Here is a 288,358-nt window from a genome sequence, read left to right on the forward strand (position 1 = left end):
AGGCGACAGCTCCCTTCTTTGGCGCTTTCATCGACTTTAGCCCCGCCTTTGACACAATACTGAGACACAAACTGTGGAACAAACTTAATCGATGCAGCATTCCGGCTGGGCTGCTCTCTATGATTAGATTGTTGTATACATTACTGCTTTCTATATTAGAAGCTCCTTGATCAGATGCATAATTGCCTCCATGTGAGTCAAATCTCTAGGCAACTTGGTCATCACCATCTGTGTCATGCACGGAAGTGAGGATAATTCTTTCATGGACTCCCCTGAGGTTATCAGAGAGGCCCAAGGATCCCTGATCAAGTACAATCAAATCTCAACCAACACCTGCAGTCTTCCTCTCACTGCTAAAGCTGATCTGTCTCACTTTTCAACATAGTTGGGACTGCTGTGGTTTTGCTGTTTCTCCAGAAAGGAAACACAGATGCTTTCACCAAAACCCTTGCCTGGTCTTTGGAAATCCCCTTGGCCACTTGAAGGATTATGCTGGGTTTTAGTGTATTGATTTCTCTTCTGTGATTTCCACTTCAGTGGTCCAGAATATATAGGATTCCCATAAGATTTACCATTACGCACAGCTTTGGACCAAATAGTAAATGACCATGAAAAGGCATGTATACAACCATATTCTTCTGGGAACTATCGCCTCCCAGTACTTGATGTAGATCTGGCACATTGCAGCTGTAATCAAGCTGCTTGATGTTCTCTTGGAGGGCTACCAGCGCCCCTCGCACAGCAATGTTGACAGTTTGTTTTATTAGGGACTGTTCGTCATGGGCCAGTTGGGGGTTGCCCACTCAAGGGAGGAATACAAGTTCAGTACGGCCGCCTTATACCCCGCACTCCCATTCCACAACATTCACGCTACACAAAGCAGTCTGGTCAGAAGCCAAGTCCGACAGTCACTCATACGGATCAAGTCATCAGTCGCAATATCCGGACCTGTCAAACATGAATTCAATAGATCTTTCTGATGGCAGTGCCAACACTTAAAGTCGCCACCTGGAACATCCATGGGACAACCAGCCAGCGAAAGCAAGGAGAACCTTCCAGTACCTCCGCAGACACAAAATCAACATTGCCATACTGCAGGAAACCCACCTCTTGCCACAGTCGGAACTGCACTGGGCCAAATCCTGGGGCTGTCACAGGTATTTCTCATCATACTCTTCCTACGCCAGGGGAGTCGCAATCTTAATAGACAGGAGAACGAACTTTAGTGTAATTGACTCGCAGAAAGACTCTGAGGGGAGAGCTCTGCTGGTGAGGGGGATAATCGCAGGAAAGGAAGTAATAATTGTGAACTCCTATGCACCAAATACCGACATCCCAAACAACTTTAACAGGGTGATGTCCCAACTAGGAAAGACCAACGCAGCAACCATTATATGGGGAGCGGCCCTTAACACACCAATTGACCCCAGACTTGATAAATCCCAAAACACAGCGGGGAATCCATCCAAAGCCAGTGCTCAAGTTCGCGAGATCTGCCAGACCTTTGGCCTATCTGACACCTGGAGGCACCACAACCAAGTCACGAAGGACTACACATTCTACTCCGCCGTCCATAACACCAGCTCCCGGATTAATTACATCTTGGTATCCACCCACAGCCCATTCGTCTGGGGGATGAGTCAAATTTTGCCACGTAGCTTGTCTGACCACTCAATGGTCACTCTCAACGTCTCCCTCGCAAACACAGCAGTCCCCGGCCTAAACTGGAGATTCAAACCAGGCACACTTGCCGATGCAGTTTTCGCAGATGAATTGCACAAAGAAATAACGGCCTTCATCGAAACAAACAAGGGCTCTGTTGACTCGCCCGGTACCATCTGGGAAGCTCTAAAGTACTTTGTCAGTGACATATGCCTAGCTAAAGAAAATGGCATACTAAAACGGATCTGCAAAGAGTTATCAGACAGTGAACAACGTCTGAAGACACTAGAGCTCCAGGTCCTCACTACCCCAAACCCGCGCAGCCAAGCCAAACTAAAGGAAGAACTTCTGAAGTTCAAGGAAACTGCCGAACGAGAGATAAAATTCTTGGGTCGCGGTCGCCAGTTCCGACAATATGGGGAAGAACAGAAACCAGGCGCTTTGTTAGCCCGGCTGCTGTCGATGAACAGAACCCCGACTCGAGTTGAATGCGTGAAAAATGATCAAGGGCAGCAAGTGTACACGGAGGAGGATATTGCTCTCACATTTCGGAACTTCTATCAGAAACTGTACAGCTCCACAGGTATCTCAGATCCAAAAGCTATACAAGAGTATCTCGATGACACCCAGCTGTACTGGGTGGAGGCAGACCTGCGAGAACCACTGAACGCACCGCTGACTGTGGAGGAAATTCTGGAAGCAATAAAATCCCTCCCAAACTCAAAAGCACCAGGCCCAGATGGGCTCGTTGGAGAGTTCTACAAAGCCCACGCGTCCATCATCGCCCCACTCCTGATTCCCGTTTATGAAGAAGCAATGGAATGTGGAAGCCTTCCCCCCACACTGCGCAAAGCCAACGTTAGGGTGCTACACAAAGCTGGCAAACCTGCAGATGACTGCACATCTTATAGGCCAATCTCCTTAATCAACATGGACAATAAAATCCTAGCCAAAATACTCGCATTACGGCTCCTCCCTCTCATGCCGGCTCTGGTGATTGGAGACCAAGCCGGATTCATCCCAGGTCGCAGCACCACATACGGCATCAGGAGACTGTTCGGGGTCATTGAGGCCGTAGATCCAAGGCCGTAGATCGCTACAAGCGATTGCGGTAATGCTCGACGCCGAGAAGGCGTTTGACTCTGTAGAGTGGCCATTCATGATGGCGGCGCTAAGGCAAATGGGCTTCGGCGGTTTCTTTATCAAGTTAGTATCCCTGCTATATAACGACCCACGGTCATATGTCTCCCTAGGAAACACTAGATCCACGAGCATATCAATAGAGCGGGGAACACAACAAGGCTGCCCGCTTTCGGCCCTGATATTCGCCCTTATCATGGAACCCCTGGCATCGAGATTATGAGAAAACCACCTGCACCGAGGTATTAAACTGGGCCCCCACAGGTTGATTGTCTCTCTTTATGCTAATGACGTTGTGTTGTTCGTCAGTGACCCCCAAGAGAATCTTAACCCAGTAATAAGCAAAGTGATAAGATTTGGCCAAATGTCAGGTCTCAAAATTAATCATTCCAAATCGGTAGTATTCCCCTTGACTCCCAATACAACTGAATTTATTGATGATCTCGGTTTTAAATGGGAGGACTCAAAGGTGCGTTATTTGTATATTTACATGTCACGTAACGATCATGAGATCTACAAAGATAATTATGTTGCCACGTTAAACTCCCTGCCGGAACGCATACACAGGTGGAAATCGCTACCTCTAACACTATGGGGTAGAATATCCTTGACTAAAATGGTCATTCTTCCCAAGCTTCTGTACCTATTCATAAATATCCCACTACTCCTCCCCAAATCCTTTCTCCAGAAAGTCAAGTCGGCAGTCCTAGAGCTAATATGGGCGGGTAAACCGGCTTGTGTTGCGTACAACACATTAGTTCTACCAATGTCTAAAGGGAGGTTTAGCGCTCCCAGACATAGAAAAATACTATTGGGCGGCCCAGGCTCACTTCCTGAGCTTCTGGTATTTGATTCACTTTGTTCGCCCACACGTGCAGGTGGAACGAGCCCTGGCCTCACCCGACTTGCTAAGTGCCGTCATCATAAGTCAAATCCCAGGTCCATACAGCACACTCAACACAGTCTTGTCTACATATGCAATCTGGAAAAAGATAGCGGTCAAATACGGTGTGGACGTAAAATTCTCTCCACGCTATTGCCTATCAGATTTATTCCCGGCATCCCCCTCACAAATGAAAAAGTATTCCTGATATGGGCTGACAAGGTTGATGTCCACTCCTTCGGAGACTTGTTCCCAGAGGGCACCTTTCTAACCCCCCAAATGGCCAAAGATAGGGGGGGAGACACCTCCCTGGATGTATTCCTTTGCTTTAGACTATGCCACACCTTACAAAAAATATTTCCCTCATTTCCCAAACAACCCCCCACATGGGAGTTACTGAATAACACGATTCAGGCGCAGGGGGAGGGGAGGTTAGTCTCGTTGCTATATAAATCCCTGGTGGTCGATATTGGGAAACCCAACCCTAAAACACAGCTCAAATGGGAAACTGCCATCCAGGAGACGATACCCGCACAGGACTGGTCCTATATCCTAAGTCAAACTCAAAGGGTCGCACTAAACACTCGCTATAAACTAATACACTTTAATTTTGTACACCAAACATATTATACCCCAGTTAAGAAATAAAAGCTTCACCCGGAAATGTCACCCCAATGCGATAGATGCGCGGCGGCCCAGGCGGACTTCCTCCACCTACCGTGGGACTGTCCTGGAATAAGGCGTTTCTGGAACTCGGTCCTGCAAACAATTGCCGACGTCATAGGTGAACAGGTGACCCCACTACCACTGGGGCCCCTACTGGGTCTCACTAAATACCTTCAACCCGCAGCATGTAAATTAGCATCCCTTCTTCTGGTGCTGGCCCGAAGGAGGATCGCAATGTCATGGAGCCGAGGCCCACTACCCAAAATTGAAGACTGGAAAAAAGACATAACATACTGCCAGGACGTTGAAAACTAATTTATAAGAACCCTACCACTGCATGCACGCCCCCCCCCGATATCTGGGGACCATATATTGCATACCTGCTAAATAGTAATGAATCTTCTGACTCCGATTCAACTAGTACCTGAAAGGAGATTATGGAACTAAAATCCTTAACACTCCACTGAATTTTTAAATTATCAGACTCTGAGGAAGGACTGTTTCAGACTTTTTCCGTCTTGTGGGGGTAGGAGGGGAGGTGGCCTCGGAGGGGAACTCGGGATTGGGTAATGTTGTGTTATTGCTCTTCCTTCTATCTTCCCTTTATTTCCTCTCATGCCCCCCTCTTTTCCCTTCTTCCCTTTTTCCCTCTCCAATGGTTTAGACAGAGCACCATGTTGGTGCGTTGTATTCAAAATTCAAAAATAAAGTTTGAAAAAAAAAGAAAAAGAATTCAAAACTAACAATAGCTCATGCCCAGTTTGTTAGAGCTGGTATAGCCCATAAATACCTGGTTGACTGTCTCTGAAATCCTTGACTTCCATATAGAAAGGGGGGTTCCATTATCCCCAACAGAAGTAATCCATAAAACACCAACTTTCAAGTCAATGTGAAGGGTGTAAAACAACATTTCCAATTTCCTATTCATTTTAAACCAGAATTGCCAAGTATTGTATTACATCTGCATGTGTGTTGCAAAACAAAATTTCTCTTCTGTTTTCGTTTTTCTCTGACCTTAAACTAAGTCCTGCCTTTTATTTTCAAGTGCGTTAAAAAACTATTTTGATTTGAGTTCGTTTTTCCAACCTTGCCTTTTAAATATGCTCAAAAACGATTTTTCATATTGAATTCCTTTCACAAACAGCGTCTTTTAAATCAGCAGCAAAATGATTTTTCCATTGTGTCCCCACTCCCTGCATCTTGCCTTTCAATTAAAGGGGTCATATTAGGCCTGGACGGTGGGGGTTGCTGGGAGTAAAGTTTTGTTTCAAAGTAAGTCATTCCTGTGGACCCTGTATTAGATTGTGAATGTTTTCTGTTGCTTAAATTGAAATTAAATCTGTGTAAGTTGTTATTACATGTTTCAAAATTGTGCCTGTGTTGTTTTATATACAGGAGTCATAGTTGTGTTTTTGTCATGGCCAAAGGCCCCAGAGGACAAAAACCACACAATCTAGTGATGGGGGCAATGGGTCACTTCACTCACCTATGTCCCTTTGAGACCCATAAACAAAGGGGCCCTGGCTGGACTCAGTCCTGGTGCCTTTGACGCCAGGCTCATATAGATATGTGAGCAGGAACACTTTATTTCAGTGCAGGAGTGCTTTTATTTTACAAGAACGTTCCAGGAGCTGAAAGCACTTATTCCAGAGAACATCCTCATGTGCTGACTCATCAGGTGTGGCTCCCTAGGCCTGGTCTTCATGTGCCGACTCATCGGGTGTGGCAGACAGGCTGAACCTGGCTCAGCTATTTAAGCTGCTCCATCCTTAAGGCCGGTGCTTCGCATTACTGTGCACTCGCATGCAACGTGACGCTCACCGTCGCGTGGACCAGTTTACTTACCTTTGAAACCAGGTGTTCTGCTGCATACTCACCTCCAGGAAACCGGTGCTTCATCTCTTCATCTGCAGACTCATCTCCTGACATCCAGTGCAGCACTGCACTCTGCATCCATGAACTCAGACCCTGTGAAGAAGAAGAAAGACAAGGTTAGAACATCCGTCTTAGGGCCGCACAGCATTTGAACACTGCGCACCCCCTAGTTAACAACTTACCAGCTACTGTACTGCTGCAGCTTTGTTCCTCGTTCCCTCCGGCTGCCGCCTCCAGCTCCCCAGTTTATGTTGTGCCGGCAATATCACCTGCAAGGGAAGAAAGCAAAAGAGCAAACATCAAAAGTGGAATGGACAACAATACAAGACAACAAACTTTACAATACAACAAAAACAGATGAGGAAAGACAAAGGCAAACAGGAACACTTACCTGAAGTATAGTGGCTTAGTCGCAGCAGGACTGGACTACCACATGCAAGGGACCAGTGAAGGAACTCGGTCCAGATCATACAAGCGCCCCTGCCAGAAGCAGCAGGATGGAGTGCTTGCCAAAACTAATCAACATGTGAGCTTTCCAGGGACAGCGCATCCCACGGTACCACGGTTTGGGAGAAGGGGTCTGGAAGGAGATCAGGCACACAAGCTGGCATACATCGCCCCCTATTCTCCATGCAGGAGCAGTTCCGAGCAGCATGACCTATTACCAGCAGTCACCATATAAGTGCAGAGGGCGAAGTTGGACCCGAGCGACCTCACCCCCGGGATGGCTGCAACTGTGCCCCAACGCCTCCGCAAAGACCAGGTGAGCGTAACCATTTTTGGATGTTGCTACAGCATTGGTGGCTGATGTTAGTCTGTTTGTCAAATCTTGATTAAATAAATTAAAAAATATATATTCTTACTACACATCAGCCTAGTTCCTAGTCCATTGGTGGCACAGGTTATTTGTTGGGGTTGGGTGCGAGACAGGTTGGAGGCCTTACCAAATTGAACGTAAACTAAACAGTGCTTTGTTGTGCGCCACCTTGCTTGGGAGCGAAAGGAACTCCCTGAGTTGAGTGTGGCCGCATAATAAACCATGACAAAACGCTTATACTTTGTCTCTGCCCACAGCTCAATGTGATTGGCACTATTGGTTTGTTTGTAGCCATTCACATCGAGGTGTGGGCATAGTTACTCAAAGGGCCGATAAACCTGGAGACTAGGCCGATCTGCTAGCTATGCTACATCTCACACTCTGGAGTGGAGCACAGCAACCTATGCATTTTGTTGTTTAGAAAGAGAAAGCAGGATCACTTCAGTATTATAAGCACACACTGCTCAATAATAACACAAATGTTTATTTATTTATTTATTTTTACATTTATATAGCGCACTAAGCCCTGGGGCATCAAGGTGCTGTTACATAACCAGTTTCTCTCAAGAACATAGTACTTACATTTTGAAACATAACAGATGTCTTGAAAAGTTCATTATCATGGTACATAATCATGTTCTCAAATAATTAAATATAGATATGCTATGTGAGCATTATGTAAAATCTACTTTTATTCTCAAGTAAACTTTGAATGTGTTACATACAGTCAGGGTCTGGAAGAAGAGCCTCTCCGGTCATATTAGAGTACCTCAACCTGCTATACATCAATGCTCTGGGCGGGTGATTCTGAGCAAGTTGATGAGGGAGTTGAGATGGAGGATTAAAGATTACCATCAGGGGTTACTGGCCTATATAGGATTGTGGCGATTTTCCAGTGGGCCTCTGTGTCCTGGGCCTCTTTTATATGGTTACCTATTTGTATTGGGCTTGCTCACACTGTGTAATATGGTGGCACTTTGAAAAACATTTCCCGTGCCTCGTTTGCTTCCCAGTCCACCCCTGATTACCATGCGTAATCATGGCATTTCCCCAGCCTCCCTCCCTCATAGCATTTCTCATATAGGCAATCGAATAAAATGGAACCCCAACAAATTAGAAATGGAAAGAAAGATAGCAGACCAGTAGCTCATGATATTCACAGATAACATGTGGGAGCTTCTAGAAAATGGGGCTCCTCTTGCGATACAACCTTTCGAACACATCCTAGTAGCCATTAAAGCCGGCTCATGTCAAAAACGTGTATATACCAGCACAATTGAGGGATGGAATATTACCAACCTGCAGAAACTACTTTTTGATAGAGACATGCATGATGCCAAATAAAAATGAAGATCCGCCATCAGCCTGATTAAAAAGACTGATCTAGTTGACGCTCCCTTAAGAATCAAAATGGCGACGAATGAACATCGAAAATGGCTACATAATCATAGAACGTATGCAGCCAATGAAGTGTGGCAGACTCTGGTTTATTTTTCCAGAACTAACAACAACCAAGGAATTTGGGCTGTACTAAATGGAACAAAACATAAATCCCTGCCCATTAGTAGTGTCTGCGAACATGACTGGATAGTTCATGTGAAAAAGACCCTAGGTGCGCAAGATATAACTGACGAACTAGTAGATACCAATGAGGTTGAATGGACAGGAAGTAATACCGTCGAAGAACTTACAGTAATGATTAAATCCCTACCATCATCACGAACAATAGGACCAGATGGCACCTGTAATACTCTAGTCAGATTATCAACCATAGAAATGGACTCCTGCCCTATATCTACTATTCAGATGGATAGGCAAATATGGCCAGGTCCCCAAATCTTGGCAAGAAAGTTCTTTTTTACCTATCCACAAAAAGGGTTGTTGGAAGGACCACACCAACTATCACATGTTAGCAATGCTGGATATTCCAGCTAAAATATTTGCCAAAGGTTTACTCCAAGAGCTAAACCAATGGATTGCAGACAAACAGATCCTCCACCCTAATCAATCAGGCTTTCAAGACTAATCATACACAGTTCATAATATCACCATCTTAGTGTCAGCCATGGAATATGCATAGTACAGGCGACAGCTCCCGTCTATGGCGCTTTCATCGACTTTAGCCCCGCCTTTGACACAATACTGAGACACAAACTGTGGAACAAACTTAATCGATGCAGCATTCCGGCTGGGCTGCTCTCTATGATTAGATTGTTGTATACATTACTGCTTTCTATATTAGAAGCTCCTTGATCAGATGCATAATTGCCTCCATGTGAGTCAAATCTCTAGGCAACTTGGTCATCACCATCTGTGTCATGCACGGAAGTGAGGATAATTCTTTCATGGACTCCCCTGAGGTTATCAGAGAGGCCCAAGGATCCCTGATCAAGTACAACCAAATCTCAACCAACACCTGCAGTCTTCCTCTCACTGCTAAAGCTGATCTGTCTCACTTTTCAACATAGTTGGGAATGCTGTGGTTTTGCTGTTTCTCCAGAAAGGAAACACAGATGCTTTCACCAAAACCCTTGCCTGGTCTTTGGAAATCCCCTTGGCCACTTGAAGGATTATGCTGGGTTTTAGTGTATTGATTTCTCTTCTGTGATTTCCACTTCAGTGGTCCAGAATATATAGGATTCCCATAAGATTTTTTACCATTACGCACAGCTTTGGACCAAATAGTAAATGACCATGAAAAGGCATGTATACAACCATATTCTTCTGGGAACTATCGCCTCCCAGTACTTGATGTAGATCTGGCACATTGCAGCTGTAATCAAGCTGCTTGATGTTCTAGAACTCCTCATTGAAGTCTTCACATTGCTTGAGTATGGCTTTAGCAGTGTAGACCTGGTAGACCCCCGACCTCAGGACGAGAGAATTCCCCACATGCCCTTTCTTTAATGGAGACTCTTTATATCCAAGGTTGGATCAGTAGAATGGGATGACACTCTTTTAAAACATCTAAATATCATAGAAATTGATTAAAAAAAACACAATTACATACCAGCAATCATAGCCACATACAAAAAATCATTCAAACATTCATACAATAAGAACACCCAAGGTGTTTAATGCATCAATGGGTTTTGGAAAAATACTATTTCTCTTCATTTGATATATTCAGCAATGACCCAGTCCCTAACATTAGGTGTTGTGGTATATCCGATGCCAAATTGAGGTCAGATATCTTTCACAGAAAAGCATCGACACGTGTTTCGGTCGGAGACCTTCTTCAGGACGTAGGAAAAAGGGAAAGTGCTTCGCCCTGTTCTTAACACATATGGGCCCGTAACCAATCTAAAAACAATCATAAAACAAAGTGTCATCCCTATTTCTTCAAAAAGGTGACTAATAATGTCACAATGTGTCCCAATCTCTTCACACACCAGTCCCTACTCACCCCCAGGTTCCAAGTCGAGGGTAGGTGAACGGGATAATGGACTTTAATCCTCCACTGGAAACAGTGTAAATACTGTACCTATGGAACCAATCATAAACACACGTTTCAGTGTCCATGACAATATTCATATAATAGTTTTACAAAGGTAGCGGGCGCCCCTCTCTCGCAAGAACAGACATGATAACCTGTTCAGTGGTTATTAACCACTTGAGAGTTCGCAGCCACTGCTTTTACTCACTGTGCCTTTCACAGATGGGAAATATCCATTTGCATATCAGTCTTTGTCCTGCCCAGGGGCAGTCCAGCACCGAAATACAATGGCAATTCCAATCTGAACGAGAGTACCACCAGCAACCCCATACACGTGTTTCACCCTTGTTGGGGATCATCAGTGAGGTGAAGCTGATGCCTCTCTAAGCACAGTGAGAGGGAGACCACGTCTGGTTGCCCCCAGGAGACCTAGGGTTACCAATCCCAGGTTCCTTAAAAAATAGTTTTACAAAGGTAGCGGGCGCCCCTCTCTCGCAAGAACAGACATGATAACCTGTTCAGTGGTTATTAACCACTTGAGAGTTCGCAGCCACTGCTTTTACTCACTGTGCCTTTCACAGATGGGAAATATCCATTTGCATATCAGTCTTTGTCCTGCCCAGGGGCAGTCCAGCACCGAAATACAATGGCAATTCCAATCTGAACGAGAGTACCACCAGCAACCCCATACACGTGTTTCACCCTTGTTGGGGATCATCAGTGAGGTGAAGCTGATGCCTCTCTAAGCACAGTGAGAGGTAGACCACGTCTGGTTGCCCCCAGGAGACCTAGGGTTACCAATCCCAGGTTCCTTAAAAAATAGTTTTACAAATGTAGCGGGCGCCCCTCTCTCGCAAGAACAGACATGATAACCTGTTCAGTGGTTATTAACCACTTGAGAGTTCGCAGCCACTGCTTTTACTCACTGTGCCTTTCACAGATGGGAAATATCCATTTGCATATCAGTCTTTGTCCTGCCCAGGGGCAGTCCAGCACCGAAATACAATGGCAATTCCAATCTGAACGAGAGTACCACCAGCAACCCCATACACGTGTTTCACCCTTGTTGGGGATCATCAGTGAGGTGAAGCTGATGCCTCTCTAAGCACAGTGAGAGGGAGACCACGTCTGGTTGCCCCCAGGAGACCTAGGGTTACCAATCCCAGGTTCCTTAAAAAATAGTTTTACAAAGGTAGCGGGCGCCCCTCTCTCGCAAGAACAGACATGATAACCTGTTCAGTGGTTATTAACCACTTGAGAGTTCGCAGCCACTGCTTTTACTCACTGTGCCTTTCACAGATGGGAAATATCCATTTGCATATCAGTCTTTGTCCTGCCCAGGGGTAGTCCAGCACCGAAATACAATGGCAATTCCAATCTGAACGAGAGTACCACCTCTCTAAGCACCTTTGTAAAACTATTTTTTAAGGAACCTGGGATTGGTAACCCTAGGTCTCCTGGGGGCAACCAGACGTGGTCTCCCTCTCACTGTGCTTAGAGAGGCATCAGCTTCACCTCACTGATGATCCCCAACAAGGGTGAAACACGTGTATGGGGTTGCTGGTGGTACTCTTGTTCAGATTGGAATTGCCATTGTATTTCGGTGCTGGACTGCCCCTGGGCAGGACAAAGACTGATATGCAAATGGATAATTCCCATCTGTGAAAGGCACAGTGAGTAAAAGCAGTGGCTGCGAACTCTCAAGTGGTTAATAACCACTGAACAGGTTATCATGTCTGTTCTTGCGAGAGAGGGGCGCCCGCTACCTTTGTAAAACAATATTCATATAACACTGCAAGTTCATACAGTGAAATTTAAAACAACAAAAACACTTAAAAACACTTACAGGCACCCAGGGTGCTGCTCGAGAGTCTTCACCGAGGTATCGTGACCAATGGTCAATCATGGGCCAACATAGGACTAGCCAACTCAATAGGCCATTCACAATGCTATAAGGGAAACACATAGTGAGACCCAAGTTATAAACTTGAAGTCATGTACGTATATCCCCCAAGTACAAAGAATGGAAAAAACCCTTGGTGTCGGTGAACCCGGATTCTACATAGTCCATGTCACCATGTATGCCCATACATGCGTGTATCTCCGTGTATGTATAGCCACACCAAATGCGAAGTGAAGCCTCTTAAAAAGAAAGCGAAAGCTCTTAAAAAGGAAGAAAAACCTCTTAAAAAAGATGATATGTTAAGCAGCAGTTATTTCAATACTCGAAACACCTGTCTATCAGTGCTCACTAACAGTATAAGTGGCATGCCAGTCCTTTCAATTAGAAAGACCCTCTTTACATGAGGCAAAACAGAAACTAAAACGAAACGCTGTTCAATCCGCGGCGCTCGTTTCGTTCTCCAAGTGCCGCCCACGCTATTTTGTACGTGTAATAAGTCAAACACACGCCCGACTAATCGCATGGTGCTAAAGCATACTAGCCTAGGGTAACACCACGTGACACTTCATTGACAAAGCATAGCCTACGCTTCTTAGTGGCTAAACAGAATACCGGTTACTCGCGTGATAATCATGCATACTATCAATAGCCAGCTGACCCAGACCGGCAAAGTGTTTACCTTTAGTACGCAACAGAGGTTCGAAGCCCGGCCACCAACACTCGTACGGCTCGAGTAACTCCAACCAAATGGGCTAGACATAGGTGAAGGACTATCATCTATAAAGAGAGCCCCAGACACTAATAAAGGACTAAAACACTGTATCTATTCGCCCACAGATATAGAGCCAGGTTAAGTCCATACCCGAGTGTTCCAAAATAACTGACTAGCCAGCCAGAAGGCCAGTATCGCGCACATTACAGCCTCATATAGATGACCTAAACGGTGGAGCAAATTTTACCTAACTCCCTAATTTAAGGGACTGGGTCCATTCATCAATATGGACATGTAGGTAATTGTACAATGCAATTTTTTGTTGTTTTGGACCACTTCCAATCGTGCATGTAGCACTTGATGAACATGATTAATAGGATACCAAAGAAATGGCTCATTATATCAACATTGCCATATTTTTTTAAAACAAATTCAGTGTGGAAATGTGGGTAGTAACAGAAAATGATTTCTTACATAAGGGAAAGATCGATTGCATATCATATAGACCTGCAGGTAATTACACAATACAGAGTTTTTTGTTATATTGGACCACTTCATATCGTACATATACCACTTAGTGAACATAGTTAATAGGATACCAAGAGAATAGCTCATTATATTCACACTACCATATTTTTTTTAAAACATATTACAATGTGGACATATGGGTAATAACAGACAATGATTTCTTACATAAGAGAAAAATCTATTGCGTATCATACCTGTGACACATTCGCCCTATGGAATTTCAGATGTCAATCAATAGGCTCATTGTATTCACATAACCATATCTTATTCTTACATAAATAGTATGCACTAATTCACAGAGTATTTTTCTCATGTGCATAATAGAATTGATCAACAGGTTCACATGCATTAGGTGCAGGGCCCACATTTCTGTTATTACATTTTTAATCTATACTTCTCATAGTAATGTTCAACTGTATGGTACCCACATCAATTATTCATATTGGTCCCTCATTTGGCTGTCAGTTTTTTTGTAATCAAGTTGTTCCACTCTACTGAAACATTCAGGCCCTTATGGACTGTATTCAAAGTATGGATCCATTTTTGTTCAATACGATGCAGGGTTCCCCCAATGTCACCCCCTCTCATGTTGATCTTTATATGTTGCAGTGCAAACCACCTCATGTCTGTATCCTTGTGTTGCATCTTAACATAGTGTTCAACTAACGGTTTATCTGGCACTCTATTTCGCATGCAACTTCTGTGTTCAGATATGCGCTGTCTAACTTCACGTGTGGTCTTGCCCACATATAACAATTGGCATGGACAACTAATGATGTACACTACATTTTTGGTCATGCAATTGGTGTGGCAATTCATCTTCCAGGTCCTCTGACCGTATCGGAACTCACGTTTCGTCTCGATCAGAGGGCACGCAACGCACCCGCCACACTTGAAATGTCCAACAATGGGTGGCAAACCCCATTGGTCATTAATAGTGGCTTCTCTTGTTGGCTCTCTGTGCGTGAGGACCAATTTTTGTCTGAGATTTTGGTTGCGTTTAAATGCAAACATCGTTTTTTTCATCAGGGACCCGGGTTGTTTGACAAGATTCCCTTTTCATTTGATCTTTTATCAACCTTCTAGGGTACCCCGTATTGGTCAATCTTTCTTTAAGTTGTTCTGCATGTAATTTAAATTCCTCCCTTTCAGAACAGTTCCTCTTAACATGTAAAAACTGCCCATAGGGTAAGTTTTGGCGTAAACTAGCAGGGTGAAAACTGTTAAAATTTAACAAGGTATTTTTGTCAGTTGGTTTCTTGAAAAGGGTAGTGATTAACTGCCTCCCAGTCTTCTTGATCAGGAGATCGAGGAAACTGACCTGGCGGTGGTTGTATTTAATCGTACATTTTATATTTATATCACGTTGGTTTAACCATTCATGAAACTCAATAAGGGATGCAATAGAACCCCTCCAAACTAAAAAGACATCATCAATATAACGATGCCACATTTTCAAATGTGTCTTCAGGGTTGGGTGAGCCTTGAGCAGATTTTGTTGCATCCTTTGCCTTGTTTTCAGGGAGGAGGGTGCATACCACACGGCCATTTAAGTGCCACCACCGGACCATGGCTATGGCCAGGATCAGACCTCCATCTGGGCAAGATTGAATTATGGATTCCCTCCTGTGATTAAGAGAAGGCATTATGGATTTGTCCGAACTCTCTATGTGCCTTGTCTTATTACACAGGCATTCACACATTATGTCGGTCACAGCCCAGACTGCAGAGAACAGCTAATCTATACCACCTAACAGCAAGGATAACAGTGACACAAGTCAGAAGCGTGTACACTTACCTGTACCTCTGCTGATCCGTGTGCCTGAAGTCACTTACACATTGTTCTGACTCCTTGAGCTTCTGGGAAGACCATAGGCATGCAAGCTGGACCCAGTACCACACACACCACTGTGATTGAACAGCTCCAATAGTGACCCTGGGCCCCAGCCCTGCAGCTGAAAGATCTCTGAACCCTCAGGTTCCCTTTCCTGAGTTTGCAGGCCCTACCATTCCACTTCCAAAGGCACTTGCCCGCTTGTCTCTTTCTCCACCACGTAAGCGATCCTCTTGAAGTTAGACTCTTCAAGAGGTTCTGCCCCACAGTCTGGCTAACCTTTCCTTCCTTTGAGAAAAAAGAACAGGAGGAGCTCTACTACCTGACCGTCATTATAGGACACAGAGGTGGAGGGCAGGGGTCAGTGCAAGCAAAAGGGAGGTCTTTAAATGTTTGGAATGTTTCAGAATTGTGGGGAGGAGACTTCAATAAATGAGGAAGGCGACAAGCGGGGGCTATACTTAGGGAAGAATTGCATTTTTGGGGTTCTCTAGATCTACGTTTTGGGACCACTACTCACCACACTTTCGTTTAGCTGACTTCCCAAATTCCTTGACTTTATATTTGTGCACAAAGAGAGTTTTACTAAAGCCCCCATGTCACTGTACCCTTTTGCTGTGATGTGCTGCCAAAGTAGCCCATATGACTACCAGGGCAGGGGTGCTTTTAAAGAATCCATTTGGCTCCCAGTGTAATACTATCACCTTACAGGTGTGTTGAGTTGTAGGCTGTTTGCAGCTGTAATTTAGTTTTGGCTTCACCAGGAGTTCAGTCATTTTTACTGCAATAGTATCTCAAAGCACCAATATTGTAGCCATTGAGTTACTGGTGTAATTGTTTAGCACCTGCTCCTACCCGAGCCATCCCTTTATCTGTGTGGACCACAAGGCAGGACTATAATGTTTTTTGTGTGTATATGAGCCCAGCAACATACCCTCTAAAGTAGTACTGTTATTTTGGTATGTATGCTGTGAGGGTGGGTTGAGTGTTCGGCTGTTTTGTAGGACCAAACTGATTGGCTGGCCACCAACCTTTGTGTGCTGCCGTTTAGTGTGATTTGAGGGCTGGCTTAGGCAGCTCATGAGTAAATGTGTTATCATTGGGAAACCAAGTGCAATCCTCAAGTTCTTACTGAGTTTCGGGAGGACTCCTGTGGAAGATGGATGGATCTTACTGAGCCATATTGGCTGGACACCAGATCCCTTTTTCCTTGATTCCAGTTTCTTCCTTGCCCGTTACCATACGTTGTAAAGCAAGGCAAGACAACTGAACACACCGATTATTCATTTTATTTCTGTTTTTGAAATGGGGAAACCAAGCAAATGTTGTTGCACTTTTCGGGAGTCTACCTCATCTTTCACATTAAAAATAACACCAGAAACTTGAAGCATTTGTGATAAATTTCAAATGCCCGAGACCCCGAAAACAGGTGTTAAAGCCATGCCTTGACGTGCTGTGCATGGTTTTACACCTAATCAAGAACTCCAGGGTTTTCGACATTTTTTTGCAGGCAACGCAGGGGCACGGAACACAATCGATGTTTCTGTGCCCCCCTTTAGCTCTGTCAAAAACAAATGCATTTGTGCCAGCATGTAATGTTTATACTGTGCTGAACGCATTTGGTTCCAGAGGAATCCCTGCTAATAGCTGCACACCATTTGCCTATGTATTTAATTATCTATTATAGGTTATTTGTTAGGTGCTGATCACAGTCACTTTGCAGCGCACTACATGCATACATGATGGGAGGCATTTACACGCGTTTGCGCTACACACTGCAAATAATGCATGCAGACTTTGCCCTGCCCGGATTCACCTGCACTCTTTGCTCTTCGTGAAACTACAGCGGCACAGAGCGGAGGGCAATGCTTCTTAGTACCACTACCGACAGTCACCTCTGTGCAATTTACACAGTTCCGAAAATGAGCCCTATGTTCTAAGATTGCAGAAATATGTGGGTCTCTGCATGCCCCCCACAAAAGCATAATAACATGAGAGAGGCATGGTTTTTCAGAGCTTGCTTTCACATGAAATTATTGCCACAATCCTACTGTAGAATGGAGCCATTTTAAAAACTTTGCAACAAGAGATCCAACCTCGCGCCATGATATGATATGATATGGCATTTGTAACGCGCCTATACACAAGTGTTTCAAGGCGCGACGAGGCAGGGAGGGGGGAAACAAAGGGAAGACAGACAACGATCCTACTAGGCCAGGTGTCATTCAGATCGCGCAAGTGCATGGGTGGAGGGAAGGGAAAAGTGCAAGGGGAAAAGGGAGGGGGGAGAGTGCAGTACAGGGTAGTGGAACAACAGATAAATAATAGGGCCGGACTGGTGGCAAGTGCAAGTTAAGTGCAGACAAGTGCTGGGACAGGGGGGCTGTCGGGATACAGAGACAGTTCCGCAGTGCAGGGGTTGCCAGGGAGGCAGTGCAAGTGGAGAGTGGCCCAGTTGCAGGTTGAGTGCAGTAGTAGCAAGCTGAACTTTTCCCTTCACCAGTTTGTCCATAAAGGTATGACATGTGCCCTATCACTGAGGATTGGTGGCACTAATAATAACTGTTGGAAGCTAAAGTATATAGGCAGAGAGGCTTGGTCAGAATAGAAAGAATATATTAAACATTTAATACAATATCGCTTTCTGTATTTTTAAATACGTGTGTTTAATGTATAGTTTAGGATCAAATAGAGTTACTAACAACAAGCAATGAGCTCTACCAAACCATTTGTAGAATTGGGGTTGTGGGCCATTCATGCCTCCTTCCACTTCCTACCCCTTTCCTTAAGGGTGATTCTGAGCAAGTTGATGAGGGAGTTGAGATGGAGGATTAAAGATTACCATCAGGGGTTACTGGCCTATAGAGGATTGTGGCGATTTTCCAGTGGGCCTCTGTGTCCTGGGCCTCTTTTATATGGTTACCTATTTGTATTGGGCTTGCTCACACTGTGTAATATGGTGGCACTTTGAAAAACATTTCCAGTGCCTCGTTTGCTTCCCAGTCCACCCCTGATTACCATGCGTAATCATGGCATTTCCCCAGCCTCCCTCCCTCATAGCATTTCTCATATAGGCAATCGAATAAAATGGAACCCCAACAAATTAGAAATGGAAAGAAAGATAGCAGACCAGTAGCTCATGATATTCACAGATAACATGTGGGAGCTACTAGAAAATGGGGCACCTCTTGCGATACAACCTTTCGAACACATCCTAGTAGCCATTAAAGCCGGCTCATGTCAAAAACGTGTATATACCAGCACAATTGAGGGATGGAATATTTCCAACCTGCAGAAACCACTGTTTGATAGAAACATGCATGATGCCAAATAAAAATGAAGATCCGCCATCAGCCTGATAAAAAAGACTGATCTAGTTGACGCTCCCTTAAGAATCAAAATGGCGACGAATGAACATCGAAAATGGCTACATAATCATAGAACGTATGCAGCCAATGAAGTGTGGCGGACTCTGGTTTATTTTTCCAGAACTAATAACAACCAAGGAATTTGGGCTGTACTAAATGGAACAAAACATAAATCCCTGCCCATTAGTAGTGTCTGCGAACATGACTGGATAGTTCATGTGAAAAAGACCCTAGGTGCGCAAGATATAACTGACGAACTAGTAGATACCAATGAGGTTGAATGGACAGGAAGTAATACCGTCGAAGAACTTACAGTAATGATTAAATCCCTACCATCATCACGAACAATAGGACCAGATGGCACCTGTAATACTCTAGTCAGATTATCAACCATAGAAATGGACTCCTGCCCTATATCTACTATTCGGATGGATAGGCAAATATGGCCAGGTCCCCAAATCTTGGCAAGAAAGTTCTTTTTTACCTATCCACAAAAAGGGTTGTTGGAAGGACCACACCAACTATCACATGTTAGCAATGCTGGATATTCCAGCTAAAATATTTGCCAAAGGTTTACTCCAAGAGCTAAACCAATGGATTGCAGACAAACAGATCCTCCACCCTAATCAATCAGGCTTTCAAGACTAATCATACACAGTTCATAATATCACCATCTTAGTGTCAGCCATGGAATATGCATGGTACAGGCGACAGCTCCCGTCTATGGCGCTTTCATCGACTTTAGCCCCGCCTTTGACACAATACTGAGACACAAACTGTGGAACAAACTTAATCGATGCAGCATTCCGGCTGGGCTGCTCTCTATGATTAGATTGTTGTATACATTACTGCTTTCTATATTAGAAGCTCCTTGATCAGATGCATAATTGCCTCCATGTGAGTCAAATCTCTAGGCAACTTGGTCATCACCATCTGTTTCATGCACGGAAGTGAGGATAATTCTTTCATGGACTCCCCTGAGGTTATCAGAGAGGCCCAAGGATCCCTGATCAAGTACAACCAAATCTCAACCAACGCCTGCAGTCTTCCTCTCACTGCTAAAGCTGATCTGTCTCACTTTTCAACATTGTTGGGACTGCTGTGGTTTTGCTGTTTCTCCAGAAAGGAAACACAGATGCTTTCACCAAAACCCTTGCCTGGTCTTTGGAAATCCCCTTGGCCACTTGAAGGATTTATGCTGGGTTTTAGTGTATTGATTTCTCTTCTGTGATTTCCACTTCAGTGGTCCAGAATATATAGGATTCCCATAAGATTTTTTACCATTACGCACAGCTTTGGACCAAATAGTAAATGACCATGAAAAGGCATGTATACAACCATATTCTTCTGGGAACTATCGCCTCCCAGTACTTGATGTAGATCTGGCACATTGCAGCTGTAATCAAGCTGCTTGATGTTCTAGAACTCAGAACTCCTCATTGAAGTCTTCACATTGCTTGATTATGGCTTTAGCAGTGTAGACCTGGTAGACCCCCGACCTCAGGACGAGAGAATTCCCCACATGCCCTTTCTTTAATGGAGACTCTTTATATCCAAGGTTGGATCAGTAGAATGGGATTACACTCTTTTAATACATATTCAAATTTTATTACATAAGTTCATTACACAAGAAAACATCTAAATATCATAGAAATTGATAAAAAAAAACACAATTTCATACCAGCAATCATAGCCACATACAAAACATCATTCAAACATTCATACAATAAGAACACCCAAGGTGTTTAATGCATCAATGGGTTTTGGAAAAATACTATTTCCCTTCATTTGATATATTCAACAATGACCCAGTCCCTAATATTAGGTGTTGTGGTATATCCGATGCCAAATTGAGGTCAGATATCTTTCACAGAAAAGCGTCGACACGTGTTTCGGTCGGAGACCTTCTTCAGGACGTAGGAAAAAGGGAAAGTGCTTCGCCCTGTACTTAACACATATGGGCCCGTAACCAATCTAAAAACAATCATAAAACAAAGTGTCATCCCTATTTCTTCAAAAAGGTGACTAATAATGTCACAATGTGTCCCAATCTCTTCACACACCAGTCCCTACTCACCCCCAGGTTCCAAGTCGAGGGTAGGTGAACGGGATAATGGACTTTAATCCTCCACTGGAAACAGTGTAAATACTGTACCTCTGGAACCAATCATAAACACACGTTTTAGTGTCCATGACAATATTCATATAACACTGCAAGTTCATACAGTGAAATTTAAAACAACAAAAACACTTAAAAACACTTACAGGCACCCAGGGTGCTGCTCGAGAGTCTTCACCGAGGTATCGTGACCAATGGTCAATCATGGGCCAACATAGGACTTGCCAACTCAATAGGCCATTCACAATGCTATAAGGGAAACACATAGTGAGACCCAAGTTATAAACTTGAAGTCATGTACGTATATCCCCCAAGTACAAAGAATGGAAAAAACCGTTGGTGTCGGTGAACCCGGATTCTACATAGTCCATGTCACCATGTATGCCCATACATGCGTGTATCTCCGTGTATGTATAGCCACACCAAATGCGAAGTGAAGCCTCTTAAAAAGAAAGTGAAAGCTCTTAAAAAGGAAGAAAAACCTCTTAAAAAAGATGATATGTTAAGCAGCAGTTATTTCAATACTTGAAACACCTGTCTATCAGTGCTCACTAACAGTATAAGTGGCATGCCAGTCCTTTCAATTAGAAAGACCCTCTTTACATGAGGCAAAACAGAAACGAAAACGAAACGCCGTTCAATCCGCGGCGCTCGTTTCGTTCTCCCAGTGCCGCCCACGCGATTGTGCACGTGTAATAAGTCAAACACACGCCTGACTAATCGCATGGTGCTAAAGCATACTAGCCTAGGGTAACACCACATGACACTTCATTGACAAAGCATAGCCTACGCTTCTTAGTGGCTAAACAGAATACCGGTTACTCGCGTGATAATCATGCATACTATCAATAGCCAGCTGACCCAGACCGGCAAAGCGTTTACCTTTAGTACGCGACAGAGGTTCGAAGCCCGGCCACCAATACTCGTACGGCTCGAGTAACTCCAACCAAATGGGCTAGACATAGGTGAAGGACTATCATCTATAAAGAGAGCCCCAGACACTAATAAAGGACTAAAACGCTGTATCTATTCGCCCACAGATATAGAGCCAGGTTAAGTCCATACCCGAGTGTTCCGAAATAACTGACTAGCCAGCCAGAAGGCCAGTATCGCGCACATTACAGCCTCATATAGATGACCTAAACGGTGGAGCAAATTTTACCTAACTCCCTAATTTAAGGGACTGGGTCCATTCATCAATATGGACATGTAGGTAATTGTACAATGCAATTTTTTGTTGTTTTGGACCACTTCCGATCGTGCATGTAGCACTTGATGAACATGATTAATAGGATACCAAAGAAATGGCTCATTATATCAACATTGCCGTATTTTTTTAAAACATATTCAGTGTGGAAATGTGGGTAGTAACAGAAAATGATTTCTTACATAAGGGAAAGATTGATTGCATATCATATAGGCCTGCAGGTAATTACACAATACAGAGTTTTTTGTTATATTGGACCACTTCATATCGTGCATATACCACTTAGTGAACATAGTTAATAGGATACCAAGAGAATAGCTCATTATATTCAAACTACCATATTTTTTTTAAAACATATTACAATGTGGACATATGGGTAATAACAGACAATGATTTCTTACATAAGAGAAAAATCTATTGCGTATCATACCTGTGACACATTCGCCCCATGGAATTTCAGATGTCAATCAATAGGCTCATTGTATTCACATAACCATATCTTATTCTTACATAAATAGTATGCACTAATTCACAGAGTATTTTTCTCATGTGCATAATAGAATTGATCAACAGGTTCACATGCATTAGGTGCAGGGCCCACATTTCTGTTATTACATTTTTAATCTATGCTTCTCATAGTAATGTTCAACTGTATGGTACCCACATCAATTATTCACATTGGTCCCTCATTTGGCTGTCAGTTTTTTTGTAATCAAGTTGTTCCACTCTACTGAAACAGTCAGGCCCTTATGGACTGTATTCAAAGTATGGATCCATTTTTGTTCAATACGATGCAGGGTTCCCCCAATGTCGCCCCCTCTCATGTTGATCTTTATATGTTGCAGTACAAACCACCTCATGTCTGTATCCTTGTGTTGCATCTTAACATAGTGTTCAACTAACGGTTTATCTGGCACTCTATTTCGCATGCAACTTCTGTGTTCAGATATGCACTGTCTAATTTCACGTGTGGTCTTGCCCACATATAACAATTGGCATGGACAACTAATGATGTACACTACATTTTTGGTCATGCAATTGGTGTGGCAATTCATCTTCCAGGTCCTCTGACCGTATCGGAACTCACGTTTCGTCTCGATCAGAGGGCACGCAACGCACCCGCCACACTTGAAATGTCCAACAATGGGTCGCAAACCCCATTGGTCATTAATAGTGGGTTCTCTTGTTGGCTCTCTGTACGTGTGGACCAATTTTTGTCTGAGATTTTGGTTGCGTTTAAATGCAAACATCATTTTTTTCATCAGGGACCCGGGTTGTTTGACAAGATTCCCTTTTCATTTGATCTTTTATCAACCTTCTAGGGTACCCCGTATTGGTCAATCTTTCTTTAAGTTGTTCTGCATGTAATTTAAATTCCTCCCTTTCAGAACAGTTCCTCTTAATACGTAAAAACTGCCCATAGGGTAAGTTTTGGCGTAAACTAGCAGGGTGAAAACTGTTAAAATTTAACAAGGTATTTTTGTCAGTTGGTTTCTTGAAAAGGGTAGTGATTAACTGCCTCCCAGTCTTCTTGATCAGGAGATCGAGGAAACTGACCTGGCGGTGGTTGTATTTAATCGTAAATTTTATATTTATATCACGTTGGTTTAACCATTCATGAAACTCAATAAGGGATGCAATAGAACCCCTCCAAACTAAAAAGACATCATCAATATAACGATGCCACATTTTCAAATGTGTCTTCAGGGTTGGGTGAGCCTTGAGCAGATTTTGTTGCATCCTTTGCCTTGTTTTCAGGGAGGAGGGTGCATACCACACAGCCATTTAAGTGCCACCACCGGACCATGGCTATGGCCAGGATCAGACCTCCATCTGGGCAAGATTGAATTATGGATTCCCTCCTGTGATTAAGAGAAGGCATTATGGATTTGTCCGAACTCTCTATGTGCCTTGTCTTATTACACAGGCATTCACACATTATGTCGGTCACAGCCCAGACTGCAGAGAACAGCTAATCTATACCACCTAACAGCAAGGATAACAGTGACACAAGTCAGAAGCGTGTACACTTACCTGTACCTCTGCTGATCCGTGTGCCTGAAGTCACTTACACATTGTTCTGACTCCTTGAGCTTCTGGGAAGACCATAGGCATGCAAGCTGGACCCAGTACCACACACACCACTGTGATTGAACAGCTCCAATAGTGACCCTGGGCCCCAGCCCTGCAGCTGAAAGATCTCTGAACCCTCAGGTTCCCTTTCCTGAGTTTGCAGGCCCTACCATTCCACTTCCAAAGGCACTTGCCCGCTTGTCTCTTTCTCCACCACGTAAGCGATCCTCTTGAAGTTAGACTCTTCAAGAGGTTCTGCCCCACAGTCTGGCTAACCTTTCCTTCCTTTGAGAAAAAAGAACAGGAGGAGCTCTACTACCTGACCGTCATTATAGGACACAGAGGTGGAGGGCAGGGGTCAGTGCAAGCAAAAGGGAGGTCTTTAAATGTTTGGAATGTTTCAGAATTGTGGGGAGGAGACTTCAATAAATGAGGAAAGCGACAAGCGGGGGCTATACTTAGGGAAGAATTGCATTTTTGGGGTTCTCTGATCTACGTTTTGGGACCACTACTCACCACACTTTCGTTTAGCTGACTTCCCAAATTTCTTGACTTTATATTTGTGCAAAACAGAGTTTTACTAAAGCCCCCATGTCACTGTACCCTTTTGCTGTGATGTGCTGCCAAAGTAGCCCATATGACTACCAGGGCAGGGGTGCTTTTAAAGAATCCATTTGGCTCCCAGTGTAATACTATCACCTTACAGGTGTGTTGAGTTGTAGGCTGTTTGCAGCTGTAATTTAGTTTTGGCTTCACCAGGAGTTCAGTCATTTTTACTGCAATAGTATCTCAAAGCACCAATATTGTAGCCATTGAGGTACTGGTGTAATTGTTTAGCACCTGCTCCTACCCGAGCCATCCCTTTATCTGTGTGGACCACAAGGCAGGACTATAATGTTTTTTGTGTGTATATGAGCCCAGCAACATACCCTCTAAAGTAGTACTGTTATTTTGGTATGTATGCTGTGAGGGTGGGTTAAGTGTTCGGCTGTTTTGTAGGACCAAACTGATTGGCTGGCCACCAACCTTTGTGTGCTGCCGTTTAGTGTGATTTGAGGGCTGGCTTAGGCAGCTCATGAGTAAATGTGTTATCATTGGGAAACCAAGTGCAATCCTCAAGTTCTTACTGAATTTCGGGAGGACTCCTGTGGAAGATGGATGGATCTTACTGAGCCATATTGGCTGGACACCAGATCCCTTTTTCCTTGCTTCCAGTTTCTTCCTTGCCCGTTACCAAACGTTGTAAAGCAAGGCAAGACAACTGAACACACTGATTATTCATTTTATTTCTGTTTTTGAAATGGGGAAACCAAGCAAATGTTGTTGCACTTTTCGGGAGTGTACCTCATCTTTAACATTAAAAATAACATCAGAAACTTGAAGCATTTGTGATAAATTTCAAATGCCCGAGACCCCGAAAACAGGTGTTAAAGCCATGCCTTGACGTGCTGTGCATGGTTTTACACCTAATCAAGCACTCCAGGGTTTTCGACATTTTTTTGCAGGCAAAGCAGGGGCACGGAACACAATCGATGTTTCTGTGCCCCCCTTCAGCTCTGTCAAAAACAAATGCATTTGTGCCAGCATGTAATTTGTATACTGTGCTGAACGCATTTGGTTCCAGAGGAATCCCTGCTAATAGCTGCACACCATTTGCCTATGTATTTAATTATCTATTATAGGTTATTTGTTAGGTGCTGATCACAGTCACTTTGCAGCGCACTACATGCATACATGATGGGAGGCATTTACACGCGTTTGCGCTACACACTGTAAATAATGCATGCAGACTTTGCCCTGCCCGGATTCACCTGCACTCTTTGCTCTTCGTGAAACTACAGGGGCACAGAGCGGAGGGCAATGCTTCTTAGTACCACTACCGACAGTCACCTCTGTGCAATTTACACAGTTCCGAAAATGAGCCCTATGTTCTAAGATTGCAGAAATATGTGGGTCTCTGTATGTCCCCCACAAAAGCATAATAACATGAGAGAGGCATGGTTTTTCAGAGCTTGCTTTCACATGAAATTATTGCCACAATCCTACTGTAGAATGGAGCCATTTTAAAAACTTTGCAACAAGAGATCCAACCTCGCGCCGTGATATGATATGATATATGATATGATATGATATGGCATTTGTAACGCGCCTATACACAAGTGTTTCAAGGCGCGACGAGGCAGGGAGGGGGGAAACAAAGGGAAGACAGACAACGATCCTACTAGGCCAGGTGTCATTCAGATCGTGCAAGTGCATGGGTGGAGGGAAGAAAAAAGTGCAAGGGGAAAAGGGAGGGGGGAGAGTGCAGTACAGGGTAGTGGAACAACAGATAAATAATAGGGCCAGACTGGTGGCAAGTGCAAGTTAAGTGCAGACAAGTGCTGGGACAGGGGGGCTGTCGGGATACAGAGACAGTCCCGCAGTGCAGGGGTTGCCAGGGAGGCAGTGCAAGTGGAGAGTGGCCCAGTTGCAGGTTGAGTGCAGTAGTAGCAAGCTGAACTTTTCCCTTCACCAGTTTGTCCATAAAGGTATGACATGTGCCCTATCACTGAGGATTGGTGGCACTAATAATAACTGTTGGAAGCTAAAGTATATAGGCAGAGAGGCTTGGTCAGAATAGAAAGAATATATTAAACATTTAATACAATATTGCTTTCTGTATTTTTAAATACGTGTGTTTAATGTATAGTTTAGGATCAAATAGAGTTACTAACAACAAGCAATGAGCTCTACCAAACCATTTGTAGAATTGGGGTTGTGGGCCATTCATGCCTCCTTCCACTTCCTACCCCTTTCCTTAAGAGCGGACCAAACCTACCCGAGCGTTAGATGCAACATCATCAACTGGATTAAAGAAAAGGACCACTAATACAACTGGTTTCATCCAAGCTCATTGTTGGGTGTCCTGACCCACGTTTGAGCTATCATGCTGCAACATTTGGTGCTGTGGGCTTAGAAAATCCAAGATGGCCAAAAAGCCCACATGTGCGCCAGAATCTAGGAGAACCACGCAGTTTGTGCACACTAAAATGGTTGCCTAACTTGCCACCCACCAGTGCGAGCAGGATGGGCCAGGGTGCCATGAGTGAAATGTGTGCCAAAGGAAAAAACGCACTTTAAAATCACCTTTTGTTTCTCTGAATGCCAGCTCAAAATGCCTATTTTCAAACATTGCAACACATCCAAAAATCTCACTGAACACCAGCAGACATCTGGCAGAATGAAGTATGTGTGCATACTAAATCTGGGAAGTTGAAGAGCCCCAAAACAATGTTCATAACAAGACTGGCTGAGCTCTACAGGTCTGCAGCAGCCTAACTGAAACTGGATTTAAAACTACCAAAAATCGAAAATGTTTAAATTAACTGAGTGACCTACTTTGAGTGTCACATAGTTTGTCACTGTTGAAATGTCATAGTTTTGAACTTAGAATCAGCATTCTAGCTGCATATGTAAAAATTGTCTTGACTTAAACTGGGGAACAAAAAAATGACATTTTATCTGAAACCTGGCTTAATGAAACTGAATTCTGCCTGACATCTACCCCCACAGGAGTTAAAACCTGCTCAGCCACTCTTCCCCTTGCCAAAAGGAGTTGTCAACTCTCTGATTAGATTAGGGGTGGAGCAGCTACAGGGAGTTGAACAAAGGCCTGTCCTGGGCCCGGGCAGATGGTTTATTAGGGTGGCCGTAAAATAGCTTCCTCTTGGCAGAAGCTGGGAGGGGCAGGGTCTCTGAGCTTGGCAGAAACTGGATAAACTGGTTTCTACACCATGTGACCTGAAAAGACATACCCCTGTTGGCCAGAATATGATTCTAAGAAAGATGTATAACTCACAGTGCGGACTTGTCAAAATTATTTAAATGATACCATAATTCTTGTGAATTTTCTGTGCACGTTTTAAGACGCGATGGGAATTTGTGTGATGTTCTGGGGCAAAACCCCGCTATTTATGGATACTACAGACTCTGTGTTTAAGCTAGAGACATGGGAATTTACTGGAGTATGTATGGACAGGCCTGTATATGTGTATAATTTTTAATGAAGAACCAAGGTTGCATAACCCACTAAAATCGAAAATGTTGCCGTTTCTGAATGCAAGCCCTCAGGAAGAGCAGATTTGGGACAGAGACTACCTCATGTGATAGGTAATATGTACATGCAATGACAAAGCACTATGTATTTGAGAAATGTGTATTTTGATCAAATATAGATTTGTGGGCAAACTGACCAGGGGAGGATCCTCTGACCCATAAAACCTACAGCATCACTCTGACTCACAGTTCCTTCCCCAATCATGGGAGAGGGGTGAATTGGGCCAATGACAAGTTGAAAGAGGGGCTGGCTAGTGATGCTGCACACACACCCACTTTCAAAAGACATAAAAAGAGCCACTGGAAGCTAGAGAGGACATTCAATTCCATTTGCTGCGGAGCATGCTGCCGGACCATACAACATCCAGAAGATACCAGATTCAACACTTAGACTTTAAAACTCCAAAGAACTTGATTCAGAACTCAAGGCAAGGGCCTAAACCCACAAACTGAGAACACTTCTCAGTAGGCCTCAGCATCCAGCAAACCTAACAGCGGTAGCAGCATCCAGGAGCCGTGCAGATCAGCGCTGGATCCAGAGAAAGCTGTGCAGAAAGATCCAGAAGCAGTGCTGTACCCAGAGAAAGCAGAGCAGTATCCAGAACCAGAGGCCAGAGATCCAGAGTGACCCAGACCGCTGTTAGCAGAACCAGAGAGCTGACCCAGATCACTGTGAAGTGCCGAGACCAGAACCGGAGTCCAGTCCAAAACCTGACCAGATCCGTGGCGAGGCCTATTTTAAAATATATTGTGAGTACCTAGCAGAACTGTGCAGAACCAATCTCTTAGTTAAAATCATCTAATCCAAACTATTTTAATCTAACCAGAACTGCCTCCTAGAAGTTGTCACTTGTCATTTTGCAAAGCTGTCACCTGTCATTTTCTAGCTGCAAGCTGTAACCTGTCGCTTTGAACTTTTAAAATTTCAAATCCAAAAAACAACCTTCACAAAATAGTTCATAGCTCCGTAACCGTTTGTGCTAGGAACATGGTTTAACTTTCCTCTGAAAGCTTAGACTCTCAGCTTTTCAACAAGCCTAGGACCGACTTCCTACTCCTTATACTTTCTCCGTAATCACGATTCTCGCACCCGCGAATTTTGCCGCGATTTGCGATTTGGCCCGATTTCTTTACTTGTAAAAAGATAGCTGCTTTTGCCTGAACTACTAAATTTCGTTTGCCTCTTAAGAACCATCCCTGAATCATTGCTAGAGTGAGCCTGGACTAATATTAACTCGATACCACTCACCCTGAACCTCCTGAAGGGAATTAAAAGCATTTTCATCATATTTCTCACTGCATTGTCACCATATCCAAAGCACTTGGGTCTGTGTTTCAAAACTCCTATCTGTTGTAAGCTGCTGGGGGGGAATTGAACTGAATTCTATTTGATTGCATTCCTAAGAACTGAGTCCCATTCTATTCATCTCCTTACATTGCATTAAGGGGGGGGGTGAATTGTCCAAGAAAGTGATTACATTGTCTTTTGCTGAAATCCTATCAAGTTATTTTCTGTACTGCATTTCATTCCACATTGCATCCATTTGAAACCATAAAAGTATTGTTGCTATCGTATCCATCTTATAACCACTCATCATTGATTATAAAGAAGTGTGCTAGTGCCTGTTAGCCTCCGGCAATGTATTCTCGCTCAGAGAATACGTGTAAACGTAATCGGCGGGCAATGCGCATTCAATAAATCAGGAGCGGACACGCAGGGGTGTTAACGGGACTTTAATCAAACATCGAACTGCCTAGGAGGCGGTAACCCCGCCCCCAGCATCACGTGGGGCGCAGCCCACTATCAACTGCAGTGAAAGAGGACTGTTCCTCTGAACGTGCTGACAATAGAGGTAGGACGTTACATCTCCCCCCACCTTAACTAAACACTTCAACAACATTCAATTAACTTCTTCAATCCATCTGATGGGTCGGCGGATGACCCTCTTGGACGGGCTGCGCACCTGGGTTGATTTTGTTGGTGTGCTGTCGCTTTCACTGCCACTGTCGTCAGCGTCTCCTTCCTCTTCATGATACTCAGAGTCCGTGTTTGACGAGTCATCTGTTGCTGTTATTGAGGAGTCAATGGTGGTGTCAGTGTTGTTGAACGCCTTGAAAAAGGATGAATTTCTGGTGATTGTGCCACTTGGGCTAACGGCAGTTATCATTGACCCATGGATGTGAGTCACTGTCATGGGGTCTGGTTTGAAAGCAGGCATGTCCTTCGTGATCTGCTTTTGCCGTACTAGTACTTGGTCCCCAATGCAAAGAGTGCTGGGTCTAGCGTGTCTTCTTGCATCTGTATATTTCTTCATCCTTTCTTTACTTTTTTGATCTTTGTTTCTGGCCTTCTTTGTGTGCGTGGACTCATCCTTTGCTCGTACATGGTGTGGAAGTCTTGTTTTGATGACGCGCCCGAACATGAGCATTGATGGACATTCACCGGTTGAGCTATGCGGTGTGTTTCGATACTCTCGTAGTAAGGTGCAGATGGCTTGCATGAATGATCCATTTGTGATGGAGCAGATTTGTAGGGTGCGTTTAAGGTTTCCCATGAAACGTTCCACCATTCCATTTGCCTGGGGCCACAGTGGTGTGACTTTGTGGTGTTGGAAACCTAGATGTTCTGCGAACATGGCAAAGTCATGGCTCGTGAAAGGAGGTCCATTATCGGATTTGACCCTGGAGGGGATGCCATAGTCGGCAAACGTCTTGTCCAGTGCGGGTATGACGGATTGTGCGCTGGTTGAGTGGATGAGATGTACTTCGGGGAATCGCGACATTTCATCAATGATCACCAGCACGTATTTGCCATTTGCCAGCGGTCCAAACATATCCACTGCTACCTCATCCCACACTTGCAGCGGCATCTCCGATGTTTTGAGAGGTTCAGGGAACGTGCGCGGGGCCACTGCCTGACATGCTATGCATTTTCGTAGTAGTTGTTCTACCCGTTCATCTATGGATGGGAACCATACCTTTGTTCTAAGTTGCCTCTTGGTCGACACTATTCCTCTGTGTCCTGCATGGGCGATGTCTAGTACCTGATCTTGGAGGGTTTCTGGAATGACTATTCTGTTTTCTTTTAATAGTAGACCTTCCTGTGATGTGGATAGTGTGTGGCGGATAAGCTTGAATGTGCGGAAGTGTAGTTCCTCTTCCGTGGATAAGGAGGATGCTCCTTTTGCTCTGATCTGCCATTGATTCGATTTTAGGCACGATTGCACTGTCTGGAGCAGTATGTCTTTCTGGGTTGCTTCCACCAGTTGTGCCGTGGTGATGCATTTGGGTAGCGCGCTGCTGATCAGGTATCTTAGGTATTGGTTTGCTTTGTGTGATTGGCGCTCATCTTGAGCTGGAAGTGGGTAGCGGGATAAGAAGTCTGCAGGATTGTTGTCCTTGCCCGGTCGATGTATTATCTTGAACGAGTACTCTTGTAGCCTCAAACCCCATCTGGCGATTCGTGGTGGCATTCTTGCTGTCGGTTTTCCATAGATGGTGGTGAGAGCTTGGTGGTCCGTGACTATGGTGAATGGTCGACCATACAGAAATAAATGATAATGCTCGCACGCCCACACTACCGCTAAACTCTCCTTTTCAGGTTGGGAGTAGGCGCATTCTGTCTTAGAAAGGCTGCGGCTGGCATAGGCTACAATTCTCTTTGGTGAGTCCGGTGATGCTCCGCGTCTGGATTGTGCTAGGATTGCTCCTAGTCCCACTGGGCTAGCGTCTACTGTGAGTTCCGTGTCAAAATCCGGGTCGTAATAGGCCATGCATGAGGCCATTGCGATTCTTTTCTTGATTTCTTGGAATGCTTCTTCACATGTATCCGACCACTTGAATTCTTCGTGCTTCCCTGTTAGTAGCCGCAGGGGTGTGCTCACTGAGGCGAAGTCTTGTATATATCGGGTGCAGTAGCTCGCCATTCCCAGGAATGAGCGTACCGCTGAGGCTGATGTGGGTGTGGGAGTCTCCACTAGTGCTTGAACTTTTTCTGGGTCTGGTTTTAGGCCATCTTTTGAGAAGATGTGTCCAAAAAATTTAAGAGTGGATTTACTGATTTCGCATTTGTCTGGATTGAGTGTGAGGTGGGCATTTTCTAGTGCCATGCAAACTCTCCTCAGTGTGTCATTATGGCTCTCTTGCGTGGTGCCGAAAATTAGAATGTCGTCGGAGTAATTTAGGCAGTTGGGGATATGTTTTATTACTTGATGGATTTCATTTTGGAAAATTTCGGCAGCCGATGATACCCCAAAACTGAGTCTTTTGTATCTGAACAAGCCTAAATGCGTTGAGAAGGTGGTGATATACCTTGAAGTTGGGTGCAACTCGAGCTGGTGGTATCCCTTATTTAAGTCTAACTTGGAGAACACCTTGGATCCATGCAGTAGGTGCATCATGTCGGTCATTCTTGGGGCTAGATGCCGTTCTCGCTCTATGGCTACATTCGGGGCCCTCATGTCTACGCAAATGCGAATGCTGTCTTTGTTGTCTTTTTTCGGCACGGGTACAATGGGAGACACCCAGGGTGTTGGTCCCGATGCTGGCTCTATGATGTCTTGCTGCAATAGTGACTGAATCTCGTCTTCCACGTGTCTTTGTATGTTTAGGGGTATGCCCCTGTAGTGCTGCGCTGTTGGGGTTATTTGAGGGTTAATGTGTAGCTTTATTTGTTTGTCCTTTAATTTTTCCAACCCTTTAAATAGGGAGGGAAACATTTGTTTTATCATGTCCTTGGGGCTGGTCGTGTATGCCGACATCAACTGATACATGATTTGAATGAGTCCCATTTGAATTGCAGATTTGAAACTCAAGATGCTGCCACCTGGTACGTCCCCTTTTATGACATATATTTTAATCTTTTGAGTCTTGTCTTTGTATTGACAGTGTGCCATGAACATTCCTTGGCAGTTGAGAGGCTTGTTGGAGCCATATGAATATATTAGCGTGTCTGCTTCCTTCAATGATTTCTTGTCGTTGAGGCGCTCATAAGTCTCATTATTTATGACATTGACTGTTGCCCCCGTGTCGATCAGGAATTCTTTGTTTTGTCCATTTATTTGTAGTAGCAGTGTGGGACTGTATTCCGCAGCAACGCTGTTTCCAATGGCGTGCACGTATCCCCTTTTCCTGTCCCCGCTGGATGATGATGAGTACGAGTTTCGTCTTCTGAGAGGCGAATTTTCTAGGTGTCTGATTTTCTGTCTGGAAGATCTCCTTTGTGAGTCATGTCTGGCGCTAGTATGGCTCGCGTGTTCTCTTCTTTCTTCTCGCCTTCTCCCTTCTCGTGGCGTGTCGCGGGATGAGCTTTGGAGATGGTGTCTGGATACTGTGGGTGACTGTCTCCTGCGAGATCTCGGGCTTTCTCTTGTTGAAGGTCGGTCTAGCCTCCTCGTGTTCTTCTGTATTTCTGTCGGCTGGAAGAAATTTACGTTTCTGCACACGGATTGAAAGTGGTTTTCACCTCCGCACTTGTCACAGTTGTGTCCGATGGCGGGACATGGACCGACATGTGGAAATTTGAAACCGCACCTGTAGCATTTCTTTTGTTCCGTAGGGTGTGATGTATTTGATGTTCTGATGGGGCATAACGATGCAGTGGAACCGGACTGTGTGATTTTGATGTTATCGAGTGATTCTGTCTGTTGCGCGAGGGCAGCATCAGCTCGTGCTAGTTGTAGTATCTCTTCTAGTGTCCTGTTCTTTTGCAATAGTTTCTTTCTGAATTCCTGAGATGCGCAGCCGGCAATGGTTTGGGACTTTATTGCTTCTTCCGTTGAATATCTGTCAAACTCACAATATTTTGCTCTTTTTCTGAGACGCATTACGAAGTTGTCCATATTCTCACCGCTGTCTTGTGTGGAGGTGTGGAAGATATGTCGTTCGTAATCGACGTTTCGCAATGGTGCGAAGTATGCATTTAAAACATCAATGATACCTTGAAACGTGTCTGTGTTAGATTCAGGCATTTCGAAGACGATGTCCCGTACAACTGGTCCTAGGGAGTGGAGTAGGATTCCTCTGAGTCGGCGCTCCTCCCTTACCCCTGATGCGTCTATGTAGACATGCAGCTCTTTGAGCCATCTGGCCCATCTGGGAGCGAGGCTGCTGGTGTCTGTCATATCAAATGGTGGCACAGCCAGTAGATGAAGTGATTCAGAGCCATGATCCTCTTTGTGAGTTGCTTGGCGCGGTGTGGAGCTGGATGAGGGGCTCAGGGTTCCACTGTCCGGGTTATCATCAGACATGGTTGCTTTCTGATCCCTGCCAGTAACGCCTTGACTGACTGCTAAGAAGCGTGCAGCTTTATAATGAGGCTTAATGTGAAGGAGATTAATGCACTGTGCTTTTATCAGGCGCACGCGCACGTGGTTGGGCCTGCGAGCCTTGCCGTGTGTATCAAAGCGGGCCGCGTGCTTTGTAGGGTACGCACGCGTGGCTGGCCCTTGATGTTAATATTGCGTCAGAATTCCTTGTGCTGGGCCTGACTGCAGTACTTCAAACGCGTGTCGGGATGCACGCGATGTTGCGGCAGGTTTCCACGTATATTACACGGCGCGCGTAACACGTGGGTTGGCGAATTGTACCTGCTCTGTAGAATGCTGGAGATGAGTCGGGGCTTCTTGTTCCAAGCGGATGCTTGCGCCGCGTGCGTCGTGAAACGGCTCCGGTGCTGCAAGTCGGGCGGCAGGAGTCCTGGAGTCGGCGACTACCAGCTGAGAGGACCTTCAGGCTCCGGCACCGTTTCAGGAAGACCTCGTCGCCATTGTTAGCCTCCGGCAATGTATTCTCGCTCAGAGAATACGTGTAAACGTAATCGGCGGGCAATGCGCATTCAATAAATCAGGAGCGGACACGCAGGGGTGTTAACGGGACTTTAATCAAACATCGAACTGCCTAGGAGGCGGTAACCCCGCCCCCAGCATCACGTGGGGCGCAGCCCACTATCAACTGCAGTGAAAGAGGACTGTTCCTCTGAACGTGCTGACAATAGAGGTAGGACGTTACAGTGCCGGACTATCCATTATTGATTACTGCTCAGATTAAGTGTGATATTCAATTATTAATTTATTATAAAGGGTGATATATATATATATATTGTTTAAATTATCAAATAAACTTTTTAAACTTGCAAAACAGAACTACTTCTTGGCTCAGTGGGGTCAGGGGGATTCCAAGAGAGGGGTGTTATATAGGGGTAGTCATCCAGAACTCATGAACTGGACGTAAAGATATATCAATAAGGGTTTCCATTCAGTATCCCAGACCAGGCATTGACTTAGCTGTAGTGTTGAATTGAATCCTCTTACAAATTGGGGGCTCGAGCCAGACGTTTGGGTTAGATCTATCACTTGTGCAGATTAATACAGTGTGCCAGCTGACCAGATACACATATCCGGTCGGATCACCACGCTGTGTTACGCTGTAAAGCACTCCTCAAAGGAACGCTCTAAGGAAAAGGTCTGTTTTGCAAAAACAAAATACAAACTTCTGTAAGTCAGGAAGGAACTCAAATTCCAGAATGACGACCTTGGTAGATATGAAAATAGCCAGAGAACACTTCTTACATAAACTATTTGTGAGAGGTGAGTGGACTCATCAGGACCAAACGGTCTGGTTGCAGGCAATCGCGCAACAGGTCACTGAAACAGGGTCAGATATATGGGGAGATCAGGATCCCCTACATGTGGCCCTGAGTGAACTATTTATGGCCCCTAAGGCCAAGGATGAGCACCACAAGATTGCCAGGGTAGCGGCATATTTATATTTACATATGGGAGCCATGCAGGACAAATGTGCTGAAGGCCAAGATCTGGCGAGTAGGCAACTGCTGGCATTACAGAAGGCCCAATCTGATCTGGACTCTTCTGAGCAGAGGCTGCACAGAAGCCAGGAGTCCGAAAATGAGAGTAGACAACACATCATTAAAATAAAGAAGGATATGGATATCCTGCAACAGGAAAAGGCTGACCAGGATACCAAAATTCTGGCTTTGCAGAAGGAACGCCAAGACAGTTTGGACTCCCTACTGCAGAGCCAGAAAAAGCTGGAGCAACAGATCAATTTCAACAGGGCATGCACAGAGCAGGTAGCCACCCTGCAAATCCAACTAGACAGAGAGAAAGAGGAGAGCAATAAACTGATCCTGAAAGACCTGGATACCCAGGCAGAGTTTGATCAGGAGCGCCAGAAAGCTGGTGCCTTCCAAAGGCAAAGGGACGACCTGGCGTCACAAATTCAAGCTCTTGGTCAGGAAAGGGACACCCTAGGCCAGGAAGTCTGCCACTTAAGGAGAAAAATGGAAGAAAATCACCTGGCCCACCAGGGACTGGGTGACCTCCAAAAAGAACACCAGGACTTGCTAGAGCACACCAGGAGGGTGGAGGAGGCTCTGGCAAGACAGGAGCAGGCCAATAGGGACACAGCTCAGGAGGTAACCCTCCTGCAGCAAAGACTGGCCCAGTGCTCCAGGACCAATCAGGAAACGCAGAGAGAGAATGAGGCTCTCTGCCAGCACAATGATAGGCTCCAACAACAGATAGCGGTGCAGGAGAGACTGATAGAGTCTAGTAAGGCCTTAACTGAGGAACTGAAGGCGCAGGCTCTTGCATTGCAACAGGGAGCAGGGGCGGATAGAGACCAGGTTCACTGGGAAAAGGAAACTCCTGAGCATAACCTCAGGAGCCCTAGTACCAGAGGCCTTTATCTCTCTCAGTCCCTGGACTCTGCCACCCCCATGTCCCCTGGCGCACATGAGCACCGGGCCACAGGGATGGCAGATTACTATCCAGCCAGAAGCATGGGGCTCATAGGCCAGTACCTCCCAGGAATGGATGGGCGGGCATCCGGGTATGGGCACCCAAGCACAGTGCAATTAAGTGGGGAACCCGAGGAGAATAGGCCCATTAAGGGCATCCTGAAAACTTCTGCCCAGTTAGGTCAGTGGGGGGGGGGGGTACCCATCAAATCCTGGCAGCAAGGAGGAATCTGAAGACTCCTCTGAACGGCGCAGGACACAGGAGACCAGGTCCCCACATTCTGCCAGCCATTCCCAGGCTTGCAGAATCCGGGAAAACCTGGAAGATCAGACAGGAACCTCTGGGAGCAGTGCCTCTGAGTCAGAGGATGAATGGACCAGGGTTACCCGAACCAAAAAGGCCAATAAGGCAAAAAGGGCCTTGCTTAAGGACCCATTGAAACAGATTAAGGCAATCAGGAGTGTCATCACGCCTTATCATAAGAACGCCAAGTACTCTGTTTGGGAACACTTGGAGCTCTATGAGCAAATGATGGAGACTTTTCATTTGAAGGACAGCCAAAGCTGTATCCAATATGTAAAGTGGACATTCTCCCCAGAGTACTCCAGTTTCTTTGCGGGGCTGGAGGACCAAAATCATTCAAGGTGGTCCACCTATAGGGCGGCCATATTAAAACATTTTTCTGTTCACAGAAATCCTCAAGAGGCTCGCAAGGCAGCCTACAATTTGCAATGTGGGGAGGATCAGGCCCCACAAGAATTCGTGCAAGAACTGAAACGTGCCTTTGCGCAGACCACCAGAAGGGTGCGCACAGACAGCAGAGAATTTGTCAATACATTTTTCCATGCCTTGCCCAAATATATAATGACCCAGCTTGTGAGAGATCTTCATGAGAAAAGATCTTTAGACTGGGTCATTGAACAGGCTACCCGGATCTATGAGGTGCAGAAGCCCATAGAAAATAAAAGCAATACCCAGAAAAATCCCAAAACCAACAGCACCCCTGCTGCTGCCAAGGTGGCAGAGGTAAAGGTCACCCCCGTTTTGGATTTGGAGATGGGGGGGGGCTAAAAACTTGCCTGCACCTAATAATTCACAGCCCAGAAGGCCCTCGGGCCAGTCACAGACAGGGAGTCGAGGAGGTAGTCCCACAAATGGGGTCCCCCGCTCCCCTGACTAAGTAAGTCCCCGCTATAAGGGAAACCGACCAATCCTGGGTTATGTGTGGACTCCTCCAGCCCAAGGGGGGGATCCGGCCAAGCACCTAACCCAGGGAACTTCCCTCCCAACTTCCCGCAGGAGGGCAGAAATTCTCCAAATCCTGGGCAGAACTTTTTCCCCAGGTATCCACCCAATTTCCAGCCCCAAAATCATCCATCCTTCTTTCCCCAATTCCCTGAGCACAGACAACCTAATCCGGGAGAGGGGAGGCCAAGGGTGGAGGGGTACCAAAATCTTCCCAACCAGGGGTACTACCAGAGAAGGGATAGTTACCCTTCCCGGGATCAGCCCAGGGGAAAAAATAGAGCCCCGTATCAGCCTGAGCGGGTTTCCCAGTTAGAGCGCCAGGTCCAAAATATGGCACGGGATCTGGGTCACATACTGAGGGCTCAACAGAACCCCGGTACAAGTACAGGGGCAGGGTACAATTTTGGCATTGGTGGACACTGTATCCCAAGCTACCCTTCTGTCCAAAAGGGCCTTTGAGGAACTAAACGCAGGAAGGGGGGAGAATTACCGAATTCCTCTCACCTCTCTTCCTGGACAACTGCAGAACTTTGACGGGAAGGAAATTCCCGTTGAGGGGACTGCAGACCTGGACATTAAAATTGGGCGACACAAGGTGAAACACCCGGTCATAGTAGTGACTCCAGAGGGCACCCCTTGTTTACTAGGGAATGACCTCCTGAGAAGGTTGTCACCCCTAATAGATTGTGTAAACAAGGTCCTCCGGACCGAGACTAGCCGACCAATAAAATTAAAACAGAGTGTCAACGGCACCTGCCACATGGTTGAACAAAAATCTGACCAAGTAGAATTTCACTTCCAGAACAACCAAATTCCAGACGTGACAGTAATAGCAGTAGGACAACAGACTGGTGATGGGGGGTCCTCTCTATTTCTGAAAATCAACCTTCCTTCCAGTTTAAAGTGGTATTCCACACTGGAAGGAAACACCCTGAAATTCTTTACTAATCCACAATCAGAAACTCCCACTCCTATAGTCCAGAAAGATGTGAAATCAGCTCAGAGCCTGGCTGATATTCAGCAAATTGGAGAGCAGTTGTTCATCCCTGTTCAGTTAAATGATGGGAAGGACTCTGTTCTCGCTCGAGTGTGCGTGAACAATGGTAAGAGCTTCATCAACGAAGCCATGTTCCGCCAACTCCCAAAAGATCCAGCCATTCCCACATTCAAACTGATAGACAAATGGGAAATGGACCCGGAAGCACCCAATTCCAAACATCTCCTGCCAAGCAGGTATATGCTCAAATCTCCATTGGCAACAAGAGCATAGTCCACAATTGTTGGGTCGTGCGAGACGTCACTGCCACTTTTTACTTAGGCAGTGACATTCTCAATCGCTTTGCCATTAGTTTGGACCTAATAAACTTCAAAGCTTGGTCCCGATTAGCGGATAATCCCATGGGCTTTGATGATCCATAAAAAGCATTTAGGTCAGCTCAATTGCTACCTTATGCAGTTGAAATTCAGATCAAAGAGGAAGTCACCATCCCAGAAAGGACCTGACAATTCTCCCTGGAAGTGAAAGCTAAAAGAGGACAACATTTGAAAAACCCTGATGCTTACATACATCTAAACGATTTTCTCCAACAGCAAGGGTTGGGGGTAAACCCAACTCCATTAGTCAACATAGAACATGACACCATTCTAATAGAGGTGGATAATACTCTAGCCGCAGGCACCATTATTGGAATGACGGTTGATGACCGACATTTTTCCATCGATTTAGGAAATGAACTGTTAGGACCAATCCCCAAGGTCTGTTTTGACAGTGACAGTGATGACAATACAACACCAGACAGGATTTTTACCCGGCATGGGGGGAACTTCCTGGTGTACACTTCCTGCCCCTATGGTAAGGAAGATGTGACTTGTGACTTCAGGAGGGATGAGGTGATTTTCCAGGTCCATGATGGTTGCCTTTCCCACCTGAGGCTCCAGTCCAAATCAGCACTCTGACCAGGGACTTCTCCACCCAGCTGGAGGAGGCCGCTGAGATAGCCAAACCAGAAGTCTTTCCAGGCTTCAGGCAGATGGTGGAAGAGAGAGTCAACCTAGCTGATGCCTGTGTGACTCTGGAACAAAAGCAAAAGTTGAAACATGTTTTCTTGGATTTCCAAGATCTCTTTGCGGTAGACTCATATGACTGTAGCCGCACCGACATCCACACAACAACAATCCCCACGGACCCTGGAATGACTCCAGTGTTTGTGAAGCAATATCGCTTGCCTCTCGCATCCATGGAGTCCCTTACTGAAATAATTAAGAACCTACAGTCCCGGGGAATAATCCGTCCAGTCCACAGCACTTTCAATAATCCGGTGCTGGGAATATTGAAGCCAAACGGCCAGTGGAGACTCTGCGCCGACCTTACGGAGCTCAACAAACGGGTCCATACTTCCCGATGGCCTCTGCCCTACATTGACCAAGGGCTGGCCCAGATTCAGGGGTCACAGGTATTCACTGCAATAGACCTGACCAATGGATAATGGACTGTGCCTGTCAGTAGGGAGGACCAATACAAGCTGCCTTTTACCTTTGGGGGCCAGCAGTACACATGGACCCGGACTCCCTTCGGATACCTCAACTCCGGCAATGAATTCAACATTTTCCTACACAAGGCCATGCCCTACCTGGGTGCAAGGGGTAACCTGGCTTATGTAGATGATGTCCTCATCAAAAGTTCATCTGTGGAGGAACACATAGCGGAGATCCGTTATGTTCTGACCCAGTTGAGGGCCGCCAGAGCAAAACTTTCCTTTCAGAAAGCACAGTGGTGTAGAACCTGTGTTAATTTCTTGGGGCATGAGATTACTCCTCAGGGTCTCTGTCCCCAGGAAAAGAAAGTGGAAGCACTTCAGAAACTGAAAGACCCCACAACTCTGCGGGAACTAAGGAGCCTCCTTGGACTGACTAATTACAGCAGAAAGTTCATTGAGGGCTACGCAGAGATCACCAGACCCCTGATTCATCTCCTGAAGGGGGGGTCAAGTGGGAATGGGGTCCAGAACAAGCCGAGGCAGTAAGACAACTCAAAAGAAGCCTCTCACAAGTGCCCTGCCTAGCTTACCCTGTCAGAAACAAGGAGTTCTTCCTGGAGACGGGGTTCTCTAATACGTGCTTGACGGCAGTATTATACCAAAAGCATGACAAGGTCAATAAAGTAATCTCCTATGCGAGCAAAACTTTATCCTCTATGGAGGAAAAATTCAACGATTGTGAGAAGGCACTCCTGGCAACGGTGTGGGCATTGAAGAATTACCGCCCGTTTATCCAGGGGGAACACATCATAGTGGAGACTCCACACCAGCCTTTGCAATATCTCCAAAGTGATAGAATCCGGGCCGGAAATGTGAGTAATTCCCGAATTACTTCCTGGATTCTGTCAATGCAAGGCTTTCCTGTGGAGGTCAGATATGGCCAAAACAAGAAGAGTCCCCTCACGCAAGGTCTGGCTGACTTGCATGATTGTGCCAGAGAAAACTGTCTCGAGGACGAAAGTCTAAAAATCAAGGCATACCTTAATTCCCCACACAAAGTCTTTGAAGAGGACAAGTGTGAGGGAATGCCCACTGTCTATGTGGATGGATGCTCTTACCATGTTGACAACAACGGGGAGAAAGAAGTGGTTGCCGGCGTAGGGAATGCATGGGTGAATGAGTCCCCAGAACCCTCCGCTGGATACAAAATTGGTCCCCGAAGTAGTCAGGTGGCAGAATTGATGGCTGTGCATCAGGCCATCCTCACTGCTGTCCAGCATCAACTCCACAAACTGGTCATAATCACAGATTCGGATTATGTACAGAACGGGTTCGTGGAGCACCTGGTTAATTGGAAAACCAGAGGCATATTATGTGCTAACAACAAACCCTTGAAACATGGGAAGTTGATCCAAAACATTGATGATCTGGTCACCTCGAAGGGGATGACCATCTATTGGAAGAAGATCAAGGGTCATTCCAAAATAGAGGGACCAGGCAAAACTGGAAATGACTTAGCTGATCAGCTGGCCAAAACCGGGGCCATCCAAGGGGATCTAATTGAGATTGAGTCCCTGTTGGGGGAAATCCAGGTCACTGCTATCACTAGGTCCCAGACAAATGCTCACAATGACCTTTCAATTGCCCAATGGAGTAAGGAGACCCCTGATGCTGATTTGATTACAGCTCAGAAGGGGGATCCAATTATTGGTAAGTTTTACCAACACCTTGGGAACCCTGAGAACTTTCCCCTGACGGATACCGATTACATTGGGAAAGAGGACCTAAGAGTGTTGATGAAATGTCCAAAAATGTTCCGAATCCAAGACGACTTACTGGTAAGGAAATCCAAAGCTGGTCACGATCAGTGGGTGGTTCCTACCTCATTGCGAATCCTGATGTTAAGTCACGGCCATGATGCGGCCACCGCCGGTCATAGAGAGTTTCACACAACATTGGAAATCTTAAGAGAGGTTGCATACTGGCCACACATGGGGCAGGACCTTGACCAATACTTGAAGGGGTGTCTTGTGTGTGTACAATTTCAGCCATCATCACTCACGCACCGTGCACCCCTCCAAAAGAGGGGGATGACACTGCCATGGGCAGATTTGCAAATCGACTTTGTAGGCCCTGTGATTCGCTCAACTAGAGGAAACAAGCACATGTTGACCGTTACATGCTTGTTTACCAAGTGGGTGGAATGTCTCCCAGCCCCAAATTGCAAGGCAGAAACTGCAGCTGCCCTGATGATTAACCACCTCTTTTCCCGTTTCGGTCTACCTGAAAGGATTGAGTCAGACAGGGGTAGCCACTTCACCAGTGAAGTAATGACAAAGATGTGGGAGATACTGGGGGTCAAGAGAAAGCTACACATTGCTTACAGGCCGGCTTCTTCTGGAGCAGTGGAACGTTACAACCGGACAATTGTGAGCATATTAAAGATGTTTGTGGCAGATTCTGGGCCAAGTTGGGATATCCGATTACCTCTGGTCCTAATGGCCATCAGATCTACCCCTTCATCTGCAACCAAAATGTCACCATTTGAGTTGATGACTGAACGCAAGATGGTGCTTCCTCAGCATTTGCTCTACAGAACCCAAGAGCAAACGTTGATAAATGCCTCCACAACTCATGAGTATGTGGACAATTTAAGGAAACACCTTCAACATGCTTTTGCTTATGCTCAGCGGAATCTAGAAAGATCAGCTGATAGCATGAAAACCCACTATGACCTGAAAACTTCCAGGAAGGAATGTCAGGTGGGGGACCGGGCCTATTTATACAATTTCCAAAGAAAACAGGCAAAACAGCGAAAATCCTTGCCTACATGGAAGGGACCGTTTGAAATTATAGACAAGATCTCCCCTGTGGCCTACAAGATCCGCATCCCCAAAGGCGGTTTGGCAGAGGGGGAAGACAAGTGGGTCCACATTAACCAGTTGAAGTGTTGCCATCCCAGGCACACTCTGCAACAACTGGAGGAATCCTCTGGAATCCTAGAGGGTACTGTCTCAGATTAATTCAGTTCTAACTTAAAATATCCTACATAGCGCCTATCAAATTCTGAGTTTCTCAATGTGGGTGTTTTCGTTTTTGAATGCAAAAAGAAATGTGCATGTTCATATGTTTTGACTATAAATTCATATGCCACCCCACTAGATGAATGGTGGGGGAAAAATGTCTATGAATAGGTATTGCCGCTCTTCCTTTGTCGTCCTAGGAGAAAGAAAACCTGGAGACTGGCCAAGGAGGACGATCCGGAGACTGGGAGGACGATCCGAGGGGCCCAGGGTACCGCCCAATATTCCCATCAGGACCGGCGAGGAGAACCGATCGATCAGTACCGGATGGAGGAAAAGATGCTGAACTGTGCCATTTGCAGAATTGGAAGAAGATTATGCGGACAGACCAGTGCGTGGGTCAAAACCCTTGTGCACCCGACTCCCCATCGACTCAAATTCAAAGGGCAGTCACGTGGGGGGGGGCTTTGTTGGGTGTCCTGACCCACGTTTGAGCTATCATGCTGCAAAATTTGGTGCTGCGGGCTTAGAAAATCCAAGATGGCCAAAAAGCCCACATGTGCGCCAGAATCTAGGAGAACCACGCAGTTTGTGCACACTAAAATGGTTGCCTAACTTGCCACCCACCAGTGCGAGCAGGATGGGCCGGGGTGCCATGAGTGAAATGTGTGCCAAAGGAAAAACCGCACTTTAAAATCACCTTTTGTTTCTCTGAATGCCAGCTCAAAATGCCTATTTTCAAACATTGCAACACATCCAAAAATCTCACTGAACACCAGCGGACATCTGGCAGAATGAAGTATGTGTGCATACTAAATCTGGAAAGTTGAAGAGCCCCAAAACAATGTTCATAACAAGACTGGCTGAGCTCTACAGGTCTGCAGCAGCCTAACTGAAACTGGATTTAAAACTACCAAAAATCGAAAATGTTTAAATTAACTGAGTGACCTACTTTGAGTGTCACATAGTTTGTCACTGTTGAAATGTCATAGTTTTGAACTTAGAATCAGCATTCTAGCTGCATATGTAAAAATTGTCTTGACTTAAACTGGGGAACAAAAAAATGACATTTTATCTGAAACCTGGCTTAATGAAACTGAATTCTGCCTGACATCTACCGCCACAGGAGTTAAAACCTGCTCAGCCACTCTTCCCCTTGCCAAAAGGAGTTGTCACCTCTCTGATTAGATTAAGGGTGGAGCAGCTACAGGGAGTTGAACAAAGGCCTGTCCTGGGCCCAGGCAGATGGTTTATTAGGGTGGCCGTAAAATAGCTTCCTCTTGGCAGAAGCTGGGAGGGGCAGGGTCTCTGAGCTTGGCAGAAACTGGATAAACTGGTTTCTACACCATGTGACCTGAAAAGACACACCCCTGTTGGCCAGAATATGATTCTAAGAAAGATGTATAACTCACAGTGCGGACTTGTCAAAATTATTTAAATGATACCATAATTCTTGTGAATTTTCTGTGCACGTTTTAAGACGCGTTGGGAATTTGTGTGATGTTCTGGGGCAAAACCTTGCTATTTATGGATACTACAGACTCTGTGTTTAAGCTAGAGACATGGGAATTTACTGGAGTATGTATGGACAGGCCGTGTATATGTGTATAATTTTTAATGAAGAACCAACGTTGCATAACCCACTAAAATCGAAAATGTTGCCGTTTCTGAATTCAAGCCCTCAGGAAGAGCAGATTTGGGACAGAGACTACCTCATGTGATAGGTAATATGTACATACAATGACAAACCACTATGTATTTGAGAAATGTGTATTTTGATCAAATATAGATTTGTGGGCAAACTGACCAGGGGAGGATCCTCTGACCCATAAAACCTACAGCATCACTCTGACTCACAGTTCCTTCCCCAATCATGGGAGAGGGGAGAATTGGGCCAATGACAAGTTGAAAGAGGGGCTGGCTAGTGATGCTGCACACACACCCACTTTCAAAAGACATAAAAAGAGCCACTGGAAGCTAGAGAGGACATTCAATTCCATTTGCGGCGGAGCATGCTGCCGGACCATACAACATCCGGAAGATACCAGATTCAACACTTAGGGCCTCATTACACGGATGGCGGAGAACCATGGCGCTATTAGCGCCATGGTTCATGCCGGTAAAATACCGGCACCGCCTTCGCGGAAAGGGGAATTACCGCCCCATTCCAAGGTTGGCGGGGCGGTAATTCCCCCTTCCACCATTGCCCTTCCCCATTCCCATTTTTGCCCCATAGGGCATAATGGGAATGGGGAAGGCGCTAATTACGGTACCGCAAATTGCGGTACCGTAATTAGCTCCCTGGGTCCCTTTGCGGGTTGGTTTTTAACGCCTGCAAAAAGCAGGCGTTAAATCCCCCAACCCGCAAAGGGACCTCGTAGTAAGGTGATAAGGATTTACCGGTACCGGTATTTTACCGGTACCGGTAAATCCTTACCGCCATCCGTGTAATGAGGCCCTTAGACTTTAAAACTCCAAAGAACTTGATTCAGAACTCAAGTCAAGGGCCTAAACCCACAAACTGAGAACTCTTCTCAGTAGGCCTCAGCATCCAGCAAACCTAACAGCGGTAGCAGCATCCAGGAGCCGTGCAGATCAGCGCTGGATCCAGAAAAAGCTGTGCAGAAAGATCCAGAAGCAGTGCTGTACCCAGAGAAAGCAGAGCAGTATCCAGAACCAGAGGCCAGAGATCCAGAGTGACCCAGACCGCTGTTAGCAGAACCAGAGAGCTGACCCAGATCACTGTGAAGTGCCGAGACCAGAACCGGAGTCCAGTCCAAAACCTGACCAGATCCGTGGCGATGCCTATTTTAAAATATATTGGGCCTCATTACGACCCTGGCGCTAAGTGAAAAACGATGGCGGTAAATGCTTACCGCCATCGTTTTCCGCCAGGTCCGATCATGACCCGTGACCGTTAACTACGATGCCATTAGCGGCATCGTAGTTAACGCTGCCGCTAACTGCGCAAAGGGTGCGCGCACGCGACCACCCACACCGTACTTAGCGCCATGGCGGAAAGGTACGCAAATGCCGACCCAAGCGGACATGCACCTAACGCCATCACCCAGCCCGTTAAGTACCTTACCGCCATGGTGCAAATAACACCATCGCGAACCAACCGTAAAGGGCCATGTTAAGTGAATGCAGCTGCCACAGGTGCACAGAAACAGCACAGGTGAAGGCAATACAGACTCAGGGAAGCACAAAAAGAGCACACCCCACCCCTTCCCACACCCAGTCACACTCCACAATGATACCAATACGACTAGCAATGTTGGGGCTGGAGGACCTGATAGAAATGCATGTGCTACAACAGCAACAACAACAACAGGCAGCACAGAGGAGACGCAGGAGGAGAAGGAGGGCAAGGCAGGCCCAGCAAGCCCCACCAGCACAGCCAGTGCCACCATGCAGGCAGCCCCCAATCCCACGCATCAGAGCCAATCCATTCAACCTCACTGCTGAGCAGATCCACACCCTGTACCGTTTGGACCGGGACACCATCACCGCCATCGTAGACATGACACACAACGACATCGTCAGCATGATAGAAAGTCCAACCGCCACCCCCCACCCTACTGAAGGTAGTGTCTGTACTCCACTTCCTGGCCACAGGCACCTACCAGCACACAGTGGGGCACCTGCATGGCATTTCACAACCATTATTCTCACGAACACTCATCCAAGTGCTCGATGCCCTCCTCAAGCACACAGACGACCACATCTCATTACCACGGACTGCCCAGGAGATTGCAAACACCAAAGTGGGTTTCCATGCACTAGCCGGCATACCCGGTTGCATTGGTGCCATCGACTGCACCCATGTGGAATTGGTGGTTCCACGTGCCATGGAGGTACCGTACCGCAACCGGAAACAGTTCCACTCAATCAACGTGCAAATGGTCTGTGACTCCAACAAGATCATCACACATTGTTGTGCCCGATTCCCCGGATCAACCCATGATTCTATGGTCCTGAGGAACTCCACAATACCACGCTACATGGAGCGACATGCAGGCCCAAGATCCTGGCTACTCGGTGAGTCCAATGTCATGGAAGTGGGCAGGTGAATGACGTACCGATGCATACTCCACCTGGCAGAAAGGGGGGGGGGTGATGCATACTCCACCTGGCTGAAAGGGGGGGGATGATGCATACTCCACCTGGCTGAAAGGGGGGGGGATGATGCATACTCCACCTGGCTGAAAGGGGGGGGGGTGATGCATACTCCACCTGGCTGAAAGGGGGGGGGATGATGCATACGCCACCTGGCTGTGAGTAACACAGAGAACGGAGACAGAGGATGGGCACTCACAATGCACACAACCCCTCTGCATACATTGGGTGATGGCATGCAAAACAGGCCATGGGAGCCATGAGCATATACTGGTTGCATTGTGTGAATCAATTAGTGCATGAAGAAGAGAGCCAAAGTAACAGTTGGATGCGAGCCATGGTGGAACATCATGTTCCTGATCAGACAACATGACTGACACATACATTCTCGCCTACATACAGGTGATGCAGGCTATCCCCTGAAGAGGTGGCTCCTTACACCAGTCCGGAACCCGCAGAACCAGCACGAGGAGGACTTCAAACGTGCACATACACGTACTCGTGTGGTCATAGAGCAGACATTCGGCCTATTGAAGGCACGGTTCCGAAGCCTCAGCAGGTCTGGTGGGGCACTCCTGTATGGCCATGAGAAGGTGGCAAAGATCGTCATGGCATGTGTCATGCTACACAATATGTGCGTCAGACGGAATGTGTCCCTGCCCCCTGACGCAGAACTGCAACCACCTGACGATGAGGATGAGGAGGGTGCAGATGGGGCGGCACCCCATGGAGGAGGCGATGCACAGGAGGGGCGTGCAATGCGCCAAAGTATCATCGACCACTGCTTCTAGCACACACGGCTGGTGTTTATCACATGGAGACTGCACTTGGGGCACTGTGTGTCTCTGGGACATGCACACTGTGGACTGTACACCAATAAAGCACAAATACGCAATGAAAATGTCCACACATTACTTTTTTTGAAAGAAAAAAGTGTATTGAAACTATGAAATGTCGTGTCACACCCCCTCCCACCTCCCCCCTGCACACCCCAACACACCCCCTCCCACCTCCCACCTCCCCCCTGCACACCCCAACACACCCCCTCCCACCTCCCCTGCACACCCCAACACACCCCCTCCCACCTCCCCCCTGCACACCCCAACACACCCCCTCCCACCTCCACCCTGCACACCCCAACACACCCCATGTAGGTGTCAACAGATGCCTGTGACAGTGGCCACAGGCTGTTACAAGCCCCCTCTCCCGGCCCCCGGGGCACCCCTGGCTGTGGAGCGCAGGTTACGTCCGGAACGTCGCACGGGGCTGCTCTGTGCAGAACTGGCAGTGGAGGATGTCCCTGGCTGCCCCCGTGCATGCACGTCCTGTAGGGTGTGGGTGTGCTCAGTGAGCGCACGACGCAAGCTGGCAAGTTCAGCACAGATGTCCCTGGACATGGCCTGCATGGCCTCCCTCAGGGTGGCAGTGCTCTGTGCTACTTCGGCCCTTAGGGTCTCCGTGGCCTGTTCAATGGTAGACCTAGCCCCCACACATTCCGCGGCATGCTCATTCAGCATCGTGGACAGTTGATGCTGCCGTTCTGTGATGTCCTCGAGGGACTGCTGGCCCTGCTGGCCCATGGCCAGTGCTGGTGGAGTGATGGAGGGGCTGCTCCCCTCCTGTGGAGTGTGGACAGGGCATGGGGTGGAAGGCCACTCCTCTACCTCTGTGTGCCCCTGTGTGTGATCCTCATGGGGGCTGGCGTCTGAGAAACAGGGGGAATGTAGTAGGTCAGTGGGGCTTCTGACCTCGTGCTCCATGTCTGAGTCTGAACATGCAGCTGTTGCAGCTGTCTCACCGATGTTGCTGCTGGCCGCTGACCCCGTGCCCTCTGTGGCAGGCAATGTCGGTGGAGGTGGAGCAGCTGCTGCTGGCCTGCTGCCTACAGGGGTGCTTGCCGGTGGGACGTCCGGTATGCTTGCAGTGGGACCTGCTTGTTGTGTGGTCTGCCTCACTGCAGCTGAGGTTGAGGGTGCAGGGACGTTATTGATGGCCTTCTTGGCTCTCTTCGGCGCAGGGGTGTCCTGGTCCTCTGGGTGTGAATCTGTGCCTGTGTTGGAGCAAAGGAGGGAGGGCGTTATTGATGGGTCTGCGGACTTTGGAATGACAATGTTTGACATTATTCTGGTCAGTAGATGAGGCAGATTTCAGGCAGTGCCATGCAGGTTGTCTCCTTTTAGTGTGGAATGTGGATGCAGGTATGCGGGTGCCAGCAGTGTATACAGGATGGTGCTCGCATGTGGCTATGGGCAGTGTTGATATGTGTTGCATTTACACTCTAGGGCAACCTTGTGCTACACATGATTGGACTGCAGTGACTATGGCATGTCTTGTTTGAGGCACCTACCTTCATCGCCTGATGTCGGAGCTCCCCTGTCCATCCCTCCGACGCCTTCAATGGATTCCATGCCAATCGTGGTTGCACAGATCTCCTCGCACGGTTGGAGTTTTAGGGGGGATTCCGACCCTCCACCGGTACCCAGGGCGAGGTTGCGGTTTGCAGAGATGACGGCGCTGACCCGTATGCGTAGGTCATCCCAGCGCTTCCTGCACTGCTGTGGGGTGCGGGGTACGGTCCCCACCGCGCTGACGCGCTCAGCCACCAGGGCCCAGATGGCCTTCTTTTTCCCTATCGCTGTCCTGGTCATTTCCGGGGAGAAAACGACACCTGCGTTGTCTTGCAGGGTCTCCGCAAGCATGCAGAGTTCCTCCCGGCTGAATCTCTCCTGGCGCTGGCGGTCACATGCCTTTTTCACAGCTTTAGGCATTTTCGGGTACTTGGATGGGTGGGTGATTGGTTGGGACAGGTGTCAGGGTTGGGTCTGGTGTTGTTCGGTAGGATGGCAATGGATTGTGTTTTTAAAGATGGCCGACGTGCTGTTTCCCGTTCCGGCGCGATGACGCTATTTCCGGTTCTGCTTTTTACGGCCGCCGCAGATTACGGTGGCCGCTAATTACGGCCACCGCAAATTACGGTGGCCGCTACTTACGGTGGCCGCTACTTACGGTGGCGGAAGTGTCATGATCTCTGCTTCCAAAAGGTCAGGGTTTTCCCAACTCCCTTGGAAGCAGATCCATAACCCAGGTTCCGAGTGCCAACCAGTCCCAATTGGGACCTTTTGGACCCAGTCCTGGCGCCAGTGGCACCAGGCTCATAAATATGCCCAGTTCCCACCGCTGGAAGCGCCGGGCTCATAATGCTTGGGTGGACTTACCTGCAGCAGACCATGCTGCTTACTTGCCTGCCAGTTGAGTCTCTAATCCTCTTCTGTTTGGAACTACTTTTCCTGTTGGGTGGGGCAGGAGCCACTCCCTAGATTCAGAACACTGGAACTCTTCTGGAAAGCAGGAACTCTTTTCTTACCTAGGCGTGGCTGTGGAAGGAGACACCTAAGCACTACAGGAGGCTATTTAAACCACACCCGATGGATGAATCTTGCTTTGCGTTATTCTGCATCCTCAGCAGCAGAACGCTCATCGTGTCTTCTGCATCTGATCCTGGGCCTAAGGAAAAAGGCTTACCATTCTGAATCCAGTCTTCAGCAACACCTATAAAGACAAGAAAGAACAGGTTAGCATTACGGTCTTCAGTGACAGCTCTTCACTTACCTGGTCCATCGGCTGTCATCAACGCCTCGCGCTGCATTCCGGCATCTGAAAGACAAAGGCTTACCTACTCTTCGTGCGCTCCGGAGGTCTACACACTGCATTCCGGCATCTGAAAGACAAAAGCTTACCAACTCTTCGCACGCTCCGGAGGCCTTCGGCGCTGCATCCCGCATCTGAAAGACAAAACAAGGTGCGTTTAAAGACATTGTGGAACTTTAATACTCACGTGCCATTACTCCTTTCCACATCTAACCCAGTGGGTATTCCGGCACCCTGCAGCCGCCCCGAACTTGTACCTGCAAAATAAAAAGACAGTTAGAGCGCATCGTGAAGCAGGCAACTAGCGCTTACTTACGTGCTTCCAGGCGCTTCTATTCATCACACGGGCTCCATCTTCAACTCACTTCAGCCCGCCATCCGCCATCGCCGGAACCCTGCAAAACAAGAGACATCATTACTAAAGACTTTAAAGACATTAGAATTACTCGAAACTTACCGTCCGTGCAGTAAACGACGGACAGCAGTCCTCTGAAGTCAAGAGGCCTGCTCCCCTTATCCAGTGAAGAAACTGGTTACAGCACCCTGCCTCGAGGCAGATGGAGAGCACGGCGTTCACTTACCTAAGGTGAGAGCGTTAACCTTTGGGGTTCTACAGGAGAAGAGAAAGGGAAGAAGAGAGAGACATTCAATAACCCAGTTCATTAATCCCACATTTTCTATCTGCAGACATCTTACCCTTCGAGCCAGACATACAGTGCACAGAGGTCCAGCCCAAAGAGCCAGCCGTGTGTTACACATCACCTTTGAAGATACGGTATACGCCCAGTCAAGACCGGCGCCTCTACGGGAATCAGGTGAGCGTTACAGAACGCAAAGCCTACCACAAAACTCCCGTCCAGGCGCTATGGAAACCTCGGATACCGACCAGCTAGCTCAGTTACTTGGGGAACTAAGGGCAGAAGTGCATGCAGCCCGTCAGGAAACGAACGCTCTAAGAAGGGAACTGATTATTTCCAAGGAGCGAACAGATGACCTCGCTAGACAATTGCTACAGTCACAAGCCGGACAGACCCCGTTACCCGCATCCGGGGGAAATCTTCCTTCTACATCCTCTATGAATCCAGTGCAGATCAACCTACCTGGGAATGTACTTCTGGCTCCGCCCGAACAATTTTCTGGTGACCCAAAGAGGTTTGCAGTATTTATCAATCAGTGCCGGTTGCATTTCTTATGCCGGCCAGCAGCCTTTCCAACTGATCAAGCTAAAGTAGCTTTTGTGCTTTCGTACCTTAGTGGCAATGCGGCAGACTGGTCGATCCCTCTAGTAAATCAAGATGATCCGGTCCTCCATGATTTTCAAGCTTTTCAGCTCAGTATGGAAAAACTGTTCGCACGACATTCACAGGGGCAGGCCTTGGACAATGAGCTTCTTTCGTTGCGACAAGGTAATCAAGACCTTTTGGCTTATATTGCGTCTTTCAACAGACTGGTAGTGGAAACTCACTGGCCTGAGGACAAAAGGATTACGCTGTTTTATAGAGGTCTACGCGGAGAGCTCAAAGATGTGTTAGCCCAAGTAGTGAATCCCCCACAAGATTGTTCGGACTATATAGACTTAGTCGTTCAAATAGATCACAGACTGCAGAACAGGAAGGCCGATCGTTCCAAGTTTGATGCTCGAGTATTTTCCAAACCGCCAACTCCTTCCAAAGGAGTAGACTCCGTGGAACCCATGCAAATAGGGGGTCTGAAAGGTCCTCTAACACAAAAGGAGCGGGAAAGGAGAAAACAGTTGCAATTATGCCTCTATTGCGGAAACTCAGGGCACTTTCTTCGAGACTGTCCGGTGAAACCTGCCAAGAAGGCAGTAGGAGCTGCAGTTACCAAAGTTACAAACTCTGAGCAGGGAAACGACCTCGCCCGACAAGAATAGAGGTCCTCTTGCCGAGCGTGAAAACCAGTTCAGTGACCTCGCATTTCGTGATACCTATGGTCCTCATTAGCCCTGATAATCCGGATCGATTACATGCAATTGAAGCTTACGTCGACAGCGGTGCCATCGGCAATTATGTGGATCATGAAATGGTTTTGAGGATGAATCTAACTCTTTGTCCCAAGGCTGTAAAGGACGTCATTACTACGGTGGATGGTACGGAGATAGCCTCCGGGCCAGTAACGCATACCACTCAAGAAGTGACGCTAGTAAGTCAAGATGGACACCATGAGAAGATCGTGTTCGATGTGATCAAGGCCCCTCAGTTTCAGATTATTCTAGGAATACCTTGGTTAGAGAAACACAATCCTCTGATCGATTGGCGAGTAAGAACGGTCCAGTTTCCAGAATGTGTCTCTACTTGTCACCCTCCACCTGGTGTTGCACTGGCAGCAATTTCTTCAGAGACTCCCCAGTTACCTCCCGAATACCTAGAATACCAAGATGTTTTCCGGAAGGATCAGGCTAACTCTCTACCTCCTCATAGGTCTTATGACTGCCAGATCCACCTGATACCTGGATCTACTCCTCCTTGTAGTAGAATTTATGCCCTCACCGAGCCTGAGAACCTTCACCTTCGACAATACCTGGATCAATACCTGGCAAATGGGTTTATTCGTCCTTCCAAGTCCCCTGCTTCTTCAGCTTTGTTCTTCGTTCCAAAAAAGGAAGGAGACCTTAGAACTTGTATAGATTATCGCTCCCTGAACCAGATCACCGTTAAGAATAGATATCCGTTACCTTTGATCCCTGAACTCCTGGACCAAGTCAGAAAAGCATGCATATATACAAAGCTGGATCTTAGAGGAGCTTACCACTTGGTACGAGTAAAAGAGGGTGATGAATGGAAGACGGCCTTCCGCACCAAGTATGGGCTATTTGAATATCAGGTCATGCCCTTCGGACTTTGTAATGCCCCGGCCGCCTTTCAATATTTTATGAACGATGTCCTCAGAGAGCTCATAGATGTGTGTGTTGTTGTTTACATTGACGACATCCTCGTTTATTCTTCATCGGAATCTGAACATCGGAAACACGTGAAAATGGTCCTCGAAAGATTGCGTCAAAACAAACTTTTCGCTAAGTTGGAAAAATGTGTTTTCAACGTGACTGAAGTTGAATTCTTGGGATTCATATTATCACCTGGCGGAGTGCGTAGGGATTCAAAGAAGGTCGATGCAGTTCTCAAATGGCCATCACCATCCTCCGTAAAAGGTGTGCAAAGCATGTTAGGCTTCGCTAACTTTTACCGCAGGTTTATCCCCGAATTCTCTCGAATAGTCCAGCCCATCACTGCCTTGTTAAAGAAAAACAAACGTTTTGAATGGTCTACCGAGGCGGAACAAGCTTTCCAGGATTTGAAGACTAAATTGATCTCTGCACCAATCTTAAAACACCCTTGCCCCGAACTCCCCTACATCGTGGAAACTGATGCTTCAAGCCTTGCCATGGGGGCAGTTCTATCACAAAAGGACCCGGTAACCAATCAGTTGCATCCCGTGGCATTTTGGTCCCGCAAATTCTCGCCTCCTGAAATCAATTACACGATTACTGACAAGGAACTTCTGGCTATCAAGTCTGCCTTTAAGGCTTGGCGGCATTATCTGCTGGGGGGCCGACACACCGTTACTGTGATTACGGATCACCGAAACCTGCAATATTTGAAAACCGCAAAAGCCCAATCCTCTAGACAACTCCGTTGGGCATTATTCTTTGCCGAGTTTGACTTCATAATTACCTATCGACCTGGTACAAAAAACGGTAAAGCTGATGCCCTTTCTCGGATGGGAGTGGAAGAACACTTGATCAACCCTAAACCTGTACCAATCATTCCCGAACAAAGAATTCTGGGTGTAATCGCCACAGAATCCATAGAGGAAGTTAAGGATAAAGCCAGGCAACTTGTAACTCCAGCAGACATACAGAATTGGCATCTGCAGGGAAAGGACTTTGCAGTAAAGGACAACTTATTGTATTTCCAAGAACAATTATACCTACCCAGCACAGATTTACAGAAAAAAGTAATCTCTTGTTATCACGATTCTTTAATGGAAGGACATCCCGGTATGGCCAAGACCTCAGAAAAGATCAAGCGCTACTTCTGGTGGCCGTCTTGGAAAAAAAATATCAGAGACTTTATAATGTCCTGTGGAGTATGCGCCCAAAACAAGAGTCAAAAGGAAAGACCAGCAGGCCTCTTACGCCCTATTGACATCCCACCTCGCCCTTGGCATACGCTTTCTATGGACTTCATCACCGATCTACCTCCATGCTCCGGATACAATACGATTCTAGTAATCGTGGACTTATTCTCCAAGATGGCGCATTTCATTCCGCTCAAAGGCTTGCCAACAGCAGCAACTCTGGCCCGAGAATTTCTCGAAAACATCGTCCGACTGCACGGTTTTCCTTCGGTTCTAATTTCGGATCGAGGTAGTCAATTTATTTCTCATTTTTGGCGAAGTTGCTGTCGGTCGACTCAAATTGATGTGAGACTATCGACCAGTCACCACCCTCAGACCGACGGACAAACCGAGAGGACCAATCAAACTCTGGAACAGTATTTACGCTGCATGCTGCAACAAACTGAAAAAACTTGGAAAGACATCCTTTGGATAGCCGAATATGCCTACAATAACTCTGTCCATTCGGGAACTGGGAAAACCCCGTTTTTTCTTTTGTACGGCAGTCACCCTCGAACCTCAGAGTTGGATCCCCTCCAAGATCTTGAAACACAAGCAGTAGACTACCTGCATTCTACAATCACCCAAGCCTTTAAGGAAGCTGTTTCTCACCTTCAAAGGGCTAAAGAACAATACAAGAAAGGAGCAGATCAACATCGGAAGGAAGCCCCTCAATATCAAGTAGGGGATCAAGTCTGGTTATCCACCAAATATCTACCTCTAAAAGGGCCACGCACATTCAACCCAAGATACCTTGGTCCCTATTCCATCACTACCATAGTAAACCCAGTAGCGGTAAAGTTGGACTTGCCCCCACACATGAAGATACATCCGGTCTTCCACGTCTCTCTATTAAAACCTGTGCAACCTCAAACCCGACTAACCAAATCTCCAAAACCTATCCTAGTTGATGGAGAACTCGAGTTTGAAGTCAAAAGCATTCTGGACTCCAAGATCTCCAAATCTAAACTATTTTACCTAATTGACTGGAAAGGCTACGGCCCCCAAGAGAGATCCTGGGAACCTGCTGAATATGTCCACGCTCCTCGCCTAATCAAAAGATTTCACCGAATATTTCCTGACAAGCCAAAACCCCCGGAGAAGCCCGGTTTGGGAGGGGCCTTGAGGGGGGGTACTGTCATGATCTCTGCTTCCAAAAGGTCAGGGTTTTCCCAACTCCCTTGGAAGCAGATCCATAACCCAGGTTCCGAGTGCCAACCAGTCCCAATTGGGACCTTTTGGACCCAGTCCTGGCGCCAGTGGCACCAGGCTCATAAATATGCCCAGTCCCAGCGCTGGAAGCGCCGGGCTCATAATGCTTGGGTGGACTTACCTGCAGCAGACCATGCTGCTTACTTGCCTGCCAGTTGAGTCTCTGATCCTCTTCTGTTTGGAACTACTTTTCCTGTTGGGTGGGGCAGGAGCCACTCCCTAGATTCAGAACACTGGCACTCTTCTGGAAAGCAGGAACTCTTTTCTTACCTAGGCGTGGCTGTGGAAGGAGACACCTAAGCACTACAGGGGGCTATTTAAACCACACCCGATGGATGAATCTTGCTTTGCGTTATTCTGCATCCTCAGCAGCAGAACGCTCATCGTGTCTTCTGCATCTGATCCTGGGCCTAAGGAAAAAGGCTTACCATTCTGAATCCAGTCTTCAGCAACACCTATAAAGACAAGAAAGAACAGGTTAGCATTACGGTCTTCAGTGACAGCTCTTCACTTACCTGGTCCATCGGCTGTCATCAACGCCTCGCGCTGCATTCCGGCATCTGAAAGACAAAGGCTTACCTACTCTTCGTGTGCTCCGGAGGTCTTCACACTGCATTCCGGCATCTGAAAGACAAAAGCTTACCAACTCTTCGCACGCTCCGGAGGCCTTCGGCGCTGCATCCCGCATCTGAAAGACAAAACAAGGTGCGTTTAAAGACATTGGGGAACTTTAATACTCACCTGCCATTACTCCTTTCCACATCTAACCCAGTGGGTATTCCGGCACCCTGCAGCCGCCCCGAACTTGTACCTGCAAAATAAAAAGACAGTTAGAGCGCATCGTGAAGCAGGCAACAAGCGCTTACTTACGTGCTTCCAGGCGCTTCTATTCATCACACGGGCTCCATCTTCAACTCACTTCCGCCCGCCATCCGCCATCGCCGGAACCCTGCAAAACAAGAGACATCATTACTAAAGACTTTAAAGACATTAGAATTACTCGAAACTTACCGTTCGTGCAGTAAACGACGGACAGCAGTCCTCTGAAGTCAAGAGGCCTGCTCCCCTTATCCAGTGAAGAAACTGGTTACAGCACCCTGCCTCGAGGCAGATGGAGAGCACGGCGTTCACTTACCTAAGGTGAGAGCGTTAACCTTTGGGGTTCTACAGGAGAAGAGAAAGGGAAGAAGAGAGAGACATTCAATAACCCAGTTCATTAATCCCACATTTTCTATCTGCAGACATCTTACCCTTCGAGCCAGACATACAGTGCACAGAGGTCCAGCCCAAAGAGCCAGCCGTGTGTTACACATCACCTTTGAAGATACGGTATACGCCCAGTCAAGACCGGTGCCTCTACGGGAATCAGGTGAGCGTTACAGGAAGTGCACCTTGCTCGCTTTACGATGCCGGTAGGGGCCTTTTCCGCCATGGCGTTAATTGCATTACCGCCATGGCGTAATGCTCGTGCGCGTTGGGTCGTAATGTGGCGCTCTTTACGCCATCGGCCCATGGCGTAAACGCTCATTACGCCATGGCGGTAATGACGGACGATTACCGCCTGGGTCGTAATGAGGCCCATTGTGAGTACCTAGCAGAACTGTGCAGAATCAATCTCTTAGTTAAAATAATCTAATCCAAACTATTTTAATCTAACCAGAACTGCCTCCTAGAAGTTGTCACTTGTCATTTTGCAAAGCTGTCACCTGTCATTTTCTAGCTGCAAGCTGTAACCTGTCGCTTTGAACTTTTAAAATTTCAAATCCGAAAAACACCCTTCACAAAATAGTTCATAACCCCGTAACCGTTTGTGGAACTTGGTCTAACTTTCCTCTGAAAGCTTAGAATCTCAGCTTTTCAACAAGCCTAGGACCGACTTCCTACTCCTTATACTTTCTCCGTAATCACGATTCTTGCACCCGCAAATTTTGCCGCGATTTGCGATTTGGCCCGATTTCTTTACTTGTAAAAAGATAGCTGCTTTTGCCTGAACTACTAAATTTCGTTTGCCTCTTAAGAACCATCCCTGAATCATTGCTAGAGTGAGCCTGGACTAATATTAACTAGATACCACTCGCCCTGAACCTCCTGAAGGGAATTAAAAGCATTTTCAGCATATTTCTCACTGCATTGTCACCATATTCAAAGCACTTGGGTCTGTGTTTCAAAACTCCTATCTGTTGTAAAAGCTGTTGGGGGGGGATTGAACTGAATTCTATTTGATTGCATTCCTAACAACTGAGTCCCATTCTATTCATCTTCTTACATTGCATTAAGGGGGGGTGAATTGTCCAAGAAAGTGATTACATTGTCTTTTGCTGAAATCCTATCAAGTTATTTTCTGTACTGCATTTCATTCCACATTGCATCCATTTGAAACCATAAAAGTATTGTTGCTATCGTATCCATCTTATAACCAGCATCATTGATTATAAAGAAGTGTGCTAGTGCCGGACTATCCGTTATTGATTACTGCTCAGATTAAGTGTGATATTCAATTATTAATTTATTATAAAGGGTGATATATATATATATATATATATTGTTTAAATTATCAAATAAACCTTTTAAACTTGCAAAACAGAACTACTTCTTGGCTCAGTGGGGTCAGTGGGATTCCAAGAGAGGGGTGTTATATAGGGGTAGTCATCCAGAACTCATGAACTGGACGTAAAGATATATCAATAAGGGTTTCCATTCAGTATCCCAGACTAGGCATTGACTTAGCTGTAGTGTTGAATTGAATCCTCTTACATCATGCACTGTACATGTTTATGCTATTGTATTGTATGACGTATCGTCTTCGACTACATTGCCTGTATATACTATTCTGACCTTTGTATCACTGTACATATTGTCCCTCCTGTATATATTTGTATCTATCATACAGTTTTGTAACCCTAAACTGAAAGTACTCTCGTTCTTCTGCACCCTGATACCCTCAGGTCTGGTGCGCCATACAAACAATAAAACAAACAAACAAACAGGTGCCACCAATAGTAGCTAGTTGGCTGCACTGGCAGCACGGCATCAATGCAAGCACATACAGCACACAGTGAAGACAGGCACAATACTGCCATCATCCCACCCACTGAACTGCTGCCTTTCTGACATTTGTGCACCTCCAGCAGCTCCACATCTGAACCCTAGCCTAGCTTCCCCTCCCCCAGCTCCGCCTCCTTACTCTCTACCTCCATGACCCCAACTTAATAATGGGAGCAAAGTTAAAAGAAAAGATGACTTTGCTGAATGAGGGGTTTTATGGGGCGAACAGGAGACGGCTAAGAACAGATCCTTTGGAAATGCCCACTGGCAACGAGGTGGGAGCAGAGATATCAGCTTTCCAAGAGACTCGGCTACTGCAAGCTCAGAACCAGTGCTTTTCGAGGCCACCAAAACAACCGACATTGTCCCTAAAAGAGATGATAGCCAGGGGAGATTTGGAAATCAGGTGAAATTGTGTCAAACCTGGAAATCCCGGTACTAGCCACGGGGTTCCATGTCATTCCGATGCCAGTAATTACTTTGAAGTAATTGTCTTCAAGTAATGACTTTGAAATTTGACATTGATTTTTTTTTCATTGAGTGGTCCCCCACATCCCCTGCACTACAACTCCTACCCAAACCCCTCGCCGCCCACTTTTTATCCACAGCAGCTTACATTTTTTACATGAATTTTCTAAATAATTACATCAAAGTAAATTGCTTTAAAGTAATTACTGGCGTTGTAACTAAGAGATACCAACCAGGGGACATGAGCCACCCTGCAAGTTGTGCAGTTGACAATTCAGAGAATCCTAGTGCCAATTAGAGAGGAGGAAGATGATGGCATCATGTCAGAGGGACATCTGTTGTTGTAGGATTGATGGACTCAATTCAACTGAAGATGGATGATAAGATCCCAGATGCTGACTACCCTTCTGAAGAACAACTACATTTGGAGGTTTTTTTACGAGAGTTGCTTAGCTCCGGGGAGCCACTGCTTAAGCGTGGAGGAGTGTTCACCAGGTGTTGGGTAATAAATGATTGTGGAGCGGGCCCTTTTGGTCTCCAGCCACTGTCGCAATGCAACCTTACGTCTCCAGAGGGCTGCATACGTAGTATAGCAGTGAAGATGACGGTTTGCTTTGAACTAGCAGGTACATGAGGTCTGCCAGGCCTTTTGGAGTGGTAATGTGCCATGAGCCTCATGCACAGGAACTCTGTGCACTAGCCTGTTTGTTGGTGGTGCTGTTGCTGTGTGGGCCTCATGTGTTATATTACATGGGTGTTGTCTTTACCTTCCAGGGCCAATTGACATGCATGCATTAACAAAAATCTTGTAGGGTTCTAATTCCGGTCACTGCTAACATATTCCAGATATTTTTGGAGCACTCAGCTAAAGCACATTGATGGTAGTTGGATATCCGCTTCACGCACTTGCGCGTTCTTAATGTCACTGGGCCTAGTAAGATCGTTGTTTTTGTTCTCCCCTGTTCCCCTCCCTTTGCTTGGTCTCGCTCTGAAACACTTGTGTATGAGCGCGATATAAATAAAATATCATATAATAGCTAGGCCCAGAAAGTTAAATCAAAGCCGAACATCAACCTATTTGAACATTACTCATACACCTGTTCATGCAGAAACACATTCCCACCATGCGGTTGAGGGTTCCGCAGACGGATTATTAACTGTTCGCGACGCAGTTCCTGTGATCCGCTCCAATTCTTGTACTCCCAGATTCCTCCAGAAGGGACTGGTCTGCAAACGCCACTACAGTCACTGCTGCTGACTGCTTTCTGCGGACAGGAGCAGACAGTGCAGGAGGTCCTTGTTATGTGTTGCAGCTGGCTCGCGTCCTGGTCAGGCATGAGCTGAAGACTCTGCGGTTCTTAATATAAATCTGCTAGTGTCCTCCGGGTTTCTTATTACATTGAAGGACCAGGCGTCAGAAGGTCCCTTCAGAGTTGAAGCATTACTATTATGGTTGGAGGAGATGCGACACTTTTGCAGACAGCGATTTCTTAAATGGGAAAAACAGAAGAGGCTATTTTTTCCTCAGATGAACGTTTTATAGTTGCCAAAAAAACATCAGTATTAAATAGAGAGTTCATGGCAGTAGACTAGACAATAATTGCTGCATGTAACGGTTTGAAACACCTGGGAGTCCGAGTTACTGGCATGGAAGTGAAAAGTGTTAGACGTTTCATTTCCTTTATTCACGTGTTTCATCGTTAGCCCATCCTGGAGCGCAGTTGATGAATGGAAGGTTATGATACTTGTCAAATGTTGCTCTCCCCAGGGCTGAACTGGGAAGGTTGCCAGATTTGGAAAATAATGATGTTTTTACATTCGTGTGTCATTCTGTACCCGGAAAGGCCGGACGCACGCGTGCAAGATCTCACATGAGACCACATTGGCGAAATGATTTATATATTGTGGTCCTTCAGTGGAATAATAAAAATAGAGGGATGTGAATAAAAGGCATAATAATGATGCATTATAAAACATAGCTCATGCGTAACACTAAACATCATAGCATATACCATTGACTCATCAAGGAACTGAAGAAAATGAAATTAGAGTGCATGTGGCTGTCATGCTTGACCTGCTGCTTTCTATAATGTTTTCATATTTCTTTATGTTTTTTTAAAAAAAATGAGTTTCCAGTAAAAGCATTTCTATAACAACATATGTTGAAATACGTTGGCCTGGAGTTGTGATGGAACTTCTTAAAATGGAACTGGCTATAAAGAAGAGACGCCTTAAGCATATGTCACATTGACGAACATCTGAAACCACGTGGTGGAGTTGAAAAGGCAGCGGCTCGGCAATGTAAAGAAGTGTGCCCCCTACTGCCCTAAAAATAAGACCCACCAGGCAATGAATCAAGCATATGAGTACAAGAGGCACCATAATACAGTGGTCCTCATTACAAGTGTGGCGGCCACGGAATGTACGGTGCCGGTAAGGGACCGACATCGTTCATTCCGGGCCGCCACATTACGAGTTTTGCAGCGGGTCCTGCTATGCACGCCTGGTCAGACCAGATGTACAGAGCGGGAACCGCTAGCAGAACAGGATGCTAACAACAGGCCCATCGTTAACGGCCCGTTGTTAGCATCCTCCCCATTCCCATTGAGCCCTATGGGGGCTCAATGGGAATGGGGATGGTCCGGGTCAAAGTCCCACAAAAGGGAATTACCAGGCCCTCCAAGGTCGGAATGGCCCGGTAAGTCCCCTTTTGCGGGACCCGGACCTGAGTTTGGAGGTAGCCATGCCGCTAAAAACAGCATGGCTACCTTCAAACTCGTAATGAGGCCCAGTGTGTTTCCTATTCTGTGTTCTAGGAAGTGTTGTTTCTTTAGGCCAGTAGACAAAGTACACAAGAGTGATAGTTAGTGGGGTGGAGGGCCATTATTTTTTTTAATGTGTATTTATAATGCATGGAAAGCCCGTAGTCATCAGGGCGCAGAAACAGAAGAAAAGAGATACACAAATTAGAAGGGAAATTACTCAAAAAGAACGGTCTTCAGCCTTTTCCTAAAAGCTAGATTTTTTTTTCAGTAGCTAGGCCTTTTGGGAGACCATTTCACAGATATGCCGCCTGTCCCTGAAATGATTTCCCGAGAACCTTTGCTAGTCTACTGTTCGTAATGGCCAGGCAAACAAAGTCACTGGATCTGGTTACTCTATTAGGGCAATGGACCCTAATTGCGTCCAAGAGGTAACTTTTGAACCTAAAACCATCAATTGATTTCTGTAATATTTGTTTCGTTTGTGTGTGGGAATGGAACTTGCATTCAGAGCAGGCATAACAATAAGACGCATGACTGAAGCAAATAAAAGCTAGTAGCAGGTGATGTCTATCACACATGTACAACCCTGGTGAAAGATGAAAGACATCTCAAGTTGGCTCATGTCAAGTGTTTTATCCTCAGCCAGGCATTCATCACTTTGAATGTTGCTTTCCTGTGTGTGGGAAACTCTGAGGACAACGTACTGGTCATGTGCTGACTATTTTGATGCAATAGAGCAAGTGCCAAATTAAGTATTTGTTCACGCTTATGAACACAAAACCTTGTTCTGAGTAGTTGCTGGTATGGTTGGTTTCACCCAGACAAGGGACCTACATGCGCTCTATTGTTGGACTGGCTGTCTGCATGCAAATACAATCTATCCTGATTCTATTTGAAAAGCTGGGAGCCTAGACTACTCTCACATCCAATGAAAACTGACCGGCTGTATGCCTAAGGCATGGGTGCACAACATACGGCCCGCGGGCCAGTTGCGTCCCGCCATGCCGTTTTGTCCGGCCCGTGAGGCACAAAGACTTTCCTAATGCAGTGTGGCCCGCAAGCAGCATCGGCCCATTAGGAAAGTCTTTGTTGTCTTTCGGGCCGGACAAAACACTGGCCCTCATTGGTTCAGTCCACACAAACCACGCAGCTCCTACGAGCCACATAGTGCGTGTGTGCTGCACCAATGGAGTGCCAGCACTACGGCTGGTGTGGCCAGTAAGGCTTGATGCCTCGGGCCGTCCTAACTGTGTTTTTTGTTTTTGTATGCATGTTGAGATGCGGAGGTGGGGGGGGGGTGTCGGGTGTGTATGGGTGTGTTTGTATTTGTATGTCTGCAGTGTGCGGGGGTGGAGGGGTGTGTCGGGTCTGCTTGCATGTGTTTGTGTGCAAGTGCAGTGTGTGTTGAGATGCGGAGGGGGTGTGTGTGTCGGGTCTGCCTGAATGTGTTTGTGTGCAAGTTCAGTGTATGTTGAGATGCGGGGGTGGGGTGTGTGTCGGGTCTGCTTGAATGTGTTTGTGTGCAAGTGCGGTGTGTGTTGAGATGCGGAGGGGGTGTGGGGGTCGGGTCTGCCTGAATGTGTTTGTGTGCAAGTTCAGTGTATGTTGAGATGCGGGGGTGGGGTGTGTGTCGGGTCTGCCTGAATGTGTTTGTGTGCAAGTTCAGTGTATGTTGAGATGCGGGGGTGGGGTGTGTGTCGGGTCTGCTTGAATGTGTTTGTGTGCAAGTGAAGTGTATGTTGAGATGCTGGGGGGATGGGGGGAGGTTGGAGGGGTCGGGTCTGCCTGAATGTTTGTTGTTGTTGTTGTTGTTGTGTGCACGTTCAGTGTATGTTGAGATGTGGGGGTGGAGGGTCCGGGTCTGTATGCGTGCATGCTTGTGAGTTTGTTTGGTGAGTTGGGGGCTGGGGGGTTCAGGTCTGTATGGATGCATGGTGTATGCATGTGAGTTTGTATGGTGAGTTGGGGGTGGGGTCTGTATGGATGCATGGTGTATGCTTGTGAGTTTGTGTGCTGAGTTGGGGGTGGGAGGGTTCGGGTCTGTATGGGTGCATGGTGTATGCTTGTGGGTGTGTGTGCTGAGTTGGGGGGGTTCGGGTCTGTATGGGTGCATGGTGTATGCTTGTGGGTTTGTGTGCTGAGTTGGGGGTGGGGGGTTCGGGTCTGCATGGGTGCATGGTGTATGCTTGTGGGTTTGTGTGCTGAGTTGGGGGGTCGGGGTTCGGGTCTGTATGGGTGCATGGTGTATGCTTGTGGGTTTGTGTGCCGAGTTGGGGGTGGGGGGTTCGGGTCTGTATGGGTGGATGCTTGTGAGTTTGTTTGGTGAGTTGGGGGTGGGGGGTTCAGGTCTGTATAGATGCATGGTGTATGCATGTGAGTTTGTATGGTGAGTTGGGGGTGGGGTCTGTATGGGTGCATGGTGCATGGTGACCTAAGGTGACCTAAATTCATGAGCTGCACAGGAATGCAAAGACTTGAGCATGAAACCAGAACATATCTAACATCTGAGCAGTACCCAGGCAGGCCAAGAAACTGCTGTGCTGTATACATGGTCGAAGCACCTGTAATTAGAAACAGAAAAGATACAAGGCAACTACCCTATGAACAAAGCATATACGATGGATACCCACCACATATGATGCACACTGCAGTATGCATTACAGACCCATTGCACATCACTGTCATGCAAATCAATTGGTGCCAAAAAAACAACTCTCCACAGTCACATCTAGATAAACCTATGGCACAGACACAGAGAAAAAATATGAGCTGATGCCAGATGGGCACAGAAAACAGCGTGCATCAAAATGGAAACAGTCCAATGAAAGACAGTGATAGACACCGAACTGTGACAACAATGAAACAATTGTCAGAACTGAGGCACTGACAGAACACATGTGTTTAGAACCCACACACAAGCATCATCTGCAAACGGGTGTACATATATTACTATATTATTTTTCTTTTAATTTACTACTAAAACGAAGATTCACACCCTGGGGAGGGCCCCTTGGTACTACTGTGAGGATATAGTAAAGTTTGTTTTTAAAAAAGTACTTTATATAAAGCAGAGTTTTGCAAGAGATTTTTCATATGAGATTTAAACATCAATTCCACCCTACAATCTGGGCAAGAGATATAGGTGCTTCCCTATCTCATAATGCTGCTGAAGGTTTCTGAAAGCATTTGAACTGAACACAAGCAACATTCATATATCAACAATTACTTATTTGGAGGGCTTCACTGGCAGTAACAGCTGAAGCCCACTGAACGGGTGCTTATTCCGCCTTTTGTAATCACGTTGGATTTTACCAGAACATTTACACAACTGATGAGCAGATCTATCACAACGGAAACAGGACCAAGCACATCCATGCCCACCTTGTCCCACGGTCACAGTGGGAAATCTATGACTGCCATGGGACATCTGTAGCCCACACACGCTTTATCACTTTCTTCACAAAGGATTACAGTCTTGCACGTCCCTCTGAATCTATAGGTCACAGGCCAGCCACCAATAGTCATTTCTTAGCCTCTGTTTGGCCTTTATGATGCCTTGTTGGCCCTCATGTCCAAGTACTATGAGATGATTGCATACTCCTTCAGGTGGAACAATCTTGTCACATTGCTTCAGCATCCCACCATGGACATAAGACATCTTTTGCCTTCCACAAAAAGGGTAGACTCAATTCTTCAGATATTCTTCTACTCCACCAGATATTCCATGACTTTACTAAAACGAATGTCCTTCCTCATGGCCACCTCCGAGTCCTCTCGGGAATGGGTAAGGTACAAACTTCTAGAACTACCTCTTGGTCCTCCTGTTCTTCTTCTTCCACAGACGCCATTCTCGACAAGTAGTCTCTGTGGCATAATTCTTCACTCCTGGTATGTATTTAACAATGCATTTATACTCCTGGAGCTGGGACATACATCTCCTGATTCTGGCTAAGATTTTGTCAAGTCCTTTAGTTATTATTATCTCCAGCAGTGGCTTATGGTCAGTATGAAATTCAAAGTTCGTTCCCCAGACAAAGCTTCTAAATTTCTCAGCAGCCCATTTAATTGCAAGTGCCTCTTTCTCGATAATGGCATAGTTCTTGTCAGCACCTTTCAACAACCTGGAAGCAAAAGTAATGAGGAACTCTTTCCCTCCTTCCATCCGAGTCATAATTCATAACCGCCCCTAGGCCACCATTACTGGTATCTGTCATGATGATGGTACTTCCACCTGAAATTTTGTAATGTGGGAGCTTCTGTGTGGAAGCTACTGCCAATAATCTTTTTATAAAATTTAATTCCTCTGCAGAAACATTATCCCAAATTAATGCCACCTTCATTTTGTCCAGTTCTCTCTTGACCACAGTGTGTTTTGAAAAGTCACAAATTTACTTCGAATACTACTGGCCTATTCCGAGAAATGCCTGTATGTGTTCACGACAAGCAGGGCTTGGCAGCCCCTTAATAGTCTCTGCTAATTCCTTCTTGGGAAGTATGCCTTCTACAGAGATGACATGCCCTAGGTGTTCAATTTCCTGCCTGTTGATCTTGTACTTTTCCCTGTTTAAAGTCTTTCCCGCAGCTCATAGCTTTTTGAATACTCCCTCTAGCCTCTTGTTGTGAACATCCAAGTTGTCGGCATAGTCCAGAATGTCATCTTGAAAACACAGAATGCATTCATCCCCATCAAACATCCGATACATAATTTTCTGAAAAAAAGAAGCCACTGATATGAGTCCAAACGGAATATGTTTGTATTGGAACAACTCCTTTGGGGTAATGAAAGCTGTCAAACATCTGGAGTCCTCATGTAGCCTCTTCTGATGGCATGCCAAGGTGAGGCACAATCTGGAGTAGTAACCTGCCAGGCCCATTGTTGAAATGATTTCCTGAATGTTCGGTAATGGGTGTTTTTCAGGCACAACACAATTATACAATTCCCTCAAGTCCATGCAAATCCTAAGCTTGCCAGAGGTCTTCCTTATTACAACCAGATGAGACACCCACTCTGATGCATCAATGCCTTCTATGATGCCTTGCTCTTGCAACTTCTTTATCTCTGACTTAACCTCTTCCATCATCGAAACTGGAATGTTCTGTAACTTCTTAGCCACTGGCACACAATTGTCTTTCATTTTTATGTGCTGCACAAATCCATTTAGACATCCTATTTTATCATCCATTAGATAACTCTTGCTTTGTGCACTCTCAACAGACAACACTGCATCATCTGTATTGGGGTTTAGCTTAATTTGAAGCTTCTTCTGATGTGCCCAGCTCAACAGGTAAGTCGTGCCTCTCTTTGATACATATATCTTGCCCTTAGAATCGCTGTCCTTGAATTTCAGTTTAGCCCAGAACCATCCTAAAAGGTCTATTATCGCACCACTATAGGCCTTTGGCTTGATATTAACTTCATTAAGATGCCTGTGTCCTAACTTCTCCCATTCATGTTGTGGCATGAGTGTATATTTGGCACCAGAATCAATCATCATAATTACTGTGATGCAGTCGAAGGAAACAGGGGTATTTGGACTGCCAAGCTCCTCCTCATCATCTGTGACCAGTGAGATGCACCCATTGCCTTACTCGTGACTGTAGTCACTGCCAATCCAGTGAGTAATGGCTTTCTTGTTCCTACAGCAGCTGCAAGGTGCCCTTTGCCCCTGCGAATACGAAATATTATTCTCAAAGCGTTGTCAGCCCAGTGGGACGCACTGTCACATCTGAAACATCTCCTTGGACTACTCCACCTTGGACTACTCTTTCTCCTCACCGAAAGGCCGTCCTTCATCTGGGATCAGCTCTCCGTCCTCCTCCCCTCATCAAACATGTCCTTTTCCTGTCATCAACCATTTTCTTCCTTACTGTGTGAACATTGCTAACAGCCGCTATTGCTTCGGTGGATTTAGATGCTACCAGTGGTTATGGCACAACCTCTGCCTTAATATGTGTCTCTCTCACTCTATCCTCAAGAACTTTCACAGATATCTCTGTGTGTTCTACTTCTTCAGCAATTCTCTAAACAGTGTCTAGCGGGGGGTCATCTTCCACCCATAATCTTTTTCTTAACTTTCCACTGCTGCATTCCAACATGAATTGTTCCCCAAGGCATACATCTAGTTGTCAGTAAAGGTTGCCAGTCCTGGACAATTTTGGTTGGTGATATACTGTTCCACGCTTTTTCCCTCTTCCTGCACTCGCTTGCCAAATGTGTGATGTTCTAATATGGTGCTCAGTTTCTTCTCATAATGTTTGCCCATCTTCCTGATCACCTTCTCATACTCATTCATGTTCACACATTCACTCTCCGGGAGAGCTGGAAGATCTTCAAACTTCTCCTGTCCCACAGAAGCAATGATTTCTTTCTCTCCACACTGTAATTAGTACCACACATTACGTTGCCATAATGTTTCGAAGGATGTGATTCATCTTTTCCAGAGCAGCACAGAATCACCAAATTCAGGTAAGAAAAATGCCGATGGAGAGATTCTCATGCACCCCTATGCAAAGATGTGGTATTATGTAATAAAAAACTGCAAACCAAGTTTTAATACACTCTAAGGCCAAAATGTCACCTCCCCAAATATACCTGATTTTCGCGTTGCTTTACTGTCTTCTTATATTCACCTTATTGGTTTTATGTATTCCTTGTATGTCTTCTTCCCTTGCATCTCTCCTTATTTTATTGTTTTAGGTACTGCAACTAAGAAGATTGTTGTGGATGAATGTGGGACACCCAACAGCAACGAGTCTGAGTAATGGAGATGACCATGCAGCACAATCAAGAACAGCAGTCTATTGTTTCCAGAGGAACGTGCTCACGTTCTGGTGTCCTTTCCTTTAACAAAGTGCAATGGGCATGCAAGCACGAGAGTCCCAGCAAGATTCAGTCCATAAATATTGTCATATCAAATTAAGCAAAGTCCTGTCCTTGGTGCTGCTTACAAAAGCACACTGACGCTGATGTCCGGATGAAGTGGCCCTTCTCAAATTGTCCCGAACGCACCACGTCGCACTGAGACATGGAGGCAGCTGCAGGGCTTTCCTGATAGGCGTGCAGATTGGCACTGGTCTCCAAATATGTAGTATTCAGGCAGTGAGGTTAGGGGTAAGTTATATCATATTTATTAAACTGTTGTATATATCTATATATAGAGAGTGAGCCCAACCTGCTCCACTCCGGTTCTCCTTCTGCTCTCCAACTGTCTCCCCTCTCTCTGCGTTCCTTCCAGGAACCTTGCAAAAGAGTAGGAGCATTGTGTGGCTATCTGCACTGTGTGGCTAGCCACACTACACTCTGGATACACATTTGCTTTTCTTAATAAAACTCCAGAGTCCCCAACACAGTATTGAAGTAATTTGATCTTGTCCCGCTTGCACACATCATCTCCACCTTCTTCCCAAACTTCCAGTGTCATTCAGATGACACACAACTCTTCTTCAATCTTCCAGCTGATCCTCTTCTCACTTCATCTATCATTCCTGACTGTCTATCTGCCATCCAGTCCTGGTGTACTTCCAACGATTTCTGCCTCAATGCCAGCAAGACTGACATCCTTTCTATCGGGACTCGTGCTCCCTCTTCCTCTCCCTCACTCTGGCCATCTTCTATGGAATCTTCCCCTTCTCCTTCATCTGAAGCCAGAGACCTTGGTGTCATCTCCGACTACTCTCTCTCCTTCATCCCTCGCATTCAAGTCCCACTTTCAACTCCACCTTCTCAACAGAATTCTTCTTTTTCTCACGTTCCCCCAGAAGGTCAATGTCTCTAGAACTCAGGTTCTCTCTACGCTAGACTACTGCAATAGTATTTTCCTTAACCTACCCTCTTCCTCTCTACAGCCCCTCTAGCTAATCCAGAATAGGGCTGAAAGACGTATCCTTGGCCTCAAGCCCAGGGACCGCATCTCTCCAGTGCTAAAAACTCTCCACTGGCTCCCGTTCGCTGCAAGGATCAAATTCAAATCCCTCTCTATCATCCACAAAGATGTCTGGGGCCAGGGACCATGCTATCTGCAACTTGCTCTCACTAAATACTCTCCCTCCAGATCTTTGCATTCCTCCGGCACCAACTCTCTGTGTGTTAAACGCTTTGCTAAACATCAAGCTCTTGGCTGATCACTTTCTTTAGCAGGCTCCCTCCTATAGACAGCCTCCTCTTTCCTCTTCGTCAGATCTCCTTAAATTTTGGAAGATCCTCAAGAATTTCCTTTTCACCTCCTCCTTCCCTCCCTGCCCTGCTAAACTGCACAGCTGCTGAGAATGGTGACCAGGGCCCTTATTTGTCCTCCTGAGTCATGGCACCCCACACCCTATCACCTACAGCATCTGCCCCTCCCATCCTGTGCCACCACAGGCTTGCACTTACCTATTTATTGGTGGTATACTCCACTTAGGTACCTACAGCTGCTCACTCCCTAGTACTTACCCCCTATTCCCCCACCTCTTTTCTCTCTCTGCACTTGCACGTTCTGAATGCTCACAAGGTCTAGCAGGTCTGCCTCTATTTTACAGTGTTATATCTAATTTTACTCCAATGTTCCCACCCTGTTGCCTTGCGGGTGCTTTGAAACGCAATTTACTTGTTGTATAAGCACATTACAAACGCACAATAAATAAAATATAATAAATTTGCTTTCAGAGTGGGAACAAGCCATTTTGGCTCAAAATGGGCAAAAAAAGAACATAGAATTCATCCTGTCTATCAGCTCTACACATCGAGCAAATTTGATTTATATGAGTGCCAGATTCTGGTGCTAAAACCCAAACGTAATTTGACGTAGAGGTTTCTTGCTTCTATTGGTTTGATCCAGGAGAAATATCACTTGCTGCCTAGATCCCTTTTAATTCTCATATAGGTGTGAAAACCAGTCTGTTAGTGCCTGGTCCCAGTAAAAAGCTTTTAGCTTTGCAACGTCAGCTTGCCCCCGTAATTCAAGATTGTCTAAATCAATCTTAGAAAATTCTTAATATCCTGGAGCCATACCCATGATTTGGTATGGTTGTTCTCAAGAATGACCAGCAATGCTCCCTTATGCACCAGCAGTTCTTTATTAGAACATGTTTAACCCAGAATAATAGTGGTTTTAAATCTGCATGACAGTCTATTCCAGATTCTAATAATTCCAGATGTACTGCTACAGTTAAGGTGTTCAGAGGTACCCCTAGCAGTTTTCCGAGACCTTCACTTTTGGCGTGTCAGAATGCCCCCAAATGCCTGCAGCATACATAACCACTGATTTTGTTTGGACTCTGTAGACCTCTAATGCTGAGTCAACTATTGAACCCCCAAATTGTTTTGAAAAATGTAAAAGGGCCCCAGTGCGCCTATTAAAAATCTTGTACATTTGTGGGTATGAGGGATCCAGCCTTGTGCTTGTTAAACCACACTCCCAGGTAATCACAAAAAGCAACACTTTCATTCCATTGGGTGTTAGTATTTCTTTGTTTTTCCTATGACATACCATTATCTTTGTTTTTGACGCATTTATCACTAGATGCATACTACTGCTCAAAGACGCAAATTCAGTAAACACCTTTCTAATAGCCTGCAGGGTTCTAGATAATAGACAAGGCTTATCAGCAAGCAGTAATATATACTGCATGCCCCGTACACAATGAACATATTCAGACTATTACTGAAACATGCGGCACCACATTTTCTGCAAGAAAAATGCAGCAGATCCAGTGAAGAGAATGTCCACTACACAGACAACTACGTGTCTATAACACCAGCTGTATGTGGGGACTTTCACTAACAGCACTGGCGTAACGGGTGCCCCCACAGCCCTCGCGGTGTGAATGGCCCTGCCACCACATGCCCTGGGAGGGGGTTTTAAAAATAAAAAAATGGTTTTCTTTTTGAATTCACTCTGCATTCATAAAGACATTATTATTTATTTATGAAGACAGAGTGACTACAAAAAGAAGTCCAAAGGCTCCCCTCACCCCATGACATGGAAGACCCTAGGCTGGAGGCCTCCATGGCATGTGGTGGAGGGAGCCCTATGACTTCAAAAAGAAATTGTTTATTTTTGAAGTCACTCTGCCTTCATAAAGCAATTATTTACGTTATGGTTCCGTCCTTAACGGAAATAAGTCAGAGTGAGTTCAAAAAGAAACAATTAGAAGTAATAGGGCTTCCCTCAACCTCATGACGTGTGCATGTGTGAGTGTATGGTGAAAGGGTGCACACTTAAATGTATAGGTGGCTGGCTGTGTGAGCGTATGGTGAAAGGGTGCACACAAATGTATGGATGGCTGGGTGTAAGTTAGGCAGAATCATATGCAGCACCCTTTGGGAACACCACACACAATTAAAACTACAAGTGACAGTACAAAGTCACCTTTGGTACAAGCCTGTACCACACAGTAAATTGGTAGCGATGGCTGAGCAGCCAGACTTATGTCAAGAGTAAAGTGAGCAGTATCAGAAGTTACACAAAGGACAGCAATTACTATGGTTCAAACAAACATTGACTCAAGGATTCTGAGTAAAACTAAACTAAAAGCAAAGTAAAGTAAAGCAGCAGAAAATCTCAAATCTTAATATACTGCACGACACCCAATGAATTCTGGACAAGTTAAACTCAAAATGGAGTGAAAGCAAAATGGCACTCCAGTAATTAAATACATAGGGAGGGAAAGTCACGTTTATACAAAATTAAGCAGCACCAACAAGTAAGTAGACAGGGCAATCTAGAAAAGGCTTGCTACAATGAGGATTCAAATCAATAGGCCTGGTCCAATGTTAACGGTTCAGAATCTTTGTAGAGGATCACACAGTTCAGAGTAGTTTGCGGTGAAGTCTTTGCCAAGAGTTCGAAATGAAGTTGGTCAGAAGAAAAGTTACTTAAAAGAGTAGAGAAGGACATGCCCTCGGATTGCCAAAAGATTTAAAATACCTTCACCGCGGTCGGACGGAACGAACAACCAGGTTTGCACAGTACCTTAGAAGAAGAAGAATGCTGTAGCTGAGGCAGAAGTTCCTGGCAGATCCTGCAGGCTCACGGTTCCTGAAGCGACTGTCGGACCTACACGAAGATGGAACACTAGATGGTCCTGCACTGCCCAGGGAAGAAACCAGCAGCAGAGCAAAGCAACGAATAAAGGGTGCGCTCCTTAAAACCCAAGCAGGGTCCGGTCCTCCTAGCTATCCGGTTCACTGCAGCTGTGCACAGTAAATTCGACCAGGGGAGGGAGGCCTTGCTTGGTGTTTGGCGAACTGGTTGGTCCCACCAGCTAAAGGGAAGAAGTTTACTTGCAGATCTTCTCTGTCGTCGAAGTTTAGAGATTCAGACCTGCAGCAGGTCTTCACCGGGAGGTTCAGTCGTGGTAGTGGTCCTCTTCTTTCTGACACACAGTAACAAGATGATGCCTATGGAGTAGGTGAGACTCCACAGTCTATGAACACAACAATGCACAACACATAGCCAAAAACACATGTAAGAGTGGGGGGAAAAAGGCTCACACTCTTACTCAGTGAAAAAATAAATCCTAGAAATCCAGCAAAGCTGCTGAGGGACTCAGTGGGTAAGGGAAATTAGCCATTCTGGAGAATTCTTTCTAACGGTGTGTGCATGTACAGTGAAAGGGTGCACACTTAAATATATGGGTGGGTGCCTGGGTGTGTGTGCCTGTATGGTGAAAGGGTGCACACATAAATGTACGGATGGCTGCCTAGGTGTGCCTTTATGGTGAAAGGGTGCACACTTTTTTATTTTTTTTTATTTTATATTAGTTTGTTACAAACTTTTAAAATAATAAAAACAAAGCAACTTCCTTATGAATAGACCGATAACCGCATCGGTAAACAGGAAACTTTGTTTGCTCTGGGTTTCAGATGGATCGAGTTTTATTCACTTGTCGCATTCTTCTGTCGTTTTTATCCACTTCGGTCCTCTCGCCATTGAGATCTTTTGATTCCAATTTTTTTGCCAGAGCTCCAAGAAATGCAGTTAGTGCGAAAATCAGTTGCCTGTTTGAACCCTCGTGGAGTAGCGCCCATATGTCATCCTTAGTTTGGTAGGTAGTCTCTATGTTTGTCTTTTTTAGATGAGTTTCTCTCGCCTGTTGAAAATGGGTGCAATTCAGAACTAAATATTTTAGAGATTATTTTTGTAATCCACAGAAGCGACAAAGTTCATCTAATGTTTCACTTCTTTGCCAGAGATTTAATGCTTGTTTCGTCTTGAATAAATTTAGGCGGAACATGATGAAGCATTTCCTTCGGATAGGGCATGGGAATCGTTCAAAGTATTTTGGTGTTTTGTTGAGCATCCTTGCTTCTGGAGGAGCATCTTTCGTACGCCTATGGGTTGTTCTTTGCGCAATTGTTTCACACCAGTCACATTCCCATAGCTTTTTCTTTACTTTATCAGGGTTTAGTATCAAGGTTTCCGCATTTGTTCCAATGGTCTCTAGTGTTTTTTCGCAATTTGCCTTCCACTGCGTATAGACCGTGTCGGATGGGGACTTATTTGGACATCGTAAGATTTTAAATTGAGGAAAATCGTCCGCTCCAAGGATCTTTCTATACAGGGTTAAGGTGTTCCATTGTATCCATGAATTGAATGATAGAAGACCTAGCTCGTATCGTAGGCAGGCGACAGGCGCCCCTTTTGGAAGTTGCAGCGCTCTTAGCCAAAAGGTGTTCTCACACCAAGTCCAAGTGTTGAAGGAGCAGCCCGGCATTGTTTTAGCACCAAGTCGGGATAGCTTTTGCTTTATAAAATTGGATCACGAGTTTTAGGCTGAATTTTCTGTATTTTTTATTTATTGTAGCTGCTTGTGCTCCCAGCATCTTACACTTTCTCTGAATATTTAGTACCATTGGTTAGTCTGTTAAGTTGGAATTTATTGTGACGCCAAGGTATTGTGCTTGAGTTACACAAGCAATTTGTTCATCGCTGACTGACCATGAGTACTTTTTGCTTTTTTTGCTTATGGCTCCTTTTAGATTTTGTAACACTAATATCTCAGTTTGGTTTGTGTTTATTATCAAGTCGTTTGTGTCTGTATATCTTTTTAGGGCTGTCAGCTTTCTTTTTAGTCCAATTGGTGTTTGGTCCAATAGAACCATGTCATCAGCGTAGACCATGTGTCCCAGATTTTGACCGTTTATCTTAGGAGGGAATGCTCTAATCAGATTTAGGTTTTGGCTGACGTCGGCCGTTAATAAGTTGAATAGTGTTGCTCTCAAAGGGCAGCCCTGTTTTACGCCTCTTTCGGTTTTTATTGAAGTTGATAGGGAGCCTGTCGCATTCAGCCTAATTTTGATCGATGTTTATGAGTACAGATCTTAAATTGGTCTTCGTAAGTGGGGAGGGCAGTTCATGTGTGTCATCTTAGTCCATAATAGTTGGCGATCAACACTGTCGAATGCATATGCAAGATCCACAAATGCTATGTAGACCTTTGTTTTGTTTTTTAGCGCTTCCATTTTGATCAAGTTGATCATTAGTAAATTTAAAGAACATCCTACACCCTTTACGAAGCCAGTTTACTGTATATCATATTGACCTGTGACCTTAATCCATGCTCCAAGTTGTTTCAGTATTTGAGTGGCGAAGACTTTCCCAATTACGTCAAGCAACGCAATGGGTCTGTAGTTTTTCGGCTCTGAGCGGTCTCCTTTTTTGAACACTATTATAGCTGTCTTCCACGACTTTGGAACTCTCCTTTCTTGTTCGATGTTTTGGAAGAGAGTATAGCAGAAGTTTGCCCAGGATTCAGGGTGTTTCTTAAGGTGTGCATTAGTAAGGCCATCAGGCCCAGGCGCCCTCGAGGAGCTCAACTTTTTTAAGTTTGTTAATATATCTTCTTCGGTGATGTTAAGTGCCCACTCAGCTTGGTCCTCCACTGGGTCCGCTCCTCTTGTATTTTGGTTCTTAAACAAGTCAGTGTAGTGTTCGATCCACTTTTGTGCGGGCACGGTGGTTAATAGAAGTGCTCCTTGTGGCGCATCTAAGTTGTTAATTGCGGACCAAAAACGTCTCACAGCTCTTGTGGATATCAGCACTAGCATTGTTTCAGCATCTTGCTGTATGATCTTGTATTTGTGCATTTATTGCCAGGCTCTATATGTTTTCTTGAGCATTTTGATTTTAAATTGCTTCTCCTTTTCTTCAAGTTTCTTTAATGTTCTAATGTTTTTTCGCAGCTCTCTTTTTTTCTGAACTATCTCCATATTATAATCGTGTTGATGTTTGTAGATCGGTTTTTGGTTTATACTATGAAGTTCAGTATATTTTTCGAGTAAGCTACTATATTCGGTCCCATTATCGGTTTCGTACCTTGGTGCTTCGGACAGAGCGTGTCTCAAGTTGTTAATTTTTTGTTCATCGAGGCGCACCTTATGTCGGCCTGGTGCAGCTATTATTTGATTTTTCCAAGAATCTATCACTCCTCCTGGATCTGCCTTTACTAGTACTGTAAACAAGTTGTGATCGCTTTGGAACATAGTCGTAACTTTTAATGTAATTACATCACTAAATTTGTTCTCTGACATATACAAGTAGTCTAGTATAGATTTGCTTTCCTCTCTCTCCCAGGTGGGTCTTGCAGGGATGTCTCCTCTGACGTTTCCATTCAGTAGCTGCATGTTTCATGCATCCATCTCTTCAGACCAAACTGCATTGATTCGGCCGAGGTTGTTCGCTGTTCTGACTGATTTCGTTTTTTTTAAATTGCTTTGGTGTAGGGAGTCCATGTTTAAATCTCTGCATAAGATGATGCTAGCATTCATTCCCGATTCCTTTATTTTATCGATGATTTCACAGATCAAGTCTAGGAAATCAAAATCGTCCAAATCTTTATGTTGCCAGTAGATGTTGATTATGTGAAGGTTCTTCTCATTCTTTTTTTTCTCGGATTTCATTGCTACTTGCGTCAACTGGACGTATGGGGACGGATTTTCAGATGAAATTATTTTTAAATGTCGCTCTGTCTTTATCAGGGTTATCAGTCCTGCTTTGGGCCTTCCCTTGGCTTGTTTTATTGCCGGATTGAGTGCTATTTCATAGTTTGCGGCCACTGGCATTGTTTGAACCCACGACTCTTGCAGGCAGATAATATCGAGGTCTTCTAGTTCTTTCGGTTTCATGTTGTATAAATGGAAGAACCCTCGACTGTTCCAAGGACCCAAAGATATTTCATTGCTCTTGGATATCGTTTGGCATTAGCTTTCTCTTTCACAATTTAGAGTTGTAGCTAGCCAACTCCATCTAGCCTGTTCCCCTTCTCTGTTTTCTTTTTGCTGATCGTCCCCCTCGTCTCGTGGTTTTGTGGATTGCATGATAGTTATTTTTATTTCATCTTTGGGTAAGTGGTCTTGACGGTTTCGCTCACTTGATGGTTCGACTTGAGTATTTGATTTCTCTTTTCGGCCTAAGCTCGATTTATTTCCATGTGATGGAACTTCGTTTCCAATGTTTGTTTGTGGTTTATAACTTAGCTGTTCCTTTGGTGTTACAGGCAATGTTTCTTTTGGACTTCTTGATAAGTTTTCATCGAGGATCTCACAGACATCAAAACCTAGGGAGTTTAGGTCGAATATGTTATTTAAGATCAAATCTCTCACTATTCTTGAATGAATATGTAGCAGCACTTGATCCATTTTTCTTTTGTTTAGGAACTCAACAGTTTTGATGTCTTCCGTGTCAATTGGTCTTAGTTGCGGTATATGTTTAAACAACGGGAGGACATTTTGTCTGTTTAATATCAAATTGTCTGTCCCGCAGAACACTCTCTCAATCATCAAGCAATAATTTGCGTTTATTTTGGTTCTTCTTGTTGGTACATTCGTTCTTGTTATTTGGTAGCTGTATTGATCTTCTCTTTTTTCCGCTCTCCTTTCTTGTTGTATAAAGGCATGTTTCGGTTCTCTCAGTCCACTTACTTGGCTTTGTTGGTGATCTTCTTCTCTATCTCTGTCAAATTTAGCCTCCCTCACTTTGCCTTTGACTCCTCGGTTAGAGTCAATTGTCTGGTTTATTTTAGCTTCTTGGGACCAGCGTTCGCCGATAGTTGTAAATCGCCTTATGGTTGGTTCTGGTAAGGTTGAGCTTGCTCACTCGACTTGACCTTTCGTGGCTGGTGTAATTATTCTGCAAACTGTTTCTGAGTTATGTTCAGCGGTTGCTCAATCTGCTCAGATCCGCCCACAACAGAAGTGTTAGCGTCTTCAGGTGCCACATCATCGTGGTCCGACAGGTCAAGAATTATCTCGTCTTCGATGTTTCCTTTCGAAGTCATGAGTCGACAAATTAACAAGCAGGTCGATCATGGCTGCTTTGTCGTTTGTTTGCAGATCTTGGCTACCTGTGACTTGTGGATTGTCCTTTGGTGCTAGGCTCGGCGATTTGGCATCCGTAGTTTTTTTTTTCTTGGTAGTTATTTTTTCTTCTTTGTCTATCTTTGTCTGAAGAAGTGCGTTTAAGTTTTTTATGTTTCGCAGAAATTTGCACAAACTTCTTGTTTGATTATGTTTACGTTTTGGCATGTTTTTTCTCTTTCTTGTTTGTTTCTTGGGTTTGAGTCTCTCGTCATTAGGTTCCTCTGGACTCTTTTCTTTGATTTTCTTTTAATATTGTGAAGTATTCAATTGCTGATTCTTTGGCAAAATCTTTATTCGCGGAGGGAAGGGGCACATGTTGGAGCTCCGCTTCGTTGGTGAGCGATTCAAACTCTGCTTCCACATTTGCAGGAATTGCTCTAGGACCTTCCAAATCAACAGCATTTGTGGGTAGTTCTGCTAAGCCGTCTGCGTTTGCAGAAGTGGAAGGTTGGCTTTCGATTTCTACTTCACGGCTTGTCTTTACAGCTTTGGTGGTTTTATGTGTACATTCAGTTTTCTTCGAGCTACGGCTTTCAGTATCATCCACATCAATTATTTCACCAACTGGGGTTGCTTGGGCTATTTTATTTAATGGATTTTTTGCTTTGTGATCAGCGTCATTGTTGGTCAGCACCACATCTTGATGATCCGGCACGATGCTCTTATCTTCTTGGGATTTGGTTTTATTGTGCTTTTCGGCCGTTTCTTGCTCACACTCAGTTGTTTTATGCTTTGTCACAGTTTGAGTTTGATTTTTCAATGTTTGGATAGCTTCTCTTGCCAATTCAGCTAGAAGTCTTTTGTCCTCCGCGTTGGTTTTCATTTGTTCTTTGAGGAGCATTGTTATTAGCTCATATGATTTGACATTGTTTTTTGCTTGTTTTTTCATGTCAACAATTTCCATTTCAAGATTCACTGTTTTTGAGTTCAGCAACGCTATGAGCATGTTTTGGTCTTTGCTTTTATCATTCAGTTGCTCATATAGCTTTATAAGTGGGGCCACCGTAATCATCAATGCAGACGTGAGATTAGGTCGGAGCTCATTTATGATTTGGCCTATTAAATTTGTGCACCACTTTCTTTGGTTATCATCATTTGGGATTTTTCTCCGTTTCAGGTAGTCACCTGGACCTCTTTGGATTTTAGGAAAGTGTCTTTCTATAAATGAGGAGTCTGTGGTGGAATCAGGATCGGTGGCAGACGAATCATCTGGTTTGGCCGTCGATGGGCGGCTTTCCATGCTTGTTCTTTCTCGCGTCGATTGGGTTGGATTATTTTCTTTCTCTCTTGGTCGACTGTTGTTTCTTTTTTGCAAGCACTAGAGAGGCTCGGTAGGGCTAAGATCTATTTTCCGTCGCTTGAAAGGTTGGGCCTTACAGATTTCAGGCATTTTGCCATCTGTACATTTGGGTATCTGTAAATTCTTACTTGGAGTGGCTTTGGCTTTTATCGTTGCTAGTCCTTCTAGTGGACTGGTTGCATCATTACTAGCAGAATGGTTTGCTGTCAAAGTTTGATTTATATTTCTCAGGTCGCTTAGCAGTTTATTGACGACAGTGATAGAGTCTCTCCTGTGTGGAGTATGTAGGGGAGGACTGGTCCAAGACGACCCCCCTCGCCTGCACTTTCTCCCCAGGTGAGGACTATGGCTCTCTTGGGCGTCCCCTCATGCCACCCGGGCCCAGGTGGTGGAGGGCTCACCCACTAGAGACATTGCCCGCACGTATTAATTACCCACACGTATTAAAATTTAGTTAGGCCTAGACACCATTTTGTCTGGTAAAGATGGTGTGAGCTCAGCGCACTGTAGCGCGGCCCCCACCCTTGGAGGGTTTCAGTCATCATTGTTGCCGCAGCACCCTGGTAGATCCGCTGCGAGCCCGTTCCCACGAACCAAAAGGACATGAGCTAGTGTAATGCACTGACATTGTAACAGTTCACCTCCCGCAGTGTATCGTATCATCGCTCCCAGCCTGACCCGGCCAGCAGGCCTAAGCAAAATGAAATGAACAGTAAAATGGTCGTCACAGGCCCGACAATCCTCGTATATTAATGTTGAGACTACTTGCAAAAGATGCTTTCCTCTCATAAAATCCCTTATATTGTAAAAACCTGTAAGATGTATAATTACAAGAGATCATGCCCCCATGATATAAGCGATGATGAGCATATACCATTGCAGTTGGGTGCTAATAATAACGGAACGCACCAGGAAGCTATTTGTTACGTATATTACTGAGAAAACTTACACCTCATGGGCTCGCGCCATAACTGAACTAATGCTGCTAGAATATACGAGGAAATGAATGTAACCAGACTGTGGATCTCATGTGAAGGATGCGCAAGAAATGCACTTGTTATGTGTGTATGTCTAAGCTTTTTATGTGCCACCACCGTCACGTACAGTGGCGAGCCATTTCCTATGTATTCCACCAACCCGATTACTACCTCACTTACTGCAAATATATATATGCATATAATTAAATACTGTAGCTGTTAAAACATAGTGTACGAATACGGTGTTCAGACTGGGTATAATCGAGACACATCCAGCAAAGTTGAAATGCATGTTTTAGAATGATTTGTAATAAGTATTATAGAATGTTCAAATGTTTGATGTTTTTACCTAACTCCGCAACACACGAGGGAGATACCTTTGGAAAATACTTACAAGGCCATTCCCCCTCCCACCCTGTAAAGGCTGCCAAAGGCATGAGAGCAGAGACCGCGCCGCGCTGCTTTACCTCCCCCAACCAGACTGGAGCCGCTTCAAAGAGTTGTAACCCCCTCTGTAGCACCCAAGGCCACCACCCGCCACCTGCATTATTTCAGCAGTAAACCTCTGCCTGAACACACGCGCCCCCTCGTAAACCTCACAACCCTCCGGACCACCTCAGACTTATGGCCCTGTGCGATCAAGACACCCAACACTTTGACAACACACAGGGAACATCCATAACAACTTCTAACAAGGCAGAAAGATATGTACCGCCCGTGCCAGGCCCTGAAGCTTAGCCCCTCGACCTATGGCCCCGGTCAACAGGACACTGGCAACCATGCCCTGACGTACTGCCTCCAGACCCCTCACAAGGTACATTCCTCCTGTGTTGCATTAACCTGTTGTATAACCTAGTGTAAGATTTACTGAAGAAGATAAGGTTAAAAATGCTCGAATGACTGCGGTGTGCATGGCATAGGGCTAATAAGTCAGGAAGAGACATTCATCTCTGTCACTGGCCACGATGGCCCCACAACACCGCCTGGATGAACTCCGCCCCCCGGCCAGGCCCAGCCCAACCCACGAGGCTGCCCAGTGACGTCTTCCAGCCAAAGCCAACCACATCACAGTAGCACCTATAGTTAGTCGTCGCCACCCAATCCCCATGAACTTGTGCCCCCTATAGTGTGTAGGTTCTTATGACGTTTTTTGTAAATATATATGCCTGTCTTTGCTATTGTCAGACAGAGCGCTCTCGGAGTTTGCAGAGTCCTTTGCATGCCCTATTCTGATTGATAAACTCCCATTTACTCTCACCCGCACTCTGTCTTGGCCTTATTCCCAACTTGGGAGAGTCCTTCATTGTCTCTCATTGCGGGAAGGATCGTGCTGTCTGGGGACGCTTGCCTTCAGTGGTGACCCCAATAGCGTGATTTTATTTCTTCCTAAAAACCATTATAACCGTCCCCTTTTGGCACGAGAATCTCCGGTCGAAAAGGGATACGCACGGTGAGCCGGCTCCGGGAGGCTGCCCGCCAACGGCGACCGGTACACTAAGAAGTGCGCACTCAATAGAGAAAGGGTATGGGATCCCTGTTGAAAAATCCCCTTTGAGTACCGCTCGCCGGAATCGGGGCTGACTGTAGAGCTGACGGCGACACTGCCTGGACGGACCCAGTTTCGGAGACTATCGGTTCAAGACGGGCACGTAAGTACTGAGTGTGAGCGATTGTAAAGGGAGCGGGGAGAGAAGCGTAGGACAGGGAACGAGAAGGGGGTACGAAGATATACTAAAGATTATTGTAAAATTTCCTTTCTTTTTCTTTGCATATGGCCATTAGGATTACGAGGTGAATAAAGAGATAGAAGTGACGGGAACCTAGCTCCGAAAGGGGGTGGAAGGCGGCGCCGCATAGTGCTATATTGACTAGTGCTGGGAATATATGACGAAGTGAAATATAAGATAAAAGTGTTCAGCAAAAGGGGGCACTGAGAATACATTAGTGATCGCTACTACTTCTTTCTTTTCTTTTTCTTCAAGGGTAGGGGGGGAATAAAAACGGAATTAGCACGAACTTGGGAGAAAAGTAAGAGAACAAAGGTCCTACTAGAGGGGGGAGAGCAGGTTAAAACCTATAAATATATGCATATGTGCTAAGCAAGATAGACAGGGACAGCCGGCTAGGGAGGAAAGGGAGGGCAGCGTGAATGGTGTACTGAGTGTTATCAAGAGGTGTGTGCACCTCGTATGTGTCAAAGGACGACTTTGGTGTTGCGAATGTGTACAACGGCTATAAATGTATAAATTGTCAAATGGTCATGGTAAGTGTGACCGGATAAAATTCTTTTAAAGGCAACGTTGAGACAGTGACGTGAGTGGGTACCTTTTGATTTCCGGGTTGATAGTGTCAAAATAAATGATGGATTGCTCTTGTACGTGTCCCCCAAAGAGAACAAAGTAGGAATTGTGTACAGACAGTTTTTGTATTGGGCAATAAAGGGAGGTAGAGCCCAACCGAGAAAAAATAATATCGATACTACAGTAACATTGGAGTTGCAGACATACAGAGAGACATAAGCACTAGGAGGGAACACAGAGATGGGGCCTGAAACACCATTATCACATATTTGTAAAAGCCTTCCAGGGCACGCGGAGTGGATTAAGAAATATCACGACCAATGGGTAACCGAGTTGAAAGGAGAGGGGCTACCCCAGATATGGCCAGAGGGAGGGTCATTTGACAAAAGCGTTCTAGATATGGTAATGACATGCATTTTCTTGAAGTACCGAGGAAAGCAGCTACAGAATAGAAGGGAAATATTAGATCTTTGGCGGTTATTTGAAGAGGTACCACCGCCTAAAGCGCCAGTACCAAATCCCGATCTCCCATCCACTACAGACAATCCACTGGGGTTACAGAAAGACATCAAAGAATTGCCAGGTGTAACACCACCAGTAGAGGTAATAAGTTTATATCCGATATTAAAGAAACCTGTACCCGCGGAAGGATACAGTGATCCAACGTATGTACCTCCCCCGATAACCACTACACCCCACCGGCCCACGGCACCCCCACCATATGAGAGTACAAGGGAGCGAGGCCAGGCGGGTACACAAAGGGTGGACATAGAGAAGCTCACAGATGATCTAGAATCAAGACTGTCAATAGCAAAAGATGAGCTCTCGAGGATAAAAAACATATGCGAACAAACAGCACTGGATACAACTAGAGCTGGACGTACTTCTAGAGCATCGGATGAAAGCAGAAGGCCCGAGGAGGGGTGGAAAAAGGGCGAGATCCTGTTTAGGATTGAGGAAGAACCAACGCGAATAATAGAAGTAGGGACCCGAGAGGAAGATGGTGGTAACGAAGAAAGGCTTGGGGGACTTAGAGAGGAATTACTATGTGATATCAGAGAAGAGCTAGATGAAAGCGACAGATTGAGTATGGCAATGGGAGGGGGAAGCGAAGGGGAGGAAGGTGCATGTTCTATGAGAACCCTAGATGATGAGTGGTCGGGACGACTAAGGAATAGAGTGGGGAAAATGGCATCACTGGGAACATCAGCAGCCAAAACGGGTCCGGATGCAACCACAAAAGGAAAGCTACAGCTCCCGTTGATACATAGGGGAGGAGGGAGGCCTAACTATATCCCATGGGCACAGATGGATAAAGCTAATTTATTAAAGCTATTGCCCCCGTTATCAGGAGGGGCAAGTAAGTGGATATACGCCTTCGAAAAACATACAGCTGGGGTACCCCTAGCTGTAGGAGATGTGAAAAGTCTGCTCGTATCAGCGGTGGGAGACCAGGCTGAAAGAGTATGGGTTAAAGCCGGTTTCCCGGGAGTAACATTAGACTGTGACCGCCATGATGGGGCCTCCTTTAACACAGTACGGGCTAGGGTGTGGGACGCCTTACGCGAAACATTTCCAGACACACCTGACTTACAGTCCGTGATGCAGTGTACAATGAATGACGGGGAGGAGGCTATGGATTACATTTTTCGGGTCCAAGAGATGTGGAGAGCGGAAACGGGCACGCCCTGGTATCAATCAACATCTCTATTTTACTTCATTATAAAAAGGGGGCTCCCAAAGGAAGTACAGAAGGCGCTTGACAAAATAGCAGGTATAGAAGCAAAGGGATGGCCGGAAATTCAGAGCATAATAGTACACCATTGTAAACGAATCAAGGAAAGGGAGAAGGAGGTGGCGCAGAAAAGATTGGCAGACGAGGCGAAGTTGGTGCAAACAAAATTAGTGAAGGTTGCAGCAGCAGTAGCCGCGCTCCCACACAGCAGGGAGGGAGAAGATGAGGAGGAGGGGCTGATAGCGATACAAGGAAGGGTGGCAACTAATTGGGCGGGAACAGGACAGCGGCAGTGGAACGAGCAGGAGCAGGGTGGAGGTCCGCAGTGGCAAGAGTGGACCCCTCGAGGGGGACGAGGTGGGTACAGGGGCCGAAGAGGAGGCGGACCACAGGGGCACGGGGGAATGGGAGGAAGTGGATGGCAGGGTCCCAGGGGCCCTCAGGGGAGTTGCTGGAACTGTGGGCGATGGGGGCATTACTCCAGGGAGTGCAGAAGTAGACAAAACAACGGGTTCCAGGAGGTGGAGCAGTATGGCCATCCCCACCCGGGAAGCCCATATGGCCTTCCGATGGGACAACAGCAGCTGAGAGACCCAAGCCAGGGTAATACGAGCCAGCAACAGGGACCCCAGTATAGAACACAGAACCACCCACAAAACATGCCTAACAACGACAGCATGCAATACACACCAGGCAACCCTTTCGCGACAGCAGCTAACGGGGCCCCCGCACCAGCACCTTACAACGGCATGTCAGTGGTCTCAGGTAACGTATTTAATGAGGGGGGGGCGATGAGACACCCCGCATAGGACAGCCCACAGAGAACACTTGCGTGTCCAGTTCTATCTACCACCCACAGTGCAGCAGAGGAACCATTGGTGGGGGCGCAGATAGGAGACAGGCAATTTATATTCATGGTTGATTCGGGAGCGGAGAAATCATGTGTCAGGGAGGGCCGGTTCCCGTTATCTAACAGGAAGTTAGAGACGCAGGGGTTCTCTGGGGCTGTAATTGAAGTTCCTTACACAGAAGCTTTAGATGTAACCATAGGGGGCAAGACTGTAAAAGCCCCCTTACTGTACTATGAACAGTCCCCGATAAATTTGCTGGGGAGGGACCTTATGAGTAAACTTAACATGACCATATCATTTACCGAAGGAGGAATAGTGTGTTCCACCCCCGGGATATGCCCCTTGCGTGCAATGTTGGTAGTGCAAGCCTACACCACCACACAGGAAATACGAGGGCTACCACAAAACGAAGAGATGTTTATTGCAGGGCTGCAGACTTTGGCCCTTATAGTACCAGAGCTAAAAAACATGGATTGGAGGGTTCCAGCAGAATTCCTCTTCCGCCCCATAGTGTGTCTAAATGCAGCACCAGGATCGGTGGTGTCGTTGGATTTGCACGCCGTGCAGGTATCAACGAAACGGATCGCTGTGATTGGAATAGACAGAGAAGGATGGGAGTGGCGCACCGTACTGTGCACAAACGCAAACCTAGCCCTACGCGAGGTAACAGATGAGGATCTCTTTTCAGACACAGAAGTAGATGGTGAGATAGTAATGGAAATTGCGATGCCCTGTGACATTTTGATCCAAGCCAGAGAGATCCCCGTCCAATTAATGGCAGTGGTAGGAAAACCACCGTCATTTTTTGATGACGACATGAGGCTAGTACCAAACCATTTATGGACAACAGGCCCCCATGATGTAGGGCTGTTGCATGGAGTACAACCTGTGATAATAAAACTAAAACAAGGAGCTATCTTACCCCGAGTAAAACAATATCCACTGTCCCGTGAGGCTGAAGAAGGGATAAAAGAAACCATAAATGCACTACTAGCACGAGGGATAATAGTGCCTTCAAACTCACCATGTAACACATGTATTTATCCAATCAAAAAAGCAAAAGGGGGGTCGTGGAGGATGATACAGGACTTACGCCCCCTCAATGATGTAACACAGAAAGAGTTCCCTCTAGTGCCGAACCCTGCGTCAATACTATGCAGCATCCCAAAAGCAGCATCACATTTTACAGTAGTAGACCTGAAAAACGCATTTTTCTCAATACCCCTGGCTGAAGAGAGTAGATACCTTACAGCGTTCACACTGGGGGGAAAAAGATATGAACACTGCAGACTGCCACAGGGATACTGTGAGAGCCCGAGCATATTCAACCGCATATTGCATGAAGACTTGGGGAACCTATCAGTAGAGAGTACGATTATTCAGTACGTGGACGATTTATTAGTGTGTGCACAAGACAAAGCAACGTGTAGAAAAGATTCAACAACGCTCCTGACTTTACTGGCCAACAAAGGATACAAGGTAGACAAGGAGAAGCTACAGTATTGCATGCCTGAGGTCCTATACCTGGGGCAGCTTATATCAAAAGATGGAAAAAGAATAATTCCCGACAGGGTAGAGGCAATAAGATCAGTAGGAGAACCCACAACAGTGAAAGATATGCAGAAATTTTTGGGGATGTGCAATTATTGCCGAGCATGGATACTAGACTATGCAGCATACACCAGGCCCCTCCTACAAGCACTCAAAGAAGCACAACAGGAAAATATAAAAATAAAATGGTCAGAAGACATGAGCATATCGTTCAAGTCACTGAAAGAGCTAATTTCAAGCGCTCCAGTACTAGCAAACCCTGATTATGGACAGGAATTTTACCTATTCTCCCACTGCAAAGGAACACTTATGACAGCAGTACTGACACAAAAGACATCCTTAGGACACAAGCCCCTGGCGTACTATAGTGGTACTTTGGATGCCGTGATGCAGGGTCATTTCGCATGCGAACAATCGCTCGCAGCAGCCGCATTTGCGATTGAAAAAAGTGCCACGATAGTAATGGGATGCCCTGTGACACTGTTTGTAGAGCACTCATTATTTGCAATACTTGAAAGATCAAAAAGCACACTGACCACCCAGCGGGCAACAGCATACGAGATCATATTGTCCAGCGCCAACATCCACATAGTGAGATGTAAAACAGTAAACCCCGCCACATTCATTACAGAAGCGTGCACAGTAGAAGACATGCAAAATCACGATTGCGCAACCCACACAGGAGAAGGAGGGGAGGGCACAGTGGTGTGTGAAAACGCTCTCAGCGAGGGGGAGGTGTACTTTGTGGATGGGTCTGCATCAATTGATATGGACACGGGAGAAAAACACGTTGGCATGGCGGTAGTGAGATTAGAGGAAGGTGAGTTTGAAACACTAGTACAGTACCGCCTCCCGTCGCATTACTCTGCACAGGCAGCAGAACTGGTTGCGCTCATAGAAGCACTACACGCAGCGAAGGGGTGTGCAGTTACAATATACACAGACTCAGCTTACATGACAACGACAGTACATGGAGGAATAGCAAGATGGGGCCGTAGGGGATTCAGAAGGGCAGATGGAACACCAGTGCAGCATGCAGAATTGTTAAAAGAATTAATTGAGGCCCTACAAAACCCTACTGCTGTAGCAATAGTGAAGTGCCAGGCCCATACCTCCAACTCAGACGTTGTGTCTTTAGGGAACGCGGCAGCGGACGCTGCCGCCAAGGAGGCTTCCTATTTTCAGAAATACGACACAGGTGAGTTCATGATCAAGAACACAACAACCGAAGAACTGTCAGAAGGATATAACATGATGTCCTTATCACAAATACTAGAATTGCAGGCAGGAGCTAGTGCAGAAGAAAAACTAACGTGGACGAAAAGGGGATGCAGCCAATCAGGAACAGACCTACTATGGCGGCAAAATAACTCAGGGAAAGTGGTAATGCCACTGCAGTTATTAGAAGTTGCATTTCAACAATTACACTTCCCCGCACACAACACTAAGCAGCACATCGCGGCAGAAATACAGGAAGAATGGTTTGTGCCCTGTCTCCAGGAGCACGTGTCTCGATTAGCAATGGAATGTACAACATGCCAAATATACACTTCAGGAATGACATTACGCACACTCCGAGGAACAATTCCCAAACCCATTGGCCCATTCAGAGAACTGCATATAGATTATGTAGACATGGGGGAAAGGTGTAATGGCTCACGATACATGATCGTGGTGGTGTGCCCATTTTCAAGGTGGGTGGAAGCGGGACCATGTGCGCGACCTGATGCCAAAAGCGCCGTCAAGTTCCTAGTAAGGGAAGTGTTCCCACGCTGGGGAATTTGTGACGTGATACGCTCAGACAACGGCTCTCACTTTGTGAATGAACTTTTCAAGGAAGTTACCACATTATTGGGTATAAAACATAAATTGTGTTCGATTTATCATCCTCAAAGTAATGGCGTAGTGGAGAAGATGAACGGCCTGTTAAAGGGCAGATTATCAAAACTATGCTTCTCATTAAAGAAAAATTGGATTTACTGTCTACCCCTGGCATTATTTGAGTTGAGAAATCAACCAAGTAAAGACCACCACTTGTCCCCACACGAGATCGTGACGGGGAGAAGAATGAACACAGCACACTCTCCACTGCGTGAACACTCAGATGCTCACAGAAGCGCTGCAATATTGGGAGATGAGTTCACAGACTACCTAAGGAAATTGACAAGGGCAGCGCGCGCAATAGCGAAGCAACTCTCCCCACCCTTCACCAGAGAAGAGGGAAATGTAACAGGATCTGTCACAGAGCCAGAGCAACAGCTACAGCTAATGCCAGGCGACTCAATTTATGTCAGAAGCTTTGTGCGTCGGTGGAATGCACCACGATTCCATGGCCCATACGAAGTAATATTTTGCACGCCCACGGCAGTAAAAGTGAAGGGCTTGAGGTACTGGGTGCACTTGACCGACGTACGAAAAGCATACAGCGATGTACACGAGGAGATAGAGGAGGAGGCACAGACAACAGCAAACAATGCAAATGAGTAGGATGACTAAACATCAACTTGCGTGAGTTTGTGTGTCAGCACTGGATCTGAATGGAATAATGTCATCACTGGAATTGAATGAAATAATGACTGACAAGGATATTACAAAAAAAAAAAAAAAATGTATATATGTGTGTTTTCTTTCTTTTTGATGAGTGGTATGTAATTAATGAAATAAAAATGTTATAACTTGAATACACCCTTGTCTGTGAATACCCCTCCCCCGCATCCCCACCCGCTTCCATTCCCAGTCAAATGTATTGGCACAGACGGTGCCAGCAAAACGTTTACATGCATGCACGTAATGCACTTTTATATCTCAAACAGGAGCTTCCATGGCATCTAACGGGCAGCCTGCAACGGATAGAATTAGTAGAATGAGAGAATTAGTATATGAGAGATGCAGATATTCGTATGAGTGTGGATTATCAGTATGCATCACATTGTTCTTTATGATAATGTTTGGCTTGGTCACATATTGGTTTATAGCGTTCATCTCTATCGAGATGTACGAGGGGGGAGGGAGTAACAACACCACTGGACCAATTAACGGTACCACCGGGCCCAATGTAACTGCAAATGTAACTGCAGGTGTCAATAACACCACTGGACCAATTAACGGTACCACCGGGCCCAATGTAACTGCAAATGTAACTGCAGGTGTCAATACCAGGGAAGGTGATTTTTTGATATGGGACGGAACTAAACTTATCTGGGGGTATCATACCACACCATCAAGTGTTGTGACCGCACAAAGAGAAAAGCCACATGGTAAAATGGAGAGCAACACAGTGTCTTCACCAGGGGTATCCGACTACGATGCCCATAGTCTCAATGATCGAAACCCGTCTGTCATATCATGGTTGTATAACACCCCTACCAACAAGCTTGCCCCATCCCAAAAAACAATCTGCCTGATAGCGTCAGAAAAGAAAACGAAAAGCTACTAGAAATGCACGAAATACTATATGATGAATGGGCCAAGGGGGGGCGGGAATGAGGAAGGGGGGTCTAGTTTGCCCACTGCTCAGGGGGTTGGGAAGTACATGAGTAACAAGAATGCCCGACGAAAGAGAGAAACAGGGAGGAAGAAGTATGATGAGTACTATGGGCTAGGTCTAGATAAGATGGAAGACCCACGACACCCCCATCAAACAAATAAGTGGTATGCAGACATGAGTGCCACAGCTAAACAGACTACAAACGAGAGCTGTTATGTCTGCTCCCTCATCCCCCATGCATCAGGTACACCCAAAGTGTTGCTACCCAAAGAGTTGCCTATTGTGGATGCCCAATGTCTCCTTCATCTCACGCTGTGCAGGATTAAGAACACCTTCCAGGCACACGAAGTGACTTTTCAAATGTTGCAGAACGAGAAAACGTGTTACCCAAAAACGGCAGGAGTAGTATGTTTGAAAGAACCATTTTTTGTGATAGGAGGGACACTTTTTTCTGACAACAAGCAGAAGGATGAAGAAGTACTGTGCAAAGCGGAAGCACTAAGAGGTGTGGCACCGGACAGATTACAGTGGATAGAGAAAACATGTACACCAGTATGGAGAGAACACATTTCAAAATTAACTTGGGTAACTGCCATTGAAAAGCCGTTCAAACTACAGAGCGAAATGGACTATAAGCTGTGCTTTAAAGGAGAAGGGAGAACTCCCATGGGAACAAACTCAAACTGCAACAAGACCCTCACCATCCCAGACCTAAAGAAAGGGACAGCGGCCCTGATGGACACGTACTGGGTGTGCGGCAAACAGGCATACCTACACCTCCCCCAGTCATGGAGTGGCAGCTGCTCAATGGCCACTCTGCATTCGGCACTAATGGTGATACCAGAAAGCCACATCGATGGGAGCAAAAGGACACAGGAACGCATGCAGAGTGTGGCTCAACCAACTGCAGAGTCACAAATATATGTCCTGTCTTCTGGAAGCAAGGAAGAAGCGCTGACCCGTAACAGGCGAGCATCAAATTACATATCAAAGGCATCATCAGAACTATTGGCTCAGATCCCAGATAAATATCGATTATTCAGCTCAGCAGAAACATTTTTTGCCTCACTCGTCTCAAGTGTCCAAGCAAGGGCAAACGCAAAGTGGCTCCAGATAACACGCTGGGAATTGATTCAGCTGGCGAACGACACTGAAGAAGGATTCAATATTATCAAAGTTGAACTAAGAGCTTTACGACTAATGACCATGCAAAACAGGTATGTTCTGGACCTGTTGACAGCGATGGACGGTGGTGTTTGCCGAAAAATAGGAAGTGCCTGCTGCACTTTCGTACCTTCTGAAGACACAGAGAATGGCTCCCTGTCCCATGTGATCGAAGCAGTCCACAACCTAGGAGAAAAAATGAAAATGGAAGGTGGAGCAGAAGCGAGTACCTGGTTCGACAACATCTTCTCCTGGGTTCCCTCATGGCTTGGAACAACTGTAAAATTTTTAATACCAGCTGTTGTGTTCCTCCTTCTACTTTTTTGCTTGTGCCAGATGGGTCTTCGAGTCTGTGCTAACGCAGTACCAAATGGTGCAATGATGATGGTGACAATGGGCAACTCACATGGCACAATAAAAACAACGCAAGAAGCACAAGTACAAACAGGGATAGATAATTCGCCCAGGTACCAACTGGTGCCCATATACCACGATAAAGATATTGTAGATAAGTTGTGGCACACCACCATCAAAGAGCCTCGTATACTAGAATGGTATGAGGAAGTTTGGGTAGATTTAGAAGCAGATGGTGGGTGCATATATCTGACGTGTACCCCAGATGAATATGCCCGGAGAGGTGAGAGTTTAAGAGCAGTGTGCAGAGCATGGATGCCCATCAAAGGAACTCCGGCATGGGATGAGGCGGTGATGGACGAGGCAGAATGTAGGAGGATAGAGGATTTAAAGAATTCGTTACTTTAAGTAACGAAAGGGGGGAAATGTAGGGGAGGACTGGTCCAAGACGACCCCCCTCGCCTGCACTTTCTCCCCAGGTGAGGACTATGGCTCTCTTGGGCGTCCCCTCATGCCACCCGGGCCCAGGTGGTGGAGGGCTCACCCACTGGAGACATTGCCCGCACGTATTAATTACCCACACGTATTAAAATTTAGTTAGGCCTAGACACCATTTTGTCTGGTAAAGATGGTGTGAGCTCAGCGCACTGTAGCGCGGCCCCCACCCTTGGAGGGTTTCAGTCATCATTGTTGCCGCAGCACCCTGGTAGATCCGCTGCGAGCCCGTTCCCACGAACCAAAAGGACATGAGCTAGTGTAATGCACTGACATTGTAACAGTTCACCTCCCGCAGTGTATCGTATCATCGCTCCCAGCCTGGCCCGGCCAGCAGGCCTAAGCAAAATGAAATGAACAGTAAAATGGTCGTCACAGGCCCGACAATCCTCGTATATTAATGTTGAGACTACTTGCAAAAGATGCTTTCCTCTCATAAAATCCCTTATATTGTAAAAACCTGTAAGATGTATAATTACAAGAGATCATGCCCCCATGATATAAGCGATGATGAGCATATACCATTGCAGTTGGGTGCTAATAATAACGGAACGCACCAGGAAGCTATTTGTTACGTATATTACTGAGAAAACTTACACCTCATGGGCTCGCGCCATAACTGAACTAATGCTGCTAGAATATACGAGGAAATGAATGTAACCAGACTGTGGATCTCATGTGAAGGATGCGCAAGAAATGCACTTGTTATGTGTGTATGTCTAAGCTTCTTATGTGCCACCACCGTCACGTACAGTGGCGAGCCATTTCCTATGTATTCCACCAACCCGATTACTACCTCACTTACTGCAAATATATATATGCATATAATTAAATACTGTAGCTGTTAAAACATAGTGTACGAATACGGTGTTCAGACTGGGTATAATCGAGACACATCCAGCAAAGTTGAAATGCATGTTTTAGAATGATTTGTAATAAGTATTATAGAATGTTCAAATGTTTGATGTTTTTACCTAACTCCGCAACACACGAGGGAGATACCTTTGGAAAATACTTACAAGGCCATTCCCCCTCCCACCCTGTAAAGGCTGCCAAAGGCATGAGAGCAGAGACCGCGCCGCACTGCTTTACCTCCCCCAACCAGACTGGAGCCGCTTCAAAGAGTTGTAACCCCCTCTGTAGCACCCAAGGCCACCACCCGCCACCTGCATTATTTCAGCAGTAAACCTCTGCCTGAACACACGCGCCCCCTCGTAAACCTCACAACCCACCGGACCACCTCAGACTTATGGCCCTGTGCGATCAAGACACCCAACACTTTGACAACACACAGGGAACATCCATAACAACTTCTAACAAGGCAGAAAGATATGTACCGCCCGTGCCAGGCCCTGAAGCTTAGCCCCTCGACCTATGGCCCCGGTCAACAGGACACTGGCAACCATGCCCTGACGTACTGCCTCCAGACCCCTCACAAGGTACATTCCTCCTGTGTTGGATTAACCTGTTGTATAACCTAGTGTAAGATTTACTGAAGAAGATAAGGTTAAAAATGCTCGAATGACTGCGGTGTGCATGGCATAGGGCTAATAAGTCAGGAAGAGACATTCATCTCTGTCACTGGCCACGATGGCCCCACAACACCGCCTGGATGAACTCAGCCACCCGGCCAGGCCCAGCCCAACCCACGAGGCTGCCCAGTGACGTCTTCCAGCCAAAGCCAACCACATCACAGCAGCACCTATAGTTAGTCGTCGCCACCCAATCCCCATGAACTTGTGCCCCCTATAGTGTGTAGGTTCTTATGACGTTTTTTGTAAATATATACGCCTGTCTTTGCTATTGTCAGACAGAGCGCTCTCGGAGTTTGCAGAGTCCTTTGCATGCCCTATTCTGATTGATAAACTCCCATTTACTCTCACCCGCACTCTGTCTTGGCCTTATTCCCAACTTGGGAGAGTCCTTCATTGTCTCTCATTGCGGGGAGGATCGTGCTGTCTGGGGACGCTTGCCTTCAAGTATCAGTGTTTATGTAAGGAACTTCCGGTAAATTGCAATTTCTATTTTTGAATCTGTCTGGTATGCTTTGTTTTTGTGCGGCCTCTCTTGTAAATTCTTCATCGTTGGTGATTATCTTGTCATAGTTGCTCTCGAAATCGTCATTTGGTGGCGTCCCTTTGCGTCCTTTGTTTATTTTTTCTGCGCCACTCCCAACGATGTCAGCATGTCCGCGTTTGTTGCTTGTTGCAGTGTTTGTAATGTCACCCAATGTAACTGTTGGTTCATAGCTAACTTCGAGTCGCACACCTGGTGGGTGGCTGCCTAGTACTTCAGTCAAGACTATTTTTTCAAGAGGGTGAACTGATGTAGAAACATCTGTTTTGCTGTGTGGGCTTGGAGTCATTTGTGCAATCTCTGTGTGTGCAGCAAAAGTTTGGCTATTATTCAGCGCGTTTACGCCTCTCAGAGTTTCTGGCAGGCTCTTTGATCTGGTACTGTAATGATAGCCTAGCAGTTTGGTTTCATGAAGCTCAAGTAATAAGTCCATCTCCAAATCCTGCTTGGGCAAAATTGTGAATAACATTTTCTTTGTTAGTACTTTCTTGGTCTTTTTTGCAGCTCGTTGCAGGGACGTTCTCTCTGGGCTCTGGGCTCCGGGCTCCGATTGACGGCGCCTCCGCGTGCTTGGTCGCAGCGTTATCATCATACAACCAGCACACGTCTCTCAACTGTTGCACGTGTTGGTCTTGTTTTCAGATGTCCTAGCATTAGCCGGGGGACGGGCTCCAATCCACGGATTCCGCTCGCCGCTCGCAGCAAACAGCCAAACAGCGGTATATCCACAGTAAGCTAATCGCCCTTTGCGTGCCGGGCTTAGCGCCGCAAGGGTCGATGGGGGAATGTTTTATAGTTCCACATCCTGGTCAGGGCGGAGTGAGAAAAAAGGGGCGGAGCCAGGTCTCACGTCTTCTCTTCGTGGTTCACTCACAGCACAGCCAAACAGCGGTATATCCACAGTAAGCAAATTGCCCTTTGCGCGCCGAGCTTAGCGCCGCAAGGGTCGATGGGGGAATGTTTTATAGTTCCACTTCCTGGTCAGGGCGGAGTGAGAAAAAAGGGGCGGAGCCAGGTCTCGCGTCTTCTCTTCGTGGTTCACTCGCAGCACAGCCAAACAGCGGTATATCCACAGTAAGCAAATTGCCCTTTGCGCGCCGAGCTTAGCGCCGCAAGGGTCGATGGGGGAATGTTTTATAGTTCCACTTCCTGGTCAGGGCGGAGTGAGAAAAAAGGGGCGGAGCCAGTTCTCGTGTCTTCTCTTCATGGTTCACTCGCAGCACAGCCAAACAGCGGTATATCCACAGTAAGCAAATCGCTCTTTGCGCGCCGGGCTTAGGGTGCACACTTAAATCTTAAATGTATGGATGGCTGGGTATGCGTATGTGTATATGGTGAATGGTGTGCGTGCTTGTGTTCAAGGGTGCATGAAAACCTACATTCCAGGGGGCAAACCCTTCAAATGTTGAGAGAGGAGCTAAATTCACTGGCAGTGGGGGAGAGGCAAACTTATTTGTGTGGGGCATCTAACTTTTTTACGCATTTTAATGAGACTATTCTAGTGCTGTGTCAATGTTACAAGCAGTTAACTCTCTCCTTTAAGTCTGAAAGCAACACTTATGGACTGCTGTGAGAATGAGCGGTCTCCTGTTCCATATCTACCCTTACAATCACTGCCCTGGCATTGCAAGTACTAAACCTACATCACAACTTCAATTGCCTAAAAAATGTGGCATTTGGATGCAGGTACTGACAGTGAAATGCTTCACGTTAATAATTGCTGGGCCCTTGTTAATAGCAAAACCCAGGTTCTCTTTAACATCTGTGTCCAGGTGTGGGGAGCGGCATTTTGCAAAAAATCACAATGGTCTTCCATGTCCAGGGTAAGAAGTCATGAAATGTGGTATTAGTGGCTAGAGAGGCATTTTGGTGCAGTCAATCTAGTCATTCCTCAGTTCGGTATGACTTTTTTTTTTAACTGGGCATTTCTGATAAAGCAGTCCTGCTAAGTGTAATTACCTGGCTTGACTGGCATTTGGGTGCTGCCAGCCTAGCCGTTTCTTACTGCATCATTGCATATTGTTCTGGGGATCTGTGATAAAATGACATGATCTTATATGATAAGTCATTTATAACGCGCCTGTACACAAGTGTTTCTAGGTGCGACAAGACAAGGGAAGGAAGACAGAGTGAGGACAAGACGAACAATCTTACTAGACCTTGCGCCATTCAGATTGTGCAAGAGCGAGAATGAGAAGTGCAAGCAGCAAGGGAGGGGGAAGTGCAAGGGAGAGGGGAAGGGAAAACAGGGCAGCAATGCTCTGAGTAAGTGCAGCCAGGGCAGCACGGCTCTGGGTAGTGCAAGGAGAACAAGGGACTTGAACTTGATCCTTGAAGGCAAGTCCCTGTCAACGCTCACGTCAGAGTAAGTACAATCCCTCTAGAGAATTAGGCCAAGAGAATGCTTGCCGGATAACAAGGTTTAATTGTACAGAATACAAAATATCAACAAAGGACTCTGCTGCTCGAGAACTTTCTGACACCAGAAGACATGAGAGTGCTTTATGAGGGACCATATCATCACAGATGACATCACGTATAGGGTCCAGATTAGTACATTTCATTGGGTGGACAGTATTATAATTCTGCTCCATATGGGATGCCAGTCTAAAATTGATTGGTTCTTCCACCGCCGGTCAGGCTCCACGTGGGTCAGCTGCACTCATCTTGTCTGGTGGAGGTTAGGTTGCTCATGAAATACAGTGTTACCTCTAAACTAGCACACTAAGCCTACTACTACATCACTGTGGCATGCACCTGGGCAGCTCGGGGATTGGTGACAGGGGGAAGGGTGGATGAAATACAGTCACACTGACCCACACATTCTGGACTTTGATGATACCGCTCCTCTCGCACCCAAGCTCTCCACCCTGGTTTTGATCTATAATTTATCCCTCCCTGTACCTCATGGTACAAAGAATGTATTTTATGCTGACGGGTGAAACTTTTGCGCATGCTTAGATCTTTTATGGTTGCTTGGTTTATGCTAGGACAGGGAGGTCGCTCGCTTATCCTGTAATGCAGGGAAGTGGGGGTCAGGTCGGTGGTGTGGGGCTGGCTGGTGGGGTTAGAGGCCTGCTGGCAGCTTAGTGGTGATGAATGGCCGCTGCATGGAGCCTGGTGTTGTCTCACGCTCTTGCAGGGCGCATTCCTCTGAAAGATACTAAATGTTTGCAACAGTAAAGGGACATGGGGGAAGTGGACTTCCGTGAGAACTGGTGGTGTGGATACATTCTTTCTTGATGATGTTGGGCCTAGTGAAATCTTTTCCTGGAGCTCGGCTGGTGCAGCGCGGTCATGCACGCCTGTGCTTTTGTCATAACTACAAAATGGTGTTTCTTTCTATGTGTCTCCTAATGCCAATCATGAGCTTTTGACGCTATATTACTTTCGCACCGAGTTTCATAGTGCGCTTCTCTCCCCCCTTATACACTACACTGTCTCATAGGGGATTCGCCTCACCTGAAAGCGCTTAGGGGGGTGGGATATACTCATTTCCATCCCAACATCCTTGCAGCCACAGCAGTCAGTGGAGATATTTCAGGGCTGGAGAGATACAGTCTCTGGGCTTGCGGTCAAGGAAAAATCTTGCAGTTCTGAAATAGTTGCAGAGGGCGGAGAGTAGAGGAAAGCAGAAAGAGGCTGTTGAACTAGTCCAGCCTAGAGAGAACCAGGGCTCTAGTGACAATGAGCTTCTGGGGGAAAGTGAGAAACGGAAGAGTCCCTTTGAGGAGGTGCAGCTGGCAGGGGGACCCCTTGGCGATATCCGAGATGTGAGGAAAGAAAGAGGGGAGTTGAAGATGAAACCAAGGTTGTTTGCCTAGCAGGAAGGTGAAGGAAGAGGGCCCAGGGCTGGGGGCCAGAGTGAGAGAAGGAAATCAGGATCAGGGGTGCCATTGAGAAGGATCTCTGTCTTACTGGCATTAAGGCAGAGATCGTTGGAGGTGCACCAATCCTGAATTGTGGATAGACAGTCAGGAATGAGCGAAAGAGGAGATGAGGCTGAGGGAAGGAAAGCTGAGGGTCATCTGCATAACACCGAAAGTTAGAGGAGAAGGTAGAGATCAGGTGGGTCAAAGGGGACAAGTAGAGATTAAAAAACCAGTGTGAGAGGATAGAACCCTGGGGAATGCCACAGTAGAGAGAGAAAGTTGCAGAGAGAAAGAGACCAAGTTGGACTGGAAGGGGCAGTCCAAGAGGAAGGAGGACAGCCACTCCAGGGCCTGATCTGCGATGCCCAGGTTCTCAAGGAGTCAAGATTATCAAGATGGCGTGGTTGAGCATGCCGAAAGCAGAGGAACGATCAAGGAGGATGAGGACAAAAGGAATGCTGGAATCAAGGTTAGAGAGCAGATCTTCATGGATGTTCAGGAGAGCTGTTTCCGTGCCTCTGACAGCTCTGAAGCCAGACTGATGTTCATGGCGATAACCAACAGATTCAGTGTGAAGAGTAAGCTGGGAGATGGCCAGCTTTTCCAAGAGTTTGCCCAGGAAAGGGACGATGGAGATTGGGTGATAGTTTTCTGTGCAGGCAGGATTGACAGACATCTTCTGGAGGAGTGGGTGCACAAGGGAGTGCTTAAGGGGTACAGGGAACGTTCCAGTGGCGAAAGAGTGAATACAGAAATCAGCCAAAGGCCTGAGCGAGGGTGTCAATATGGTCCTTGATGGTTCTGGAGGAGCACCTGTTTGGATGACACTTTCATAGACCGTACTTGTCTAGAAATGTTGTCAGATGTTGTCAGAGAGAAAGAGGAGAAAGGAGGAGAGGCAGAGATGGCCAAAGGGGGGGCGGGGTGGGCAGAGAGAGGGCGAGGAAGAGGAAAAAGAGGACAATGTGGGGTGAGCTGCCGGGGGCTTTACTGATAGGCTGTGAAGAGATGAGGAGAGGTACGTTCGAGTAGGAGAGTACAGTGAGATGAATTCAGTGAGGATGGGGAAAAACCATGGAGGGATTTATAGATGAGCAAGAGAAATGAAAAGTAAGAGCAGTTTTGCATGGACAGCATGGTGACAGTAGTTACATTTGGGAAAGGATTTGGCTAGGCGGAAACTGGTGAGTGTCACACAGTTGACTACCTTTGTTCAGGGGGCAAGAGAGTAGGAGGATAGAGCAAGGGGCATTCCAAGACATAGGCACGCACATCAGGCATAACAGTGTTCAAGAGCAGGGATAAAGGTTTTAGTTGACTGGTGGGTAAGGTATATGGGGAGTTTTCTAATGTGTAGGAGGTTGAGTCTAGATGTGGTGGGAGTCAATATGATTAACTAGTAGAGATTCACGACACTGTCTAGTAAAACATCAAGTTTGGAAGCCATGGGTGAGGGGCCAAGAGATCAATGAGCAAACAGTTGGTAGAGTGAAAAGTGGTGTTGATGTTGTGGCAGAGCAGCCCCTGGCATTTTGTGGCTATGCAGTTGCTTATATGTTTGGAAATTGCAGGGGTGAAGGAGTACCATCAGGAAAGAGGAGCTAGTTCAAGCCAATGAAGGAAATGAGTTTGACGAGGCTTTGATGTTCCTTAAGAACAACCACTGGAAGTGCTGATGGAGAGGGGGTGCAGGAGTCTCATGAGATGGAGAAGTAGTTGGAGAGATAGGAATGCATCAATTCAAGTATGGTGTGCTTTAAGACAGCTAGAGAAATTGTTTTAAGGAGGTAATGATGGTCCACAGTGTCATAGACAGCTGAAAGGTTTAGAAGGATGGGAATGCAGAAGAGATGTGAATGGTGACCAGTTGTAAGAAAGCGGGTGGCATGGATTACCACAGTCTCAGTGATACTTATTATTCTTATAGTTGTAGTCATGTGATTTGTTGAACATTGTTTCACCAAACAGAAGATGTGTGACTGAGTTGGTGGTGTGTAATGAAATTAATGGCAAAGGTGGAGTTGCACCTTGTGCTTACTCAGCAGTCAGATCCACTGTAGGGGTAGTGCCCGAATGATGGTTGGCAGGTTGCACTGAGTCAGAATCATGGAGTCACAAGGTGGCAGACTGTTCATGTGTGTGCAGTCCACAGCCCCACCGACCTCGGGGAAGCCTACTATAGCATAGTACTAGGCCTTCATATAATTAAGTCTCTCAGGGGTGTTGAGGAAGGTAATGTGGTGCAAAGGCCATCTCATCATGGCAGCAAGCACCTGTGTTGGGATGCAGGAGAAGCAGGCCTTGGTTATGCCATTTGCTGGTGCATCAGTCTGCTTGCTGCAGTGTGTCTGTTACTTGGGCTGAGGACCAGGCTGGTGGGATGCCTGCCTGCGCAACAGTGACTGGCTCAGTATTCCGATCATCTGAGTAGTCGCGTTGAGTGATACTCTCCCCCATGTGCTGGAAAACTTGAGTAGTGTTGACACTTTGTTTTAAAAGCTGCACCCCCCATAAGTTTGTTTCATGTGTGCCTTGCTGTGGGTGATACCATAACTTAATATGCTGATGTTTCCCCTGTATGATACAACCCATTTGACTCTTATGATTTGCACCTGCTCTGTGAAAGTGAAATGTTGAGGTGTAAGAGTGGTTGCTGTATTAATCCTACAGTCAGATTTTCCTAAGCAGTATTTCAATACGTTATTTCAAGGCAGAATTCGGACATGTATAGTCCTTGCAGATTTATACGACTGCTTTTTACGCCTGTTCTTTGTCAGCCTAAGGTTTCCAGAGAGGGTCAATTTCTCTAATATATCGTGGATCATACAAGTGAAGTGTAACATGTTACGCTTCCCTTTTACACTGTGGACTTATGAACCAGTGGTTCAGTAAATGACCCTGATGTCTTTTTCTGGCATTAGGATATTCTTTGAACAAGCTGCCCTTAGGTATTCCCAGCTCCTCCCACTTCTCCCGCTCCTCCTCCCAGGTATCACACGATGGCACGATGGCACATGTCTATATTGTTTGCCCGGGGTGCATCACATTCCCAGGATTTTTAAATGGGGACATCTACACTGCCCACTGAAATGGAGATGCCGGCTTCAACAACACCATACCTGTTTTGCTCTGGCTAAGGTTGAAAAAACATGCTTTAGCTGTGCTCAAAGCTTATGTGTGGGTGTGGTGCTTGGTGTAAATCACAGGCTAAGCAAAGCACTTCCAATTGCTTAGCAAAGGACTTCTAAATGCTGTGCGGTCTTGCACTCAAACAATGTATCAGAGCACATTTGGTTGTTCAATGACTGTAAAACAAATTGTTCTTCGGAGAAGAAGATTTTCAAACAGTTTTGGAGAATATTCATTCTTCTGTTGAAGTGATAATTAGTCTTTCAATTATTGAGACATGTTCACTGATAATCATGTCGCATCAATCAAAATTCCACTGAATGAATGATTCCAAGATGGCCGCCGACGAGTGAGGACGTGTTCCTAGTCCTCTGTCGGGGCCTAATATAGCAGCGCACCCTCAGGCTCTTACAAGCATCTTCATGAGGTCTTACTCTCTTGCGCATCCAGGAAAGGTTCTCCCACCACACCCCACAAACCCCTGAGGAAGAGTGGGTTTGGCGCGATCCTTAAGGAGAAATGTGAGGGGACAGCATTAGAATGTCATCGCTGCAGCCTGCACTCCCCGTGCCCGGTGGAGGAGGAGCTTCAGGGACATGCGTGCCGCTGGGCGAGCTCGTCGTAGACCCGCAAGGCCAGCGGTATGACTAATCAGCACTGAGAGGTATGACCGGGGCAGCAGTGGCAGCGGGGGAAGAGTAAATCATTGGGCCATAAGAAAAAACTCTGCGGTGACTTGGGGATGAGGGTCGGAGTGCATAGCAATGGTACACCAGCTTCGTTGCTCACGCCAGTCGCAGGGCTGTGCACCCTCACCCCCTTGGACAAGAAAAAGGGAAGGAAGCCACAAGTGATCTACGTAACATGGGAGTGTGACAGAGATAGAGGCTACCCCTCCTGCCAACACAATATCCCCTCTCCTCAATACAATACTGTAAGAAGGGCCCAGTGAGCCAAAGAAGTAAGCGGAGGGAGACGCTGGGACCCGGGGAGTGCGGTAGTGATCTGTGAGTCCTACTCCAGGGCTGCTCCGGCTGGCCCTGAGCAAGAAGCAGAGAGGGACCCCCCTGAAAGCAACGGCAGTGTGAGGCCACAATAAAGCGAGCTCGTAGGACATCTATAGGGATCAGAATGCCTTTAGGGCCCCTTGTCCTTGAATCTGATCCAGTTACTGCAACACACCAATTATCAGGCCCAGCAGCCCCTCGGAGGACACTGCAGGGGCACAGATGTTGCCTGTAGTGAGGGGGTAAGGCCCCAAAAAGATCTACAGCAAAGGTAAGGCAGTACAAGACAGGAGTAACATCCCAGATGCCAGAGTCCATAGTGAAAAGCACGCCGGCCAAACCACAAGGACCATTAGACTCCCACGGGGGCAACTGGAACATTGTTGGAAACAGCAACAGGAGGACATTCAAGGAACGGCCACTGAACAAAATAATAGGAAGGGCTCCTGGTTGAGACCCTGTTCTGCCCAGGAGGGCTAGAATCAAAAAGTCACAAGTGAACAGTATCAATCCTGCCTATCCGGGGAACCCAATAATCTACTTCATAGAATGTAGGGGACACACCTTCATTCTTACAATAAATGTTTATAGTCAAAAGTGGAGACCCATTGGTCTAGTTGTACACACAACACAGAACATCCCATTAAATACAAATGTGCAAAAGATGCGTGATACTGTAACGTATAAATCTTCAAGACAATTGGAACTTGGATTTCAATACAAACATTCTAAACAGTACATTGCCTACTGTTGTGTCAAAACACAACAGGGGTCAAAACAAAAATTACAATAACATAGCAAGATGTTGAGAATTCACAAATATAATCAGTGTCTGTGGTTAACACTGAGATTAGAGATAGGAGAGTCTACACAGGAGTGTTTCGGCCCTAGCAGGCTAAAGTACAAGCCTCTCTTGAGCGGGCCTTCATCAGGACGGGTGGATTGGAGTGTTGAAGCGTTCTATGTGTATACATCCGTGTCAGTGTAATGAATCAGTACGGTTTCAAAAGATGGGCCACCCATTGTATCTCGGGTGACCACTAAGGAACTTCATTAGTCCAAAAAGAGATGTCCAATCTGCAGAGCCTTGATGTGCGTATCAAGCTGGAGCTGACTCGTGACGCCTTAGTGATTATCCTGTGACGGTCCTCTGACAGTTAGGATCGTGGGCCTCTATGCAGCAGGCTGTGAAGCGTTGTATGAATCTGGCGTGATGTAAAATTGTACAAGGATACCACGCAAGTTATCCTGTGTTGATCCTTTGGCAGTTGGGATCTGTGTCAGCGGAGTCTGACCGCCGCGAAGCAATGCGAGGAAATGCTGGAGCAAACGTATCTGCTCCATGCAAACTAGGGAAGCATGGTACAAGATGGTAGTGCAGTGGCATTACACCCCGGAAAGACTACCTGCCATGTACCCAGGAGTAACTCAGGAATGCTGGAGAGGGTGTTCAGGGAGGGGGGATTGGAGACACATCTGGTGGGAGTGCCCAGTGGTGCAGATGTTTTGGGGGGAGATCAAATCACAGATTCAAGATATGGTGTAAGGTCCACCTTATTACTCACTGCGGGAATGGATGCGCAACCTCTTCGATCCGGAGCTCCAAATCCCACTAAAACCCCAAAGCATATCCAATACTACTGATAGCTGCATGGGTGGGGTTGGCAAGGAAGTGGAAACAGAAAACAACCCCTAGCATTATAAAATGGCTACACAAGATATGGGATATACTTACCATGGAGTGGATCACTTACAAAATACAAGATGAGAGACATAAATTTCGCTGCGACTGGGGGCTGATACTAGACTATATGAGGGGAGATTATATGATACAATGGTGTCCCCAGAATCTTAAAATACTATACATGTTATAATATCTGATGCTTATGTGAAGGAAGATCGTAAATTGACCAGACCCGAATGTATTGCAGATTATGAAGCTGGGGGGTTAAAGTTGGGGGAAAATTGCTATTACAATTTGATGGTATGTTATGCTTACTTTGAAATTCCAATAAAAAGAACATTTTTTTAAAAGTCCACTGCATGGCAATCCTTAGTTCAAAAAGCTCTTACAGCCCCTTGTCCTACCCCACTGCTCTCTGATTTGCCGCATGTTTGTTTGTTTGTTTATTGAATTTCTAATGCGCACCAGACCCGGAGGTAACAGGGCGCAGCAATAAGAAGGTGCAAATGTCACTCTCATTTACTGTAGAACTGCAACAGTGCCGGCATAACTGCCCACTGTTGCATCACACTCTCCCCTGATCTACCCCATGTCACTCCCATGCCCCTATAACTGCCCCCCTGAATTTCCCCATGTCACTCTCACTGCCCCCAGAACTGCTATGCCACGGACCATTGCCTCACATAATCCTCTTCAAACACATTAAACATGATGCATTTTACATTGATGGGATTACTGAGATTCAGGTACTGCCACAACCAGGTGAGCACCTATAATCAGTCATGCTCACTCACTCACCCACCCTCATGAACATACGCAGGCGCACAAACACAACTGATTACTTTCTTTTAAAAAAATAACTTCCCGCTAGTCAGTTCACCAAATTTGTCCCACAGCTCGTTGATTTTGGTTCTCTGCTGCCACAGGCAAATAGGAAGCATGCATAAAGGTGTCAATGATCTCTCTCCCAGAGTCCTGTCTTCTATGAGGTCCAAGGGAGTGTTATATAGAGGGCCAGACAGGTGCTGCTCTGTGCACGCCTGGGGCTTTGCACTGCCTTCACCGAAATGGCCTTCTGTGAACTAAACTCTGGAGTGCCTACCTGTGCCTACTGGGATAACAGCCATACATGCTCCCATGTGTGACTGGGTGAGCATTGGATTCTGCTGCATTTGGTTAGTTAAGACTGACAGCTGATCCATTCAGAAACCGCGAGACTGGGTGCCAGAAATGATTATGCCTTTCCCTCAAGGCATCGGGTTGCCACCAACCATGCAACACTGTTTCTGCCGCCTGACTTCGCGGTGCCACTGGGACATTACAAGTCCCAGCAGCTTGGGAAGTCAGGCAGTGGAAAATTTTAGTCCCCATTCCCGTGGAGTCCAGTAGGAGTCCATATGGAATGGGGGCTTGGAAGCACTGGCACCGTTGCTAATGCTGCCGGTGGTTCCATGACAACTCTGCTTTCCGGGGCCGTTGCGGCTGGCAGGTCAGACCTGCCTGGTGCGTAGGCCCTCGGAAGGCAGAGTTGTTGTCTGCCAGTTCGGAAAGAGTGCCGGTACGTTGCTATCAGCACCGTTATTTCCAGACCGGTATACTTGTAAAGAGGCCCAATGTACCTAAACTAGAATGTTTAAAATGAGCAGATGAAGTTAAGGGCCTGTGAGCAGGCATGTACCTGTATCCATTTTTTTTATCAGATAGATGTTTGCTGGTTAATTTGTACACACAGTGTTCTGAAACAGTACAAACCACACTGCATTGTGGAACACACATAGTTCCAGGTGTACTACATCATGAAACAATAAGTGGCTCCTAGATTAATTATTTTAGGAACGGACGAATGAGTTTCAGGAATGTGAATGGACGAGCAAGCATGTGCAATGGTACACCAAGGGTTGTGAGAAAATGGAGGCTGGGAAGGGCTTCCCTGCCCAATGAATGGGTGGAACTGCTGATGCAGGCAGCTATCAACTAATTGCATCTCAACAGTACAAGCCTAACAATTGCTAAGAAAAGATACCAAATGGGTGGGAGGCGGGTAAGAATGTGAAGACTGCAAAGTGCCAGAATCTAATGGTTACACAACATACTTTTATAAGAACATGAGAGAGAACATTAGTCACAGACTAAACAAGGTTTATCGCAGGATCGCTGAGTACACAGGCTACCTAACACAAAGAATGAGGCAAATGTTGCAATATCTATTACTCAAATAAATACAGTTTGACAGAAAAATATTAACTGGAATCCTGGCGGCTTGTTTTTAGATGTGTATCAGGTTATAGCTTTTTTGCAATGAACAATAGACTATATTTTAAATAGTCATTGCCAAAGAAAGGAATTATGGCTAACCAAATTCAAACTATTGCCATCATGTGGCCAGGTATTGCCATCATTTGTTCTGGAGCACACAACGTCTGACAATAATAGTTGCTATCAGATTCCAGCTATTTCCATCTAAAGCCCAGGCTCTCATTCCATTACCTGGGATTGCCAAGTACAAAAATGCATACAAAACTACAGTGTACCTCCACCCTTCATAATATAAAGGCACACCGCCTTTCTCAGACAGCATGCACTCCAAAGCATTCTGTGATTTGTGCTTCATTTTGAAGCACAATCTTTGCACGGACAAGGATCCTCACAGCATCTAATGTGGGTAATGCAGTACATTATTCAGTACATCTATTCATGCCTCTACCAATGACGTGATGATAGTTCGAAATTGGTGGCTCTGCCACCAATCAGCCGAAACTAATGAAAATAGAGAGTTTGCTCATGTCTAGTATATATAAAAGTAGACAGATGGTAAAGCAATATTAACAATTAATTAATACACTTCTAAAACATGCCTTATGGTTTAAAAAAGGCACATCAGAGCACAGTGAAAATATTAAGATTCAAGGTGAAATGACCAATAAGGAACTCATACAGATTACCTGAAGAACTGAGCCTCTGAAACGCTCATGTGACCACTAAGATGCAGAAGGAATCCGCCGGGGTCAGAGAAAGGTTGCCACCTCGCTGGTGATGGCTGGGTACAAGGCTGCAGAACACAGAACTCCATTAGGCATCCCAGTGATGGCACTATTAAAGTTGTCGCAATTTAAGGCTAGTCAAAGCGTATGACTGATTTGTGGACCCAGCTGAATTAGGCACAGTCTTGATGCTGAGCTGTGTTGTCAAGTGTAAAGTCAATTAATCTCTGTCTTAAAAGGACTTTTTTGTGGCGAACTAGAGAAATTAATGAGCATTGTGTCTGGTCAGTTTTTAATTGCCACAATCTTCCTGAGAAGAATCTTGCTGCATCACCCCCACACTGGCCCATGGTTCTGTCATCACCCACTCATGCACACCATGCACACAGCCAAACATTGTTCCCAGCATGACTGATATCTGCCAAGATCCCAGATTCCAGTCTGTCTTAGAGCACCACCACAGATTCTGGCCTGACTCAGAACCAAATGACCTGTCTGAGCGTATCCCACAACAATACCATAGATCCCATCTTGGTCTACAGTCCAAACACAGACTCCTGGATGGCCTAGAGCCTAGTCACAAATCACAAAGTCACAGCTACACAGTTCAGTAATGTGGCCTGGCCTGCCTGAGAGCCCAGCCACAGTTCACGGCTTGATTGGAGCCCACCTAGGTCTATGCCTGGCACAAAGTCTAGCTATAGACCCTAGTTCTGCTAACTAACCAGGAACAGATCATGAGTCCCACTCAGATTTCCAGCCATAAATACGTCCACAGATCTCAGATAAAAACAGAAATCAACATAAAGCCTAACCTAAAGCTCTGAAGCTCAGCCCAGGGGGCAGACCAACCAAGAGCAAATCTGTGCCTGGAAGCAACGTTGTCCAGTGAACAGTCCTCCCTAATTCTCGACCCTGACAATAGAAAATTCCCTGGCAAGGGTGTAGCCAAATGTATAGCCAAGTCCTGATAGGGCACCCCACTCAGAATGCAGCCTAGAATAGAGGTCAGCATGGCCTAGAATGTACCACAATATTCTTGCTATAGATACGCCCTGCCAAGCCTGTGAAAGTGCTCATGACAGTCCAGACCTTTACACAGTCCAAAGGGCAGAACCAAACATTGCTAAACCCATTGCCCAGTTCCTACCAGAGCTGAGTGCTCAGGCAAGCCCAGGGATGAGCTTCCATTCCCCTCCCTGCCATGCAAACACATAAAAACACAGCACATTGATAACAAACTATCACAGGGTAAGATGTGTTTACTTCCTGTACCCCCCCCCCCCTTGGCACTTGTATAATCAGCAACAGTTGCGGGAATTATCATTAGCATGGCTCTGCATATGTCTGTACGTGATCAGGAGCAGAGGAAATCTGGACATTATCAAGGGCTGAGCTTGGAGTGAGTCCGTATTGTAGAGAGAGAACTGGGAGACTTTTTGAGGTGTTGTCATTAAACTTAACTGCAGAGCGTGCTGTAGTTATAGATTCATGAACTCTCTGATATGTATTATAGCCGGAGCACTGGAGGGCTAGATCTTTGAACAGTTTCCTAGGAAGTGAGCAGCGATGATCTCCTATTATTCTAAACTTTATTCAACTAATATCATTTTTTACTACACCTAGGGGAATGGACAGAGGCCCTAGAGTTAGTCATTGCATGGCTGGAAGTGAATGGTAAAGGCATAGGTACATGTACAGGTATCTGATAGCACCTAGGCATATATCACCACTATCTTTAAGTTCAACACTACCAGGTAACTTTGTCAGATAATATATGATTGAACGTAATGCTGTATAGTGAATGTTAGTAGGTCAGAAGTATATTTTCCACTGAAATATCATATCATTAACATTGAACATAAGAAGCCAGAATAAGCAGAGAAAACCTGCCATGTTGTAGGCTTTACTGTAAAACTTACTTTTCTCCTGATACCACCACTCTAATCCCAGACCCAGTCCCTGCTGTCCCCCTTGTCCTAACGTGACTCCAGCTTCCTTGGATCCCTGTACTTCTCTACATACCTTGACTGCGGGATTACCTCCCCTGGTGCCACTGCTCTCCCCTTCTAATTGTGGATGCAGCTACCTACGTTTCGTGCACTTTACCATTCAGGTGCAGCAGCCCAGAATTGCTACCTCATTCTTCCTGCCTCAGGCACCTGGACTCCTCCAACTATAGTTTCGAGTGCCTGCTCCCTCTGACTCTATTGTTTCCTGTCTGCCATCTCTCATCACTGGACCTGAGACCACCTTTGGCGCCATCCTGTTCCTACTCTTGTTACTATCCTCTCCCCATCCCACACTTTGTTCCGTCCATTGCACACTGCCCCCTTTCCGTAACTATCACACTGGTCTCTATCCCCTCCATTTCTAACACCTACAACTACGGCCCTTCTCTACTCGTCCTTTCTCTGAGTCTTTTGGTATGCGATCTTCCATAACTCCTTTCCACCTCCCTCTCCCCACCCCTCTCTCCACCCTTCCACCTTCTCCTTTCCCTCCTACTCTCATTTTTCCTCCTAATGCCTAGTCCTCTTCACTATCCTCACCCCCACTCCTCCAGTCACACTCCTTCCTTCTCTCACCGCCCTAATCTTCTTTACCCCCCTGCTGCCAGCCACTCTGCCCTCATGAACACCGCTCTCTGGAACGCCAGATCCATCTGTAATAAAACTGCAGCTATTCTTGACTTATTCTTTCACCTTCATTTCCTCTGCCTAACTGAAACCTGGATTCCCCCTCATAACACCTCTGTCCCCGCTTCCTTAACAACCCCCTCTTCCTCCTTCATTCACACCCCCCAACCCTCTGGCCGTGGTGGAGGCGTTGGACTCCTCTACCACCCCAAATCCATCTCCTCCTCTTCCTCTCCAACTCTCCCTTCTTTCCCTTCCTTTGAATTCCTTTACAAGTCTTTCTCCTCTCCCCACCCTATCTCCTTCCTGATCATCTATCGTCCCCCTGGCCATCTCTCTTCCTTCTATGAAGACCTTGATCATCTCCTCTCACTTATCTCTCCCTCTCCTCTTTCAGTACTTGGCGACTTTAATATTCATCTTCCTTCTCCCCCTCAATCTTCTCCCCTCTTCTCCATCCTTGACTCCTACCTCCTCTCCCCCTTCCGTCATCCCCCACTCACTCCTCTGGCTCCACTCTTGACCTCATCTTCAATTCTTCCTATCCCTCTTCCCCTGTCTCTTCTCTTCCTGTTTATCTCTCTGATCATGCCTTACACTCATTCTCCCTTTCTCCTCTCTCACACTCCCCTACTGCTAATCCCTCCCCTCCAATCTACTCACGTCGTGACTTTTGTGACTTCGACGCTACCCTCTTTTTCGACACTTGCTCTTCGCTCTTCTTCTCTTCCATCTCTCCAAGACTTTGCTTTATTCTCTGCGGATGATGCTCTATCCTCCGTTTCCTCCTCTGTCTCCACTGCCCTTGATCAACTTTACCCCCTTTCTCTCTTCCGCCCAACCCGGAAGCCTTCTCAACCCTGGCTTACTCCCCATCTCCGCTCTATGCGGCGCCTTCTCCGACGTCTGGAGAGACTCTGGCTCAATACTCCTTCGCTTTCTAATCAAACCTCTTACTTCTCTTACCACGCACTACACAACTCTTGTCTTGCCTCGGCCAAATCCTCCTACTACTCTAACCTTCTCCAGTCTCTAGCCTCCCACCCTCGTCGTATTTTTTAAACTCTCTCTTGTCTTCTCTCTCCTCCCACTCCTGATCCCTCATCCAATTCTACACTCTCTCCTTCTGACTTTGCTAACTTCTTCTCCTCCAAAACCCTCACTCTTCGGCAAAAAATCAACTCCCTCTCTGACTCCCCCTCTCCTCCTCCCCCCTCTCCTCCCTCTTCCTTCATGTCCATCTTCTCACTTGTTTCCCCTTCCGAAGTCTCCTCCCTTCTATCCAAAGCCCACCCCACGTCCGCTCCTTCTGACCCTCTCTCTCTACCCTCTTCTTATCCCCTACCTTACCACTTTCTTCAACACCTGCCTCTCCTCATCAACCTTTCCCTCTGCTTTCAAACATGCAACGATTATTCCTTTTCTAAAGAAACCCTCTGCCGATCCACTTCTCACTGCTAACTACCATTCCTTTCTAAGCTTCTTGAGCGCCTTGCCTACTCTCAGCTCACATTCTTTGTCACTACTTCCTCTCTCCTTCCACCCTTCCAATCTGGCTTCCGTCCCAAACATTCCACAGAAACTGCTCTCACCTCTATCCTTAACTCCTTCCTCTCTGCTCGACATGCCAAGCAATCCTCTATTCTTATTCTCCTTGATCTCTCCGCAGCTTTTGACACTGTCGATCATCCCCTGCTTCTCCACACTCTCCCCTCCTTCGGGTTTAAAGGCCCTGTTCTCAAATGGCTATCCTCTTACCTCTCCTCCCGTTCCTTCGGTGTATCATGGGGTGGCCAGATCCCTCCTTCCTTCCCTTTTATTTACGGTGTTCCTCAAGGTTCTGTACTTGGTCCTTTCCTCTTCTCTCTTTACACCTCCCTCATTGCCCCTGTTATCTCCTCGTTTGGCATCTCCCATCATTTCTATGCTGATGATACACATCTCTTTCTCTCTTTCTCCTCCTTCTCAACTGACCTTCACCTTAAACTCTCCTCCTGCTGAATGCTATTAAGAACTGGATGTACTCCCTCTTTCTCTCCCTTAACACTGATAAAACCGAAGTCCTTTTCTTCCCCTCTAACTCTCTTCCCCCTCCTTCTCCTCCCCCTTTCATTTACTTTCCTCCCTCCAATCTCCCTATCTCTCCCCAAGCTCGTAATTTAGGCGTTCTCTTTGACTCCTCTCTCACCTTCTCCCAACACATTTCACTCACCTCTCGCACCTGCTGATACCACCTCTACAATATTCGCAAAATCTGTCCCTCCCTCACATTTCACGCTACCAAACTCCTAATCTCCTCTCTCATCTTTTCCCGCCTCTTCTACTGCTCTTCTCTACTTTTTGGACTTCCCGCATCTCATCTTGCCACTCTTAAATCCATCTACCACTCTGCTGTTCGTACCCTTTGTCTCCTTACCTCCCGTGACTCCATCTCTACCTCGCTCGCTTACCTTGGCTGGCTACCATTTCACTTACAGCTAAAATTTTACTTTCTCTGCCTCGTCTTCAAATGCCTCCATGGTCTTGCTCCTCCTTATCTCTCCTCCCTTCTCTCCTTCTACTCCCCCTCCCGTTCCCTTCGTTCCGCTGGCCATTTCCTTCTCACTGTACCTCCATCCCCCTGTGCTTCCCCCCGTTTTCGCTCCTTCCAACTCCTTGCACCTCTGCACTGGAACTCACTCCCTCTAACAATCCGCTCTACCACGACATTCACCTCATTTCACACTTCCCTTAAATCCCTCCACCTCCATTCTTCTCCTTGAAACCTCCCCCTTTGTCCTCTCTACTTCCCCTCCCCTCTCTTCCTTCCCTTTGATTTTCTCTCTCCCCTCTTCTGCCCCTCCTCTCTCTCCCTTCCATTTCCCTCGTCCAACTCATCAACACCCCCCACCTAATCCCACAACCCTTTTTCCCCCACCCCTTCAGTTAAATGCACTTTGCACTGTTTTGTCGAATGATTCATGATGTAATTTTGCTTCCACTGTTATTTTGTTGTTGTTGTCATGTATCATGTTGTTCCACTGTACAGCGCCTTGGTGTAAAGCACTCTATAATGAAATAAATCAATCAATCAATCAAAATAAGGTATTGCAAATGAGCTGTTGATGTAATTAACCACAAAAAGATATTTTAAATCACATGAGCGGTCGGTTATATTTATGAACAGGGAAACATATTGTTTGATTACTATTCAAATTAAACATGGTTTACATTTTTTAAAAATCTGTTACATGGGGCAGAATAAATCTCATGTAGCTTTGACTTTCCAAGAACATAAGCTGTAAACTCATTCACTTGGCATCATATTTTTGCGCAGATGTCAGCTCTTTTGAGGGCAAGACAACATCACATTAACTTTGGTCAATGCACGAAATATTTAATGACCCATCTGTGTTTACTTGAGACAATGGGCCTCATTACGAGTTGCGCGGTAAGAGGTTACCAGCAACGGTAAGGATGCCAGTGCCGGTAAACCCTTACCGTCCTATTCCGAGGTCCCTTAGCGGGTCCAAGCAGGAACGGCTGGTCTGACTAGCCGTTCCCTGCGGGTCCCATTAAGGGACCTTAGAGCTAAGAACGTGCCCACAATTTGCGGGCCCATTATTAGCACCTTCCCCATTCCCATTGAGCCCTATGGGGGCTATGGGGGCTCAATGGGAATGGGGAATGGTAAACTGAATGGGGATTTACCGGGTCTGCACAGGTCGGAATATCCCAGTAAGTCCCCATTCTGTCAGACCGGACCCATGGCTACCTCCAAACTCGTAATGACCCCCAATAAGTCTGTTTTCAAAATGTGAATTCCAGGTTCAGGCTTTTTATGGTGTCATATTTATAAGCTAATTTGGGAGGCCATCCTGGGAGTAGATTGATGTGTGTCCGGTGGACCATTAGATATAACTTCAAAGGAGGCAGAGGCTTACAGAGATCAATACTTGGACCTTGGCAGAGAATTAGAGAAGTGAAAATACTGGAATCTCTTATTTCACCTCTTTTATCTACTTTCCTTCAGAATTCCTCTGTACTTGAACACTTCAGTCCGGTTTCCGTCACAGGAGGGGAACCAAGAGCGTATTAGTCTCAGTGATGCATGACATGGCCAGGCTGGTTGACAGCATGGGGGTTAGGGCCCTGTTTTTGCTCAATCTTTCAGCGGCCTTTGACATTGTGGACCACCTCTCCCCGATATTATTTAACATCTATATTCAGCCACTGATTGGCTTCACCCGCTCCTTCGGCTTCAGGTGCCACTCGTATGCTGACGACACCCATATCCTGGTCCGATTAGATCTTGATCGGGGTGGGGTGTCGTCTCGTCTAAGGGACTGCCTGCTGCCGTGGGGGACTGGATGAGTGCCAACTGGCTTAAGCTGTATGGGGACAAGACAGAGGTTCTTGTGGTGGTACCTCTCCTAAATCCTATCCTTAGTACTCAGACCTCTGGCCTTCTTCACTTGGAGGTCTACTTCTCGGCATCTCTGTCCATGGCCCTGCAGGTTAGTGCTTTCTGTTAAACTGGGCACTTTCTATTGAGGGTTCTGTGGAAGGTTCCGCCCTTTCTTCCCCCTCCTCTGCGTCGTCTGTGTCCTGTGGTCGCTGCCTCGCTTGTTTCCAGTAGGCTGGATTATTGTAATGCTCTGTATCTGGCCCAACCAGCTGGCTTCAAAATCTGCCAACCGGGTAGCCACAGACACTCTGTACGGCTCTCACATCAGCCTTGCACTTCATCGTCTGCATTGGCTCCCGGTAAAACAGAGAATAGCCATTAAATTCCTTTGCCCCGTTCATCAGTCCTACCTCCAGCTAGGAGCGGATTTTCTTTGTGATAAATTTCAACCCTATGTTCCTTGTGAATCGTTGCGATCTGGCAATGATCGCCTGGATCATGTCCCCAAATGTCACCTTCAGTGAATGGTGGTTGGTCCTTTTCAGTGGCTGCAAGTAAAATATGGAACAGTCTCCCCCTTTAGCTCAGGATGACTGAGAATCATTTACTTTTTCGCAGCCTGCTAAAAACAGAGCTCTTTGTCCAGTCTTGATGGCTGCATCTACTGCTTTTACAAATACAATTCAGGTACAAACACAAAGTGGAGCACACAAGATGCATTTAAATTGACAATGGGAAATACATTATTGGCTCTAATTTCTGAATATTTGCCCAATTTGGAAGACATAAAGAATCATATGCATGTAGAAATTATCCATAAAATGTATTGTTTATTAATCAATGTGCATATTTTAATAACTCTCTTACACACACAGTATGAAAAATATGACTGATATCTCTGGACTCAATATTTTTTTATGAAACTGAGTCAAAGTAATGAATTATGAAAAGAAATGAATATTCCAGTCCAATTTTTGGTTCCTCATTCCAACCATGTAGATTGCCATACACTACGGTGCTCGACAGCAAATGAACCAATTTCAGCAAGAGGCCTAAAGGCTTAAGGGTGTTTTGGAATATTAACTGACACTTTGGACCTGCTTTTTGCATCCCACTGACCCATCCTCCACAATGGAGGCACTGCCTTATTTTGAACACAGCCCTTAGCCTGATTTTAATCAAACAAACATTCTTTTATTTATTTTACTACAACTTTTTATTGAACACAAAAATTAGACCATGAAATGTAAAGAGGGTAAAATAAAAAGAAGCAAAACAAGAGCAGAACGTGTATGCAATTCTTTATCACTAGGATAATCAAAAGGCGTGTTCTAAGAGCCACATGTCTAAAGGTTTTCAAAAAGACAACAAGTTACTCTATTGTGTTGAGTAGGGAAGAAGAGCATTCCAACTAAAATAAGAAGCACCTGGCCCAGACCATTTGCATTCTATGCACTGCAATGTGGAACTTAAATGGAAATATGTTAATGAGACCATGTCTAACATGTTCTAGACCTCATCGAAAGCACCTCCCTCCCCTGCTAGTATGACAAGGTGTCCCATAATATGCCTATTTACGCAAAACGCATGCCAGAATGATTGCTCTTTTGCAAAGTACAGATGCACTACAGTACTGCATTTTCCAGAATTCACTCTCCTCATTCAGTGCAGCGGTTTAAACATGTTCCAGAATAAAAGCTAATGGTCCTCTTTTTCTAAGTGTCTTTTACTGTCTTGTGTTTGTTTCCCCTTTATAAACAAAAGAGAACCAGATTTGCATTGTCCTTGTTTACCTTTCCCCTTTAGTGTCCTTTAATACATGTAGAAAAGCCCAAAAGGCTTTACACACCCATTTGTTTCCCCACAAAACTCAAAAAACAAAAATACACTTCCCCTTTGTGTGTTTGATGTGTACTTCTTTATTTTATTCTATTGTATTATAATGTAGCAGTTATAAATTGAAGTTGTAATTGTTGATTTTAGTTTGTAGATTGTAGGTTGTAGTTGTTATCTGTAGATGAAGGTTGTACTCGTTTCATTATCCATTTGTTGCCTTGTTTGTCCACTTGGAGTTTTGCTGGTGCTCACACACCTTTCAGATCTCTGGCATACACATGCACGGTTCTATGTCTTTGAGGGCCTTTGAAAGCTGGTGAGGGGAGGAGGAGGAGCTCCATTTCTCCTCGCGGTAGGCAGAGGATTACCCTACGATTGATGGGCAGGAGAAACTTTGTACTCTTTGAGTGAATGGAAGGCCTCCAGTGGATGCCGCACTGAGGCATTGGAGGAGCAGGCATGTCCATCATGTTGGAGATGAGTTGGCTCCACCTAAATGGGCGAGGATGTGGCTGCAGACAAGATACAGGAGGAGGGCCAGCTTGCAGAGTTTCATCAGTAGGAGGTGGACCAACCTGAGGGGGAGGAGGAGAGACACGTCCAGGAAGAGGTGGCGATGGAGGATGCTCTTTTTGCCATAGCAGAGGGAGAAAGTCAGGATTAGCCTCAGGGAGCAGTGATTTCAACTCCTCACACAGCCACATTTGTCTCTGCTACCAGGGAAGATGGTCAGGGGAAAGAAGCCCGATGTCTTCTGCACATTGGAGTGCTGTGGGAAGCAGTTGAAGTTGGGGTAGTCTTCTTTCACGCTCCCTCGCCGCTGCGAACCTTCCCTTCTGCTGACTGGCTGCTTCGTGTCCTCTGAGTTTTACAGGACACCAGCCCCCCCGACGAGCCCTCCTGCACTTGCCGCCTGGCCCAACACGCACTGCTGCCTGGCTAACCTTGCACTACCGGGCTGGGATTTCCCCCTGTAATCCCAGTCTTCCTTGCACTTAACACAGGGCCCTACTGCTCTGGGTGCACTTCTCCCTGTACCCTCCCCCTGCACTTCTTCTTTGTGCACTTGCACGATCTCAATGACACAAGGCTTAGTAAGATCCTTGTCTTGTCCTCCCCTTTGTTCTCCCTCCCTTGCCTTGTTGTGCCTTGAAACACTTGTGTATAGGCTCATAATAAATAACAAATCAATCAATCAATGAAAAGGACATGGACATCTCACCCAAGGACCATGGCAGTGAGGTACCACATGCTTGGGTGGCACAGGAAGGTGAATTAAGGCAAACAAATACATACAATTAAATTAATTAAGTGCATATGTCCTCAGAGGATAGCAGCCATGCAGCTACAACCGCTGCCCACTCCAGCAGCATGCTGTGGCCAAACTCCCACACCTGTCCAGCCTACCTAGTCAGTGTCAGTGGCATCGACAACTGTGCCCTGTTGCAGACACCGTTTTCTGATGCAACACCCACAAGTGGTTGAGGATGGTGTGCCACAACAGATAGCACACAATTTTGGACAAGTTCATGTGGCATGAGGGTTCTGCTGCTTTTAAACGGGGCAAACGGTTATCGCTGGGAGTTGGACTACATAGTGGTGGCAGGCATCCTGAGGTAACATTTGGAACTCCCCCACCAATGAGGCAGCCATGTGGAAGGTACTGGCTTCACAGGGGGTACTCTCCACCCGAGAGTGTAGCAGCAGTCTGTGAGAAAACTGGAGACCATTATGAAACTAACTCTCTGTGGGAGAGGTTGAAAACCTAGAAAGGGCTCTGCACCCTGTGATAGAGAGAGCACCTTAAGGGGTGGTTGCACCATGTCAAAATACTGGAGGACCTAATTGGGTGGCTGTTCCCTCTAAAAATACCCGAGTGGTGGCTGTGCCCTGTAAAACATCAAACATTTGACAAGTGTGTGATCAGAATTCAGAAACATAACCTGTATGATAGTCGATGCTTTGGCATGTTTAGGAGAACAACTTAAGACTACTCTACATATCAATCATGCTAACAATCAGCATATAACTCAGTTCCTGCATAAAATCCGGGATCGGAGCATAGAGAACAGTCTCTGCCTTAACACCTCTAAAACAGAGTTGATCTTCTTTAGGGTCCCAACCCTGGCAACGCCACCTTGCAAATGGTCATCCTTCAGAGGTACAGCACCAACCCCGTCGGACTAGGCAAAGAATCTAAGTATCCTTTTCAGAACTAAACTCTCACTACAACCACAAATAGACTTGCTAGCACGGAAATTGCACATCAAGCTCCACATCCTTAGGAGTATATATCCTGAGATACCGAAAATTGAGGCCACCATCTTATCTGGACAATTATAAAACTCTCTTTTTAGAACTAATACAACAACTAAACCAAGTGCAATATAACCAAACTAAAGCAGCTAGAGTTATTTTGGCACTCATGCTGTGAGACCATATCTCACCAGGCCTGAAAAACCTCAACTGGCTCCCTGATGCAAAAGAATGAACACACAAAATCTGATGTATTTCTTTCCAAATCCTCCACAAGATTGCTATTAAATACTTGAACTTTTAAATGAATACATTTCCATTGTGCAGTGGCAACTTGCGTTGCACTTGACATTGGCACAGGTGATTTTTGCCATGGTGAGACTAGCTGAAATTAAATTGATCTTCTGAGCCATAGCCATAATTCCTTTAGCAGGCTCAACATTTCTGATGAGGCATGTGGCCACGAGGTGAAGGGTATGCCCCATGGAGGAGACATTCATTGTCTTGCCAACTCATAAGGCAGCAAGGAGAGTTGATTGATTGATTTCCTGCTTCCATAAAGCCCAAAATGCAAACTGAGAGGACCTACTCAGTGTGCCCCCCTCCACCATCTCCCATAAGTCAACAACCCTGCGTCTCCTGCCCTGAAACTGTTGCCCACACAAAGTTCCCCGTTACGGAATTGCAATCATCTGCTTCCCTTTCAAATTATTCCTGGACCCTTACTTGTTGGCATAAGGAAAGACCACTCAATGTTCTATGACAGCCATGTTTCAGCGCTCTAACCACGGGTCCACATGCCCATGCGAAAGTTAATGTTTTGAACCAGGAATGATATAGTTCCTGACCCACCACTGTAGACAGAAACTCATCATACAATACCAGTAACTCTTTGCAAGAGAAAGTAAGTCAGCTGGGAACATGCCAGCATTTATCAACTTGTCCAGTAAGGCACTTAAATCCAGCCTTTTCCATTAGTGAGCAGGCACTGTCTTTCATGGGATGCATCTGGCCATGGTCATACACTTTGTTAACACTTCCCTGATGTAATGGGGATCACTGCTATGCACCACTGTGGTACAGGCCTATAGCTTTTTGTGTTACTCCCAGTGCTAAGCAATGATGCTGCTAAAGTAATTTCAGAAGTTATAGCTCAGAATGGTACAGGTATGCTGGTTGTCTATCGGTATGTACCTCCAATCTGTTGCATGGTGTCACTGCATAGGAGACTGCAAGAATGCGGTACGCAAGTCTGTTCCAGCCTTCCCTCAGCATACCGCTTTCCAGCTGAGTGTGCATGGGACTGAATGTGGTTGCTATTTGTTGTCTATGAAGTACTGCCACTCTTTTGCCTTTGGCTCGATGCATGTGGGTGTGATGGTGCTGTTGCTGGAGGTGGCAGTTCTTGTGGATTTCTACATGGCACATAAAGGTGTGATGTGCTTTCTGGTCTGCAACAGGCGGCTGTATACAGTGGGGGTGCACCCCAGTTAATACTACAGCCTCTGCATCTTTGGTGGTGTCATTCTCCTCTTCTGCTTCATTAGCACTGCTTTCCTACTGCAGTGCTTGTTCCTGCCCAAACTATGATGGAGGGGGGGAGGGGAGAGAGAGAGAGAGAGAGAGAGAGAGAGAGAGAGAGAGAGAGAGAGAGAGAGAGAGAGAGAGAGAGAGAGAGAGAGAGAGAGAGAGAGAGAGAGAGAGAGAGAGAGAGAGAGAGAGAGAGAGAGAGAGAGAGAGAGAGAGAGAGAGAGAGAGAGAGAGAGAGAGAGAGAGAGAGAGAGAGAGAGAGAGAGAGAGAGAGAGAGAGAGAGAGAGAGAGAGAGAGAGAGAGAGAGACTGCGCCTGTAAGGGGGGGATTTTGGTATTACACTTTATTTGAGAACGGGAGGTTGGGGAACAAAGGGGGGGTGAACCTCCTCCCGCTTTCAAGGGCGATGTTGGGCAGGGGAACAGTCTTAAGAGAGGGTTTGGGGTGAAACCTCCCACAAAAAGTGATATTGGCGAATACTGAAGGCAACATCAAATTGGCAGGAAGCAAAATCGGTCTTTTTGGATTGCAGCTTTCAATATTTGAAAATATCACATGGACCCACAGAAAGTGCATCCTCCTCTGTTGGCCTTGGTGGGTGTTCATGGTTGTGGTGCAATACCTGGGCATTTTCTTGTACTGGCGCATATATCCCTGAGTGACTTGCGACTGGGGTGTTGCTCGTGAGTTCGATGCTACCCAAAATTGACCACTCACTCATTTAGGCGCTGGCAAGGTATTCCAAATGTGTCCAATTGTGTCACCCATATTGCCCAAACTCTACCCTCAAGGATTCTTGCCACCTCCCAAAACTCCTTCCTGGTGTCACTGAAGGTATAAGGGTTTGTCCACTCTCTCAGGGCTGATCTTTCCACCAGGCAGACGTGGCGGCAGACTGGCGTTCCGGCTTAAAGGGGACGCCACAACAGGGAGCAAAGGTAAGTTAATCTGACAGTGGGTAATTAAGTCTGATTGGCTCAGTGCAGGCAGCTCCACTGTTAGAACCAGTGTGTCCAGGACAAAGCGAGGACTGTCAGGGTCGCGAAGGCCACTTGCTGTGTTCTCTACCTCTGGTCCCATGCATGCGCTAAGGTAAATGAATGGCAAATGCTTGTTTGACGGTCTCCACAAAGTCTCCCTATTCACTGGTTCTGCGCTCTCTATTCACTCTCTGATGTTTAAGCTCTGGTCAGTGGTTTCACTCTCTTCTTAGCCGTCTGCTGATCTCAACTCCCTGCAGTTACTCCTCAGTCTTCTATTTTGGTCTTGAATTCTCCCATTCTGGTCTCTGTTGTCCCTCTACTTGCACTGCTCACGATTGTCCGATGTTTAAAACAACTTCGGCAAGGGTAGACATCGGATCTAGTCAATCTTAGTGTCATGTTATCCACACGCAGGTTCCTGCACTGGGCTGAGAGAGGGTGAGCCACAGCCCCCCTAAAGCCGCCGCCTCCTTACGCCTCTAATGCGGCAGCCTCCCTAACCCGCCGCCAGAGACATGGACAGGAACTATATTAGAAGCCCCCCTGCTCCCACTATCTCTATGATTCCAGCTGCAGGGAGCGCTCTTAGCTAGAGATATTTCCAAACACAGTGCCAGCCCTGGCAAAGTCAAGAAGCACCACTACATTGGGACCCCACCACCAGCAGCCCTGCACGGGCAGATCTCTCCTCTCCAAGCTCATGGTTCAGTACTAATACCTCACAGTTCAGCGCTTTCTGTACCTCACAGTTCAGCGCTTTCTGGACCATGGTTGCTTCTCTCACTGCACAGAGTAATGCACAATGTTAATTTAAAAGGAAAACATGTGATACATTGAAGTGAGTGTTCAAAGCCACAAAGTCCCTACATCGAGCATTTAGAGCGCAACTCAGACATAGCTCTTCTTTTTAGAAAGCGTTTAGATTTAATATAAGAGGATTTCAGAGGTAAATGTGCGTGTTTATCATTATCAGCATATGCAGTTCCAGAAATGAGGGTCGCATGAGGAATCTATGTTTGTAGCTTGTTCATAAAGAACTGGCAGGGTAGAAGTTTCCAGAAGTCCTCACTCTCACTATCACCGTTTAAAAAAAACATGCATTTCATCACTGAATTTTACATGTATTTTTTCAACCGTGCCATGACAAACATATTCAAACTGCAGTAAAATAAAGGGTGCAAAGGAAAGCCACGAGGAGTGGCAGGCTGGCAGCTGCATAGACTTGGGTTGCAAAAGCTGAGGTAACTTTATTGTCAGCCAAGCCATGCTCTGGGCAGGGAAGGTTGGCTCTGGGTGTACCGGCGACACTTCTGCTGGCAGAAATCACCACTGTTGATATAGCTCCCAGATTGAAGGTTTCCAAGTGCTTACCTAGGCCAGTAAAATGAACGAAAGAGCTTGTGTGGGCAGGGAAGGGATTATGCTGGGGGAGCTGGTGGTATGCTAAAGGCCACATGAAGGTTTTCTTGAGGCTATGTGAGGGTGTTTTAGAAGGTATAGTTTGGATACAAGCTATATGAAGGTGCACAGCACTAAACGTTAAATGTGGGTTGTCTTGGGGCTAAATGAGAGTGCTTTGAAGGCTCAATAAGGGAATGCCAGGGACAATATGAGGGCATGCAAGGTGTATGCCAACGTACAAAGTGGTGGTTGGAACACTCTTTGATGTAATAGTCACCAATGACATCAAAGAAAGAAAATCAGTATTGGTCCTACCACAAAAAAGGCAATCCGTCCCAAACTACTAAGTCACATCCAAGTTCTAAACAGGACATAGCCCAGCAGTTCGATGTGTGACAGCTCCTCTTGAGTAAAGGATCAAGACCGATTTTCACATGGGTGGTCCCCCTCTGTAATGGCACATAAAAGGTAAAAAGAACATCGGAATGGTAGCCGCGTGAGAAAGTTCCAGTGGTTATAATTATTTCACAGGCTTCTATGCATCTAATTTTTGTGTCTATAGTATGTGAGGGTGTAGAAGAAGGAGGAGTCCTGTTTGCGTCTACAAACCTCTATTATGAAAGAAGAAAACCCTATTGCTCCCTACTTCTAAGTGGTGTGCCCTGCCAAAACCTAGGAAACTTTAGTGACCAGTCAGAAAGAATGTCCACAATATTATGTTCTCGTCCTTGTCAGAAACCCAGCAGTCTAACTCTTACACTTAAACCAAAAGTCTATAACAAAAGTAAAGTTCCTTCATCAAGAGAACGACTCCCTTCTCATGGTGTCTTGTTTGATTCTTCTTGTAATAGTAATTCTTTCAGTGTCCCTTCAAAACAGGGCCAGAGAAATTACTCCTTTCCCCTAGTTCCTTTATCAAAGTTCTTCAAAGTGATTCTTCAGCACTTTTACAGAAAGCTTGTACCAGGAAGTAGAAAAGCTCACAGTGTTATTTCTCTTCCCTTTATCTTTTGCAGGCTCCTCTGTATCTGTCATGAAAACCCTTCACAGGTCTACTTCAGCAGTGGTAATGGTTGGGCCACTACGATGAGGGAGATGACCCCAATGTCCTCTCCTGGAGCAATGATATTGGATTGGCCACTGCAACAAGGGAGATGACTCCTGTTGCACTCTGCTGGAGCAGTGGTATTGGGTTGGCCACTTTGATGAGGGAGATGACTCCTGAGGTACTTTGCTTGAGCAATGGTATGGGTTTGGCCACTGCGACGAGGGAGATGACTCCCGAGCTACTCTCCTTTAGCAGTGCTATGGGTTTAGCCACTGTGATGAGGGAGATGACTCCTGAGGTACTCTGATTGGGCAGTGGTATGGGTTTGGCTAGTGAGACGGGGGGTGCCTCTCCAGGTTCTCTGTTTGAGCAGTGGTATGGGTTTGGCCACTGTAATGAGGGAGATGCCACCTGATGCACTCAGAGCGAGCTGGGCCTCTTCCTGGACCCCATCTGGTCTTCCCGCCATTCCCCTTACCTGTGTTGCTTTGGGGACATGGCTCCGGTTCTTCCTGGAATCACAGGGAACTTTTCTTCTCCTTTTCGCCTCCTGCATGGCACCATGACAGGTTTGTGGTCTCAGAGTCATTTGGTTCACCTTCCAGTGGTCACCCCACCACCAAGTGAATCAGCTCCCTGCCAGCTCTCCGGATGCTCCAGCAATGTCCTGCCTTTCCTCTCTTGCTCCCGGAGAGACATGATTACTACGGCTGCAACATTTCAACTTTGAACTTCCCGGGCTTCATTCGCATACTCCTGGCTTCCACAATAAGATCTCCTTTGTCCGTTCTCACTTTCCTGTTTATACTGTTACACCGCCCTTACGAAACATCAACACCGTCTGTGAAAGTCTCTTTAACACTGTTCATGCCTCCAGTGAGCCACCTCATTACAGTACTTGTTGATTCTTCATCTGGTTACTCCATATGCCTCTCTTGTTCTTCTTCATCTAAGTAAGTCTTATACTTGTCACAGTCATGGGTTTACAGTAGCACATGGTTCCACTATCAAGGGTAGATGAAAAGGGTGACCTTGAGGGTAGGGGTTTATGTGCTGTGGTGGTGGTATGGAGGCTTTTCCCCAAGGACGTCCCTATCCCCGGGGGGGATTCCCTTTCTATGAGGTTCTCCTGAATATTACCACCATATGGGGACTATTGAGTAGTGGCCTCACCTCCTTAGCCTCATAGTTAAAGGCTCCCCTGTGTGAAGAAGTGATGAGTTCCAGAGTTGTGGGGTATGTGTTTCATCCATAAATATGCCCCTTACGTGCCATGACTTGGAACCAAGTTGCACCATGCAGATGAGGCCAAAGATGGATGAAACATGTCGGGGATTGCTTGCGCTTCAAATCAAAGGCCTTTGGCCTAGCTGTTTATGGTGATATGATCATTTTGGTGGCAGGGGCAAGACTGATTTGCATATGGCTTGTCACTGTCTGGAATGGAAGAAAACATTTAAATGCGGTAGTGGAAGCAACCCAATCAATTACCTATGGTTATGAACCGTTCATTTCTCTTCAGTGTGTATAGTAATGAGAGGGTATATGAGGATGTGCTGAAGTGAAAATTAGTTTCCTAGTAACTTTACAAGTGTCTCCTAAGAGATCTAAGGTGATTTGCTACAGGAAAATAGAGACAAGCTGGTCTATGACCGGCCCTGCACTCTCTTCAATAGACAAACACTGACTGGTGGGTTTCATGCTGACCTGTGAAACTCTGAAACTCTAGCTTATTGTAGCAGGTGCGCGTAACTGTCCACAAGCTTCCCGCAGGCTACCAAAGCCCCTCCTGCTCCTTCTGCCATATATTACCCCTATGGCATGAGTATCAACCACTCACTACAAGAGACAGACTCTGACCACTGAATCATTGCTGCTCCCTCGCAGCAAAATCAGGAAACTTTGACTGTCACACAAGCGTCTCCTCCACTCACTTCAAGAGAGGGGGGGATGACTAGTGTATTGTCTGCCTCCCTGAATTCCATCAAACTCAGGTGAGCCTGAATCTCCCACAAGCTGCCCTCAGTGCTTCAAAGCTCTGTCTGCCCCATCTTCCACATATTATCCTTATAGCATGTGCCTCAACCACTGACTTCAAGAAATAAACACAGAATGGTTTGTATCTTACCTCCCTTTCCAGTTTCCCCTGCTCTTCCTCCCATGCCCTCCCCACCCCTGATGGCGCTTGTCTCATCCACTCACTTCAAGAGACGAACACTGACTGGTATGTCACTCACACACATGAATTTCTTAGAACTGTGCATCCTCTTGAATAGCATTCTTTGGCTTACCATATGTTTCCTGTCTGTGTATTTATTCAACTTGCATGTCCTTCTTTTATAGGTAAAATGTGCAACAGTGAAGAGTGATTACTACCTGGTTTTTAATTAGTCTAAACCACTGTTCTGCTGGGCAACATTCCAAACCACAGCTTTCAGTCTGCCATACCATTACAGAACGGAAAATTCCAAATGTAAATCCGGATTAGTCCCACACCAATTAATACGTTGACACCTGCATTTTCAATTTTCAATACGTGTAAGTGTCTTTCCGCTTCATTCATGCACCTTCATGGCTTTCCACTGTCTTGTGGCTTTATGCAGGGGAAAGCGCCAACACTTGCGTCTGTATGTATTCTTTTTGCATGGTATTTATCAAGTGTACACCTAGTTGGGAAGCAAGATAGAGCTGTACATAAGTGATGCCTTAGGGGCTACAGAAAGGGTTAAGTTTAGCAGAGATTGCCGGGATAGATGTAAGGATCAAGGGGAGGGGTGATCTTATATGTCTTATCACTTAAGTTAAATCCACTTACAAAGTAGACAATGGCCCTCATTATGAGTTTGCCGGTCTGGAAAGAAAAGAAAGTAACACTGCTTACCGGCACCCTCTCCGGTCTGCCGATATGGGCTGTGAACTACCAGCATTGCTGACCTGACGGTAGTTCTGGCCCTTACCAGCAGAATTTTCACTGATGCACCGGCACCATTACTAACAGTGCCAGTACCTAAGGTTAAGAGTGTCCATTCCGGGACTCCATGGAAATGGGAGCTTGCCAGCTTTCCAACGCCTGTAATAACCCGGTATTACCGGGATATCAGGCGTTGGAAGTGGCAATGCGAGTCTGCCAGTAACCCGCCGATGCTACCAGCGGGTTACCGGCAGACTTGCAATTTGGGCCAATGTGTCAAAACTACTACTCCGAAAGCACTCTTTTTGGTAGGCAGCATTTCTCTTAACGTATTCGGACAAACCCCTTAAAGGGGATTTTGTTAATGCACAGCTATATCCAGAGTACAGGCGAGCTACACGTTGGGATCAATATACTTGCAAAACAGGGGCATGCATGTTAATGACATCAATTCAGCACTCCCACTAAGTCAATGCCTTTGTCTGGGATGCCCAAGGGAAGCCCTTATTTATAGATTTTTATGACAAATTGTAATCTGGATGATAAACCCTTGCATAACGCCCCTCTCTTTGAATCCCCCTGACCTCACTGAGCCAAGAAGTAGGTTTGTTTTGCAATTTAAAAGATTTATTGAAAATTAAACAATACATATATATCTATCACACTTTTATGAATACATTAATATTTGATATCACACTGAAGAATATGACAGTGATCAACAATGGATAATGTTACAATTGCACACTCTTTTCAATTACTTAGGTATGAGTATAAAAAAGGATAAGGTAGCAGAGAACAATTTTATGGTTTCAAGGAAATGCAATGATGGAAAAGAATGCAACACAGGAATAACCTTGATATGATTTCAACAAAAGACAATGTAATCACTTTTCCCCCTTTTGGCAATGTACTCCCCCCCCCCCTATGTAATGTAAAGAGATGGAAGAAGAGCACACAGTTTTCAGGGTTTCAATCAAAATGCAATTCAATGTTCAATTCCCCCCAGCAAGCTTAGAGCACAGGGATGATTTTAAAATACAGGCAAAAATACTTCAAATGTGATTTGCAAAGAAGTGAAAATTAGCTAAAATGATTTTAATTCCCTATAGGAGATTCAGGGTAGGTGATAGCTACTTAAGATTAGTTCAGGTCAACCTAACAATGATTAATGAGGGATATCAGGTTGAAAACGAATTTCAGCAATGCAAGCAAAAGCAGATATTTTGACAGAAAACGAAATTGAGCGAAATGACAATTTGCGGCAATTTAGTTGCGTGCGTCGAGCGCGATTAAGGAAAAACTATATAGAAATATGCGGGCGATTTTGTGGAGGTAGATTTCAGAAATAAGTTAAGTTTTCAGAATTACATTTTTACAGATTTGAAGTCACGGGATGGACACAGAATTCTAAATGCAGTTCTAGACAAATTTAATGGATGGGATAAGATTACTTTAAACTAAGAGATGACTATGCACAGTTCTGGCTGGATACTCACTCCTAATTTTGGACAGGAATGCGACTTCATCACGGATCGGGTCAGGATTGGGCTGCGGTTCTCTCTTCGGACAGTCTCTGGCACCGGTTCCGTTCACAGCGTGGCCTCGGGTCTGGGTCTCTCTCGGGTTCCGGATACAGCTCTGCTTACTGGGTCTGGATATGGCTCTGGATACAGCTCTGCTTTCTGGGTCTGGATATGGTTCTGGCCCAAGGTTCTAGCCAGAATCATACAGCTCGCCCGGCTGTTGAATAGTTTGGTTAGGTTGCTGGGTTCTGAAGGCCTGCTGAGAAGAGTTCAGCTGTTTGGGTTAGGCCTCTCTGCTACAAGTTCTGAAGTCTGGATTCTAAGTTCTGGAGATGGTCCTTCTGGACATTGTCTGGTCCGGCAAAATACTTCGCAAGAAAATGGAAAGTGAGTGCCTTGCCTGTCCAAAGCAGTCTCTTTTTATGTGTTTTGAAAATGGGTTTGTACGTGGGCATAACTAAGCCTGCTCTTCACAACTTATCATTGGCCAAGTCCTCCTCTCTCCCTTGATCGGGGGAACTAAGTTGTGAGTCATCAAGATGAGGTATGTTCATGGGTCAGAGGATCCTCCCCTTTGGTTTCACTTAGAAAAATCAATTTTACCCAAAACACATATTTCCCAGATACACAATTTGTTGAAATTACATAGACACCTCATATATTACTTAAGGTAGGTCTCTGTTCCAACTCTGATGTTTCTAAGAGCTTGGGTTAAGAAATGACAACATATTTTCGTTTTTGGTAGCTTTTCCTATATTGGACTTTTACCCAAATTTACACAGAAGTACACCCCCCTTCTGGGCATATTACAGTAATTTACTATGTCTCTAGCATAAACCCTGTGTCTGCAATATTAATAAATAGCGGGGTTCGGTCTCAGAAAATCGTACAGAATGGAGTTTGGTCTCAAACCGTGAGGGCATTTTTCCATTTTAAGGATCCCCAAATTGTACATTTCTGTGAGCCTAATACAAGATTTTGTAGGCAATTTAATGAAATATACATTTGCCCTTAATTGAATTCACATATGAGTCGGGGTCCGCCGCCAGAAGCTTGGCTTGACTCAGAGATCAAATGTCTCTCCTTCCCCCAGAGCACTGTTTACAGTCACAGCTCAAATCAGCATATTCTATTCAATGGAAAGAGTCTATTGTGTTGACTGAGGTCAGCAGACCAGGGGGCCACTCTGCATTTGGTTAACAGAAACCTGTGATTTCCTGACTTCTTGTGTGGAGTTCTGAGGTGTGAAGGCTTCCCAGCCTGTTGGACTGTTAATTGAATCAGACTGTCTTCTGGGAACAGCAGGTGTTAAGAATTTTCATTAACCAGCAAGGCTTTGAAGTCCAGGCTGGCTCAGGCTCCTTTGTCAGCTACTGAAATACAGTTCTCCTGTCAGAGTTTAGGCCGCTAGCGCCGGTTAGTGTCCAATGCCGGTACTGCACCTATTTTTGGAAGCTGTCTTGAATTAATACATTTCAAAAAGAAAGGATTTTACTTGATAGCATATGATCCTTGCTTGACATGGCATTGATGTGGATCTGCAGTAGAGTAAAGTAGAACACTCAACCCGAGTTGGATTTTTGTTTGGTGGTTTCGTGCCCATGATCTTAGCAGTTTTGACATTAATAAAAACAGAATTTGAACAGAACCATCTTTCTTTGCACTTGTGGGTGGCAGGTCAGGGGACCATTTTGGTGTGCGCAAAACTGTGCAGTTTTCCTGGATTCTGGCGCAAATGTGGGCTTTTCAGTCATCTTGGATTTTCTAAGCCCACAGCACCAAATGTTGCAGCATAATAACTTGAACGTGGGTCAAGACACCCAACATGCTGTGCTGCTGTCATCATTTGCATCCGAATTTAATATGGCAAAACCTGGGATTCTCTGTTGAGAAAAGCCACAAAACATATGGGATCATAAAGATTGCTCTACTGCCCCCCTCTAATCTAAAGCAACTCATCCTCAGATATCTCCAACTTCTCTCTGTACGCAAGTTGCAATGCCACTCTCTGGTGTCTCAGCTAAAGGGCTACAGCAGGTGTCAGCAAAGACGTGAGTGTGCCTTCAAACCGAAGGCTTCATCTCCTTGGCCCCTTTATATTCCAGTCAGAGGCCAAAAAAGATTCAAGAGAGGCATTGCATCAAAACAGTATACAACAAGACAACAGATCTCATTACGAGTACAGTGATAGGGGAAAACGGCAGTAAAATGGTAGCAATGGAATTACTGCCAGTTTACCTCTACTGCCCTGCCCCATGGTACTATGAGTTTGGTGGTGAAGTGAAGGATTTACCTCCAGTCTGTAATTTGAGGTAAATTCTCCACTTCATCTCCAACAATCTGCAGATTTACTGTAGTGGAATTACTGTTTGCAGTAAATCTAACAAAAATCACTGTGGGTTCCAATGGACTCCAAAATGGGGATTAACACCACTTTACCAATGACCTGCTAAGTCCACAAGATCAATTGGCAGTATTGGTAAACAGGTTTGGTGATAATTCTGCAGACTCACCACCAACTTATTGCAAAACCCATAGTGAGGGTCATTGTCTGATTAATTGCCACTCTTGCAAAGTGCAGCTGAATATTGTTCTGAAGGAAACATGAACACAAATACTACAATGGATTCACAAGACAAAGGCCTAGATACCCAGAGCTTCAGGGCAGTTAATAAGTGACCCGTTTCTAAGACATGCGGCATGAAATCTAGACCATGTAAAGCAAATCAACTTAATAAAAATTAAGCTTGCAAGACCAGAATTTGACTTCACAGGAAAATCATTTTGTTTGATCCTGTGTATCCATGCAATGTGAATAATACTCGAAACGCTTCACAAATTACCATAGTAGGTATAACTATTTACAGGGTAATTCATAGAATTTCGCAGAAAAGTGTCGCAAGCGGCTGGCGCAGAGTGTCCGCGTGCGATTGTCTGCGCCAGGCACGTGCGCTAAAACCGATTTCCGCGCACAGCGTATTCATGGATTTTAGGCTCCCAAACCAGCCGTGGCGCAGAGTATCGCAGCGACCTTGCAGGAGCACCAGTAACGCCCCCAAGAACGCCCTCGCGCAAGGAAAAGCCATCAAAATCGCTAAATCATCGCAAAGGGCTGCGCTTACCCTGGACCAGTTTACAGGGCTGCCAAACAAGGAACGCAAAGCGGGTAACGTGCATATCAGGGGTACGCGTGAAGTTATACACGCGATTAGCCAGGCTGCCAGGGTACGTGTATTTCAGGGGTGCGCGGGAAGTTCAACACGCGATAGTCCAGGGAACGTGTATTACAGGGGTACGCGGGAAGTTCAACACGCGATTGTCCAGGGAACGTGTATTACAGGGGTACGCGGGAAGTCTTACATGCGATTAGCCAGGGCACGTGTAATACAGGGGTACGTGGGAATTATCACGCGCGATTTGGCTGGGTACGTGTATTACAGGGGTACACGGGAAGATCTACACGCGAATCGGCTGGGTACGTGTATTACAGGGGTGCGCGGGAATGATCACACGCGATTTGGCTTGGTACATGTATTACAGGGGTGCGTGGTAATGATCAGACGCGATTTGGCTTGGTACCTGTATTACAGGGGTGCGTGGGAAGTTCTACACGCGATTGGCCAGGGTACGTGTATTACAGGGGAACGTGGGAATTATCACACGCGATTTGGCTGGGTACGTGTATTACAGGGGTACACGGGAAGTTCTACACGCGATTCGGCTGGGTACGTGTATTACAGGGGTGTGCGGGAATTCTCACATGCGATTTGGCCAGGTACGTGTATTACAGGGGTGTGCGGGAATTATCACACGCAATTAGGCTGGGTGGGTCCTCACAGGTGTTCCCTGTACACCCTCCACGGCCCCAGTAGGCAGCCCACAAAACAGGGGACTACCCTGCACACCTGCTCATGTCCCCCTGCACCCCAGCCCCCAGCAGTGCAGGGGCACCCTCCACCAGGCCCCCACTCATGTCTCCCACCACCCCCACCCCCCTGCCACCATGGGCAGCCCCCACCAGGCCCCCACTCATGTCTCCCACCACCCCCACCCCCCTGCCACCATGGGCAGCCCCCACCAGGCCCCCACTCATGTCTCCCACCACCCCCACCCCCCAGCAGTGCAGGGTCAACCTCCACCAGGCCCCCACTCATGTCCCCCTGCACCCCCACCCCCCAGCAGTGCAGGGTCACCCTCCACCAGGCCCCCACTCATGTCTCCCACCACCCCCACCCCCCAGCAGTGCAGGGGCACCCTCCACCAGGCCCCCACTCATGTCTCCCACCACCCCCACCCCCCAGCAGTGCAGGGTCAACCTCCACCAGGCCCCCACTCATGTCCCCCTGCACCCCCACCCCCCAGCAGTGCAGGGTCACCCTCCACCAGGCCCCCACTCATGTCCCCCTGCACCCCCACCCCCCAGCAGTGCAGGGTCAACCACCACCAGGCCCCCACTCATGTCCCCCTGCACCCCCACCCCCCAGCAGTGCAGGGTCACCCTCCACCAGGCCCCCACTCATGTCCCCCTGCACCCCCACCCCCCAGCAGTGCAGGGTCACCCTCCACCAGGCCCCCACTCATGTCTCCCACCACCCCCACCCCCCAGCAGTGCAGGGTCACCCTCCACCAGGCCCCCACTCATGTCCCCCTGCACCCCCACCCCCCAGCAGTGCAGGGTCACCCTCCACCAGGCCCCCACTCATGTCTCCCACCACCTCCACCCCCCTGCCACCATGTGCAGCCCCCACCAGGTCCTCACAATCCCCAATCATGTGCGTAATGGTCAGCCTCCACAGCCAAAAAGCCCTACCAAGTAACCCATTCACCCACATGGAAATGAAAACACATGTTACACCCCCAATGTTCATGAAGCAAATGAACCCATGTCCGTCACACACAGATTTTCAAATTGAATGGGAAAACACACAACATGGCATGCATGAAACCAATGAGATGAAACCACACAGTGAACAATGGAAAAAAAAATGTATTGGACAAAAATACGAATGGTAAAGAAAGAAAAATAACTACAATGTAAATGTGAAAAAATAAGCTGCATGTCCGCATAAAAACACAAAAGTAGAAAATCAAATCCATAAAATTTTGTCCAAAGTGAAATGTAAAAACTCTCCATGCAACAAAGAACTATGTACAAAAATAACAAGGGTCCATCATCACAACTGAACTAAGGAAACCTCCTAAAAAACCTACCTAAATATCAACTATATACAAAAAGTGGAGCAGTGTCCGTCGACTCCAAATCATAAGAAAAAACAAAGGAAACCTAAAACTAAAGAACTATATACAAAGGCGGCGGGCAAGTCCAGCGGCTCACTCCGTGGTGTTCCGGGCCAGGGCATCATCGAACTCCTTTTCGATGTCCCGGAGGCGGTCCAGTTCCATGGCCCCGAGGGTCCGCAGGGACGACGCTGTGTCCTCCTCCAACCCCCTGTGGATTGCCTCGAGGCACTCGGCCCGCCTCAGGGCCCTCCGCATGGAGTTCTCCGCCCTGACCATTGTGAGCCGTGCCTCTTCCGCCCGCCGCTGCTCCGCACCTATGGCGTGGCCCAACCGCTGCCACACGGAAGACACTCTCTGTCCTGGGTCCTCCTGCCCTCCGGCCGATGCCTGCCCCTCCGATGTCGAAGGCCCCGAGCCTTCATGGCTCCCACCATGTTGCTGCTGCTGCTCTGCCTCTGCCCGTGCACTGCCTCCTGCTGCCTGCACATCCTCCGCCGGCTGGGGTGCAGTTGTTGATGTGGCCACCCCTGCTGGACGTCCGACTCCCGACTGTGGCAGGGATGCCTCCTCCACCAGCCTGGCCGCACTGTCAGAGGCAGCTCCACAGGGCACCCAGGTGACTGATGGGTGGGAAGATGGCACAGAGGACGAATGGCGCGTAGGGGGTCCAGTTGAGGAGGGGGTCGGAACAAGCCCCATCAGACGGAGGAATCCGGTCTGGGTGACCTGTCCCAGCAGGCTGACGTGGTCAACGAGCCATTCGAGATGACGTGCAGTCTCTCCATGAAAAGACTGCAGGTCACCTCGCATGGCCCGTTGACGCAACGCCACACCAGCCAGGACAGGCTCAAGCCGGACCTGGATAGCCACGTCCGCAGGCAGAGGAAGGCCAGTTGACGTCAGCTCATCCCCTGCCTGGAAACGGGTCTGGACGTAGGCATCCCTGCTGGTGCAAGATGATGCAGGGACAGGATCGGGGACAGGATTGCACACAGGCACCTCCGCGGCGGCCTGTGCTGCCTCCTGTCCCTGGTCCTGGACTGCAACACTAGCACCAGTGGGATCCCCACCTCCAGACCCCGTCTCTGGTGCTTGCACGGCCTCCTCCTCCACCAGACCCCCCACCAACCTGGATGACTCCGTGCCATCTTCCCCTGTTGGGCCCTGTGGGGTCCCAGCTGCCCCTTCTGCTGCCGAGGAGTCCAACTCCAACCTCCGCCTCTTGGACCTCCCCCCGGCAGCTGCGGCCTGGGACGCGGCACCGGACTCCTCACTCCCCGACGAGATGACAACACGGGAGGGGAGCCGGGCCTTGCGTCTCCGGCTGGCGGTCGGATCCCCGCCGCTGTGCTCCACAGCACCTTCTCCGCCCTCTTCATCAGTTGACGCTGCAGTCAGGGAGAAACAAAGCACAGGCATCAGGGCACTGTACAATGGACACATACACACATGACAGTTGCACATGAGTGGCATTGGCAAACCTCAGACATGTCATCACAATCCCCAACACACATGTCATTGCAACTCGCACACATGAGCCATACCACAGCCATATTGCAACTGCCACCACCATCCATACACATACAACAGCATGAGCAGCCAAAGGTAACCCAGACATCACATGCAACACAGGAAGTGCACCACACATGTACACACACCACCACACTTGCATGCATGTGTACACCTCTGCCAAGTGTCGCACTGTTCAGACGGGCATCCATGTCACATCTGCCAATCAGGCTTACACATACCGCAGTCACATGCATCCATGTTGCATCACTGTTGCACCCTTGTCAAATACACACACATGCACATGTACACAGTGCTCATACATGCAGCCCAATACAACATACATGCGTGACATCACGGACATGTCTACTTACATACACATACATACAAACATGTGTGCACGCACAACTGCATTTGCCATGCAAGCCTACACACACAAGCACCATCCATGTCTCACACATTACAGCCCTCGCATGTGTCAGCCCCACGGCCATGTACACCCCCACCCATACTCGACCCCATACAAACAGATGTGCAACCTGCACAATACCGAATAATCACCACACGCACTGCTCACAATCAGGATGCATGTACACTCACCGCTCGACTCCAGACGGGTCTGCTTCTCCAGGACCTGGACGTGGAGCGCTGGGGATATGCGTTCCAGGACCCCCATCTGTTCTTCCGACAAGTGGCCCCGGCGCCCCTTGGCATCCGCTGCCTTCAAGAGGCGCCGGGCCTTGTTCAGGGTCCTGGACCTGAAGTCCTCCCAGCGCTTCCTGACATGTTGTAAGTCCCGGACTGCCACCCCCTCCGCGTTGATGGCAGTCACGATGTCAGTCCAGATCCGAGTCCGTCCTTCCTTGTCGGGGCGGGAACTTCCGAAGAGGGCATCATACTGCCCCAGGACTTGCTCCACCAGGACACCAACTTCGGTGGCACTGAAGCTGGTGCCCCTCTGCCTCTCTGGCCGGGGGTTGTCAGTGGTCACAGATGGTGTTTGCCCCGACATGACAACCCCAGAGGCAGGAGTGGGTGGGCAACTGGGTCCTGGGGCTGGGCTGAGGAGCGATGGAATTCCAGTCGGAGTCTTCGGTACCAGCAGGGGTGGTCACAGCAACAGCACCCCTGGCTGATGTGCAGGCAGCAAATGGCAGTGCACATGGGCAGCAGGCAGTCAGGCAGCAGCAGATGGTAGGTGGGAGCGTGCTCGGGGCTCTGGGGGGCAGTAGTTCGGCCTTCTGGGCAGGAGCGTGGTCTTCCGTGTGCTTACGCGTGGCCAGCTTGGTACGGAGTGATTTGGCACGTGAAAATCCTGCACGTCAGCGTGAAAATCGAGGAAAGGCCCTTAGCGCGTAAGCGCGTCAGCACGCATACGCGATTCTACTGGACCAAAGGCCCTCAGCGCGTAAGCGCGTCTGTGACGTGACCCGCACGGGTGTTTCCCACACAGCACGTGATGACAGAGCACACGTGGAAAGACTGCACGTCAGAGTCTCATCGCGTGTGATTGGTGGAAATGGCCCTACACGCAGAAGTGACAAAGCGTGTAATTGGAGGAAATGTCCCTACACGCAGAAGTGACAAAGCGTGTAATTGGTGGAAATGGCCCTAGCGCGTACACGCCGCGTAAGTGACGCTGGACGTGTGGGCCTGTATAAAAGGTACGCGTAGAACACCACTTCCTTGTACGTGCTTTTCGTGGAGAGCGAGTGGATGAATTCTGTACTTCTTGTCGTTTCACACGCGATTTACATCACGGCGTTTCAAGTTCGTATTCCCTGTTACCTCTGACAGCTTTTTCTCTTCTTTCGCTTTTACTGGTTTACCTGGGCCTGTTCCCTCAAACAGTGTTCCCTTCTACTGTTGTCCTGTCTCCTCAGACAGCGTACAAATCTTCTTTTGGCGGGGGTGTTGCCAACCAAACGTTCTCCTTTTACACGCTCGTTTACCAGGCAGACGGTGAGTCACGCACGTATCTAACATCTGTGCTTGCCCCGTGTGTAGCCTACCCCTTCAGAGGTCATTCTAGGCTGCGTGTGACACGCATACGTTCATTCTTGTGTTTCTGGGTGCCACAGCGTAGTGCAGGTTTTTCTTTCTGCACACGTGGTCTAGGAGGGGTTGCGTGCAGGTCATCTCCCTTTTTTGGGCGTCCTGTGCGTTGCGTGACCCGTCATCTTTCCCCAGGGGTTACATTCAGCCTTGCTAGAGCACTAGGGTACAATTACCATTTGGTACCCAACCCCTTTGACCCCCAATTGCCCAGGACAATAGTCTACATCCACTCCCATACGCACATTAACATCAGTGCCATGGCTGGGAGGCGAGGATTCCGTAAGGGTGGCAAAGGTGGAAGAGCCACAAGTGGTGGCCGTGGTGGATCCGGTAGGGGACGTGGTCGTAACTTGCAGGGTGAGCCTGTCCCCCCATGTGTGGAGGACCAGTCACGGGCACCAATAATCCCCACCCCCTCCCCCCCTCCCATTGAGGCTGATGTGGCTGACACCATCCATGCTCAGCCCTTGTTGGACCAGCCCATTGTGGCACCAGACCTGGCTGACTCCATGGCTGACTTCCAGGTCAGCAGGGCTACGACACGTGCGCTGGTGCACGTTGATGCCATCATGCCACGTGGATCTGGGGCAGCAAGGTCATCTGCTGCACCAAGGAGGCAGGGCGGAGAGGCTGCAGGGGCAGCTGCGGCTCCATCCACCCCAGCCCTCACACACCCAGCCAGGACAGTGTCGGTCCTAGTCCATGCTGCTGACATTCCCCCTGACACCATCACACTAGAGCCAATGCCTGCACCAACTCCCATGCTGAGTGTGCAATCCCACACTCCTGATACAGAGTCCACCAGGGCTCCTGCCCCTAGTGTCCAGAGCGGCGCAGGACACTCAGGATCACCACCACCTTCCAAGCGGAAGAGGAAGAGTGCTCGTCCGGCACAGGCTGATGCCCCAGACACGGCTACACAGTCCGGCCCGTCCAGGAAGCCCAGCTTCACGGATGACGAACTGAATGCACTTGTCGAGTATGTGTCCGGACATGACAACGAGATGGTCATTGTTGCAGGATCCAAGACCACACCTGCACAACGCCAGGCACACTGGCAGACCGTTGCGGACATCGTAAGTGCCCTTGGAATTGTGAGGCGCACAGCCAATGATTGCTATAAGCGCTGGAATGACCTAAAGCGCAGGGCAAAGAGTAAGCTGGCCTCAAGTCATGCCGCAACTCTAGTGACTGGAGGTGGGTCTCCAGTAGTAGACATGGAACTCACTCCACATGAGTCAGTCGCTGGGACCTATGTCACGGAGGAACAGATCCAAGGCGTGGGAGATCTGGCTGATTACGAGGCATTGTCCGGTGAGTGCACATGCATGTGTGTGTCATCCATGTGCATGGTGTGTGTATGAGGGCTTCTGTTTGTGTGCCAGGTGAGAGTGTGTGCGCCTGAGTCGTATGGGTCAGCCATGTGCTTCATGCAATACTTCCTGCGCAGCTGCATTTGGCCATAGCAGTATCCCTTCTGCCAACAGTAGACATCTAGCCCAACTGCACGCCAGTTGCCCTTGAAGTGTCACCTTTCCACAACATATTTGCTTATTTTTCACTGTTCATTCAATCAGTTTGTTTGCATTCCACCACTTTCACTAGGCATGTCGCTGTCCACTAGTCACATGTCTGACATGGGTATGGTAAAGTGGAGTGACTTTGTTACTTGGATATCATTTGTACACACATGTCCCTGTGCAATTGGACCATTTCAGACTGGCAGCTCCAGGTGAAAAATCTGACCTGTTAGAATTAGAAAAGCAATTACATGCGGGAACTGGACTGAATGAATAGGTGCTGCCCTCCTCTCCATCTTCACTCAATAGCAATGGTACATGCCATCTGTGTGATGGCATGTGTGTTTCACCTGGCAATCACAGGCCAATGTGTGATGCCACTGCCAGGCAGCATGCAGAAAATGTGTTCATCTTCCATCTTGGTGTCATCAGTGTGTGCCATTTGCCTGCACTTCATACGCAGTGAGGGTGCATGCATGGGAGGGTTTTAGTCATGTGGGACATGTGTCAATCAAGTACTGTTTCTCTTGCTTCTCAGCCCTCATTGTGTGCCATGGTGCTAATGCCTGTTTCCATTTCTTTGTTTTCATGTCTTTGCAGGGGAAGACGCACCTGATACTGCTGGGGTTGTGGAGATGGTGCAGACCCAGGAGGGGTCCGAGGGCCGACCAACCACCAGTGAGGGACGTGGTGTGGTGGTGGGGGAGAACCCACAAGTGCTGCAGGTCGTGCTCTCAAGGGGTGTCTCTGGCTGCACCTCCCCCGAGCTGTACTCAGGTGTTGATTCGGATGAGACCTACGTGCCGTCGCAGGTGAGTGTTCCAGGGAGGGATTCTGTTCTGTCTCACCCACCTGCACCAGGGTCAGAACCCTCCATGGGGATGTCAGTGTTGGCAGCTACGCCTTTGGTGGTTACGGATGCAGGGTCACACTCTGCGACATCTGATCCTGTTCCTGGGCCAGCAGATCAGAGGGGGAATGCAGTCCTGCAGCCTCAGGCAGTGCCGGCACAGCAAGGCGCAGTTCGCCTTGCCCCAGACAGGTGTGGTGCCCGCCGACGTGGTGGCCGTACGCCACCTGGCAATACCGCATGGGAGCAATCCATTTACGGTATGGCAACCCAACAGGCTGCATCATCCGAGATGATGGCTCAGGCCATGGATAGGGTGGCCACTTCCATTGTCCCCCCAGAAAGGCTGATGGAGTGACTAGAGCAGGCAACCGACTCCATCTGCCAGTCACACAGGGAGGACATGTTGGGGTCCAACAGGGACAGGCGGGCGGCACTGGCGACTCTGCAGGAGGCCATCTCCATTGAGTCCCAGGGCCACAGGGAAGCCCTGAGGCAGGAGCTCCTTCACCTCAGGACGACTCTTGTTGAGCTTGAGGCTTCAACACACCGAAGGACAGAACAGCAGCTGGAGCGTCTCACCCGTACGCTCTCAGCTGAGATGCAGGCAACGAGGGCGGAGGTCCGGGCATCCCGTGAGTTGTTGCATGGGGACCTCCGCACACTCATCCTCCAGAACCAGACCTACCACACCCGCATGCTTGCAGCCATGGAGGAGCAGACTAGGGCCTTGCGTGGGCTGCCACCCATAGTGCAACCACCTCCGGATGCAGCTGCACAGGGTGATAATAGCGACAGCAGTGATACTCCCACAATAGGGTAGCCGTGTGGGCCATGAGCCCATGGAGGTGTTTTATCTTCCCAGGATCCACGCAGGTGGGTTCTGGTGTGCACCCTGTCCTCGGACCTCCTGGGTGGCCTCCCCAAACCCCCCGGGCCCATCAATGGCCATTTTTGATTGTTTCTTATTTTTATTTTTATTTTGATTTCTTTTATTCCCAATTTTTTTGGGACGATCTGTTGGCTTCCGTGGTTCCTGTGGGCATACGCTGCATTGTGGCTGGGCACATGCAGGCTTGTAATGTATTTGGTTCAGATGCTTGGGTTTGAGTCACACACACCCCTCCTGCTTCCCGTTTCCATGGGCTTGCAAAGGGTGTGCCCAAGTGACAGTGAATTACACAGTGACGTTGGACTCCCATGAGCTGTGTGGCCAGTCTGTAGTCAATACTGTGTATACATTCCTAGTGCATATTGCTGTTGTGTTGTACACTGCATGTTGTATTGATGTGTAACTCTTCTTCTGTGTCTACCTCCCAATTTGCAGGTCCCTTCCTCATGTCCACACAAGGACCTCTAGTCTGGAGATGGGGTCCATGTTGGCAGCAGTGCACCTACAACTCTACATGGCGACAACACTGCACAGTTGGTAGTGGTGGGAGTGCAGGCATTTCCAGGTGGTGAGACTACTAATATGTAACATTTGTGATGTCATGTTAATGGTAGTACGTGCTCAAGTATGTTGTTGGTCCGGCATTGCTGTGAGCATTTCAGGTGTTGCAGGTTTCTAATAGGGACACTGTACATAGTGAGACTGATGTCATGTTGTGGGGATTACTTTGTTTACCTGCAATTAGCATGACATGGCACAGTGTGTCGTGTGGCGGTGCTGGGGTTGGGTTGGCTGACATGGCACTGTCCTCTTGTTGCATTTTGCAAGTGGGTATTCATTTTAGCTGCTTCAATGTGTAACTTCACAAAACTGCATTGGTGGTGTCTGTGTGGGTAGGGATGCACACATTGTGACACTTCCAGGTGAACAATCTCAGGCTGACATGGTATTCCCGGTTCATTCTCCAGACATTCAGGATCAGTGTCAGGTTGAGTCATCATTGATTGTCAGATGGAATGTGCCAGGGCAGTGTGCACTCCACAGGGGTGTGATTTCTATGTGAAGTAATTAGCCACTAGCTGTGTACGGGCTGCCTCCCCCGTGCCCTTTCCCCTCCCATGCGCAGCGGCTGTGCATGTGGTTGGGGATGTGGGGCCACCACCATGTCCACGGCCAGGCCCCGGCGTGTTGCAACGTTGTGCAGGACACATGCTGCCACTATGATCCTGCACACTACTGGGGGAGCGTATAACAGCTGCCCGCCAGAACGGTCAAGGGAGCGAAAGCGTGACTTTAGCACTCCGAATGTGCGCTCCACTATGCCCCTGGTTGTAATGTGGGCTGTGTTATATCTTACCTGGGGTGGCGTGGTGGGGTTCCGAATTGGCGTCATCATGTGTGGGCTGAGAGGGTAGGCACTGTCCCCTGTGGAGGTGGTGATTGGTATCATTGGTGGGGTTGTGACCTTGCTCAGTATCCAACATGCATGCATGTGCAGTGGCATACATACTCACCAAGCAGCCATGTATCGCCATGCCGCCCAGCTTCTTGGTCCCGGCTTAGGGTGGACATTCGGTAAATGAAGCTGTCGTGGGTGGAGCCGGGATAGTTGGCATATACTGAGGTGATGATTCCCTTGGCATTACAAGCTACCTGCACGTTGATGGAATGCCAGTGCTTGCGGTTCCTATAGATGTGCTCAGATGCCCTGGGGGGACGTAGAGCCACATGGGTGCAGTCGATGGCACCTAGCACTTTGGGGAATCGTGCCACAGCGTAAAAATCCAGGGCGGCAGCATGCCTTTCTGCAGGTGTTCTGGGCAGGTATATGTGCCTGCGGACTGATGGGCGTGCAGTGAAGATGTTCAAGACCTGGTGTAGGCAGCGTGACTGGGTGGCCTGTGACACCCCACCCACTATGGCACTTGTCCGCTGAAATGATCCAGTGGCTAAGAAGTGCAGTACATTGAGGACCTTCTCCAGGGGGCTGAGTGCTTGGGAGCACAGGGTGGGTGATGTGAGGTCATCCTCCCACTCACTCACCAGGTCCGGTATAATGTGTGGTGGAAACCTGTACCTCCCATACACCTGGTCATCAGGCATCCCGAAAAGGCTGGTTCTGGGTGTGAATATTCTGGCCCTGACTATCCTCCTCCTCCTCCTTTGGTAGCCCACTGCCACTGCTGCTAGGAACGGTATGTTCATCCTGGCGTCTGAGCTTGTTATTGTTAAAGTCCGCAAATTTATGCTTTGCGCGTGTTCTAGGCGAGCGTGTGACCCGCGCACCCCTGGAATCCAGTTCCCAGTTCAATAGCTTGTGGAAATTCACACGCACCACGGGATACAGCGTGTGACCCGCGCACCCCTGGAATCCAGTTCCCAGTCCAATAGCGTGTGGAAATTCACACGCACCACGGGATACAGGTTCGCTGACGTACTTGCGTGTGTAAGCGCCCGCGCACCCATTAAATATACGTACATAGGCCAATCGCGTGTACGCGCACTTTTGTCCAATTACACGCGATGACACTCTGACGTGCAGTATTTCCACGTGTGCCCCGTCATCACGTGCTGAGTGGGGAACACCCGTGCTCGTCACGTCACAGACGCGCTTACGCGCTGAGGGACTCTGGTCCAATAGAATCGCGTATGCGTGCTGACGCGCTTACACGCTAAGGGCCTTTCCTCGGATTTCACGCTGACGTGCAGGATTTTCACGTGCCAAATCACTCCGTATCAAGCTGGCCACGCGAAAACACACGGAAGACCACGCTCCTGCCCAGAAGGCCGAGTTACTGCCCCCCAGTGCCCCGAGCAGCCTCCCACGTGCCATCTGCTGCTGCCTGCCTGCCTGCCTGCTGCCACCGTGCCCTGCCATTTGGTGCCTGCACATCAGCCATCTGCAGGGGTCCAGTTGCTGTGTCCACCCCTGCTGGAACTGAAGACTCCCGACTGGGATTACATCACTCCACAGCCCAGCCCCAGGACCCAGTTGCCCACCCACACCTGCCTCTGGGGTTGCCATGTCGGGCACTTCCACATCTGGCACCAGTGGCAACTCCAGGCCAGAGGGGCAGAGGGGCACCAGCTTCACTGTCACCGAAGTTGGTGTCCTGGTGGAGCATGTCCTGGGGCAGTATGATGCCCTCTTTGGATCGTCCCGCGCCAGCAAGGAAGGACGGCAGAGGATCTGGGCCGACTGTGTGGTTGCCATCAACGCGGAGGGGGTGGCAACCCGCGACGTCCTGAAGATCAAGAAGCGCTGGGAGGACTTGAGGTCCAGGACCCTTGTGAAGGCCCGGCGCCTCGTGGAGGGGGGCCAGGGCCGCATGAGTTCCATCCAGATGAGGGTCCTGGAACGCGTACGCCCAGCGCTCCACGCCCAGATCCTTGAGAGGGAGGCCCGTCTGGAGTTGAGCGGTAAGTGTCCAAGCATTACTGTGTGAGACAGGGCATGTTGCGGTGTGCTGGTTCTATGATACTTGCCTGTATGTGTGCCATAGGCCATGTATGCATGTATATGTGCAGGGACATCATGGTAATGCATGTGCGACCAGTGATGTGTGATCCACATGGTTGTTGCATGTGTTGAAATGCCGCATGGGGAGCCCTATGCAGATTTTGAACATGAGAGCATGCCAGTCTCTGTACCTGGACATGGGTGGGGGTGAGGGATGGGTGCTGATGCCAGGTACATATATGGTAGCCATGTCTGTGTGCCTGACCTGCGTGTCTGTGACTTGTGCATGCCATGGATGCATGACACATGTGTGTGACAATGCACAGATTCAGTGAAGCAGCCAAATTACCCTTGTATCCGCTGTGTTTGGTGTGTTTGGGGCCAGATGGATGTGACTGAGGTGAAGTGTGTGCATGTGATAGGCATGAGCCATGATGCATGTGAGTTACATATCATTGAATGTTTCAAGAGTCCATTGGACATGCATGGAAATGTCCATGGCATGCACCATGCCTGTTACTGTGTGTGTTTTGCCTGGACTGACCCATTGTCCCGGGAGGATAGCACAGTGGCAGCGTGCGCGTCTTGGAAGCAAGACGACACAAAGCAACAACAGGTTCGATCCCCGGGTCCGCGCTTAGAAACCTCTGAGTGTTTAAGCGCGTTATAAATACGTAACTAAGACAAAGAAAAAAAAAACACAATTGCACAACTAAGAAAAACTAACAATTCCTGTAACAGCGCCTCGATGCCTGCGGGCTGTGTGAGCGCTTTATAAATGTAAATAAATAAAATAAAATAAAATAAATAAATGTGTTGTGGAGGGACATGATGGAAGTGTACTTTGACAGTGGTGCTCATCTGCTATTGCTTCCTGTCTAGGGGACCATTGTACTGTGCCCTGATGCTTGTGTTCTTTGTCTCTCTCTACGCAGCGGCTAGTGAAGAAGAGGGCGGAGACGGCGCTGTGGAGCAAGGCGGCGGGGATGCCCCCACGGCTGCAGCGGAAGGGGTGGGTGAGCCCCCACAGGGGCCTGCTACGGTGGGAGACGGTGAGGAGCCATCCAGGTTGGTGGTTTGCACAGAGGAGGAGGCCGCCACTGGGGCACACATGGGGCCTGGTGGGGGCATCCCTGCTGGTGCAAGTGGTGCAGTCCAGGGCCAGGGGCAGGAGGCAGCACAGGTCACCGTGGAGGGGCCTGTGCATGTCGCTGTCCCTGACCCTGTGAGTGCACCACCATGCACCAGCAGGGATGCCCCGTCCCAGGCCTGTCCGCAGGTAGAGGGGATGTCCATGTCACCTGACTCCCCTCCACCTGCGGACGTGGGAACCCCTGGCCGTCCGGAGAAGGTCCTGATTGGGGTCGCGATGCGCACGGCTGTGATTCGTGATGCCGTGCGTGCTTCCCGGGAGGAGCACGCACGTCATCACGAAGTGCACCGTGCCGACGTGGCCCAATTGGGATCGGCCATGTTCGGGGGTTTCCTGCATGTGTTGGCCAATGTGGCGGCCCTCTCCTCCTCTGTGCAGGCTATCCACCAGTCGTTCCCCTTGCCTTCTTCCAGCCCAGATGCCACCAGGGCCCCCTGTGGACCTGCCCCGACCAATGCAGCCAGCTCGGTGGGGATCCCATCCCTGCCACAGTTGGGAGTCGGAGGTCCAGCAGGGGTGGACAACACAGTAACTGGACCCCAGCAGATGGAAGATGTGACAGCATCATCAGGCAGGGCACGTGCACGACGGCGTCGGTGGTTTCCATCAGCCTGGATGCCGTCGTGCTGGCAGAGGCAGTGGCGTCGGAGGCATCATGGCTCGGGGCCATCAAGATCAGAGGGGCAGGCATCGGCCGGAGGGCAGGGCAACCCTGGGATGGTGGTGTCTTCCGTGTGGGAGCAGTTGGTCCAGCGGATAGGTGCGGAGCGGCAGCGGGCGGAAGAGGAGCAGCTCGCCATGGTCAGGGCGGAGTTCTCCATGCGTCGGGCGTTGAGGCGGGCTGAGTGCCTCGAGGAAGCTCGCAGGGAGTTTGAGTTGAACATGGGGTTATCCCTGCGAGACCTCGGGGCCAGGACAGAGTCCCGCCTCCAGGACATCGACATGGAGTTCGATGATGCCCTGGCCAGCAACATCAACAAGTGAGCCGCAGGACTTGCCTTTGTATATAGTTATATAGTTAGTTAGTGTTAGGTTTCCTTTATTTGTTTTTATTATTTTGGACCGCTCGGACAATGGCCACTTTTTTGTATATATTTTTTTCATTAGGTAGTAGTAGGTTTCCTTTATGGTGTTGGGCTCATGGACCCTGGTACATTCCTGTATTTAGTTTGTTTTTGAAGGAAAATTTTCTTTTTTTCATTATTGTGTTCACCATGTGGAAATGGTTTTTCATTCTTTTGCTTCTACTTGATATTGCTTTGGTCAACATTTGTTTTTTTATTCCTTTTTCGTTTTTTGATTTTTACTTTTGTTCTCCAACATGGACCATTTATTTTGTTATCCACATAGTGGTATGTTTGATTTGTTTACTTATTTTTAATCTTTAATACATTTTTTATTTTTACTTCCACTTGTCTTATTTTGTCTTTGGTTTCATACATGTCATGATATGGGTTTTGACATTCACTTGCAGCCATTGTGTATGTGTGTGTGTGACGGACATGTGTTCATTTACATACTTGCCATTGGGGTTGTGTCATGTAATTGCATTCACTATGTGGGTGGATGCAATCCTTGCCTGGGTGTTTGTGCTGGGTATGCTGCCCATTACTGCCATGATTGTGTATCGTCAGGACCTGGGGGCAGGGGGACATGGGTGGGGGCCTGGTGGAGGGTGACCCTGCACTGCTGGGGTGTGGGGGTGGTGGGAGACATGGGTGGGGGCCTGGTGGAGGGTGCTCCTGGTGGCTGGGGGGTGGGGGTGGTGGGAGACATGAGTGGGGGCCTGGTGGAGGGTGACCCTGCACTGCTGGGGGGTGGGGGTGCAGGGGGACATGAGTGGGGGCCTGGTGGAGGGTGACCCTGCACTGCTGGGGGGTGGGGGTGGTGGGAGACATGAGTGGGGGCCTGGTGGAGGGTGCCCCTGGTGGCTGGGGTGTGGGGGTGGTGGGAGACATGAGTGGGGGCCTGGTGGAGGGTGCCCCTGGTGGCTGGGGGGTGGGGGTGGTGGGAGACATGAGTGGGGGCCTGGTGGAGGGTGACCCTGCACTGCTGGGGGGTGGGGGTGCAGGGGGACATGAGTGGGGGCCTGGTGGAGGGTGACCCTGCACTGCTGGGGGGTGGGGGTGGTGGGAGACATGAGTGGGGGCCTGGTGGAGGGTGCCCCTGCACTGCTGGGGGGTGGGGGTGGTGGGAGACATGAGTGGGGGCCTGGTGGAGGGTGACCCTGCACTGCTGGGGGGTGGGGGTGGTGGGAGACATGAGTGGGGGCCTGGTGGAGGGTGCCCCTGCACTGCTGGGGTGTGGGGGTGGTGGGAGACATGAGTGGGGGCCTGGTGGAGGGTGCCCCTGGTGGCTGGGGTGTGGGGGTGGTGGGAGATATGAGTGGGGGCCTGGTGGAGGGTGCCCCTGGTGGCTGGGGGGTGGGGGTGGTGGGTGAAATGAGTGGGGGCCTGGTGGAGGCTGCCCCTGCACTGCTGGGGTGTGGGGGTGGTGGGAGACATGAGTTGGACATGTGTGGGGGCCTGCTGGCAGGTGCCCCACAGTGCTGGGGTTGGGGGTGGTGGGTGACATGAGTGGGGGCCTGGTGGAGGCTGCCCCTGCACTGCTGGGGTGTGGGGGTGGTGGGAGACATGAGTTGGACATGGGTGGGGGCCTGCTGGCAGGTGCCCCACAGTGCTGGGGGGTGGGGGTGGTGGGTGACATGAGTGGGGGCCTGGTGGAGGCTGCCCCTGCACTGCTGGGGTGTGGGGGTGGTGGGAGACATGAGTGGGGGCCAGGTGGAGGCTGCCCCTGGTGGCTGGGGTGTGCGGGTGGTGGGAGACATGAGTGGGGGCCTGGTGGAGGGTGCCCCTGGTGGCTGGGGGGTGGGGGTGGTGGGTGACATGAGTGGGGGCCTGGTGGAGGCTGCCCCTGCACTGCTGGGGTGTGGGGGTGGTGGGAGACATGAGTTGGACATGTGTGGGGGCCTGCTGGCAGGTGCCCCACAGTGCTGGGGGGTGGGGGTGGTGGGTGACATGAGTGGGGGCCTGGTGGAGGCTGCCCCTGCACTGCTGGGGTGTGGGGGTGGTGGGAGACATGAGTTGGACATGGGTGGGGGCCTGCTGGCAGGTGCCCCACAGTGCTGGGGGGTGGGGGTGCAAGGGGACATGAGTTGGTGTTCATTAGTTCAAGGAGACATGTGCCTTTGCTGGGGGGCATGCCCATGTTGGGTGGGCTGCCTGCGGGACATGACCAGGGATGCAGGGTAGTCCCCTGTGGTGTGGGCTGCCTGCAGGGGCCGTGGAGGGTGTACAGGGTACACCTGGGAGGACCCACACTGTCAAATCACATGTGGAACTTCCCGCGCACCCCTGAAATACACGCGCCTAGGCTATTCGCGTGTGGAACTCCCCGCGCACCCCTGAAATACACGCGCCCAGGCTATTCGCGTGTGGAACTTCCCGCGCACCCCTGAAATACACGCGCCCAGGCTATTCGCGTGTGGAACTTCCCGCGCACCCCTGAAATACACGCACCCAGGCTATTCGCGTGTGGAACTCCCCGCGCTCCCCTGAAATACACGCACCCAGGCTATTCGCGTGTGGAACTCCCCGCGCACCCCTGAAATACATGCGCACCCAGGCTATTCGCGTGTGGAACTTCCCGCGCACCCCTCAAATACACGCGCCCAGGCTATTCGCGTGTGGAACTTCCCGCGCACCCCTCAAATACACGCGCCCAGGCTATTCGCGTGTGGAACTTCCCACGCACCCCTGGAATACACGTAGCCCGCTCCCCCAGGCCCGATCGCGTGAGGAACTTCACGCGAACCCCTGTAATACACGTAGCCCGCTCCCCCAGGCCCGATCGCGTGTGAAACTTCACGCGAACCCCTGAAATACACGTAGCACGCTCCCCCAGGCCCGATCGCGTGAGGGACTTCACGCGAACCCCTGTAATACACGTAGCCCGCTCCCCCAGACCCGATCGCGTGTGAAACTTCACGCGAACCCCTGAAATACACGTAGCACGCTCCCCCAGGCCCGATCGCGTGAGAAACTTCACGCGAACCCCTGAAATACACGTAGCCCGCTCCCCCAGGCCCGATCGCGTGAATAACTTCACGCAAACCCCTGTGATGCACGTACCCTGCTGAAATCGCGTGTTAGACTTCCCGCGCACCCGTGTTTGTGGGTACCCCTTTGCACGTCATTTTTCCTGGAGGGCCACAGTATGGGACATTCATCATGGCAGTATATAGGTGCTATTTGTTGGCGCACCTTTTGGCGCACATTTCTTACAGCCGCAGAGACGCTACCGCCTGCTTTCTTGTGGCGGTCGTGTTTGTGCCTGTGCGCTGGTTTGAGCGTGCGCTTTTTTGCCCTATTCTATTCCATGAATACCTGTTGTAGGCGAGCGTGTGGGCGTTCCGCGCACTTGTGCCCTGTACTTCCCCCGTGACGCCCACGTTTTGGCAAGTTGTTCCCCATTCCGAGTGTTACGCCCGTGTTCCGCCTACTTTTGTTGCGTGCGCCGCGCTATGTGCGAATTTCGCTGTGGCCTGTGCGATTTTCGCTGTGACCTGGCGCACGCTGTTAGATGGCCTGTGTGCCAACGTGCACCGCGCACTTTTTTATCGCACATGCGCTGGTTTTCTCGCGCACGGCCTTCCATGAATCGACGTGCGCTGCTTTTCGTGCGATTTTCGCAATTGCACTGCGATTTTCGCTATTCCACTGCGATTCGCACGTTTTTGCCCACTTGCGCCGCGCTAAGTATTCCATGAATCGGCCTGTTAGGCATTACTTTCGGAATCTCTGCACACTATATTAATTGTATGGAATGCTCTGCTGATGTTTTCTTGTTTTCCAAACACTATTGTGCTTCTGAAAGAGAGGCAGTGGGTCAGGTTAGTGATCAGTGTAGAGGAGCAGCGGCATATATCTGAAGGAGACTACGCGCCCCTTGCTCCCATTTGTTGGAGACATTATACCGTGCCGTGTTTGACACCAGCTGTTGTTCCAATACCACAGCGTGTGTTTGAAAGAAGATACCCGTTGAGACAAACCTACCAATTGTATCCCCGAAATGATGACAAGGGAAGAACTCCCTGAAGGAATATGAGAAAAAACAAAATAAAGAAGCTAGTGACATCATAAAAGGTACGTACGGCGTACCCAGATACTGGCTGAAGAGAATGTATAGATCCTAAAGAAACTAATGATGAAGTAAAGAATCAAGTGAACTTTTAAATATGTAGAAGATTACACGTGCACAAAGTGATGCAGAAAATCAACTGTTCAATAGATGTACAGATGCTGAAGCGCAAGGTAGACTAAGTCATCATAGAAGCTGGCTGTACATAGTGAATAGAACGCGGGCGAAGACGCCATTAAATAGAAACTGGACATCAGTATCATGTATTTAGTAAGCCAGGACACATAAAGCGGGAAGGCAAAACCGTGTTGCAGCAAGAATAAGCAGAATCGTGGAGCTGCATGGCAAGGTTGTCTGGCCTGAAGTCAAGACTGAAGCAGCCAAGGTCAGCTATCTGTTCTGGAAATAAGCGAATGTGCAGAGGATGAATCATCCCTTGTTAGGGTGCAAATAAAGAACACCAAGAGTGCCAAGTTGAATTCATGTAGAGCATTTAAAACCTGCAAAATGGACTAAATCATGGTCTCCTGTCACATGAGTCAAGGATGAAAATAGAGTTTGAACTTGGAGTCCTAGACATGATAGTGAGTGCCCTCCCTCCCGTGCAGTCTCAAAAACAAGGATACTTTACAAGGCCAAGTACAAAGGCAATCTTCATGGCAGAAGGCATGGGAACCAGAGTGTGCGCCTTGCCATCATTCTTAACACTATGTTCCAGGAGTCCCGGGCTCAAGAGGCTGCAGCACCAGGGCCCTCATGCCTTACTATGGAGAGCCATAAACATGGTTTCCCCCCTCCCCCTATCAAGGGAAAGATTTGTGCTTTGGAGGGAGTTGTTTCCCAGTCATCTGCAATTGAAAAAAAGCGCGAGAATACAATTACCAGAATCCTTAGAGACATCAATGTGAATTAACCTGAAACACCTGAAAAGGAAATGTAACTAGACACACCTGAAAAGGAAAAGAAACACAGCCTCCCTGATGATTGATGGAGTCAAGAAAACGTTTGGAGGAGAAGACAATTTGTTGCTACAGCAGGAAAACTTGACTCGGAACCAGAGTGCGCACCTTGCCATCATTCATAACACTATATTCCAGGAGTCCCGGGCTCAAGAGGCTCCAGCACCAGGGCCATCATGCCTTACTATGGAGAGCCATAAACATGGTTTTCTCCCTCCCCCTATCAAGGGAAAGATTTGTGCTTTGGAGGGAGTTGTTTCCCCATCACCTGCAATTGAAAAAAAAGTGCGAGAATACAAGTACCAGAATCCTTAGAGACATCAATGTGAATTAACCTGAAACACCTGAAAAGGAAATGTAACTAGACACACCTGAAAAGGAAAAGAAACACAGCCTCCCTGATTATTGATAGAGTCAAGAAAACGTTTGGAGGAGAAGACAATTTGTTGCTACAGCAGGAAAACTTGACTGGGAACCAGAGTGTGCGCCTTGCCATCATTCTTAACACCAAGTTTAATTCATGTAGAGCATTTAAAACCTGAAAAATGGACCAAATAATGGTGTCCTGTTACATGAGTCAAGGATGAAAATAGAGTTTGAACTTGGAGTCCTAGTCATGATAGTGAGTGCCCTCCCTCCCGTGCAGTCTCAAAAACAAGGATACTTTACAAGGCCAAGTACAAAGGCAATCTTCATGGCAGAAGGCATGGGCGATGAGAGACGCTGGGCTAATTGGGTAGGGAGGTAATGTCATGCCCCATCTCCTTGCACCTGGGTCTGGGCTCATGTGCTGCTAAGTGGACCGAATGTTCCAGACATGGCACAAGTGTGCCAACCAATTGTAGTAGTCGACCTAACGAAGGACCTTATAGTTTGAGGACCAATGAGAAACTGTGTATCTAATATTTCTGAAGATTACATGTTTTAGAAGTAGGCTTGTTGTCCACCTGATAGTGGACAGCCAATCACAATCCTAGCTCCTATAGAAAGTATTCTTATATGTTCCCCTTAGCCAGTCCCGACCCTTGATAGGTTTTAAATTATTGTCACGTAGTATGAGCTAACCTATAATGTATTTTTGGTATAAAAGCTATTGTTTTTGTAAAGATTGATGAGAGAGACTGAGCGTACGCCCGTGTATGTTCATTGTTAACACCTTGTTTTAGATAATTGTTAATAAAACACTACTTTGCCATCTTCCTGAGTGATTCAGTTATTTGGACTAAGAAATTGTTCTGTTTGATCCCATCCATTACATATGCATGTTCCTAAAGGGCCCTAAGATCACGTGGTAGTGATGCGGATGGTTTAAAGATCCAAACTAGTTCTGCTCCAGAGTTTTGGACGATCGGGCATTCTTCGCCATTAGCTGGAAGATCGCAAAGTTTCCTGTGGAGAGCGGCTGATAGAAATAAACTTGCAAGAAGAACCAAGATGGTGGGCAGGTCCCCCTTTGAAGAAATCCCTGCTCGATTTCCACGGGCACTCTGCGGATGGAAGGCGAAGTGGTCGGATTGAAGGAAGAGCCAATACCGAAGGCCTCGAGTCGATTAACACATGGTAAGTAGAGTAAGGGGAATGGCAATATAAAGGGACGGGAATTATTTGGTAACAGGAAATATTGTGGAGATAAGAGAGACTGCCTAGGAGTCCTAATTCAAGGGAATTAAAAGGAAACATTTCAAACTCCAATGGGAGTAAAAATAGAGAAAAACACACAGATCAGGGCAGTGTAAGGTGATGTCTCAAACCCTGTACAGAGTAAAGTAAAGGCAAGAGCAGGTGATCATGGGGTTTATAATATGCAATGTGTGACTAGTCTAAATGCTGTTTGTTGAGTAATATATCGAGGAGTGACAGAATTGTAAAGGGCTGAAAAATAACACTGATTAAAGATAAAGTGTAGCAAAACGATTAGTGCCAATCAAAAGAATAGATAAATCCTTGAAATAAAAGGACTGAGCAGCAATTGATGGTGCTTGCTCATATTTGTTGCTTTAAAACGTAAACGTGCTAACTAAAGTTAAAATAAAAGGTTTATTGAATCATCTGGTAAGTACTGACAGTCGATTAAGACGTGTCATTATGGAGTACACTCCTTTCATGCACCTATGAAAGACATTGCCGAAACATGAGCCCAAGCTCAAACAGTACAGTGCAGAATGGGTTAAAGGCACAACATATAAAATGTTCACGCCATGGCCACAAGGGGGATCATTGGCAAAAGTGGTATTGCAAGACATGACCACATACTTGCACAATGTGTACACAGGGCAGAAATTAAAGAAAAGATTAGCAATTTGAGAACATTGGAAGATGTACCATGAGGAAAAAGAAGATCCACCACCTGAGGAGTGGATGCTTAATCAGCAGAAGGGGGAAGGTGTTGAGCCCCCCAGCTCTCCTTACCTTGCCTGAAGCAGAGTGTTGCAGTGGAAGAGATAGGAGTGTATCCTTTAAGGAATTAAGAGCAGCGACGGGGTATAGTAATCCGATATATGAACCCCCGCTTACACTAGTGACAATAGTCCGGAAGAGAATAAAAGAAAGGAAGATATATGTAAATTCATAGAAGACAAGGAAGAAAGAAGCAAACGGTTGAATTCGTCGACAGATATAGACAGAGAAATCAAGAGATGGAAAGGAGAAAAAGATAAGGCTGACAAGGTAGCACTCATACAAAACGAATGGATGTGAGGATAGATATTACTCAAGATAGATGGGTAAAGTATCAAGGAAGTTAGACAAAGAGAAGATAAGGACAAACAAGAAAGGAAGGATAAGGAGGAGAGTAGAAGAAGATGAGCAAAAAAGAAAATGTAGGGATCGACAACAACAGATATATCAGGAAGAAGAAGAGACAGTTGAAAAGGGGGCAGAAGAACAAAGGAAGTATGACAATAGACAAAGTGTCATGATGCCACCCCCCGGGGACCCAGACCAAGTCCAGCAACCCCGGAAGCAGGCATCAAGTTATACTAAGCAAACCCAACAACCCCTGCTAGGGGCTATTTGGGTGCAGTCCAGCCGCCTATGGTGCCAGGCTCATATGGCGAGTCAGTCCTGGCGCCATAGGCACCAGGCTCATAGATTAAAACTTACCTGATGCAGACCATGCTGCAAACTCAACTGATGCAGACCATGCTGCAAGAACCAAAGGAAGCTTGGAAGGGACTACTTTACCTAAGGAACTATTTTTTACTCGGGTGGGGCTGGGGAGGAATACTTACCTGGGACTACTTTGGAGGCTATTTAAACCACGCCCGAAGAGCAGCACACGCTTCGCGTTATTCTGCATCCAGCAGCGTAACGCTCACCGTGCCGACAAGTCTGCATCCAGTCTTCTGCCACACCCGCCTCGAGTCCGGAGCTCCTAGAAAAAAGGGAGAAAAGGTTAGAACAAGAGCAATACCTTCGATCCTTACAGGAATTCCCGATCCATCACGCCTTCGAGCTGGAAGAAAGAAGTTATTTTATGTACGTCGCCTCGCGTGCAGCAGCGCCGCGCTGAACTCACCGGTCTTCGCAGCATCTTCGCATTCCACCGCATCCTTCTGCATGCTCCCGCCGCACTCCGGCACCTAAGGGGAAGACAAGAACAGCAAGGTGAGCCAAGGGAATACACAGAGGCAATATTAGTTACCCCCATAGACTTACCTGATTTTACCACCGGGGGTACTATTCCTCTTCACGGGTCGGCGCAGCTTACACTGCATCCTCGCTGAACCCCTGAGGGCTGAAGTGCATTCTGCCCGTCAAGAAACCAATGCTCTTAGGAGAGAACTGATTTTGTCAAAGGAGCGAACTGATGACCTTGCTAGGCAACTACTGCAAAGCCAGGCTGGACAAGCCCCCTACCAGGTCCCGGGGGGAATTCAGCTCCTGAGTCATCGAGTAACCCTGTGCAAATAAACCTATCAGGAAGTATTCCATTAGCTCCGCCCGAACGCTTTGCCGGAGATCCCAACAGGTTCGCCGTGTTTATGAACCAATGCCGCTTGCACTTTTTATGCAGACCCGGAGCCTTCCCAAAGGATCAAGCCAAGGTAGCCTTCGTATTGTCATATCTCAGCGGCAGTGCAGCTGATTGGTCAATTCCACTAGTTACTCAGGATGACCCAATTCTTCGGGATTTTCAGGGCTTTCAAATGAGCATGGAAAGACTATTTGCCCAGCACTCCCAAGGACAGGCCCTGGATAACAAACTTTTGTCCCTACGACAAGGTAACCAGGACCTTCTATCCTACATCGCGACCTTTAATAGGTTGAGAGTGGAAACTGGATGGCCTGAGGTAAAACGAATCACGTTATTTCATCGAGGGCTTTGAGGAGAACTCAAGGATGTCTTGGCTCAAGTCATGAACCCACCTCAAGACTGCGCTGAATATATAGACTTAGTGGTCCAGTTAGATCACAGACTTCAGAACAGAAAGGCTGATCAAGCCAAGTTTGAGAATCGGGTGTTGGTCAAGACCCACGCTAACCCCAAAGGAGCAGATGCTTCAGAACCCAGGCAAATCGGAGGGGTTAAAGGACCCTTAACCCAGAAGGAAAGAGAAGGGAGACGGCAGATGCAATTGTGTCTATATTGTGGAACTTCTGGGCATTTTCTATGGGATTGCCCTGCAAAACCACCCAAGAAGGTGGTAGGAGCTGCTGATAAAAGTCATATGGAGTCAGACTCGGGAAACGACCACGCCCGACAAGCGTAGAGGTCCGCTTGCCGAGCTTGAAGGAGGATACTCAGACCTCGCATTTCATCATACCAATGGTCCTCCTAGATTCAAGGCAGCCATCGCGTATCCATGCAGTAAGGGCATACATTGATAGTGGGGCCAAAGGAAACTATGTGGACTACGAATTGGCTTCCAGGATGAATCTACCTCTCTGCCGAAAAACCACCTCAGATGTCATCACCACAGTCGATGGAACTGAAATTGCCTCTGGGCCTGTAACTCATTCCACCGCAGAGATGACACTATTGGGTCAGGATGGGCATCGAGAGTCTATTGTGTTTGATCTAATCAAAGCCCCACAGTTCCAAATAATACTGGGGATACCTTGGTTGGAAACACATAATCCTTGTATTGATTGGCGAGAGAAGAGAATAACCTTCCCGGATTGTGCACAAACCTGTTACCCAAAGAAAAATCTGCCCCCAGTAACCACAGCAGTCGTGCAACTACCTCCAGAATACCAAGAATTCCAGGATGTGTTCCAAAAAGAACAGGCAAACACATAACCACCTCACAGATCGTACGATTGTCAAATCGATCTCATACCCGGTGCACAACCCCCTTGTAGCAGGATCTACGCCCTTACGGAACCTGAGAACCTTCACCTACGACAATACTTAGACCAGTACCTTGCTAATGGTTTCATTCGCCCATCCAAGTCCCCTGCATCTTCAGCTTTGTTCTTCATGCCCAAAAAGGAAGGTGACCTCAGAACGTGCATAGACTACCGCGCATTGAACCAGATAACTGTTAAGAACCGATACCCATTGCCTCTGATCCCTGAACTACTAGACCAAGTGAAGGACGCTTGCATATACACTAAACTAGATCTCCGGGGAGCATACCATCTGGTAGGTGTAAAAGAGGGCGATGAATGGATGACTGCTTTTTGCACTAAGTATGGGTTATTCGAATACCAGGTGATGCCTTTTGGGTTGTGCAATGCACCAGCAGCCTTCCAATACTCCATGAACGATGTCCTTCGTGAACTCATTGACGTTTGTGTTGTCGTATATATCGATGATATTCTAGCATACTCCTCTTCAGAATCTGACCATGTGAAGCATGTCCGAGCAGTCCTTGAGAAATTGCGCCAGCACAAACTATATGCAAAACTGGAAAAATGTGTTTTTCATGACACAGAAGTTGAATTCCTTGGGTTTATCCTGACCCCAAGAGGAGTCCAAATGGACTCACGAAAGGTGGACACAATTCTTAAGTGGCCATCACCAAGTTCAGTTAAAGGAGTACAAAGCATGCTTGGCTTTGCCAATTTCTCCCGCAGATTTATCCTGGATTTTTCACATGTTGTACATTCCATCACAGCACTCTTGCGAAAAAATGAACACGTTATGTGGACTGAAGAAGCTGAAAATGCCTTCCAAGAGCTGAAAGCGAAATTCACGTCTGCACCTGTATTAAAGCACCCGCGCCCTGAACTTCCACACATAGTGGAAACTGATGCATCCAGTCTCGCCATGGGAGCAGTCCTGTCTCAAAAGGACCCTGAAACTGGCCAGCTTCACCCAGTAGCATTTTGGTCCAGAAAGTTCTCGGCACTCGAGTTAAACTATGCAGTTACCGACAAGGAGTTATTAGCCATTAAATCCACCTTCAAGGCTTTGCAGCACTATCTTCTCGGTGCCAGGCATACCATTACTGTGATCACCGATCACCGAATTTACAGTATTTAAAGACAGCCAAGGCCCAATCGTCACCTCAACTCTGATGGGCATTGTTCTTTGCCGAGTTCGATTTCGTGATAACCTATCGACCAGGTTGTAAGAATGGTAAAGCAGACACCTTATCCCGAATAGGGATGCGAGAGGCAGTAGTGAACCCAGAACCAGTACCTATAATTTCCGAACAAAGGATTTTTGGCATGACAACTCTACGGACACTGGAGGACATTCAGGTAAAGATCCAACAACTCTTTGATCCTGCAGCCCTGCAGGACTGGGTAAAGAAAGGCCCGGAATACTCTGTCACCAATGACCTGCCTTATTACCAAGGGCGGCTATTTCTGCCACATAAGGAACTACAAGAGCTAGTCATTTCCCGTTATCATGATACCCTAATGGAGGGGCACCCAGGTATTGCAAAAACTGAAGCTAAGATTAAGAGACAATTCTGGTGGCCCACCTGGCGAAAGGATATTAAATCATTTGTGATGCCTTGTGGCATTTGCGCCCAAAACAAAAGTCAAAAGAAAAAACCAGCTGGACTCTTACAACCTTTAGACATTCCGCCTACACAATGGCACACCTTATCGTTAGACTTTGTTACTGATCTACCCCCATGCAATGGATTTAATACCATTCTAGTCATTGTGGATCTTTTTTCCAAGATGGCCCACTTTATTCCTTTAAGGGATTACCTTCAGCTTCAATCCCGGCCAAAGAGTTCCTCGAAAACATTGTTCGCATACACAGATTTCCGTCCGTATTGGTCTCTGACCGGGGCAGTCAATTCATTTCACATTTTTGGAAAAAATGTTGTCAATTGGCACAAATCGATGTGAGGTTATCGACCAGTCACCACCCCCAAACCGATGGTCAAACGGAGAGGACCAACCAGACTCTCGAACAATACCTGCGTTGTATGTTACATCAGACTGAGAGTAATTGGAAAGACATTCTTTGGATCGCCGAATATGCATACAATAATTCAGTACATTCTGGAACTGGACAAAGCTCCTTTTATACCTTATATGGGCACCGGCCTCGAACCTCAGACCTTGACTCACCCCAACACTTAGAAATGCCCGCAGTGGACCATCTGCACGCTACGATTACACAAGCCTTTAAGGAAGCAACTGAACATTTAAAAAAGGCGAAAGAAAAATACAAGAAAGATGCTGATCGGCATAGAAGTGATACTCCACAATACCAGATAGGGGACCAAGTATGGTTAGCCACAAAACATATACCTCTAAAGTAAACACGGACCTTTAACCCCATATATTTGGGACCTTACTCTATTAAGGGCATTATCAACCCAGTGGCTGTCAAGTTGGACTTACCTGCTAATATGCAAATTCACCCCATTTTTCATGTGTCCCTTTTGAAGCCAGTGCAACCAGGGACAAGACTAACCAAGCCACCAGACCCCATCCTTGTAGACGGGCAACCCGAATTTGAAGTTAAGAACATCCTGGACTCCAAGCTGATAAAGTCAAAACTTTTTTATTTAATCGACTGGAAAGGTTAAGGACCACAGGAAAGATCATGGGAACCTAGTGACCACGTTCATGCACCCCGATTGGTGAAAAAATTCCACCGAAATTTCCCAGACAAACCTAAACCACAGGGAAGAACGACTTTAGGAGGGGCCTTGGGGGGAGTGTTGTCATGATGCCTACCCCCGGGGACCCAGACCAAGTCCAGCAACCCCGGAAGCAGGCATCAAGTTATACTAAGCAAACCCAACAACCCTGCTAGGGGCTATTTGGGTGCAGTCCTGGCGCCTATGGCGCCAGGCTCATATGGAGAGTCAGTCCTGGCACCATAGGCACTAGGCTCATAGATTAAAACCTACCTGATGCAGACCATGCTACAAACTCACCTGATGCAGACCATGCTGCAAGAGCTCCAAGCCAAAGGAGGCTTGGAAGGGACTACTTTACCTAAGGAACTATTTTTTACTCGGGTGGGGCTGGGGAGGAATACTTACCTGGGACTACTTTGGAGGCTATTTAAACCACGCCCGAAGAGCAGCACATGCTTCGCGTTATTCTGCACCCAGCAGCGTAATGCTCACTGTGCCTGCAAGTCTCGCCCGCCTCGAGTCCGGAGCTCCTAGAAAAAGGGGAGAGAAGGTAAAAAGGTTAGAACAAGAGCAATACCTTCGATCCTTACCTGAATTCCCGATCCATCGCGCCTTCGAGCTGGAAGAAAGAAGTTATTTTATGCGCGTCACCTCGCCTGCAGCAGCGCCGCGCTGAACTCACCGGCCTTTGCAGCATCTTCACATTCCACTGCATCCTCTGCATGCTCCCGCCGCACTCTGGCACCTAAGGGGAAGACAAGAACAGCAAGGTGAGCCAAGGGAATACACAGAGGCAATATTAGTTACCCCCATAGACTTACCTGATTTTACCACCGGGGGTACTATTCCTCTTCACAGGTCGGCACAGCTTCCACTGCATCCTCGCTGAACCCCGGCCCCTAAGGGGAAACAAAAGGACAGCAAGGTGAAACAAAGGGACAAACAAGGGGAAACCTCCTCACCACAATAGATTTACCTGATTTTACCGCCGGAGGCATTATTCCCGAGACTTCATATTTTCTCTCAGCGCCTGAATAAGGGAGAAAGCAACAGGTTACATATTGACATTATTTTATCGAACTGTGTTGGATAATACAAATCCTTACCTGAATATTAACGGTTGCCACGAGGAACTCTTTGCTAGGGTCAAGCTGCAACCTGCAAGGAATCGGACAAGAGTGAAAGTCAGACATTTGAACTCTTACAAACTACATACGTACGGCGTCTTGCCGGGAATCTCAGTCAATATTGTTCTGGAACTCACCAATTCCTTCGAGCCAGTGAAGCAACTGGTTATCAAAGCGCCCCTGCGCTCAATGCAGGATGGAGAGCTCATCTTTCCAAACCATCAGGTGAGACTATAAGAGGGGACATAAAAGGTGATCAGTGGGGAGAACAGCGGGAGTGGGGGAGGGTTAACGCTCAACTCCACTCGTAGTTAATTCCTTTTCTCCATTTGCAGAAGAATATTCCTACGGGCCAAGCAAACAAAGCGAGGTGGGCCAGTCCAGTCTGTCATCTCGGCACTACGCATCACATTGGTGGAGGCCGCAGCTGTCCAGTTCAGATCGATGCACCTGTGGGAGCCAGGTGAGCGTAACACAAAGGACGATAGAAGAGAGGGACAGAAAGGAGAGAAAGAGAGAGGAGGAAGACGCACAAGGATTAGGGGATACAAGAAGACAAAGGGAAGAAGAGGAACGAAGGGAAGGAGTAAGAAGGGGAGAACGAAGGCAAGAGGATGAAAGAGTTAGAAGAGATGTGAGAAAGCAAAGATGAAGAAATATAACAAAACAGAAAGCAGCGAGGTTCAGATGCTGGTATTATTCATAAAGTGCAAATGAGCCCGAGCCCAGAAATACAATGGGAGAGAGGAAGATATTCTCCCAATAAAGGAGAAATCATTAAAAACACCTAAAGCAATGCTAGATTAAGAAAGGTATGATATGGAAAGCGTTGGAGAAAAGATTGATAAGGCCAATAGACAATTAAGACGAGATAGCGAGCATTAAACTCGCGGGAACGAAAATTGATCCCCAGTTCCTCAATCACAAAGTGAGGAGGGAAACCTGTTTAGTGATGAACGTCGAGCATTGTCTTTGGGCCAATTGAAACTAGACAAGGGTGAGCCGGATGATAGTCACACTAGTTGGGGCCTAGACATGTCAGATGAGGAAATAGAATCTGGTCTTGGGGCAGAAGGAGGGAGCGTGTGTGTCCCTTGAAGGAAGGCAGCAAATGGATAAGAAGTGAGATGGTCATATCTGGAACAGCCTAAAGAAAGAAGGCCAGATCTCATACAATATCCTGAGCGTCCCTGAGAATGATCACAAAGTGAGAATGGAGAGTCTCCACCATAAGGTCATTGCCCACAAGGAGACAGACAGGGGCGATTATCCCTGCCATGGATAGACTAATAGTGGGATCCGATTATGGAATGGGGTTCACACAGTTCCCCTTGTTAGAGAAGGGGAGAGCGAGACCCCAATACATTGCATGGCTGCAGATGGACAAGGATAACTTAAAATGTAAGCTCCCTAGTTTGACTTTGGGGGCTGGGAAATGGATATACAAATTAGAGAAAATGACAGGAGGAAATGACAGGAGAAGATCACACATATCATCTGCTGGACAGAGAGGACAAAAAGGGTCTCCGGGCAGCTATTCTTGGAGAGAGGACTGATGACATATTGAGGAGAGTGGGATATTCAAGTGTGACTGCACAAAATACAGTGCATGATGGAGCTCCTTTTAATAATTGTAGGGCAGATGTTTGGCGGGCTCTCAGGTTACAGTATCCTGACACATCGGATATGGGTGCAATTATGACACGTAAAGTGAAAGATGATGAAGACCCTATTGCTTACATTCAGGATATTCAGGAGAAATCGCAGCTTTCAAACTCGCGAGCCGTGGGAAAAGACAGTGGCACTGTTTTCTCATAGTTTATGTTAGGGGCTGCCTGAACCAGTACAGCGGCAGATAAAAAAACAAGTGGGGATGGAACCGAAGCCCTGGGCTGAGATACAGTTGACATTAGTACACCATTGCAGGTTATTGCAAGAGATAAACAAGAAGAAAGATGAAAATAGAAAAATTGAGTAAGCCTAGTTAGTTCAGAAAAAGTTGTCAACATTTGCCATAAAAAGAACACTGTTGCCAAGTGGAGAAGGATTGGGAATGCAGGAAGAAATAGGTATATTACGGGCAAATAATGCTCGTCCGATTGAACAAGGTGGGTATGGGTTCATGCCACGAGGCAGAGGTGTGGGTTATAGGGAAAGAGGAGGTGGATTTCAAAATGCATAGAATGAGAACCAGAGTGCTCCGGGAGGATATAACCAAGGAGGGTTTACCAGAAGGGCTCCCGCAGTATGCTGGAATTGTGGAATGACCAGACATATTGCACGTGTATGCGAGAGCCGAGGGAATGTAAAAAATGGCCAGTTTTCCAGAGAGGGGAGCAGTTTATACTCCACCATACAGCACACAGACTAGAAAGGGCTTTTCCCAAGATCACACATATCATCAGGCACAAGCACTACAAATACAACAGGTACTACAGCAGGGACAACAAAAAAAATAAACCCACCCCAGGGGCTGTCTCAACAGGTCCCTATGCAGACACAGCAGTTCGCGACTACAGGACAAGAGTTAACACCTAGAATAGGAGGTGTCACTGTGGTAGGAGGAAATCCTTTCACAGGGATGGGGATGAGCATGTACCTGCAATAGGACAACTCACAGGGTGACATGATGTGTTCAGTACTATCTGTGACACCAGACCCCCAAGAGGAACTGAGGGTCGATGTGACAATGGGGGCAAATCTTTATCTTTTCTTATAGTCACCGGAGCAACTTGTTCATGTATACGGGAGGTAAAGTATCCAATGTCAGGTATTGCCATGACTCAAGGGTTCTCTGGAGCTACAAGCCAAGTTCCTTTTACTGATAAATTACTGATCTTCATAGGAGAATGTGACATGTCTCTCCCTTTGTCATATTCATGACAGATACCAGTCAACATTTTAGAAAGAGATTTAATGATGAAACCTAATATGACAATTTCATTTACTGATCAAGGAATAGTGTGCTCCACTCCAGGAATACACTATTTAAATGTGAGAGAGCTTATAGTGGCGTTCACAGCGCAAGTGGCTCTGTGAGGCGTTGCAGTAGATCCAGAGATTTGTCTACATTGAGTAAGCAATTTGCTGATGTGGCTACCTGACCTGGTAGCGAAGATTGTGAGGATACGTGATGAGTTTTTATTTAGACTACAAATACCTATGGATGAGGAAGGTGGACAGACAATTCCCATAAAGCTGGAAGCAGCTATAGTATGAAGAGAGATGGCAATGCTCGAAGGGACAGACAATGAGGGTAGACAAGCTCTTGAGGAGTCAGACTGACTGACATAACCAATGGCAATATTTTCAGGGAAGACCTAAGTGATGACGAAGTGGTGTTCTTCCTGAGCATTACATATTGGGTAAGGATAGAAAAAGGGGAAGTCCCACAGAGAATGACAATAATGTGGCAACGACCAGCATTTTTTCAGGAAAATCTAGAAAATGTGCCGAGTGCTCTATGGACCACAGGCACCTATGATGTAGGTTTATTGAAGGGAATAGGGGAGGTTAAAATAAAGCTTAAGCCAGGAGCAATTTTACCCTGAGCAAAACAGTACCCCATGTCTCAAGAAGCTGATGAAGGTATATTTCAGACTATTTCAGCACTGATGAATCAGGGGATTCTGGTGCCATCAGAGTCATCGTGCAATACCGCATTGTATCCGATTAAAAAAATCTAAAGTGGGTGCGTGCAGATTTATTCAGGATTTGAGACCTCTTAACCAGATTGTAGATGCTGAGTTTCCTTTATTTCCTAATCCTATGACAATATTGTGTTGTATCCCAGTAGAAGCTCAATACTTCACAGTGATCGATTGGATCGTTTTTCTCGATCCCATTGCACAAAGACTCACAAGACTTGACTTCCTTTACGTTTTGCCAAAAGAGACTAAAACACTTGTTTGCCTCAAGGGTACTGTGAGTCCCCATTGATCTTTAACAGAGTGCTACAGATGGATTTATGCAACATCGATCTTAAGAGTGCAGTGATACAATACGTAGATGAACAGTTGATTTGCAGTAAAACAGAGGATGATGACTATTTTAGCAGACAAAGGATATAAGGTGGACAAACAGAAATTGCAGTATTGTCAGATGGAAGTGTTGTACATGGGTCAGTTAATTTCACATGAAAGAGAGAAATGACACCTGAGATAATCATAAAAACTCCAAAACCGAACACAGGTCGACAAATGCAACAGTTTCTGGATTTGTGTAATTATATTAGAGCTTGGGTGTATGATTACAGATCGTACACAAAGCCACTTCTGCAAGCATTAAAGAAAGCCAAGTTGGTAAGACAAAAATAGAATGGACTGAAGAAATTGAGGAAGGTTTGAGGAGTTGAAAAAAAGCAATTTGTACGGCTCCAGTTTTAGGGATTCCCAATTATGGTGAGGAATTCTATTTGTTTTCACACACAAATGGGACAGTCATGACAGCAATACTTACACAAAGAACCACATTGGGGTATAAACATTTGGCATATTACAGTGGGATTCTAGAGCCAGTTATGAGAGGACACTTCCCTTGTGAACAAACTTTTGCAGCTGCCGCGATTGCAATTGAGAAGTCCATGACCCTTTACGTGCAGCATGCCTTGTTTGTGATTTTAGAGAAACCCAAGAGCACATTGACATCGCAAAGAGCTTCGTCTTAACAGGTAATGATTTCCAACCAAATGATTAAAATTGCAAGATGTAAAATAGTGAACCCAGCCACGTTCATAGCTGAACCCACAGACGAAGGTGATCATGTGCATGTGAAAACTATGTTGAATTCTATGATGATATATCCTGTGTGAAAAAGAATGCTTTGGCGGGAAGGGAAATTCTTTTTATTAATGGTTCTTTGAAAATTGATCAGACTAGTGGGGAAAGGCATTCAGGTGCCATAGTAGTAAGACACAGATTAAATAGAGAATTTGAAGTAGTGGCAAGTAGAAGACTACTGTCTCACTTTTCAGCGCAAGCAGCAGAATTAGTAGCACTTATTGTCGTGCTTCGAAACATGAAGGACAGGAAGTGATGGTGTACAGTGACTCCGCCTATGTGACATCAACTGTACACGCAGGGTTGTCATGTTGGAAAAGGAGGGGCTATCTTCACGTAGACAGCTCTCCAGTGCAGCATGCGTCCTTACTGGATAGACTCATCAAGGCACTATAACTCCCAGTGGCCATAGCAGTCGTAAAATGTGCAGTGCATACTAAACAAACAGACTTTATCTCTTGTGGGATCGAAGCTGCAGACATAGAAGCCAAAAGAGTTACATATTTTCTAGAGATTTCTAGTTTCGATACTGAGGATATTAAAGAAATTCTGATTACATCCATGTTAGTACAACAGGGGGGGTTAACACGCTGTTGATAACCCAATTAAAAGAGATTCAGGGAAGTGCACCACAGGAAGAGCAGGTATTGAGGAAGCGAAGGGGGTGTTCTTTAGCCGCCACGGAAGCCTTATGGCGACAGGAAAGCACTGGAAAGCCGGTGATGCCAGTAACTTTATTAAAAGTCACGCTTGAACAGCTGCATTGCCCCGCGCATGTAACTAGAGAATGTTTTGCTGCTAATATTGCTGAAGACTGGTTAATTCCTAATTTGTTGGAACAGGTTGCACTGTTTGTGGTGAATTGCATTGTGTGTCAAAGGTTTACTGCTGGGCATACACTGAGAATGATTAGAGGAGTACTACCTCAACCGAATGGTCAGTTTCAGCATTTACATATCGACTGTGTCGATATGCTGCAAACATGTATAATGGATATAGGTATCTATTAGTGGTGGTGTGCTCCTTCTCCAAGTGGATCAAAGCAGGTCTGTGTGCACACCCTGATGCTACCCTGATGACACCAAAGATTTTCTGAGTTAGGGTGTGTGCAAAGTACTAAGATCCGATAATGACCCATATTTTGTCAATGAGATATTCGAACAAATAGGGATTTTATTAAGTATAAAGCACAAGTTCTCTTCTGCATATCATCTGAAAGAGAACAGGATATGTGAGAGACTCAATGGCCTCCTAAAAGAGAGGATCACCAAGATTAAATTGACTTGGAAAAGGGGATGGCTGTATTGCCTATCCCTAGCCTTATATGCCCTTCGGAATCAGCCAAGGTTGGACCACCACCTCACCCTGCACGAGCTAGTAAGAGGGTGATGAATGAGAATGCCCCTTACACCTCCGTCTAGGATTAGGAGTGATGTCCAGAGTACAGCTAAATCTGTAGGTGATGAGATGTATAATTATTTGACATTTATGACTACCAGTATTTCTTTCATTTCAGATCAAGTCAAGCATTGTGGGGGAAGGTCTGGGAACACGGAAGAAGATAATATGGTGACTAATCCAAGTGAACTATTACCACCACCTAAGTTATATGTTGGGGACCTGATCCTGATCAGAAACCTCACCCGGAAGTGGCATGAGCCTCGCTTTAATGGTCCATTCCTTGTTGGTGACGTTTCCCCTTGAGCTGTTAAGATTTCGGTAAGACAAGCTTGGTTGCATCTGAACGATGTGAAGATTTAAAAAGGCGAGTTACTGATCCAGAAGAAAGTCAAGAGGAATTTCTACATGTGCAGACCCGATTGATGACAAAGAAGAAAGACGACAAAGCAACGAGCGATTAAACATGTACTTTATTTGTACTGGAATTCGATAGACACTTGTTATATACTTTTTAGCAGGGAGTGCAAGGACTTGCAGAGAAATTCCAGAGTTTGAAATGAACTTTTCGAAATATATTCCAGTAGTTAATAATGCATCAGTATCATGCCTAAATGTCAGTTCTTCATCAGAAATTGGAAGAGAGATCAACATCCAGATTCATTTTGTGGAGAATATCTGTTTTAAGTGATAAAAATGCATGATACCTGCCGAAAGTCACTCACATCGGCTTGTGGTTGCTATCTTTGTGCTTATACTTCAGTTTTACCCTGCTCTTGTCAGAAGAGACGTTAATATTCACACTTTTGTACAGGATCCTAAAAAGGATATAGCATCCTTTTACCGACACCCGTTTTTACGATGGGAGTTTTGCGGCATCCACATTTTTTGGGGGGTGGGAAAGGGCAAATAAACGGTTGAGGTGGTGGGAAATAAAAAAATATTTGAAGGAAGGAGGGTTTAGGGGTGGAACCCCCCAAAAATATTTTTTTTTAAATGTCAATTACATTTTTGGGAAAAACTCCCACAGCAAAACACCCATCATGAAAACGGGTGTCAGTAAAATGACATGAAACTCTAAAAATGGCCCAGTGATAAGAAGACTCCTTATTACTGTAATTGAACAAATTGTGCAGTTGCAAATGTAAAAGGCACTCAATGATTGTATTCAAAATTATTAATGAAGATGGCATGATTATAGAGAGTGCACGACCTCAGCAAACAGTAGGATGGTACGGAAAATGATTGTCCATATTTTGATGCATAATATATATTTGCATGATTGTTCTAGTTATCTTCTTGTTCCTTATTTTTCACAGTTTCTGTTACTCACCGGTGGGATGAGTGCGAGGAACCAGGAAGCATCCAAACCCAGAATTTTGCTTGAAGGAGCTTAAGTAGGGCCTCTACCTAAGCCTCCTCTCTGCGAGGGAAAATAGACCTTCAAAATGATATGACCACTTGCTGTAGTTAACCAGACAAGGGGACTGATCACCCAGAAGGGCGGAGAGAAGTTGTACCGCCACGAACCAGGCTGAAAAGAAAAGAACAACAAGTAAGTAATACAAAAGGTAACGGTTGTCCCTTATAAGCCTTACTAACTGAGGAGTACCTGGGTTCTTGTTTTTCTCCCCCCGTAGGATAGATGAAGGAATTAACCCGGGAATCACCTAAGAGCAGGACAAGATTTAGTATCTAACTGGTTTAAATAATTACACAAACAAAAAGTGGGTAGGATCTTACCAATGGGAATTGACTTAGTACTTGAAATGTTAGAACACAACGACAGGGAGAAAATAAGAAAAAGGTAAGGTTAGTAGGGTTCTACTACCCGGGCGGCACGAGGGTCGCGCTAGATTCGGGATGGTGCACTGCTGCAGAGCGTCCTGAAAATGCACAAACCCAATGTTCCGTTTAACACCAAAAGTCTTCCCACAGATGGAAAAAGATTAAGGACGATGACAGTCGGGATGGTATTTCCAGGTGAATGGGTTTTAAGGAGGTAAATTCTGGCAGGATACAGAGCAACCAGTCGGAATGATGACTCTTGAGACAGGTAGGTCAAAAAACAGGCAAGGTCTGGTACACTGGCTGACAGGAACTATAACAGAACGTGCAGAAGAGGAGTCCAGGAGGAAAGCAGGATTTTCGGTACACGGGAAGGCAGATCAGAAGGTGAGGGAATTCCAAATAGAAGGTCCAGTAAACAATCCGAGTCGAAAACCGTAAGAACCACAAGCAGATAGCAATCGAAGAAGGAACTTCCAATTACCGGTAGTAGCTGTAAACAGAAGCAGCGTCTTGGCCGTCTCCAGGAACTAAATAATGGAGAAAGGCGGGGCTAGCCAATGTGAGGCTCTTCCGGTGAACTACCGTACGGAAGCAGGTTTCCTGGGGGGTGTAGTCTCCGAGCCGCTAACTTCCACGGCAACTTCCATCGTGCATAAAACGACGCGGTTTGATGCCGAATCCTTTTGGGGAGCGCTATAAATTTCCTACTGCCTCTGGTAGTAGATTTGGAAACCCGAAGCGCCAGCGGCGTAAGTGACCGGGTTTTGCTGATAGCCGGGGATGAACGCCGACTCATAACAGTATCCTCCCCCAAAGGCGGCGGCAACCCCCTGCGGGCATGGAAGCGGCGCAGAAGAACAGGCGAGTGGATATTGCCCAAGGGCTCCCAAGACCTGTCCTCAGGCCCGTATCCCTTCCAGTCGACCAAATAAAAGGGTCGACCCCTACGGAGTTGAAAGTCCAAAATATCAGCCACTTCATATTCAACCTCGCCATCCACGCGAACAGCACAAGGCCGAGTTGGAAGACGCGTGGTAAGAAGGCACGGTTTGATGAGGCTGACGTGAAATACGGGATGTATCTTCCATGAAGGCGGCAAAGAAAGACGCATTGCCACTGGATTTAACACCTCCGTAATGGAGAAAGGACCCACAAACTTCGGCAGAAGCATACGTTTGCCCGGAATACGTAGATTACGTGTAGACAGCCAGACTTTTGAGCCTACTTTGTATTCAGGAGCTGTAAGCCGATGTCGATCAGCGTACTTTTTAGCCCTCTCCTGTGCAAGTAGAAGGTGGGATCGAACTTCGCTACGGACTGAATCCAGGTCCCGTACACAAGCCTGAGCAGCCGGGTTGTCAATGGGGAGCGCCGGGTCTAAAGGCAATGAACGTGGATGGAAACCATATAAGGCAAAAAACGGCGATACCCCTGAGGCACAATGTACCGAGTTATTGTAGGCGAACTCGGCAGGAGCAAGCGTTTTTAGCCAGGTAGACTGGAATTGGAGACATAAACATCGGAGGAATTGTTCCAGTGTGGCGTTTGTCCTCTCAGTTTGTCCATCGGTTTGTGGATGGTAGGCAGAACTGAAACGATCATCGATGTTTAGTGAAGAAGTCAAAGCCCTCCAAAAGCGGGACGTAAACTGAGGACCACGGTCCGATACAATGATAGAGGGAAGTCCAAAGAAACGAAAGACATGTTTGAGAAACAATGAAGCCAGGACAGGGGCCGAAGGCAAGCCAGCACAAGGAATGAACAAAGCCATCTTGGAGAAGTAATCAATAATAACCCAAACGGTATCATAACCGTCGAGAGGAGGTAGGTCCACGATGAAGTCCATGGAAACCATGTACCAAGGTTTATGCGGTACTGGAAGGGGATGCAAAAGACCTACAGGCTTGGATCTAGAAACCTTGCATTGGGCACACACTGAGCAAGACTTCGCATAGTCGATGACATCCCTAGACATCGAAGGCCACCAGGCCCAACGGCGTAATGACTCCAACGTCTTTTGCTGTCCTGGATGGGCTGCCATCAACGAATCGTGTGACCAAGTTAAAGCTCGAAGTCGTGCTTCACCAGGAGGAATGAAGAGACGACCCTGGATATAAGGCAGATCCTGAACGATGTCGAGATTCAACGATTCGCATTCCTCCTTGTTTGAGGTCACCCAAGATGATATAAGGGCACGGAGCGAAGGTTGAGGAGTGCAAGCACAAACCACCCTTTCAGGCAACAACAAGGGACGATCAGATTTAGAAATACAAGAACTGTGAGGTAATCTTGACAGAGCGTCGGCACATGCATTGAGGCGGGCCGGTCGATATGTGATGACAAAGTTGAACTGGGAGAAGAAAAGATGCCAACAAGCTTGTCGGGCTGTAAGGCATTTCATGGATTTGAATGCAAGGAGACTGCGGTGATCTGAATAAACAACAACCTGGTGACGGGCCCCCAACAGATGATGACGCCATTCCGCAAAGGCATCCCTGATAGCTAACAATTCACGCTCTGTGATGGGATAATTGCGTTCATACGGGGTCAATTTCCTGGAATAATATGCCACAGGATGGATTTCTCCCGAATCAGGACACTCCTGCGACAGAACCGCCCCAATAGCTGAACCGGAGGCGTCCGCCTCTACAAAGAAAGGGAGGAGAGGGTCCGGGTGTTGCAGTACCGGGGCCGTCGAAAAGGCGGTCTTCAGGATTTCAAAGGCTTGTTGTGCCTCAGGATTCCAAGCAAATGGTTTTTTGGAGCTGGTGAGTGCCGTTAAAGGAGAAGAGATCGACGAAAATGAATGGATGAAACGTCGATAGAAGTTGGAAAACCCCAAGAAAGACTGAAGTGCCTTGACTGATGTAGGAACGGGCCATTCCCGAATCGCTTTGACTTTAGATTGACTCATACGAATGCCACGATTGGTCAAGTCATAGCCAAGGAACTCAACCTCCGGAGAATTAAATACACATTTCTCTGCTTTGACGTACAGGTGGTTCTCCCTTAACCTCTGTAACACAAGACGCACGTGTATAAGGTGTTCCTTCATGGAGGATGAGTAAATAAGAATATCATCTAGATAAATTACAACAAATTGATCCAGATAATCATGGAAAATGTCATTCATGAAAGCCTGAAAGGTGGCCGGGGCATTGCAGAGTCCAAATGGCATTACTAAGTATTCGAACAGACCGTAACGTGTCTTGAAGGCAGTTTTCCACTCGTCCCCGGCTCTAATCCGGACGAGATTATAGGCCCCCCTGAGGTCAAGTTTAGTGAATACCACTGACGAACCTAGTTGATCCAGAAGCACTGATATCAACGGAAGAGGATATTGATTTTTTACTGTAATAGCATTCAATGCCCTGTAATCTATACAAGGGCGCAGGTCCCCCTCCTTTTTAGGGACAAAAAACAACGGTGATGCAGCCGGGGACTTTGAGGTTCGAATAAAGCCTGTGGCCAGGGCTTTATCGATATATTCCTTCAATACCTTGTCTTCTGGTATAGTAAGTGAATAGACCCTTCCGGTTGGTATTTTGGTCCCTGGTATTAGGTCTATCGGGCAGTCGTAGGGCCTATGAGGCGGCAATTGATCTGCCCTACCCTTGTCGAACACATCCCGAAAGGATTCGTATTCAAGGGGAATACCTGTACTAGGATCCCGAATAATGGCGCCTATGAGAGACACGGAAGCCACAAGAGCCTGGCAAGAAGAATCAGGGCAGACATATGTGTCCAGAAAGCAGTTCTCATTGCACTCCGGAGAAGGAAAACGAACACTCTTCTTTACCCAATCAATAGCAGGATTGTGGTGTTGTAACCACGGAATTCCCAATATGACTTGATATTGCGGAGCTTTGATTAGATCAAACGAGATTGATTCTACATGACCATCTTCGGTTTTCATGCTAACAAGAGTGGTGTTTTGTGTGACCAAACCGGATACCAAGGTTGTGCCGTCCACAGTATGGACCCTCTCAGGTTGAGCCTTTGGTAGAAATGAGACATGGTTCTTTGTAGCATAGTCGAAATCCATATAATTCCCCGTAGCTCCTGAGTCTATAATAGCCAAAGAGGAAAATGTGGCGTCATCGGCAGTGGTAAAGGACACAGGTAGACTAACAGGAGCGGTTAAGGAACTCTGTGAGCCCAAAGAAGACACTCCCGGCGTAGGGACTCTATCTACCGCCGGGATTTGGCGTTTCCCGCCTTTTTAACGGGTCTTTTAGGACAATCTTTCAGATGGTGTTCCGAAGACCCACAATACATGCATAAGTTATGCGAACGTCTGTATTCCCGTTGTGCCTGAGTCAAGGGACCCCTCACGGCCCCTATCTGCATGGGTTCGGGATTTGAAACAGAAGGAGGAGCTAAATCTGCCGGAGTGGGTGTAGGGATGGCTGTTTTACGTTCTCCTCTTCTTTCAGACCTTCTAGCATCTATTTGTAAGACTAAGTCTAACAATTCACCAAAAGAGGTTGGGACAACCGGTACTGTGGCTAGGATGTCTTTTAATTCTTCAGATAACCCCTGATAGAATACAGCTGATTTCTTTTCTTCGGGCCAGTCTGTCTCCGCAGCCAGCTGATTGAATCTGGTAAGAAAAGAAAAAAGAGAAGAATTGCCTTGTCGTAGACCCAGCAGCTCCAGATCCGAGGCTTGGGATTTATAACGATTGTCAAAGACCCTATTCATGGCCAATATGAGTTCGTCACAGTCATAAAGAACATAACTGTTGGACTCAAGCAAAGGGTTGGCCCATGCAGCCGCTGTACCTCCTAGATGTGAAAGAATAAAGGCTGCCTTGGTTGTCGAGTTTGGAAAGGCGGTGGCCCGACACAGAAAGTGCAATTTGCATTGGTTTATAAAGGTTCGATATTGTTTCGGATCTCCAGTAAACCTTTCCGGGGGGGCCAACGGGAATTGCGTGGCCATCAAAACCGGTGTCGCAGAAAACCCTGAGGCTGAAGCTGAAGGTAGACCAGAACCTGAGGCGGTTGCGCCTTCCATGTCTACTCCGAGTGTCTGGGGATTTTGAATATTCCGTAAGCTGTCGATCCTTTGATGCATGGCGTCATGGGCCAATGTCATGTCTGATCGTAACTCAGACACTAAACGAAACAAAGCAGCCAAAGGATCCGCTTCTTCCATGGCTTCTGTTTTTGTTACTCACCGGTGGGATGAGTGCGAGGAACCAGGAAGCATCCAAACCCAGAATTTTGCTTGAAGGAGCTTAAGTAGGGCCTCTACCTAAGCCTCCTCTCTGCGAGGGAAAATAGACCTTCAAAATGATATGACCACTTGCTGTAGTTAACCAGACAAGGGGACTGATCACCCAGAAGGGCGGAGAGAAGTTGTACCGCCACGAACCAGGCTGAAAAGAAAAGAACAACAAGTAAGTAATACAAAAGGTAACGGTTGTCCCTTATAAGCCTTACTAACTGAGGAGTACCTGGGTTCTTGTTTTTCTCCCCCCGTAGGATAGATGAAGGAATTAACCCGGGAATCACCTAAGAGCAGGACAAGATTTAGTATCTAACTGGTTTAAATAATTACACAAACAAAAAGTGGGTAGGATCTTACCAATGGGAATTGACTTAGTACTTGAAATGTTAGAACACAACGACAGGGAGAAAATAAGAAAAAGGTAAGGTTAGTAGGGTTCTACTACCCGGGCGGCACGAGGGTCGCGCTAGATTCGGGATGGTGCACTGCTGCAGAGCGTCCTGAAAATGCACAAACCCAATGTTCCGTTTAACACCAAAAGTCTTCCCACAGATGGAAAAAGATTAAGGACGATGACAGTCGGGATGGTATTTCCAGGTGAATGGGTTTTAAGGAGGTAAATTCTGGCAGGATACAGAGCAACCAGTCGGAATGATGACTCTTGAGACAGGTAGGTCAAAAAACAGGCAAGGTCTGGTACACTGGCTGACAGGAACTATAACAGAACGTGCAGAAGAGGAGTCCAGGAGGAAAGCAGGATTTTCGGTACACGGGAAGGCAGATCAGAAGGTGAGGGAATTCCAAATAGAAGGTCCAGTAAACAATCCGAGTCGAAAACCGTAAGAACCACAAGCAGATAGCAATCGAAGAAGGAACTTCCAATTACCGGTAGTAGCTGTAAACAGAAGCAGCGTCTTGGCCGTCTCCAGGAACTAAATAATGGAGAAAGGCGGGGCTAGCCAATGTGAGGCTCTTCCGGTGAACTACCGTACGGAAGCAGGTTTCCTGGGGGGTGTAGTCTCCGAGCCGCTAACTTCCACGGCAACTTCCATCGTGCATAAAACGACGCGGTTTGATGCCGAATCTTTTTGGGGAGCGCTATAAATTTCCTACTGCCTCTGGTAGTAGATTTGGAAACCCGAAGCGCCAGCGGCGTAAGTGACCGGGTTTTGCTGATAGCCGGGGATGAACGCCGACTCATAACAGTTTCTATTATCTTAATGGTTCTTCTGAAGAAAGAGCTCCCATGATTCTCCCCACTATGAGTACAAATAAGGATAATTTCCTTGATCTCTATGGGTATGTTAGAAGTCATAAAAGAGATGCAGAGGAAGATAATGAAGGGATACATACCTATCTAGATGATTCAGCCCATCTGGGGAATAACATGTGGTATCAACTCATGAAAAAGTGGGGGAAAGAGCATCTGATGAGAGTTGCTATGTCTGCTCTCTCATCCCGTATGTCATGAATACAGTAAGGACTTTCATTTCGAGGGAGTTATTAACATATGATGCAAAATTCCTCAGCCATTTTGCAGCATGTACTACTCGAGGACAGTTCCAAGGAAGTTGGGTGACCTTGTGATGGAGATCAAGATGGTCGTTTCAATACTAGGATGACTATATCAAGACCATACGAATGGAGAAGGCCCCTGGAAAGACAGACAAAATGCTTGTGTAACCTGCTGCAGGACAGGATGAGGTGATCGTCAAAGAAATGAAGAGAATGAACTGTCCTGAGGTAACGGAAATAGCAGGATCACCTGGATGTTGGGAACAAATACAACTATTGATCTATGGACAAGTGCATACCAAGAAGGGATGGGAAGAAGGAATGATGTCCTGTGCAGCTCATCTGCTGAAAACAGAATACGTACAAGAAGTGCAGAGAGTGAATGAATGATGCTTAAAGTTATGAGACACACACTACAAGTTACTGACATGGATAGAAGGCAAATCAGGCCCAGTAGTTGTAATCCCATTGGTTAATGTGACACTATTTTTCCGAAGCCATGGAAAGCACCATGTGGGACATAACAAAGAATGCAAAACCACAATTGACGTTCCTGGAATGAGAGAAGGGACAGCTGTTCTTATGGATCGATATTGGGCTTGTGGATCTAGAGTCTATATGAAGTTGGCCAAGGATTTGGGCGGAGCGTGTTCCCTGGTGCTCATCCATGTTCCAGCATTAGTGATTCCTCAGAGCGATCCAAACATTGGTGAATATCAAAAAAGTGGATGACCATTTGAGAAAAAGAAGAACACTTGAATTCCTACAGACAAAAATAGAAAATTATTTTTCAACCACATCAATAAAAGCATATGAAACCATTCCTGATGAGCACAAGTTGTTCAGTAAGACTGCTACGAAACTGTGCATCTAATGTTTCAGAAGATGACATGTTATAGAGGTAGGCATATAGTGTCCACCTCATATTGGACAGCCAATCACAATCCTAGCTCCTATAGAAAGTATACTTTTATGTTGCCCTTAGCCAATCCCCACCCTTGATAGGTTTTTCATTATTGCCACTTAGTATGACTTCACCTCTGACATATTTTTGGTATAAAAGCTATTGTTTGTGTAAAGATCCCTGTTTTAGATAATTGTTAATAAAACAGTACTTTGCCATCTTCCTGAGTTGGTTTGGTTATTTGGACTCTTTTCTGATGATGATGTTGCAGCGCCAGCCGAGCCCAGCCACATGCGCATGGAGACCAGGCACGGGCACATGGACCATCGAGAACTCATTGATAACCTTTTCTGAGTACCTCTTTCACTCTGCACTTCCCTTGCACCTTACTGCATATGATACACATACACAAATCTTACACCAAAATAGTGACAACTATATATTGAAATGTTAAAGGCAAAATCAAACATCCTGTGCCCCCTTCCCCTCCACATATACCACCTCCTACTTCCTACACCCCATCCACACAATCCCCCTCCTCACATCCCTGTCCCCACATACACCCGTTCCCACACCCCGCTCACCAAACTCCACCTGTGCCGATCCCACCTCCCCACACACACTCGCAGACACTTTTGTGCCAGCATGAGCTGGGCAGCGGTGGAATGGTCTTGTACCTGTGCACTCCTGTGGCTGCTTGCCTACAAGCACTCCTGCTACAGCCACAGCTTATTCAGCTGCTGCTGGGCAGGTTCTGTCATCACTCCGTGCCAGTCCTTCTTTGCACAGAGCCACACATCCATGTCCCAGATGTTGGGCATGGGTGGAAGAGGGAAGGCTGTGCATTCTTGCCGGACAGAGTGTGTAGTCATCTTCCTCCTCGTACCCCTCCTCCTCCATGCTGCACCTGCCATGATAGGGCGGTGGCTGGTTTGGCAACAGTGTTGTGTAGGGCACAGGAGGAATGGTTGGGCCACTGACCACAAGTGTGGTATTGCCGTCAGCCAGCATCGGTGGTGGTGCTGGTTTTTCAGCTGGGGCATCAGGAAGTGATTGTGGTGCTGGCTGTGCAGCTGACTCAGCAGCAGGTGGTGGTGTATGCGCTGCAGAAGGAGGTGGTGGTGGTGCTTGCTTTGCAGGAGGTGGTGGTGGTGCCTTCCAACCTGCATGGGCTCAGCCTGACGATGGTCCAGCCGCGTTGCTGTCAGAGGATGTGCCTGTTGCAGTGAGACAAGCATGCTGTTTGTCTTCTGGCAGTTACATCTGTAAGCTTGTGTTACACTCATGCTACATTGTGTGTGTCCTGCTCTTTATTTGGTCTGTTTGCTCTACATGTGGGTGCTGGGATTGACATTGACTGTCGTGGCTTGTTGTTGTGTGTGCAGTGGGCCTACAATTCCTGTCCTGATTTCCCTTGGTGCACATGGGCGCATGTCATGTGTCCATGTGTGGGAAAGTGCATTTTGGCTATGATGCTTGTGCATGGCTGTATCTGCCTACAACCCCTGGCATATGTGTGTGATTGGCTCATTTGCTATGGCTGACACGTGTTGTTCATTTTGGTGTTTGTCTTCCTGGGGATGCATGTATTTGGACTCAACATTTGCATTAACATGGTGTTTGTTGTACTTACCACCATCGCTGTCCAAGCTCCGGCCTCTGCTGGCCTGACTCCCTTGATGCCCTCCATGTGCACGATGAAGCAGCACATCTTCTCCCACGGCATGAGCGTCATGGGCACCACAGACCCTCCTCCTGTGACAGCAGATTCCCTCTTATGGATGGCCATGATTTTTGGGATCCTCAGCTGCAAGTCATCCCAGCGCTTGTGTCAGTCACATGGCGTATGTGGGACAGTCCCCATAACTGTGACCTTGTCAGCTGCCTCCTGCCGTCTTCCTGCTCTGGCTGGTCCTGCAATTCCCAGCCCCAAATAGTGCCTCTGCGTGCATTGCTGCATTGTCCGCAAGGGCAGCCAGCTCTGGCTCTGTAAGCCTTTGCTTATGAATCCGAACCTCCGGGACTCTAGATTTTCCATGTCCTGGCATGTCTGCTATCTTACATGGGGTGGATGGCAGCAGGAAGTGAGGGATTTAAAGTGGATTGGGATTTTAAAATGGCCACAGACAAGTTTTCTGTTCCTGTAATAATGCTATTTCTGGTGCTGGCAATTCCAGCACTGTGATTCTGGCAGTTTGGGTGCCGATATCAGTGTTTCTGGCCCATTTCTGCCAGAAAAACCAGCATTTTTGTGTTGACACTGGTAATTCCGGTGCACCAGTATTACCGTTTCTGGCAGGCGGGTGTGTGGGTGCCTGCAGACCTGCAATGTGCCAGTATTTCCAGTGGTCGGCCTGCTAGAAACTGCTAGAAACTGTAGTACCCGCGTTTTTCTGGGAAACTTGTAATGAAGGTCAGTGTGCATGTCTATGCTGTATGGTACACCTTTGAATGAACAAGTATACGCTGTATAGATATTGTGTAAATGAGAAAATTAATGCTGTTTGAATGTGTGCGTACTTGCATTTTTTAGGGCCCAGGGACCACTGCTTTGGTGTCCTAGGGGGGTGTCATTTGGCAGTCATCCACTCGATATACATTCTTAGTTTGGCATGGTATTTGTTAATGGGTTTCAATGACAAAGCACAGATTATTACTGTTAATGTGTGTCCAGATTGGTCTACTTTGGTGTGGCCAGTCTGGCTATATTTTCTTCCTGTTTCATGTTATTTTTTTTTACTGCTCATCAAGTGTAAAGCAAACATAAGTGTTATTACATGGTTGGACTAGCCTACTATAGTGCCTGCAGTCTTGTTAAATTTCCTTAGTAAGGCACACTATTTTTACTGTACCTCAATGATAAAGCAAACATGCTAAGTGTTATTACATGGCCAGACTGGTCTATTTTGGTGAAGTCAGTCCGGGTAGGTTTTCTTACTGCGGCATGGCAATTTTTTCTTCGCATCATGGGCAAAAGCAAACATACATGTGTATATAAAATGCATAGGTATTTGTCCGTACTCACATGATGCAATTCATCAGTGTTAGGTTTCCCATTGCTGTCCAAATAGCAAAGTGCACCTCCGCGTGCACTTCCCCTTCAACAACAGCTATCATTTTAACAAACAGAATGAGCACAGTTCTACGAGGTCACCTCCACCTTCCATGCAAACATTCAGAATAACTTCAAGTTTCTTCTTTATACCCCCACTTCTCTTCACACAGGGCACAGTGGTTCTAGTGTAAATGAACATTGAATTACTGGCTCATAGTTGCAAACTCTTAAGAGTGAAATGCTGTAGAACGAATGCCTCCTCACACGCTAAAACTGAAAGTAGGTGCTGTAATTGTGCTATCCCGCAATATTATGCCATCAAAGGGACTCTGCAATGGAAGAAGGTTAACAAATACACATCTACAAAGACACATCATAGAGGCCTGTGTAATCGATGGAACTTAGATACTTTTCTTTAAACCTCACCTACTTCTCATTGCATCCGATACAAATATGCCTTTCAAATTCAAAAGAAGGCAGTTACCTATACGTTTAGCCTTTTCAATGACCATTAATAAATCCCAGGGATGTATACCCCCTTCCTGGAAGTGATCAGTGGAAATTCCAATATTTAACAAGGGTGACAAATATTGACCTTCAATATCTGCTAGAACAGCATATGTTACGCTGGGAACAACTAGTGATATTTGTTATTATATGGCTATGCCAGCCTACTTTGGTGCAATCAGTCTGGCTATATTTTCTTCCTGTGACATGTCATTTTTAACTAGCATCAAATCTAAAGCCACATAATAAGTGTTATTATGTGGCTAGTCTGCCCTACTTTGGTGCAGTCAGCCTGGCTTTATATTCTTAAAGTTGTATTTGTAGTGGGCATCAAGGCCAAAGTTTCTTACTCTGTCAGCAAATATTGTATTGGGCGTAAAGAGTAAAGCAAGTGTCTTTACATGTCTAGACTGGCCTACATTGTTGCAGCCAGCCTGGCTATATTTTCCGGCTGTATCATGGAAATTTTAATGGACATTAAGGGTAAAGTAAAAATGATAAGTATTATGTGTCTACACTGGCCTACATTGTTTGCAGTCATCATGTGTTGGAAACATCCAATGTGAAAATGATTTTATACTACCGTATATTGTGGGAAAAGGCATTGTGAAAATAAGTTGTAAAATGCTCCTGTGCACTGCTGGTGAATTGCATCTATTGCATTTCTTTCATGCATTACCCTACAAAAACGATTGCAAACTGTGTGTTTTTTTTTACCCATATACTATGCTGTAAAATGCACCATTTTAACCCATTACATAAAACAGTAAAAGAGTTTCCCTTTTTGGTTGGTTCTGGCTTGCTCACTATGCTCAATCACTTCTACACATTTTTGGGAAACATTTACGGCAATCCAGTTAAAAAGTTTACCAGTGTGAAAATAGATTTCCTGGTGCGTGCAGACGAGCAATACCATACCACCAGCTCTGCATACAACTCAATTTCTAGGCTTCTTTTGTCAAAAACATAGAGGTGGTGTCTCCAGAGAGAAGCCGCATGTGCCTCTGATGTGTGGTGGCATTGGCCAGAGCTGTGGTATATAAGTTTGTTGTAGAGGTGTAGTGTGGTGATGTTTGATGTCTGTTTGTAGAGGTGCTCAGTTGCTATTTGTGGCTGGCTTAGTAGGGATACCAATTATGTGTTCAAATGTAGAATTTGAGCGTGTTCGTGTGAGGAGCAGTCAGTGGACAACTTGACGGCCAGATTGGTGAGGGCACAGACAATCTTGAATCCACATATCACAAATTATAGCATGGCATAGCGAGGATGTAAAGGGCATGACAGGCATAAAAAGGGATAACCAAGCATTAGAAGAAATAACAAGGCATTAACGACCATTGGCAAAACTAACGGTTTTGGCTTCTGTGTAGGTGTGGCATAAGCATTTTCTGAGGTAATGCCATAATGGTACTGCCAGTCCATACAATGATAACAGCTGACAAATGTTGTTAGTGCCTGGAAATATTATAGCAATACCTGCAAAATGCCTATCTAATGTCAATAATGATCCAAAACTGTTGCCTTTGCTAATGCTTGTTTTTAACAGAAATTCAGTGGGAAGAACAGATGCAAACACACAAATACTACGTTTAAATGAAAAGACTACATCAGAAGGCCATTACCTTTCAGAAGGCTGCTAAAAAAAAACAAGGCTAGCTTAAAGAGAACATAGGAGAATGTTTTTGGGTGGGTAGGGACAGGCTTGGGTTTATAATGGTCATAGGAAATAGCACAGCCATGGACAGTCAATGGCAACCTCTCAATTTATTTTATGTATTTATTTTGTACATTTATAAGAGCGCACAAAGCCCAAAGGCATCTAGGGGGCGTCCGTCTCTCTCTCTCTCTCTCTCTCTCTCTCTCTCTCATTCCTTCACGTTCTCACTCTTTCTATTGCTCTCAAATAGGTAAATTGTTCACTGTGCGCATCAAGGAAATTATCAAATGAGGACAGGTACAAGAGTGCTGAGGTTTATGGATAACATGGCCTTTTGGTTCAGAGAAAAGCCTGCCTGAGTTTTGAAAACCCCAAGCATTCATGTTGTCCTCATTAACATGTTAGTCGTCTCACTCTATCTTGCTCAAGTGCTCTGTCTTGTAGGTCTGCTGGGAATGTTGCCCTGTCAAGATAATGAACGTCATATATAAGGCAATTGGGCAGGGGCCAGAATCCCTAGCTGTTTCTCCAAGATTTTCCCCAATGTCTTCCACAAGCCTCAAACCCCTCTAACACAGTGCACACATCCATGGACCAAAGTTAATTTCCCTCGCCCCTGAATCTGGTGTTGAGTTAGCTCCATAACGTTGGTTCAAAGATGATGCTGACATCATGCAGGGAGATCTTCACAGGGACGCAGATGAGACAAGGAAGCGGGGGAGATGAAAAGTGGAGTAAGGATTCCTTGAATTGTACAACAAAACTGGGCGAGCCATCACTTGGCTAAAAGTCGTCTCTGTAGCTGCAGTCCGACGAAGAGAAGCATGCTGTCAGTAAAATAAAGGCGCTACGGGCAGTCCAACAACACTGTATTCTCGAATTTGCAGTATCACAAGCCTGCTTACTTGGTAATGATGTTAGCCTGAGCTTCTTGGAAAGTCCTGTGAAAAAGCTGTAATAGAAGAACAAGACTGAAGTTGCCAACAAAGGCAATCGAGCTCCTCGCGAAATAATTCCTTGACCTACCAATGGTGACGGAAGCACCGGACACGACCACGTCAGTTGATTACCATCCTCTATTGACGTGCTTCTTTTCCTCGAACCAAGAAAAGCCTAAAAATCAACAACTCATTCCTTTGATGTAAAGGTCGTGGCACAAAGGAAGTTAATGAGGAGGGAACAACGCAGAGCAGCTTGAACAAAAATACCAGAAGCCTTACTTGTTGCAAAAACTGGCCTAACGGCTTACAAGAGATGGCTCGGTGACCATAGCAACAAACTTTATCAACAGGACTCTGATTCTATGTTAAAAATAGTATGTGAGAGACAAGCAAGAGACTTTTGGTCACTCAAACTTGTCGGTAGGGAACGTAGAGCCCTCAGAAAAGAACAACATGTTGGAAGAAGTCTGGATCTCCCACTTAAGTAAATTGTACAAAGAAACTGAAAACCCAACTCTCGCTGCGACTCCCGAGATGACAGCTTATTGGGACATTCCATACGACACTGAGATCATAATAACCAAAATAAAGACATTGGGCCTCACTACGAGATTCGCGGTAATGGAAAAATGATGCCGGTAAGGGAATACCAGCACCGCATACCGCTCTGGCCTATTACGAGTCAACAACCCGGTATCAGCGCCACCGCTGAGACCGGGCACCACATAACCGGCATGCGCGGCCCTTTGGGCCGGCAATACTTGGATGCCGGTAACAGGAGGACATCGCAAGTCACGCGGACCCCGAAGGCGGTAATAAGGGATACCATGATGCTGGCATCACCGGCATCACGGATCACCCGCTAATAGCAATGTGCTGTGTTCCCAACTGCCACAGGTACACACAATCAGCACAGGTGGAAGCAATGGAGTCTGGCCCAGCACAAAAGGAGCACACGCACACACCACACCCCTTCCCACACCAAAATGATCCCACTTGCAGTTGCGATATTGGGCTGGAGGACATGCTTGCATTGCTACACCATGAGCAACAACTACAACAGCCACTACAGAAGAGACGCAGGAGAATGAGGGTGAGACAGGCCCAGCAAGTCCCACCAGTGCAGCCATTGGTACCACGGAGGCAGCCTCCCATTCCTCGCATCAGAGCCAGTTCATTCAACCTAACCCCTGAGTAGATCCACACCCTGTACGGCCTGGACCGGGACACCATCACCACCATTGTGGACATGATACACAACGACATTGTCAGCCTGACTGAAATCCGCACCGCCACCCACCATCTACTGAAGTTAGTGTCTGTGCTCCACTTCCTGGCCACAGGCACTTACCAGCACACAGTGGGGCAGATGCATGGCATATCACAACCTTTTTGTTCACGCAAGCTGAACCAAGTGCTGGATGCCACCCTGAAGCACTCAAGCGACTACATATCCCTACCACGGACTGCCCAGGAAATCTTTGACACTAAAATTGGCTTCCATGCACTGGCAGGCATGCCAAATTGTATCGGTACCCTCGACAGCACCCATGTGGAATTGGTGGTCCCACGTGTCATGGAGGTGGCGTACCGCAATTGTAAAATGTACCACTCCGTCAATGTGCAGGTGGTATGTGACTACAGCAAGTTCATCACACATTGTTGTGCCCGATATCTCGGATCAACTCATGATTCAATGGTCCTGCGGAACTCCACGATACCAAGCTACATGGAGCGACATGCTGGACGACGTGCCTGGCTGCTTGGTAAGTTGCATGACAGGCACATGGCAGTGTAATGGGTGGGGGATGCACACACCACTCGGGTGAGATCGGGGTGGTGACTGCACAATGGCCATACTGCAGTACACTGTGCCCAAAGCATCCCAAACTGAACATGACACCTAAACCTCATATAAATGATGGAAGCTGCACACCAATGTCTATATGCCAGACTTGCAACCAGCCCACATCACTCAACACGTCCACTGCACATCATCAGACCGTACCCTCTGTAACACAATGCAGCAACATGCTGTGAGTATGCACAATGTAAATGACTGCAGCAAAACACAACACAGGACATGCATCCATGAGTGCGCACAAATTAATCCCACCAAGGGAATACACTGAATGTCACTGGCCCACCACCACAGAAGCGCTGCATGTCACCATGGGAATATTAAGCGATCAATGAGAAATCATGAGACTAGTGCCAATGCTGCTAGTAAAAATACATACGATTCACTCCACATCACATAGAGGATAGCAAATACAGTGGTAGGCAACCACAGTGCATGAACACCAGCAAGGAAGTGGACACCCTGCATCATCTGGACGACACAACCCACACCGGTAGACCATGGAACAGCACACATTGTGGCAAATTAAAATGTGTGCATACATCCAGGGACATGTGAACAGCAAATGTCTGCAGGCATGAGAGTGATAAGTACAGGTGTCATGGTACGAATTGACTCACACATACCTTATTTTGCTCCCATGCAGGTGATGCTGGCTATCCCTTGAAGCCGTGGCTCCTCAGAACGGTCCGGAACCCGCAGAACAGGCACGAAGAGGACTACAATCGTGCCCATACTTGTGTGGTAATTGAGCACAACTTTGGCCTGTTGAAGGCACAGTTTCGCTACCTCAGCAGGTCAGGTGGGGCACTCTTGTACGGCCATGAGAAGGTGGCCAAGATCATCATGGCATGTGCCATGCTGCACAACATGTGCATCTGACGGAACGTGCCTCTGCCCCCTGACATTGAACAGCAACCACCAGGTGAGGGTGAGGGTGATGATGATGAAGAAGAAAGGGGTGCACATCAGCCAGGTGACGATGCACAGGAGGGACGTACTGTGCGCCAGTCTGTGATAGGCCAATATTTCTAAGACACATGGATGCACAGGGTGCCATGGATGTGGGACTCTGGGCACTGGGTGTGGGGGTACATGGACACTGTGCACTCTAAACCAATGAAGCACACATACACAATAAGCAATGTCCAGGCATGTACACAACGGGTGTATTGAACAGGTAATATAAACAAAGTGCTTTTACCCTCCACCTCACACACACACTCTCCTCCCTCCTGCTCCCCCCACAACTCCCCCACACACCCCTTCCCTTGGCCCCTCCCCCACAACTCCCCCACATACCCCCTCCCCCCACAACTCCCCCACAGACCCCCTCCCCCACAACTCCCCCACACATGGTGTGCAATAGTCATTGTATGCAACATGAGACTAAATTAGTCCGCACATGCAGGCTGCCCCTGCCACTTGTTTCCCCTGTCGGCCTCCGAGAGCTGAATGTCCGAGCGCCGCATGATCCGTGCAGACCGACCGACGCAGGGGGCTCATCTGGGTGGAGCTGGCCAATGATGCTGTGGCCGCATGCTCCACTGTCGAGGCAGGACGCTGAGCCTCCAAGGCATCGGCAATCCAGGCCAGGACCTACCTCACCGCGGACAGCTCCGCACAAATGCACCAGCTGCTTGCTTCCATGGTCCCTGTCATAGCCGCAGTGTTCTCACGGATCTCCTGCCTCGTCAGGGCACCATCAGAAACATACTGTTTCACAAGCCCTGTGAGCTCCTGCTCATGCCCCTTCATTTGTGCCATGTGCCATGCGCCACTCTCCATCCTGGATGCCCGTCGAGGTGGATGGGACATTTGCAGAAGGGCCCAATGCAGGTGTGTCCTTGGTGAGGCTCCAGGCCTCTGGTATTGCCCCTCCTCCTGACTGATCGAGTGTGGTGCTGTTGGGGGTGCTCTGTGGGGTGTGCTGGGGAGTTTGGTGGGATGGGTGTGCCTGCCACATCCATGGAAAGGTTGTCGTCCTCGGGGACACATACCTCAGCCTGGCACTGTTCTTCATCGCCACTCTGGGGCGCTATGGCAACCGCCTCCCCTGCGCAGCTGTTTGCAGCAGACAGGTTCCCATCTGCCACTGCCTCGTAATCAGGGGATTCCACCACTTTAGCCACTGTTGGTTTTGCGGCAGTACGTTGCCGCCCCTGTGCCTTGGAATCCAGTGTTGGCTTTGCCTTGGGTGGCTGTTGTTGCTTGCCTAGGCCCTTAGATGTGGATGGCCTGTTGCTGTCATCCCTGCCCATGGCCTTTTTGGTTGGTGTCGTGGCCTGTGCAGTTGTGTCCTCAGCATCGCTGTCGGAATCTGAGCCTATGGGGGACCGAGAGAGGGACGGCATCAGTGATGGTTGTACATGCATCATTCATACATTGGTATTCGTACAGTTGTACACATGTGATGATTTGCTGTCTTGGAGTTGTGACATACAGGTTGCTTGCTATATGGGGGGGTTATTCAGGCATACGTCTGGTTCAAACATGTGTAAGGTGGTGTATGCTGTGTGACATGCCTTTGTGTTGTGAACTGCGTGCAGTGTGACACATGCTGTTTCGCTGTTTGTGTGGTGTGTCTCAGGTATGGCATTGGCATGCTGCATGCATGTTGATGTGACGGTGCTGAGGACAGCATCTAGGCAGGGATTTGTTTATGTGTGTGTGATGGCCCATTCATTGGCTTATGTCACTGTCACATTTGTGGCCCATCATCATGCTTTGCATTCCAGTGGTTTGTGTGGACACTCACCTCCATCTGCCGATGACGGGACTCCGCGCTCCATGTCTCCCACTCCCTCTATCGCATTCATGCCAATCGTGTTGGCATATGTTTCCTCCCTATCGGGTGAGCTTTATGGGGGAGTTGGACCCACTGCCTGTAGCCAGACCCTGGCTCCGATTTGCAGATATGATATTGCGCACACAGAGGCGCAAGTCATCCCACCTTTTTTTGACATCCTTGATGGTGTGGGGGGGTGGTGCCAACCGCACTGACCTTTTGGCCCACTCTCTCCCATTTTTCTTTTTTTTTAGCTGGACATATTGCCTGAGGTCTGAGGCAAAGACCACATCTCCATTCTGGGCCAGAGTGTCTGCAAGCATATTTAACTCGTCCTTCGAGAATCTCACCTTTCGCTGGCGGGATGCACCTTTTTTAATGGCCTTAGGCATAGTGCTGGAGATGTAGCTGGTGGTGTGTGGATCCAGGTCCTGTGTCTCGAAGATTGCAATGGATTGTGTTTTTCAAGATGGCCGCCTCTGCATTTCCCGTTCCGGCACAATGACTTTACTTCCGGTTCCGGTATTGCCGGGCTTGGTACTGCCGAGCCCGGTATTGCCGATGCCAGTTATTTAGGGGTGGACAAAGGCAGAGGAGGTGTCAATGCTTTGCATGATGCCACTAACGGGGGCTTTAGGGTCATTTATGGCATGCCGGTACAGGCGATACCGGCATGCCGCTACGCGCATGCACGCATTCTCGTAATCAGTCGCTGTTAGCATTGTCAGATTCTTGTGCCCCAGGCCTAGAAGGGCTGAGCAGCACCACACTGAAAGAACATCCAGACGACTTGGCAAGATTCATCACCCTTTTGTTTGAGCGTGTTGTTAAAACTCAGAAGATACCAGACTACTGGAAGAAGGCAATTGTGGTCCCGATCTTCAAGACGGGCAACAAGTGAAACCCTGGGAACTACCGCCCCATCGCCCATCGTTGACTCCCTACTCCTTCGCAAACTATCGAACTGGTTGAAGTTTCAGAGCTGTAATGACCCACTTCAATGAAGGTTTAGAAGGGGGATCAGAACAGGTGCTAACATCTCGATTGCAGGCAGAGGCCTGGGAAAGCAACACAAAGATATACTTGGCCTTCGTGGACTTTGTCCAGGCTTTTGATCAGGTGGGGTGGATCCATCTGTGGGATAAACTGGAAAAAAAGGAAGTGCCCTGAGTCCATCCTTGCCCCTCTGAAGGCACTTCACATGAACACATCAATAAGAACTAGACTAAACCAGTCAGGTCTACTGTCCTCCCAAACACAAACCTGTAGAGGGCTAAAACATGGATGCCCACTGGCTCAGGAACCTTTCAATTTCTTCCTGGCTCTATTTCACACTTAGGGTTTCAGCATCTAATACCGATGTATTGGTGCCACTCCAAAACCTGGTGAGTTGGAGCCATTAGTGGTGTGTAGGGTGGGGCACCAGTATTTCATCTTGGGTGGTATAAGAAGAGTTTGGGCCTTGGAGGAAACAGCAGGGTAGACCTCTGGGAGAAAGGAGGAAAGATTCTGTCCCTGCATTGACCGCCTGACAAATGCCTTGAGCCATGTCCCCAAGGGTCCCTGTCCTCGACGGGTAAAAGTCCTAGCAGCCATCGGATCACGGCACCTGAGCATGTTAGGGTGAACTTTTAGGCGTCTCTCAGTTTGCCAACCAACATAGTAAGGAAGGTGAAATAGGTGACTCTTGTCCTGAGTTTCTTGCAGCCCTTTCTCTGAGCCAAATGTTCTTGCCTCCTATAATCCTTAGAATGCATCTTACAGTAATAAGAAGTGTGTCCAGGCATTCCCTTTCTCTCATTTCTCAACTTGCTGATCCTCGTTTTGTTGTAAATGGGATACAGCGCAGCTGGATCAGAGTCAGAGAGAAAGAGGAGGGCGATAGAAAGTGATATTGACAATGGCAATGTGAGCCAGTGAAATGGGACTGGTCTGTAGGAGGCCAGTGGCAGGAGTGCAGGGTTGTTTCGTCTTGTAAGGCCTGCTCCATCCTTCCCCTGACTAAGCGACTCCCTGCTAAAATCTCCTACCACATTACACTACACCACATGGCTAGCCATTAGCACAGAAACACTTAGCGGACCATGGCAAAGTTCTCCTCTTTAAACCTATCACACACTCCCACATTAGTGTGTAACCAGGCCCAAAACACTGTAGTCTATCAGATGTTGGGATCTTCCCTATGGATAGCATACTCCCATGTTTCTCTGCCAAACTGCTGAATGCATGGAAAGTAGACTGCCACACAAGAACCTCATACTTCTGACCTGCACCCATCCACTCCATATGTTTCGCATCTCCATCTCCCACTGTGCCACTAATCAGCCCACCCCTTTTTTCGGAGAAAGTCACATAAAGTGCGGCCGCCAGTAGTGGCAGCAGGATGCCATAAAAGACCACCTACATTACATGAAATTAAATAAAAAGATCAACATTGAAACACAGGGAATGGCTGTGCATTGCTTTGTTTAGGGTTTATAGTAAGTGCCTCAATTGCTGTGAAACGGTAGAAATGCAATGCCACCTACGTGATAGATGAAACACCTAAATAAAAATGCAAAGAAAATGTACACATATCACCCTGCTCTGGATCAAAGCAACATCTCTAGCTGTGTGGCACCAGGACATCAGTAAATGGTGGTGTAACCCTGCAGTGAGTTCTTCACAAAAAATGGAAGGTCTGATGTGGATACATCAAAAGCTCAGCACCTTGGCCAGAAAATGGTTGTGGCAGCTGCAAGATGGCAAAGAACGATATGCACTGGCCCATACTCTGGCACATTATTAGGGCCCTTCTTTGCCGAGTGGTCTTTCCCGTGAGAGTGTCATTTACAAAACCAACATTTGGAGGATTGCATCGTAGAGTAAGTTTCATCCTTTATGAAAACCACTTAGGTGATTTGCCATGAATCTATTTGAAGACTTACTGCATACCCATGTTTCACTAATATTAATTCTTGAAATCCTGGGACTAGGCTAGTTTTAGTGTAGAGCGGAATTCTTCTCCTCAAAAGTAACCAAAATGTTACCACATTTTTCACCTGGTGATATAAATTCCAAAGAAAGATTCAACGCCATGTTAGTCCAGTTCAGGTAGTGGTACCGTTTTTGATACTATCCAAAGATGGAAGAAAGCATTAGCTTTCAAAGTCCTACAGACTTCTTCATCAGATGTTGCAGCGTGAGGTCCCTGATCCGGAAAAAATGAGGGAAAAAATGCTGGTAATACCGGCACCAGCATTTTTTCCAGAATGGGGTAACACAGGTTTGATGGTTGGGGCAGTGACCTGCAGAGAGTTTCGCCCCTACTGGCAGATAATTGCCAGAATCACCAGCACAGGAGCTACCAGTGCCGGTAATTCCGGCAATCCCATCACATAGAGTCCTAAGGGGCACCATGGAATGGGAATTTACCGGTGTCTCTGCCTCCCGTAATAACCCGGTAATACCAGGATATCCAGTGGCAAGGACGGTAAGGCAGATTCGCCAGTTTCCCATCTGTAATTCAGCCGGAATACTAGTGAAACCTTAATGAGGGCCTACATGACGGCAAATGCAATACTGACCCTGTTTCATGATGTTCTCTTGTGAGTGAGTGGCTAGATTAGTTTAGAATTGGCAGATGGGTTGATTGATCAGGGAGTCAAAAAGGGAATGGCTTCCCTTCTATACAAATCTACAATGTCGAAATGGCACATGGCGCAACTAATGCCTCAACCGATTACCATATTAGCATGAAATAGCCCATTCGAAAAGCATAGTGGAGATGCAGTCGCTTAATCAGAACCACTGCCTGCTTCACAGAGCAGGTGATTGACAGCAGACCCCATGTAAGATTGATGGACCTTCAAGAGGTCTATGAGAAAGTTCCAGCTCGTGCTCTCCCCAGAAGGGCTGAACCTTTTCAGTGGCGGTTGGTGAGTTTGAAAGCTGGTGGGGCGTAAATTTTCCGGTGGGAATTTACCAGCGAGTGCGCGCAGCGCGCGAGCCTACCCCCCGCAAAATTTTGGGAAAAATGGCCTACAAAATGTGCAATTTACTGTCCAAAAAACCCACCGAAATATGAAAAAAGCATTTGGTTTTCCATATTAATGGTGGAACACTACTCTTACGTGTGCAAGTGTGATGGTGTATTTTACAGCAGCTTGTATTGAGAATAGATGGTACTATGGTGTATGCATAAAGAAATTCATTATATAGTCAGTAATGATGGAAACATTTGCTAAGAAGTGTTTCGTCCGTAAGCTGGGCACAGTCACATTGACTAATTGGCCCATCGGTAATGGATAAAAGATCAACTGGTAACTTGCCATGCACTCTGTCATAGATCATCTGCACAGGATTTCTTCTTGAGATTTTAGTAAATTGACCAAAACAAAACATGTAACCAATGACATGCTGGTTGTTCACATTCATGTGTCGCCTATTACATTGAATTCCCTAGAGAAGTTTCCTGACATCATGTTTGCAAACACGGTTGCCTTTTGTGTCAGACATACACCAATCAGGCTGCATATTCGGAGCATGACAAACACTGATTGCGTAAAGTATTCCAAACATAGTCGGATTTCAGCTCCCTCCCTCCTCTATGAATTCTGGCGTTAAAGTTTCTACCTCACATGATGGGCAGGGGCGCTTACCTGTCCAGTATTTTTCCTCCCTGTCGGCCCATGTTCCTTCTCGTGGACCGCACTCACACTGGTAGTGCTGTTAGGAATTTACATCGCAAAAGACTTCTCCCTCACTCCATCATTCCTGTATCTGAAACGTTCAATGAATGCTGTTCGGAACATTCATTGAACGTTTCCTAATCCTTTATCTGTTCTAAGCAAGATATTTGCGCCCTAATACATTTGAAAATGAATCCTCTTGAGCTACGTTGGGACAGCAGTTCGTCAAGAAGCACAACTACATCATGAGCTAAGAAGTATGAGCTATGAGCTAAAAGCATTTACAAAAAATGAGGCTCATGAGTATCTACCCAGTGATGCCGTTTGGCTGACAACAAGAAACCTAAACATAGATAAAACCTCCCAAAAGTTGTCTCCTCGTTTCCTATTTCCTTTTGTTATAATCAAACATATCAGCCAATTGGACTACAAGTTAAACCTGCCCAATAAATGGAAAGGCCCATCCAGTGTTCCACACATTCTTGCTCCAAACAGCAGACAACGAGAAACCTAGCAAACAAGTCTTCCCAGGTGTAAAAAGAGAGATTCAGCAATGCAATGTACAATGGGTTCGATCCCCGAATCCAGCGTTTTGAGTGGGCGAAATAGACCAGTAAGTTCACTATAAATCGCCAGTAATAACATAATGCGATATTGTTTTTCAGACTGCGTAATTGTAATTGGTTATTTATAAAGTGCTGAGGTTTCTAAGCATGGACCACTGGTTGGCCGCCGGCTGGCACCCTGGGAGGCCTGTGGCACCCTGTTGAGAGGGGTCCCCCCATCTCCCTTTCACAGCATCATATTGCTGGCCCTGTCACTAACTGGATACCCCTATATGCGTGTGGCGATTTACAGTCCCATTGTGGTGGCACTTCCAGGTGGCAGTTATCTAGGTATGGATTAATTGCAACAAGTATCGGCAAACATTGGCTTTGTTACTGGATAATGACATGGGCCTGGGAGCCAGCCTGACAGTCCCAGATTCGGGATCACCCTGCCCACGAACCCCAACTGTTGGGTGCTTGATATGCCAAAGTGCTGTCGCGTGCCCCCGTTTTCCACCCACTGCACAATTGGTGCTCGTACCCAGGACAGAAGCACCTTGATCCCATTGGCAGACACCCTGCTGGACAGTTGGTGTTGTACAGTGGCCTCTCCCACGCTCCCGCATCATGCTAATTGTGCCGTTTTATATTTTCGGCATTTTTCAACTAAAAATGCCGAAAATATAAAATGGCACAATTAGCATGATTCGGGAGGGTCGTGGGCCGTGGCTGCTACTGGTCAGTACCCAGACCAGCACGCAAGGCCCAGGGCACTGGCAGGCAGGCGTGTGCTGGCACACGCCTGCCAGCACCAGCGCCTACCTGCCTGCCAGTGCCCTGGGCCTTGCGTACCGGTCCGGCGTGGCCCAAGGCAAGGCCTTTGGGCCACGGCACAGACCGGGGCTAAACAAAGTAAGCCCAGGACGGTGGCCCCCGCCTTGGTGGTAGCGGGCAGCCCACTAGCACCAAGGCGGCTCGCCCCAAGTTGATGGCAGTCAGCTTGGCAGCAACACTGAACGACGTGTAGGCCCCCTGGCCTACACGTCGTTCAGTGTTGACTGGGCCTGGGCCGCGTGGTGGACCACATAGTTTGGGCCTGGGGAGGGGAGTGTAAGTGTAACACTCCCAAGCCCCCGGGCCTAAACAGAGAAGAAAGTAAAACGCAACGCACAATGGGGTACATACCGGGCTGGTGGCCTGGTGCAGCAGCACTCGCCGTGTGTGTTGTTGACTCGTCGGCTCCGCTGAAAGAAAGAGACGGGTGTGAAGGCGGCGCAGGCGCACGCACACACCCTGCGCCGCCAGTCATACACATAGATACAGTAATGTCCTTGGCTGTTTGCCAGCCAATGACATTACTGTATCTATGGCAGGGGAGGGAATATAAGTGCAATGTTTGCGTACATTTTCATACTGGCGGGGCCACCCCTAAAGCGCCCCGCCAGGCTTCTAATTAAAGGGGCTACGTAGAGTGCGTGGAGCTACGAGCTCCACGCACTCTACTATAAAAAAAAAATATACTAAATTGGGACGCCTCCCGCTGCCGGGCCGGCCTGACTATTGTTTCCTTGCCACATTGCCTCTGCGCTGTTGGCAAAGGAAATGCAGCAGCATCTTCTAGGCTAAAAGAGATTCAATCAGAGAAGTTCTCTGATTGAATCTCTTTTAGCTTCTCTCTTTTTTTGGGGGTGGCCGCGCCCGGCCACTCTATCATAGCAACCGCCACTATTCTACATCTCCACAGGGGACTTGCAAACGCACCTAGTCTGACGTTTTGCTAGTCCAATCATAAGTTGTGCTTTGAAATCGGTGGAATGGATGTACACATAATACCTGTCTCATATACTCTGCACACCACCTCCAGCACTAGAATGCAGCTATGCCCCCAACATAAGATCGCTCTCGCTGCTCACATACCTAGTGCACACACACACTGTCCCTGAGGGTGTTCAACCTACAGCACATTGAGACCATACTGATGGTGAAAGGTGCTATACAAATGCCCATTAACATAACATAACAAGCAGCCTTATATAAAGCCAGACCTGTTAACTTAGGCAATGCTGTTTTTTAGATGTAATTTTAGGCAATAGGTAACCGCACTGCAATAATGACCTGATTTATAATTCATGTCACAACATTATGCTCAGGTTTTGGCATGGGAGACCTACATGCTTGTTTCAGTAATCTAAATACTTTGCTTTTTGATCTCTCGGATAATCCCTTAAAGAGCAGACAATCTACTGTCGGAATGTGATAAGACGTGAATAGCTAAGAACAGCCCTGGAGCTAAGTGAACGCCCAAACTATGCTTAGAATAAAAAGGAGGTTCGGGCTTTGCTGTCAGGTGCTTTCAGAACTGGGAAGGGCTGTTTCAAAGTATTCCTGTAATGCTAAGCAAGCAATGTTGCAGTCTCAAATGGAGTTCGGGGTATTTCAGGGAATAAAGCCCAATTTTGAATGGTCGCATCTGGAAATGGTCCATACATCCACATTAGCCATTGCATTCTGGAGACACCAGTCCAGGCCTGGCTTTAACTTTGCATTCTGGAACTTGTAGTCCTGGATTTCCCGATTAGAAACCCAGGACTACAAATACCAGAATACAATGATTAACACGAGCCTTAACTAGTGTCTCCAGAATGGAATAGATGATGTTGGCATGCATAAGGGTTGGAGACCTAGGAATAACACTTTCACAAACATACACTTGGGCTTTTGCCTGAAAAATCTCTGTAGACAGGTTGGCTTGTTCTATTATTATTTTGTTTTTAAATATTTGTATTTTGCATATGAGATTGGCACCTTCCAAATATCTATGTTTTCATTTGACATGTCCTCACTCAAACCCGCATCCACCAGTCTCCCATAAGCATACATCAGTGCAGCCAAGATTGGCTGCCTGAGGTCTCATGATCCTGGAAACCATGTTTGCTTCACAGCCTGAGAATTTACGTATGACGCAGGCATGGCAAAACAGGGGAGGAGTATGTTGTATATTGTGGGTTTTGTGAAGAAATAGAATGAAAGAGGAGATATCTTCTGAGAAGGGTTAGAAAAGATCACGTGGTAAGTGTTGCTACAGGGCAGTAATAAAAAAGATGGAACCCTCACAGAAAGTTGAGAAGACAGCTGTATTTTATTGGTGTAATTGCTGCTGCCAGCCTTATGTTGTGAGATAGCTTAGGCTTTCTTAAGTAGTTTTCTTTGAAATTGCGGAGGAGGTGAAGTGGTGGTGTGGACCGAGGAGTATGGTCCGGTGTGGGAGCAGCGAGGTGGAGCTGCTGTGAGGGTGAGTGGTGTTTGTGGTGCTGTTCAGAAGGACTGAGTGACGCAGAAGGCATGTTCTCAAAGAGAGATGGATAGGTTGTGTTAATTTGTGGGGAAATATTGTGGGGAGGGGTGCATAAAAGAGGTAAAAAGGTGAGCAAAAATTAAAGTAGAGTTTGGTGATCATAGGTAAGTTGTTTTTTTGAGTTATTATCTTGAGAGGCACCCCAATCATTCACCTATGTAAATCATTGCCCCGAAATAAGGACACAATTGTCAAGTACCACACAAAATGGGTTAAAGACACAGCAGGCAAGATGTTTATGCTATGGCCACAAGAACACACTGGCCTCATTCCAAGTACGGAGGTAACCGAGCCGGAAAAACCGGCAGGTTGCTGCCGGACATGGAATGAATTACTGCCACTGTGATTGCCGGAATCATCGGAGCATTACAACCCCGGTGACCCAGTAATTCCGGAGGCGTAAATCCGTAAATCCCCATTCCCATGGAGTCCCATAGGTAGGAGGACTCCATGGTGTTGTGGACAATGAAAACACTGGTTCCGTCTATGACGAGCCAATGTTTCCATTTCCATCTGCTGGCGGGTGGCGTTACTCCCGCCAGGTCAGACCTGGCAGACACCTCCCGCCTACAGAACTTGTAATCTGCCGGTCTGGAAAAAACAGTGTCAGTGGGTTTACCGCCAACGTTGTTTCCCGACCGGCAGACTCTAAATGAGGCCCACTCATTCAAAGGCAGTACTGCAACACATGTGCACCTATTTATATGCTGCTTACAACGGAAAACAGTTATGGAATAGGTTAAGCGTACTAGAACCATGGGACATGTTGGGGGAGATGTGGTAGAGCCAGATACAAAATAATGGATGCTAAACCAGCATTAAGAGGGGTGTATGATGCCCGCAGATCCTTGATACAATGTCGATTGCACAAGGATTATACACATTACAAGCATTAAAAGCAGTGGCAGGGTACACTAATCGCACATATGCGCCCCCTGCATACAGTAGTTAAGACATTATAAGTGAAGAGAAAATAGGCAAACAACAACCAGTGTCCACACATGTAGAATATGATGAGCGCCGTGGCCTGCGAGCAAAGTTAACAGTAGCTGAGGAAGAGGTTCAGAAAGAGAGAAGCAAGCAAGACAGCAGGGATGAGACAGCAAATGTACCAAATGAATGGGTAGGGGTGCAAATAATGCCTAGACTGGATGCGAAGGGCATTGATGATTATAGAGAGAAAGTAAGGGAAGTCAGAGAAAGGAGAAGAGAAGAATAGAGGAGGAGAGAGAAAGAGAGCAAAGAAGAGAAAAGAGACAGAAAGAAAAAAGGAACAAAGAAGAAAGGGAGAAGGAAAACAATCGAGAGGCAGAAAGAGAGAGGGAAAAGAGACTAGAAGAACAAAAGAAAAGAGATAAATGAAGAGATGCAGAGAGGGAAAGAGAAAGAAAAAAAGGAGGAAGAGAGGGCGAGAGAAAGGCAGCAAGATGAGGAAAGAAGTAGGGAGAGGCATTGAAAGAAAGTTGATAACATTATTAAAAAGCATACACTTCCAGACAGAGAAGTGGAAGGAACTATGAGGGAATATTGGCAAGCTGTACAGGCATAGGAAAGATGGCACTAATATAAGGGAGAGTAGGGGAGGGTCCCCGCATGTTGAAGGAAGGGATATAATGGAAGAGGCAATGTGTGCAACATATAGGGTAAATCCCCATGGAAGACTAGATTTTGAGGATAGAGAGGATGAAGACAGTGAGGATACAATGTTCGAAGATGAATAGGGTGGTGAGAGTGAGGTGGAGGCAGCACAAGCCCCATCCACGTGTATGTGGAGAGGAAGCATAGACAGAGATAGAGAAACTGGTGATGAGGCCAGAAAACGTTGAATATCCAAGATGCCCGAAGGTGTACTCAAACAATTTCGAAGGGAGGATGCCATTGTGAATAGACTGAGAAATCTACAAGGACAGAAGAGAGATTGCATGACAGACGGGGTGACAAAGACAAAGGGTGCAGTCATAATTGAACGTGGCACCGGGTTAACACAATAGTAGAGAAAGGAGGATGACTGTCACCATGTATCCCATGACCACAAATGGATAAAAATAATGTAATTTGTAAGCCTCCATTACTCACATCAGGAGCAGACAAATGGATTTATGAGTTGGAAAGGATGACGGCGGTATGATATTAGCAGTGACATGAAAAGCCCTTTTGCTGCCATATTGGAAGAGCAATCAGACGACATTTGGGGCCAAGCAGTGTATCTTGGCTGATGGCACAAAATACCAAACATGATGGAGTGCCATTTTAAAATTTTAATAACGGTAGAGCTAACGTATGGAGAGCACTTAGGGTACAGTACCCAGACTCGTCAAATATGAGCCCAATTATGACCTGTAGAATTGGAGCGGACAAGGATATATATACATGATATTCAAAAGAAATGAAGAATAGAGACTAGGGCACTGTAGGACAAAAACATAACAATTTTTTATCACATTTTATGTCAGGGACTTCCTGAAGAAGTGCAAAGACAGCTGAGAAAAATTGTGGGAATGGAAGCAAAACCATGGGCAGAAATACAATCGACTATTGTTCACCATTGTCGACCAAAGCAAGGGAAGGATAGAAAGAAAGTTGAAGACAAAGATTGAGGAAGCCAAGTTGGTTGAGAGAAAGCTGCCAAAATTGACAGTGTATCGAGCCATATTGACAAGTGGGGGATTTTGTAATGCAAAAGGAGCGCAACAAGCAAAGCCAGGAACGGATGGACATTTTGCAGGAAGAGCAGAGTATAATTATAATCCCCACGGATGAGGTTTTGCACCCAGAGGCAGAGGGTTTGGATTCCAAGCTCCGCAAGGAGGAGGATTTAATGGAGGGCAACTACGATTTGGAGGACCTCCACAACAGTGTTGGACACGTGAGAAAATGAGGCACACTTCACATGTATGTAGGAGTAGGGGAGGAATGCAACAGAATTGACAACCAGGTGACACAAGAGGCAGGCCAGCATACCCCAACCATATAGCGCAGAACAGCAGAATATTATGCCTAAAATGACACGCAGTATCAGACACCAGCGCCATAAATACAGCTGATGCAACAAGCAATGCAACCTCAGACACAGCAAGCACCAATGCAGGCACAGGCACCAGCACAACAGAACACGGTGGCACTGTGTGAGGCAAAGATATTGCTGCAGACACCTACACCTAAAATAGGGGGTGGGACAGTACTGGGAGGGAATCCTTTCACTGGACAGGACTGATTATGTATCCACAAAAGGACAGCCCACAGAAATACTTCATGTGTTCCATCCTATGGATTACACCAGATCCACAAGAGGATCCAAGGGTCGGGGTGACCACAGGTGACAAGACATGTTGCTTCTGGTTAGATACAGGTGTGACTCAATCTAGTGTTAGAGAATGAAAATTCCTAATGTCAGGCATTTCCATGGGTGGGCAAAGGATTTCTGGGACGATGACTATGGTTCCTTTTACAGACAAATTACCTATCACCAAAGGAAAACATGACATGTCTATGCCATTGTTATGTTCTTGTAAGATACCAGTTAACATATTGGGGAGTGACTTGATGAGTAAAATAAACATGACCATCTTGTTTACTGAAAAGTGGATAATATGTTCTAACCCAGGGATACATTATGTAAATGCACAAGAATTCATAACATCATTTTATAGTTAGAAAGCACAGCGAGGGGTTCCACTTAAACCAGAAGTAATCCTTCATGGAGTACATATACTATTGGCATGTCTTCCACAAATAAAAGACAAAATATTGAGGTTACCTGCTGAGTTTTTGTTCAGACCAGAAGTACCCGCAAACATCAGATGATGAAGGGGTGAATTGGCGCACAGTAATAGCGCTCACTTCGGTACACAAACGGACTGACTTGACAGATGAAGTATTGTTTGCAGATCAGGATTCAGGTGGATTTAGCATCAGTCTCACATATCATTTACAAATTGAGGGCAGGAAGATTCCCCAGAGAATGTCCTTAGTGAGGAAAGTACCATCCTTTCTTCAAGAAGATTCGGCACATGTAACAAGCTCATTATGGACCAGCAGTACATATGACATTGGTCTATTAAAGGGAGTAGGAGCAGTCAAAATTAAACTGAAGAAGGGCGCCATTTTACCACTAATAAAACAGTACCCCATATTAAAGGGAGCTGACCAGGGCATCTATGAAACTATTGCCACCTTAGTGCGACAAGGGATATTAGTGCTTTCAGAATCACCATGCAGTGTACCCAATTAAGAAGGCGACAGGGGGGTCGAGGAAATATATACAGGATTTACGCCCCTGAATAATATTGTTGAGGCAGAATTCCAATTAGTTCCAAATCCAACCACAATATTATGTAGCATCCCATCTACAGCTTGTCAGGGGGAAAATTCTGCCGGGGTCGGCCGGGCCGTCCGCAGACCTCCGGGCAGGGAGGCCCCAACTCCTCCCGTATATCCCAGAAGAGATAGAGTATGAGACACACACAAGAAGCAAGGTGACTCTGCTGTTTATTATACAAAAACGGCAGGGATGGGTCAAGGATCGTACGCGTCCGTCCTGACACACGCACAATTGTGGGGCTCGCAGGCCCTTTTTACCTTAGCATGACGCGCTACTTGCGTCACCTTAGAAAGTTAGCAAAAAACCTATCGCCACTCTTAATTGGTTGCTCGAGTGGTAGGGTTAGTATAGCATACGTATAGAGAACAATATTAGTGGACAAGGGTTAGTCAGGTGATATATCTGGGTTGTCCCTACAATTAGATACATGAGAATTGTTACATGAAGACTCCTGATGATTGGTTAATGTTAATGGCGTCAGTGATAAGAGCCCCATGTTCTGATTGATGCGCCCGCGAGCTTCCCAGCCTGGGACCATCGCTGTTCCCAGCTCTCGGTGTACCTGTCATTTGCAACAATGTTTCACTATGAGTACGTGCTGACAAAATGTGAGGACTTATTCATGAGCTGGAAAGCCGACTACTCCCACTGTCGCAGATGTCCATTGACCCTTTTAAGTGTATCTGCCTGTGTCTTGTAACGAGGGATCCAGACGCCTTCTTTCTCCTGGGCTTGGCATCCTGTCAGGTTCGGCTTGGTCACGTGAGGTGGGACCGTGTTTGAGGCAGAATTCTGCACAATTAATATTGTTTTTCCACTGTGTGCCTGGTTTAATTTGCAGGTGCGACTTTAACGTAGGTGCGCGGCGTGCGAGGTTGCAACATCGTGCCCTTGATGGTCTGCTTTTGGAATGTGGGTTTGCAACATAACGACCTTGGCTGTCTGCTTTCGCCAGGCTCATTCTGCAGGATCAGCAACCTGACTTTTGTTCTTTTAACGTCCATGGGAGCTCTTGCTTGCGGCCTACTTAGGCCTGGTGTATAGGTGGAACCGTTTGGTGCACAGGCGCTTTAGGTTATAGTATCATATTGTCTTATGACCAGTATCATGTCTTCGTTATATTTCTCATTATGGCACCTGGGTTTAGGAGAAGCGTAAGCAAGCTCTTTAGATGAGTTCATGATGCGTCTTGCGTTTCTGCATTTTGAGAGCCTATGTGGAAAATAATAAAGATGCACGTCCGTGAGTATGTCTGTCGCCTACGTCATAGCACTGGGTATATTCTTCGTGTAGATTGGTGCGGGAGTGTCCAGTGTGTATATTGGCACAGGTGTGCTGACCGTTGGCTAGGTCGTCATGGCATCTCTAACGACGTGTAGGTTTTAGTCTAGTTGATCCGTGCCGCAGGTATCGGCATGGGCAGGGCGACCTGCTGGGCAGGCACATGGACACATCCGTATGTTCCTGTACCAGGGTATTTGGTCGTCTGGTAGATGGGCAAACTCTTCTCGTGGCGGGTGTCTGGGCCGTGATCCTTTAGGCCAGGCGCGAGAGGGGAAGGACGGGAGCCTGTTTTTCCATTCTCCCACTTCAGTCCCCCCTCTGGTCGTCTTGTCGACCACAAACATATCCTTTTCGTTATCTCCTCTTACTCTCCATATCTTAGTTATTCCTCCTAAATGTCCATAGTGGTTAACATGATCTTCAAATGACCAATACATATATTCACATGTTCCTCCAGGAGTACAGTATACCCATTTCCCTATGTAACTCCTGGGATTTCTTGGGTTCTCGATCTTCACCGATGGTGGGTCCAGGTGGTTGGTGATGATCTGGTTGCGCAATTTCTCTCTCTCTTGTATTATTATGCCTGTGTGCTGGCCATCATCTGCTGGCATCAATGGGTGCATACCGACCATTTCAAGCAACTCGTCAGTGGTGCGTGCCTTCCGGGCCTTCCAAAATCTTATTATGATCAGTGTAGCTCCAGCCAAAATAGTACAACCAACTATAATTTTCAGTCCATCTGACAGCCAAGATGGCATCTATGACCATAATAGCGAAAACCAGCTCTCATCCTTTTTCACGCCTTTACTTTCATCCATCATTTTGGAGTGCATCTGGGCCAATTGTGAAACTGCTTCTGTCAGTGTACCGTTGTCAGCATCGTTGGCAGGAATGAACGTGCAGCATGATTGTCCTATCTTTGCGCAGACTCCTCCTTCCATGGCTGTGAGGAGGTCCAATACATATCTGTTCTGAAGTGCTACCATCCTTATAGCTCGCAGCTCCTCTTTTATTGCGTTGAATCCATTTACTGTAGAATTGATGGTCATCATTAGTTCCCATCTAGTTATCTGGAGCCATTTTGCGTTTGCGTAAGCCTGCCGTCCCAGATGGATTATTGAGGAGAAGAACATTGCTGCTCTGCTGAATAGTCTGTGTTCTGGCGGAATTGAAGTGAGTGCTGTTTCCGACCTTCCCCATAGGTAATTTCCTGTCAGAGGTTCTCCTTGTCTTTTCCTTCTATTTAGGACAGTATTATTGCCGTTGGTCCTGTTTCCTGGCTCCTCCTGAGGTGGTGCAGATCTCTTCTTTCTCTTGTCCCCTTCATCCATTTTGGGAAAGTTCGCCACATTCACATGGTTCTGGGGTACCACTAGTGATGGTACATTGACGTGCACCATCGTGCATACACCATTCCACAGAGGGGGCAGTGTGTGGTATGCCTTTTCTCCACAGGCCCAGTAATGGTCCATTATTACTGCTGTTCCTGCTCCCCCCTCAGGTAACTCCATCACGCTTGCACAGTTGGTGTTGTATCCTACGTCCACCTCTCCTTTATGTTGGTAGCATACCTTAGGCGCAGTCAGCGGCAGTATTGTTATTGGGTCTTCATCCGTCTCTATCCACGTGAGCATGGGCACGTACTTGATCCAAGTCGTCCAACATCTGTGGTTGTGTGCATCGATAGTTGAAATAGTTTCTTTTGTTACCATGTTGCTGCCAATCACTCCTATCTCCCATTTGTTGTCCAAGTACACCTTCCCCGTTATCGTCACCAGTGGCCTCTCCCAGCATCCTGGTTTACCAGGAACTTCAGTGGCGTACCAATCACATGGTAAATACTGCAGTGTTACTTTGTTCGTTTTCCCCTTTTGCAGGACCACTTGTTATGTATCTGAATGCTTCAGCATGTAAACTACTCTTGTGGTAACTCAAATAAGTCTTGAGGAAGTTGTTTTCGTATGGGTATGAGTCTCGTGTTTTCCACACCATATGCACCACTGTCCCTTGAAATCTTCCTTTCATTTGGAACAGTGCCAAGTATATTATGCATCGTGCTGTCTTTTCATCTATTTCCGTGGCAACAAATGTTCGAGAAGCGCTCATGGCGTATGGTATTAATGAGCAAACGTAGCAGCTGTCTTCTGTTGTCTGCTTACCAATGCGGGTCATGGGTTGGTACCATATGTTGTTTGAGACGTGTGCTGAATCTTGTATATAATTGTCAATACCTTTATTATCTGAGTATGTGCTGCGTTGAACTCTATTTTGTTTGTGCGCAATTTTACTAGTATCACCTGACGTAACACCTGTTGCAGCTGGGGATGGGCGTGTATTAGGTTTGGGTACAGCAATAATATTGATAGCACAGCTGTACTGCCATACAGAGGCAGCCAAGAACCCGGTGATCATGAAAATCCCTATTATTTTTATTACACATGCTAATTTCACCGGCATTTTGCTCTTACCTTGCTGCAGTCCGGCAGCGTATTCTTGCGACGTTAGAGTTGCCCGCCTGAAAATTCTCAATATGCTGGTTATTAGATGTTAGTTGTTGTTTTTTAAGCTCTCCCTATCAAATAGTCATTCAGTGCCCAGGCGAAGAGCTGTTCCCACGCTAATCTAAGCGATCTATCTCTTAGGGCAGGTAAGTATGGGTGGAGGTGGGGCATTGAGTATTCTATGGCCAAGAGAAATGCTGTGTAGTAGACACGTACCCTTCTCCTTTTCAGGTACGTTGGCCTTTTTATTTCATATACAAATTGGTGTGACAATTCTTCTGGGTAGTTATCGTCTGAGGGTACCATCTACACCTGGGCAGTGAATTGGTTAGTTATCTATTTTCTTAGCAGTACAATAATACGCAGTTCCTGCATGTGCGAGAGAAAAGAAAAGAGAGCATTCACGTGTTTACATGTGTACGTGTGCAAGACAATGTCCTTCAGTTCAGTTATTACTGTAGTGGGGGTAGGGGTCAGTGGGTGGTGGGCAGGGGGTTTGGGCTCAACTGGTGGAAGTATCTTTACTCCTTGAGCGCATGACCATGGGGTGGGTAGTATGGGGATCACCCCTTTCCTCTTCAGTTATTGTCTCTGGGGAGTCTGGGGAGTGACGGGGTATGGGAACACTTGGGCCGTTGGCGGTGATAGAACTTTCTTCCTCCGTTGGTGATGTTGTTGCTGTTCTCCCAATGGACCTGTCGGTGGAGCTGGGGCGGGTCTGTGGTTTGTAGATCTTTACATCATGTAGGTGGTTCCAGGCACGCTTGTCCTGTAGCTTTACTGCTCTCGTTGATACCTCCTCTACCAGATGGGGGCCAGTGAATCGTGGACTATTCCACTTCCTGTTGAAATTGCAAAGTAGTACGTGGTCACCTTTAGCAATTTTACACAGTCCTTCCTTTTCCAGTTCTTTATCCGCGTCTTCTTGTTGATTGCTGTTAGACCCGCCCTGTGTGCGCTCGAGCTGTTGAGACACAAACACTACACTAGTAATCAAAGAAGACACATATTGGTACATTTCATCACCAAGAACATTCGCTGTGCTTTTGTGGTCGGTAAATGCTCTTGACGTTGGCGTTAGGGGAAGGCGCATTTGACGTCCGGTAACCACCTCGTGAGGGGTGAGGTGGTGGTCAGACCCTGGTCTATTCCTTAGCTCAAATAGGGCTAATGGAAGGCAATATAACCAACTCTTCTTTGTTGTTTGCTGCATCTTTGCAATTGCCTCCTTTAATAGGCCATTCAGGCGTTCACATACACCGTTGGCCTGTGGGTGGTATGCACATGCAAATTTATGCTTGATTTTCAGCAAGGATGTGATGTGCTGGAACATTTCATTTGCGAAATGTGGGCCATTGTCTGACCTTAACACCTCGCACACTCCCCACCTGGGGAAGACCTCCCTCACTAGGAATTTAGCTGCTCTAAATGCATCTGGGTGTGAACAGGGCCCTGCCTCAACCCACCTAGAGAATGGGCATACTACTACAATCATATACCTATTTCCTTGACATATGTTGATCATATCAACATAGTCAATATGGAGATGCCGGAAAGGTCCCTCTGGCCGGGGTATAGTACCTCTTATCACCTTTAGAGTATGGCCGGCCGTAAACTGTTGGCATGTGAGACAATTACTGATAAAATTTGACACATGAGAATTTAACTCGGGGCAGAACCAGTCTTCCCTAATTCGTGCTGCAACTACTTCCTTGCCTGTGTGGGCTGGATGATGTAGTTGGCTCAGGGCGGTGTTCAAAAGTGCCAATGGTATTACAGCCTTTCCAGTGCCACCCTGGCGCCATAGTGCATCGGTCGGTGACATTGTACATCCTCTTTTTACCCATATTTCTTTTTCGGCCATTGGTGCAGCCGCTTGTAGCTCCATAATCTGTGTGGCTGGGAGATGGGCGTACCCTTCTCTTATCAACATCTCCTTAGCCATTCCCCTCCCTCTCCCTCTCTGTGACTCTGGGGGGTTCCATATCTCACCAAAGTATGCAGCATACTTCGCATGTGCGTCTGCTGCTGCATTCCCCTTCGAGACGTGGTCCTCACCATTGGTGTGTGCGGTGCATTTTACTAAAGCTAATTCTTGGGGGTCATTTATTACTTCAATTAGTTCAGCCAATAAGAGAGCATGTTGCACTGGAGTGCCATCAGCTCTCCTAAACCCTCTTCTTCTCCATTTCGACAACCCTGAGTGGACGGTGGATGTAACATATGCGCTGTCGGAGTATATGGTCACCCGTTTGTCAAAGCTTTCCTTCAACGCCAAGATCAGTGCAACTAATTCCGCTGCTTTGGCGGAGTAATGCTGTGGTAATTGTACACATTTCATTGCCACACACACCAGTACCTCCATCATTTTTACCACTGCTGCCCCAGTCCTCCTTATCCCATCCCTTTGATCGATAGTTGATGACCCATCAATAAACAAGAGCTCACCTCCCTCTAGTGCGTTTTCTTCAACCTTTCTAGTACATGAGTACATTTCAGTTATTTGCGAACAGTCATGGGCATAATCTCCCTCCTCAATTACTTCTGCTAGGAACCTTGCAGGGTTGACCGTGCTACATCTAACAATTGATAGTTCAGCTCTGGATAAAATGATCTCATAACCTGATGCTCTTTGCGTGGTTAGGGTGGATTTAGGTTTATTCAATATCGCAAATAGTGCATGTTCCACAAATAGTGTAGTTGGGCACCCCATGGTGATTGCTGATGCTTTTTCCACCGCAAAAGCGGCTGCGGCGAGACCTTGTTCACAAGGGAAGTGGCCTAACATCACAGGATCTAAGTGGCTGCTGTAAAATGCTACTGGTTTGTAGCCCATGCTTGTTTTTTGAGCCAACACTGCTTTCATTACTGCTGAATCACAATGTGAGAATATAAAAAATTGTCGCTCATAGTCTGGGGATGCCAGTACCGGAGCAGTTGATATCGCATCTTTCAATTCATCAAAAGCCTCTTTCATTTCCATCGTCCACCCCAGCTTTTTCTCCCCTTTATTAGCTTCCCTTAACGCCTCAAGCAGGGGTCCTATGTACGAGCTGTAATCAAATACCCATGCTCTACAGTAGTTGCACAGCCCCAGGAACTGCTGCAGTTCCCTCACAGTTTGTGGCATTGGAGTGTTTGAAATGGCCTGTGCTCTTTGTGGTGCAATCTTTCTTCCATGTTGGGATATAAGTTGACCAATGTAAAGTACCTGTTCTTGACAGTACTGTATCTTTTCCATGTCTACCTTGTAACCTTTTTCAGCCAAAATTGTCAACATCTTTAAGGAGTCCTCTCTGCATGTTCTTTCGTTTGTACTGCAAATTATTATGTCATCCACATACTGCAACACTGTGCTTTCCACTTCAATGTTACCCAAATCCATCTGTATGACTCTATTGAAAATTGAGGGTGATTCGCAATACCCTTGTGGCAATCTGGTGTGCTTCCACTTTGTGTTTCTGTAAGTGAAGCTCGTCAGATCTTGTGAGTCTGGGTGTAGTGGTATTGAGAAAAAAGCATTTTTAAGGTCGATCACTGTAAATCGTGATGCTTCTGCTGGAATGCCACACAATATTGTGGCCGGGTTTGCTGCTACGGGATATTCCGCTTCTACTATGTTGTTCAAGGGCCTGAGATCCTGTATGAAGCGCCAAGACCCCCCTTTAGCCTTGCGCACTGGGTACACATCCGTGTTACATGGTGATTCTGAGGGGACCAATATACCATTATTTATAAGGGCCGTTATAGTTTCATATATGCCCTCATCTGCCTCTTTTGATAGTGGGTACTGTTTTACTCTGGGGAGTATTGCACCTTTTTTCAATTTTATTCTTACTCCCCCTATACTTTTTATGCACCCCACGTCATAGGGGCCAGTAGTCCACAATGATTTGGGTACCTTTGACATATCCTCCTTAAAGAAGGGGACTGGGGTGCATGCGGGTGCTTCAAGTGCCATTGCAATTTTCTGTGCTACTTGTTTGTAAGCCACTCTTAGCCATATTTCCACACTCATCATAAACACCATTTCACCTTCCTCCTTTTCATCTGAGAACAGCTCCTCATCTGACACCTGGGTGAGCCTACATCCTTCTGCTAATGCTATCACGGCCCTCCATGCTCTTCCTTCTCTGTCTTGGGCATGTACAGCAATGTAATCAGCTGTTGCAATAATGCTCTCAATGTCCATTAGAACCACCTTTCCTTCTGGTTCATTAACAGGTGTTTCTGGTCTGAACAAATAGGCTGCTGGCCTCCTCTATATTTTCCCTTCTATCCCTGGCATCCATGCAATTGCCATATTTGTTCCATACTGGAATAGTTCGCCATCTACTGGCTCCGCCCTAATCGCTGTCTGTCCGCAGTATGCTTGCATAATCTGTCGTGCTGTGAGCATGTTAATCCCTGCAGTAGAGCAAATTATGCCGTCCTCAGTAAAGGAGATCGTCATATTCAACCTGTTCATTATGTCTCTCCCCAGTATATTTACTGGTGAGGCACTATAATATAGAAGTGGAACTGACAGATCATAATCTCCAATAGATAAGGGAATGTTATCAGTAAAGGGAACCAACCCTCTAGCCCCAGAGAATCCTTGGGTGTTCATGGCTTCACCTGACATCTTGAATTTACCTTCCCTTATGCAAGACCGGGTCGCCCCGGTGTCAAAAAGGAATGATAATTTTTTGTCACCTATCGTTACCTCTATGCGTGGTTCCTCCGCACTATTAGGTGTTACTGACAGGATGGGACACACCAAGGCCGTCTGTGGGCTGTCCTATTGAGGGTACAACGACTGGCCATTTCCGGTATAAGGGTTGTGTCCCAAAACCGTCACCCTACCCAGTTGTGTATGTGGTGCTTGGGGTTGTTGTGTCATCGCTACCTGTTGTTGTGGCAGTGAATATATTTATGGCTGTTGTTGTGTTAATTGTTGTTGTTGTTCATTTCCCTGTTGCAACGTCTGCTGTTGTGGTAGGCCCTGCTGTTCCTGTGAGGGCCTTGGTTGTCCCTGATCACTCCATGATGGTGTTCCTGGTCTAACTCTACACGTGCGTGACATGTGCCCTAATAGTCCACAGCTCCAACACACCAGTGGTTCCCTACTCTGCCATGGAAAGCTCCCTGTGTTGTCCTGGTATACTGGTTGCCCTGTGGGGTAGGAATTTCTAAGTCCTCCCACCTGCTGTTGGGTGCTATATCCGTATCCTCTCCCTCTCATGATTCCTCCTCTCCCCCTGTTATAATTATAATACCCGGCTCCTGCCATTGTATGTCCTCCCCCCATGTTGGTCGTGTATGGTTGGATTGGCGGCGCTTGTTGTGTTATAGCCGGTGAAGGTGGTATTTGGGAGGAATCTTGTGCAGCCACTACTTGTGTGGGGCTTTGGGTCATTGTTGTAGGTGCAGTTATTAGTGCCCCTTCCATTGTATATTTAGTAAGCTTTTTCTGTACTAGTTTAGCCTCTTCCGTTTTCCTGTCCTCTTCCTTTTGTTTCATTTTTCCTTGCCATGTCCTGCAATGATGCACTATAGTCAGTTGTATTTCTGGCCATGGTTTTGCTTCCATTCCCACTACTTTCTTTAGTTGTTTCTGAACTCCTTCTGGGAGCCCTTGTACCAGTATATGGTAAAATATTGCTGGTGTTTTATCCCATTGTTCTCTAGTTTCCATGCGCCACTTCTCTTGGATTTCCTGGATATAATCAACAGGATCTTCGTTCTCACGCATCTTGCGGGAGGTAATTGCTCCTATGTCTGATGTGTCTGGGTACTGTACCCTCAGTGCCTGCCATAGTGCATGTCTGCAGTTTGCGAAAGGTGCCCCATCATGCGATGTGTTTGTTATTGTTACCCCATGGAATCCCGCTCTCTTCCAAATGTCATCTGCTCTATCCCCTAATATTGATATAAAAAGGCCCTTTACATCTCCTACTGCCAGTTTCTGTCCTGCGGTGTGTTTTTCCATTTCATATATCCATTTACCCGCACCTCCACTTAATGATGGGAGCCTGCATTTTATATTTTCTTTATCGGTATGCTTCCAAGGGACATACTGTGGTCTAACCCCTCCTCTCTCCAAAAGTGGCATTAAGTTATGTCTTGTTTCACCCTTTGTGTTCCATAATATCGAGTCCTCACACCCTTCCTCCTCTTCTCTTTCTTCTACATCTTCAACTTCGTCCATATTTCCCCTGCTCGTAACTCTTTCCTCTCCATCTTTTCCCCTTCTTCCATCATTTCCTGTATTTAATGTGGGCATGTGTATTCGTCTTTCCTGCCTGCGACTAGGGAGGTCTCTAAGCCGACATGCATAGGGTGTCAGTTCGTCTGTGAAGGGCGCGAGTTTTATTTTGCGTAACGAGCGTGAGGTGGTTGAACATGTAGGGTGCGATGGGGGAGGGCGTGATGGGGATGGTGCGGCCTCATGTGCCTGTCTTTCCGCTATTCCTTGCTCTCCCTCCTCACTTCTCCCCAGCTCTTCCTTTCTCCTACTGATCCATGGTGAGTCTGTGTTGGTCCGGGTGATGTATAGTTTATCTAAGCTTTCCCTTTCACCGTTTCTTCCTTCCTTTTCCACTCCTTCTTCTTCCCCACTACAAAAGCTAGTCGTAAACGGCACCCCCCACTCGGTCTTTTTCCCCTTGATCGTTACTGTTTGTAAGTCTATTAGGTCCAGTTCTCCTTTTCCTCCTTCATCAACCGCTCCCCTTTGTGCTGATGTTGTTGCTACTTCTGTGTTTCTACATACATCCCCCATGCTCTACTCTCCCTTCTCCTATCTTCTCTTTCTCCTTCATTTCTCTCCTCCATCTCCCTACTATTTTCCTCACTTTTCCTTTTTAATTCCTCCATCACTTCACTTCTCATCTGTTCCAATATTCTTTCATCCTCTTTCTTCCTTTCCCATTTCACCCTTTCTCTTTCTACTATACTCTCTAACACCCTCCCTTCTTCGTATTTCTTAGTTGTTTCTGATAGTAGCCTCCTCTTCCACATTGCCATTTCTTTTTCTTTTTCTTCTTCTTCCCTTTTCTTTTCTCGCAGCACTACTCTTGATACCCTTTCTGCTGCTGCTTTTACCCTTTCAGCTTCTCTCCTTTGCTCCTCAGTTCGTTCCCTTATTTTTTCCAATTCGTTCTTACCTTCTTTCCTTTTCCTCGCTCTCTCTCTCTCTTCCCTCTCGAGCTGCTTGATCAATTCATTCTGCTCATCCCTTAATTTTGCTAGTCGTTCCTCCAAAATCTCTTCCTTTTGTCTTAACAGCTCTTCCCCCCTCATTTCACTCTCCCTGGCATTATCCTCGTCTGTTTTCTTTACTACCTCCTTCTCTTCTCCTGTTAATGAACCTCGTAATTTTAATAATATCTGTGCAGCTACCCACTCATCATTTCCTATTTCCACAGTCTGGTCTTCTCCGGTCCACCCCTCCCCTGCTGGCACCTTCCTATGAGCTACATATGGTGGAGGGCTGTATGCCGGGTTCGAGTATCCCTCAGCCGCCCTTAACTGTCCTCTTTCTATTTCTCCTAATTCTCTTAAAGGGTACAACCCCCTTCCCTCTGTTTTCACTCCCTTTGCTAGGGGTATATTGTTGCTCGTTTCCTGTTTTATTTCATCTGTTTTATTATTCTTTTCTCCTCCCTCTCCTCTGTTTCCCGTGTTCTTTTGGTCCTCACTCCCCTGTTTCCCATCCTCTCTTTCCTCCTTAATCTCTTTGTCTTCCGGTATTTCCCCCATAGTGAACATTCCATTTGGTCCTGGTCGGGACCCCTGGAACATCCTCCATAAGTTAAACACTTCCACGTGGTTTGCCAACTTCTTCCCTTTATATGTATTGTGCAGATGGTTTAATAATGAATGTTGGACATATGGATCGAAGCTACCATTAGGCGGCCACGGTGTCAGCATTTTGTTATCCGTCCCCTGGGTCCATTCTATGCTATACTTAATCAGTTTCTCCCTATAGGGTGGCAGTGTTGTGCATATGTGTTGTAGTGGGGTAGTGAGGGTGTTCCCCCACCCTCCCGATCTTGTCCCGTATGACATAGTAGCGCTCCACTTGCTACCCTTCCCCTATCTGGTAGCAGTTTATCTCACTAGTAGTTTACAATATACAGCCTTATATCGTTACCTGGCCCCGTAAATTTGGGGACTTACGATAGTCCGCTAAGGAAAATTATATAAAAAATATAGTATGTTACATTTGTATATTTTCTCCTGTCTTTCTTTCTTTATACAACACCCTTACGGCCCCCTGCGGCCGAGGCGCACGTAGCCCCCTGCGGCTGCGTACCCCTTATGACGTTCTTATACAGTCGTCCTAATTTCACGTGCTCCTCCCCCTTCTACACTTGCCGTGGCCGGCGTTCTCCGTGCGCAGCCACGTTCCCTGTTTCGCCTTTCCCCGATCAACTCAGTTACCGTTTATCTCCGTTTCCACTCCCTTACCACACTTCTCTTCCCCATCACTCTCAAAACGGAGATGCCTTGTGTTCGCGATATCCTATGAAAGCCCTACTGGTGACGTCACGACCTCTTCGAGCTATTGGTAAGTTCTTCATATATTCTTTAAGTTCAAAATACACTTGCAATCTACCCCCGTTACCCTTACAGCTGTCTTCCTGTCACTCCTGGAACAAGGTAATCAAATCAATAATATAATCGGACTGCGCACACTGCGTCGCCTCGCGTGTGATACGCCCCTCGACAGGAGGGCTTAACCAGCCAATTATCTTCCGTATTAGGCAACTAACTGGCTACCGCCTACAGGGAAACGTCATCTACCTATCGAGTGTCTTGCTCGAACAATAGGGATCCTCATCTACTCATTGATCAATAAATGCCAAATCGTAGGAAACCATACACACACACACACCCTTACACGTAGTCGCGACCTAGGCCAATCAGTGTCTACGAGCGGCCGCACGTGATGTTTTCGTGCTCCGCCCCCTCCCTTCGCGTAACGTAGCCGACTGCCCTCGCACTTGTTCGGCTACCATTCATTCCATTTCCAACACTAAATAGTCAAACCTTCGCCGCGCACCTGTGTAACACCTCCCACCTCCCGTATTTAATTCCTCCCCCCTCCCTCACAATTTCACATTGCTTGTTGGGCGTGGCATGCTCACCAAGTTCTCTTGGTGCGGGGCCGCTCGACTGCGTGCACCCCTCCAAGCGGCTCGTCACCTCCCCTCGTCTGGACCACGTCTGGACACTCGCCAACCGCGGGCGGGATACTTCTCAACCGGCTCCCGAGGGCCAATATCCGGATTGCGCTGTCCGGTCTTCTCGCAGCTCCGCGATGGTCCTGTAGTCCTCAGAAGGGGGCGACGGCAGAGGGGGCTGCGCCGCCGGGCCTCCTCGCAACTGGAGTGCCTGGAAAAAGCAAAAATAAAAAAAGGCGGATCTTAAACAGATCTCAGCAGTGCCTCCAACTTGTCGGGGGGAAAATTCTGCCGGGGTCGGCCGGGCCGTCCGCAGACCTCCGGGCAGGGAGGCCCCAACTCCGCCCGTATATCCCAGAAGAGATAGAGTATGAGACACACACAAGAAGAAAGGTGACTCTGCTGTATATTATACAAAAACTGCAGGGATGGGTCAAGGATCGTACGCGTCCGTCCTGACACACACACAATCGTGGGGCTCGCAGGTCCTTTTTACCTTAGTATGACGCGCTACTTGCGTCACCTTAGAAAGTTAGCAAAAAACCTATCGCCACTCTTAATTGGTTGCTCGAGTGGTAGGGTTAGTATAGCATACGTATAGAGAACAATATTAGTGGACAAGGGTTAGTCAGGTGATATATCTGGGTTGTCCCTACAATTAGATACATGAGAATTGTTACATGAAGACTCCTGATGATTGGTTAATGTTAATGGCGTCAGTGATAAGAGCCCCATGTTCTGATTGGTGCGCCCGCAAGCTTCCCAGCCTGGGACCATCGCTGTTCCCAGCTCTCGGTGTACCTGTCATTTGCAACAATGTTTCACTATGAGTACGTGCAGACAATGTGAGGACTTATTCATGAGCTGGAAAGCCGACTACTCCCACTGTCGCAGATGTCCATTGACCCTTTTAAGTGTATCTGCCTGTGTCTTGTAACGAGGGATCCAGACGCCTTCTTTCTCCTGGGCTTGGCATCCTGTCAGGTTCGGCTTGGTCACGTGAGGTGGGACCGTGTTTGAGGCAGAATTCTGCACAATTAATATTGTTTTTCCACTGTGTGCCTGGTTTAATTTGCAGGTGCGACTTTAACGTTGGTGCGCGGCGTGCGAGGTTGCAACATCGTGCCCTTGATGGTCTGCTTTTGGAATGTGGATTTGCAACATTACGACCTTGGCTGTCTGCTTTCGCCAGGCTCATTCTGCAGGATCAGCAACCTGACTTTTGTTCTTTTAACGTCCATGGGAGCTCTTGCTTGCGGCCTACTTAGGCCTGGTGTATAGGTGGAACCGTTTGGTGCACAGGCGCTTTAGGTTATAGTATCATATTGTCTTATGACCAGTATCGTGTCTTCGTTATATTTCTCATTATGGCACCTGGGTTTAGGAGAAGCGTAAGCAAGCTCTTTAGATGAGTTCATGATGCGTCTTGCGTTTCTGCATTTTGAGAGCCTATGTGGAAAATAATAAAGATGCACGTCCGTGAGTATGTCTGTCGCCTACGTCATAGCACTGGGTATATTCTTCGTGTAGATTGGTGCGGGAGTGTCCAGTGTGTATATTGGCACAGGTGTGCTGACCGTTGGCTAGGTCGTCATGGCATCTCTAACGACGTGTAGGTTTTAGTCTAGTTGATCCGTGACGCAGGTATCGGCATGGGCAGGGCGGCCTGCTGGGCAGGCACATGGACACATCCGTATGTTCCTGTACCAGGGTATTTGGTCGTCTGGTAGATGGGCAAACTCTTCTTGTGGCGGGTGTCTGGGCCGTGATGCTTTAGGCCAGGCGCGAGAGGGGAAGGACGGGAGCCTGTTTTTCCATTCTCCCACTTCAAGCTAAATATTTTACAGTGATTGATTTACAGTGTACCCAATTAAGAAGGCGACAGGGGGGTCGAGGAAATATATACAGGATTTACACCCCCGAATAATATTGTTGAGGCAGAGTTCCAAATCCAGCCACGATATTATGTAGCATCCCATATACAGCTAAACATTTTACAGTGATTGATTTAAAGAATGCTTTATTTTCAATTCACTTGCATGAAGAGTCACAATATTTGACCACGTTCACTTTTCACGGAATCCAATTGCAACATTCCAATTCACCCCAGGGGTACTGTGAATCATCCTCAGTCTTCAACAGTGTGCTTCAGATGGACTTAGGAAATGTACAACTTGAAAGTGCAATCATCCAATATGCGTATGGCATGTTGGTCTGCAGCAGGAGGAAGAGTGCAGGAAAGACTCAGTAAAACTGATGACAGTATTGGCATAAAAAGGTTATAGAAACAGGGTATAGAGTGGACAAATAAAAATTGCAATATTGTCAGGAGGTGGTCCAGGAGGAGGTCCTATGCATAAGACAACTAATATCAATAGAGGGAAGAAGGTGACATCTGAAAGAGCAGTAGCAATCACCAACACACGCAGGCCAGAGGCAGTGAAATAATTATATAATTTCCTAGGCTTTTGCAGTTATTGTATGGCATGGATTTTGACCACAACACATATGTCCGGCCACTTTTAAAAGGATTAATTAATGCACTGTTGCTAAATTTTGCACACTTATGACATCAGCTCCCAAAATCTGTAATAATTGTGCAGAATTCTATAGCTATTTGGCTTGGTGAAAGAAACACTTAATATATATATGTGCACTGCCCAACCACAGAATTTAAATACAGGAGCCAAATGGGGGGGCACTTTTTATATATGCAAAATTTTATTTGGTCATTTTTAATCCACTCTATGTAAATCTGGTAGACTTAGACAAATTATAGTAGGATATATCATTGGTCATTGTATTTATATTTCTTAATTATGTTTTGAATTTTTCTTCTTATCATTGTAACTATGTGTTTAGCAAACGACTAAATCGTTGAATAAAATCTATATGATGAAAAGTGACATAGGTCCTCATTGCAAGTTTGGCATTATACTGCTGGTGATTCCGTGGTCCCGGTGGCACCATTTCTGGAAGTCACAACCATGGAATCCCTGGTACCTCACAACATTGTGGGAGCGTGCATTCCGACATGCCGCAAATGGTGGCACCGGCATGACGGAAACACTGTTGTTGCACACCTTTGCCAGTGTTTTCATCACTAAAAATTCCAATGGTGCCGTTACCAGCGTGTATACTACAGAAACACCGGCAACGGTAACACCGTGACTGTAAACAACATCATCGCAGGAAGTGGAAGCTCGCCGGTGGCCATTTTTAAAAACCCAATCCATGTAAAATCAACCACTTCCTCTTGCCATCCAGTCACTGTAACACTGGCATCATGTCTGCAGCATCGAAGTCACGTGTCCCAGATGTTCACCAGCTGAAACCACACCTAACAGAGCAAGAACTGTCAGTGCTAACTGACACGATTGTGGCCAATGCTGGGGAGCTATTTGCAACAGACCACAGGCCATGAAGCCAAATGTGAAAGACCACAATATGGGAGGAGGTGGCACAGAAGGTGTTGGCTGTGGGCCCGTCCCCCACATCCCAAAAGATTGCCACAAGCAGTGGGGTGACCTCCACCTGAGAGTCCGGAACCTGCTCTCGGCCCACAGGAGGGAAAGCATGGCAAATGGGGGTGGGACAGGCTCCCCAATCAAGTTGATAGCCTGGGAGGAGACATGCAGCACTGTGCTGCATCTTGAAGGCATGAGGGAGTAGGAGCAGTGGAGGCCGGCACAGGGACACATGCAGAGTGTGTTGAGTACAACATGCAACACCAAAACAATGACTGTGGGCATCCAAATGTAGTACACAACACACCAGAGAAATGTCCATCTGCACGACAACAGACAACATCCAACCCATACAGTGGCCAACGAACCATAGCTGGTAGCCAAGGATACACAAACACCCTGCCTCCCAAACACACACATTCCCACATGACTACGGGTCATGTGCAGACACCAACAACATGAGACGCAACACATACATGAGGCACACACCCTCCAAGGCAGCATGCATGCACCACAAGCAATCTGCCCTTGTGACACACTTGCATGCATGCATCCATGCATGCATGCAAACATAGCAGCCTGACATACCTAGTACTGGCATGGTTGACTGGCTACCTGTCTGCCAAACACCCCCAAGTGCAACAGTGCCCTTCCGACCTATCCACCTTGCTCTAGCACCTGTGGCATCTCTCAGGGCACCATTCAAACCCCATGGCTCTTCAACACCCGATCAACACCAATGCACCCCACTTGCAGTGTTCTGCTGATGACACACTGCCCATCTACAGACTCCCATCATGTACTGCCTCTCCATCCCCTCTCAAACATGAGTGCCTGACTGCCAATCATGCAACATTGCCTGCCAACGTTCTCTGCATCAACAACAGCAAGACAGAGAAGCCCCTCATCTTGACAGCTGTGCCTGGACACCCACCATGGGCCCTCTCCCAACACCCCCTGATAGGCCACAGACCCTGTTCACACCTTTGGCCCACACCTTGCATCCGCAAATCACAAGCCATGGCAAGAGGGCCGACTCACAGCACCACCACCTCAGAGGCACAGGCACCTTCCCCTTCCTTATCTCTCCCCCGGAGCCCAACGTCTCCAGAACACTGGTTCCCACTGGTCATGACAACAGCAACATCCCTCCCTCATTGCACCTCTTGCCTCCCTATGCCCTGCATGGAAATTCAGCATAGTGCCACATGAATCAACATAGGCCTCAAGCCCTGGGACTACTTCCTTTCAGCCCTGTAATTCATCCACCAGCTCCCTCTGACCGCAAGGTACAATACAAAGACCCTCTTCCCCACATACAAGGCTGTCTAGGGCTGTCCCCCAATGAGTCACACTGCTGCCAGCCCACGCATGACCAGTCACACCCAGCATCCCTCACAGGCACTTGCCCATGGCAATCCTTCCCTGGACTAGCCCAAATCTGTGCCAGTCCATCCTTCGCACTGTACTGCACTCCCCCCTTTCACCTCTTGCACCTGCCCCTGTGGCTCCCACCCTCTGCACTACACCATCTCCTAGCCCCATACCCTCACCCCTCCCTCCCCTGCATGACATTGTTCCCTGCACATGCACGGTAACAATGACACAAGGCCCAATATAGCCGTATCTCCTGATTTGTCCTCCCATGTCCACCACTGGCTTGCTTTTGGTGCCTGGTAACACTTGTGCATATGTGCCACATGATTAATCAATGCACAAACTGTAGACACCATGCACAGGCATCATGTCACAAGCTGTTTGAACAGCATGTAGTAAGGCCATAGGATGGCACAGAGGTGACTGACGGCATGCCCATCTCGCACCCACAGGCATGTCCTCTGACAGTGATCAGGTTGGCCCAAGTACCTCACGGACAGCCACATGGAGGAGGAGAGTGATGCCACGCCACACTGCTGCCAAGCCAACAGCAGCACCTACAACGCAAGGCACAGGCCCAGTGAGACTGCCACCTGCCTCTACAGCTACTCCTCCCGCTCCTACAGAAGCTCAGACTGCAGTCCCTGTAGCTACTCCTGCTGCCCCTATAGAGGCACAGCCTGCAGGCCCTTCAGCTACTCCTGCTGCCCCCACAGACGCATGACCAGGACATCCACCCCAACCCCACCCCCAAGTACATGGGGGGATCTACGGACAACAATATCGGGCAGGAGGCCAGGGACACGGCTCAGGGGACATCTGAGCACACCCCCTACCACCGTCCCTCAATCAGCCCCTCAGGCATCCACAGCCCACCTCCACCACTCATCCCAAGCATCAGAGACATGGATGCCCACCTACGCACGTCAAGGAATGGCATGACCAGATGGCGGGACTCATGCACCAGCACCTGGAGGAGGCTAAGTTGATGCAGGAGGAGACAGGATTGCTCCAGGAGAGTGTGCATGCCACCGGCTGGCGCTGTGTACATGCTCTGGGGGGTTGTCATGCACAATGGTCCTGCTTGCACAGGGGGGAATGAGGCCATCTCGGCACTGGCTGAGACCCTCGCCCTTTCCCTGCAAGCGGCACTAGAGCACGGGGACATGGAAGGTTCATACCCATGCTCATCAATCACCAGACCTGCCAGATCACAACAGAGCAGCACGAGGCGCTGATCCATGCACCTGTCAGGCTCTCCACAAAAGGGCAGGTCAGGTGCGAAAAGGCCACGGAAGTGAGCCGGGCACAGACATCAAGTAACACTGTTGCTTACTAGTGGGTGTTGTTGGAATGGTGTGTTTGGGATGGTGTGTACGGGAGGGTCAGTTGGGGGGGTCCGTTTGGGAGAGTCAGTTGGAAGAGTTGTGGGGGGATAGGGAGGGAATAGTGGGGGGCTTGGGGAGAAAGTGGGGAGGGGAGGTGTGGGCCACACATTTCTTGTTGATTGTTAATGCACACATAGACATGGTTCTGCATATGAATTCACATCTAGAAATTCAATTTGCATGGTTGAGTGCTTTATTTGTGTACAGATACACATGCAGTGTGTGCCATGGGTTGTGTGCAGATGCTGTGTGCTCAGAGGTAGCTCTGTATGAGTTCCTGGTGGGCTGCACGCCCATCCATGTGATCCCTATTGTGGCGTTGTCCAATGTCCGCAGCTGCATCCAATTCGCTGTCATCTACATCATCCGTCGGAGGCATGTCCAAGTCCAAAGGCAGGGGAATGATGCGCCTGATGCACATATTGAGCAACATAGCCCAGGCCAGGACTATCGTGCCCACATTCACTGGCTTTTACATCAGTGCCCCACTGGAGCGGTGAAGGCAATGAAACCGTGTCTTCAACAGTCCAAAAGCCTACTCAAATGTCCCCATTGTTCTAATGTGCTCACGGTTGTACGCTGTTTCCTGGTGGCTCTGTGGGTGTCTCACAGGGGTCATCAACCATGGTAGTAAGGGGTAACCAGAATCACCTGCATGGAAAGGGACACAGGGAGGGCCATGTCAATGAGGTGACTGGACAGTCCATGCGTGTTGGGATGTGGATGTGTGACACATGCATCTGGGACTGTGCCCTTGCGGCCCATCAATCTCCTTGATGCACCCTGTGACAGATAATGCTGATCTGGACATGTGAAGGATCAGACTCACAAGGGTTGGTGGTGGTGGATGGGGCATAGTGAGGACATGCTGTGCTTTGTGACATGGGAGTGATGTATCCTGGTACCTGTGGTGCATTACATGTGCTTGGCCATCCGTAAACAAATTGTGCTGGTGTGGCTATGTCCTGCTGTGTATTTTCACAAAATAACAGATAGTAACAGAGTAACAGATAGGAATTCCCTAATGATATTCTCCAGTTGCCATCCACACCATACGCAAGAGAACTTAACCATAGGTTAGTTCCTTAGATTAAAACGCAATAGCTCTTGCAATATCCCTTGCAAAGGAGCATTTGACAGTTAAGCCACATTATTGAGTGCTAAACTACGGTGGTCTAGAGGCTACCCTAAGACTTTAGTTAAAAAAGCATGTAAAAGATCAACTAATAACAATCATGAAGCACTGCTAGTATACAAAACCAAGAACAACAAAAATTATGATATTGTATTCGTAAGTGCATTCAATCATCTGTCTAACAAAATAAACCGACGAAACATGTTAAAACTGTTCAGTTACAACCCTTCCCTCCGTACAATTACTTCGGGCGACATCAAGATAGTAGAATACGCAACGGAGAAATGTTGCGATCAAGTGCTACTTCACATAGAATCTGCTTCAGTCTGAAAAACCATTCTGATGGCTGTGGATGAGCTACTCGTATTTGGATTCGACCTAACTCTTGAACCATCTAATACTTGCTCAAATATGAACAACTCGAGACTGAGTCCTGCGTCTAACGACAATCGTCTTGATAGAAGCTGTGAACTACGCAAAGCCATGAAAGTTTCTGCTAATCTTGGTCAATCAAATACGACTTTCCAAAGCAGTACTTCCCACACCAATGACATCTGGAAGAATAAAGTATCAACCAAGTAGCCACGACAAGTCACATGCGATCAAACATGTGAATTTCTGTCGTGGAGTACAAGGGGATTCAGCAGTCTTTTTAACAGGTTTGATGTTCCATTGGGAAATGTGCTCGTAATATGTCCCCAGGAAACCTGGTTAAGCGAGGTACCTACAAGAGACGGCTTTATCATTGTAATGAATCCAGCTATTAAAAACGAACAAGGGAGACCGTTAACCCTAGTAAAAATCAATACCTGGTGGTCAATTGTGACTTCTTGCTGTCCAAATCCCTATGTCCAGATGGTTTTGATGCGGACTGGTGATATCAACATAAATACAAGGAAACATCTGCTAATCATAAATGGATATTGGAATCTGGAAAAAATACGCACTAAGGCCTTACTAAACTCAGTCACATGTATGATAGATGAAGTTAGAATTTCATATTTGAATATCTCGATCATATGTTGTGGTGATCTAAACTGCTCCTGGTTTAAAATCGACCACAAATCAAAGCACTTTTTGCCACTACCGATCGATGAGGTAAATGTTAGAGGCCAAATGTGGAGCTTGGCTTTGCAAAACAGAAACTGTCAAATGGTTAACGGTAATGAGAAAGGTAACCAACCACCAAGTGCAACGTGGGCGAACCAAATATCAAGTTCCATTATTGACTATTTCTGGGTATCCCAAACCTTTTTTTGCCCAAGAATTGAAGCTCGAAGTTCGTGAGATGCCAGACAGTGATCACGACCTGTTGTGCTTCTCCTGTAAGTTGGAATAGTCACAATGTGCAAAACAGTATGCTCTCCCGTTATCAGTGAATGCTGGGGGAAACCGTCTTTGGATGAACGACTTTCAAATCCATTCGTTGAGTCTGCAATTATTCAACCAGAAGGAAGGATTGTCGGTTGAGTATGCACCACTTTCAGTTAATTTTATCATCATCAAATCTGCAGACAGAGTGATGGGAATTTCCCACAAGCATATCACATCGTCACTACAAACTACAGCAAAAAGGGAGAGCTCTATAAGAGCTATGAAAATGTCATACCTCACTAGTCTTTGTGACAACAATCTTGAAAGTGCAATTCGAGCCTGACGCCAAACTTACCGGAATTGGCTAAAATCTGCAAAAATGATCATCAAACAAGATAAAGCAGAACTAATGATGAAACAGTTGTTCACTAAAAATTCACGTGAAATTTGGGGGATTTTCAATACAGGAAATTTGCGTCATTCATCTTATGTTCTACACGCAATTGATGCACTCACATGGGAGACTCACTTTGTGAAAATACTTAGTACTCCCTTGAGTGAAGGATTGCCTGACTCATCTGAGAACGTGATCCCATGGGATTTGGAAATCCTGCAAGACGACATCAAAATTGCAATACGCGCTCTGAAGAATTCACACGCTGCTGGCCCGGACATGAAATCCAACATGATGCTAAAACAAAATGAAACGCAATGGTCAGTCTTCATAGAAGCCTTGTTTTGGTCATTATCCTCCTTAAGGACCGTTCCTGAATCCTGACATGAAGCCATCATCGTACCTATATATAAGAAAGGCAATTGGGCGGATCCAGACAACTATCTGCTAGATATGATAGGCAAGCTATTTGCCTCTTTTCTACGACAACGACTTGCACAGTGGTCCATGCGAGAAGAAATCTATGACGTTCGTCAAACTGGCTTTACTAAAGGAGATGGAGTTGAGGTTAACTTACTGATCTTATACATATTGAAATCAGAAACCCTAAAAGCAAAAAGGAGACTACATCTGGCCTTCATCAATCTGCGAGGAGCATTCGATAGTGTCAATCATGTCAAGCTCTGGCAGAAATTGTCTAACTGGAATTGTCCTCAAAAGTTGTTACAACCAATTAAGGCGCTGCATTCTAATACTTCCATTCGGATTCGTTTAAATAATCAAGGAGACCTATCGAAGAAAGTTTTTACCAACAAGGGGGTGAAACAGGGATGTCCCCTGGCAGCCGAACTTTTCAAATTGTTTATTTCTGACCTTCCGAAACACCTGGAAACTGTCAATGCTTCTCGCCAAAAATAAACAACACCGAAATTCGCTGCATAACTTATGCCGACCATCTCGTCCTAGTAGATCTTACACAGAACGGTCTCCAATGCCTGTTAACAAGTCTGTGTGAGTACCTTAATAGGAATGATATTGAATTAAATACAGAAAAAAAACAAAAATTATGACCATTGGGGCTGGTGGTTCCAGAAAATACAAGTCCTTCGCCTGGAAAATAAGTGGAATCTCTCTGAGTTCAGTAAATTCCATTCCATACCTTGGAATAACCTTCAACACTTCTATCAATGAACACCATTGGAAGTTGGACCTCACAAATCGGATGACTCAATTCAGTATTCAAGCTTGAAAAATAAATTTTACATTCAAAAGGTTCTACCCACCATTACATTTGGATCTGAATCAGGCTGGAACATTGATGCCCTATTCTGGCAGAAGCTTGAAGGTTTATTTTGGCGTCGAGTACTGCATCTACCCTCCTACATTTCAATGGTGTCTCTTCGATATGAATTATCAATAAATTCAATACATAGATGTGTTGTGTGGAAATCAATAATGGTGCTACGAAAGATGAAGCTGCATCCACTGCCTCCGTCAAAACAACTCTTTGAAAATCATTCAGGCTGTAGGCGACCGGGCCTTCCTGGCGACTGGCAGCAATTACTGGAAGATACTCTAAACAATGCCGATTTGAACATAGCTGACTTGCTCAGCCAACCTAAGTGTGTAAAAAAGAAATTTGACCGATGGTGTTGGATTCAGAATTACGATCTGCTGAAAACGAAGACTACATTCTTGAGATCGGGAATAGGCGAACACAACCTCAACGCTTATTGTCACTACTTGGTAAATTGCCCCTCGCAACATCATCGTGACCAATTTTTGAGGCTGCGTTTGAATGCATTAAACACCAGGGAAATGCAGTTCCTACGACATATTAATGAAGCAAACGGCAATCTTTGCAGATTCTGCAATCTTCAAATTGAATCTACTGAACACCTAATTACCGGATGCCCTGCGCTAACCTCACGTCGATTATGTCACTTAGGAGACTTTACTCCTGTTGAATCAGATAATCAAAATTGGTGGTTTTATGCGGTTGCAGGACACAACATTAAGTTGACCTGCGCAATTGTGAACTTCTTGGACTCTTTATATTTAACGGAAAAATGATGTTGCATGGAACTTTTAAATTGTTATTAATATGATGATATGACACAATTTTATATGCTGGATTGATGTTTTTTTTTTGTAATGGATAACAAGATATATATGATGATGTGTTGTAACAAAAGCTTGGTGACTTGTTGGTTTGCTGAGCTGAAGTTTTAATAAAACATTTTTTTTTAATTTTGTAATGAAAAACTGCCGATTTTGTTTTTTTAAAACCTTTATTTTTGTTTTTTTCTGAAACACAATACAACTTCTCACCCACATTAGGGTGGAATTAACTGCGCCATTCCCATTCCCCACTCCCCGCATTCTCCCCCCGCACCTCCATCATGGTGTTCGGTATCGATGTCGGCACACTCCGCACCAAGCCAGTTCCTCGTTGTAGGGTGCCATGGAGTGCTGGGCTTAAGTGTCAACAACATCACGGTCGATTACTAATGAGCGCTGGCAGGGGAGGCCAGGGCATCCTCGGCCTTTCCTCATCAGGAAAAGCGTCAGTGGGCCCCATATGTCAGGAGGACGGGCGTGGAGAGGCAGCAGTTTGACAAAGTCAGCTTCAATATCCTGGCAATAAAGGATGTCTTTACGCCAGGCGGAGACTGTGGGGGGCGGGCCTCGGCCCCATGCCATGGTGACCCTACTCCGGGCGAGTGTTAGCAGTAGGCCATCCAGTTTTCTTGTTGGCGCTGATAGCATTTTTGTCATTCCCAGTAGGGCTGCCATGTGGACAGGTTGAATAGCTTCTCTGATGATTGCTCCAGTAGTATCTAGAACCTGGTTCCAAAACATGGTCAGTCTGAGACAGTCACAAGCGAGATGGACAAAGTCGGCTGGTGCTGCCCCACATCGCTCGCATATTGAGGGAGATTCAGGATGGTGTTTATTGGTCTTTGCTGGTGTGTGATAGGTTTGATAAAGGAAGTTAAAGTGGATTAATTTGAGGCGCGTGTTGAGTGCAATTTTTTGCGTTTGCTTCAGGATGAATGACCAGTCTTCTTCTGAGATGGTTGTACCGAGGGACCTCTCCCATCTGGTTTTTGCACGGGAGTTGTCGGAGGTTGTGTTGGTGATGATGGCTCTGTATAATTGTGAGACCAGCCTTCCTTCTCCTTGTGATTGTATTACGTTATGTAGAAGTTGCCAGGTCGGAGGTTGGCAAGGGAAGTCGGGTAGGAGTGCTTGGAATGTGTAGCGAGTTGCTCTGGAGTCAGGAAGGTATCTTCGATGAACAGGTCTCCCAGGGTATTTATATGAAGCTTTTCCACCCATTGATGGAAAACTCTTTCAGACGTCAGCGGGATCCCAGGTATGAATTTGATGGGAAGGAGGGGTGGGTATCTCGATCGTACTTCACATTTTTGAGCGAGTTTCATGGTATTGTTGGAGACCGGGATCTGGCTGAAGATGACCGCCCTCAGTAAGTTGGGCGTCACTAGGGCTCGCCCACCTGCACGTGAGGTCTAACTGCCTGTGTCGGGTACCAATGGCCAAGAAATTGCGCCTGTGTCGCCCAGAAGTATTTCTCCAGGTCTGGAAGGGCCCGGCCTCCGTTCGTCACTGGAAGAGTCAATATTGAATGCGCCATTCTGGCCGGTTTGCCCGCCCATAGTAAATCGAGAACCATGCTTTTCAATTTGTTCAAGAAGCATTGCAGCAATAATAAGGGAATGCTTGTGAATAAGTACAACAGCTTAGGTAAGATCACCATCTTAACTAGGGAGGCTCTTCCCCAGAGGGATAGTGATAAGGTTTTCCAACGAGCCACCTTCTCCTGCAGTGATTTGGCGACTACTTTGTAGTTGTCATGGAACAATTCTTGGTGGTTTCGTGACAGTTGTATTCCTAGGTACCGGACTTTGGATGTCTTCCACGTAAGCTTGAAGTCATCTGCGAAAGGTTTGGTCGCCGAGGTCAGTGGGAACACTATGGATTTTGACTGGTTGATTTTCAGCCCAGACGCTACGCCAAATTTGATCACCTCTCTCATGACCAGGTTGAAATTATCCGCGGGATCTCGTACGAATAGCATGACATCGTCTGCATACAGTGAAATGATGAGTTTATGTGGGCCGATGATGAGTCCTCTTTGTTGTCAGTGTTCCCGAAGGTTAGAGGCAAGTGGCTCCATTACCAAGGCAAATAAAAGAGCTGATAGCGGGCAGCCCTGCCTGGTACCGCGCCGCAGATTGATGGTAGCTGACTTTGCTGACCCCACTATGAAGTTGGCTTGTGGGTTGGTATATAAGAGGGATACTAGTTTATTGAAGCGTGCTCCTAGTCCCATCCTGGTGAGCACTGTGAACAGGAATGGCCACTCCACCGAATCAAATGCTTTCTCAGCATCGAGCAGGGCGGCGATTGCTTGCTGGGATGGGTCCAACGCTTCCATGATGGCGAACAGCTGTCTGATTCCAAAGGTCGTGTTGCGGCCTGGTATGAACCCTGCCTGGTCTGCAAGTACCAGGGTGGGCATCAGTGGCATCAACCTGCTCGTGAGAACCTTCGCTAGTATTTTATTGTCAAGGTTTAGTAAGGAGATGGGGCGGTAGGATACACATTGCTCTGGAGGTTTGTCTTGCTTGTGCAAGAGGACGACATTGGCTTCGCAGGTAGACTGGGGGAGAGTGCCTTTTTCTAGGGCTACACGGCTGCTAGGAGAGGGGCCAGAGTATTCGCAAGGCTTTATAGAATTCTCCGGTGAGGCCATACGGGCCAGGGGCTTTGGAGTTTGGAAGAGACTTGATAGCTTCCAGGATCTCTTCTTGTGTGATTGGTTCGTTGAGAGGTTCCCGTAGCTGACTTTCGACCCAAAACAACTCTGTGTCTTCTAAATACTCGAGTGATAGATCTGAGTTTCCATTATGCTGGGTGTTATAGAGGTCTTGATAGTAGCGTCTAAATTCTTCCACCATCTCCTCGTCTGTGTGTATCAGCGCACCCTGCGTATTGCGGATGCCTTCGATTGGAGTTAGCTCGCGGTCTGCTTTTATTAATTTTGCTAGTAGGGCACCGGGTTTTTGACCCTCGCCGTACTGTCTGATTTGGCAGCCGCGGGTTAGGAATTTTATTTCTCGCTCTGCCGTGGCGTTAAATTTCTGTAGTTCCTCTCTCAGAGCGGCTTTTACTCTCGGGTCATCTAAGCTCGAATTCTGGTGTTCAAGGTTTTTGAGTAGGTCTTCACTGGCAGCCAGTTCTCGTCTAATGAGTTTGAGGATGTCGTTTTCCTTGGCTTGACACACTCCCCTTAAGAAGCACTTTAGAATTCCCAGATCGTGCTGGCAGAGGGGACTGAGCCAATATTGGCTTCCAGGAATGTGTCAATCTCTTCTTTCAGTTCGGTAGCGAACACCTCGTCTTGCATGGAGCCGGTTTTGAAGCGCCAGCGTTGCAGCGTGGATTTAGGCTGACAGGAGATGAGGTTTAGGATAACCGGGGAGTGGTCGGAGAGAGTTCTTGGAAGTATGTGGCAAGGGCCATTCTTTAAAGGACCATTTGCTGAGACGAACAGATAATCGATTCTCGAGCTCGAGTTGTGTACCGTCGAGTGGAATGTGTAGTCATATGTTTCTCCGTTGGCCGCTTTCCATGCGTCTTTTAAATTGAATGCTCTGCAGATCTTAGCTATTTGCAGGCTGGCTTTAGATTTAGGTTGAGGCACGGCTCTCGATCTGTCTTTTACTGGGTCGAGAAGTGTATTCATGTCTCCACCCCATATTATTGTAGACGGTTCTTGTGAGGAGAGTTATGACAGTACCCAGCCAAAATTATTCAGGCCGTCCACATTTGGTGCGTAAGAATTGACTAAGGTTATCCTCTTGCCTGCTATAATGCCACTCACCAGGATGGCTCTGCCTTCGAAGTCTTTTGTTGCGTTGATTAGGCGAAAATTAGTCCACTTGTGGATTAAGATAGCGACTCCCCTGGAGTAGGACGAGTATGATGAGAAGTACCTGTGGCAGCCCCAGGATTTGGCCCAAGTGTGGTCTTTGCCAGGGATTAGATGTGTTTCTTGGACCATAGCCACATCGACCTCATGTCTTCTCAGATACTGTAGGATTTTCCGGGTTTTGGACAGGATGTTACCCCCCCTTATGTTCCAAGTTGCAACTTTGAATGGAGCGGGTTAGGGTATATCTTGGCTTTTGATTGGCCTATATTGACCAACAGCGTCGAAGCTAACCTTGAATTGATCGCCTTGATTACTGTTTGTGAGGGTCTTGTTGGATGGTGCAGTAGTACCAACAGTGAGATAAGAGAGGGTGGGGTGGCGAGCGACAGCGGGTGGGCGGCGCAGTTCCCCCCCTCTGCTTTTGGTGAACTGTCTCTACGAGCAACCCCCACCTGGCTCGTATACGAACTGACGCCGGAGACTTTCCCTGGGGGTCTCCAGGCTGTCTGTAGCGATCTTCCCCCCTGTAACTTTAGAACTTTTCCCATTACGCGGACAACCCCCAACTTGTCCGTTGGGACTCCTCCCAACTTGAATTAGGTAAAAAATACTGTGTAAGGGGCGCTTGGGGCCTCCCAATTGTCCCTGCCCCGCTTTCTTCCATCTTGATCTTGTTCCAGTGGGTTTGTTGTGGTCTGTTAGGGTGTGTTGGTCTTCAGTTCTTTAAGGGGGGTTTCTAGGATTCCTTTCCCTTTGGGGACGTGGTTGACGAGGGTGTTGGTCAGGGCATCCGTTCTGGTCGAGGAATGTGTGGGCCTCTACAAGAGATTGGAAGAAGTGAATTCTTCCGTTGTGTTGCACTCTGAGCCGTGCTGAGAACAGCATTGAGTAGGCCATCTGGTTGTCCCTGAGTCTTTGTCTGACGCTGGTGAATGTTCTTCTCTGTGTTTGGACCGCCGGAGAGAAGTCGGTGTAGAGGTGGATTTTGTCCCCGTCGTGTAGCAGCTCTCTCTTTTCTCTAGCTAGCCAGAGGATGGTGTCCCGGTCCCTGTAATTAGTAGTTTCGCAATAATTGGTCTGGGAGGAGCTCCAGGGGCCGGTCTGGCGGATGGGATTCTGTGCGCTCTTTCCACTATGAACAGATGGGAAAGGGTTTCTCGACCAAAGAAAGATACACAGAGTGACTCAACCCATTCTTCCATTTTTGACTGGGGTTCTTGTTCTCTTACTCCGATGATGCGGATATTATTCCGTCTGGATCGGCCCTCCAAGTCTTCACATTTGGCCAGAGTTGCGGTCATTTGGCTTTCAAGCCTGGATACCTTGCTCGACAGGGATGCCGCGCCATCGTCCAGGCCAGAGACTCTTTGTTCGACTTCGTTTAGGCGCTCTGTGTGGATGTCGATGCGGTGCTGTAATTGGTCCACTTTAGAGGATAGGCCGTCCATTTTACTGTTCAGGCTGCCGATGCCCACCTTAAGTTCAAGTAGGAGTTATTTTATTTCCAGTGAATTGTTCCCTGGTTCTGTTTGCTATGAGCTTCTCGGTGTGGGTTCGTCTTTGTCTTGTAAGCGGGGTGTTTTTGAGGCTGTGCCATTGTCAAAGTTCAGTTTCCTTTGCATTTTATCGGTTTTCCCCATCGTAATTTGCTGGATGGATGTAGTTCGTAGGCCTTGACTGGAGGTCTGCTGTGAAGTGGGTTCTCTGTGGAGCCCTTAGAAGGGGCAAGAGCTACGATAGAAGCTAAGGGTGGTGGGAGGTGTGGATGCCTTCTAATATGGCGCCGTCTGGTGTGGCTGAGAGGGTTCTGGTGTGAGTGTGCGGTCGTGCCAAGCCCGTTCTGTCGGTAAGGAGAGGAACAGGAGTGGGGGCCAGCTCGTCTTCAGTCAAAAGGTTGTTCGCCATGAGACATCTGCAGCCAGAGCGAGCAGGTCGTTGATGGTATTGAGTTCACGGGAGCTCTGGCTGGTGGAGCCTCTCCGGCAGCGCTAACCACTCTGCCGCACCTCCCTCCGTATGGGTGCTCAGCCCAGGCAATTTGATGTCACAGGGGGTAGCGGGTGGATTGTGTTAGTCTCGGGTCCCTAGCGACGCGGGGCCCTCTCTGTTGTGGCCCCGGCAGGCAGGGCCGCCGGAAGCGGTCGGAGGCCACTGGAGTTTGTCTCCGGGACGGAGAGGGCTTAGTGAAGCAGGTTGTTAAGAATGATGAGCCACCTCTCCCCGCTCCCGCCTCCAGCCGCTCGTACCTCAGTCTTGGCACTGGTCGGGGCTTCGCTCCACCGTCGCATCCCTCGTCAGGTTCCCACGAAATGAGCCACCTCGCCCTCTCGTCGCGCCGTAGCAACAGAGCACGCCCGTCCTCTGGAGCGCAGTTCACCGCCTTTGTCTACTTGCCGAAGCGGGCGGTGGGGAGGAGGGTCCGCCGAGGTTTCGTTGTGGGCTTGCACCGATGGTCCACCTCTGTCTGCGCTCCGGGCAGCGCAGCCGCTCCGGGGCCCGGGGCACCAGGAACATCCGCAACGCTGGGGCGGCCCGCATGCTGGGGCAGCCCACCAGGCCCACACGACTCGCCGGGCCCCAGCACCTGATGGGCCGTATCGGCGCGTAGCAGAGCCGATTTTCCTCTGGATTTGGAGGGAGGGGAGACGAGGAGCTTAGGAGCAGGGGACACCACTTGGTTGGGAATAACCAACTCTGGAACAGCAGGATTCTTTCGGGGCAACCGGGAGCTCAAGCCTTGGTGGCCATCTTGGGTGGCCCTCTAGCGCCCTCTAAACTGGCCCATTGTGGAAGGAGGAAGTTGTCCAGTCATTTGACCACTCTGTGCTTTTAAACGTGGTAAAAATCTAAAAGATTTACTGACCAAAAATGATGTGAGTGCTTCTGATAACAATCAATTGAGCATTACTGAAGCCTGGGGTTTGTCAAAACCTACAGGTCACTCTCCATGCGGGACATGTAGTTGTTGTGCCCAAACTAGAGAACAAAAGAGGTGAATATAGATCTAGCTAGACCCTGGTCACAAAGACAATTCACTAATTGTTTTACATGTATGATAGTTTATGCCATTTTTTGTCCCTGCAAGAAGCTGTATATATAAAAAACGGAGACAAAAGCCAAAACACGTGTTATTAAACATAAAAGTTGTATTCGTAAAAATGTATTAAATGCCCCCTTAGTTGGACATTTTCTAGCAATGGGACACACATGTGACATGTTGAGACAGAGCATTCATATGCAAATACCATCAAGCAGGAATTTGACCAATGATAAAAAAAAAGCTTTATGAGCAAGAACAACGGCTTATATTTTTATGCAAAAATGTTGAATTTGGCCTCAATTAATTGCTAGATTGGTTCACGTTGTAAATGACTATATGCATTCTTTTCCAATAAACTAACTCCTTGTGAAATGGCCGCCAGCTTAGCAGATTTAAATTTGACTTTCACAGCTTCTCTTATTACGAGCGTAAGCGAGATTGCGTGTCTGAAAAACATGGAAGAAGTGTTCGAATATTGACCACCAAGCAATAGCTGTTATACAAGGTAAACTATTCAGAGTATACATGAAAACATATTCAATTTATGCTTGAAAGAGTCAGGCTACCCCATTTTGCAATGCAGTTACACATATTATTTTACCCTTCATTTATAGATGCAACATACCATTGATGGCTGCATTTAGAAAACTGAGCGATTTAGTACTTATATCTACCGAAGCGTTCACCTTGCGGCTACGTATCGAGTAAGTTGAACGTTCGTAAATTCTGTTTAACAAAATGTGGTATTGAATAAAGTGAATAGTGAGCTTTTCGTTAAGCTGTTTATCAATAACGATATATGAAAGATACAGTATTATTGTTCAAATAGACAATGCTCTATATGTAACAACTTTACGAATTTAAATTGTTTTCGTTTTTTACAATCATTTACGAAAAATCTACACTGTTCGAGTTGAGTTTTTTTAATTAGTTGTTTACTATGTGGACAAATCTTGGAAATCGAGAAGGGTTTATTAACAACACCTTTGGCTTTTTTCTGCTTGTATTAATAGGGCGATGTCTATCGTTCAGACGCTTGGTACACCCAGATTCAATGAAAGTTATTTTGGTGGTAAGTGCTCCTTGTTAGAATTACTTTCAAGAGAAGCACTAAATATAATTTATAACAGCACTAATTACAACTGTTTCTGCACCATGTTTACAGGTATTTCTTTACTACAAGAGTCTTAGAAATCACAACTACTGCTTGAACGGAATTGACTCAAAGAAGAGCATTACTTATTGAGAACTCTGCCTTCCCTGAGTTGTGTTAAACACCTGAAGAAGTTTGACCACCTTTACCAATGTTGTTTAGTAGAATGAAACATGTTGGGTCTTTTCTTGACTGCATTGAATAGCAGTTCAATCAACTAAACATTGATGTACATACAAGCTACATATTAGTAGCCCTGGAATTTGGAATCCTTATATGTTTGAGCACGATTGTTAATTAAGTATACTCGCAACTGTAATTTGCCGACCGATGAAAAGGCATTAATATATGTTTGCCTAATAAGTCCTCTGGTGTTCGATTGCTAGGTTTTGGTAATACAAACTTTTTGAAGTCATTTGTAATAATCACTTTAATAATTGCACTTGTCACTTTATTGAAATATGAAAGGGGTTTTATTTATGTTACAACAAAATTATGAATAAAATATGTTATTATGTATAATCAAATTGTTAATAATTAAGCAATATGCCCTGAGAGGCGGGGGCATTACCTGACTCAGTAATGCCCCCGCCGCGAGAGTCATATTACTATTAGTAGCCCTGCTCGCAAGACCAGGGTACTAAAATCTTTTATTTCTGTCCTGAAACGCTGACACGTCAATGTTAAAGAAAATGGCCGCCAGAAAAGGGAAAACAGAGTCCGTTCTCCCTTTCCATGGCAGCCTTCGGGAGCGGATGCGCTGGGAACAGAGGTGTTTCCAACGCGTTTGTGTCTGAAAAAGGAAAAACAGAAGGGGTAAGTAGGGCGGGGAGGGCAGGGAGGGCAGGGAGAGGGGAGGAAAGGGAAGAAAGAAAAACAGACCTGAGTCCCCGGCGGGGGGCGATGGCAGCTTCTCAGCTGTGTGGATGCTCAGAGTCGGTCTAGCCCCACTTCCAGCCACCTCATTGGCTGAGGGGCTGCCAGGCCCTCCCGCCGGGAACAATGGCCATGGAATCCCGGCCGAGGGATTCCGCATGGGGTATGGACCGGGCGAGGCCCAATCAGAATGCTGCTTGCATTCTGATTCACCCTCGCCGGGTACTAAAATGTGGTAATAATATTTCTCTTTGGATTTTGATTATTCGTACTATTACTATTATTTAGTAGAGTCAGGAATGCTATTAATTTCATACCTGTGTAACCCTATTTAGCTTTATATAGGGCTAATATTTCTAGACAGTGCAGAATTGGGGGGTCCTTATTGTAAGTTATAACCTTTTGTGGTTCTGGGTTAGATCCCCCCACTTGTCAGTGACTCAGTGTCTCTCTTTAAGTGTTTTGTTGTGTCCTTCCGTGTACTCATTTGGTACATGCCTGTCATGGGCACCCACTTTTGCGTGCAGATTGTTACAAATAGAAGGGCCGGTATTTACCACAGAAGGCTGGGTCGAAGGACTGATTAGCTGTAAAGCAGAGGTGCTTGTAGAGCAACTACAAGTGGTTGTTCAAAAGTTAAGGATGGCTTACAGAATGGACAACATACCCATAAATATACTAACGCGGGTAGAGGATGAAGCAGGTCCACTACACAAACTCCCCTTGAAAAATGCCTCTCTTTGCAAAAGAAATATGGCCACAGTAAAAATAGGGGGAAATAAAGGGTGCAAATGCATTTCTGATGTGCCTGGAATGAAGGTAGGCATGGCAGTTTTGATGGACCGTTATTGGGCTTGTTGTTCCAGAGCCTACATGCAGCTGCCTCTGAATTTGGTCGGGCTTTGCTCCCTAGTGGTAATAGGTGCACCTTCCCTAATAGGGACCCAGAGTGAGGTGCAAATTGGTTATTATTTGCCCCGAATGAACGAACACCTAACAAATAGGAGGTCCCTCACCATCAAACATAAAAAGAGAGATAACTATTCCTTGGCAAAAGCAGCAAATGCGTATAACGAAATTCGAGACAAGCATATATTGTCCAATAGAACAGAAATGGTCTTTACATCCTTCTGTACTGCCAGTTTGCAAGCACAAGCAAATGCCAAATAGTTACAAATAACATTGTGGGAACTGCTGAAGATGATAAATACCACTGTGAAAGGCTTTTTTTGCCGTAAGGGAAGAGCTGAGAGAAGTCAAGCTCATGACTCTCCAAAACAGTTATGTCCCTGACCTCTTTACGGCCATGGTGGGTGACTTGTGTGAAGAAATTGGGTCGTTTTACTGCACATGCACACCTGCCCACAATGAGGAAAATGGGGCCCTCACAGAGGCGATAGCCACCTTAAAAGAATTGCACAAAAAATTGTGAAAGAGGTGGACCACATTGTAGATGATGATTGGTTTATGTTAAGACGGATTTCTGAACTCTGTCCTGGAGGCACAGAGGTTCAGAAGGCCAACCTAATTACTTGGAACAGGGTAACCTCTGGACAAGCCAGACCAATCAGGTTAGCGATCGCGGCGGTCAAGAATAGGTCTCAAGAGGGGTGAGGGTGACGGAAAGCCTGCAATGAGCACACAAAGCAAGGACACTTACAAATTACTCCAAACAGGTGTTATATTAAAAATATATACACATTTATTCCAAGGCCTTTGCAACAATGACCGTAGCGAGAAATCACAATAAAACTCTAGTAAACCAACACATACCAAACCAATACAATATATATACAAATACAAACGAGTCTAAAGCGTTAGATGCACGAAATGTGTAGTCCACCTAGAAGGGGAGGAAAACAGGCAGTGCGAAATAATGATTAGACCCAGTCCGCCTTCAGAGGCACCTAACTAAAAGGACGTCCAAGCCCTACGAAGAGTGGAGCCTTGTGCTCAAAAGTACCTGCACACGCTGGTGCCAATGGGCAAAAAGGGGAGTCTCTTCGAGGGAATCAGGCAGTTCAGTTCGGTGCACAAAAGAAGATGAACAGAGTTCCGCGACTCAAGCGCAGCCTCCACTGTGGGCAGAAGCAGAGCGCGAGTACGGAAAGGCATGCTGTTTGACACAGCGGGGAAAAGCTATGGACTCCTGCAGGAGGGCGACCAGTTCCTAGCTATGCTACTCACCGGTCCCCGATGCAAGCAGACCCAGGCTTCTCCACGTCAGTTTCAGTGCTGGCCGGTTCAGGGGAGCAGGGGACGTCTCGTCGTCGTGTAGATTCTGCAGCAGCAGAGTTGAGTTGAGGGCGTCCCAACCGCAGTGAACCCGCACAGTTTGTTACCACAGCAGGGCAACGGAGCAGCCGTGTGTATCTCAGCCAAATGTACACTACTCACTTCAGACCTGGGAATGCCAAGTGTACGAATCGTGTGAGAGTGACAAGGACTCGAAATACAACACAACCTGACGGCGGTTACAGAGCAAGACTCCTGGGTAGGCTGGTCAGTCTGCTGGATGGCCCAAAGACACTTCCGAAGGCTTACGTGCAGGAGATGGTGAAGATGCCGAGAATAGCTGTCCCCGCTATTCCAAGGGTCGAAGTACCAGTACAGGCCTTCTGGTTCGATCAGAGGTAGAAAGGGTTTCACAAAGCGACAGCAGTGCAGAGGAGCAGTCCTTCAGCGGGTCACCAGCGATTCCTCGGTTCAGCCTCGCAGTTGCAGGATACTTGGCTCCTGTATTCCTTTGTTCGTGAGAACTCAGGAGATCGACATGGTAGTGGCGTTTCCAGACCCCTCTTATCCATGTTTCCCTTCGCGCCAAAACGGAGGTGACCCAATGGGAGATCCGCTCATCAAACACTCACACCATACGTGGACCTATCACGGACCACGGTGGTCCCAGGTATTCATACCACACTTGACTCTCTGGCACCCAGGATGTGTATTGGGACCAGACATCCCAGCCCACATCCTGGAGGCACACACAGGGCCTGTAGAAGCCCGCGAAAGCATCTGTGTTTCGCGGGAAAGTACATGCCCAAATAAGGAAGGCCCTGGGTCGGCTCGACGTGGGGAAGGTGAAGGGGGCAAGACAGTCAGCGGACAGGACAAAGGAGCCTCGTGGTCTGGCCATTTTGGGAGCCAGGCCACCATTTTGGGCTAAGCACGAGAAACGCGCTTACAACGCCAAAAGGAGCTCAAAAACACAAGAAACGATCGCTGCCACCATTCCCGTCCGTGATTCACTTGCACCGATCATTTACAATCCAAGCAGAGTATCTAGGGCCCGTAGAAGACTAGAGACCCAAGAGAGCAGTAATTTAGCTTACCGTGCCCTCTTGTGTCATGTTGCCCGAAAGCTGCAACATGATAAAGAAACAACGGAAAACAGCGTTTCCCGGTACTGACTGTCTTAAGGGCATGTCAGTTTCCCCGTAAGAATGGAGCGAAAGCCCAGAGGAGTGCGGCAGAAGGCTGCACTTCTCTGGCAAAGTCTAGATCATGGTGAAAACAACAGCAAAACGTTTAGGGGTTGCCACATGGAAGGAAAATTACCCACAATTAAGAAATCTTTCCTAACAGTTTACCTACCTGTTATCATGGATAGGCACCTTGTTGGCTAACACATTTAAAATATTAGTGGCCATACTGGTATTAGTACTACTAGCATTCTGTATCTTGAGAATAACCATAAGCCAATGCAAAAAGACTGCCAGAAAGGCAGTAGGAATTAAAATAGTGATAAACCTGGATACTCACGTGCATGAGTATACCCAGACGGGTGACTACCCCCATATAAAAATTGTGGAAAGCACCATTGCACCTCCTAGGTCCAAATTCTCCTATCCTCAGGACTCTCATAATTACACAGAGCACTGGGTATGTTGTGACTCTGAGGGGAAAAGCTACTACATTTACTGGAGTCCAGATTAACATGTGAGAGTTAACTTGGGTGGGTGAGTCAAATATGGGTACCGAAAGTGCCCTATTTGGGGCAGAGCAGAAGAATGATTGTGGTCAAGGACTCGACTAGAGGGGGAGTGTATGGAAGCAGATGAAAATGTCATCCATAGCTTCCGCGCCTCCCCGCACCAATACCACAATGGTGAGAGACGTTTCTCATTGAGACAGCCGTTCTGCCCTTATCCCCTACAGGTACAGCACGGCCTGGGGACGATGTGAGCTGAAGATTGCCAAATCATTCAAACAAACATTGTAACAGTAGAAAAGCAGGCATTAGCTATGAAGCAAACATGCACTATACATGATGAACACATGCAATAGGTAATATAGGCATTTAGACATGAAGAAAATGAACATAGCATCCACAGATATGAAGAACACTAACATGACCAATGTATGAGGTGAATGCAACATGAACGACATGCAGATGTAGCTCGTTAATGCAGAGGCAAGAGTATAGTAGAGCAGCCATTTCATTAAAAATGGAAACTGCATAATTGTCCTTGAATGAGCACAGCCCCAAAGCCTTGGGAAACTCTAAAGGCTGAATCCACAGAAATACAAATCCATGCATAGCTCAGACAGTGGCTTGCGACTAGCTCCAAGGTTAAATTGAAATTAGGGAGGATCAGAACAGTGAAACAAAGGCACGACATAGCAATTCCCAGAATGTAAGCAATATACTCCAAGCTTATTTAAAAGTTTCAGAAGAGCACATTCAGCCTTTGTTAGCCAGGTGCAGTACAACAGTAAGCCAAAATACACCATGAAGAATAACCCAAGAGTGGGCCTGGTGGCAACAGAACACAGAACAAACAACACACACATTAATATTAGCTGAAATCACAATAAAAAGGAGGTAGATCTATTCCCAACACAATCCTATTGCACGTGACCCATAAATGGAGAACACTGGCCATTTATTAGAAGCGAACACAGAGAGGACACCTGCCATTCTCCATAAATGCACACATAGACCCGAGGCACTGCACAAGGCCAAGTATGAAGGGATTGCCTGGTCTCATGGCCTGAGAATGAGGGATGGTAACTTTTAATTGAAATCAGAACGGTCTGTGGGCCTCTCTCCCCCTACTCTATATCTGGCTCATATTCTGATGACCTGTCAAGTGTTCAAGGTTGGTTAGCAATGCGCTAACTTCAAAATCCTTAGAGTCATGCCCTCCATCAATAAGTATGCCAACCAATCCCTTGTCATGAAGATGATATAGTTTAAATGTTTTCAATATAGTGGTAGTTCCGGGTGGAGCCATCAGATATTTGTAACCCAATAAAATGTTTAACCCTTATGGAATATATGCAGCCAAACCCACTAACCTATCCCCATTCCCAGTAGGTTTTGTAAACTGGTATTATGTTATGATGTCAGGGTTGATGAGTTTGTGGTACTTAAGCAATTGTTTTTGATTAATATGTTGAGAGGATTTCAATGCTTCGATGTCAATAAAGTTGGGTTTTGCCATGCACTTTGTCTATTCCGTCATTGAGCCTGGTTTGGATTAATTTTGTTTAACTCCGGTTCCTGTGAGCCTATTTGGGATTTTGGGGCCACCGTAACAACCCCCTAAATATTAGGAAAATCATGTACCGATGTCATTTCAACACTGCCAAGCATCTCTTAAGCATTCTTGTCTCCTCCAAACTGGACCACTGTGCCAGCATCCTCTTTGGTCTCCCCAACTATACTTTCTGTCCTCTTGACAAGATCTTTAAATTTGCTACCAGGACTCTCTTTGAACTCCCTCACTTCATACCTACTTGCTCAAACAGTCTCTAGGTTGGATGGCTGACAATGCAACACTGGGCTAGATTTAAATGTCTTCTACTGGTTCACAAATCTATCCACGATAAGGCACCACTGTATCCTCTTCTATCCAACTCTACAAGCCTTCTCGTAATCTCTGCTCTGCCTCCTCGACTACCCTTGTGGCTCCTCATGCCCCCCGGGCTTCCTCTTGCTTCCGTTCTTGCTCCACTTCCATGGAATTCTCTTCCCCCAGACATCCAAGAAACAGTCCACATGGATTTGTTCAAAACCAAACGAAAAGCCTACCTCCTCACCTCTGAGTTACCCTCTTAGCCTACCTCTTATTTGCCTGCTAGCTACATTTATCCCATCGCCTCTAACCTGACTCTGTCTCTCACTTCCTCTGCCTCCACTCTAGCACTACACCCATCATGGTCACTTCCCGAGCACAGCTGGCTGTACCGCCCACTTGTAATTAGAAATCTCCAATGCTGGTTATCCTTAATCTATGTATGTCCATTTATGTATTGTCCCCGGTGACTGTACCATTTACTCCCCTCCACAAGCTGGTCATAATGTCCCTCAAATTCAACCCATTGTAAGATGATCACTGCTTATCTATTGTATGTTGTTTTGTGATCAAAAGAGCTGTAGTCCTCGTGTATATACATAAATAAATCTGGTGGATCTTGATATACTGTATTATAGTCTGTATTACCATTCATTACATGATAGGGCTATAATCAACAGCTGGGGATGTTTGAAATTTCAGAAGGCGCTGTCTCATGCTTCGAGAGTAGGAAGGGGGTTTTGGTACCTTGAACACCTTCATCAAGTGGGCTTGGTACCTGACAAGTTCATGGTATCTTTCACTTGTGTCTTCTGATGAAATATCTCAGGGTGAGGGTTTGGGGTGACTGTTGTGGAGTTAACATTTGTCTAGTCTTTGTGGACTGAAGACCTCCAAGTAGTTACTAAATAATTACACTGATCAATAACAAAGGCACTTATCTAATGGTGTACGATTTAGAATTATTCTGCAGGCTTAAAAGGCTAGCAGCAGTATGTAAAGATTGGTAAATATGATTTGACCCCCACTTTTGGTTTAAAATAAATGCAGGGTGATTTCCCAGTTTGTATTTCAGGACCCCCCCCCATTGCTTTAGTCTATGTTTGGAAGTTAGACAGAAAAATGTGAATGCTTTGGGGAATTTTGGATTTCAGACCCCCCCTTACTGAAAGGCCTGTGTCGGGGTCCGCTAGAAAACAAGGATTATCCAATTCATTTATAGGCTATAGTTTTCAGCACACACTGGAAAGTGAGCTTTGTTCATTTCTAATTTTAACAAAAATCACCCCGTAGTAGTCTACCAAATGGAGAATTAATTCCCCTCACCCCACCCACTATAAAGGGAAATGATTCAAGGCAAGTAGACTACCCCCACCTTTTGGCTCCCAGGGCTCAGTTCTACTTACACTGCAAGCCTCTGTTTAAGGTTCAGGAAAGCCAGCTGTATCTCAGGACATTCTGGAAAGATAAGGCAGGGGTCTGGTCACTCCACTCTCAAAAATGGCCCCCGCTCTCCACCATAGGACCCAGTCACCTTGAGGCCTTCCTAAGGATAGACAGCTCCACCCAGATGCACTCTTAGCAATCTCCTCTGGTATCTCCTTACAGCTGTCATATGGTAAGTTTCAGCTGCCTTCCTGATGGTCTGTCTCTTCTCTCAGTCCTGTCTTTGTGTTTCCTTTTTCTGTGTGTCCTTTTTTGTGTGTGCCTCCTGCCCTAGTGTAGTCCCCCTTATATAGCAGGGATAACACCACCAATTTTACAATCTTGGGGAAGTACCCTGCAGTAATCCCTGCCACTAGGATTGGACAGCTACCCTTCTCTCTCCTCCCAAATCCAGCCTCCTAGTCAGGATTGGTTTAGAGGTCTGAGCAACATATGGCAATTCCCATTTTTCATCTCCCCTTTCTTCTCCTTTCAACTTTTTGGCCAAAACGAAATATGTATAACAACTTCATAATTTTACTAGCAACTGCCATTCTACACATATTTTCGGTGTATGCTAATCATGGGGAATTAGATAATCCGACCACCAAATCAGTTTCATGTAGCATGGACATGTGGCACCTTTTTGCCGTTTCCATACAAAGCACAACAGTTATGAATATGTAAGTTATTAAGCATATCCCTAATTTCAATATACACCCCCTCACCAACCCTCACATTTGGAACATGTGCAGATAAGTCAGAAACACATCTTAGATAGCCATTACAGTTCCATGAGTTGCACGTGGATGAATTTTATATCCCCAAAATCACCCTGAAATTACATAAAAAAAGGGTACATAGATTAAATCCATCCCCCTTATGATGGCTGAGAAAAAGGCCTAAATGATAATAGTCCTTTTAAATTAATTATGAATCTTCATGTGGAACAAATTGTCCTGACTCCTGCCTTCCGGCCATTTGTGTTCACTGGGTGCACATAAATATCATTCACAGAAAACGTTGATCGCAAAATAGAAACCATTGTAATGAACATAAGGGCATCAACGGTAACAATTTTCAAACCACAAAGATTCTGCAAACAATGCACGTACTCCTTGGAGCACCTATAAAGGTGAGAATGGTTAACAATGAGAATTTCTGAAGCTTTCTTTATGAACTGTAAATATCTTTAGAACCTATATACTTGTATTATTGTATATCAACTGCCTAGTTCTCACAATCCAAATGAGAGGCTCAATAGAAATCAGTTTTTTAATTGTTTATCTATATGGTTACATAAGCATCTATTATGGAATCAAAAATATATATACATTTTCTTTTGGTTTAATTTTGACAGAAATTCTGAATACCACACATTGAATTAAACTAATTGGAATGTATTTTTAAAGATGATACCCTCTTGAAGAACCAATCAAATTGGGGAAACATGTGTTGACGGAAACATTGAACCATTCAATTAATTAAAATCTTTCCTTTTCTTGACAAATGAATCAAGTCTCAAGAATTTCATTATAATCTGTTGTGAATATGTTTCGAATGTGCGCTAGCAATAGTGACTAACAACTTTTACTTGTTCTCGTTTCCACTGGGTGAGCCTGTGCACACAGTTTTTTCTTATCAATCTCCTTTGTTTTGGAAGCTTGCTCTTTGAATTGGGTGCCTTCATTTTCACACATATTAGTCATGCTCCAGGCAAGGGTGACTTTTTTTTTAAGTCAATGCTTTCAGAGCCAGCAGGCCTGGAGAACACCTAATTTTGCCACCTTCAGCAGGACATTTTATTGTGGTTGGCCATTAGATGGGAGATGTGACATCCAGGCTGAGAGTGGTAGTTTTCCTTGTGAGGTTGCCCACAGCCAGCAAAAGGGTCTGTTTTGGGCTGATCTTTTCCATGAAGAAAAAGTGGCTCAGGAAATGTCAATGGTGTTTTGGTAGGTGAAACATAATAGACATTGCTTTTGGTCAAACCACGCATCATGTTTTGTTTTCCTGACATTTTTCTGTGAGCATTGATATTTTTATTTACTTTTAAAAACCGTTTTTATTACACATGTGCAGGCCGGTTTTGTTTTCAATGTTTAAAAATCCTGTTTTCCATGCGACAGGGATCTTTGATTCCTCCTTCTTTTGTAAATTAAAATGCTACTTATCCATCGATAATGACCGGTAGGCCCCTTTCCACATGGCTCTTTAATTTCACTTGAAAAACAAAAACAAAGGCTAGGCCGTTTTTGTTTAAAATCCTGCCATTCATGTGAAAGGGACTTCGGTTTGAGACGTTTAAATGCATCCCACAGGTGCCATCAACAGATTGGGTTTTGCCAAATAATGTGTTCAAACCTGAATCAGTAGCAATAGTTTCAGCATAACATGCACCATGCTATTAGGAGGGCACACCTTGAGGATGTTGATTCACACTCTCTAGAGAAGTGACCTTAATTTGTATGTGTGTTGCAACGCAATGCAAAATATCCTTAATTGAACCCTTGATGGCCTGAAAATGTGTAGCTCTCAGGAATCAGTCTAGTATGATCAAGCGGTGGAAGAGGGTTTAAGGTGAGCAGCGATTTAAGAGAAGTTGCAGCTGTCAACCATCCAGTGGTAGGGAAGGGATAATCAATTGAAGGAGGGCTGCCTTCCGGGGGTCAGTCTACTATTTGTCCTTGACACAACAGTACAGTAAGAATATCCAGGCATTGACCAAGATAAATAAAGTGGGATTGAACAGACAGACAATGCTGTATGGGAACAGTGGCCTAGGTTTTTTTTTAATATGTACTAGGCGTTCACTGGAATGAAGTTCAGTGTTTACATCTGTAATGAAAAAGCAAAACATTACTTTAGCTAATATTATACTGTGGAAGATTGGCAAGCCTCCAAATAACCATATCCATTGATTGCAACTCCCACACAAATAGATCTACATAATCACTTCTGGTGGTTCTTCACAAGGGTACAAGGTGACAATCTGGCCTATTATTATTTCTCTTCAACCTATTGATACTACTTTGCACCAGATTGTTTCGATCAACGGTGTAGTTGTACGCAGGCTAATCTTGACCTGTACACTCTTTTGCCTGTTGGCTTGGCAGTCCCAGGATTACTGTTCTGTGTGACAATAAATGTATTCCCTGTCAAAAAGTCCTTCAGCTTCATTTCCACGTTCTGTGTTAGTGAGAAGTAAAGTGATATCCATCAATTTCATTTAATGTATGCTTTGTAATTTAACATGGAATGGAATCTTGTATTAATTTACTTTCAATCGTACTCTATAATTAGTCATATTTTGTGGACCAATCAGCACGGATTAGTACCAATCATCTATAATAATTGTATACCATGTGTAATTTTGATATATTAATTTCAGTATGTTATCAGGTATTAGTACACTTCCCTTCAGTTTATTAATGTTGAAACCTAAGCATGCCTTCTCGGGAGGCGTCCACTTTTATCTAGCAATATATGATCTCGTTTTCTGAACTTTTTGAAGGGGGATAACATTACTGCTCAAGTATTCCTTGTTTCAGTCCAACCCCTCATCTACCATATTCTCTCACCCAACGTTGGTGTTGCCAAGCTGTGGGTGTCAAGAGATGTCCCAATTTTGGAAGACAGCTGTAGTTAGCATAAGAGTGTCTCTGCTGCCAGAGATATCTTACATGATAATGATATTTTTTATATTTCTTAAACTTTCCCAGATGCATGTACTACTGTTTTAATTTCCAGAATGGTTATTGTGACGTGTACCTGGGATCTATGCCTATTCTCAGATCCCCAACCATAATCCAGTAGTTCCAATCTCCTCCTCCATGATAGCAGCATATATCCCTATCAGAGGTAAGTATATGTTTTAGTCCTACTCATATTTAAGGGATTTGCTATGTATGTAACCCTATTATATACTGCTCCTATCCTTACCTAATATGCAAATACGTGTCCAGTTTGATTATAGCTTTAGAAACGTTTGCATTATATTGAAATGGCCCAATACTTCGAACATCCTTGCTTTGCTTTGCTTTATGCTATTTTATGTTATGTTAAGGATACTTGCAGAGTGCACCTTTTCCACTAGAGTGCCATCATCACTTATATTTTGTATTTATTTGGCATTTATTGAGTGCTTTACTCCTGTGAAATTAAGTAGAAATGAAGATTGAAGAAGATAGGTCTTTAGAGAAGTACGAGATGCAGACTAGGAGGTAGTAGGACAGAGAGGCAGGGGGTGAGAATTTCAATGGTAGGGAACAAGAATAGAGAATGAGCGGAACCGGAATTGGGCACAAGAGGGCCGAGGAACTGATAGCAAGAACTGTGATAAAGAGCAGAGGGAACGAGTGCGAACATATAATGAGACCAAGGATGAGAGATAAGAGGGAGCAAGACCGTGGAGGGCTTTGAACACCATACACAGACAAATGAATTTGAGCCGGAAGGAAAAAGTCAACCAACCAAGTGAAGACAGAGATTGTGAATTGGAGTCACGAGGGGATAACTTGTAGAGAAGACACATAGAAGCACTAGAGATGGATTTAAGAGGGGCCACACGGGAAAGAACAATAAAAAAGGCGAGAAAAGATTAGAGATGAAATCAGGAGTTTGGTGGCACCAGAGGTCAAAAAGAAAGTGGGCTTTATGAATATTAAAGAGATAGAAACAACAAGACTGAGAGATAGTAGAAATGTGGAGAGAAAAGGATAAGTCTGTACCAAAGTAAAGATCCAGATTGCACGCAGTACTGTAGAGAGGTAAAAAAGAAGGGGAAAGGAAATGGAGGAGGGTGGGAGAGGGGAGAGTGGTGGAGTTTAGAACAGGAAAGTGGTCTAACATCCATGATTTGATGAAAAGTAGACAGGAAGATAAGTTACTGTGAATAGCGAGAGTAAAGGTAGGGAAGAAGAGAAAGAGCTGTGTGTCATCAGCATAGAAGTCATGGGAAATTCCAAAGGACCACATAACAGCAGCAAGAGGAAAGGTATAGAGGGAAAAAAGAAAGGGGTCAAGAACCGAGTATTGAGGGACACCATGAAGGAGTGGAAGTGTCTGAGAAGAGGAACCAACCCAGGAGACAGAATAGGTACAGTTGGAAAGATAGGAACTAAACCAAGACAGAACAGAGTCAGCAAACCTAAAAGAGAAGCCAAGAGGAGAGTGTGGTCAACGGTGTCAAAAGCTGTGGACAGATCTAAAAGTACGGGAAAAGAGGACAAGAAAGGTTGTCATGAGTTTCCTGGAGGAGGGATAGTCCACTATTGACTTAAGTCAGAGAGGTTTGAGTCCCAAAGTTTAGCAGCTCTTAGAGACAATGCGACTGAACAAGGTCACCAGAAGGGTGGAAAATACACCCAATGCCCTATGGATTATGTACATTTGGTTGATAGGAAGCTAGGTCTGCAGTCATAAATAGCTCTATGAGCCAGGCATGGGTCTCTGAAGTCTATCAACTTCTTCAGGAAGAGCCAATGGCGTTATTGCAGAGATTGATTGATATAAAACACATGATGACAAGGAGTTAGTCACTTTGAGGCCGATGTAGGAGGTAGTCAAATAGGTCTAGAAACATGCTCCTCACTCACTCCCAATAGTATAGGACCAGCACTATTACCTGCTGCACCCTACAGTGAAAGCAAGAAAAGGGGAAGATTCTACTCTGAGGTTGAAGAAAACCTTTCTAAGTGTGTTGGCCACCTGGGGTGCCCTGGAAATGTGTCATGAACTCAAACACTAGGGGTTTTCACCAACTTGAGATTGGCTCCTAATTGTCTGGGCCAGATGTTGTCCGGTCAGCGTTTGCGGCAAAGGGAAGTCGAGAGGAGGCTAAATAGAATTTTGTTTTTTGCTCGTTTAATTCTTAAGCAGTTGTAGCACGTCCAGTTCAGTCATTGTAAGGCATTCATTGCAAGTGTGGATTGGGACAAATATTCATTTAACACGAGTTTAAAAGTGAAGGAGCCATGCGTCATCTATGTATTTATATATTTATATAGTCCAAAGTCCGCAGGCATCTGGGTGCACACAAACACAAGGACTAGGGAACACAGAACAACAAATTCACAGAAGAGACCTAGCCAGCCAGCTAGAGCTGGGCAGGGTAATTGCCTATTCAAATTGTAGTGTGTTTGGCCTTTTTCCGAAAAGGAAGATAGTGTTCCTCTACATAGTTATATATTTTGACACTGTAACTAGGGATCGGTTTTATCAGCGAGGCAGGTCGTTCAGAGAGTTGAGCCCTGGGGGACTTCGCAGATGCATGCCCAGTTACAGCATGAGATTCACCCGGCTTTAGAGCTATTTTCCTGTTGCATTTCATGCGGAAAGGGCATAATCAGGCTTAGAGCTTCTTCTTGAGTGCCTCGGTGTCAGAGTCGGATAAGGAGAATGGCATCAGCCTTGTCAGCAGCAACCTTTAATCTTAAGGTCTTACAGAATGATGGACACAACAGTTTCTGTGATAGCCGGAAACTATGGAATACTACCTCTGCTGTGTGCTTTATACCTATCCCAGTATATCCAATTATCTCTGTATGCATTATTACTTCCCTTACATTTCCCAATAGAGTGTTAGTACAGTGTAAGTGCTTCATCTATGAACTGAGATCGATATCTAGTTATAGTCTTTGTTTAACTTTTAGGGAATGCACTTGAAAATGATCTGTGAGATCGATTGATGATAGATCATCTTCTGGCTCGTCCCAAAAGCCAGATATCATATCGATGCATGTAAAGCTCTGGGTGTCTGCTGCAAAAGGAGGAGGCCGGCTTAGCAGTTAGGTCACCATGGGGGTCATTACGACACAGGCGTTAACCATGGCGCTATTAGCGCCATGGTTGACGCCGGTATTTTACCGATTGCGCCATGATGGATGGCGGAATTGCCGCCCCATTCCAAGGTTGGCGGGCGGTAATTCCCCATTCACCATTGGCCCTTCCCCATTCCCATTTTTGCCCCCATAGGGCTCAATGGTTATGGGGAAGGCGGTAATTACGGTACCGCAAATTGCGGTACCATAATTACCTCGAAAGTCCCTTTGCAGGTTCCTTCCTTAACGGCTGGTAAAACCACTGCCATCTTTTACGGCGCCATAACCCCTTACCGCCTGGGTCATAATGAGGCCCCATATCTCTCTAATCTGTGATCTAAAACACTGTCAATAGTTCAGCAATTGCTTTCCTGCGCTTATTCGTGGCTGCTATATAACTATTTGTATTATGTTGACTTCATTTATGAAGTGATGCTGATAGCGGACATAAAAGTCATCCCTAACATAAAATGGGCCTGGGCAAGGGGCCAATTCCATCATAAAACGATTTAAAGCATTTGGATCATGTCTTCGCTCTTTCATGAAAATAGCAGACGTGAGCCATGGTTCTTCGAGAGAAGTCACGCAAATGATAGGCTCCTGTGTCTGATGGGCGTGCAGCTTCCCTGGGGGCCTGGATCACCAGGCGACAATAGAAATAGCTCAAATATCTGAGCAATCTCTTAATCCTGGCCTCAGGTTAAACGAGGAAAGTGACATCAATCATTGCTACCGAAGGCACAAGCCTATATTTGGGTGGGAGCGCTGGAATTCAGTCTGACTGCATATTTAGGTCTCAAACTTGTGTGCAACAAGGAGATCTGAGTAGCAATCCCTGCTTCTCCACTGCCAATATGGAATCAGCTTGCTGTACAAGACCACATTGTATTACATTATATTACTTCACCAAACGTGTGTGATCACACACCTAGATGCCTCCGGGTTATGTGCCCCATGTAAGTGTCAAAAGTAAATAAATAAATCATGACCAAATCACTTTATTTCTATCGGCTGCACTTAGCGGAATGTACAAAACAGTTGCCACTTTCAGAAATGCTTTGTTAAAAACTAAACAAGGGTCATTTAGTCGCAATATCACGAGCATAAACACTGTAAGGACAGATTGTGCACAGGCCATGCCTCCCATTTCGTAGGCCGGGTCCCTTTCATGGCGCCCTACTTTGTTCCTCCTAATTATAGCACTGCTGCACTAAACAAGAATCAAGGGACTCTCTAATTCTATTCAGGTCAGCACAAAACCCAGGCCATTACCTTTGCTGTTAAACAGGCATGTTTCTCTTTCAGAGATTGCACCTCAGGGTACAAAGTCCATGCTAAAGAGGCCACATTCCTCAGGTGATCCGTGTGTGCCCAGGTAAGGGCCTACCACAGATGGGGTGCCTCCTACTAAAACCCATGAACGTCATATGAACGTCATATGCATTCTCCTAACCCCTCAGCACCTTCCACATCCAGGGGACCAGAGCAACACAGCAAACAAGAGTGTGAGAAACAAAAACGATTAAAGGGTTCATTACGAGTTGGACAGATTTTTGTTCAGGAATGTCACCAGTAGTAAATACCACCTGAAGGTGTTTCTGAAAATCCAACCATTGTAGAGTTTTTTCTCAGGCCCAGTGCGAATGTAGCTGTATTTATGGAATACTGAGTGGTAAATATCACGTGTTTCATTTATTTTATTCATTGATCTTCACCATCATATTGATTGAGGAGATTACAATTTACAGTAGTGGTTCATTTAAAAAAGGGTCAGTTCTGACCCTTTTATGTATTGCATGGGGAAGGTGGTGAGAGGGTGCACACTTTCCCACCCCCTGCTGATGTCCACATCTGGCGCATTGTTCAATGTATTGGGCATTTGTGCTTCCCTTCTGTACAAATATAAAGCCTGAAGAAAGTTTTATGGACATGTTACAATTCTTACCTTCACCTCTGCGGTGGAGGACAAAATATACAGCTTTCCAATCTGAAATATAACTCATACTTGATTAGGATTTACCTCCAGCGGTACAGGTAATACATTCAAAATCACAAATGCCTCAGTTTTTACCATTAATGCCCTACACATATTACCCCCTAAGTCAAACAACTTGTGAAGTACAAAACAATAAGGCACTACCTAAAGAGTAGGTGCAAAGGCTTCAGGCACATGTAAAGGTAAATAGCAGTAGGTCCTGTGATGAAATCATCTGCCTGGCCCCCAGATCTAGTGGATCATGAACCTGGGATGGAATGGGGTGGATCACCTGGTCACTTCCCCCACGGTGGATGATACTTGTCCCAGCACAGTCAAATAGCATCTCTGCAAGCACACCTCCATCAAACAGAACCGTCCCTGTCTCCCTCTATACATGCGGGTGAGTGTTAGGAAAGGTTTCATTTATGTGTCATTTTCCCTCCAATTGTGTACCCCCCAAATGTTTTGCTTTTAGTTGGCTATCCTATCCGGATTTTTTACCAGTGGAACCCAGCCTTTAGCTGTGCTCCCCTTGGCTTTGGCTCACTTGTTATGGGGAAACTGATGCGTCCTTCAGACTGTCAGAACTGGGAAACTATGTTTCCCTTAGTCTTTGACTATGTTGCGATTTCTTGGTAACTTTTCAACAGTGCACAATGTACCTTTCAGTACCGTGCACTGAGGTCCTTTTTATAGATACACTCAAAGGATTTTTTGGTGATTAAACGATTGTCCCTGGGAAGAACTGGTGGCAGTAGTTACTTTATATAAATGTCTTACTTCTTTTTACTGAATCACATCACGTTTAACGCGTTTTGTTCGAGACGGTGGCCAGGTCCGACAATGGCTGAGCCACAAGTATTTTGTTCTGTCCCATCGCCATTTTGTCCCTTGCCTTCACCCAGATCGAGTAAACCGGGTTTTGCTTATTTGGGCATACAGCCTACCGCAAAAACCAATCTCTTTCGTGGGTTTGTGCCTGTCACATGTGTGTGCCCAGGAAGCGGGATGGGACTGTCTGGTCTTAATCCACACCACTGGTGCTCGGATGTCTGGAGTGTCTGAATGACTGAGACCACTGTGGACCATGATTGGTCCACAACTGGGATGCCTGCCTGAGTTCAGATCTTCGATTGGAAGTTCTCGATTTTGGCGCAAAGCTAATCTTGGATAAGAGAAAGGGCTCTGCATACATTCCAGGTCGATCACCTGAGTTCTCTCCAAACTACATAAGGAGCCAAGTATCCTGCATCGAGGAAATGGACTTGTGGAACCGCCAGAGATACTTGGGAAGGTTGGACACCTTTCACCCTATGCTGTCCCATCAGACCCCTGTTTTCTTCTTCGATCAAGAAGGCCTGCCAAGGTGATTTGCCCCTTTGGAGTAGTGGGAAAAACTACTTGGTGCCCCCTGCTTCGGAAGTGTTCCTGGTCAATCCAGTGAACTGTCCAGCTCTATATCAGGGTATCCCACAGAATCGCCGCCATCTCGAGTTGAAACCAGAGACTTGGGACATCGCTTGCTGGTGGTCCCATGCACTCTTCTGCAAAATTTCGCAGGCCTAGCTCCTCTGGGTCCTGAATTAGGAGCATGCATAACGCTGCCTGCATATGTGATTCCTGCATCACTACCTTTTGGTGACAGTCACTGTAGGTGTCTTGCTGACCTGCTCTCCTGTGCCCTGTAGCCTGCTGCACTGGAATGTTCTCTGTATCTGCTTCAGAATCTCAGAAAAGGCAACTGTCCCGTCACGGACGATCCTTCTATCCTGCAGCCGCCGAGAGCTGTAGTGCCGTGAAACTGCAGGACTCGAACCTAGTAGCAACCTCGACTTAACTGGCATAGTTTGGACTGGACTGTGCCGAGGGTTGTGAGTACTTGCATCACTTACCGGGGGCCCCCCTGGCAAAACCGATCTCTTTTACAAATGGATATCCATTGAAAGGTATTCGCTTTTGGCTGGGTTAGCCTGCGCTCCCTATCTATTTTTCACCTTTTGAAAAGGGCTCTGCCACCAAGGGCAGATCCTACTTGAATAACCAGTTTGTCATCGCCTCAAGCCCCTTCCTGACTTGCTACAGCTCTCACAAGAATTCCCGCTTTTTGCTTTGCATGCCCGATTGTGCGTTTTTACGCACAACTGTACTGTTGAGCACAAAGCTCCTCACTTCTTAGGGCTGATCTCAAAAGTGAGGGAATGACTCCAAAGAATTGTCTAATGCTCCTAGAGTGTTAATCCACCCTTTTCCTTACAGGTTGTGGCTGTGTTTTCCTCATTTGTCGCATTAGGAAACGTTTTGTGTATAAATATTTTGTGTGGTAACTGCTTTCATATAACGAAAGTTTACTTGTGTGGTCCGGCAGACAATAAATGTATAGATATTTTTCATATACACTTGTCTAAGAGTAATTTGTGGTTTGTTGCTGTGTGTGCTCATTGTGGGCTTCTGATCACTCTCACCCCTCCTGAGACTTAGTCTTGACAGCCTGCCAAACTACCTAGATTGGTCTGGCGTGTCCAGAAGGTTCCCTTGTAATCTGCCCACCCTGTCAGAGTTTAGACATCCATCTTAACAAAGAGGATCAGAGGAACATTCTCCCTGATCTCATGCTCAAAGACAGCCATGGATCCTGCACTTTTGGGGTCTGCAGCAGGGACTCCTATAGCATAATTTGTGAAGCTTTGGACTGAACATTTAAGAGACACTCTTCTCCAAGCCCTAATAACAGTAACATATGCCCAGACACATTAATAATCACACACCAGCACAGAGACAGTTTCAATAAAGACGCAGGTCACTGCAGTGAATGTCAGAATCTAACAGAAAAATTGTATCAAGTTTGTGAGCTTCCAGTCCTTCCAAAGCCATGTGAGACCCGCACTGGGGATATAACCTTTTTTATTCCACATTGGAATGGTGCCAGAAAAATAAGTACCCTGTTCCCCAGACCTCAAACTCCCTGCAACAATATACCTCCTTCTAAACCAGCTAGGCATAGGAAAGCAATAGTTGCAAATATTACCTGCTGCACTTCAGGGACAAGCAAGATGATGATCATCCCATGAATTCGAGACAAGCAAAGTCAGCCAGTGCAACACCAGAAACCAGGAAATAAATCACAAAATGGCTGCCGGGTCTCAGGTCGCTAAGCTTTAATCTGACCCAGGTGCGACTGAAATCAAGAGCCAATCACAACCCTTACTTTATTCCCCCATACAGGTGACGATCCTCAAGAGAATGAACACTCAGCGGGAGGAAAGTATAAAGCAATCAATTGCAGAGTGTGGGTTATAACATAGTCTTAAAGGTTGAGCTTCTTTCCGCACACAAATGTTATCACTTGGCCCTAAATATGAATGGAAGACAGTGGATTACTCAAGCAACCTCTCACCAAACTTCCATACAGGTGTTTAACACGACCCGATGACACAACAATCTAAGTGAAACCCATGATCACGATAAATAAGGTACCATCCAAAAACAACGGAAAGAGGCAGATGTAAAAAAGACTGCTCCCTTAATAAGAATACATTAATTTGGAAAATCTGGACTCAACTAAGTCTTAGCGCAACATTAATTTGAAATCAAGTTACTTTACCCTCCTGATGAACAACCAGACCTAGGTGGGGAAACACATGTCGAGGGACTGAAATTGTACACACATTCTTTACAATGAAGAAATCATTTTTAAAAACCTTGTCATTTGGTGCAATATTACGGATTCCATCCTCTTTTCTCATTAATCTAGTATCTTGATTATTGGATAGCCTCAATAACAGTGGATCCGTTTTTGCAGCTTCTTAAGATCAGGTGAACTACAAAAACAATAAATAAAGGACTCACCATCAGTTACTTTAAGGCTGTAACCATTCTCAAACCATGACGAGAACATATTTTTAAATTACAAACCATTAGCACTCTGGCAGGGGGAGCCAGACAATCAGGTGGCTAGGAACGTGGGCTTGAACCGCCGTTGAAAGATCGCGTTCCATCCCACCTGACAGCCGGCTCCCCCCTGCTGCCACACTCCGTCCTGTTATTAATTTACTTTTTTTCCCTTCCCACCCCCCACTTACCTTATGTCTCCAGCGGCGGCACTCCCCAACGCAGCCGCGACTCCTTCCTCTCCTGCAGGTCCTCACTTCGCTCAGGCCATTAACTTGGGCTGCCGGGCCGTTACCACCCGTTCCAGCCCTTGGAACAGGGGCTTAACGCCACAGTAGTAAAACAAGTGAAGATGTCTTGCATCCTGTCCTCGGGTAGAGAAGGACAGTAATGTCAATCATTACTTGAAAGCTTTGTTCTAGGAATCCTACACATACCTTTTACATGTCACTTAAATCACTGCTCATACAGTCAAAGAAAACATTGTGAAATGGCATGCTTTTAGAAGCACATTGATATAAAGACAGAACCTACAGAGATGTAACCCTTAGCCTTTTTCCAATTTATCATAAGGAATTTGCAGTGTTCTAGATTGTACATGCTATAAATGCACAATCAGAAATTTATGTTCAAGAAATGTCAGTGTACATTTCTTCCCTTTAGTGAGGAATATGGACTATACTTTGAAATTAAGCTCTTATGTGTGTGTGCGCGCGTACGTTTGTGTGTAGCAATACAGTGCATTTTCTCATTTAATGTTTGATTTTCTATTGCATATTCTCTCTTCCAATTAGTCAGGGTGCATAAGGTGTGAATGGGGGTAACTGAAGGTCAGGTGTGCAGTTTCCTATAAATGATTTGACCTGGTTTTGAAAGCAATATATATATATTACACGGCCTGCGGTTACAGCTAAAATGCTCAACTCATAGGAAGAGCACTTTTTGGGTGGTTTATAACTTTGGTCCCGTTTGTAAAATCCTCACCAACCTTTGCAAATATGGTACATGGCCACCTCTGAATGATTACGCAAAGTTTGGTGCGGTTGTGCGGTTGTGTCAAGAGGGGGCAAAGTTGTAGGGGGTCCCAGCATTTTTGAAATCCACATAGACATCCCAAACCGCTGGACGGATTTGCACCAACTTGCGTGAGGAGCGGTGGCTTTGATCCGAAAGTGGCCTATGCAGATTCGGTTTAAATCCGTCCAGTATTTGTTTTTTTAAATGGGCAAAAGTAGGTAAAATAATTTGTCATATCTGGATCCGGTTTGCGGGCTAATTTCCTGATTCAGAGTCTACAGACAACTCTGGACCAATCAGAGAGCAGCGTGTTGTTTGTGGAGATCGTACGCACTCACTGATTGGTCAATTAAAAATGTGAGGTGCGTCAAAACCTTTGAAATGGTCGTCATGTTGGATTCATGGACTGCAGCCCGTGGACCACGAACATTGCAGTAAAATCATGTTAAAAAACACAACATTACACTTGTCAAACTAATAAAGAAATGGCCACAAAACAAAAACTTAAGGACTCACAAGGTCTTCACGTAATATAAGCTTATAAACCAGCAACCTACCTTTCTCACAAAATTGATAGTCACGGGAGGTGAGGGGTGATGAGGATGGGATGGGATATGGCCATAAAAAGCCAAAAATCTGGTGGTTTTGCATCTCAGATGTCCGCAAACATATCAGATGTTCAGGGACAATCCTGTGATGTTCCCGGACATCTCAGATGTTCTGGCAGATGTATGTATATTTCTGCATTATAGGTTCGGTGAAAAGCAGTTTTTGGATAGGCTATAACTTTGGCACCACTCATTGAAACTGTAATAAATGTTGCAATTTCATTGCAGACCCTGAGTGGTTTTGCAAAGTTTGGTGCTGTTTCGCCAACAGAGGGCAAATTAGAGGGGGCTCCCAAAATAATTGAAATGCTTATACATTTGATGCTATTTGATGAATCTGCACAAAAGTGTGCTAAAAGATTTTAGACCCAAATCGGAATGTTTGTGGACAGTTTGGTGGGATTTTGTCGAGAGGGGGCAACATTAGAGGGGGGGTTCTCAACATTTTTAGATGGATTATAACTTTAGTGCCATTTGACGAATATGCACAAAGGTTTTCTGATAGATTTTAGGCCCAACCTTGAATGTTTGTGCAAGATGTGTATGGATTTTTTCAAGTGGGGCTGAGATATATGACTATTCTTTGTATGTACATTTTGACAATTTTCAAAAAATAAAACACACACAGATTTGCAGCAACCTCATGCAAGGAGGATTGGCAAGGACCAGAAAACATGGTTTCGCAAATGTGCAAGTGTTTTATTTGTTGAAAAGTGTCTTAATGTAGGTAAAAAAAATAGTGATATACCTTTGGTGGCTGAGGCATAGCCTTTAGCCACGGCCAGTGGCCAGATCGTCTGGTTCATGGCCAACATGACCTGGACAATATGGCTACTGGCCATGACCACAAAGGACCGGCAGTGGGGTTAAATTGGACATGGCCACCAGAGACCGGCTATGTGGTAAAGTTTTTCGAAATCGGATAGGTTTGATGGGAAGAGAAATTCTGCTCGTGGCTGCAGCCCAAAGTGCTGGACGAGATTGCAGCAAGCTTATGCAAGGAGCATCAGCAAGGACCCGAAAGTATGCTTTTCTAAATCTTTCTTGTGTTTTATATTTTCCAAAATGTCAGAATGTAAGTACAATAACTAGTGATATAACTTTGGTGTCTGGGCAGTGGGCCGGGCCCTCGGCAAGGAGAAATATCCACTCTAATTTGCTTATTGGGGCATGCAGCATGGCTGAATCCCTAGTATAGAATGGGAAAATAAATGTGGGTTGCGGCTGTAGCCTAAAGTGCTGAACGGGATTGCAGCAAACATGCGCGAGGAGCATCAGCAAGGTCCCGAAAGCATGTCTCTGCAAATCTGTTCTGTGTTTCACTTTTTTTAAAGTGTCAAAACAGAAGTAGAAGAAGAAACAGTGATGTGACTTTGGTGCCTGGACAGTTGGCCTGGTCCTCGGCAAGGATGAACGTCTACTGTGATTTACTTATTGGGGCATGCAGCATAGCCAAAGCCCTAGGTTTAAATGGGAAACAAAATTCTGCTTGTGGCTACAGCCCGAATTGCTGGAGGATATTGCAGCAAACTTGCGCGATGAGCATCAGCAAGGACCCAAAAGCATGCTTTTGCAAATCAGTCCTGTGTTTTACTTTTTTGAAAGTGTCAAAACCTAAATGCAAAGAAAAGTGATATAACTTTGAGGCCCGGGCAGTGGGCCTGGCCCTCTGCAAGGACAAATGTCTACTCTGATTTGCCTATTGGGGAATGTGGCATGGCCGAATCATATGCCCCATGAATTGTGGAGACCTGCCATGGCTGCAAGCCATGAGCACTGGCCATTGGTCACATTATGAAGGTATAGTGTAAAATGAACTAGGATACAGGGTAGGTGCAGTGGATAACGGGGGTGGTTTGGTGGGGCTGGGGTCATGGCTGAGCCTCTTGCCCCAGGCAATTGAACTATGACTTGCATCCCCAGCATGTGCTGCTGATAACGACACACATCAGTATACGGTGCAAAAAAATATGTTTCTTAGAGGAGGTTTACAGTTCTTTCATATATGTTAAAAAAGGAATTATTAATAACTTATATACAGTAATGTTACATCATGAAACATTTTCACTCATAAAAACCTATGGAATTCATAGAAACAACTTTGTTAAAGGGACGTTATGGTTAAGTTGCACTAATAAAAACATGAAATTAGTGAAAAAACGTTGTTAATGGAACATTATGGTTACGTTGCGCCAATAAAAACCTATGAAATTCAGATAAAAAACGTTGTTAAAAGGATGTTAAGTTGCACTAATAAAAATATATGAAATTCAGTGAAAAAGCTTTGCTAAAGGGACGTTATGGTAACAAGTAATACAGAAAACCCCCTGAAATTCACCAGTTACCTTAAATAAAATAGGCTAAGAGCTTTCTAGGGTCTCTATTCCTTGAAATATGTCAATCACATTGGACCAACAGGGGTCACGCTGAAGATTCACAAGAAAAAAAAACAAATGGTTTTCTTTCTTTTTGCTTTTATTAACCAAAGTAAATGAGTGTCTCTTCACTTTTTCTTTTACTCTGCCAGGTTGTCCGTCATCACATATTAAAGTTAACCTCGCCAATCGCCGGGTGGATAAACTATGTTTGGACTGTGGTAAGTGTGTTCGGTTAAAGGGCTGAATTTGAAAAAAATAAATATCTGGTGTCTTTTAATAGGCTAATAATTTACTTGGGTCTAGATACACCACGCGCTCAAATGTGCAAAACACAACAGATTTCAATAATTCATTTCCCTTCCCCCCTTTCCTTCCATTCTCCTTCCCACTCCTTGCTTTCACTCTCCCTCCTTCTCTTCCCCTTAGTACTTCACATTCCACCTGCTTTGTCACAGCACTTTCTGTTTGCATCATCCTCCTAACAGGAGTCACTGTCAACATGCACAAGAAAACCAAGATAAATGAGCTGTGTTTCTATCTTTTTACTTTCATTTACCGTAGTAAGTGGGCAGGTCAGTGTATCTTACCTTCCATTCCTTTGTACTATGGCCCTGCCATGGAGACCTGGGGACATCATACCACGTAATACATTAAATATATTACAGATTCTTTGACAAGCACCAGCCATGGCCTGTCATCACATATTCCAAATGACCAATGGTTGGTAGGATAGCTCAGGGGCAAGGTGTTTGTCTTGGAAGCAGAGCAACACAGGTTCAAATCCCTGTCATGCGCTTAGAGACTGGTCCCCGGTATTATAAAAGGTTAATTAATTAGTATTCACCCCATGAAAATTCCTCCTTGCAAATCATGACTGGTGAGTGTTAGCCTTTGGCCATGGCTATAGGAGCAGTAAACTTACTTTCAGAAAAACTTGGACAGTGAAGATCAGAAATATGGTGAAACAGAGGAAGATGGGGAAGATGGAGAGTCGTGTAGTGGAAAGCAAGAGGAGGTAGTGAGAGGGATAAGAAGAAGGAAGTGTTGGAAACTAAAGAAGTTTTAACATCAGGAGAGCACAGAAAGGGAGGTACTGGAAGCCTAAGATGGAATAACGTCAAGAGAGGAGAATGGAGGGAAGGGTGTGGTGGAAACTAAGGAGGGACTCTTAGTAAAGGAGATGGTGGCACGATCTGAAGACAGCAGTGGGCAGGAGGAGGTGATTAGATAGAAGGAGGAGATGTTGGGAACAACAATGCAGGAGAGGGTGTTGGGGTCACAGGTAAGACAAGTCCAGAAGGAAACAGATGAAAGGACTCTAGGGGAGGAGGAAGACCACTGAGTCCTAAAAAAGGTTCAAACATCAGGGCCTGGGAGTCACACAGAACCAGTCACACCAGAAAAGGAGAGTGTTATGGAGCAGGTGAGAGAAAAGCAGAGAAGGGAAAGGATTGATACTAAGTGTGAGGAAGGCCCAGGCCTAATAAATCAGAAAATGAAGGTTTGGCATTTCAGGTTGACCCTGGACAGGACCAGATGGAGTGAGGTGATATGTGATGTGCTAGGAAGGTTACAACAAGTTCCAAGGGAAGGATGTCTAGGGTACATTTAGCTCACCCTTAGGGACCCTCCCTAGCATGGCCAAGCAGTACACAAGACTGGCTTGCCAGAGACAGTCATGGTGTACAGGACCACTGACAGCCCACATTTAGAATAGAACCAGGAAGATGGTTTGGGAATCTCAAACACATAACACCAGAGGAGGGTTAGTGAGGCAACCTCCTGAGAACTATAAGGAGTTCGACATGGGGTCAGAGATCTGAAGGCTGGACTGCCCACAGCCAGTGGGAGGGACGTTGTTTTGTGAAGATCATCCAGATTCTTGGTATTGTTTATTGAGGGAGGATTCCAGTCTGCAATTTCAATTTGTCCTTCTTTTACATAGTCCCATAGTACATTGACCTCAGCATTCTTCTTGATCCCAGGTGGCCTACATGACAGTCCATACACCAGAATGTCCCACTACAGGCCAAGAACAAAACAATAGCAGTGGTTTTCTGGGGCCTGACCCGCCAGCATAGACACTAAGTAACAGAGAAACAATCCAAGTAATGATAATGATGTGTTATTTATATAGCGCCTTTATCCAAAGCGCTTTACAGAGCACATATTTACATACAAGATCACCCAACCGAAATTAGTATTCATTTATCGACCTCGGAAGGATGAAATGCTGAGTTAGCCTTGCTGGGATTCGAAACGGCGACCTGCAGATCACGCTCAGATCGTAGCAGCAAGCGCTCAACCCGCTGAGCTATCTTGGAAGTCCAGGAGATTACAAGAAGAGAAGTCCAGAAAGTGGAAGATCCAAGTATGCAAGGGTGGAACATAAATGGGTGGCAAGTAGATAGTATAAAGGTGTTCAGTTAGTTTCTAAACAGCAGTAAGCAATAGAGTGAAATCAGCAGGACATGATCAGTACTCAGAGGATCAAAAGCAGACTACAAGTGCAGACTGGTCTCAAAGTACAAATAAACAGCACAGCAAGCAAACAGATTCAGGTAAAGGCAGAAGCGGGTCAATTAATCAGACCTAATTCAACAACAGGAATATACCTTTGAGCACAGTCGAGCATGCCAAACTAGCACTGCTGAGTACAGAACCATGCCCTCTTACACCGTATTTGTGGATTATGTCATGGCACTCAAATGTCTTGCCATGAAATGCAGCCCAGCAATATCTACTTGACCCTGATCATAGAGAGGCCAATAGTCTCCATGGCACTCACCACTGACCCATATACCCGATACCATCACATTTGTGCCCTTGTGTGCAGCTAGGGTGCAGCTGGAGGAAGTCATGACAAAAATAGAGAAAATAGATGGAAAAGTAAAGGAACGGTTATGCCATCGAATCCTTAGGTTCATTGAGTTTAGAAATGAACAGATGTAAAAGCCTTTGTTCGAGAAGGAGGACCCATGGAAATATCCTTCCTGTGCGAGTAATGGCAGCCATATTTAGACATCTAACTTGCTCAATAAGCAGCAAGAAGCAAAGTGTGTTTAAGCCAGGCAGGAAGAACAGAGTAGGTAAGACTGTGAAATCTGGCATCATGTGCTGTGAATAAGCAGTACCAGCAGGCCTTTCATTGTGTATTTGGTGGCGAAGAGGGATCTCTCTTCTAACAGTTTTGGAGGAGGCAATACAGAAAATGCTTGTTCTTGTATATTTTAAAATTATTTGTGTTCCCATTTTAATGCTGATGTGCCATTAGATTAGGGCTACACACTGTTGCGTGTCCAGTTGTTGATGTGTCCAGGTTGAGGGATTTAATCCTGGGCATGTGGTGATGTCTTATTATCCCCAGTTGTGTTAGGGTTTTAGACATGCCTGATCTCTAAATTAGTCCTCATACTGCCTTCGGGAAAGAGACAACATTGGCATTATTTCCTTCTTGGAACCTAGTGAATAGCCATATTTTCTGCAAGGTCAGGATGTCCTCCTCTGTACAAAGACATCTGGGCAGGATGCTCCAGATATCATTCTCCACAACAGCAAAGGAGAAACCTTGTCTTTTATCCTGGAACCACCACTAAGGCTTTCTCACTGTATGGTAGAATCTTGCGTCGGCAAAAGGATGTACTTCATAAAGGTTACCTCTTTGCCATGGAACGCTCAGTGGGCATTGCAAAACTCTAAACTCCTAACTTCAAAATATAGGGAGTAAAAAAAGACCACTAGAAAGCCTTAACTGGAATACAGGGTGTATCTATTTTCCAGGCCAAATGCTATTCATGGTAAACTATAAAAATACAAGAAAGCAAACTCGGTACGAATGTATCAGAAGAACATCATCACCGTCAACAGTCGAAAACAGTATTTGTTTTACCCTTCATGGATAACTTATAACTATTAGAACAAATCCTTGTTCGGCATCTTGTACCACATCTTGACTCAGAGGGGTTCCAATTTCACAGGTTTAACACAGAAGGAAGACAATACACACCCTTCCGCTTAGGTAGCAATGGTCCAGGGTCAGTTGTGCTCTTCAGAGAGGTATGTCAGGAGTGCAAGTGTCCAAATCATCACACTACAGTATGTACAAAATAAAAGGAACTTCCAAGCAGATATGTATAAAACGATAACACACAGCTTACACTAAAACATTAACAATCCACCCCTGCAATGAAAAAACAGAATAAAGACAGAATGAATATAACCAAGAAGCAAAGTATGGCCTGCAATTCCAGTGAAGGAGGGATGTCAACAATAGGCCATGAACTAGAGCAGGGGCAATGAATGCACATTTCCTTCCCAAAGCTTTTTTGGGTCAAGGTAATGACAGGGGCCATAACAATTTTCTAAGACTCAGGGTAACCCCGTGTGAGAAAGGTATCTGGGGTGCCTAGCTCAGTATTGTTGTGCGTTGTTTTGGGCTTGATAGCATCAAGCCAATCGTTCTGGTGTTTTGGACAGTTTTGATCCAGTTAAATGGACAGCTCAACGCACTTTGCACCATCTAATTGTACAATTCTTCAAGACGGGCGAGGCTCAATGGGTTGGGTCACCAGCCCAATTGGGAGAAGTGGGATTTTATCAGGTTGTCTTGAGGATTTTCAGTGAGCGCAACTGTGCTCTGCTCTGGTATCACACATTTACTGCACCTACACCGAATTCAAATATGCTGAACTTTTTTGGGGGAATTTCGCTGCAATTATATGTAGGGGTAATTAGGGAAGGGGAGTATTGTTAAGGATTTCAATCAGGCAATACACCCTGGTCTCAGCCTAGTATGCAGTGCGCAAATGAAATACTTATTTTATTTTGTCTATAGGTTCAATATTCCGAGTGATATAGCACTCATATCACACCCCTTCTCAAAATACCCCCAAGTCACTATGGACCAGGAATCAGGTGGGTTGGTAGAGGTAATGTTCATTTATTTAAAATTCAAATCAAAAATATGTTTTACTATATGGGGCAGCAATCACCAATGTGGTGACAATACAAATAAGAAAGTAGGTAATGCGGTGGAATACACTTTTAGCAACACAGAATATAAAACACAGAGAAAATAACAGTTTTGGCATGTTGGAAAGATAGCATTTAAGTTAAGATTTCCTACTGCAAATTTCTCTACTCACAAATAAGCAATTCTACACAGATATAAGTAAGCAGCAGGTATTCAGGAGTAAAGATCAGTCACAGAATTTAGAGATAACCCTTCCTCCCCAAACAAGAGAGAAAAACGACTTGATTCGATCGGTAAAATCTTCGGATCAAATCTGAGATCAAAATTGGCAACCTGGGCTTATGAGGTTGGCATTTTAGATGACCGTCAAACTGGTTTCTCAAAGGGCGTTGGCGTCGATGTAAACATCTCAATATTAACCATACTGAAATTAGAAGCCTTAAAAGCAAATACCAAGCTACATCTGGCCTTCATTGACATGAAGCAAGCCTTTGATGGTATAAATCGTAATCTGCTGTGGCTAAAATTATTAAGATGGAAATGTCCAGCTGGTATACTCAATCCTATCATGGCCCTACATTCTAATACTTCAATTCGAGTACGTCTAAATAAGGCTGGGGAACTATCCGATAAAATCACAACAACAAGAGGTGTAAAGCAAGGGTGCCCTTTGGCAGCTGATCTGTTTAAATTATTTTTAGCAGATCTACAGCCCCACTTAGATCAAGCCCACTGCTTCCCTCCGAAATTACATAGGACTTCTGTACGATACATCGCCTATGCTGATGACCTGGTGCTACTGGATCGAACACAAGTTGGACTGCAGCGACTACTTCATTGTCTGTACGATTACTTATCGTCTAATGAGCTTCAAATAAACACTGAAAAAACAAAAATTGTGACAATTGGCCATGTGAGAAGCAAGAAAGATAAAGCCTTTAACTGGGCGGTCGGTGGCCAGCGCTTGTCATCAGTAAACTCAATACGGTACCTTGGAGTGCAGTTCAATAATTCGCTCTGCGAAAAGTCATGGGTGGACGCCCTGAAAGTAAAATGTCTAGGACTGGCTCTTCAAGCGGCCAAAATAAACAAAAAATTCGGCAAATTTTCGCTAACTCCGATCATAATGTTCTACCTACAAAAGGTGGTACCGATTCTGACCTTTGGTGCAGAAGCTAGCTGGCACATAAATGAAAACACCTGGAACCAGCTTGAAGGTTGCTTCTGGAAACGTGCATTAAACCTTCCGAAGTGTGTCTCTGTTATCACTTTAAGACATGAACTGTCCTTAAACTCTCTTTATAGCCATATGATCTGGAAATCAATTGCACTGATGCGAAAGATGAAAGAAAACAGCAAACCAGCGGCCTACTGTATCTTCTCAGGTGAGGACAACTCCACCAGGGCCTGCCTATTAGACCATTGGCGTTCAAGAGTCCAACATTGGGCTGATGTTGCGGAAATTGGCAATTACGATCTGTTCAAACGACCACAACATGCGAAATGAAAATTTGATATCTGGGCATGGACCATCAACCTGGAAGCACACGAGAGATTGGCCTCTTCAAAATGGCTGAGTCCTGACCACAAAAAATTAAACGTACAATCTTCCTATCTTTTGCGTTGCTACTCGAGACATTATCGCGAGCAATTCCTAAGATTTCGTTTAAATATTTTGAGAACAAAGGAAATTCTATGGCAAAGAAAGGATGCCTCGCTGAAGAACAATTTATGCCGTTTTTGTCGAGGGTCCACTGAAACCTTAAAACATCTAATTCTTGATTGTCTAGCCACCTGCGATTTACGCTCAAAGCACCTGAGCCAATTTGCGCCTTTAGATGGAGATATGGAGGCTTGGTGGCGACTAATTTCCAGTGGCAATAACGTTAAACACGTATGTGCCATTGTAAATTACTTAAATATATTGCTTCAGTCTCCATGCTAACTGTGCTTGCAAGTTAGGCATGCCCCACGAGGGCCTGTGGTGTGACTTCGTCACTTTCTGACTTGAATCTGTTGAGAGCATTGTGCTTAGACTTTTAATAGATCAGAAACCGATCTGTTGGCAGTTTGAGACAAAGCTTGTTTATGTTGCATTTGAATTCTGCTTTTTATTCTTGTATCTTCCTTCTGTCGTCCTTAGTCTACTCAGGAATGAAGAATCGTGCTAGTTTCAGTTCTAGCTAATTCAAAAATTAATCACCTCAAAGAAATTTCTGAACCTTTGAACCTTGAACTAATTGTGATGAACCTTTGGGATGTTGTTTTGTTTTTTCTCAATCTTCGAAGTGACCATTTGAAACAAAAGTTTTTTCTATATGTTAAAACTGTAGCTTTCAAAAAAAAAAAAAAAAAAAAAAAAAAGAAAAACGGTTTGGAAATCTTACACTTTTAAAATGACATTCGAAAATGGCTGTGTGAAACAATGAAAAGTGTGCAAAAGTCCTTAAATCAAGATAAGTCTCTATGGGAGCAACACTGAAAAGATGCTAACAAACATAAGCTATAGTATGAGCAATATTATGCACTTTGAATCTTAATTGAAGTTTGTAAATAATTTAAATTGAAAATCACACGTGTAAACTTTTGCAGAATTGCAAATTCCCGCCTAAAATTAACTAAACGGTTTTTAAGAAAAATGGGTGAAATACACTGATTTTGGATGCGTTTATTGTGTTTGGATGTAGCTACAGGTCCTATGTTTCAGTCAGAGTTGAAATGACATCTCTAGCTATTAAATTTAGGAAGTTATGCAAGGTTGAATGAGTTGTGTTTTTAGAAAAATAGAACAGAGAAAACAGAAAATCAGTTTTGTAAAATGACAGGTTACTTTTACTTAAACTAAGTTTAATGGCTAAGAAAAAGAGACTGCCACCCGTGAATCTCCACAGGTAAACGGCCGCTTGAAACACTTCTCGTGGCGGATACCCCGTTTTATTTATGGGAATTACTTTATTTAATCAAAATCATTAATGGTTTATGGTCTAGTAAAACAAAAATGAAGAAAAATCAGCGCTAACACTAGGAATCATAGGTCGCAAGAATGGTTCTGACAATATTATAGGTTCTTAAGGTAAAGACAGGATAGTTTATAGATTGTGATAGGACAAGGTAAGGCAATATATGCTATGGTTTACTATGATTCCTATTTATACTTACAGTCCACTTTATTTTAAGATTTTGGACCTTCATCACACGGGTCGGGTCTAACAACGGGCAGCAGGGCACATCTGGTGGGATAGGTCAGCTGGGCGGTTCTGGTCAGCTGGACTGGCGCCTCCCATTACTGCACTGGACTGCGCTGGTTACTAGAGAGTGGATATCAATGGGATGGCAAGTTTGGAGCAGGCAAGCATTTATGGTAGCAAGCCAGACTGGATCAAAATGCTTTCCCTTAAGTTTTGGGATTGCTTCAGAATTTGGGACTAGCTGAACAAGGATTTCAACAATGCAGAGCCCTTGGCTTTGCAAAGAACTCTGGAATCAGGAACAAAGATGGAGAATTCAGGAATAGGGTGCCACGCAGAAAATGAGGATGGAGTCAGGAATCAGTCCCTTGTGTGCTGTGAGGTTCCCTTATTTATCATGCCAAATGACATCACTAATGTTTATGATAGGGGCAGACTTACAACCCACACCCACAATGCTGTGATTGGTCAAAGGCACAGTTTCCGCCTTGCTTTTTGCTGGTTGGATGACAGAAAGGGATGCCATGGTTTATCAGATGATCTGGAAACCTCCCATAACTATTGAAAAAAAGATCTAACTTTCCCACAAATACATATTTATGTAATTATGCACTCTAAGAAAATCAGATACATAAATTACATATTTCGTGGGTCACATTCCAATCCAACTCCCAAGTCAGTGGGACCTGGTTCAGTCTTTCTGTTGAATTTGGGAAATTTTAACTATGAAAGGTTTGGCCTAACATTTCCCAATTCTGTACATATATGCACAATTATTCCTAGCACATGTGTACACAATGTTAGGTTTGCAACACTAATAGATTTGGCGCAATTGGTAATTCTTTGTAACTTCTGTTCCTAACGCAGTTAGAAATTCTACCAAGTTTTCAAATGACTAGCATAAATTCAGATTTACATGTATGCATTTTTCATATCTTTTCTCGTTCAGGCTGCCAAGTTAAATGTCTTGAAGTTCAGTGGCAAAATTAGCATTCTAAACCCAAAAGTCACATGTCAGTTTTTTTCTTTCTTCCCAAGTGTAAGCAACTGTGAGATCCTTTGAAGTTAAATGACGGGCCTCTCCCTGGAGAGTGGCGTTTCCTGCCTCTCCCCTGGAAGGGTGAGTGTCCAAGCCTGCTATTGTCTTCTCCTGGGGCAAAGATGAAAGTCTAATGAAGTCCCTTTGTCATGAGTATGCAAGGCCTCCCAGCAGCAATTAGCCTTTCCTGCCAGCAGTGGAGGTGTCAACCCTTCTCAGGCTATGAACTGTCAGTGGGTTTAGTTCTAAGTTTCACCTTTTTAAATCTTTCATTTAAACATATACAATTAAACAGTTTATAGGTGGATTTTTAACATTAGCAATCCTTTGACATTCTTAAAGAATTAAGCCTTTACACAAGAATATACTTTGCAGCAGGCAATTTTGTTATTAATTCCTGAAAAAGCACATTTAAAATATTTCCTTTATAGTCACTTTTCCTCTGCAGCAAATACACATTTTAGTCAGCACTAGTTCTTGCCTTGAGTGCTGGAGTTGTTTGCAGCATGGATAAATGTATCAAGCATTTGTTTGGAGTCTTTCTCTGGACAGCTGTTTCTTGATACTTGTTGCAAAGAAAATAGTCATGTTTGCCATGAAAACGAAACACACAGTCCCTGGTTGATTTCTCAAGGATACTTTTGTCATTAGCTGTCACTCAAATGAGGCCTGGTTCCACTGAGTCACACTGGATGATCCTGGGCATTGCAAGGCCCTTTTAATCTCAATGATTCAGTCGAAATGAATGGATCTAGCACCAAAACAGCACTTCTTTAGCTTGAAAAGCTAATATTTTAAAAGGCATTTTTGGTTTTCAGCACAAGGATTGTAACGCTCACCTGGTATCCACGGGGACATCACTCAGCCTGTTCTGACCTCTTACGACCTCGAACCCTTCCCTGAAGTCTACTCGACTAGAGACTGGGCCTGAAACACAGGAATGGTAGAGTTTAACTCCCTATTGTCTCTGTGTGCTTGAACCCCTTCTTCCCCGGAGTCCAACCTTTCCCTTTGATCCACAGCTCACCTTGTTTTCTTGGAAAGTGTGCTCTCCGTCCTGCTTTCAGCGCAGGGGCGCGTTGATTGATGGGCACGTTGCTGCCTAGTTACTTCACTGGCAAGAGTCCAACAGATAAGTATAATGAGTCTTTTGAACAGTTCTCTAACCTCTTTCCTTTCCTTCCTTAGATAATGGCCGGCGTCCGGGGATGGTGACGTGCTGCTGAGATAAGTAGTGCTGAAGGTGAGTGAGAGCGCGATGCGTGATGCGACCCTTTCGTATTTGTATTGAACTGAGTTGTTTTTCTGTGTCTTTTAGGTGCTGCGACGTTGTCAGCGTGGATGCCGGTTATGAAGAAGAAATGCGGTGAGCAAGCGCGGCATGCAGCGCCTCTAGATGTTTCTACGCTAACCTGGAGGGTCTTTTCCCTCTTGTAGATGGATGAGAAGTTCCAGAGACAGAGTTCCCCCCGAGCGGCTGGGATTCAGGCAAGCGTTTGAAGCTCGTACAGTCTTTAAAAAAATAAGCGAAGATTTGCTGAATGCTTATTAATGCCTTTTTCTGTTCTTTTCCCTTTTCCTTAGGAAGTGGCATGTCGGGATGGGAATGACACCGCCGAAGATGCCCGCAGAACAGAAGGAACGATGAATGATGGGCAGAAGCGCCCATTCTTGTTGTTCTTGTTCTTGCAGGAGCTGAGCGCAGAAGAGAGATGCAGGCCTACTGGAAACCGATCCGAACACGGTGAGTGTCATGCTGCAGGTAGAGAAAACACAAAGCACGTTTCTCAGCCTGGGCATGGCTTAAATAGTCTCTGGGTATCCCAGGTGTCTCTGGGCTGAACCACACCCAAAAGACTAGACTTCACATGTAGTTCTGGAACCGAAATATGTGGGGGCATCCATCTTGTCCCCATCAATGCACTACAAGTCCAATCCTCAATGTTATCCTATGGGAGTTAGTAAGTCTGGTGCCACAAGTGCCAAGTCTGACTCTAAGTGTGTCTTTGAAGGGTTTGAGAGGCCCCTGAGGGCCATGTAGGTGATCGTGGTCTGGCTCCAGCCTGACATCTTGGAGGGCTGGGGACATGAGGGGCAGGAATCATGGCCCCTCTCAAGGTGGCTCTTCTGTCTGGTCCTGGTTTGTTTGGATGGTTTTGATGAAATCGTCTAAGCAAACAAGGTGAATGGATGTACTCACAAGGCTCCCATGTCCTATCTTGTGGACCATACCCCTTCCAGTCTATTAAGTAGTATAATTTGGATCTGACGTACTTTGAATCCAGGATGTCCTTGACTTCGAATTCTGGCTCCCCGGCGACTACTACTGGCTGCAGTAGCGTTGCTACCCGGGTCCCAGGTTGAACAGGTTTAAGGAGAGACACGTGGAACACAGGATGAATCTGCATGTTTGACGGCAGAGCTAGTCTGACTGCCACAGTATTTATCACGGAGGTGACGGTGAATGGACCCAGGTACCTTGGACGGACGTTTCGGGTTCCTTTAATGGACACGTGTTTAGACGCCAGCCAGACTTTGTCTCCCACTTGGTGGTTGGGGGCCTTTGCTCGGTGTTGATCAGCAAACTTCTTTTTTCCATTCTTAGCTTGAAGTAGGTGTGCAGCTTCCCTTTTAAAGGTTTGAGAAATAGTTGTGTGCAAGGTTTTGACTGCTGGCATTTCCAGGGTTGTAGGAGCGTCCAACTCAGAAGTACGTGGGTGCCTGCCATACATGGTATAAAAGGGTGTATGCCCAGTGCTGGTGTGTAGGGAATTATTATAAGCATATTTAGCTCTCCATAATAGGTCGAACCAGCTTCCTTCAGCTTGGTGTAACATGCAGCGCAGATACTGCTCGAGCGTCTGATTTGTTCTCTCAGTTTGACCATCCGTTTGGGGATGGTGAGTGGTGGATAGCCGGATGTCGATCTGGGCCATAGAGCAGCATTTTCTCCAGAAGTTAGATACGAACTGAGTACCTCGGTCTGAGACCAAAACTGAAGGAAACCCATGGAGCCGTACAATGCCTTCAAGAAATACCTTTGCCAGAATGGAAGCATTTGGGAGCCCCTTAAGAGGAATGAAATGTGCCATTTTTGAAAATAGTCAGTAAAAAAATCGAGGGACAACGTGTGCCAGGGTGCTGGTGGGATTTCCAATGATTGTAATAGCCCAGCCAGTTTCTGCTTGGATGACTTGTTTTGAGCACACACTCCACAAGATAGGATGAATTGGATAATGTCTTTACGCCACGTGGGCCACCAATAATTTTGTTTTACCTTGGCTAGGGCTTTAGCGATTCCGGGGTGGCCCTCGATCAAGGAATCATGATAACCGGACATGACTTGTTCTCGTAGTTCTTGGTTTGGTACGAATAAACGATTCCTGAAGTAGGATAACTGATCTTTTATCATGTAATGTTCTCCTTGTGCACTCCACGCTTGTAATTGCTCTGGACTCATCAGGTTTTGGATTTCTTCATGTAATTCTTTCTGAGTTATGGTTGCTGTGATTCCTAGGAGCTTGGCACTTGGGATGATTGCTATTGGGTCAGGGGTCTGATAACCTTGCTCTTCCACCCCCATACGGGAAAGGGCATCGGCCTTCCCATTTTTCACCCCTGGTCGAAATGTAATCACGTAGTCATATTCAGCAAAAAAAAGAGCCCAACGTAGTTGTCGTGAGGATTGGGCCATTGCCATTTTTAGGTACTGGAGGTTCCGGTGGTCAGTTATTACGGTGATTGTGTGTCTGGCGCCCAAGAGGTATTGCCGCTATGCCTTAAAGGCTGACTTAATGGCCAGGAGTTCTTTGTCTGTGATAGCGTAATTGAGTTCAGGGGGTGTGAATTTACACGGCCAGAAGGCAACAGGGTGCAACTGGCCCGTTTCGGGGTCCTTTTGTGAGAGGACGGCTCCCATAGCCATGCTTGAGGCGTCCGTTTCCACCAGGTATGGGAGATCAGGGCGAGGGTGGCGTAAGATTGGGGCAGATGTCAATCTTGCTTTGAGTTCCTGGAAAGCTTCCTTGGCTTCTGTTGTCCACTGGAACTTTTTTTTGCTTTTCCTTAGCAATGACGTGATGGGATGCACGATTTGCGAAAATCCTGGGATGGGGCGGTAGAAGTTTGCAAAACCCAGCATACTTTGAACCCCCTTGAATGAATTTGGGGATGGCCAGTTCAGGATAGCATCTACCTTGTGTACATCCATTTGGATTCCATTCGGGCTGAGAATAAAGCCCAGGAATTCCACCTCAGAGACGTGGAATGAGCACTTTTCGAGCTTGGCGTAGAGCTGGTGTTGACGGAGTTTCTCCAATACGGATCGGACGTGTTTAACGTGGTCCTGCTTTGATGCGGATTATACTAGAATATCGTCGATGTGCACTAGAGCACAGACATCAATCAATTCCCGTAGGACATCGTTCATGAAGTATTGAAATGCTGCAGGTGCGTTGCAAAGTCCAAAGTGCATTACTTGATATTCGTACAAGCCGTATTTGGTGCAAAAAGCAGTTTTCCATTCATCCCATTGTTTTACGCGAACAAGGTGATATGCCCCCCGCAGGTCTAGTTTTGTGTAGAATTGGGCATCTTTGACTTGATCAAGCAATTCAGGGATCAGTGGCAGGAGTTAGCGGTTTATTACGGTAATCTGGTTCAGTGCACGATAGTCGATGCACGTTCTCAAGTCCCCCTCCTTTTTCGGTACGAAGAATAGAGGACTGGCTGCTGGAGAATTTGAGGGACAGATGAACCTGTTGGCCAGGTATTGGTCAAGATAGGCCTTCAGGTGCTGGTTTTCTGGTTCTGTGAGTGCATAAATTCGCCCACAAGGGATTTGTGCGCCGGGTATCAGGTCGATTTGGAAATCGTATGGGTCTATGCGGTGGTAGTGTATTAGCCTGTTCTTTCTGAAAGACATCTTGAAAGTCCTGGTATTCACTTGGTAAAGTGCCGATTGCTACAGTTGCATGCATGGAGGTTCTGGTGTCTATTGGTTGTTTCTCATGGCGATAACGTGTGGGCGCAAGTCTCGGGAAAGGCCAATTCTTTTGCTCGCCAAATGATTTGAGGATTGTGAGCTACCAACCATGGCATTCCCAAAATCAACCGGAACTGTGGTGCCTTAATGAGGTCGAAAACAATAGATTCTTGGTGTCCATCCTGGCACAGAAGGGTTAAAGCTGCAGTGCATTGGGATACAGGACTAGAAGCTATTTCTGTGCCGTCGACAGTGGTAACAGTGTCAGTGGTTGATTTAGGGCGTAACGGAAGCCCCATCTTTGCCGCAAGATCCTGGTCGATGTAATTCCCAACGGCTCCACTGTCAATGTACGCTCTTACTGCGTGCATCCGAGATGGTTGTTGGTGATTGACCAAGACCACAGATAGTGCAAAACGGGAGATCTGTAGTTCTCTTTCTTCGCTTGACAAGTGGACCCCTACACTTGCAGGGCTGGGGAGTTTTCCGATTCCTTGATGGTATCTTCCTTGTCCGTGGCCCCTACCATCCTCCTCAGTGGCTTCACAGGGCACTCTTTAAGGAAATGACCTGACCTTCCACAGTACAGACAAAACTGCTGCTGTCTCCTTTTATCCCTTTCCGCTTTAGTCAAGGGGGATCTGGCTACCCCGATTTGCATTGGTTCTCCTGAACCGTCCGTTGTGCGGGCAATATTGTCCTTTGAACGCAAATACATAGGGCAAGGGTCCGGTCTGGTTCGATCTGCTCATCGTTCCTGCAACCTATGATCCAGTTGAACAACAAGGCGATGAATTCTGAGCAGTCTTGCGGGAGGTTCACTACTTGTGCGAGAACATCCTTGAGCTCCCCCCGCAACCTCCAATGAAATAACATGGTTCTCTTCTCCGCTGGCCATTCTGCTTCAACTACGAGTTTATTGAACGTGGCTACGTAGGTTAATAGGTCTTGATTCCCCTGGCGTAGGGAAAGAAGTTTGTTGTCTAATGCCTGCCCATGAGTACGACGGGCGAACAGCTTTTGCATCTCCTGCTGAAAGCCCCTGAAGTCATGCAGCAAAGGATCATCTTGGGCCACAAAGGATACAGACCAGTACACGGCGCTACCACTCAGGTAGGATAGCACAAAAGCGACCCGTGATTGGTCATTCGGAAAGGCCCCTGGTCTACAAAGGAAGTGCAGGCGGCACTGGTTCATGAACGTTGCAAACCTCTTGGGATCCCCTGTAAATCGTTCGGGCGGGGCCAAGGGAACTGCCCCAGGAAGGGCTTTCTGAACGGGATTGGCTGATGGTGCTAGCATCGAGGGCACGCTTCCCGGCAATGGTGCATGCCCTGCTTGTGACTGGAGAAGTTGCCGGCTTAAATCATCAGTGCGTTCTTTGGCTACTATCAGCTCTCTCCTTAGGGTGTTGGTCTCCTGCCTAGCTGCATGTACTTCAGAGCGTAGCTGCCCCAACATGTGGGCTATCTGGTCGGTTTCTGACGTTTCCATGACGCCCAGGTGGATTTTGATGTGAGGCTTTGTGTTCTGTAACGCTCACCTGGTATCCACGGGGACGTCACTCAGCCTGTTCTGACCTCTTATGACCTCGAACCCTTCCCTGGAGTCTACTCGACTGGAGACTGGGCCTGAAACACAGGATTGGTAGAGTTTAACTCCCTATTGTCTCTGTGTGCTTGAACCCCTTCTTCCCTGGGGTCCAACCCTTCCCTTTGATCCACAGCTCACCTTGTTTTCTTGGAAAGTGTGCTCTCCATCCTGCTTTCAGCGCAGGGGCGCGTTGATTGATGTGGGCTCGTTGCTGCCTAGTTACTTCACTGGCAAGAGTCCAACAGGTAAGTATAATGAGTCTTTTGAACAGTTCTCTAACTTCGTTCCTTTCCTTCCTTAGATGATGGCCGGCGTCCGGGATGGCGACGTGCTGCTTAGGTGAGTAGTGCTGAAGGTGAGTGAGAGCGCAATGCGCGATGTGACCCTTTCGTATTTGTATTGAACTGAGTTCTTTTTCTGTGTCTTTTAGGTGCCATGACGTTTTCAGCGTGGACGCCAGTTATGATGAAGAAATGTGGTGAGTAAGCGCGGTATGCGGCACCTCTAGATGTTTCCACACTAACCTGGAGTGTCTTTTCCCTCTTGCAGATGGATGAGAAGTTCTGGAGACAGAGTTCCCCCAGAGCGGCTGGGATTCAGGTAAGCGTTTGAAGCTCGTACAGTCTTTAAAAAATAAGCAAAGATTTGCTGAATGCTTACAAATGCCTTTTTTCTGTTCTTTTCCCTTTTCCTTAGGAAGTGGCGTGCCGGGATGGGATTGACAGCGCCGAAGATGCCCGCAGAACAGAAGGAGCGATGAATGATGGGCAGAAGTGCCACAAGGTAAGGCTGTTCCTAACGGTGTTCTTGTTCTTGCAGGAGCTGAGCGCAGAAGAAAGATGCAGGTCTACTGGAGATTGATCCGAACACGGTGAGTGTCACGCTGCAGGTGCAGAAAACACAAAGCATGTTTCTGAGCCTGAGCGTGGCTTAAATAGTCTCTGGGTATCCCAGGTGTCTCTGGGCTGAACCACACCCAAAAGACTAGACTGCACATGCAGTTCTGGGAACCGAAATATGTGGGGGCATCCATCTTGTCCCCATCAATGCACTACAAGTCCAATCCCCAATGTTATCCTATGGGAGTGAGTGAGTCTGGTGCCACAAGCGCCAATTCTGACTCCAAGTGGATCTTCGGAGGGATGTAGAGGCCCTTGAGGGCCATGTAGGTGATCGTGGTCTGGCTCCAGCCTGACATCTTGGGGGACTGGGGACATGAGGGGCAGGAATCATGACAATGAAGCTGTTTCATTCACTTTTGCTCCATGTTGACTGTGGCAGATCACACTGGCACATTCCTGCAGTGATTACTCTCGTTTTACCCCACCTGAAATGGAGTTGGCAGGGCAGTTCAGCCATTTTCTGGTCATTACAATGCAGTTTTAAGATTTTGGCACGCACAGTAGTCAGCGTGGTCATTTTGGGCTTTTTCCTTCATCATTGCAGTAAAGCGATGTAGTGGGGCACATTGGAATGGGTCAAAATATCCCACAGTATGGGGGGCGTTGTGGGGTGTCTCCACCCCTGCATATAATTGCACAAAAAGAAAACAAAATAGGCTTTTTTGCATTCAGAATTTAGTGCTTAGTCTGAAGTTGAGGCACCGCCCTGCACATTCTCTCCCTGTGGCAATCTGAGTGTCTGCAGTCCTGCTCCTCATAACGTTCATGCTGTGAAGTACCTTGGTTCTCCACGCACTTTCCCAATCTGACCTTAAGAGAAGGTTTTTCTCCATTCTTGATTCTTCTATCTTCCCTCCTTGGTAGCAAGCTGCTTGTCCTTGGAATCCCAAAAAGTTCACCAAATGTATCCCATTCTAATTACTGATGGGAACATCTACCTCGTGCAGTGTCCCCTTTTTTCCAAAAATTCCCAGAGTAACTTGCTTTGGTGAAGGTTCTGGGTGGCAGATGATGAACATGCTAGAAGATTAAAAATTGTCTGCCTCCACAATAACAAAATACCCTGATTGTATTGAGTTATTTGAGAAAAAATGCCAACAATCCACAACATTAAAACTGTTTTAACAGATTCTGGGCCTCATTAAGAGTGTGACAGTAAAGGGTTAACGGCACTGGTAAGGATGCCGGTGCCGTTAACCCCTTACCGCCGCATTCCGAGGTCCCTTAGCCGGTCCCACTAAGGCCGGATGGTTTTACCAGCCGCCCTTAGCGTGAGCCGCTAAGGGACCAGGGAGCTAATAACGGGCCCGCTATTTGCGGGCCCTTTATTAGCTCCGTCCCCATTCCCATTGAGCCCTATGGGGGCGCAAATGGGATTGGGGAATGGTTTTCAGAATGGGGACTTACCGGGTCCTCCAAGGTTGGAATGACCCGGTAAGTACCCATTCCGAGAACCCGGACACGACTTTGGAGGCAGCCATGGTGCTAATGAGGCCCTCTGTCTTTACAACCATTGCAGTATATCATATGCAAATGCAATTATCATCTTTCACTAATCAACTCCTTCTCTACAGGATCCAAAAAACTGTTGTGGGCTCAGCTCAGCATTTGGAAGTCGACCCCCCTCTGAGATGAGATGTGACAGGTGCAAGTCGATCTAGAGCACCTGGCCTAAGCCCGCCCCCCTGTCAATCACCTTAAACTGTTGGCATATTCCTGTTTTCCCACCCTTTTTCTCTACTTAAGGAGCCCTCCAGCCTCTTTCCTTTGCAGTTGGTGTGCAAGTGGTTCTAAGTCACCTGGCCTAAGCAATGCCCACCTTCTTAGCCCTGCCTCTTCCTCTCTGCTCTTAACTCTTAGATCAAGGGCATCTCTCACCCATCATCTGAAGTGAAGGGCAGATGAAGAAAAGGGCAATTCCTGTTTGGACCTGTTCAGACCGGGAGCACCCAGGGCCCAAATCCCTGCTCAGACAACAGGTTAGCATGCACAGACATGTGTTTTCTCCCTCTGTCTCCACAGGCCATCCCCACCATCACCAGGCAACACCAACCACATCACCCCTCCTCCGATGACACACAGCTATACCTCAAGATCCACTCAATCAAGTACATCGATAGGCTCAAAACCTGACTCTCGTTGATCCAGTCCTGGATGTCCAGTGCATACTTAAAGCTCAACCCATCCAAGACCAAATTCCTACTCCTTACCAACAACACTGAACACCCAGACCAACAGACATGGCTATCAACCATGAACTCTGAGGGCTTCACACCGGAACTCACCTCCTGCACCAAGTCCATTGGGTTTCGCCTGGACAAACACCTCTCCTTCAAGGCACACATAGTTAAGAAAACTCAGACAGCTTTGTATCGGCTCCCTCTCCTGCAAAAGGTCAAGCCCTACTTCCCTCCGGTGAGCTTTAGATTCACCATTTAAGCACTGGTCCTATCCCACCTGAATGGGGCAATGCACTCCTCAAACACCTCCTGTCATCCTCCCTTGTGCCACTTCTCAGGACCCTTATCCTATGCATGGCTGCATGCCTCATCAAGAGTCTATGCACATACCACCACATCCCCTGGCCCTCATTGACCATCACTAGCTCCCACTGCACACACAAATCACCTTCAACTCTTGCTGTATCATCTATAAGGCAGTTGCCATCAAGTTACCCAGGTATCTCACTCAGAAACTCCACATCTCTGGCAGAGGGCGCACCACCAGAGGCCAGGACACGTGTAAACTTGAAATCTGCTGCGGCAAAAAGGAAAGGACTAGAAAACAAGCCTTCTCTGCCTACGCTCGAAGACTATGGTACCTCCTCTCCGTCAGCATCAGACTCTCCTCCACGCTCCTACAGTTCAGAAAATAACTGAAGACCTACCTCTTCGTGGAGTATCTCCTCCTCAACATGTAGGCCATTTTATGTTCATTGGTGTTGTTTGATCTGAGAGTACAAGCACTCGCTTTAGTCACCAATGCTACACTCAGATATAATGGACTAGGCCAATTCAAACATTTATGCGCGATAAGAAAAAAACGAAAATCAATTCTCGCCTCGATTGGAAGCCAGTGCATCGGACACACTGTATCTCCTATTGAGGCATGTAGTCACTCTCACAGCACTGTTCCGTATGATTGCACTCTGATTTGGCTATACCCACAAGCAGACTGCTACAGTCGTCAATTTTGGACCCAATTATAGCTCTTGCTACAGTCTCGCAATTGGCTCAAGAAATATAAGGATGAAGCTGCACTAGCAGTTTGATATAGTATACGGTGGATGAGACCAGACTACTCACATGGCCCTCATATTCAAGTTTTGATCAAAGTACACCCCCAGCATTTTAACTTTTTCTTTAGTTTTAATATTGCATCCCGCAAGTTGGAAATGGGTGTAATCTGCTCTCATCTTACATTGCAGGAATGTTATCGGCCTCTCTTCCAATCACCATCAGCTTGTTTTTTTTTTCTGTATTCAGTGCCAGACAATTATTAGCCATCCAGGATTGGATAAGTCCTTATATTTTACTGATGGGTTTTTCATCCTCTAGATACTTACCAGACAGTGGAATGAGACCTTGCGTGTCATCGGTCATGGGAATTTAATATCTGCGTCTAGAGGCAGGCTTTTTGCTTGCTTTCGGAATGATATGCGCATTACAAATCTCAAATCAATCAATCAATCGGTCATCGGGGGAAATACATGAGTGGACATAGATTTAGATTTAGAAAAATGTATCCTTTTTTCTAGGCATTGTGTTGATGCAGTAGTCATATGGATTAATATTACACTTATTTTTTCTAATAGATTTTGTACTGATAAGTTCAGGGTTGCCAATTAACAAATGCATAACATCAACTCACTTTCCTAATGCCAATGGATTTTGAAAGTATATGGAAACTACTATTGCATGTGCACGTTCACTATTGCATGTAACTTTATTTCCGAAAGGTGCCTTTCTTGCCTAATAGCTACAGGTTTGCCATTAGATTATGTGCAGCAGAAAGAGCACATGTTTTGGAACTATATGGACATCAGTGATTTAATGACACACCTCATTGGCCAGCAGGACCACCCACGTAGGACACTCTGGCACCACCTTTTAGGCTCAGAGAGCATCATGAAAGTGGGGCTATTTGACACGCATGGCTTTATGCAGAATCTATATAGCTGGAGCTCCGAAAATGTGAAAAAACAGTAGGTCCCAAGTTATACTTATATTTACTGAACGATCTTTAGTTAGACCCCTTTAGTTAGACCCGTAATGACTGTCTAGGCATTAAGGCGTCAGTTAGATTGAAACATGTGGGACAGTAGACAGGATTATTATTTTGTCTAGAGTAACAAATTGCTTCAAGAATCAAGGATTCCTTTAGGTAGTTCAGATATATTGTCATATTTCACAAATTGGCTGATGATGCGTTGTAGGAGGCCAGACTAAGGGGAGTCCCTGGTCTCTCCCACAAGCTCCCATGGACCCCCTTCACCCTATATCAGACTTCCCTACTTCCTAGGTGGCAATAAGGGAAGACTTGTGATAGGTAAGCTCTACTATCTAGTTCTATCCTGCACTTAAAATGAGGGCCAAAGGTACAGCCTTATCTATCTTATGGCCTCAGGTTTATCTAACAAAGCCCTACCCTGATGATGCCAGGCAAAAGGATATTTAAGATGTGACTTCTCTCTCTCTCTCTCTCTCTCTCTCTCTAATCGTGTACCTCTTTCTCGCTATTACCTCACCTACTCCCTCATTCTCTCTCTCATATTACTCCCTACTGTCTTTCCTTCTCTTGCTCTCCTCTGGTCACTCTCACTCTCCTCCCTGCCCTCTCTCCTCCTCTCTGTCCTTCTGATCTTTCTCACTCCCCACTCTCCTATATCTCCCTTCCTCCTGCTACTCTCCCCTCTTCTCCAACTTCCCCCTCTAAACCTATCACCTCTCTCTTTCACTCACTTCCACTCTCTCTTTCACTTTGCCTTTCTCTGTGTACCAATCTCGCTTTCTAGTATCTGTCTTCATGTCTACACTCACTCTGACCTATCCCAACCACCCTCTCTCTCTATTACCACTCCTTCTAATGCTTACTCTCACACCAACCACTCCCCCCTCACACTTGGTACCACTCTTTCTCACATCCAACACCTCACATTCACTCTTTTCCAATGTATCCAGCAATTCTTCAGCACTGCGCTCAACTTCCACCCTCCACCTAGCCTCTCAGTCCACTAACTTTCCTCTTGACCTTACTCAAACACTCCTCATCCATGCTTGGGACAGCGGGTCTTTTATACCTGTGCCGTCCTTTGTCCTTACTAACACCTGATAACTATGGACAATCTAGCCCTACATTTTCCTGAGGGGTCAGATTACACTGGCACAGTTTTAAAAAGCCCACTTGGCCCCATCCCTTTATTCACTTGTGAGTGGTAGCTTCCTATTGCTGTCTACTGCACGCCTCTCCTTCCTGCAAACTCGGGAAGTTGGTGTTCCCCCCGGTAGTCTGGATGATGTCAGAGGAGCAAGACTTGCATTTGGAGACAATGTTTCTTCTCGCTGCGTTTCAGCTGCTGGCAAAATGGATTCTGGGGCCTAGGGTAAGGAATAAGAAATACCTCTGGCCAGACAAGAGGCTGGAAGGCATAGTGCAAAACACAGTGGTCCCAACATGCAGGTTCATTGGGTTCAGCCTCTGTAGTAGAATCGGCTCTGGTATACACCCTGGTAGCCCACCTACTACAACTTGGGAGGGGTCGCTGCTCCAATCTTACAGGGTCAAGCCCCTGGCCCTCTCACACTAGATACATTTAACACTTTTACCACACACAAGGTGATCAAAAACCATTGAATAAGGCTGTGGAGTCACGATCATCTCTAAATACTCATTACCCATCAGAACCTCCCCCCTACCCTTGTTGCAAGGTTACAAACTCCTACTCACCAAGATCGAGCCTAGCCCCCAAACTGCCATCAATCTCCTACTCCTCTACTGCCAGCCCAACCACCTTAACTCCCCAGACACTGACATCCCTCTTCACCTCTCACCGCTTACCAAGCCGAACACTAAAAGTATACTTCTCAGTGACTTCAGTCTTGGGATCAATGACGCTACTGACACTACTGACACTAAGACCACTGCCCTCAGTGCCACACTCCAAGAGATGAAATTATCACCACTTCCACCCATTCAAAAGTCTGGATCCTTGACTGGATTCTGAATCTCAACATAACCATCACGGTCTCCACCATTGACCCATTATCCTGGACTGACCACTCCCTCATTCTATTCTCCCTAACACTGGAATCCACCACAGGTCACAAAGCCACAAACCATTTCCCCATAACCTCAAGGCACACATTCAAACTCAACAAGGAGATGTTGGAAACTACCATCTGTGCCTCTCTAACCTCCCTGCCGGACAGCGATGACCCGGATAACATCCTCACTGCCTATAATGCCACACTCCTGCACACACTTAACCACCATGCAACTCTTAAAACATCCCCACAGAACAAATCCACCAATCACAAATGGTTCCAAGATGAATTACTTGCTCTCTGAGACACAAAAGGGCCCAGGAACACCTCTTGGGGAAAAAACCCCACAATAGATCACAAAAAAAGTTTTTTTCTACTCTGCTAAGACCTACAAAGCAGTCATCATTGCAACCAGAACCAACATCAATGAGTAAAGCCAGCTCCAACAGCAGGGAACTATTAAAAATCGTGAAAGAAATTGAATCCCCTGTGCCTCCCATCACCAGCTTTCCTAACAACAACGGGCTCTATCAGAAGTTGGCCAGTATCCCGTGGTAAATCTACTGGGATACTGGCCAATGCAATTACCCTTACTGAAACTTTGTCAGGCGCTATTAGCGCTGGATCCCAAGTTGCGGTAGAGGTGTAAGTTACCATTTATTTTGAGTCCGTCAGACTCAATGGAGCATTTTCAGTTCAATTACCGCAGCAGTGATTGCACTGTGGTAATTGCACCAAAAATGGGTGGAAAGTCAGCGTATTTACATCCAGTACCCCAAACTCAGGGCTAGGTGGTGTGGTAATGCAGCAGTAATAGTATTTCTGCCGCATTTTTAGAACACTGCCCAACCCATGATAAGGCCCAAATCCTGGTGCACTCTTGTCCAATCAGCCTTGACCAACAAAACATGTAATCTTAGAGACAAAACTACGCTAAACAAATACATGCTCTCTGCCAAGGACGCATCATGGCCTCACCAAGCAGAGCCCTCTAAGATCACCTCAACCCCTTTCCAATTCTCCCCATCACACCTTCTGACATACTTACCATCATCCAGCAACTCAAACCATTGAACTGCAAATGAGACATCTGCCCCTCCCACATCATCATAATGTGCACGGATCCCCTCGCACCGATCATCTCAAAATTCATGAATGCTTTGTTTGCCTCCTGCTCTGTCCCAAAAGCCTTCAAAGAAGCTGGGTCACACCCCTACTTAAAAAACCTTCCTTAGACCCCACACTCACCACAAACTACCGCCCCATCACTACAGTACCATGCCTTCTTAAAATACTTGACCGAACCACCTACACCCAACTCCAAACCCACCTGGAGACCAATAATCTTCTTGGCTCGCATCAATTTGGGTTCAGACCTAGGCAGAGCACCAAAGCTTCCCTCCTTGACCTCAAGATCCAGCTCAATAGTATACGCAATGCCAGAGAATTCACCATCCTCTTCCTACTTGACCTCTATGCAGCCTTTGATCTTGTGAACCATGATATCCTCTGCCAGCACCTCACCTCCAAGTTCACCTTCTCCAGAGAAGCCACTCGTTGGGTCAGCTTTCTCAGTGAGTGTTCCTCTAGGATTTTTGCTGACTCTGAAGCAACTGACAATATCTCCATATCATATGGTGTCACACAAGTTTCATGTCTATCCCTCGCACTCTACAATATGTACACTAAGCCCATTTTTGACCACCTCGACATTCTTGAAATTCCCTAAAAAAACATTGTGGATTATACCCAAATCTTATTGAAACTCACAGGAAATCACACCCTTGCTAATATTAATTGAGTATATAGTATCATCCAAGCATGGATGGCAGACCACTATCTTTGCCTGAATGATAATAAACTCCTGTTCTGACTAAAACGTTTGGACCCGGCCTTCGCATCCTTCTACATTGACACTATCTCCAGCCATGTTAAACATTGGGCGTCTATCTAGATGCTGAACTCTCTATGCAGAAACATGTTAAGGCCCTTGCCTAATCAGCAGCCTACTCAACCAAGCTCATTAATCTTAGTAGAACATTTCTGTCCCCTGATAAGCTCCTCATGCTAGCAAACTGGATTATTGCCATCCTCCCTGGAACCTCTGGAGCCTTGACTAAAAACATTGCCAAACTTCAGCTGATCCAAAACAATGCCCTGCAGGCAGCCTGGGGTATGAAGCAAACGGATTACAACTCCCAAGCAAGGCGTGAGGCTCACTGGCTGCCTATCAAAGCCTGCATAAAGTTCAAAATCTTATTGATTACTCATTGATGAATACACAACACTGCAGCTACCTTCCTCAACCAGTGCATCTCCAAAAGAGCCAAATGCACTGCCTACACTCCTCCACCACCATGGCTCTTGCCACACCCAGATTCACTAGAAAAAGAGTTGACGGAGCAAGCATAACTGTCACAGCTCCCCCTCTCTGCAATGCACTACCCCCTTGCATCCAAGAAGAGCCCTCCAACACAAACTTTAAAAAAAAACCTGAAACCTGTATTGTTCGACAAATATGTGTAAGACACCCACTCAACCTTTAGAAAAACTGAAAACTGTACTGTTCAACAACTATGTGTAAGATGTCTAATGTAATTCTGCTTACTGTGTCTTGAATGTGCTTTTGATCAAAATATGTACTAGTGCCGTGATACCCTTGCTATCAACAAATATGTATTGCTATCAACAAATGCAATAAATAAATAAAGTATTATTCTCGTTAACGAAACAAATTGTATTTCATTGTGTTTAATAAAATGTATAAAAAGTAGAGAAAGTATGTAAATTGCTCAGGGGCGTGGAGAATGTCTAATGTTCACTGCATACTTCAATGTAAATATTAAGTAGGCACCTTAAGCAAATATCAAGTAGATCCCATTTCAAGAACAGCAACTCGGGAACATAACATAAGTACCACACATTCGTTCCTATTGGAAATATTTTAGGTCAAAACACATTAGTTTGATCTATTTTTTCACATAAATGAGAAGAGGTGCCTCGGTATAATTTGAGAATGAACATGCCATTCCATCTAAGACAGTGAAAAATCAACATTTGATAGTGATTAAAAAAAGAAAATACATATACAAACGAATTTTTGTTCAAAGTACTTAAATATGCCCAAAATAGTTGTACATGTGTGAAGCAGCAAAATACAGTGCTATTCTAGTACAAAAAGAGAAAGACTACAATAAACTTTCAAAGGTGAGATACATATTTCTCTTCTACAGTAGATAGTGAGGTGGCAAATAAGAGTCACCTATGACGTTTAGGAGTAGTGTGTGTTGTACGACTTCTTCCAGACCCAAGATGTCATTTTGGGGACCCTATGCAAAATCAGAAAACATCCATTGATTCTTCAAATGCAGTTAGATTAGTATATAGCATGTTTTGGTCACGGATGAATTATAGATGCACTCACTGTGAGGTACTTCAGCAACTCATCTCTCCAGGTCTTACATCTGTGGTTATAATTTCTAAAAGACTAGAATACAATTTAAGAACAGAAACGCGTATAAGACGTGTTGCAAAAAAGATCACGAGGTTTACTTTGCTGCTTAACTCACATACCTCTGGACAAATTAGACAAATTCTTCTTGTTTTTATTGAATCATCAACAGGGAAAGATTCATTAATTAGTAGAAAAGGCCCTTTGGATTTACCTAACAGTAATATTAGCAGTTTTATATAATGTGTTGAGCCCTGGAGGTTATTAACAAGCTACGTCTCTTCAGTATCCTATGGTGTTTGCCAACATCTGGTGCAAGCCCCCCAGCAGGCTCTTCCTCTATTCACCCCTGAAAGTCAAAGATCTCTCATGGTGTCGCGTATTTGGCTTGGTCACCTCCTTTTTCTCAACTTTCTCAGATTGTGATCTGTCTTAGCGAATTTGTCACTGGTGTCGTGTGTGATATCATCATTGTGCTCACGGGTTTCCACAACACGGGGCCTGGGAGTTATGGTGGCATGACACTCAACACCCGCCAATTTCAAGGGTTTTGTTGCCTTAAGCCGACACCTTCTAGTCACCTCAAGTTAAGTTTTTTCAATGAATTTGAAAGGTTTGGATCCATTGAGCTGTTTCACCTTAACTCTTTGCTAGCTATCATATATTCACTTGATTTCAAGGGTTATATTGTGCTATATCTCTAGGCATTAGTAGCAGTATCCTGTCTCATGTAAAATGTGTTCAATGGGAATTCCTTTAAATCCTTCCTTATCTTTCTGAGATGCACAATATGGAGTACCAAGTCATTGACTCTGATAATAATCCTCTCTGATAATAATCCTAGTGACACATTTCCTTTCTCCGTCTACCGAACGATTTGTTCATCGTAACCTTGCCAATATTACCGGGTTTAAATTTGGCAGAGCAATGCAATCACTTTTCCGTCATGACTCACAATACTAGGACTCTTTCCTGAAAAGTCCACCAGAGCGTTCTCTTTCATTCTTGACACTTTTGTAATGGATCACACTACCCACCATTGCCATGTACCCATGAGTCCTAAAGAGAAGTCCCAGTAGCATGTATGTTCTTACGCTATGACTGAGCTTGCTCATTATGCTCCACCAGGCATGCACTGTGTTCTCAGACAAGGAGATGTGTTATCTGAGTCTATTGGGAAACTCATACCCATTGATTCCGTAGCTGAGTCCTAGCAGCACTTTCTCCTATACCATAACTGAGCCTGATCATTATCCTCCCTCAGGTATGTTCTACGCTATCAGTCCAGGAGATGTCTGAATTTATCACACTTATATGGGAATAATGCAGAGAACCACAAACCCAGGGCCTATTAGCACTTAGGCTCACACAATACGTCTGGGCCTGATCTTGTCTTCCGCCGGGTATCCAATATGGTCTCTGATCAATTGATGCTTACCGTATCTGTTTGGGAACTTATGACCTGAACTCCTTTACCCGGGACCCGCTAAAAGCTTTTCCCAGAAGCCTTGCTTGGGGCCTAGTCCTCTGTCTCTGGTAGATACGACAATGTTCTCCTATTATACTAGCTCGCTGGCACAACGAAACAACATAATCTCCACTTTTCAAACCACTGATGCCACTGCCGAGAAGGGAATGGACATGCTAAAAGCCTGATAATCAGAACATACTCTGCACTAGACCGAGTAGGTTCCGACCCTCTAAAATAGATTTGCTCATCCAGCAGGCACTGGAAGGTATTCAAGACCTCCACTCTGCACAGGAACTCAAACATACTAAAATGGTCACTCTCTCCTCTACACCAACAAAAAGAATGCAGCTATGACCCTTGATCAATTCGGCCAAGCTGCGCACATACCTATACACCTCCATGAGCACCTCACCATTCTTTAGAACTCAGCCATACCCCACAGCAAAAACGACCTGGCTGCACGAATAATCGCACACAGAATGCAGACACTGAGATCATCTCGGCCCTGCTGCACACATTGTACTGATCTCACAGCATCACGCCTAGTTTTAGAATGCAGCTACACACCTCTCAATCCACACTAGCTGCACACATACTGAGTGCACCCAAGCATTATCTACCTCTCTAGTCTCTCCACTGACCTGGACCATGGTCCCCGAGGGTATACAACTCACATTGCTTTGAGATCATCCCAATGGTCAAAAGGCGCTATACAAATGTACCACAACATAACCTAATATTTACATCATAGCCACTTTTTAAAAAACAAAATAATACATTGCTCTGTGTTGATCTCAATAGCTCAATAGTCCTTGACTGTCTCCCTGGTGAGTGAATCCACATTAAAACAGTAGAGTAGATTCTGATTTGGCAAATAAGGCTTGACATAACTATGATGTTTAGGAGTAGTATGTGTTGCACAACTCCTTTAAAACTTATCGTACTTCTTTAATACCTCTGCCTCCTCACATCTTCCCATCCTGCCCCAAAACTCAAAACAACTACTTTGCTTTTTTTCATTATACATTACATGCAAATTCGCAATTCTCCAAGAACATTTTGTAATGTTTGACCAAACAGTCCAAAATTGTTTCTTTGCAGACGCTACCAATATTCACCAAACCTTTTCAAATAAGAACTTTGGTCCAGTACTACTTCTTCCCTTTTGCCAGCTCAGTCTAAACGAAAACGTTCTACATTTCTTTTCATAACTGGCATATATGTAAGCAACTCAATGTGAGATCAATATATTCACACTGTAGAGAGCATTCAGATGTGTTCTCAACCCGACAAGGAATAGGCCCCCATTTGAAATGGGCCATCATGAATACACAAGCTGATGCACTCGCACCTCTGTGGCGTTGTCTTTTATTTGGCCATATTTCCCAGCCCTAATTACCCTGAATCCCTTGCGCATATCAAACATATTAAATCATTTTATTTAGAAAGCAATCTCTCATTTTTCCAAATGCGGGAATACTTTCTAAATATAATTAAAATAAAGTTGTGCTCTTTCCCTATGGGAAAACCAATGCAAAGGGTAAAGAACACATCCCTTCACACTTTATATCTTTGTATCTTTTGAAATGCCACATGGATTTGCACAAAAGTTCTACTTTTGGGGGGTTCGGGACAAACATTTATCCTGGTAAATTTCATGAATAAGCATGAATAAGCAACTGGTCAACGGCTATTAGCCAAAGACTTTTGACATATCCAATGACTCATCCTTAACTATTGTATGATAATACATGATATGATGAGTCATTTCTAACGCGCCTGTACACAAGTGTTTCTAGGCACAACAAGACAAGGTAGGGAGGCATAGGGGAACGAAACAACAATCTTACTAGGCCTTGTTTCATTCGGATTGTGCAGGTGCAAGGGAGAGGAGAAGTGCATGGGGGAGGGAAGTGCGGTTAGGGCAGCGATTGCTTGCAGGCCATGGAGGAGCCTGCTGCCCATTGGGTTTAGAAGGTAGCCAGGTGACCAGTCAGTCCAGCAGACAGGTCGGTCAGCAAGGGAGAGAAAGCGAGAAAGCAGATGTCAAAAGGAAGGTCTTGAGCTGCTTACGGAACCTAAGATGGTTCTGCTCGAGTTTGAGAGGGGCAGGGAGGTCATTCCGGAGGGAAGCCCCTGCAGAGGAGCGAGAACTACCCCACACTCTCTGCTTGGAGTAGCGTCTGACCATCAAAGAGTTGAGCGAAGGGCTTGAGAAGAAAGATGTCTAGGATGAGGGAGTTGGGTGTAGTGCAGGCCCGGGCCCCAGACAGCCTTGTGGACAATGCAGAGGGCTTTGAACTTGATCCTTGCAGCCACAGGGAGCCAGTGGAGAGATTTCAGGGCTGGATTAGTTGCAGAGGGCAGAGGGTAGAGGCAGGAAGGTTGAGAAAGAGGCTGTTGCAGTAGCCGGACTAGAGAGAACCAGAGCTCTGGAGACATTGAGCTTCTGGGGCAAAGTGAGAAAAGGAAGAATACTTCTGAGGAGGTGCAGCTGACAGTAGGACTTCTTTGAGAGATCCGTGATGTGAGGAGAAAAGGAGGGGGTGGGGTGGAAGATGACCCCAAGGTTATTTATCTCACAGGAAGGCACAGGGAGGGGCCCAAGGAGGGCAGCCAGAGTGAAAGAGGGAAAGCGGGTGCAGGGGTCCCAATGAGGAGGATCTCCGTCTTGCTGGCATTAAAGCAGAGATTGTTGCAGGCGCACCATTCCTGAATCGCGGATAGAAAGTCAGGAATGAGTGAGAGGAGCCTGAAGAAAAGCTGAGTGCCATCTGCAGAACTCTGGCAGTTAGAGGAGAAGGTAGAGATGAGGTGGGTGTAACGCTCACCTGGTATCCACGGGGACATCACTCAGCCTGTTCTGACCTCTTACGACCTCAAACCCTTCCCTGGAGTCTACTCGACTGGAGACTGGGCCTTGTTTTCTTGGAAAGTGTGCTCTCCGTTCTGCTTTCAGCGCAGGGGCGCGTTGATTGATGCGGGCTCGTTGCTGCCTAGTTACTTCACTGGTAAGAGTCCGACAGGTAAGTATAATGAGTCTTTTGAACAGTTCTGTATCTTCGTTCCTTTCCTTCCTTAGATGATAGCTGGCCTCCGGGGATGGCGACGTGCTGCTGAGATGAGTAGCGATGAAGGTGAGTGAGAGCGCGATGCGCGATGCACGATGAAACCCTTTCATATTTGTATTGAACTGAGTTCTTTTTCTGTGTCTTTTAGGTGCTGTGACGTTTTCAGCGTGGAT

This window comes from Ambystoma mexicanum, chromosome 6q (assembly GCF_040938575.1).
Source record: "Ambystoma mexicanum isolate Mex_15411 chromosome 6q, UKY_AmexF1_1, whole genome shotgun sequence".
NCBI lineage: Eukaryota > Metazoa > Chordata > Amphibia > Caudata > Ambystomatidae > Ambystoma > Ambystoma mexicanum.